This window comes from Ranitomeya imitator, chromosome 6 (genome assembly GCF_032444005.1).
Source record: "Ranitomeya imitator isolate aRanImi1 chromosome 6, aRanImi1.pri, whole genome shotgun sequence".
NCBI lineage: Eukaryota > Metazoa > Chordata > Amphibia > Anura > Dendrobatidae > Ranitomeya > Ranitomeya imitator.
The window spans coordinates 312,097,755-312,386,112 of record NC_091287.1 but is presented as its reverse complement, the minus strand read 5'-3'; the positions used below and the strand labels follow the sequence as shown (position 1 = coordinate 312,386,112).

Below are 288,358 nucleotides of genomic sequence, written 5' to 3'. Positions count from 1 at the left end.
TTAGGGAGTTATAAGGGTTAAAAGTTGACCAGCAATTTCTAATTTTTCCAACACCATTTTATTTTAGGGACCACATCTCATTTGAAGTCATTTTCAGGGGTCTATATGATGGGTATTTTCTAAGTGTGACACCATTCTAAAAACTGCACCCCTCAAGGTGTTCAAAACCACATTCAAGAAGTTTATTAACGCCTTCTGGTGTTTCACAGGAATTTTTGGAATGTTTAAATAAAAATTAACATTTAACTTTTTTTCACAAAAAATTTACTTCAGCTCCAATTTGTTTTATTTTACCAAGGGTAACAGGAGAAAATGGACCCCAAACGTTATTGTACAATTTGTCCTGAGTACGCCGATACCCCATGTGGAGGTAAACCACTGTTTGGGTGCATGACAGAGCTCGGAAGCGAAGGAGCGCGATTTGACTTTTCAATGCAAAATTGACTGGAATTGAGATGGGACGCCATGTTGCGTTTGGAGAGCCACTGATGTGCCTAAACATTGAAACCCCCCACAAGTGACACCATTTTGGAAAGTAGGCCCCCTAAGGAACTTATCTAGAGGGGTGGTGAGCACTTTGACCCACCAAGTGCTTCACAGAAGTATATAATGCAGAACCGTAAAAATAAAAAATCATTTTTTTTCACAAAAATTATCTTTTCACCCCCAATTTTTTATTTTCCCAAGGGTAAGAGAAGAAATTGGACCACAAAAGTTGTTGTACAATTTGTCCTGAGTACGCTGATACTCCATATGTGGGAGTAAACCACTGTTTGGGCGCATGGGAGAGCTCGGAAGGGAAGGAGCGCCATTTGACTTTTCAATGCAAAATTCACAGGAATTAAGATGGGACGCCATGTTGCATTTGGAGAGCCACTGATGTGCCTAAACATTGAAACCCCCCACAAGTGATACCCTCTTGGAAAGTAGACCCCCTAAGGAACGTATCTAGATGTGTTGTGAGCACTTTGACCCACCAAGGGCTTCACAGAAGCTTATAATGCAGAGCCATAAAAATAAAACAAAAAATTTTTCCCACAAAAATTATTTTTTAGCCCCCAGTTTTGTATTTTTCCGAGGGTAACAGGAGAAATTGGACCCCAAAAGTTGTTTTCCAATTTGTCCTGAGTGCGCTGATACCCTATATGTGGGGGGAACCACCGTTTGGGTGCATGGGAGGGCTCGGAAGGAAAGGAGCGCCATTTGGAATGCAGACTTAGATGGAATGGCCTGCAGGCGTCACATTGCATTTGCAGAGCCCCTAATGTACCTAAACAGTAGAAACCCCCACAAGTGACCCCATATTGGAAACTAGACCCCCCAAGAAACTTATCTAGATGTGTTGTGAGAACTTTGAGCTCCCAAATGTTTCACTACAGTTTATAACGCAGAGCCGTGAAAATAAAAAATCTTTTTTTCCCACAAAAATTATTTTTTAGCCCCCAGTTTTGTATTTTCCCAAGGGTAACAGGAGAAATTGGACCCCAAAAGTTGTTGTCCAATTTGTTCTGAGTACGCTTATACCTCATATGTTGGGGTAAACCCGTGTTTGGATGCACGGGAGAGCTCGGAAGGGAAGGAGCACTGTTTTACTATTTCAACGCAGAATTGGCTGAAATTGAGATCGGACGCCATGTCACGTTTGGAGAGCCCCTGATGTGCCTAAACAGTGGAAACCCCCCAATTATAACTGAAACCCTAATCCAAACACACCCCTAACCCTAATCCCAACGGTAACCCTAACCACACCTCTAACCCAGACACACCCCTAACCCTAATCCCAACCCTATTCCCAACCGTAAATGTAAGCCAAACCCTAACCCTAACTTTAGCCCCAACCCTAACTGTAGCCTTATCCCTAGCCCCAACTCTAATCCTAGCCCTAACCCTAGCCCTAACCCTAACCCTAGCCCTAACCCTAACCCTAGCCCTAACCCTAGCCATAACCCTAACCCTAACCCTAGCCCTAGCCCTAACCCTAACCCTAGCCCTAACCCTAGCCCTAACCCTAGCCCTAACCCTAGCCCTAACCCTTGTTAGGGCTAGCGGAACGCACCAAATGAGACAGATAGAGTATGGTGCGTTCGCAGCCCGGGGTCCACCGTGCAGAGATGGAACCTGCTGCCAAGTAATGACGGACTATATGGCGGTACTCATAAGTATACACACGTGGGTTAGACTTCACCCAGCGTGAAGGAAGCGATCCTGTTGCGTCACAGGATCACGGTACCGCACATAGAGCGCGAGCAAGTAGTCAGCGAACTCAACCCCAACTAGGATTGAAGTCCGATTAGACCCTTGCTGGCACAACACCGCAACTGGGTGTGTAAGGAAGCTCAATAACAATATTAGGGCACAAGAGTGCATGCGGTGCCGCACTGACGAACGCCACTAACCACCCAGGCTTGGGTAAGGAAAGCACAGAGGAAGTGCACGGCGCCGTACTGGCGGTCACAGCAACTGGACGCTGTAATGTGTGATTTGTGTTGTAGGATAAGTCGGGCGCTAGATAGCAACCATACACCTTCCGCGAACAGACATTCAATAGGGAAGGGGTATCCAAGGACGACTTGCACTCACAACAAACACACGTATGCAAATGTACACTAGCGCATGGCCGTGCGGTCATGCACAGTTTATATAGTTGCAGCACAGGAAGTGGCCACAGAAACTTTGCCCTTCCAAGACCTGCCAAGAGGACCAATGGAATGTGCTGCAGAGCCTGAGCACATGACCCTCGATCTCCAACGGGAGATCTTGCCCTGGGCATGCTCAGTGTGTGCAGACAAGGACTTAGTCCCAGAGAAGTCCGCTCGCTGCTGACCAGCACTGGCTTTAATGGCAGAAGCTGAAGAAGCAGCAGTAACTCTCTGTACAGAGTGAGACTGAGCAAGACGCTGGGACCGACGTCCCTGCTGAGCAGACTCCACTGCGGCTGGATAAGAATGGGAGACCGCAGCGGAGATGGCTCGAGATTCCCCCTGTGCAGAATCAGGAACTCGAGACCTAACATTACCCCCCCTCCTAGGGCCCCCCCCCTCCTTGGGCCTCGCTACGCTCGAAGGCAGCAATGAGCTGTGGGGCAGGAATGTTTTCAGCAGGCTCCCAGGACCTGTCCTCTGGGCCATAACCCTTCCAATCCACCAGATAGAACTTTTTGCCGCGTACCACCTTGCACCCCAAAATAGCGTTCACCTCGTAATCGTCCGTAGACGAACCCGATGTCCCGGCAGATGACTCGGAAAACCAGGACATGTATACGGGTTTCAAGAGGGACACATGAAAGGTGTCGGTGATACCCAAGCGTGGAGGAAGAGCCAAACGGTAGACCACAGGATTAACCCGTTCGAGAACCTTGAAGGGACCCAAGTAGCGAGGAGCAAACTTAGTTGACTCAACTCACAGCCTGATGTTACGGGCGGAGAGCCACACCAAGTCGCCAGGAGCAAAGGTCGGAGTGGGGCGCCGATGAACATCGGCGGAGGACCTCATTCTCTCCTTGGAGGCCCGAATGGCATCCTGCGTGCGGTCCCAAATGTCCCGTGCCTCCACAGCCCAGTCTGCCACCCTGGAGTCAGCAGAAGACACAGGCATGGGCACAGGAACACGCGGATGCTGGCCGTAATTTAGGAGGAATGGAGTCTGACCGGTGGAGTCGACTACGGCATTGTTAAGTGCAAATTCTGCCCACGGTAGCAAGGATGCCCAGGCATCCTGCCTGGCAGAAACAAAATGTCGTAAATATGTGACCAAGGTCTGGTTGGCCCTCTCTACCAACCAAATCGTCTCGGGATGATATGTTGAAGAGAGATTCAACTCAATACTGAGCAGACGACAAAGCTCTCTCCAGAATCGAGACGCAAACTGGGGACCCCAGTCACTAACAATTTTGTCTGGCATACCGTGTAGGCGAAAGATATGCTTGACGAACAAGACAGCCAACGCCCGTGCAGAAGGTAGCCGTGGAAGAGGCACCAAGTGCACCATTTTGGAAAAATGGTCGGTGATCACCCAGGTAATGGTGCAGTTACGAGACTTGGGTAAGCCCACCACAAAGTCCATCCCGACCATCTCCCAGGGCCTGTCTGCCACCGGCAGAGGATAAAGCAAACCAGCTGGCCGTTGCCGAGGAGTCTTGTTCTTGGCGCAAGAGACACACGCCCGAACATACTCTGCGACATCACGAGCCATATGCGGCCACCAGTATGTCCTCGCCAGTAACTCAGATGTCCTTTTGGTACCAAAATGTCCACCCACCCTGGACGAGTGTGCCCAAGAGAGAACCTCCGGTCGCAACCTGGATGAAACAAAAGTCTTGCCCGGGGGCACAGACTCTAGCGAAACCGGGGCCACAGTTCTCAAGCTCTCGGTGGGGACAATAAGCCGAGGCTCCTCCTCCTCCTCCGCAGATGACACAACGGAGCAAGAGAGAGCGTTGGCCCGAATGTTCTTCTCCCCAGAAAGAAAACGGAGGGTGAAATGAAACCGGGAGAAGAATAAGGACCATCTGGCCTGGCGAGAATTCAACCGCTGGGCTGTCTGCAGGTACACCAAATTTTTGTGGTCTGTGAAGACTTGGAAGGGAAAACGTGCTCCCTCCAAGAGATGTCTCCACTCCGAGAAAGCCAACTTCATGGCTAGCAACTCCCTGTCCCCGATGGAATAATTCCTCTCTGCTGGTGAGAAGGTCTTGGAGAAAAAGAAGCAAGGATGCTTCCGACCTTGAGCATCCTTTTGGAAGAGGACTGCTCCAGCACCAACAGAAAAGGCATCCACCTCCATGATAAATGGCTTATCAACATCGGGGCGATGTAGGATGGGAGCGCTAGCGAAGTGTGACTTTATAGAGTTAAAGGCCTTGGAGACCTCCTCAGACCACAATTTGGGATTCGCCCCCTTCTTGGTGAGGGCAACCAAGGGAGCTACCAAAGTTGAGAAGTGTGGAATGAACTGGCGATAATAATTAATGAACCCCATAAAGCGCTGCACCGCTTTAAGAGAATGGGGTTCCTGCCAGTCCATCACAGCCTGTAGTTTGGCAGGATCCATAGCCAATCCCTGGGCAGAGATGATGTAGCCTAGGAAAGGTAAGGACTCCTGCTCAAACATACACTTCTCCAACTTGGCATAGAGGGAGTTTGCCTGTAGGAGGTTAAAGACTTTGCAAACATCTCTCCGGTGGGAGTCAATATCTGGAGAGTAGATGAGAATATCATCCAGATAGACTACGACCGAGGTGGAAAGCATATCCCAGAAGATATCGTTCACAAAGTCTTGGAAAACGGCTGGGGCATTACAGAGCCCGAAGGGCATCACCAGATATTCATAGTGTCCATCCCTGGTGTTAAAAGCCGTCTTCCATTCGTCCCCCTCACGGATGCGAATCAGGTTGTAAGCACCCCGCAGATCTAGTTTAATAAATACCCTTGCTACCCGAAGCCTATCGAAGAGTTCGGATATCAAGGGCAAAGGATACTTATTTTTAACGGTGATGGCGTTAAGACCCCTGTAGTCTATGCATGGACGTAGTTCCCCATTCTTCTTCTGCACGAAGAAGAACCCTGCCCCAGCAGGTGACACTGACTTCCTAATGAATCCTCTTGCCAGATTTTCCTGGATGTACTGTGACATGGCCTCCGTCTCCAGGAGAGATAGCGGATAGACTCGACCCCGGGGAGGCTCAGCACCAGGCAAGAGATCAATAGGACAGTCATAGGGGCGATGGGGCGGAAGGATCTCCGCCGCCTTTTTGGAGAACACGTCTGCATAAGACCAATACTGCTTGGGGAGAGAGGAAAGATCTGCGGGTACCTCTGTAGTAGCAACCTGAACGCACTCCCTCTGACACCTACCCCCACAAGATTCGCCCCATCCCAGGATTCTGCCAGAGGACCACTCGATATGAGGAGAGTGGTACCGTAGCCAAGGTATTCCCAACAGGACCTCATCAATTCCCTCAGGAATGACGAGCAGAGATATAATCTCCTGATGAGATGGCGACATGGACAGAGTAAAAGGGATGGTCTGGTGTGTTATCTGTGAGGGCAGTGTCGACCCATTCACCACTCGTACCGTTACTGGTTGAGCTAGCATAACCAGGGGTATTGCGTGACGTTGGGCGAAGGCAGAAGACATAAAATTGCCCTCCGCCCCAGAATCCACGCAGAGCTCTACCGAGTGGGAGAATGATCCTATAGTAATTGTCCCCTTAAAGGACAATTTAAAGGCAAACGTCGCCGTGTCTAGTGTACCTCCACCTACTACCACTAGACGCTGACGTTTCCTCGACCGCTGAGAACATCTGGTGGCTAGATGTCCAGACTGCTGGCAAACATGACAGACCTTGAGTGCACAAGCGGTCCGGGACTTAGATCCCGCTTGTGACACTTCCCTGGCCTCATGTGACTCAGGAACCAGGACCGGAGATTCCAGAGGTTTGGTGAAGGTAGGAGCCAGCCGAAACCTCTGCCTACACTGGGCTCGCTCTAACCTCCGCTCGTTAAAACGGAGGTCAATTCGAGTGGAGACAGTTATTAACTCCTCCAGTGTGGCAGGAATCTCCCTAGTGGCCAGAGCGTCCTTAACGTGGTCAGCCAGGCCCCTCCAAAATATGGGGATAAGAGCTTTATCCGACCAATCCAGCTCAGAAGCTAAAGTGCGGAATTGGACGGCAAAATGACTGACCAAGGACTCACCCTGAGTTAATGTCAGCAGTTGGAGCGCAGTATCATGGGTGACTTGAGGTCCTAAAAAGACCTGTTTCAGAGTGCTCAGAAACAGCGGAGCACTCTGCACCACATGATCGCCACGCTCCCACAGCGGCGTAGCCCATTCCAACGCCCTGTCCGACAAGAGAGACACTATAAATCCCACCTTAGCCCGCTCTGTGAGAAAACGTGCAGCCAGGAGCTTGAGGTGAATAGAGCACTGACTCACAAATCCCCTACAAAATTTGCTATCACCAGAAAATTTTTCTGGCAGCGGGAGGCGAGAAAATGTCGGAGCAGGGGTGGCAATGGACAGGGTTGCTGCAGCCACGCTAGCAGCCTGTACAGCAACTGCGGTAACATCCACAGCTGAGGTTGCGCTCTCAAGAGCCGCCAACCTACCCTCCAGCTGCTGGATATACCGCAAGGATTGCTGTTTGTCCGTCATTACTAGCCAGACCCTGGCGCTAGTGTAATGTTAGGGCTAGCGGAACGCACCAAATAATGAGACAGATAGAGTATGGTGCGTTCGCAGCCCGGGGTCCACCGTGCAGAGATGGAACCTGCTGCCAAGTAATGACGGACTATATGGCGGTACTCATAAGTATACACACGTGGGTTAGACTTCACCCAGCGTGAAGGAAGCGATCCTGTTGCGTCACAGGATCGCGGTACCGCACATAGAGCGCGAGCAAGTAGTCAGCGAACTCAACCCCAACTAGGATTGAAGTCCGATTAGACCCTTGCTGGCACAACACCGCAACTGGGTGTGTAAGGAAGCTCAATAACAATATTAGGGCACAATTGTGCATGCGGTGCCGCACTGACGAACGCCACTAACCACCCAGGCTTGGGTAAGGAAAGCACAGAGGAAGTGCACGGCGCCGTACTGGCGGTCACAGCAACTGGACGCTGTAATGTGTGATTTGTGCTGTAGGATAAGTTGGGCGCTAGATAGCAACCATACACCTTCCGCGAACAGACATTCAATAGGGAAGGGGTATCCAAGGACGACTTGCACTCACAACAAACACACGTATGCAAATGTACACTAGCGCATGGCCGTGCGGTCATGCACAGTTTATATAGTTGCAGCACAGGAAGTGGCCACAGAAACTTTGCCCTTCCAAGACCTGCCAAGAGGACCAATGGAATGTGCTGCAGAGCCTGAGCACATGACCCTCGATCTCCAACGGGAGATCTTGCCCTGGGCATGCTCAGTGTGTGCAGACAAGGACTTAGTCCCAGAGAAGTCCGCTCGCTGCTGACCAGCACTGGCTTTAATGGCAGAAGCTGAAGAAGCAGCAGTAACTCTCTGTACAGAGTGAGACTGAGCAAGACGCTGGGACCGACGTCCCTGCTGAGAAGACTCCACTGCAGCTGGATAAGAATGGGAGACCGCAGCGGAGATGGCTCGAGATTCCCCCTGTGCAGAAGCGGGAACTCGAGACCTAACAACCCTAGCCCTAACCCTAATGGGAAAATGGAAATAAATAAATTTTTTTACATTTTTTATTTTTTCCCTTACTAAGGGCATGATGAAGGGGGGTTTGATTTACTTTTATAGCGTTTTTTTTAGCGGATTTTTATGATTGGCAGCCGTCACACACTGAAAGACGCTTTTTATTGCAAAAAATATTTTTTGCGTTACCACATTTTGAAAGCTTTAATTTTTCCATATTTGAGTCCACAGAGTCATGTGAGGTCTTGTTTTTTGTGGGACGAGTTGACGTTTTTATTGGTAACATTTTCGGGCACGTGACACTTTTTGATCGCTTTTTATTCCGATTTTTGTGAGGCAGAATGACAAAAAACCAGCTATTCATGAATTTCTTTTGGGGGAGGCGTTTATACCGTTCCGCGTTTGGTAACATTGATAAAGCAGTTTTATTCTTTGGGTCAGTACAATTACAGCGATACCTCATTTATATAATTTTTTTATGTTTTGGCGCTTTTATACGATAAAAACTATTTTATAGAAAAAATAATTATTTTTGCATCGCTTTATTCTGAGGACTATAACTTTTTTATTTTTTTGCTGATGATGCTGTATGGTGGCTTGTTTTTCGCGGGACAAGATGTCGCTTTCAGCGGTACCATGCTTATTTATATCTGTCTTTTTGATCGCGTGTTATTCCACTTTTTGTTTGGCAGTATGATAATAAAGCGTTGTTTTTTGCCTCGTTTTTTTTCTCTTATGGTGTTTACTGAAGGGGTTAACTAGTGGGACAGTTTTATAGGTTGGGTCGTTACGGACGCGGCGTTACTAAATATGTGTACTTTTATTGTTTGTTTGTTTTTATTTAGACAAAGAAATGTATGTATGGGAATAATATATACATTTTTTTTTCATTATTTAGGATTTTTTTTATATTTTGTTTTAACACATGTGGAATTTTTTTTTTTTACTTTTTTACTTTGCCCCAGGGGGGGACATCACAGATCACTGATCTGACAGTTTGCACAGCACTCTGTCAGATCACCGATCTGTCTGAGAGCACTGCAGACTTACCAAGCGCCTGCTCTGAGCAGGCACTTGGTAAGCCACCTCCCTCCCTGCAGGACCCGGATGCCGTAGCCATCTTGGATCCGGGCCTGCTATAGGGAGGGAGGTCAGGAGACCCTCGCAGCAATGCGATCACATCACGTTGCTGCGGGGGTCTCAGGGAAGTAGAACACAGCTAGAAGAGTATAACCCATATTAAAAAGTGGACAAAACAATACAACATATAAACAAAGTGCTCACACCGAAAACCGTGCTCTAATAAAAGAAACTGGTTTGATCTCACCAATTATGGATGAAGGGTACCCATGCCAACAATAGAGGGTCCCAGGGAGGGTCCAGTAGTTGTAGGGTACAAATGAGGGAACGGGGGACCTGTTTCCTAAACCCCTGTCGTGCCCCAGTAATGACTCCTGTCCTCACAAGGACAGGCCCAAATCAACCCCACTATGGACACCCCCCACCGTGTTAGATGTGGTTAACGCCTCCCTACGCGTTTCTTCTCCAATCACGGAGATTCATCAGGGGAGTTTCCAATGGCCAACAGGCCCAAATGTAGCTTACAAGTCCATAAATGAAATTAACTCAAAAGTCCATAGAACAGGGCTATAAGCAGTGACTGTATAGCTTCCCAGACAAAGGCAGTCCTGTGTGACGTCTGCCACAAAAGGCGGGTCTCAGGGAAAAAAAAGGGGGTCTCAGGGAAGTCCGCAGGGAGCCCCCTCCCTCCTCGACGCTTCCCTATACTGCCGGCACACCGCGATCATGTTTGATTGTGGTGTGCCGGGGTTAATGTGCCGGGGCGGTCCGTGACCACTCCTGGCACATAGCGCTGGAAGTCAGCTGTGATAGGCAGCTGACACCCGGCCGTGATCGGCCGCGCCACCGTGAGCGCGGCCAATCGCCCTGGACTTACTATTCCGTCCATGGGAATTAAGGCCCACCCCACATGGACGGAATAGTATGTCGGATGGCAGAAAGGGGTTAAAATTCATTGTGGTAACATCTATAACCAAAATTAGAAAAATGTTGTCTCTGTCCAAATATATATGGACCTAACTGTAATAAATATAGTGATGTCACAGTGCAAAGGGAATAAACAGTGATTGCAATACAGAGATAACATGCACAGCAATGTCATAGTGCAAAGCTAATAGTCACAGTAGTGTCAAGGTAAAGAAATAATGCAAATAGCTATGTCACAGTACAGAGACAATATACACAGTGCTGTCACAGTGCAAGTATAATAAGCACAATGATGCCACCAGTCATTCAAAATTCACTCTTTCCTCCTGTCCCTGCTCCCACGACAAGCAGCTCTGTCATCCTTCTCCTTTTGGCACAGGAAGCACAATGAAATGATATCATTGTGCTACCAACCATGTTATATTGACGTCCTCTGCAGATGGTGGCTTGTGGTAGGCTGGTAGCTTGCAAGGTTAATAGGGGGCAGGAAGCCAGGGGCTCTTTGTCCTGCAATAATTTTCAGTTAGATGTGTACCCTGAGATATACATCCAGCTGAAAATAGACATTGACCCTAAAATCTCCCCTCCTTTATGGGCCAAGTGATGGTCACACCCACCCACATCCATAGACCAAGGTACCTCAATGTACTTCACCTCAACTAAAATTAATTACATGAGATGACCCCAAGGTTAGGAGTAGGGTTGAGCGAAACGGGTCGTTCATTTTCAAAAGTCGCCGACTTTTGGCAAAGTCGGGTTTCATGAAACCCGATCCGACCCCTGTGCGGGGTCGGCCATGCGGTACGCGACTTTCGCGCCAAAGTCACGTTTCAATGACGCGAAAAGCGCCATTTCTCAGCCAATGAAGGTAAACGCAGAGTGTGGGCAGCGTGATGACATAGGTCCTGGTCCCCACCATCTTAGAGAAGGGCATTGCAGTGATTGGCTTGCTGTCTGCGGCGTCACAGGGGCTATAAAGGGGCGTTCCCGCCGACCGCCATGTTACTGCTGCTGATCTGAGCTTAGGGAGAGGTTGCTGCCGCTTCGTCAGAAGCAGGGATAGCGTTAGGCAGGGTCCATTAACCACCAAACCGCTTGTGCTGTAGCGATTTCCACTGCCCAACACCACCTTTTGTTTGCAGGGACAGTGGAAGCTACATTTTTTTTTTTTTCCCCCTCAGCGCTGTAGCTCATTGGGCTGCCCTAGAAGGCTCCCTGATAGCTGCATTGCTGTGTGTACGCCGCTGTGCAAACCAACTGCTTTTTTCAAAGCACAAATCCTCTTGTTCCTTCCTTTCTGCACAGCTATCTTTTTGGTTTGTACACACTTTTTATTTAATTTGTGCATCAGTCCACTCCTTATTGCTGCCTGCCATACCTGGCTGAGATTACTGCAGGGAGATAGTAATTGAAGGACACTCCCTGTTTTTTTTTTTTTTTTTGTGGGAGATTAAGATTGACATTTCTGCTAGAGTGCCATCCCTGTCTGTGTCATCTCTCACTCAGTGGGCCATAGAAAGCCTATTTATTTTTTTGCTTGATTTGGGTTATAAAATCTACCTGAAAAAATCACTACATCAATCAGTGGGAGAAAAATATTGGCCTCAGGGCTTGTGTGCCACTCTTGACTCCTGTGTGCATCATCACTCACTCAGTGGGCCATAGAAAGCCTATTTATTTTTTTGCTTGATTTTGGTTCTAAAATCTACCTGAAAAAATCACTACATCAATCAGTGGGAGAAAAATATTGGCCTCAGGGCTTGTGTGCCACTCCTGACTCCTGTGTGCATCATCACTCACTCAGTGGGCCATAGAAAGCCCATTTTTTTTTTATTTTGCTTTATTTGGGTTCTAAATTCTACCTGAAAAAATCAATAAATCAATCAGTGGGAGATTAATATTGGCCTTTGGGCTTGTGTGCCAGTCCTAAGCTCTCTCAGATAGTGGGCCATAGAAAGCCTATTTATTTTTTTTTTTTTATTGGGTTTATAAATTTTCCCTGGAACAAAAGAAAAAAAGTGGGAGATAAATATTGGCCTCTGGGCTTGTGTGCCACTCCTGACTCCTGTGTGCGTCATCTCTCACTCAGTGGGCCATAGAAAGCCTTTTTTTGTTTTATTTGTTTTCTAAATTCTCCCTGAAAAAATCATTTTATTTTATTTGGTTTCTAAATTCTTCCTGAAAAAATCATTTTATTCTATTTTTTTTTTCCTAAAGTCTCCCTGAAAAAAAAAAAAAAAAAACAAATCAGTGGGAGATTAATATTGCCCTTTCTGCTTGTGTGCCAGTCTTGACTCCTGGGTGTGCCATCTCTCTCTCTCTCTCCAATTGTGGGCCATAGAAAGCCTATTATTTTTTTTAGCTTGATTTGGGTTCCAAAATCTACCTGAAAAAATCACTACATCAATCAGTGGGAGATAAATATTGGCCTCTGGGCTTGTGTGCCACTCCTGACTCCTGTGTGCGTCATCTCTCACTCAGTGGGCCATAGAAAGCCTTTTTTTGTTTTATTTGTTTTCTAAATTCTCCCTGAAAAAATCATTTTATTTTATTTGGTTTCTAAATTCTTCCTGAAAAAATCATTTTATTCTATTTTTTTTTTCCTAAAGTCTCCCTGAAAAAAAAAAAAAATAAAAAATCAGTGGGAGATTAATATTGCCCTTTCTGCTTGTGTGCCAGTCTTGACTCCTGGGTGTGCCATCTCTCTCTCTCTCTCCAATTGTGGGCCATAGAAAGCCTATTATTTTTTTTAGCTTGATTTGGGTTCCAAAATCTACCTGAAAAAATCACTACATCAATCAGTGGGAGATAAATATTGGCCTCTGGGCTTGTGTGCCACTCCTGACTCCTGTGTGCGTCATCTCTCACTCAGTGGGCCATAGAAAGCCTTTTTTTGTTTTATTTGTTTTCTAAATTCTCCCTGAAAAAATCATTTTATTTTATTTGGTTTCTAAATTCTTCCTGAAAAAATCATTTTATTCTATTATTTTTTTTCCTAAAGTCTCCCTTAAAAAAAAAAAAAAATCAAATCAGTGGGAGATTAATATTTACATTTGTGCTTCAGTGACAGTCCTGCGTGTGTGGCATCTCTCTCATTTGTTGCCACCAACAACAGAGTGTGTAACATTGTGCCTGATTTTCGTTGTGGTCTCACTCAGCTGTAAAGGGGTAGCTAAATCATACTGAAGTTATAGCTCACAGTGTAATTTGTGTGACAGCAACAAATACCGTTAGTTTGTTTACGTTTTTAAAACAATGAGGAAGTATGGTGGAAGAGGTCGTGGCCGGGGGCGTTCATTGTCAGCTGGTAATGAGGGTAGTGGTTATGGTGGAGCATCAGCTGGTCGTGGGAAAAAAAATATTGCACCTAAGTCTGGAGCTGTGGAGCCAGGTTCGTCGTCTGGCTACACAAGGCCTCGAACGCTCCCTTTTCTGGGAGTAGGAAAACCGCTTTTAAAGCCGGAGCAGCAAGAGCAAGTTTTGGCTTATCTTGCTGACTCAGCCTCTAGCTCTTTTGCCTCCTCTCGTGAAACTGGTAAATGTCAAAGCAGCGCGTCGTTAGTGGATGTTCACGGTCAGGGACAAGTCGCTTCCTTGTCCTCTTCAGCAAAAACAACAACAGAGAAGAATGCAGCAGGCGACACAACGGGTTACTCCATGGAGCTCTTTACACATACCGTCCCTGACTTAGAAAGTGAAGCAGTTAACAGTCCATGCCCATTACAAGTTGAATCTGACATGGAGTGCACTGATGCACAGCCACAGCCAGACTACTATGCTGGTCCTTTGACTCAGACCACAACATTGCCCTCGCAGGGTGCTGATCAAGAATCAGACCCTGATGAGACTATGTTGCCCCATCACGAACGCTATACCACCGACCGACACGGTGACACAGACGAAGTTGCACACGAGCTACAAGAAGAGGTAATAGATGACCCAGTTCTTGACCCTGATTGGCAGCCATTGGGGGAACAGGGTGCAGGCGGCAGCAGTTCTGAAGCGGAGGAGGAGGGGCCGCAGCAGGCATCAACATCGCAACAGGTTCCATCTGCCGGGCCCGTATCTTGCCCAAAACGCGTGGCAAAGCCAAAACCTGTTGGAGGACAGCGTGGCCATCCGGTTAAAGCTCAGTCTGCAATGCCTGAAAAGGTATCCGATGCTAGAAAGAGTGCAGTCTGGCATTTTTTTAAACAACATCCAATTGATCAGCGCAAAGTCATCTGTCAAAAATGTTCAACTACCTTAAGCAGAGGACAGAATCTGAAAAGTCTCAATACAAGTTGCATGCATAGACATTTAACCACCATGCATTTGCAAGCCTGGACTAACTACCAAACGTCCCTTAAGGTTGTAGCATCCTCGGCCAATGAAGCTAGTCAGCAACGCAACATCCCTTCCGGCAGTGTAGGGCCACCATTTTCCGCACCACCTGCAGTATCTGTGCAGGTTTCTTTGCCAGGCCAAAGCAGTCAGGGTCAGGGAATCACCAGTTTCGTAGTAGGAAACACTGCATCTAGGGCACCGGTGGCAACAATACCATCTCCCACCGTCTCTCAGTCTGCCATGTCCACCGGCACCCCCGCTAGTTCCACGATCTCCAGCTCTCCAGTCCAGCTCACCCTACATGAGACTATGGTTAGAAAAAGGAAGTACTTAGCCTCGCATCCGCGTACACAGGGTTTGAACGCACACATAGCTAGACTAATCTCGTTAGAGATGATGCCCTACCGGTTAGTTGAAAGCGAAGCTTTCAAAGCCCTGATGGACTACGCTATACCACGCTACGAGCTACCCAGTCGACACTTTTTTTCCAGAAAAGCCATCCCAGCCCTCCACCAGCATGTTAAAGAGCGCATCGTCCATGCACTCAGGCAATCTGTGAGCACAAAGGTGCACCTGACAACAGATGCATGGACCAGTAGGCATGGCCAGGGACGTTACGTGTCCATCACGGCACACTGGGTAAATGTGGTGGATGCAGGGTCCACAGGGGACAGCAAGTTTGGGACAGTTCTGCCTAGCCCACGGTCTAGGAAACAATTGGCTGTAGCCGTTCGCACCCCCTCCTCCTCCTCTTCGTCCTCCTGCAGAAGCGAGAGCTCGTCCACAGACCGCAGTCGCACAACCACTCCATCCGCAGCTGCCACTGTTGCACACCAGGTCTCCCATTATGGGGCAGCTACTGGCAAACGTCAGCAGGCTGTATTGGCTATGAAGTGTTTGGGCGACAACAGACACACCGCGGAAGTTCTGTCCGAGTTCTTGCAGAAAGAAACGCAGTCGTGGCTGGGCACTGTAGATCTTGAGGCAGGCAAGGTAGTGAGTGATAACGGAAGGAATTTCATGGCTGCCATCTCCCTTTCCCAACTGAAACACATTCCTTGCCTGGCTCACACCTTAAACCTGGTAGTGCAGTGCTTCCTGAAAAGTTATCCGGGGTTATCCGACCTGCTCCTCAAAGTGCGTGGACTTTGCTCACATATCCGCCGTTCGCCTGTACACTCCAGCCGTATGCAGACCTATCAGCGTTCTTTGAACCTTCCCCAGCATCGCCTAATCATAGACGTTGCAACAAGGTGGAACTCAACACTGCACATGCTTCAGAGACTGTGTGAACAGAGGCGGGCTGTTATGTTTTTGTGGGAGGATACACATACACGGGCAGGCAGTAAGATGGCAGACATGGAGTTGTCAGGTGTGCAGTGGTCGAAGATTCAAGACATGTGTCAAGTCCTTCAGTGTTTTGAGGAATGCACACGGCTGGTTAGTGCAGACAACGCCATAATAAGCATGAGCATCCCCCTAATGCGTCTGCTGATGCAAAGTTTGACGCACATAAAGGATCAGGCGTCTGCAGCTGAGGAAGAGGAAAGCCTTGATGACAGTCAGCCATTGTCTGGCCAGGGCAGTGTACAGGACGAGGTAGCGGGCGAAGAGGAGGAGGAGGACGAGGAGGATGATGGGGATGATTATATTTTTAATGAGGAAGCTTTTCCGGGGCCACTGGAAATTGGTGGCGCGGCAAGGCCGGGTTCTGGTTTTTTGAGGGACACAAGTGACGTGGATTTGCCTGAAACTGCCCCTCAACCAAGCACAACCGCAGATTTGAGAACTGGAACTTTGGCCCACATGGCGGATTATGCCTTACATATCCTCAAAAGGGACACACGCATAACTAAAATGATGAATGATGACGATTACTGGTTGGCCTGCCTCCTTGATCCTCGCTATAAAGGCAAATTGCAAAATATAATGCCACATGAGAACTTGGAACTAATATTAGCAACCAAACAATCAACTCTTGTTGACCGTTTGCTTCTGGCATTCCCTGCACACAGCGCCCGTGATCGTTCTCACACGAGCTGCAGGGGCCAGCAGACCAGAGGAGTTAGAGGGGCAGAAATCAGAAGTGGCGTTGGCCAGAGGGGTTTTCTGACCAGGTTGTGGAGTGATTTTGCTATGACCGCAGACAGGACAGGTACTGCAGCATCAATTCAAAGTGACAGGAGACAACATTTGTCCAGTATGGTTACAAACTATTTTTCATCCCTTATCGATGTTCTCCCTCAACCGTCATTCCCATTTGATTACTGGGCATCAAAATTAGACACCTGGCCAGAATTGGCAGAATATGCATTGCAGGAGCTTGCTTGCCCGGCAGCTAGTGTCCTATCAGAAAGAGTATTCAGTGCTGCAGGTTCAATACTAACAGAAAAAAGGACTCGTCTGGCTACCCAAAATGTAGATGATCTAACCTTCATTAAAATGAACCACAACTGGATTTCGAGATCTTTTGCCCCACCTTGCCCGGCTGACACCTAGCTTTCCTATGAAAAGGTCTTGCCTGTGGACTATTCTGAATGCCTTTTCCAATCTCGTAATTTTCTGCACCTGATTGTCCAGCATACGACATGTTTACACCTCACTAAATGGCCAAACTCCCCACACGGGGCCGTGGTATCGACACTTGGCGACAGCACCCGTGAGAGTGCAGTTTGTCTGAAGAGGTGGGTGAGCCCGCTTTTGGTCGACGGCACTGCCACTGGGTCCCTCCTAGTACAATAAAGTGTCTCTGGCGGTGGTGGTGCGCACCCAACGTCAGACACACCGTTGTAATATGAGGGGCCCTGGGCCTGTACCGCCGGCCACAAGACAGTTTCCCCCCACCCCAGCTCAAACAGTGCTCTATCACTTGCAAAATTATCTCACAGCTCCACCAATGTTTAGTCTATGCGCTGACATCCTTCAATGCCTGCCACTGACAATACCATTGTATTGACATTTTTGTTATGTTAGGCCTTCGATGCCTGTCTGTGGTCACTCCTTCCACTAGGCCTCCACTGACCACACCACTGCTGCCCGTGTACCCCTGTAACCAATTTAAAATTGCCTACAGCCATGTGTTATTATTTTAGGCCTTCGATGCCTGTCTGCGGTCACTCCTTCCACTAGGCCTCCACTGACCACACCACTGCTGCCCGTGTACCCCTGGAACCAATTTAAAATTGCCTACAGCCATGTGTTATTATTTTAGGCCTTCGATGCCTGTCTGCGGTCACTCCTTCCACTAGGCCTCCACTGACCACACCACTGCTGCCCGTGTACCCCTGAAACCAATTTAAAATTGCCTACAGCCATGTGTTATTATTTTAGGCCTTCGATGCCTGTCTGCGGTCACTCCTTCCACTAGGCCTCCACTGACCACACCACTGCTGCCCGTGTACCCCTGGAACCAATTTAAAATTGCCTACAGCCATGTGTTATTATTTTAGGCCTTCGATGCCTGTCTGCGGTGACTCCTTCCACTAGGCCTCCACTGACCACACCACTGCTGCCCGTGTACCCCTGGAACCAATTTAAAATTGCCTACAGCCATGTGTTATTATTTTAGGCCTTCGATGCCTGTCTGCGGTCACTCCTTCCACTAGGCCTCCACTGACCACACCACTGCTGCCCGTGTACCCCTGGAACCAATTTAAAATTGCCTACAGCCATGTGTTATTATTTTAGGCCTTTGATGCCTGTCTGCGGTCACTCCTTCCACTAGGCCTCCACTGACCACACCACTGCTGCCCGTGTACCCCTGGAACCAATTTAAAATTGCCTACAGCCATGTGTTATTATTTTAGGCCTTCGATGCCTGTCTGCGGTGACTCCTTCCAGTAGGCCTCCACTGACCACACCACTGCTGCCCGTGTACCCCTGGAACCAAATTAAAATTGCCTACAGCCATGTGTTATTATTTTAGGCCTTCGATGCCTGTCTGCGGTCACTCCTTCCACTAGGCCTCCACTGACCACACCACTGCTGCCCGTGTACCCCTGGAACCAATTTAAAATTGCCTACAGCCATGTGTTATTATTTTAGGCCTTCGATGCCTGTCTGCGGTCACTCCTTCCACTAGGCCTCCACTGACCACACCACTGCTGCCCGTGTACCCCTGGAACCAACATCAGAAAATATAAAAATAAGTATGTTGCTTATAAAAAAGAAAATACTGGAGAGATATCAAATGCAGACATTTTAACATTAAAAACAAACACATACAACAAAAATCTGGTACAGTACTAAAAATGGCCACCAGCTACAATAACTTTCTCCTGCAAGTAGTTAACTGAAAGGTTTTTTCAATTTTAAACACAGATATGGCATCCACCGAGTGTTGTCCTGTCGCGTCTTCTTTATATTATTGCCAAGAAGATGCAAAACAATGAAAATAATAAAATCATTATTTACCAAAAAAATAGAGTAAGTCAAAACCACATTGCAAATAAACATTCATTACAAATAAAGAAGCAGGGCGCGTCCGAGGGTGAGTATATACCTAATAAGAATATAATCACCCTCGGACGCGCCCTGCTTCTTTCCGACAGCCTTCCTTCCTAAGAATCAGCCCTTCCGTGGTGTAGAGAGAGGGTTTGTTACACTCCAAGGTGTTCCCCAGGTTGCCTTTCCTGAGCTTCGATCTTCCGGCTCTCGTTTAGTAGTTGTTGGAAACTACGCTGCATTGGGCCTACAAATTGGGTATGGGGTGTAGAGAGATGGTGTGTTCCACTCCAAGGTGTTCCCCAGGTTGCCTTTCCTGAGCTTCGATCTTCCGGCTCTCGTTTAGTAGTTGTTGGAAACTACGCTGCATTGGGCCTACAAATTGGGTATGGGGTGTAGAGAGAGGGTTTGTTACACTCCAAGGTGTTCCCCAGGTTGCCTTTCCTGAGCTTCGATCTTCCGGCTCTCGTTTAGTAGTTGTTGGAAACTACGCTGCATTGGGCCTACAAATTGGGTATGGGGTGTAGAGAGATGGTGTGTTCCACTGTAGAGAGATGGTGTGTTCCACTCCAAGGTGTTCCCCAGGTTTCCTCGCCAATGTTTCGATCATCATGCTCTCGTTTAGTAGTTGTTGGAAACTACGCTGCATTAGGCCTACAAATTGGGTATGGGGTGTAGAGAGATGGTGTGTTCCACTCCAAGGTGTTCCCCAGGTTTCCTCTCCATTGCTTCGATCTTCATGCTCTCGTTTAGTAGTTGTTGGAAACTACGCTGCATTAGGCCTACAAATTGGGTATGGGGTGTAGAGAGATGGTGTTTTACACTCCAAGGTGTTCCCCAGGTTTCCTCTTCATTGCTTCGATCTTCCGGCTCTCGTTTAGTAGTTGTTGGAAACTACGCTGCATTAGGCCTACAAATTGGGTATGGGGTGTAGAGAGATGGTGTGTTACACTCCAAGGTGTTCCCCAGGTTTCCTCTCCATTGCTTCGATCTTCCGGCTCTCGTTTAGTAGTTGTTGGAAACTACGCTGCATTAGGCCTACAAATTGGGTATGGGGTGTAGAGAGATGGTGTGTTACACTCCAAGGTGTTCCCCAGGTTTCCTCTCCATTGCTTCGATCTTCCGGCTCTCGTTTAGTAGTTGTTGGAAACTACGCTGCATTAGGCCTACAAATTGGGTATGGGGTGTAGAGAGATGGTGTGTTACACTCCAAGGTGTTCCCCAGGTTTCCTCTCCATTGCTTCGATCTTCCGGCTCTCGTTTAGTAGTTGTTGGAAACTACGCTGCATTAGGCCTACAAATTGGGTATGGGGTGTAGAGAGATGGTGTGTTACACTCCAAGGTGTTCCCCAGGTTTCCTCTCCATTGCTTCGATCTTCCGGCTCTCGTTTAGTAGTTGTTGGAAACTACGCTGCATTAGGCCTACAAATTGGGTATGGGGTGTAGAGAGATGGTGTGTTCCACTGTAGAGAGATGGTGTGTTCCACGCCAAGGTGTTCCCCAGGTTTCCTCGCCAATGCTTCGATCATCATGCTCTCGTTTAGTAGTTGTTGGAAACTACGCTGCATTAGGCCTACAAATTGGGTATGGGGTGTAGAGAGATGGTGTGTTCCACTCCAAGGTGTTCCCCAGGTTTCCTCTCCAATGCTTCGATCATCATGCTCTCGTTTAGTAGTTGTTGGAAACTACGCTGCATTAGACCTACAAATTGGGTATGGGGTGTAGAGAGATGGTGTGTTCCACTCCAAGGTGTTCTCCAGGTTGCCTTTCCTGAACTTCTATCTTTAGGCTCTCATTAAATTGTGGTTAAACGGAACAACTGCATTTGGCGTACTAGTTGGTTTGGGGCCTACTATCGGTGTCTGCCGCTCCTTGCTGTTCTCCTGGTTTCCTGTCCTGAAATTCCGTTTTCAGGCGCTCGTTAAGTAGTTGTTAATGTTAGACTGCATTTGGCCTACTAGTTGGGTTGGGGCCTACTATCGGTGTCTGCCACTCCTTGCTGTTCTCCTCCACTGAACAAAGCTGTGCCGCCTGTTTACTACTGTTGCCAATTTTGAACTGCATTTCGACTACTTACTGATTTGGGCCTACTCTCTGTGTCAGCCTCTCATTCCAGTTGTCCTCCACTGCAATGCCCCCTGATTAGTCCTGTGTTACCAATTTTGAACTGCATTTAGCCCACTTTATTCTTTGGGCCTATATCTGTGTTTCCTCCTCATCCTGCCCATTGCCCAGCCAGTGATAGATGAGTCTGCTCATAACGCAACATTTCCCGTGCACGCTACACTGCAAGATTGTGACCCTGCTGAAAGTCAGGTCCCCCTTCCCGCATACCATACCACCTTACACGGGGACAAACAGGAAGGTGCAGATGAAAGTGCAGGTTCCTTCATCAGGTGGGGGGAGGAATACTAGTTGGCGACGTCACTGGCACAGGGCCTCTCATGGTACGCAAAAGTGTTGCTGCCGGTGGGAGGCGCCCCCGCCGTGCAAACACACCGCTGTACTTTGAGGGGCCCTGTGCCAGTGCCAATGCCAACGAGTGGGCCCCCCCTGCTTGCTCAGGTTCACAGCACTTGCAAAGTTGAAATACTTACCTCTCCCTGCTCCACTGCCGTGACGTGGTCCAGATTTCCTGGGCCCACTAATTACTTGAACCAGCCCTACCCACCACAACTTTAGCCAAATGACCCCCAATTTCAAATGCCTTCCAATTATTATAAGGTAAATTACGCTTGACAAGCTTCATTAAGAAGAATGGATGGTTTTGACATTAAAATGGGCACTCTAGGTGTTTTCCTGGCCCCCACTCACTGCCGACTATGCTGCCCCATTGACTTGCATTGGGTTTCGTGTTTCGGTCGATCCCGACTTTACGTCAAAATCGGCCGATTTCACTCGACCCGACTTTTGAGATAGTCGGGTTTCGCGAAACCCTGCTCGACTCTAAAAAGGTCAAGGTCGCTCAACTCTAGTTAGGAGAACACATAATGACATGTAGCCTCTGTTAGCTTTTTGACTGAGCACTCCGCCATTCACCATGTGGTGATTTTAATCACAGCAGGTTCCTACCTACCTAAAAGTATAGGCTTTGCCGAGAGAAGTTTCCACATTCACCCAGACATTCAGACATCAGCCTAAGAGAGGTGTTCAGACTGATTAGGGACCCATCAGTCTTTGAGGCCACCTTGACGTTGGTTGATGGGCAGACATTGTTTGGCCAAATTTTGTGCAAAGCGTCTCAAATATTTTTTTCTAATATTCACTAGCCATTCTGCTATTCATATTTCATATATTTCATATTGACATGCATTCACATGATTGAGTGCAACCTTTTTTGTATATTGTACATGTATGTAGCCCCTGATGACACATATCACTGCGATACATTAACCCCTTCATGACCGGGGGATTTTTCGTTTTTTCCGTGTTCGTTTTTCGCTCCCCTCCTTCCCAGAGCCATAACTTTTTTATTTTTCTGTCAATTTGGCCATGTGAGGGCTTATTTTTTGCGGGACGAGTTGTACTTTTGAACGACATCATTGGTTTTAGCATGTCGTGTACTAGAAAACGGGAAAAAAATTCCAAGTGCGGTGAAATTGCAAAAAAAGTGCAATCCCACATTGGTTTTTTGTTTGGCTTTTTTGCTAGGTTCACTAAATGCTAAAAATGACCTGCCATTATGATTCTCCAGGTCATTACGAGTTCATAGACACCAAACATGACTAGGTTATTTTTTATCTAAGTGGTGAAAAAAAATTCCAAACTTTGCTAAAAAAAAAAAAAAAAAAATTGCGCCATTTTCCGATACTCGTAGCGTCTCCATTTTTCATCATCTGGGGTCGGTTGAGGGCTTATTTTTTGCATGCCGAGATGACGTTTTTAATGATAGCATTTCGGTGCAGATACGTTCTTTTGCTCGCCCGTTATTGCATTTTAATGCAATGTCGCAGCGACCAAAAAAACTTAATTCTGGCGTTTCGAATTTTTTTCCCGCTACGCTGTTTAGCGATCAGGTTAATACTTTTTTTTAATTGATAGATCGGGCGATTCTGAGCGCGGCGATACCAAATATGCGTAGATTTGATATTTTTTTTATTGATTTATTTTGATTGGGGTGAAAGCGGGGTGATTTAAACTTTTATGTTTTTTTTATTTTTTTCCCCTTTTTTTTTAACTTTTTTTTTTAACTTTTGCCATGCTTCAATAGCCTCCATGAGATGCTAGAAGCAGGCATAGCACGATCGGCTCTGCTACATAGCAGCGATCTGCTGATCGCTGCTATGTAGCAGAATTGCACGTGTGCTGTGAGCGCCGACCACAGGGTGGCGCTCACAGCGACGGGCAATCAGTAACCATAGAGGTCTCAAGGACCTCTATGGTTACCATTCACAAGCATCGCCGACCCCGATCATGTGACGGGGTCGGCGATGACGTCATTTCCGGCCGCCTGGCCGGAAGCGGTAGTTAAATGCCGCTGTCTGCGTTTGACAGCGGCATTTAACTAGTTAATAGGTGCGGGCAGATCGCGATTCTGCCCGCGCCTATTACGGGCACATGTCAGCTGTTCAAAACAGCTGACATGTCCCGGCTTTGGTGCGGGCTCACCGCGGAGCCCTGCATCAAAGCAGGGGAGCCGGCATCGGACGGTATAGTACGTCCGATGCCGGTAAGGGGTTAATATTAATTCTTGAATATCTAGAGATCAAAATTTATATTGTTATTAACTGTTGTGCCCCGACATCTACATGATCAACCCCATTGCCCACAAAAGAGAATATTAGAATCTGATCATCTGCTATGATATATAACTACAATAAAAGACTATGAGACAAAAAGAAACACTTTGGGCCCTATTTAGCAAAGTTTTTATTTGTAAAAACCTTTCAAAGTCGCAAAATTTTGGCACAACTCGAGACTGTGCTAAAATTTTGACTTTTGGTGTTCTCCTGACATTTTGAGATATGGTGGGTAGGCGTCCCGCCAATCTCTGACCTACTCACCATGAAAGCCAGGCCCATATAGCAACTGGATTGGTCTCAGCTCGTATCATGCTGGAGAAAACACGTATGGCTTTCACATCAGGCAGGAAAACAACCTTTGTCACAGAGGGTATATTGCCTCAAGCGGTGGATGCCGCGTCGGAGAGCACTGCAGCTCCAGGAATCTTCCTATTTGCTCATAGCAGGTTTGCCTACAACAACCACGCTGAACTAATTTTGATATATGATCGTGCAGCGATTATAATTCCCATTGCCAGCTTTTATTTAATAACCTCCTGTAACTGATGAAGGTCACAATTGACCAAAATGTTTTCCTGTATTTACTACAATAAATTTTTCCTGCTGCATCTTACCTAAAGTTGAGTGCTAGGTCTCTTACTATTAATCTATATGGTTTGGGAACCTGTCCTTAGCACCCCTTCTCTAGTAGTGCTCACGGTTAAATTTTCCAGAAAGGGCAAAAATATCAGAAAGGGCTACACTCTTTAAAAATTTCAAATGCAAATTCACTGATATCCATGAGTGCAATTTTCTTTCACACAATTAACAACTTTACAAATAACTAATTAGCAGCAGCACTAATTAAAATATATAGCACCAGATGGTTTAGCTGCTTCTGCAAAACTTATGCACATCAGGAAACTGAGTTGCACTGCCTGAACAGCCATGCCCAGTCATAAATTTTGTCATTTACCAAGCAGATACCATGAGCTCCGATTCCATGGATTTCTGGATCAACAAATTGGACCAGTGTTAACAACTGACTAAGGCTAGATTCACATTGCGTCAAGTACATGGCGTTAAACGGAGTCGTTAAACGCATGTACAGAAAAGGAGCCAAAATATGTGTAAAATCGTCGTCACGGTAACGCTAGCGTTAACGGATGTGATCACGTTTTTTTCATTTGGATGTCCGTTACGAAGTATCCGTTTGGCTGCGTTTGTCACTGTCAATAAAGTTGTCCTTTTTTTTTTCCCGTTTGTCATTGTCGGGTGTGGGTGCAGACTCATTCTCCATTTTGAAAGCATTGAGTGAACTTCTGCTAGCAAGATGTTTGTGTCTGAGCTCGTTAGATTTCGCTTGATGCAGTTGCGACTTCGGCAGAGAAAGCGTAGTTCGCAAAGGAGATATTGGATCCACGAAGTGAATTTCTTGCAGAATACATATGGTGCCTTTCACACCCTGTATGTTCAGCTTCGGGATCATCCCTTCAAATTCCAACGCTATCTACGGATGTTCATTGAGACCTTTGATGTTCTGCTCTCACATGTGAAGGATGAGATACATCATCAGCGCAGCACTTTTCGTGAAAGCATCTGTGCGGAGCAACGTTTAGTAGTGACTGTGAGGTAATTATACATTTTTTTATCATTCTATTGACAAAGACTAGATCTCGGTATCGTGTGGCATAATGTTCATTTAGCAATTGTATATTCTATTGTTACTAGCCTTTTAGTTGATCTTTAAAATCCTAATTTTTTTTCTTTTTGAATGCCGACAGATATCTGGCTACCGGAGAATCTTTTGCGTCACCGCATTATCAATTTAGACTTGGGAAGTCAACAATTTGCCAACTGGTTCGGGAAACTTGTGATGCCATTTGGAACAACTTGCAACCACTTGTGCTACCAACACCGACAACAGAAATGTGGCTAGCGATTTCCCAACAGTTCGAGGATGTGGCTAATTTCCCCAATTGTATTGGTGCCGTGGACGGCAAGCACATTCGGATTCAGAAACCGGCACATAGTGGCTCACTATACTACAACTATAAAAAATACTTTTCTATTGTTTTGATGGCTATTGCGGATGCAAGGTACCGTTTTGTTGCTGTGGATATTGGTGCTTATGGCCGGACTAACGATTCCAGAGTCTTCAGAGACCCCAACATGGGCCGATGTTTGTACAGCCAAAATTTTAACATACCCTCATCACGACCTCTACCGGGGACCGATGACCCAAGTTTGCCCTATGCTTTAGTTGGTGATGAGGCGTTCTAACTCGGACAAAATCTCCTCAAGCCGTACTCAAGCCGTAGTCTAAACTCCACCAGGCGCATTTTTAAAGGGAACCTGTCACCTGAATTTGGCGGGACTGGTTTTGGGTCATATGGGCGGAGTTTTCGGGTGTTTGATTCACCCTTTCCTTACCCGCTGGCTGTATGCTGGCTGCAATATTGGATTGAAGTTCATTCTCTGTCCTCCATAGTACACGCCTGCACAAGGCAAGATTGCTTTGCACAGGCATGTACTATGGAGGAATAATGTGAATAATTTAAAGTCTTAAGTTGTATCCTGATGTTTTGCTGAAATGTGTGTGGCTTTTATTGTTTGTTTTATTTCCCACAACCTTATGTCGTGTAAAAAGTTATGTTGTGTGAAAAGTTAAAGTCATACAAGAATCTTAAATTTTAAACAGTTTACTAAATGTTTATGGATTTTTCCTACAAACTGTGGGTAGACAGGTTTAACATATGATATCCCATAGGGATGAAAAAAAAACTAAAATAGAAATTGGGTGTTACAAAAAAAACAAAAAAAAAACAACAAAACTTGCAACGCAGTAATTGCACCTGGCTGGGGACAGTGAACAGTACTAAAGACTTTGGTACTGCACGGGCGTATTGTCTGCCCAACTGTATGATGGACTGCTACATTGTCTATGAGGTTCCATGCTCATTTCACCCCGGCCTCTATATTGAGGGTTATAGGCCGGCATGTCCATTCTTCTTGGAGCGGGTTCCTGGGGCCCCACAAATTCCTCAAGAAGGTCGTTCAGTCTTTGCCTAAACATAAGGTTTCTATGTGCCGGGATATTGTGAGCGACAGGCACATAGGACAAAAAAAGTAGCTTCCAATCATTAGCAGAGTATACAGACTCGCGGGATTGCAGGTCGGTAATTTCCCGCCTCAGGTCTTTGAGCTCACTGCGACACATGTCCTCTACCCGTTGGAGTCCATCGACGATAATTGCATCAGCTTCATCTTTTTGTGATGCTCGCTTGCGTCCACGCTGTGATTGCAACCGGGCACTAACACCAGCAGCAACAGTGCTTCTCTCCACAGATCGTGGCTCGCTGATGCCAGACACATCTTCAGGTTGGGTTGGTTCCACTGGAGAAGGCTCCAGTTCCTCTGCCGGTCTAGGCGCAGCGGTACTGCATATCGTGCTGTAACCCCCCCAAAAAAAATTAATTATTTTCCTTTCAACAATTTTGTCTCGCACACAGACCTATTTTTACTTACGAGCGCTGAGACAATGTTTTTTGAAGGAAGAGCAATTGGTCGTAATGCACATACGGGGTCACCCGTTTGCCACCTGATCCGCTTGGTGCATTCTGACTGTTGCGGTAGTCACGGACAAAGTGATCGCGTATGGATTTCCAACGGGTATGGACAGCATCGGCTTTAAATTAAAAAAAAAAGTTATATAAATAGTAGATAGATAGTTTGAAGATATATTATTATTAATATTAGTAGAAAAATTGTTGATAGTTTGTTACGATAGTTGATATATAGATAGGAGATAGATAGTTGTTAGATAGTAGTTATTAGATAGATAATAGAGAAATAGTTTAGAAATAGTGTATAGATAGTTGAGAATTGAGAGATAGATAGCAGACAACAAGTGGATAGGTTGATAGGATAGAAAAATTTATTTTTATTTTTTCACATTTTGCAATGTAACGTTACCAATATTTACCAATTTTTTTTCTTTGAGGTTGTCGACTTCTCCATGTATCGGGGATCGAAGTGACAGATAATTTGATCCCACAACTTGCGGTTCTTCACGATGTCATGGTGGGAGCTGTCGCTCTGGTCCCATATGGAGGGGTTGGCTTCCACAAGGTTTATCAGTGTCTCTTTGTGAATAGTCAATGGTTCTTCTCAACGACAATCCTTTTTTTTTTGGTCGCTGACTTGGACTATGTAAACACAAAACGTTATGTTGAAAGTGTCAATTTCACTGGATGGCCATATTCATAGATACAGAGATAGATAGATACATAGATATAGCGATAGATACATAGATATAGAGAGATAGATACATAGATATAGCGATAGATACATAGATATAGAGAGATAGATACATAGATATAGCGATAGATACATAGATATAGAGAGATAGATACATAGATATAGCGATAGATAGATACATAGATATAGAGAGATAGATACATAGATAGAGCGATAGATAGATACATAGAGCGATAGATAGATACATAGATAGAGCGATAGATAGTTGATAGATAGTTTATAGATATAGTAGATAGAAAGTGAATAGATAGATTGTTGATAAATATTGGATTGAATATTTCTAGATTTATATTTACCACTGGCAGTTGTGGCGACGACAGACGGCTAGGGACCTTCTTTCCCTTGTGTCCTCCGTGTGCAACAACCTATTGTATATGTAAAATGAAAAAAAAATTAACATTAATTGGATCAATAAATTTATGCCTGAAAAATTCAAAATGTGTGCCATGTACCTTCGTGGTTTTTGCCTGTTTTTTGGGGGAGGTCTAGCAGCCTCGGGCTCAGAAGACTCCTATTTACAATAAAAACACGATTTTTATAACGTGCTTAGCTCAATACAATGGAGTTTCACACAACATTATTGTGGTTTTTTAAAGTGCAAGCCTACCGATTGAGAAGAAAACACCGCAGACACGCTGCTGCTGCTGCTGACATCAGTATCTGACATCTGCGTGCAACAAAGCAATACATTTTTAGTACACACACATCCGACGGACAATACAGACTCCCATGATGTATACAGAGATATATAATATATAGAAATGTACTTACATTTCCTGTGATCTCTTGCAAGACTCTGTCACGTGCAGTAGGCCTCAGGAGAAATGTGTGGGTGGGATATTCCTCATTTGGCCGAAATCACATTTCCTGTCACATGACCACATGTGACCACCCTCAAACGCTATTAAAACGTGTGGTTCTATTTGGAAATTTTTCATGATTTGCGTCTGACTGCGTTTGCCATAGCCTTCTATGGCAGAATGAACGCTTCCGTTAGTATTGCGTTAGCTTGGCCGGACCCGAAAATGCTGCAAGCCGCGTTCAAGGTTCGTCAGAAAAAAAACGTTATGTGACAAACGCATACCAATTTTGGGATGCGTCACGATGCGTCAGACAATGCAAGTCTATGGGCGCGTTAGTATGTGCGTTACATTGCGTTTTTACTACTTAAAAATGTGTCCGTTAGACAGACTCACCTAGCGCAATGTGAACCTAGCCTAAGTTTGCAATGGGCATATTGTCATGTCAGCCTCCTGTGATTTCAAAGACAGTTTTCAGCATGGCTTGTGGATTTGTCAGACCAAAGTAGGCCAGATTTTACGCTACGGGCATGGATAACTTAACATCCTAACATTTGTGAAATGAATCAGGCATGGATCAGTGTAGACTTTCATGCAATGTCGGATGATGCCAATGACTAAATAGGCCATCTGCCTGTGTGGCAGTCTGTTGACTATTGACTTCACAGTGCTGCTCCCGTCAGTGCCAATGAACTCCACTTTACCAGGCATCTATATTTTAGTACTGCTGCTGCTGGAGCTGGCTTTGATGGCCCTAAACTGCCACACATCTCTTTGCCTGTCACGTTATAATCTCTAATGTGCTGTTTCTGCTACAGACACTGCACAGCCATGCCAATCACACATCTCCTGGCTGCCAACTGTATTTTATAGTGCTTGAGAGCACAGCTGATACTGGGAAGCATTCTCTCATGTCTAGGTACCCTCAAGAAAAAGCTCTCAAAATAGGACTAATGTTTTTAAAGGCTTGGTGACAACAAGCTATAACTTCTCCATGTTCAAAACAATACAACTTTTTGGCACCAGAGAAAAGCGGATAATATTTGGACAGCTTGATGAAATGCCTTTGTAATTGCCTAATCAATTTGTAATTAGCAAACCAGTTGTAGACCACAAAAAGGGATATTTTTCACATCTAGTTGAGAAGCCATTAAGTTTTCACAGTCAAAAAAGTACACTTGTTTTGTCTACTTAATTAAAGCAATTTTGGACAAATTATGAAAAATCTGTCGCTTCGTCCTTTAGCAAAGTGTATTGCTTTCTATTCTCCGAAATATATATAGATAGAGATAATTCTTGCACCCAACCATGTGAAAAACCATGTGAAAACACCATAGCTTCTTCCATTTGCTCAGCCTGTCTCTAAAAAACTGCAGTGCGTGCATCTGCCCCCCATGGGATAATTTTTAGACTGTGTATACAATTTAAGTAGCCTAAAAAGTCTGATGCCGCAGTGTGTTAGTAAATATGCTATTAGTTACCTCTGTTTACCATTTTCCCATAGCCAAATAGGATGAAGTCATTTGTATATTAAGAAGGCTGTGTTAACGTTACAGGCTGGAAGTTGTTCTTTTTCGGGGAGTGGGCGGGGGTCATTGTTTAAGCCGACGAATTCAAATTTTAAAAAGCAATGTCATCTGCTGACGTTCTCTTTTACCCACTTTGATTAAGGTGTGCCACTGTAGTTGTAAACATGGTGTTGTTCATATGTGTACTAATCACCTACCTACCCCTCTGGTTAGAGCAGAACTCAGTTCAGTTCTTCTTTCCTTCCATTTTAGCAATCGGTGGAGTATCAGTACTCTGACCCTATCAATCGAAACTTGCAAAAATCCAGTGCACTTAAAATAAATTTCATATAAAAAAATTACAAAATAGATCTAAAGCTTGGATTTAAAAATCTCCTTAGATGTTTAGAGATTAGACATGTGGTAAATATAGGTCTCACTATTTGAGACATTAGCTCTTTTGGAATTTAGCAAAAGGTCCAAATTACCAACTTGGTCCTAAATACAACCAATAATACTGACACATTATGAATCTTTGTTTGAGGTTCCAAATAGGTTTCTGACTGCATCATGTCGATTTCAAAGCCTAATCCTGAGCCAGTTGTAATTTATCATCATTAGTCTAGTTAATAAGTTTGGCTGCTGCTTGCACAAATCTTGATTTCAATAAGCACGAAAGTACCTTTTTTGTAATTATTACCAGGCGTCTAAGAATTCACATATCTTCATTTATTTCTTGCTATACAAGGTGGCCAATGTAAGCAGTGTTAATAAGATGAATGGATTTGGTGAGTATCTAAATTCCTCTGTCAAGTGTGAACTCCTTGTGATCCATGCTTTAATTACATGTGCATGAGAACAAAAATAGAAAATAATTTCAGAAATGCACTATTACAGCTTTAAAATCTCAAACAAGTATGTATCAACAAGTAAAAAGTAGAGAACATTGACAAGCAAATACAGCTCTGGCAAAAATTAAGAGACCACTGCAAAATGTTCGATTTGTCTGATTTTTCTCTTTATTGGTATATTTTTGAGTATAATGTAAATTGTTCTTTTATTCTAGAAACTTCTGACAACATGTCTCCGAATTTCCAAGCAATACATTTTTTTTCTGACAAAGAAAAATGGTCAAAATAAAAAAAAAACACCAGTGCTTTCAGACCTCAAATAATGCAAAGAAAACAAGTTCATAATCATTTAGAAACAACAATGCTAATGTTGTAACTCAGGAACAGTTCAGAAATCAATATTATATGGAATAACCATGATTTTTAATCACAGCTTTCATGCATCTTGGCATGCTTTCCACCAGTCTTTCACACTGCTTCTGGCGCAAGAATATAAGCAGTTCTTTGTTTGACGGCTTATGGTTATCGATCATCCTCTTGATTACGGTACATTCTAAAGGTTTTCAATGGGGTTCAGGTCTGGAGATTGGGCTGCCCATGACAGGGTTTTGATGTGGTAGTCTCTTAATTTTTGCCAGAGCTGTATATTTGTGTAATGTATCATGCAATACATCCTTTCTATATGTTTTGTAGCTGGCAGCAATCTTGAGTAGGGACAAATTTGGCTTAAGTCTCCTAGAATTCAACTATGGCACAGGCATCAAGAATATCCAATGTCATACATGTACTTCATCTTTCGCAGTAAATTTGTAATCTGCATCCCCAGTTTCATCATAATACATTAAAAGACTTTTCCATGCCAGTTTAGGAGAGGAATAGGATGGTTGAATAATGTGGAATAACATTTACAGCGACAAATGATGATAGAGGAAACTGTAGTCTGCAGTTCATGATTAACTTGGAAAATATAGAATTGGTGACTGGTGAGAATTGATAGGTGTCCTAATTAATTTGAACCTGTGTGTAAAGTGAGAGTTAGTGTGTAGGATGAATAGGAAGCATGCCACAGGACATAGGAAACAGGTCCTGGTGAATAGAAAATAGATTTAAGTGGAAAGGAAAGAGTTAATATTGCTGTGTAAGAAATATGTAAAGATGCCACAAAAATATAAAGTTATACTACTTGGTAAAAGGCAATACATTAATCAAAACTGATGGCAGCAGCACCACTTCTCTCTTATGGTCACCAAGGAAGTACAGTCATTGCTGAAAGCGTTGGCACCCTTGAAATTGAACTTGTTTTGTTATACAAATGTTTACTTCCATTTTTGTGTATTTGAACAATACACAAAAAGAGAAAGAAAGGCTTATTGGACATAATTTTTCACACAAAAACCCCAAACACGGACAAGACAATATTATTGGCAACATTCCAAAATTGTAGGTAAACAACTTTGATTCAAGGATGTGATGCTCGTTCAAACTCACATGTGGCAAGTAACAGGTGTAGGCAATATGAAAAATAACACCTGAAACTAGATAAAAAGGGGAGGTGACTCAATCTTTGCTTTTGTGTGTCTGTGTGTGCCACACTAAGCATGGAAAACAGAAAGCGGAGAAGAGAACTGTCTGAGGACTCAATGAACCAAAATTGTCAAACAATATCAACAAGCTTAAGGTTGCAAGTCTATCTTCAGAGTTCTTGATGTTCCTTTGTACATGGTGTGCAACATAATAAAAAAATTTACAACCCATGGCACTATAGCTAATCTCCCTGGACAAGGACAATAGAGAAAAATTGGTGAAAGGTTGCAACACAGGATAGTCCAGATGGTGTATAAGCAGCCCCAATCAAGTTCCAAAGAAATTCAGGCTGTCCTGCAGGCTCAGTGTCACTAGTGACTAGTGTTAGCATGAACTTTCTGTCTACATTTGAATTAAATGCTATGGGAGGAGACCCAGGAGAACCCCACTGCTTACACAGATACATCAAAAAGCTAAACTGCAATTTGTCAAAATATAAGTAAGGTAAAATCCATCTGGGAAAACATCTTGTGGTTAGATGATACCAAAATACAGCTTTTTGGTAAAGCATATAATTCTACTCTTTACTGAAAAAGGAATGAGGCCTACAAAGAAAAGAACACAGTACCTACAGTCAATTATGGTGAAGATTCAAACATGTTTTCGTGTTGTTTTGCTGCCTTTGGCACTGGGTGCCTTTATTGTGTGCAAGGCTGTTACACAAGGTGGTACACGTGGTTTGTGGACCAGCTGTGCCACAGACCAGACCTATCCTGGAGGGGGATGTGTTGTGAATTCTGCTCTTGGGTTCCCTCCAGTGGTTGTAGGTGGGAATGCAGTTGTCTCTGAGTCGCAGTCCTGGCCACGTGTATCTGCTGATTGCAGTTCTGACTGGGATATTTAGGTGTGCAGGATTCATTAGTCCTTGCCAGTTGCCAATGTTTCTTCTGAAGTGTTGGATCACTTTCTGGCTTCTCCTGCTCAGCTGTCAATTCAGCAAAGATAAGTGTCTGTTTTTTGTTTCTGTGGCACACATGCAGTGTGCTTATATTCTGTGCTATTCATTTGTTTTTCTCTTGTCCAGCTTAGATTGTGTCAGTGTTTTCTCAGTCTTGTTGGATTCTCTGGAGATGCAGATATACGCTCCACATCTTTAGTTAGATAGTGGAGTTTTTGTATTTTCTGTGGTGGATATTTTTTGGAAGGATTTTTAATACTGACCGTTTAGTATCCTGTCCTATCCTTTCCTATTTAGCTAGTGTGCGCCTCATTTGCTAAATCCTGTTTCCTGCCTACGTGTGTCTTTTCCTCTACTACTCACAGTCAATATTTGTGGGGGGCTGCCTATCCTTTGGGGTTCTGCTTTGAGGCAAGGTAGAAATTCCTATTTCCATCTATAGGGGTATTTAGTCCTCCGGCTGTGTCGAGGTGTCTAGGTTTTGTTAGGCACACCCCACGTCTACTTCTAGTTGCGGTGATAAGATTAGGTTTTGCGGTCAGTGTAGTTACCACCTACTCCAGTGAAAGTTTTCATGCTGCTCCAAGGTCACCTGATCATAACAGTACAACTGGCCAATAATGAGTTAAATGCATCTCAGAAGAAGGGAAGAAAGGAAATGAGCCATTTTTTTTCTTCAGTCTACTTTGTCTTCTCCTCCCTCTTAATCTCTGGGTGGCTGAAGAGCCTTGTGCTAGCATGAATGTTCAGGATTTAGCTTCTCGTGTAGACCAGCTTGCTGCTAGGGTACAGGGTATTTCTGATTATATTGTTCAGACTCCTGTTTTAGAACCGAAGATTCCTACTCCTGATTTGTTTTTTGGTGACAGGTCCAAATTTTTGAGTTTTAAAAAAAACTGTAAACTGTTTTTTGCTTTGAGACCTCGATCCTCCGGTGATTCCATTCAGCGGGTAAAAATTGTCATCTCCCTGCTGCGTGGCGACCCGCAGGATTGGGCATTTTCCCTGGAATCTGGGAATCCGGCTTTGCTTGATGTAGACTCCTTTTTTCAGGCTTTGGGATTGTTATATGATGAACCTAATTCTGTGGATGAAGCTGAGAAGACCTTGTTGGCCCTGTCTCAGGGTCAAGAGGCGGCAGAATTGTATTGTCAGAAAATGGTCGGGGTTGACTAAATGGAATAATGATGCTTTGGCGGCAATTTTCCGAAAGGGTCTTTCTGAATCCGTTAAAAATGTTATGGTGGGGTTTCCCACGCCTTCCGGTCTGAGTGATTCTATGTCTCTGGTCATTCAGATTGACCGGCGCTTGCGGGAGCGCAGAACTGTGCGCGCTGTGGCGTTATCCTCAGAGCAAATTCCTGAGCCTATGCAGTGTGATAGGATTTTGTCTAGAACGGAACGACAAGGTTTCAGACGTCAGAATAGGTTGTGTTATTATTGTGGCGACGCTTCTCATGTCATTTCTGTCTGTCCTAGGCGGACAAAGAGGATCGCCAGTTCAATTACCATCAGTACTGTACAACCTAAATTTTTATTATCTGTGTCCCTGATCTGCTCATTGTCATCATTTTCTGTCATGGCGTTTGTGGATTCAGGCGCCGCCTTGAATTTAATGGACTTTGAGTTCGCCAAGCGCTGTGGTTTTCCCTTGCAGCCTTTGCAGAACCCTATTCCTTTAAGGGGCATTGATGCTACACCCTTGGCTAAAAATAAGCCCCAGTTTTGGACACAGGTGACCATGTGCATGGCGCCAGCCCATCAGGAAGATTGTCGATTTCTGGTGTTGCATAATTTGCATGATGCTATCGTGCTGGGTTTTCCGTGGTTGCAGGTACATAATCCTGTGTTGGATTGGAAGTCCATGTCTGTGACTAGTTGGGGTTGTCAGGGGGTTCATAATGATGTTCCTTTGATGTCAATCTCTTCTTCTTCCTCTTCTGAAATTCCTGAGTTTTTGTCTGATTTTCAGGATGTATTCGATGAGCCCAAGTCCAGTTTCCTTCCACCACACAGGGACTGCGATTGTGCTATTGACTTGATTCCAGGCTGTAAGTTTCCTAAGGGTCGACTTTTTAACCTGTCTGTGCCTGAATATACCGCCATGCGGAGCTATATTAAGGAGTCTTTGGAGAAAGGGCATATTCGACCATCTTCTTCACCGTTGGGAGCGGGGTTCTTTTTTGTTGCTAATAAAGATGGTTCCTTGAGACCCTGTATTGATTATCGCCTCTTGAATAAGATCATGGTCAAGTTTCAATACCCTTTACCTTTGCTTTCCGATTTGTTTGCTAGGATTAAGGGAGCTAGTTGGTTTACTAAGATTGACCTTCGGGGGGCATATAATCTTGTTCGTATTAAGCAGGGTGATGAATGGAAAACTGCGTTTAACACGCCTGAAGGCCATTTTGAATACCTTGTGATGCCATTCGGACTCTCTAATGCTCCATCTGTTTTTCAGTCCTTCAAGCATGATATCTTCCGGACTTATCTTGATAAATTCTTCATTGTATATTTGTACGATATTTTGATTTTTTCCGATGATTGGGAGTCTCATGTGCAACATGTCAGGATGGTATTTCAGATCCTTCGTGACTATGCTTTGTTTGTGAAAGGGTCTAAGTGTCTCTTTGGGGTGCAGAAGGTTTCTTTTTTGGGCTTTATTTTTTCTCCCTCGTCTATAGAGATGGATCCGGTTAAGGTTCAGGCCATTCATGATTGGATTCAGCCCACATCCGTGAAGAGCCTTCAGAAATTTTGGGGTTTTGCAAATTTTTATCGCCGTTTCATTGCTAATTTTTCCAGTGTTGTTAAACCCTTGACTGATTTGACGAAGAAAGGCGCTGATGTGGCGAATTGGTCCTCTGCGGCTGTCTCTGCCTTTCAGGAGCTTAAACGTCGATTTACTTCTGCTCCTGTGTTGCGCCAACCAGATGTTTCTCTTCCGTTTCAGGTTGAGGTTGACGCTTCTGAGATTGGGGCAGGGGCCGTTTTGTCTCAGAGGGATCCTGTTGGTTCCTTGATGAAACCGTGTGCCTTCTTTTCCCGTAAGTTTTCGCCTGCTGAACGCAATTATGATGTCGGCAAACGGGAGTTGTTGGCTATGAAGTGGGCGTTTGAGGAATGGCGACATTGGCTTGAGGGAGCTAAGCACCGTATTGTGGTCTTGACCGATCATAAGGATCTGATTTACCTCGAGTCTGCCAAACGGCTGAATCCTAGACAGGCTCGATGGTCCTTGTTTTTTTCCCGTTTTGATTTTGTGGTCTCGTACCTTCCGGGTTCTAAGAATATTAAGGCTGATGCCCTCTCTAGGAGTTTTTTGCCTGATTCTCCTGAGGTCTTAGAACCGGTCGGTATTCTGAAAGAAGGGGTGGTCCTTGCTGCCATTTCCCCTGATTTATGACGGGTTCTTCAGGAATTTCAGGCTGACAAACCTGACCGCTGTCCTGTGGGGAAACTGTTTGTTCCTGACAGATGGACTAGTAGAGTGATTTCTTAGGTTCACTGTTCCGTGTTGGCTGGTCATCCTGGCATTTTTGGTACCAGAGACTTGGTTGGTAGGTCCTTTTTGTGGCCTTCTTTGTCGCGTGATGTGCATTTTTTTGTGCAGTCCTGTGGGACTTGTGCGCGGGCTAAGCCTTGTTGTTCCCGTGCTAGTGGGTTGCTTTTGCCTTTGCCAGTCCCTGAAAGGCCCTGGACACATATTTCGATGGATTTTATTTCTGATATTCCGGTCTCTCAGAATATGTCTGTTATCTGGGTTGTTTGTGACCGGTTCTCTAACATGGTTCATTTGGTGCCTTTGCCTAAATTGCCTTCCTCTTCAGATTTGGTTCTGTTGTTTTTTCAGCATGTGGTTCGTTTGCATGGTATTCCGGAGAATATTGTGTCCGACAGAGGTTCCCAGTTTGATTCTAGGTTTTGGCGGTCCTTTTGTGCTAGGCTGGGCATTGATTTGTCTTTTTCTTCTGCATTTCATCCTCAGACAAATGGCCAGACCGAGCGAACTAATCAAACTTTGGAGACTTATTTGAGATGCTTTGTGTCTGCTGATCAGGATGATTGGATGGCCTTCTTGCCATTGGCCGAGTTTGCCCTTAATAATCGGGCTAGTTCTGCTACTTTGGTTTCGCCTTTCTTTTGTAATTTTGGTTTTCATCCTCGTTTTTCTTCTGGGCAGGTTGAACCTTCTGTGTTGTGAATTCTGTGGCAGAGCTCCCTCCTGTGGTCACAAGTGGTACTTCGGCTGATTCTCTCTGTGAGCTTCTGTTGGTGGAGGGAAGTGGTACTGCGGCTTCTGAGTTTCCTCCATCAGGTGATCTGGTGAGGTCGTTAGGTGCTTCTCTACTTAACTCCACCTAATGCTTTGATCCTGGCTTCCTGTCAATGTTCCAGTGTTGGACTTGCTTTTCCCTGGATCATTCCTGTGGCCTGCTGCTCTGTATAGCTAAGTTCTTCTTTGCTATTTGTTTGCTATTTTTTCTGTCCAGCTTGTCTATTTTGTTGCTGGAAGCTCTGGGACGCAAAGGGTGTACCTCCGTGCCGTTAGTTCGGTATGGAGGGTCTTTTTGCCCCCTTTGCGTGGTTTTCTTTAGGGTTTTGTGTAGATCGCAAAGTTACCTTTTCTATCCTCGATCTGTTCAGAAAGTCGGGCCTCACTTTGCTGAATCTATTTCATCTCTATGTTTGTCTTTTCATCTTAACTCACAGTCATTATATGTGGGGGGCTGCCTTTTCCTTTGGGGTATTTCTCTGAGGCAAGGTAGGCTTATTTTCTATCTTCAGGCTAGTTAGTTTCTCAGGCTGTGCCGAGTTGCCTAGGCAGAGTTAGGCGCAATCCACGGCTGCCTCTAGTGTTGTTTGGAGAGGATTAGGGATTGCGGTCTGCAGAGTTCCCACGTCTCAGAGCTCGTTCTATGATTTTGGGTTATTGTCAGATCACTGTATGTGCTCTGACCGCTATGTCCATTGTAGTACTGAATTGCCTTTCATAACAGTACAGGAAGCCAAAAGTACTAATGATTCTCAATAGAGGGAAAAAAGAAGTTCTGAGACCATTTTTTTTTCTTTGCACTGTGTTTTGCCTTTTTTTTCCCCTAGACATTTGTGTGGTTCAGTACACAGGTGTAGCGATGGACATTAGAAGTCTGTCTTCATTTGTGGATCAGCTCTCGGCAAGAGTACAAAAAATTCAAGACACTATTGATCAGAAAGCTATGTTGGAACCAAGAATTCCTATTCCTGATTTGTTTTTTGGAGATAGAACTAAGTTTCTGAGTTTCAAAAATAATTGTAAATTATTTCTGGCCTTGAAACCTCGCTCCTCTGGTGATCCAGTTCAACAGGTTTTGATTGTTATTTCTTTTTTGCGCGGTGACCCTCAGGACTGGGCATTTTCTCTTGCGCCAGGAGATCCTGCATTGAGTAATATCGATGCGTTTTTCCTGGCGCTCGGATTGCTGTACGATGAACCTAATTCAGTGGATCAGGCAGAGAAAAATTTGCTGGCTCTTTGTCAGGGTCAGGATGAGATAGAGGTATATTGTCAGAAATTTAGAAAGTGGTCCGTGCTCACTCAATGGAATGAATCTGCGCTGGCAGCTATGTTCAGAAAGGGTCTCTCTGAAGCCCTTAAGGATGTCATGGTGGGATTTCCTATGCCTGCTGGTTTGAATGAGTCTATGTCTTTGGCCATTCAGATCGGTCGACGCTTGCGTGAGCGTAAATCTGTGCACCATTTGGCGGTATTACCTGAGCTTAAACCTGAGCCTATGCAGTGCGATAGGACTTTGACCAGAGTTAAACGGCAAGAACACAGACGTCTGAATGGGCTGTGTTTCTACTGTGGTGATTCCACTCATGCTATCTCTGATTGTCCTAAGCGCACTAAGCGGTTCGCTAGGTCTGCCACCATTGGTAGGGTACAGTCAAAATTTCTTCTGTCCGTTACCTTGATCTGCTCTTTGTCATCGTATTTTGTCATGGCATTTGTGGATTCAGGCGCTGCCCTGAATTTGATGGACTTGGAGTATGCTAAGCGTTGTGGGTTTCTCTTAGAGCCCTTGCAGTGTCCTATTCCATTGAGAGGAATTGATGCCACGCCTTTGGCCAAGAATAAGCCTCAATACTGGACCCAGCTGACCATGTGCATGGCTCCTGCACATCAGGAGGTTATTCGCTTTCTGGTGTTGCATAATCTGCATGATGTGGTCGTGTTGGGGTTGCCATGGCTAAAAGCCCATAATCCAGTATTAGATTGGAAATCCATGTCGGTGTCCAGCTGGGGTTGTCAGGGGGTACATGGTGATGTTCCATTTCTGTCAATTTCGTCATCCACCCCTTCTGAGGTTCCAGAGTTCTTGTCTGATTACCGGGATGTATTTGATGAGCCCAAGTCCGATGCCTTACCTCCGCATAGGGATTGTGATTGTGCTATCAATTTGATTCCTGGTAGTAAATTCCCAAAAGGTCGACTGTTTAATTTATCCGTGCCTGAGCACGCCGCTATGCGCAGTTATGTGAAGGAATCCCTGGAGAAGGGGCATATTCGCCCGTCATCGTCACCATTAGGAGCAGGGTTCTTTTTTGTAGCCAAGAAGGATGGTTCACTGAGACCTTGTATAGATTACCGCCTTCTAAATAAGATCACGGTTAAATTTCAGTACCCCTTGCCATTGTTATCTGATTTGTTTGCTCGGATTAAGGGGGCCAGTTGGTTCACCAAGATAGATCTTCGTGGTGCGTATAATGTGGTGCGAATCAGGCGAGGAGATGAATGGAAAACTGCATTTAATACGCCCAAGGGTCATTTTGAGTATCTAGTGATGCCATTCGGACTTGCCAATGCTCCATCAGTGTTTCAGTCCTTTATGCATGACATCTTCCGAGAGTACCTGGATAAATTCCTGATTGTGTACTTGGATGACAGTTTGATCTTCTCGGATGATTGGGAGTCTCATGTGAAGCAGGTCAGAACAGTTTTTCAGGTCCTGCGTGCTAATTCTTTGTTTGTGAAGGGATCAAAGTGTCTCTTTGGTGTGCAGAAGGTTTCATTTTTGGGGTTCATCTTTTCCCCTTCTACTATCGAGATGGATCCTGTTAAGGTCCAAGCCATCCATGATTGGACTCAGCCGACATCTCTGAAAAGTCTGCAAAAGTTCCTGTGCTTTGCTAATTTTTATCGTCGCTTCATCTGCAATTTTTCTAGTATTGCCAAACCATTGACCGATTTGACCAAGAAGGGTGCTGATTTGGTCAATTGGTCTTCTGCTGCTGTGGAAGCTTTTCAAGACTTGAAGCGTCATTTTTCTTCTGCCCCTGTGTTGTGTCAACCAGATGTTTCTCTTCCGTTCCAGGTCGAGGTTGATGCTTCTGAGATTGGAGCAGGTGCTGTTTTGTCGCAGAGAGGTTCTGATTGCTCAGTGATGAAACCATGCGCTTTTTTTTCCAGGAAGTTTTCGCCTGCTGAGCGAAATTATGATGTGGGCAACCGAGAGTTGCTGGCCATGAAGTGGGCATTCGAGGAGTGGTGTCATTGGCTTGAAGGAGCTAAGCATCGCGTGGTGGTATTGACTGATCATAAGAACTTGACTTATCTTGAGTCTGCTAAGCGGTTGAATCCTAGACAGGCTCGTTGGTCGCTGTTTTTTGCCCGTTTTGACTTTGTGATTTCGTACCTTCCGGGCTCTAAAAATGTGAAGGCGGATGCTCTGTCTAGGAGTTTTGTGCCCGACTCTCCGAGTTTGTCTGAGCCGGCGGGTGTCCTCAAGGAAGGAGTAATTGTGTCTGCCATCTCCCCTGATTTGCGGCGGGTGCTGCAAAAATTTCAGGCTAATAAACCTGATCGTTGTCCAGCGGAGAGACTGTTTGTCCCTGATAGGTGGACCAATAAAGTTATCTCTGAGGTTCATTGTTCGGTGTTGGCTGGTCATCCTGGAATCTTTGGTACCAGAGAGTTGGTGGCTAGATCTTTTTGGTGGCCGTCTCTGTCGCGGGATGTGCGTGTTTTTGTGCAGTCCTGTGGGATTTGTGCTCGGGCTAAGCCCTGCTGTTCTCGTGCCAGTGGGTTGCTTTTGCCCTTGCCGGTCCCGAAGAGGCCTTGGACACATATCTCTATGGATTTTATTTCTGATCTTCCCGTTTCTCAAAAGATGTCAGTCATTTGGGTGGTCTGTGATCGCTTTTCTAAGATGGTCCATCTGGTACCCTTGTCTAAATTGCCTTCCTCCTCTGATTTGGTGCCATTGTTCTTCCAGCATGTGGTTCGTTTACATGGCATTCCAGATAATATCGTTTCTGACAGAGGTTCCCAGTTTGTTTCAAGGTTTTAGCGAGCCTTTTGTGGTAGGATGGGCATTGACTTGTCTTTTTCCTCGGCTTTCCATCCTCAGACTAATGGCCAGACCGAACGAACCAATCAGACCTTGGAAACATATCTGAGATGCTTTGTTTCTGCCGATCAGGATGACTGGGTGTCCTTTTTGCCTTTGGCTGAGTTCGCCCTTAATAATCGGGCCAGCTCGGCTACCTTGGTTTCGCCATTTTTCTGCAATTCTGGGTTCCATCCTCGTTTCTCTTCAGGACAGGTTGAGTCTTCGGACTGTCCTGGTGTGGATACTGTGGTGGACAGGTTGCAGCAGATTTGGACTCATGTAGTGGACAATTTGACCTTGTCCCAGGAGAAGGCTCAACGTTTCGCTAATCGCAGATGCCGTGTGGGTCCCCGACTTCGTGTTGGGGATCTGGTTTGGTTATCTTCTCGTCATATTCCTATGAAGGTTTCCTCTCCTAAGTTTAAACCTCGTTTCATTGGTCCGTATAGGATTTCTGAGGTTCTTAATCCTGTGTCTTTTCGTCTGACCCTTCCAGATTCTTTTTCCGTACATAACGTATTCCATAGGTCATTGTTGCGGAGATACGTGGCATCTATGGTTCCATCTGTTGATCCTCCTGCCCCGGTTTTGGTGGAGGGGGAATTGGAGTATATTGTGGAGAAGATTTTGGATTCTCGTGTTTCTAGACGGAAACTCCAGTATCTGGTTAAATGGAAGGGTTATGCTCAGGAAGATAATTCCTGGGTTTTTGCCTCTGATGTCCATGCTCCCGATCTTGTTCGTGCCTTTCATGTGGCTCATCCTGGTCGGCCTGGGGGCTCTGGTGAGGGTTCGGTGACCCCTCCTCAAGGGGGGGTACTGTTGTGAATTCTGTGGCAGAGCTCCCTCCTGTGGTCACAAGTGGTACTTCGGCTGATTCTCTCTGTGAGCTTCTGTTGGTGGAGGGAAGTGGTACTGCGGCTTCTGAGTTTCCTCCCTCAGGTGATCTGGTGAGGTCGTTAGGTGCTTCTCTACTTAACTCCACCTAATGCTTTGATCCTGGCTTCCTGTCAATGTTCCAGTGTTGGACTTGCTTTTCCCTGGATCATTCCTGTGGCCTGCTGCTCTGTATAGCTAAGTTCTTCTTTGCTATTTGTTTGCTATTTTTTCTGTCCAGCTTGTCTATTTTGTTGCTGGAAGCTCTGGGACGCAAAGGGTGTACCTCCGTGCCGTTAGTTCGGTACGGAGGGTCTTTTTGCCCCCTTTGCGTGGTTTTCTTTAGGGTTTTGTGTAGACCGCAAAGTTACCTTTTCTATCCTCGATCTGTTCAGAAAGTCGGGCCTCACTTTGCTGAATCTATTTCATCTCTACGTTTGTCTTTTCATCTTAACTCACAGTCATTATATGTGGGGGGCTGCCTTTTCCTTTGGGGTATTTCTCTGAGGCAAGGTAGGCTTATTTTCTATTTTCAGGCTAGTTAGTTTCTCAGGCTGTGCCGAGTTGCCTAGGCAGAGTTAGGCGCAATCCACGGCTGCCTCTAGTGTTGTTTGGAGAGGATTAGGGATTGCGGTCTGCAGAGTTCCCACGTCTCAGAGCTCGTTCTATGATTTTGGGTTATTGTCAGATCACTGTATGTGCTCTGACCGCTATGTCCATTGTAGTACTGAATTGCCTTTCATAACACTTCTGACTGTCCTGGTGTGGATTCTGTGGTTGACAGGTTGAAGCAGATTTGGGCTCATGTGGTGGACAATTTGGTGTTGTCTCAGGAGGAGGCTCAACGTTTTGCTAACCGTCGTCGGTGTGTTGGTTCCCGGCTTCGGGTTGGGGATCTGGTCTGGTTGTCTTCCCGTCATGTTCCTATGAAGATTTCTTCCCCTAAGTTTAAGCCTCTGTTTATTGGTCCTTATAAGATTTCTGAGATTATTAATCCGGTGTCTTTTCGTTTGGCACTTCCGGCCTCTTTTGCTATCCATAATGTCTTCCATAGATCTTTGTTGCGGAAATATGTGGTGCCCGTTGTTCCCTCTGTTGATCCTCCGGCCCCTGTGTTGGTTGATGGTGAGTTGGAGTATGTGGTTGAGAAGATTTTGGATTCTTGTTTTTCGAGGCGGAGGCTTCAGTACCTTGTCAAATGGAAGGGTTATGGCCAGGAGGATAATTCTTGGGTTTTTGCCTCTGATGTCCATGCTGCTGATTTGGTCCGTGCCTTTCATCTGGCTCATCCTGATCGTCCTGGAGGCCCTGGTGAGGGTTCGGTGACCCCTCCTCAAGGGGGGGGTACTGTTGTGAATTCTGCTCTTGGTTTCCCTCCAGTGGTTGTAGGTGGGAATGCAGTTGTCTCTGAGTCGCAGTCCTGGCCAGGTGTATCTGCTGATTGCAGTTCTGACTGGGATATTTAGGTGTGCAGGATTCATTAGTCCTTGCCAGCTGCCAATGTTTCTTCTGAAGTGTTGGATCACTTTCTGGCTTCTCCTGCTCAGCTGTCAATTCAGCAAAGATAAGTGTCTGGTTTTTGTTTCTGTGGCACACATGCAGTGTGCTTATATTCTGTGCTATTCATTTGTTTTTCTCTTGTCCAGCTTAGACTGTGTCAGTGTTTTCTCAGTCTTGTTGGATTCTCTGGAGATGCAGATATACGCTCCACATCTTTAGTTAGATAGTGGAGTTTTTGTATTTTCTGCGGCGGATATTTTTTGGAAGGATTTTTAATACTGACCGCTTAGTATCCTGTCTATCCTTTCCTATTTAGCTAGTGTGTGCCTCATTTGCTAAATCCTGTTTCCTGCCTACGTGTGTCTTTTCCTCTACTACTCAAAGTCAATATTTGTGGGGGGCTGCCTATCCTTTGGGGTTCTGCTTTGAGGCAATGTAGAAATTCCTATTTCCATCTATAGGGGTATTTAGTCCTCCGGCTGGTCGAGGTGTCTAGGTTTTGTTAGGCACACCCCACGGCTACTTATAGTTGCGGTGATAAGATCAGGGTTTGCGGTCAGTATAGTTACCACCTACTCCAGTGAAAGTTTTCATGCTGCTCCAAGGTCACCTGATCATAACAGGGATGACTACGCAGTTACCTTGGTGCTCACTGGAGCCTCTAGTGTTGAGGCTAGGATTGTGCCAGATATCACTCCAGGGTGGCGTCCAGCTGTAGCAGCTGACCTCATGGGTCTAACCGGTTAATCCAGAGTCCTGAACAGGGCAGGACATCCACTGGGACTGTATGGACAGTTCGGCCACTTGGGACAGGATCAGACTGTGCCGACAAGACTGCAATTTGGGACAGGATCAGACTTTGCAGTTCCAGATAGCAGTCGGGATGACCACAGTGACATGTTCAGACTGTGCCAAAAGGATGACCATAGGGACAAGTTCAAACTGTACCAACAGGATGGCCACTGGGACAGATTCAGACTGTGCAGTCTCAGGAAAGCAAATGGGATGGCTACAGGGATAGGTTAGACATACTGGTCTCAGGAAACAGTTCAGGTACCGCCAATGCAGTTTCAGGGTATGGACACTGTTAAAATGGACAAAGGAACAAGGACTAACTATACTGGACTAACGGGACACAGGATATGGGAAACTTTAACAGACTAGGGATTGGGGACCTAGAAACATTCAGTTGCAACACTAAACCACCTAACAGTAACTATAGGGGTTTCTCAGACACCTTCCAATTGCGGAGGGTGCCTTTTATACAAGATGCCTCCCTACTATTTCCTGGGAGACACCTTGCAGGTGAATACATTATGCTAAATGCCTCACAGCAACAAGCAGAGAGCATATAGCAAAATGCGCGTGCAGCCCCTTTAAGAGTAGGGGGCGTGCTCACGTGCACACTAGGTGTGCCGCTGGGATCTGTGGCGTGCACACAAACTGAAAGCAGGTAGTAAGAAGCAAGACAAAAGGGGAGAAGCCAGCACTGCTTGTGGTCAGAACGCAATACAAAAAGTGCAAATGCACATATTAATTTCTGACTGTATATCAAAATGAGACATTTAGCAAACAATTGATCAATTCTTTGAGCCACCCCCCACATTACGGCATTCTCATGGGGCAGTCCTACTCTACGATTTTTATATTCGCTGTGCCATTACGGCCTACTTAATATGTTAGAAGACCACCTTAGTCCCACTCTACATTCTTTTTGGTTATATTCTCATTACGGCCTCCTAAATGTGTTAAAAGCGGGACCATATTGCGTGCAAACCGCACCTGTAGCGTTTCTGAATCACTCCCATGGCGCCAGAAAGGGTATGCGCAAATAAAGGTCGACCAGGTCCAAACATGGACATTTCAGATATGACCTCCACACTGCCTGACCAGCACCATAGATAAAGAGAGAAACAGACCCAGGCACAGGTGCACTAATCAAAACAGAGCCTGGGGTAAGAGCATGCCGGGGATCGCGCCAAGGGCCGGGGCGGTGAGTAAGTTGGTGTCGCTGCATGGAGGGAGAAGGGAACACCATGCAGAGGCACCAGCAGCAATACTACAGTACTCTCTTTTACGCCCCTTCTACTTCAAGCTCACGAGGACTCTCTACAGAGAAGTTGGAGACAGACACCTCACTACGGCCTCCCACAACTTCTCATCAGGACCATGACTTCTTCTGTGCACTAGAAGGGAAGTGACATCTCTCACCATCTTACCAGGAACTTGGCATTGGAAAGTCTCTGTCCATTCGATGAGATCAGATACCACCCCTGAGGATTCAAGGTCAACTGAAGTTCCTCCACTTGGTTGGTTGGTTGAAGACACCTGGAAGATGCCACCATCTTGACGTTCTCTTCACCAGAACTACTAGACATTGAAGATACCTGCTCAGGATCCATCTTCAGCCTGGTCACCAAGATGACACGTCCATGAGGCTGGGAGGTTCCAGGGGGTAGGTCATTGGTACAATCATTGGGACTGTGTGGGAACATAGCCTCCGCTTCCCTTTTTTTGGAGACACCAGCACACAGAAACTCGGCGACTAGCAGGCCTAATGGAGAATATGGCGATATTGCTGGCTGACCTGTGCGTATGAGGACTAGAGACCTCTTGTGACCTCTTGACTGTCCCAATTAAGCTCCACATGGGGTCTCCAAACTAGAAAGGGGTCCATGGAGTTCTCACCGATGGTAATATTGGACAGCATATGGAAGGCGATCTTCTCCATGTACATTGATCGGATAAGAAGCCTAAGTTGCTGTGATATGACTAGACTGTTTCTGAGTAGGTCTCGTCCTTCACCTAACAACACCGTCACCGAAATCTGGAGCTATCGAACAGGAGTCAGACACTGACTCTTTACGGCTTACCGCATGAATTTTCACGCTGAACTGAAGTCGTCATTTGCCACTGATACAGTCACAGTCATTGATGGAGAGGGAATTCTCTCACCAAGGCCAGTTTCTCATACAGGTCCAAGGCTTAGGAGTTCGTTAGACTTCCCAGCACAGAGACGGCCAGGATGTTCCACACAAATACAGCAACACCACAAACCTTACTCACTGCTGAGTTCAGGCTGCTGCACAGCCAGCCCACTCCTGTTATTCTTCATGGTTTCTGTACATGTAGCTGCCATTACAGGCTAAGGAACAGGTGGTCTCTGAAAGGACAGAGAAAGACGTGATGATTCCTCACACTCCTCACATATACGGTCGACTTCTGGATGCTAAAAAGGGAATTTGTTACAGAAGATTCTAGGTTTGGCTCATCAAAGACCTTTCGGAAGGCCACCAGGAACGCCTGCAGGTCCAAGATGATAGGAGCCCCTCCTTCCCATAAGGGGTTAGGCCATGCCAGGGCATCTCCTGCTAGTCAGGTGTCACACACAGTGTAAGCAGAAGGGAACCCAACACTAGGGAAGGGGGGAGTGGAGACCCCTAGGCAGATCTAACATCCTCCTGTCTGCCCCAAGCGTCTCTATATAGGTTCCGCACCTATCGCCGAGCAAGATACCTGACCCCTGCCTGACCCTGGTAATAAGCCCTGCATAGGTGAGGACAGGATAGCACTGGTCAATCCCCACTGCCACTAAAGACAGATGGGATACAAAAACAAGGGGAACACTTAGACTGAGTAGACTCAGAGAGAGTCACATACATCCTCCAAACACCAAGGAGGAAGATAGCAGACTGCTATAGCTTCAAGCCTCAACAGGGAAATGGAAATATCACTGGCAACTCCCAGCAGTTAGCTGGGAGTTATAAACACCCCAGTCCAGCTGTGTCAACTAGAGCCGGGGGCAGTTGTCACAGGGTCCTAAAGTCAGAAGGACTAGGAAGGAGTCTGCAAAGCCAACCGCTGAGACCTTCTGCAGCTAGAACCAGTGTGACTGTCTGCAGCCTCTGACACACCCGTGACAGTAGGACATCAGGAATCCCACCTTAGCTAGATTGGAGGAAAACTGCTGACTAAAAATTTCATAGTGCCCCATGCACTGCTCTAGGAACTCGTAGCACTGCTTTGGATCCCCATAGTACCAAGGTGGATCAGACAGGATGGGTTGCATAACTACAGCTATAGGTTCAGCAATTTGGGCTGGTGCAGCAATAGTCAGTGCTTCCAATTGGGTATCCCGAGTCAGTGAACAAAAAAAAAAAATTCCGACCTTTCACATATACTTGTCAAAACAATTAATTGAATATATCCAGGCATGGAGGACAATGGGGTTCAGCAGGGACAATGGCCTGAGCTAACTGTTACACACCTAGTTGGTGCAGATGGTTCATGGGCCCACTGTGCCACAGACCGGACCTACCTTGGAGCCTTGGAGGGACGTGACTAAGCAGCTACCTTGGTGTTCACTAGAGCCTCTAGTGGTGAGGTCAGGGTTGTGTAGCAGGTAGCTGCAGCATCCGGCAGTAGCAGCTGACCCCACTAAGCCATTAATCCAGACTCATGGACAGGGCAGGACATCCACAGGAACAAGGTCAGATTGCCACTTGGGACAGGTTCAGACTGTGCATTCTCCGGATAGCAGACGGGACAGCCAGAGGGACAGGTTCAGACTGTGCATGCAGTGTATGGATAGCAAACGGATGGCCATAGGGACAGGATAGACACACTGGTCTCAGGAAAGAGTTCACTTACCACTGATGCAGATTCAGGGTACGGACATCGCCAAGGCGGACACAGGAACAAAGACTAACTATACTGGACTAAAGAAACACAGGATATGGGAAACATTAACAGACTAGGGAAGGGGGACCTGGCAACATAGGTACCTTTTATACAAGATGCCACCCAGCTATTGGTGGGCAGACACTATTCAGATGCACACATTATGCTAAATGTCTTTCAGCAACAAGCTGAGGTCATTTAGCAAAATTTGCACTGCCCTTTTAACAGCAGGGGAGCGCGCATGGGATCGCGCACACGAGTGTGCTTCCAGTGGCGCGCGCACAAACTGAAAGCGGGAAGTGAAACGCAGGAGCAAGCCGGGGATCGTGCAGATTGCAGGGGTGGAGAGTACGCTGCACGGAGAGAGAAGGGGAAAGCATGCAGGGGTGTCGGCAGCAGCGCTGCAAAGGCAGCATGAAATCTGAAGATTACCAAAGGATTTTTATTGCAATGCAGTGCCCAGTGTCGGAAAGCTGGGTTGTGTCCTAGGTCTTGGGTCTTCCAGCAGGACAATGACCCCAAACATGATCCAAGAAGCACCCAGAAATGGATGGAAACAATGCGCTGGAGAGTTCTGAAGTGGCAATCAATGACACCAATTGAACACCTGTAGAAAGATCTTAAAATGCTGTTGGAGAAAGCACGCATCAAATATGAGACCTGGAGCAGTTTGCAAAAGAAGAGTGATCCAAAATTCCAGTTGAGAGGTGTGAGAAGATTGTTGATGGTTATAGGAAGCAATTAATTGCAGTTATTTATTACAAATGGTGTGCAATTTAATTTTTCCCATTTTTGGGGTATTGTGTGAAATTGTATCCAAATTGCCTTTTTTTCTCTGTTTGTTTGTGTTGTTCCAATACACACAAAGAAAATAAACATATGTATAACAAAACATGTCTAATTGCAATAATTTTCTGGGAGAAATACTTCATTTTCTGGAACAATTTCAAAGGTGCCAACACTTTCGACCATGACTGTAGATGTTGCAGCAGAAAACACATGACCATGGGGATTACTAGTGCCATGTGTGAGCACCTCCCAGGTAGTTATGATTTTTTTCACCTTCTACACTATCATTTTATAAACTAATAGTTGCAAAATGTCATTATAATTTTGTCAGTGGAGTCACTATATTATGCTGCTAAGTAAGAATGCATTGATGTTTCATCATTTAAGGAAATAATATTTGTAAAAATATCTTTGATTTGTAAAAAACAAAAACAAATATTTTGGTGATAATGGAGCACGGTTCTCAAGGGGGATGTCACGGTGGCTGACCCGGTCCGTGGCCCTAGGGACATCCATTGTAAAAATGGGGGAAAAGGTCTTTAAAGGGGTAATGTTCGTGATGCCACCTGTGGTATTCGGTCAGGGTGACCGACGCTGCTTTGGGGTCCGCTGGGGTGATGTTGTGGCAGCTAGATGGTATACCTTCCCACAGGTGAAGTATATCCCCAGGGCTTCCCGAAGTGTAGATGATGGATGGTGTGAGGCACAGTGAAGAACGAGGACACAAGGGTGCAGTCTCTTTACCTTTTTACTGAAGGTTCAGCATCCACAGTCCAGAGCACCAGATCACAAGGCAGGCAGAGTCCGGCCGGTCTGAAGGCAAATCCAGAGTCCTTTTATCCAGGTGGAAATCAGTAGCCTTCCTCTAGCGCCTGGATGTTGTAGTACCTTACTGCTGAGCTTCTCATAAGGTCCTCACAACTGTTGGTGGTGTTCTAGATGTTATGTCTCTTCCTCTCTCTGTCCCCCTGATGGATAGGATAGGACAAACCCATATGACTGATGGCCTGAGGCTTTTTACAGGCTCACTATCACGCCCTGGCCCCCACAGTTGCCACCGTGCCTCCTGGGTATAAGGTCGGGCAACTAATATGGAACTAGCTGTCCTGCCAGTCTCTGGAGCCAGGCTTGGAGACGATGACTCCCTCGGTGTTCCGGCTGTTGTGAATTCTGTGGCAGAGCTCCCTCCTGTGGTCACAAGTGGTACTTCGGCTGATTCTCTCTGTGAGCTTCTGTTGGTGGAGGGAAGTGGTACTGCGACTTCTGAGTTTCCTCCCTCAGGTGATCTGGTGAGGTCGTTAGGTGCTTCTCTACTTAACTCCACCTAATGCTTTGATCCTGGCTTCCTGTCAATGTTCCAGTGTTGGACTTGCTTTTCCCTGGATCATTCCTGTGGCCTGCTGCTCTGCATAGCTAAGTTCTTCTTTGCTATTTGTTTGCTATTTTTTCTGTCCAGCTTGTCTATTTTGTTGCTGGAAGCTCTGGGACGCAAAGGGTGTACCTCCTTGCCGTTAGTTCGGTACGGAGGGTCTTTTTGCCCCCTTTGCGTGGTTTTCTTTAGGGTTTTGTGTAGACCGCAAAGTTACCTTTTCTATCCTCGCTCTGTTAAGAAAGTCGGGCCTCACTTTGCTGAATCTATTTCATCTCTACGTTTGTCTTTTCATCTTAACTCACAGTCATTATATGTGGGGGGCTGCCTTTTCCTTTGGGGTATTTCTCTGAGGCAAGGTAGGCTTATTTTCTATCTTCAGGCTAGTTAGTTTCTCAGGCTGTGCTGAGTTGCATAGGCAGAGTTAGGCGCAATCCACGGCTGCCTCTAGTGTTGTTTGGAGAGGATTAGGGATTGCGGTCTGCAGAGTTCCCACGTCTCAGAGCTCGTTCTATGATTTTGGGTTATTGTCAGATCACTGTATGTGCTCTGACCGCTATGTCCATTGTGGTACTGAATTGTCTTTCATAACATCCGGCTACCGGCTTCTGCGCCTCAGAAAGGAGGCAGCCTTTTACAGGGCAGAACTCTTTCTGGTTTCCTCTCCTTTTGCTATGACTTCGTTTCTCACTCTCAGCAACGCAATTCCTTTCAATGTCTCTTTCTTTGGATGCTGCCGCATTGGTAAGCAGGCGCAGCTCCGTGTCCTTCTGTCTAGGCCTCTGACAGGATCCCACCCCTGTCAGGGACCCACTACCTGAGCGGAGCTCAGATAGCAGCTTACAGCCAGCGTCCGCCAGACTGGTGCTGCCTGGGTGAAACCCAGCTCGCTTCTCACTAACTTCCTATCCAGACCACCAGTTTTACCTAATTGTGAAGAGTGCCCTAATAAATAGGAGCATGGCTCCCCCTGGCGTCCTGGAGTGTGAAGTGTGTTGTGTGGTTCGTGATACCTGGTAAGGTGATCTCCTTTATTGCCCTCAGATGTAACATCACTCCCCCTGGTGGAAGAATGACATTACTGCAACGACCAGGACCCTGGGGCGCTGCAATAACATTAACCCCTGAGGGTGTGTGCACACGTATTCTGGGTCCACTGCGGATTTTTCTGCAGCGGATTTCAGCAGATTTGATAAATCCGCAGTAGAAAACCGCTGCAGATTTATTGCGGATTTACAGCGGATTTACAGCGGATTTAACGCGTTTTTTCTGCGGCTTTCACAGCGGTTTTACGACTGTGGATTTCTATTGGAACAGTTGTGAAACCGCTGCGGAATCCGCAGAAAGAAGTGACATGCTGCGGAATGTAAACCGCTGCGTTTCCGCCGTTATAAACTAAAAGAGCCACCTTGTGCAGCAGTAATGCTGTATTCTAACAAGGTGGCTCTTTTAGTTTTTGGTGCATGTATTTCGAAAATAAAGCGTTTATGCGAAAACAGCGCGGAGGGGGCGGCGCCCGGAACCCCTGAAGATTTGAGTGATGGTAGTGTGGCGGTTCAAGCAGGGGGGTGAGGACCTGCCTCCCTGGTAAAAGACAGGTATTTTGGAGAAGTTATAAAACGCTTTATTTGGGAATACATGCACCAAAAACTAAAAGAGCCACCTTGTTAGAATGCAGCATTTCTGCTGCACAAGGTGGCTCTTTTAGTTTATAATGGCTGGAGGGGGTGACAGTGGCCCTTTAATGACCGAGCCAATTTTTACAATTCTGACCACTGTCCCTTTATGAGGTTATAACTCTGGAACGCTTTAACGGATCCCGCTGTTTCTGAGACTGTTTTTTCATGACATATTGTACTTTATGATAGTGGTAACAATTCTTCGATATTACTTGCGATTATTTATGAAAACAATGGAAATATGGCGAAAATTTTTAAAATTTTGCAATTTTCAAACTTTGAATTTTTATGCCCTTAAATCAGAGAGATATGTCACACAAAATAGTTAATAAATAACATTTCCCACATGCCTACTTTACATCAGCACAATTTTGGAAACAAAATTTTTTTTGTTAGGAAGTTATAAGGGTTAAAAGTTGACCAGCGATTTCTCATTTTTACAACAAAATTTACAAAACCATTTTTTTAGGGACCATCTCACATTTAAAGTCACTATGAGGGGTGTTCATGACAGAAAATACCCAAACTTGACACCATTCTAAAAACTAAACCCCCCAAGGTGCTCAAAACCACATTCTAGAATATTATTAACCCTTTACGTACTTCACAGGAACTGAAACAATGTGGAAGGAAAAAAATGAACATTTAACTTTTTTTTGCAAACATTTTACTTCAGAACCAATTGTTTTTATTTTAACAAGTGTAAAAAGAGAAAATTAACCACAGAATGTGTTCTGCAATTTCTGCTGAATATGCTTATACCCCATATGTGGGGTTAAACCACTGTTTAGGCAGAGCTTGGAAGAGAAAAAGCGCCGTTTGACTTTTTCAATGCAGAATTGGCTGGAATTGAGATTGGACGCCATGTCGTGTTTGGAGAGCCCCTGATGTGCATAAACAGTGGAAACCCCCCACAAGTGACACCATTTTGGAAACTAGACCCCTTAAGGAACTTATCAAGATGAGTGTTGAGCACTTTGAACCCCAAGGTGCTTCACAGAAGTTTATAACGTAGAACCATGAAAATACAAAATCACATTTTTTCTACAAAAATGATATTTTAGCCCCCATAATTTTATTTTCATAAGGGTAACAGGAGAAATTTGACCACCAAAGTTGTTGTGCAATTTTTCCTGAGTACGCCGATACCCCATATGTGTGGGTAAACCACTGTTTGGGCGCACGGCAGGGCTTGGAAGAGAAGGAGTTACGTTTGACTTTTTCAATGCAGAATTGGCTGGAATTGAGATCGGACGCCATGTCGCTTTTGGAGAGCCTCTGATGTGCCTAAACAGTAAAAAAAAAAAAACACAAGTGACACCATTTTGGAAACTAGACCCTTTAAGGAACCTTATTAGATATATGGTGAGCACTTTAAACCCCCAGGTGCTTCACAGAAGTTTATAACATAGAGCTGTGAAAATAAAAAATCACATTTTTTCTACAAAAATGATCTTTTCGCCCCCAAATTTTTATTTTCGCAAGGGTAACAGGAGAAATTAGACCACGAAAGTTGTTGAGAAATTTGTCCTGAGTACGCCTATACCCCATATGTCGGGTAAACTACAGTTTGGACGCATGGCAGAGCTTGCAAGAGAAGGAGTTCTGTTTGACTTTTTCAATACAGAATTGGCTGGAATTGAGATCGGACGCCATGTCGCGTTTGGAGAGCCCCTGATGTGCCTAAACAGTGGAAACCCCCCACAAGTGACCACACTTTGAAAACTAGACCCATTATGGAACTTATCTAGATGTGTGGTGAGCACTCAACCACCAAGTGCTTCACAGAAATTTATAACGTATAGCTGTGAAAATAATCAATCCTCTTTTTTTCCCTCAAAAATGATTTGTTAGCTCGCAATTTTTTATTTTCTCAAGGGTAAAATGAGAAATTGGACAACAAAATTATTGGGCAATTTATCCTGAGTAGGCTGATAACCCATATATGGGAGGGGACCATTGTTTGGGCGCATGGCAGAGCTCGGAAGGGAAGGAGCGCCGTTTTGGAATTCAGACTTTGATGGAATGGTCTGCAGGCGTCATGTTGCATTTGCAGAGCTCCTGATGTACCTAAACAGTAGAAACCCCCCATAAGTGACCCCATTTTGGAAACTAGACCCCCCAAAGAGATTATATAGATGTGTGGTGAGCACTATGAACCCCAACTGCTTCACAGAAGTCTATAATGTAGAGCCATGAAAATAAAAAAAATCACATTTTTTCCACAAAAATGATCTTTTCACCTCCAAACTTTTACTTTCACAAGGGTAACAGGAGAAATTGGACCCCAAAACTTATTGGGCAATTTATCCTGAGTACGCTGATAGCCCATATGTGGGGGGACCACTGTTTGAGTGCATGGCAGAGCTCAGAAGGGAAGGAGTGCTGTTTGGGAATGCAGACTTTGATAGAATGGTCTGCGGGTGTTATATTGCATTTACAGAGCCCCTGATGTACCTAAACAGTAGAAACCCCCTATAAGTGACCCCATTTTGGAAACTAGACCCCCCAAGTAACTTATCTAGATGTGTGGTGAGCATTTTGAACGCCCAAGTGCTTCACAGAAGTTTGACGCAGAGCCGTGAAAATAAAAAATCATTTTTTCCCACAAAAATGATTTTTTAGCCCCCAATTTTTTTTATTTTCACAAGGGTAACAGGAGAAACTGGACCCCAAGCGTTGTTGTCCAACTAATACTTAGTACGCTGATGCCCCATATGTGGGGGTAAACCACTGTTTCGGCGCACGGCAGAGCTCAGAAGGGAGAGAGCACCATTTGACATTTTGAGCGCAAAATTGACTGTCTCGTTTGGAGACTCCCTGATGTACCTAAACAGTTGAAACCCCCCAATTCTAACTCCAACCCTAACCCCAACACACCCCTAACCCTAATCCCAACCTGATCCATAACCCTAATCAAAACCCTAAACCCAACACACACCCCTAATCCTAATCTCAACCCTAACCTCAAACCTAACCCTAATCCCAATACACCCCTAATCCCAACCCTAACCTTAACCCTAATCCCAAACCTAACCCTAATCCCAAATGTAAGCCTAATGCCAACCCTAACCCTATTGCCAACCCTATCTCGAATCCCAACCCTAATCCCAATTCAAATCCTAACTTTAGCCCCAACCCTCGCCCTAACCCTAACTATAGCCCTAACCCTAACTTTAGCTCCAACCCTAACCCAAGCCTCAACCCTAACCCTAACTTTAGCCCTAACCCTAGCCCTAACCCTAGCCCCAACCCTAACTTTAGCCCCAACCCTAACTTAAGCCCCAACCCTAACCATAGCCCTAACCCTAATCCTAACCGTAGCCCTAACCCTAATTAAAAAATGGAAATACAAAAAAATTTTTATTTAATTTTTTCCTAACTAAGGGGGTGATAAAGGGGGGGGTTATTTACTATTTTTTTTAATTTTGATCACTGTGATAGGATCTCACAGTGACTAAAATAATACAAGAGGAAGAATCTTCCTCTGTCGGCCGTCTTATCACGGCGGCTGCACTGCGCATGCGCCCGCCATTTTATTCCCAGAGGAAGATGCCGACGGCCAGGAGAAGAAGCAGGAGGACCCAGGGACACCAGTAAGTATAACAGGGTCCTCGATCCCCCTATTGCTCTGTCCTCTGATGTGCGATCACATCAGAGGACAGAGAATAACACACCGCTTTTTTTTTTTGCTGTCGCTGGTAAACAGTTATTCACCGGCGATTACAAAACAGGGGTCGGTAAAAACCCCCAGCAGCCGAGATCCCAAAGATCTTCCGGGTGCCGGCGGGCGGGCACACTGCGCCCGCCATTTTTTTGCCTAAAGAAGATGGTGGCGCCCATGGGGAACCACGAGGAGCACCGGGGGAGACGGGTGAGTATCGGGGGCTATCGGGGACCCCATTTCTCTGTCCTCTGATGTGTGATCGGAGGACAGAGAAATTAAATGGCAAATCTTTTTTTTTTGCGACCGCCGGTAAACAGTTAATTACCGACGGTAGCATCTTGGGTCAGTAAAAACCAACCCAAATCATGTTCTCTGGGGTCTCGGCTACCCCCAGCAACTGAGACCACAGAGAAAATCCGACTCTGTGGGGCACTATACACTTTTTCCACATCCGACGCTGTGGTTTAAGTACCCTTAACTGCCCCAGTTAAAAGGCGTATCGGTGGTCGTTAACGGGTTAGCTGTAGGAAATGGCCACTGATCAAACACAAAGATTTACACTTATAGCTTTCTACGCAAGATAAAAAGGAGGAAGAACGGGCTGCGGGTTCCTACATTGAGTGGGGCCAGAACTGTCGATGCTGCGTCCCATGTTGCCTGGGGGAAGGAATAGGGGACTGGACAGGTCCCATGACCCGGGAAGAGGGGGCGTGTTTGAGCTGGAAATAGAGCTGAAAGCCCGCAATGCGTTAGTTCCCCGCCATTAGAGAGAGTGCAGGAGGGAGAGCAGCGTGGTCCGCACCCCGAGCATCACCGCCACGATGTTCTGTGGCCGACATCTCCTGAGCACTCCAGCGGGACAAGGAGAGTGCCGTGTGTCCTTCTAACCATAGGACCGTGCTCGTATGGAGAAGTGTGGGCCAGCTACAGGACACCGAGGTGCGGTTTCCTCTGCCGACCAGCGCGCCTCAACCCACATTTGTTACATTTTGCTTGCTCAGGCTTATGGACTAGGGGCTCAGCGGGTAAAACTGGAGACTGCCCGCTGCCGCCAGAAGTTGGACCGTTGACAGAGGACCCCATCTGAGGACACGACGCTGGCTGTTGCGGGCACTGCAACCCCCATTGGACTGTATAGCGGGAGTGACGATAAGGCCGGGGTCACACTTATCGCATGGAAAATCGGTCCGAGTCACTCTGCTGATAGTCGCACAAGTGTTCTCCGTATGGTCATCCATGTGTAATGTGTTTGCAATGCTATGATGCGATTTTCTCGCACTTATGTATCCGTATGACATCCATATGACATGTGTATGGCTTTACATTTCCCATTGCTTTTCCTCATTGAATTTTATGGCTCAATGGGGTGAAATGAGGAAATTGGCTGCGTATTTCTCACAAGTCACATGGATGGTCCTTGTGGTGTCTGATTTTTTCTTGCACCCATAGACTTGCATTAGCGGGACTCAGGCGATATACACGTACAATTGCAGTATGCTGTTATTTCACTCACACGCTGAATACACCGAAAAAAAAAACGCTGATGTGAGCTGCCCCATAGATTAACACTGGTCCGAGTGCTATGCCATGTTTTCTCGCATAGCACTCGTCCATATTCTATGCTAGTGTGACCCCGGCCTAAGGCTACAGTCACCCTTTCAGTATTTGGTCAGTATTTTACATCAGTATTTGTAAGCTAAAACCAGGAGTGGAACAATCAGAGGAAAAGTATAATAGAAACATATGCACCAATTCTGTATTTATCACTCACTCCTGGTTTTGGCTTACAAATACAGATGTAAAATACTGACCAAATACTGATAGTGTGACTGATAGTGTGACCGCAGCCTAAGGCTACTTTCACACTAGCGTTAACTGCAATACGCTAAAATGCGTAGTTTTGCCGAAAAAACGCATCCAGCAAAATATTTTGCTGGATGCGTTTTTTCCCCATAGACTTGTATTGGCGACGCATTGCGACGAATTTGTATACGTCGGTATACGTCTTTCGACGGATGCGTCGAAATTAGGCGACACGTCGTCTGGAAAAACGTAGATTGTAACGTTTTTTGGCTCCGACAATACATCGTGTCTCGGCGCATCCTGCGGCATGCGTCTTTTGCTACAATGAAAGTCTATGAGCGATGGATGCGTCGAGACACGTCGTACGACGCAATGCAGCGCTGCAATACGTTTTTTTCTACTGAGCATGCTCAGAATCAGGATTTTTTTATCTAATTGGCCAGACATCCCCAAATCTATATAAACCTGGTCTGGGCCTTCAACCCCACATATGCCAGCAAGACCCAGAGAGAAGAAAGAAGAAGCCTCCAGCCAGCCGGACACCAAGACCCCAGCCGGACACCAAGACCCCAGCCTGGCAGCAAGACCCCAGCTGGACACCAAGACCCCAGCCTGGCAGCAAGGACCAGACACACTCCAACAGTGTGAGTATATTGCCATTTTGTGTGTGTGTGTGTGTGTGTGTGTGTGCGCATTTGTGTATGCCGTACTGACTACAGCAAGAGCTTTTAAAACCTGAATCCAACCTGAGGCCTGCCGTCGTCCTGCAACAGCCAGTGCCCTGCTACAGTCCAGATCCACCCCGAGGCCTGCCACTGTGAAGACATCAAGCTCCAGCCGGAGGACTGATGGCCGTGTGTGTGTGTGTGTGTGTGTGTGTGTGTGTGTGTGTGTGTATTTTTGTACTGCTGTGTGCTTTTGTATGTATGTGTTCACGTGCCTGCACCTTATTATGCCTTCGTCAATATTACGCCTGTTCATGTGTTATGCTTGCGTTATGACTCTGCTTGCAGGTATGTTTGTGTGCGTCTTGTTGGTTGCATGTGCATTTGTCAATGCTATATTGGTTAATGTTGATTTTTGATGTATTTACTAAAGGTACCGTCACACAGAGCGACGCTGCAGCGATACCGACAACAATCCGGATCGCTGCAGCGTCGCTGTTTGGTCGCTGGAGAGGTGTCACACAGACAGCTCTCCAGCGACCAACGATGCCGGTAACCAGGGTAAACATCGGGTTACTAAGCGCAGGGCCGCGCTTAGTAACCTGATGTTTACCATGGTTACCATCCTAAAAGTAAAAAAAACAAACGCTTCATACTTACCTTCGGCTGTCTGTCCCCGGCGCTCTGCTTCTCTGCTCTGGCTGTGAGCACAGCGGCCGGAAAGCATAGCGGTGACGTCACCGCTCTGCTTTCCGGCCGCTGTGCTCACAGTGAGTGCAGGAAAGCACAGCGCCGAGGACAGACAGCGGAAGTATGAAGTGTTTTTTTTTTTTTACTTTTACGCTGGTAACTAGGGTAAACATCGGGTTACTAAGCGTGGCCCTGCGCTTAGTAACCCGATGTTTACCCTAGTTACCAGCAAACACATCGCTGAATCGGCGTCACACACGGCGATTCAGCGATGTCTGCAGGGAGTCCAGCGACGAAATAAAGTGCTGGACTTTCTGCAGTGACCAACGACATCACAGCAGGATTCTGATCGCTGCTGTGTGTCAAACTGAACGATATCGCTAGCCAGGACGCTGCAACGTCACAGATCACTAGCGATATCGTTCAGTGTGACGGTACCATTAGTATAGTGGTTTGTGCAGCATGTGTGAATTTTTTTTTTTTTAATTGGATGTATTATTGCAAAGCCTAGTGGTCTGCAGCTTGTTAATAGAATGTGTGAGTGTTTTTTTTTTTTTTAAAGTGTTGATTTTTTTAATTTACTGTTGAAACCATTCCCAGTTGATGTACTTGTATTTAAAATAAAGAGCATTTCTGCTCCATTGTGATTAAAAAAAAAAAAAAAATATGAATAAAATGTTTATTAAAAAATTGTTCGTAGTATAATTTCATAAAGGTAAATTTAAAACAGGTGTATGCACCAATGGTTGCACATGCAATACAGAGTTGGTTGAGGGCTCATTTTTTACTAAAGGTTATCCTTTGAAAGGTTTTTTGGGGGAGGTTATTTTTTTTTTTTTTTAAATAACTTAAAAATATTTTTAAAGGTGTCTCACATTTTAAACTTTTTTTTTTTTTTTTTGGGACATGGAAAAGAATGGTATAACGTGCACCTGTTTTTGGGTTTTGGTGTTCACCTATTTCTCACATTTTTACAGGGTGTTTATTGTTAAACATTACCTAGTTCTGCGGTGGTCTAACTATAAATCGATTATACTTATTATATTGCAGATAGAGTAGGGACCACAGCGACCGGCCGTAGCCACCAGGACCACAGCCACTGGCCGTAGCCACCAGGACCGCATCCTCAAATTCTTAAAAGTAAGTTTTGAAGACCCCAAATCTGCTACTTCAATGTGTAGAGCAGATTGCAAGTGTCTTTTAACTTACAGACCCACCAGGACCGTAGCCACCAGGACCACAGCCACCAGGACTGTAGCCACCAGGACCGCATCCTCAAATTCTTAAAAGTAAGTTTTGAAGACCCCAAATCTGCTACTTCAATGTGTAGAGCAGATTGCAAGTGTCTTTTAACTTACAGACCCACCAGGACCACAGCCACCAGGACCACAGCCACCAGGACCGTAGCCACCAGGACCACAGCCACCAGGACTGTAGCCACCAGGACCGCATCCTCAAATTCTTAAAAGTAAGTTTTGAAGACCCCAAATCTGCTACTTCAATGTGTAGAGCAGATTGCAAGTGTCTTTTAACTTACAGACCCACCAGGACCGTAGCCACCAGGACCACAGCCACCAGGACCGTAGCCACCAGGACCACAGCCACACAATGTCCTCTTCTGACAGCCCTCCTCCACAGCAACAGCGGGTATCGGTAAGTAAACAAATTTTTTTTTTTTTTTTAATTTACATAATTTTTATTCACTACATGCATTTATTATGTTTAAACAGGAATCAGAATCCGAAGAGGAGCTGTCAGAAGGGACCGAGACGGGTGGAGACATGCAAGTGGAGGAGGAACCAAGTGTAAGTAGTGGTGAAACACTTGCTTCACACATCACACTGCACCATACACAAAACATAATTTCATATATAACGTAACACAGAAAACATAAACATACATTAAAGCTAATTTTTTTTATCCTTTATTTCAGTCTCCTGCTGCTGCTGAACTTCCATCACAGCATGAAGGTTCTCCCAGGCGCTCCCAGAGTCGGCGGAATCGACGCCGCGGTCGGCCATCAGTGAGTTAGTTTTTTGTGGGGCTTCTATTGGTAATTATTTTGTTTCAGTCTACTAATTTTTATTTTTTTATTTTTTTTTCTCAAAGGCTTCACAGTGTGCTCCCGCAGAAGATTCGGACATCGAAATAGAAGCACTGATCGAGGAGGTTGGCGAGCGGGAGCCGCTGTGGAACATGGCTGACCGCAGGCATGCTGATACCAGTGTTACCCGTCGGCTCTGGTTGGAAGTATGCCATAACATCTTTCCAAGGTGGGAGGACCTTCTTCCACAGCAGCAGAGCAAACTATGTAAGTATTCACTTTTCAGTGATGTTTAGCGCTGAATGTAATGTCTTGCATTTACCTTTTTTTTTTTTTTCTTCATTCCTGTCTTCACAGGTGGCAAGGTTAGGAAGCGGTGGCGGTCACTGAGGGATCGCTTTAAGAGGGAATTTAACCAGGAGATGCAGGCCCCGAGTGGCTCAGCAGGAAGGAAGAAGAGGAGGTACAGATATGCCCCTGCCCTCTCCTTCCTGAGGCAAACCATGCTGAGTAGAGTGTAAGTATTCAACATCCCAGTAAGAACCTGTCTAATCACAAAACTTTTGTTTCAGTCCGGGCTTTTTCATATCAATATATTAATTATTTTTTTTTTCTTTCACAGCACCTTCTCCAGCCACCGTGCGCTTGCATCTTCCTCTGTGCTCTCTGGAGCGATCCCTCCTGAGTCCGCCACCGGGGACCACGTCGGTAGGCCCCACACCTCTGTCCCCTCCACATCATTCACCTCAGGCACTGGAGCGCAGCCTTCGTTACTCGCATCTGATGGTCAACAGATAGCGTTCCCTTTACCCCACCCCTCTGACCCTGCCACCTCTACACCACCGTTAGGTTCGTGGCGGCAGCGTCAGAGGGGTCAGGAAAGGAGCTATGCTCCTGAGTTCTTGCATCTAAATGCAGGCTTCCAAAGTTCTTTTAAAATTTTGGGAGAACAAGTGACTGCTGGTTTCAACATGGTGCAATCACGCATCAGTGAAACCCACCAGGAAATCAGCAGTCGCTTGGATAGGCTGCATTTAGATGTAAGTCAAGCTCCAGCAAATCTTTTTTTTCAATCCATGCTCAGGAGCATGGAAAAGCTTTCTTTTGATCAGCAGATCAGTAATGAATAGCTGCCATAACGCTCTTCTCAAGGTCCTCAACGAACCCCAATCTACCCCCACACCTCCCCACACATACCAGTCACCATTTCCACACCATGCCCCCCAATATCAACGTCAGTCCCAATACCATACCAGGCCCCCAACCCAAATGTATTCCCCAGTGTTTTCGTCTTCCTTGCCCAGCTTTTCTTCCCCATTCAGTTTCACAACTACCCCAACACAACCCTCCTCTGGTCAGCCTCCTGCTTTTCACCCCCCTTCCACTGCAGAACAAACAAGTAGGGTTTCCCCAATCCCACCTACCGACGTGGTCCAACCTTCCAGCCCCTCCTCCCATAGTTACTCCACCCGACACTACCAGGACTTGTAGTCCACAAATTTAAAAGTTTAGAAATGTTAAAAAAAAAACTTTATTTTGCAAATAAAAAAAAATGTTTTTTGAAAATGATAAAAAATACAAAACAAGGTTTTAAATAAAAATCTTTCTGGTTTAAAATCTAGTCTGTGTGTTGATTCAATAAGGTAAATATTAAAGGTTAAGTGAAAAGAAACACCAGACGTTTTAAAGGTATAACAAAATGGTTTTATATTACCAAGCAAACCACACTTTGGGTTTTTTTTTTTTTTGGTTTTGTTTTGTTGCTACAAACACAATTTAGATATAAACAACAAAAGCCATGAAAAACATGTCACACAATGATGTCTTGCCATGGAATCCGCCCAACAGGTGACAAAAAATAATCCGCAAACTGGTCCCTCATCCTAGTAACAGAACCGGTGGAGCGAACAGAGGCACTGCGGTAATCCCACAAGGTTGTCTCCAATTCTTCGTCATCCAAGGAAACGGGCTCCTTTGAAAGGACAAAATTATGGAGCACCACACATGCCTTGACAACATCGTCTACAGTTTTGGTTTCCAGTTTTATTGCCGTCAGCAGAACTCTCCACTTTGCCGTCAATATACCGAAAGAGCACTCTACTACTCTTCTTGCTCTGGTAAGACGGTAATTAAAAACCCGCTTGGTACGGTGTAATTCACAGCTGCTGTATGGTTTCAGTAGGTGCGGCGACAGTTGAAAGGCTTCATCACCTACACACACATATGGCATGGCTGGTTCACTTGTTCCTGGGAGCGGTCTTGCTGGCGGGAAATTGTATGTATCTCCATACAGGCAGCGACCCATTGCAGAGTTTTTAAAAACTTGGGAGTCGTTGGACCGGCCATACGCTCCTATGTCCACAGCAAGGAATCGGCAGTTGGCGTCTGCAATAGCCATGAGTACAATGGAGAAATATTTTTTATAGTTATAGTACTCGGATCCTGTTCCTGCCGGTTTAGCAATCCTTATGTGTTTGCCGTCCACGGCACCAACACAATTTGGGAAATTGCAAATTCTCTCAAATTGTTCGGAACTTCTCAACCAGATTTCCATTGATGGTTGTGGGATATACTCCGGCTGTAAAGTGTCCCAAATCGCCCGACATGTGTCCTTCACTATTCCACCAATAGTGGAAATCCCCAGCCTGAATTGGAAATGGAGTGAAGTCAGAGACTCACCCGTAGCTAGGAAGCTGCAGAAAAAAAAATGTAAAAAAAAATTGCACAGACCATCAACAAAAAAAACCAGTGGAATGGCCTCAAACAAACCAAAAAATTACATGCTGCTGAAAATTCTGCGCAATGTGTCAGCGCAGTTTTCTCTGCAGCATGTAATAACATTCAATATGACCAATGACACAAGAAAAAAAAACAGTGGAATGGCCTCAAACAAACCAAAAAATTACATGCTGCAGAAAATGCTGCGCAATGTGTCAGCGCAGTTTTCTCTGCAGCATGTAATAACATTCAATATGACCAATGACACAAGAAAAAAAAACCCAGTGGTATGGCCTCAAACAAACCAAAAAATTACATGCTGCAGAAAATGCTGCGCAATGTGTCAGCGCAGTTTTCTCTGCAGCATGTAATAACATTCAATATGACCAATGACACAAGAAAAAAAAACAGTGGAATGGCCTCAAACAAACCAAAAAATTACATGCTGCAGAAAATGCTGCGCAATGTGTCAGCGCAGTTTTCTCTGCAGCATGTAATAATATTCAATATGACCAATGACATGAAAAAAAACCCAGTGGAATGGCCTCAAACAAACCAAAAAAATACATGCTGCAGAAAATGCTGCGCAATGTGTCAGCGCAGTTTTCTCTGCAGCATGTAATAACATTCAATATGACCAATCACATAAAAAAAAGATGCTTACCGCAGTGTCACCAGGAGCCGCTCCGCCGGTGTGATGGCAAGCCTCATCCTTGTGTCCTGCCTTTGGATGACATCCCCTAGTTTTCCAACCAAATAATCGAAATGTTCCATCCTCATCCGTACATAATTAAAGAATTTCTGTGGGTTGCACCGCAACTCCAGATAGAGAGTGGACTGGACACCCCTGGTCATCCGCAGCTCATTGATTGGATGTATCCAGAATCGTCGCACTCTCCGTTGCATCCTCCGTCTTTCTGCTGCCGCCTCCTCCTCCCGCACTATGATATCCAGGCGATTCGTCTCAAATATAACATCAGTAACCAAACTCGAAATCCTCCCAATTACACCATCCATCCTTGCCACTAAACTAAAACCCTCAAAGATGGGCTGTAAATACAGTCAGTATATAGATTTCCCTTAGTTTCCAGTAGCCAATCAAATTTTGGTGCCTCCCATTTTAACAACGGATCCGTCGTAAAAACGGATGCAACGGATGGTAAAAACGTATGCAACGTATGCAACGCATCCAGCATTTCAACGCAACCGTTTATCGGATTTGCGACGGATCCGTCGAAATGCTGTATGCGTTGCATACGTTTTGCAGTTTTTTGACGCATCCGTTTTTTCGGGAAAAAGACGTTTTTGTGACGGTTTGCAGTTAACGCTAGTGTGAAAGTAGCCTAAGTGTTGTTTAAATCTCAGACTGTCGCATCAATTCTTAGGCCTCTTTCACACTTCAGTTGTTTGGCGTCAGTCACTACCGACATAGTGACGGATTGACGGATCCGTCACAATTGTTGAGAAAACGGTTCTAACGGATCCGTTTTTTTGACTGATCCGTTACTTGGGGGTTGTCTGGGAAAAGTATCTACTTTTTGGAGCATGCGCAATTGAAAAAACGGATTGGGGCGACGGATCCGCCGAAAAAACGGTTGCGGCGGATCCGTCGCCCATAGGCGGCCATTCTATGGAATGGCAGACGCGACGGATCCGTTGCGATCCGCCATTTCGGCGTTGACAAAAAACGTTTCAATGTCCGTCTATTTTCAGAAAACGTCCGCCAAATTTCGACGGATCCGTCGCATGGCGGATGGAACGGACGACCATCCGTCACAATCCGTCGCTAATGCAAGTCTATGGGAAAATAACGGATCCGTCAAAAAAAATTGACGGATCCGTTATTTGAGGAAAATGGCGGTTTTAGACTGACGCCAAACAACTGAAGTGTGAAAGAGGCCTTACTATTCCTTTAATCCTTGTTTACTGTTTATTAACTCCCTGCGAGGAGATTAGTTTCATCTTACTGTAAAATAATATTGTTACACCGCATTGCTCTGCAATCATAGCACCTGTTTACAGGTCCATAAAAGAATCAGATAGCATGCGGAAACCATCCGTGTGCCATCCGTTTTTCATGTATTTTTTTATAGAGAAGCCGGAGAAGCCATCACCGTTCATTAGTTTTGCTGATTACATCTCTGATGATCAAAGTTGAGACAATTACTAGACTTTGATGAGACTGATAAAACACTCTGATGAAACTCAGACCTTTCTTTTGCGCACAAGAAAAATCGACATCTGCATGAGCCCTAACGATGTCCTTAATGCGAACACTTCAAAAATCTGGATCTGCTGCAATCATCATTTTTCAAAAAGAATATCTATAATGGTGAACCGCAATTAAGTCCTACATGTTAAAAATGCGGCCATAGTTTTCATATGCAGTTATCTTCCCATTGGAAAGTCTGCAAACAAAATGATGCTGTATGTTTTAAAAAAATGGAGCAATGCCTCAAAACTGTCTGTTTTTAAATCCTCACCAAAATGAAACATATGGCTACAAAACTTCCAATGTCAAGCAACTGGGAAATCACTTCAAATGCAAAGTCTGAAAGTGTGTGCATCTTTTTTCTCAGTTTTTGCAGTGTGTCACCATATAACTTTGCTGCACCATTATCATCCTGAGTACTATTTAGTAAAATAAAAGCCAATGTGAGTTACCTGCTTTCAGGTAAGCAGGTGTGTGTTACCTTCAACCACCCATAGGCAGCAGCATTGCATTAATTTTAACATTTAGCTTATTTATGAATTCCTTGATCTCCAAAAATATGAAAAAAAATATATATTCATAGTGCATGTTTATGCAGAATTTCTCTCTCATTAACTAAGCCTAGCCTGACAGTAAGTCCTGATGGTAAAGCTAGGTTTACATGATGAGTTTTTGGTACTGTATTTTTGCTGAACAAAAGACGCAACATCTAAGGCCAGTCTCACACGTCCAGATAATTCCGGTACGGCCGGAGTCACACTACAGCGAGATATGGCCGAGTCTCGCAGGTTAAAAACAAGCTCTGGTGCCGGCACTCTGGAGCGGAGCGTGCAGCTCCACGTATTGCTATGCGGCTGCACGCTCCGCTCTGGAGTGCCGGTGCCAGAGCTTGGTTTTAACCTGCGAGACTCGGCCGTATCTCGGTGTGTGTGATCCCGGCCTACTGGAGAAAATGGTACCGGAGTTATCCGTGTCTGTATGCTCACGTAGGCCATCCGTGTGGGATCAGTGTGATGTCCGTGAGTACGTTTTTAGGGTCCGTGTGCTGTCTGCGTGCTGTACGTGTGCCCGTGTCCGTGTATTGCAACAATTTTTACAATTTTAACCCTATGACAGGAAAAACGCGCACAGACAGCACACGGACGGCACACGGACAGCATCCGTGTGCGGTACGTGTTTACACGGACCCATTGACTTTAATGGGTCCGTGTGATCCGTGCTCTCCCATGAACACTGACATGTCTCCGTGTTTTGCAAACGGACACACGGTCCGTGAAAACACACTGACATGTGCAGAGACAAATTTATTTTAATGTGGAAACTGTCACCTCATGTACCGGAGCCACTGACGTGTGAAACCGGCCTAAGGCTGCCGTCACACTAGCAGTATTTGGTCAGTATTTTACATCAGTAATTCAGTATTTGTAAGCCAAAACCAGGAGTGGGTGATAAATGCAGAAGTGGTGCATATGTTTCTGTTATACTTTTTCTCTATTTGTTCCACTCCTGGTTTTGGCTGACAAATACTGAGGTAAAATACTGGCCAAATACTGCTAATGTGACGGCAGCCTAAGGCTACATTCCCACAATGCTTTTGTTGAGTTTTTTATGCTATGTAATTTTGAAAAAAAATTCAAGTATCTTACATAATAGGTGCAGAAAATCTACAACATCAAAAATTCACCAAAAGCTCATCGTGAAAATGTAGCCTTAGTCAGCCATCACACTGGCAGTATTTGGTCAGTATTTTACATCAGTATTTGTAAGCCAAAACCAGAAGTGGAACAATTAGAGGAAAAGTATAATAGAAACATATGCACCACTTCTGTATTTATCACCCACTCCTGGTTTTCATATGCAGTTATCTTCCCATTGGAAAGTCTGCAAACAAAATGATGCTGTATGTTTTAAAAAAAAATGGAGCAATGCCTCAAAACTGTCTGTTTTTAAACCCTCACCAAAATGAAACATATGGCTACAAAACTTCCAATGTCAAGCAACTGGGAAATCACTTCAAATGCAAAGTCTGAAAGTCTGTGCATCTTTTTTCTCAGTTTTTGCAGTGTGTCAGCATATAATTTTGCTGCACCATTATCATCCTGAGTACTATTTAGTAAAATAAAAGCCAATGTGAGTTACCTGAAAAAAAAAAATGCTACGTGGCTGCGTCTCTGCTGGTCGCCGCATCGTCAAAACGATGCATGCGGCACCATCCGCATACAGCCGCACGACCTGCGTACCTAATGTTAAATATAGGTACGCAGGCCGCATGCGGGCCGCATGCAGATGTAGGTGGAGCTAGCAGCGGAGGTGCGGCTGAGGGCAGGGCTTCACGGAGGAAGTCCGCAGCCCGCCGCACATCAGGGAAACGCTAGTGTGAAACTAGCCTTAGCTGCTCCTCCAAAACCAACTTCTCCACCATGACAGAAGATCAGCTCTCCACCCTCCTGTCAAGATCACAACTCACCACCTGCTCGCTCGATCCGCTCCCGTCCCACCTCATCCCTAACCTTTCCACGGTTTTCATCCCAACTCTAATGCACCTCTTCAACCTCTCACTCACAACAGGTGTCTTCCCCTCATCCTTCAAGCATGCCAAGATCACACCTATCCTCAAAAAGTCCTTCCTTGACCCATCCTCTGTGTCTTCCTATCGCCCGATATCTCTTCTCCCTTATGCCTCCAAATTGCTGGAGCAACACATCCATCTTGAACTGTCCTCCCACCTCTCCTCCTGCTCCCTCTTTGATCGGTTGTAATCTGGCTTCCGTTCCCATCACTCAACTGAAACTGCCCTAACTAAAGTCACCAATGACCTACTAACTGCCAGGAGCAAGCGACACTACTCTGTCCTCCTTCTCCTGGACCTGTCTTCTGCCTTCGACACTGTGGACCACTCCCTTCTGCTACAAATCCTCTTGGCATCACAGACTTGGCCCTTTCCTGGATTTTGTCATATCTGACAGACCGAACATTCAGTGTCTCCCTCCCCCACACCACCTCCTCGCTTTGCCCCTTGTCAGTCAGTGTTCCTCAAGGCTCTGTTCTAGGACCCCTACTCTTCTCCATCTACACTTTCGGCCTGGGACAGCTCATAGAATCCTATGGTATGCAGTGCCATCTCTACGCTGATGACACGCAGATCTACCTATCCGGACCTGACCTCACCTCCTTACTTACCAAAATCCTGCACTGTCTGTCTGGTATTTCTGCTAGCTTTCTACAACTGAACATGGACAAAACAGAATTCATCATCTTTCCCCCATCTCACTCTACCCCTCCACCAGACCTATCCATCAATGTCAATGGCTGCTCACTTCCCCAGTCCCACACGCCCGGTGCCTCGGGGTGATCCTCGACTCTGCCCTGTCTTTCAAGCCACATATCCAAGCCCTTTCCTCCTCCTGCCGTCTCAAACTCAAAAATATTTCCCGGATCCATGCTTTGCTTGACCACAACACCACAAAAATGCTAGTGCATGCCCTTATCATCTCCCACCTCGACTACTGCAACCTCCTACTCTCTGGACTCCCCTCTAGCACTCTGGCACCACTCCATCCTACACTCTGCTGCCCGACTAATCTACCTGTTTCCCCGCTATTCCCCAGCCTCCCCCCTATGTCAAGCCCTTCACTGGCTTCCTATCGCCCAGAGAATCCAGTTCAAAACCCTCACAATGACATACAAAGCCATCCACAACCTGTCTCCTCCATACATCTGTGACATGGTCTCCCGGTACCTACCTACATGCAACCTCCGATCCTCTAAAGACCTCCTTCTCTACTCCCCTCTCATCTCTTCTTCCCACAACCACATCCAAGACTTCTCCCGTGCTTCCCTCATACTCTGGAACTCTCTACCCCAACACATTAGACTCTCGCCTACCATAGAAACCTTCAAAAAGAACCTGAAGACTCACCTCTTCCGACAAACCTACAGCCTGCAGTGATCCTGAACTTACTGAACCGCCGCACAACCTGCACTACCCTCTCCTAGTGTTTCATCACCCATCCCCTGCAGACTGTGAGCCCTCGCGGGCAGGGTCCTCCCTCCTTATGTACCCGTGTGCCTTGTTTTTTGCTCATGTTTAATGTATTTGTCTATATTTGCCCCGTATTCACATGTAAAGTGCCATGGAATAAATGGCGCTATAAAAATGTATAATAATAATAATAATATTCTAAATAGGTGCTAGTTTAATTTGTAGTGAATTTTGTTATTCACGATCTTCTGTGCTTGCTATTTTTGGCTCTAAAAGGCTGAGTTCATGTTGTCCAGGTTTATCTCTTCATTTGTTTTATACCTAAACTGGACACAGCTGACATCTGCTTTGTCCACCGATCCTACAGCCAAAGCCCAACAAACAGTGTTACATGTATGGTGACATCTGGCACCACAGTCAGCTGCCTGCAACACCTTGGGATTTGGTGAGGACCACTTGGTGTGTATGGTTTAGAGGTTCCCTAGCACCAACCACATGGCATTCTTATGGTAAGGCGTGGGTTGAGTGTTGGACTTTATTATGTAGCCATTGTGTTGACTCATTGGATGCATATTGTCTAAAGGTCACTATTTCTTTCATCCTGCATTTAAGAAAAGAGGGTGTGTCCGCTGCAATCACTCAGTGCAAAGTTAGTTTTTATTTTCGGTAAATGGATTGAGGGAATGTTTCAGAGAAGTTTATAATTACACTAGCATTGCGGGGTTAGAAAAGAGGGTATCTCAAAAAACAAAGAATGCATGCCATTTCATACCTCCTTTTGGCTTGGTTGTTAGAAGTCATGTTCGCTCTTCTCATTATGAAACTTCACTATTTCAAGTGGCTTTCTGTATTGCATTTTTCAAGACCCTTAAGGTGGTGGAATTGGTTTTAAGAAAGTGAGTTTACAGAAGAATAATATATATTGCTAGCAAACAATTGCACTTACTTGTCAGTAAATCTTAGACTGATTTTTTGGTCAGGATTCCTGGATCCTCTTGCATGCAGTTTATCTTGCTCATTCTATGTAGTTTAAGTTTAATCATCTTTTTCTCCTTCTGGTAGTCATTTTCTAGTACACGGTGAAGGCCTCTTATTACCAGTTTTCAATTCTAATTCATATTGGGTGTCAGGTCCGAGCATTCCTACATGAACAGTTTGCTGGAAAGTGGATTGGTCGTCATGGGCCAGTTGAATGGCCACCAAGGTCTCCTGATCTGACCCCTTAGACTTTTATCTTTGGGGTCATCTGAAGACAATTGTCTATGCTGTGAAGATACAAGATGTGCAGCATCTGAAAGAATGGATGCTGGAAACCTGTGCTAGTATTTCTTCTGCAGTGTTGCTATCAGTGTGTCAAGAGTGGGAGAAGAGGGTTGCATTGACAATCGAACACAATGGGTAGCACTTTGACCACATTTTATATGTAAATAACTCATGAAAGAATAAAGTTACGTTAAAACCAAGCGCACCATTGTTTTTTGTGAAATTCTCAATAAGTTTGATGTGTCACATGACCCTCTTCCCATTGAAAAAAATAAAGTTGGATCCAAACTGGCCAACTTCAAAATGGCCGCCATGGTCACCACCCATCTTGAAAAGTTTTCCCCTCCCATATGTTAGGGCTGGTGGAATGCACATTGAGATAATATAGGTGCGTTCACAGCCCGTACCACTGCAGTCGCTGTTTGTCCACCATACTAGCCAGACCCTGGCGCTAGTATACTGTTAGGGCTGGCGGAACGCACCAAGTAAATATTGAGATAATACAATATTCAGTCACCCGGTCTATATAGGAGCAAGCTCTGTTGCTTCACAGAGTCGCCGGGATTAGTATAACGCTGTGCCTTGCTAACCTCACAGAGGATCACAGCTAACTAACAGAGCAGGTAGCATACAGTGGTCATACAGTCAGCATAGCACACAAACAACTCCTCTCCAGAGATGCCGGAATTCTAGTGGCTATACGACAGCCCTAAATTCACATACACAAACTCCTATCCAGAGGTGCCAGAATTCTAGTGGCAATACAGCCGACCCTGAACACATGCAGACACAGACCACAAGGTAGCTAAGCTCATAAACATAGGTTGATACTAGCGCATGGCCGTGTGGCCATGCGAACCTTTTATAGAGAGAGCTCTCCAGGACCTTCCTAGTGGTCCAATAGGAACCGCTTCAGGACCTGAGCATGTGACCCTCGACCTCCAATGAGAGGTCGTCCCCTGGGCATGCTCAGTAACGGAAAAGCAGGACTTAGTCCCAGGGGCATCTGCTTGCCGCAGAACTGTGCTGGTTACAATGGCTGAGCCTGGAAGATCAGCAGTAACCAAGGGCACCGTATCTGCCTGAGCCAGACACTGGGACCGACGTCTCCGCTGAGTAGGCTCCACTGCAGCTGAAGAAGAATGGGAGACCGCAGCGGAGGTGGCTCGAGATTACCCCTTGTGCAGCGGCAGAAACTCAACACCTAACACCATATACTAATGTACCACAAACAGGAAGTTTATATCACGAAGCAAATTTGTTTACAAAGCAAAATTTTATAAAATCGGTAAAAATTGGTAACATTTGGTAAAAAGTGCGGGAAAACTTTTGCGTTGCCACAAAAGTATTTTCAGCACTTCTGCAATGATAATGGGGGTGTATCATGAGCGTTTTGCTTCTGTTTGTTGAGGGGAGGGGTTTGCAGAGCTCAGAGGCGTGGCATTCTTGTGAACTTTTTTTCCCCCTAACTTTAGGTTTGCACATTGCGGCTTGCCAATCAGGGCACAGGAAGCATCCAAGAAAAAACACCAAAAACAGGCAAAGATGCTTTCCTGTCTAAATAGGCCTCAATACAAATGCACAAGCAGGGTGCAGCGGACCCAAACAAAATAGCAAATGCACAGGTGCAATACCTAATGAAACAGCCAGCCTTCAATAAGGGTTTGGCCGTGTGGTACACCAATGCACTAAGATAAAATACTCTGTATGTGGCGTGTTCACACAAGGAATGCAAAGCATCTGGCTACAGCCTATTAATAACGCCCTATGGCGGGCTGCCCAGTGCTAAAATGCATCCCGTGTGAACAGAAGCCACAGTGTACAGAACAATTTGGGCCCAGCTGCACCCTGCAAAAAATATACGTGACTGGAAAGGTAAAGGTATCTGATAGTGCTAATGCAAAGCTCCACTTAATGTAGATGCCGCACTCAAAACCCCGTCCTGTGTAGTCTGATCGCAGCTACAGCCACCGGGGATCTAGCCAAGTCCACACCCACACAATTATATCGGGAATTGGCCAGATCAGGAAGCTGGGACCTGGAGAAACTAACGTGTCGGAGAAAGACTGGGAAGAGGAGGAGACTAATTGGTGAAGGGAAGGGATCCACGGCCTACTAATGGAGGAGGGAACTTCAGCTGTATCACAGGGGCAGGGAGTGTAGTCAGGAATAGCCAGGGGTCAGTACACAGGAGCAGCAATGTAGTTTACAGGATCAGCAGGTGACAGGAAGCTTGACTAAAGGCTGGTGGCTCAATAATCTCACAATGAAGGAAGTGCAATACCAGGTTTAAGTAGGGTGTTCAATCGGGGTGGAGCCAATCAGAAACAGCACAGGTACTTGTATCTGGGTTAGGAAGGAAATGTCCAGCAAGCTGAATAGCTCATAGTTGCACAATGGTGGTGCACAAGAGCCGCTGGATTCGAATTCAAACAGCCCTCCACCTCTGCATTGCGCATCCATGGCTCAACGTAAACAGGCAGTGTTCAAATTAATATGACTTGGAGATCGCAGTCAGACAGCTCAAGAATTGTGGACTGCTATCTTGGCGGAGTTAGAGCAGTGGCTTTCTCCACTGAACCTGGAGCCAGGGAAGGTTGTGTGTGATAATGGTGCAAACCTGGTGTTGGCCCTATGCCCCGGAAATCTCGCGAATGTGCCTTGCATGGCTCACATCCTTATCCTGGCGTACAGCAATTTCTGGCCCGGGTGAGCTGCTTCACAAAGCACAGAAGCTGTGTGCTCATTTCCACCATTCGCACACCTCAGGTCATCGACTTGCATCGATACAGAAGTCTTTGTCGATGTCAGTTAACAGGTTGATAAGCGATGTGCCAACACAGTGAAATTCCACTGTCCAGATGTTGCAGCGACTGTTGCAACAACGAGCCCTGACGCAGCATGTCATATAGGAAAGCCTACAGCCTCCACTGACCCTGCTACCTCCTCGCCACTACCGGAGCTACTGCCTCATCAACACCGGAGCTCCTGCAACCCTCAACCTATTGTCTCCTTCCCCACCATCCTGTAGAATGTAAGCCTGCAAGGGCAGGGTCCTCACCCCTCTGTATCAGTCTGTAATTGTTAGTTTTGCTTCATCAACATAGCATGGGCTTGGAACTCATGGTAGAGCCTGACATATGAGTGCTTTCTTGCTGCACTATCTGCAACGTGATCCCCGTATACTAATGATTAGGAATACAGCTGACTACTGGGTTGCCACTCTGTTAGATCCACGTTATAAAAACAAATTTTGACAGATGCTTTCCACCCTGGAAAGGGGCCCGTGAATGCTGGAGTATCAAAACATGCTTTTACACAACCTTAAGAAAGCTTTTCCCCAAGACAGCAGTGAAGCATACAGTTCACATTGCAGCTTTAGACTTTCAACCTCTGACACATTGATTCTCCAAAGCCAAAACATTAGCAGCAGCAGCAGTAATAGCAGTAGTGTAAGTGGAAGAAGTAATTTCTGTGATTCATTTGACACTTTTTTTTACACCAGCTCGTGCACTAACACGACAGAGTACAAGTCTTGCACGTTGTGAACGAATGGATCCATCTGCTGGATTGGGTGTAGTGGAAGACCTGTCGGTTCTCTATTATACTATTTCCACTGTGGTGAAATTGATGCCACTTTGGTAGTGTCTGCCACTAGTTTTTGAAAATGTGTAGACTCACGGTTGGATCTCCTTCATGCGTGATGACTACAGTAAGCCTCCAAGACTGTCAGGCCTCCACTTTCTTGGACTCAACTACCCATGTTACTATCCTTAAATTTTTCTGACAATGGTAGTCTATGAAACTGATATTTGTGCCACCTGGCTCAGCATGAAAGCATGTAGAGGTGTTTCATGTGGTGTCAGGGCTCCCAGCAAAGGAGGCCTACACCGATCCCTCACCCACCTCATCTTACTGTGACGTTTAATTGAAAGTTGTAAATGCTGTCTCAGACCCTTATACCTCATGTATGGCTGATTGCTGCAGTGCCATGCTTCAATTTGTACTGTGGGTGAATTGAGGCCACTTTCCTGGTGTTTGTTCCTCATTTTATGTGTTTTGGCAGCATTTGGGGAGATTATTTGTTGTGCATGTGCTTGTTTTTGCCTCCCATGGACATGAATGGTGTTGAGTAGGGTTGAGCGACCTTGACCTTTTTAGAGTCGAGCCGTGTTTCGCGAAACCCGACTATCTTAAAAGTCGAGTCGAGTGGAATCAGCCGATTATCGCGAAAAGTCGGGGATCGACCAAAACACGAAACCCAATGCAAGTCAATGGGGGAGCATAGTCGGCAGTGAGTGGAGGCCAGGAAAACACCTACACTGCCCATTTTAATGGCAAAAACATCCATTCTTGTTACAGAAGCTTGTCAATCGTAATTTAGCTTATAATAATTGGAAGGCATTTGCAGAGGCGTAGCTAGAGCTTTTGCCGCCCGGGGCTGTTCCCGAGTTTGGCGCCCCCCCCCCGGCTCAATACACACAAAGGTTACCAAAAACGGTTTTCCTGTTTTGTAGAACTTAAACTGGGCCTAATGGTGTCACCCCCACATGCCACACCTGTGACTTAATACCACCACACCATGACCAGGCCACATAGTGACCGAATAATACTACATACAAGGGACAAATACCACAACACCATTTCCAGACCACATATTACCACCACATAGTGACTGAATACTACAATACTGATCAGTAATAAAAAAAAAAACCACAATACTATCACCATAAGTGCCAGTATTCACAGGAGATCTGTACTTAGTATGCAGTGTCTGTGTAGAGGTAATACAGAGATCACTGGTGACATTATACACAGGACCTCTATATAGTATACAGTGTATAGTGTCAGTGTATAGGTAACACTGACTCACCAGTGACGTCTCTAGGTGAAGTCCTTCATCTTTCATCCAGCACAGACCGCCATCATTCCTTCCAGCCAGGACTCGTTTCTGCAGGAAATAACACAGTTATCTCGAGCTCCGCTTGCAGAACACATTACTTAATTTTTCACAACTTCTACATTACATCACATGAAGAAAAAAAAGGTGATATAGTGTCACTCTGCACAGTAACAGGACCGCCCCCCCATTTAAAACAGTACACTCAAAAAATAAAATAAATACATCACTGCAGTAATAATATCCCTTAATTAGCCCCTATGGTAATAATATTCCCCACCCTGGCCCCGTTTCTCATTCCTGGCTCCAGCCATATGTTCTCGCATCCTGCCCTCATGAGTATCCATTCTACCCCATATGATCTCCCCATCCTGCCCCACCAGCCTCCATCGTATCGGTCCTGCCCCATGATCCAATCCTGCCCCGTGTCTCCAATCATGCCCCGTATCTACATTCTGCCCATGCCTCAAGTCCTGCCCCCAGTGTGTCCAGCATATTACCCCCATGTTGTCCAGCAATCTGCCCCAGTGTGTCCAGCATATTACCCCCATGTTGTCCAGCAATCTGCCCCAGTGTGTCCAGCATATTACCCCCAGTGTGTCCAGCAATCTGCCCCAGTATGTCCAGCACTGCCCCCAGTGTGTCCAGCAATCTGCCCCAGTGTCCAGCCTTTCCCCAGTGTGTCCAGCAGTCTGCCCCAGTGTGTCCAGCATATTACCCCCAGTGTCCAGCATTGCCCCAGTGTGTCCAGCATATTACCCCCAGTGTGTCCAGCAATCTGCCCCAGTGTCCAGCATTGCCCCAGTGTGTCCAGAAGTCTGCCCCAGGGTCTCCAGCATTGCCTCAATGTGTCCAGAAATCTGCCCCAGGGTCTCCAGTATTGCCCCAGTGTGTCCAGCAATCTGCCCCATGGTCTCCTGTATTGCCCCAGTGTGTCCAGCATTCTGCCATATGGTCTCCTGTATTGCCCCAGTGTGTCCAGCATTCTGCCACATGGTCTCCAGTATTGCCCCAGTGTGTCCAGCAATCTGCCCCATAGTCTCCTGTATTGCCCCAGTGTGTCCAGCATTCTGCCACATGGTCTCCAGTATTGCCCCAGTGTGTCCAGCAATCTGCCCCATAGTCTCCTGTATTGCCCCAGTGTGTCCAGCAATCTGCCCCATGGTCTCATGTATTGCCCCAGTGTGTCCAGCAATCTGCCCCATGGTCTCATGTATTGCCCCAGTGTGTCCAGCAATCTGCCCCATGGTCTCCAGCATTGCCCCAGCCCCAGATTGTCAGACATAAAGAAAAAAAAAAAAAAGTAAAATCCTCACCTCTCCCGTTCCTAGCGCAGGTCCGGTGCAGTCAGCGTCTCTCCGGCTCTGCGACGCTCAGGACAGAGAGGCAGAGCGGCGCGCACAGTAGTGACGTCATCGCGCCCTCTGCTCTGAGACGTCGCAGAGTCAGAGGAGGCTGCAGCTGCCGGCGCCGCAGGAACCAGGAGAGGTGAGTATAGAGCGGGGGGCGGGGTCCGGTGGTGGGGGGAGCTGGCCCTGGTCGTGGCGGCGGACGGCGCCGCCCGAAGATTTAAAGGGGCGTCTTTTTTTTTTTTTTTTCTTCTGCAGCGCCGGCCGCCCCTTGCATTGTGCCGCCCGGGGCGGACCGCCCCCCCCCGCACCCCCCTTCCTACGCCACTGGGCATTTGAAATTGGGGGTCATTTGGCTAAAGTTGTGGGGGGTAGGGCTGGTTCAAGTAATTAGTGGGCCCAGTAAATCTGGACCACGTCACGGCAGTGGAGCAGGGAGAGGTAAGTATTTCAACTTTGCAAGTGCTGTGATCCTGAGCAAGCAGGGGAGGCCAACTCGTTGGCATTGGCACTGGCACAGGGCCCCTCAAAGTACAGCGGTGTGTTTGCACGGCGGGGGCGCCTCCCACCGGCAGCAACACTTTTGCGTACTATGAGGGGCCCTGTGCCAGTGACGTCGCCAGCAACGAGTATTCCTCCCCCCCACCTGATGAAGGAACCTGCACCTTCATCTGCACCTTCCTCTTTGTCCCCATGTAAGGTGGTATGGTATGCGGGAAGGGGGACCTGACTTTCAGCAGGGTCACAATCTTGCAGTGTAGCGTGCACGGGGAATGTTGCGTTATGGGTCAATGTACCAGCAGACTCATCTATCACTGGCTGGGCAATGGGCAGGATGAGGAGGAAACACAGATATAGGCCCAAAGAATAAAGTGGGCTAAATGCAGTTCAAAATTGGTAACAGGACTAACCAGGGGGCATTGTTTTGTTCAGTGGAGGACAACTGGAATGAGAGGCTGACACAGAGAGTAGGCCCAAATCTGTAAGTAGTCTAAATGCAGTTCAAAATTGGCAAGAGTAGTAAACAGGCGGCACAGCTTTGTTCACTGTAGGAGAACAGCAAGGACCGGCAGACACAGATAGAAGGCCCCAACCCAACTAGTAGGCCCACTGCAGTTTTAAAATTCCGATAGGCTGAAAACCAGATAATTGTAGGTCATTTTTTGTAAAGAGGACAGCTGTATTGAGTGGCGCAGACAGACACTACAAGTAGGCCTTAAACCACAAAGTTGGCTCGACGCTGGTTTAAAAAAGGTTACATGGGTACACGTTCTGCATTGTTGTGCTCAGTGGAGGACAATTGGAAGGAAGGACCGCAGAAAGACTTTGTAGGCGTAAAATTACAAAATATGCTCTATGCAGCTTCGATTATGTGGCAACCTGGAGAACACCTTGGAGCGGCATACACAGTCTCTACGACCCAGACCCAACTTGTAGGCCTAATGTAGTGTTATTTCAACAACTACTTAAGACGAGCATGAAGATTGAAGCAATGGAGAGGAAACCTGGAGAACACCTTGGAGTGGAAGACACCGTCTCTACAACCCAGACCCAACTTGTAGGCCGAATGCAGTGTTGTTTTCAACAACTACTAAACAAGAGCTTTAAGATTGAAGCAATGGAGAGGAAACCTGGAGAACACCTTGGAGCGGAAGACACCGTCTCTACACCCCATACCCAATTTGTAGGCCTAATGCAGTGTAGTTTTCAACAACTACTAAACGAGAGTCGGAAGATCGAAGCAATGGAGAGGAAACCTGGGGAACACCTTGGAGTGGAACACACCGTCTCTACACCCCATACCCAATTTGTAGGCCTAATGCAGTGTAGTTTTCAAAAACTACTAAACGAGAGTCGGAAGACCGAAGCAATGGAGAGGAAACCTGGGGAACACCTTGGAGTGTAACACACCGTCTCTCTACACCCCATACCGAATTTGTAGGCCTAATGCAGTGTAGTTTTCAACAACTCCTAAACGAGAGTCGGAAGATCGAAGCAATGTGGACGAAACCTGGGGAACACCTTGGAGTGTAACACACCGTCTCTACACGCCATACCCAATTTGTAGGCCTAATGCAGTGTACTTTTCAACAACTACTAAACGAGAGTCGGAAGACCCAAGCAATGGAGAGGAAACCTGGGGAACACCTTGGAGTGGAACACACCGTCTCTCTACACCCCATACCCAATTTGTAGGCCTAATGCAGTGTAGTTTTCAACAACTACTAAACGAGAGTCGGAAGATCGAAGCAATGGAGAGGAAACCTGGGGAACACCTTGGAGTGGAACACACCGTCTCTACACCCCATACCCAATTTGTAGGCCTAATGCAGTATAGTTTTCAACAACTACTAAATGAGAGTCGGAAGATCGAAGCAATGGAGAGGAAACCTGGGGAACACCTTGGAGTGGAACACACCGTCTCTACACCCCATACCCAATTTGTAGGCCTAATGCAGTGTAGTTTTCAACAACTACTAAACGAGAGTCGGAAGACCGAAGCAATGGAGAGGAAACCTGGGGAACACCTTGGAGTGTAACACACCGTCTCTCTACACACCATACCCAATTTGTAGGCCTAATGTAGTGTAGTTTTCAACAACTACTAAACGAGAGTCGGAAGATCGAAGCAATGTGGACGAAACCTGGGGAACACCTTGGAGTGTAGCACACCGTCTCTACACCCCATACCTAATTTGTAGGCCTAATGCAGTGCACTTTTCAACAACTACTAAACGAGAGTCAGAAGACCCAAGCAATGGAGAGGAAACCTGGGGAACACCTTGGAGTGGAACACACCGTCTCTCTACACCCCATACCCAATTTGTAGGCCTAATGCAGTGTAGTTTTCAACAACTACTAAACGAGAGTCGGAAGATCGAAGCAATGGAGAGGAAACCTGGGGAACACCTTGGAGTGGAACACACCGTCTCTACACCCCATACCCAATTTGTAGGCCTAATGCAGTGTAGTTTTCAACAACTACTAAACGAGAGTCGGAAGACCCAAGCAATGGAGAGGAAACCTGGGGAACACCTTGGAGTGGAACACACCGTCTCTCTACACCCCATACCCAATTTGTAGGCCTAATGCAGTGTAGTTTTCAACAACTACTAAACGAGAGTCGGAAGATCAAAGCAATGGAGAGGAAACCTGGGGAACACCTTGGTTTGTAACACACCGTCTCTCTACACCCCATACCCAATTTGTAGGCCTAATGCAGTGTAGTTTTCAACAACTCCTAAACGAGAGTCGGAAGATCGAAGCAATGTGGACGAAACCTGGGGAACACCTTGAAGTGGAACACACCGTCTCTACACCCCATACCCAATTTGTAGGCCTAATGCAGTGTACTTTTCAACAACTACTAAACGAAAGTCGGAAGACAAAAGCAATGGAGAGGAAACCTGGGGAACACCTTGGAGTGGAACACACTGTCTCTCTACACCCCATACCCAATTTGTAGGCCTAATGCAGTGTAGTTTTCAACAACTACTAAACGAGAGTCGGAAGATCGAAGCAATGGAGAGGAAACCTGGGGAACACCTTGGAGTGGAACACACCGTCTCTACACCCCATACCCAATTTGTAGGCCTAATGCAGTGTACTTTTCAACAACTACTAAACGAGAGTCGGAAGACCCAAGCAATGGAGAGGAAACCTGGGGAACACCTTGGAGTGGAACACACCATCTCTCCACACCCCATACCCAATTTGTAGGCCTAATGCAGTGTAGTTTTCAACAACTACTAAACGAGAGTCGGAAGATCGAAGCAATGGAGAGGAAACCTGGGGAACACCTTGGAGTGTAACACACCGTCTCTCTACACCCCATACCCAATTTGTAGGCCTAATGCAGTGTAGTTTTCAACAACTACTAAACGAGAGTCGGAAGATCGAAGCAATGTGGACGAAACCTGGGGAACACCTTGGAGTGTAACACACCGTCTCTACACCCCATACCCAATTTGTAGGCCTAATGCAGTGTACTTTTCAACAACTACTAAACGAGAGTCGGAAGACCCAAGCAATGGAGAGGAAACCTGGGGAACACCTTGGAGTGGAACACACCGTCTCTCTACACCCCATACCCAATTTGTAGGCCTAATGCAATGTAGTGTTCAACAACTACTAAACGAGAGTCGGAAGATCGAAGCAATGGAGAGGAAACCTGGGGAACACCTTGGAGTGGAACACACCGTCTCTACACCCCATACCCAATTTGTAGGCCTAATGCAGTGTAGTTTTCAACAACTACTAAACGAGAGTCGGAAGACCCAAGCAATGGAGAGGAAACCTGGGGAACACCTTGGAGTGGAACACACCGTCTCTCTACACCCCATACCCAATTTGTAGGCCTAATGCAGTGTAGTTTTCATCAACTACTAAACGAGAGTCAGAAGATCGAAGCAATGGAGAGGAAACCTGGGGAACACCTTGGAGTGTAACACACCGTCTCTCTACACCCCATACCCAATTTGTAGGCCTAATGCAGTGTAGTTTTCAACAACTACTAAACGAGAGTCGGAAGATCGAAGCAATGTGGACGAAACCTGGGGAACACCTTGGAGTGTAACACACCGTCTCTACACCCCATACCAAATTTGTAGGCCTAATGCAGTGTACTTTTCAACAACTACTAAACGAGAGTCGGAAGACCCAAGCAATGGAGAGGAAACCTGGGGAACACCTTGGAGTGGCAGACACTGTTAGTAGGCCCTACCAAAGTAGTAGCCCCAATGCAGTTTTCAAATTCCTAGAGGCTGAAAACAAGACTATTGACGCTCTGCTTTTTTCAAAGGAGTACAGCTGTATTGAGTGGTGCAGACAGACACAGGTAGTAGGCCTTAAACCAAAAATGTGGCTCACTGCAGTTTAAAAAAGGTTACAGGGGTACACAGGCAGCATTGCTCTGGTCAGTGGAGGACAATTTTAATAGTGGACCGCAGACAGACTTTGTACGCCTACTATTAAAAAAAAGGATGCTCTATGCAATTAAAAATAGGTTCCAGGGGTCCACGGGCAGCAGTGGTGTGGTCAGTGGACGAGTATTGGAAGGAGGGACCGCAGACAGGCGTAGTAGGCCTAACATAACAAAATTAGGTTGTAGGCACTTTAAAATTGGTTCCAGGGGTACACATGCAGCAGTGGTGTGGTCAGCGGAGGACAATTTGAATTAGGGACTGCAGACAGACTTTGTAGGCTGTCCCCTGTGGACCAAGCATCCAACACATTAACCCAGTGCACCGTAATGGACACGTAACTTTTTGTGGACATGCCTACTGGTCCATGCGTCTCTTGTCAGGTGCACCTTTCTACTGTTTGATTGCCTGAGTGCTATGACAATGCAGACTTTTTCATGGCGGTGGAGGGCTGGGATGGCTTTTCTCGCAAAAGAAATGTCGACTGGGTAGCTTGAACCGTGGTACAGCGTAGTTCATCTGGGCTTTCTATATATAAAACAAAGAAAAAAAGGAGGCTCCATGCACTTTCAGCTGGGTTCCAGGGGTACACGGCCAGCATTGGTCTGGTCAGTGGAGAACTATTGGAAGGAGGGACCGCAGACAGGCTTCGAAGGCCTAACATAATAAAATATGGCTGTAGGCACTTTAGAATTGGTTCCAGGGGAACACGGGCAGCAGTAGACAGGTCAGTGGAGGCCTAGTGGAAGGAGGGACCGCAGACAGGCTTCGAAGGTCTAACATAATAAATTAGGGCTGTAGGCACTTTAGAATTGGTTCCAGGGGTACACGGGCAGCAGTAGACAGGTCAGTGGAGGCCTAGTGGAAGGAGGGACCGCAGACAGGCTTCGAAGGCCTAACATAATAAAATATGGCTGTAGGCACTTTAGAATTGGTTCCAGGGGAACACGGGCAGCAGTAGACAGGTCAGTGGAGGCCTAGTGGAAGGAGGGACCGCAGAGCAGACAGGTTTCGAAGGCCTAACATAATAAATTAGGGCTGTAGGCACTTTAAAATTGGTTACAGGGGAACACGGGCAGCAGTAGACAGGTCAGTGGAGGCCTAGTGGAAGGAGGGACCGCAGACAGGCTTCGAAGGCCTAACATTATAAAATATGACTGTAGGCACTTTAGAATTGGTTCCAGGGGAACACGGGCAGCAGTAGACAGGTCAGTGGAGGCCTAGTGGAAGGAGGGACCGCAGACAGGCTTCGAAGGCCTAACATAATAAAATATGGCTGTAGGCACTTTAGAATTGGTTCCAGGGGAACACGGGCAGCAGTAGACAGGTCAGTGGAGGCCTAGTGGAAGGAGGGACCGCAGAGCAGACAGGCTTCGAAGGCCTAACATAATAAATTAGGGCTGTAGGCACTTTAAAATTGGTTCCAGGGGAACACTGACATCAGTAGACTGGTCAGTGGAGGCCTAGTGGAAGGAGGGACCGCAGACAGGCTTCGAAGGCCTAACATAATAAAATATGGCTGTAGGCACTTTAGAATTGGTTCCAGGGGAACACGGGCAGCAGTAGACAGGTCAGTGGAGGCCTAGTGGAAGGAGGGACCGCAGACAGGCTTCGAAGGCCTAACATAATAAAATATGGCTGTAGGCACTTTAGAATTGGTTCCAGGGGAACACGGGCAGCAGTAGACAGGTCAGTGGAGGCCTAGTGGAAGGAGGGACCGCAGACAGGCTTCGAAGGCCTAACATAATAAAATATGGCTGTAGGCACTTTAGAATTGGTTCCAGGGGAACACTGGCAGCAGTAGACAGGTCAGTGGAGGCCTAGTGGAAGGAGGGACCGCAGACAGGCTTCGAAGGCCTAACATAATTAATTAGGGCTGTAGGCACTTTAGAATTGGTTCCAGGGGTACACGGGCAGCAGTAGACAGGTCAGTGGAGGCCTAGTGGAAGGAGGGACCGCAGACAGGCTTCGAAGGCCTAACATAATAAATTAGGGCTGTAGGTACTTTAAAATTGGTTCCAGGGGAACACGGGCAGCAGTAGACAGGTCAGTGGAGGCCTAGTGGAAGGAGGGACCGCAGACAGGCTTCGAAGGCCTAACATAATAAAATATGGCTGTAGGCACTTTAGAATTGGTTCCAGGGGTACACGGGCAGCAGTAGACAGGTCAGTGGAGGCCTAGTGGAAGGAGGGACCGCAGACATGCTTCGAAGGCCTAACATAATAAAATATGGCTGTAGGCACTTTAGAATTGGTTCCAGGGGAACACGGGCAGCAGTAGACAGGTCAGTGGAGGCCTAGTGGAAGGAGGGACCGCAGAGCAGACAGGCTTTGAAGGCCTAACATAATAAATTAGGGCTGTAGGCACTTTATAATTGGTTCCAGGGGTACACGGGCAGCAGTGGTCTGGTCAGTGGAGAACTATTGGAAGGAGGGACCGCAGACAGGCTTCGAAGGCCTAACATAATAAAATTGGGCTGTAGGCACTTTTAATTCTCTTGCACGGGTACACAGGCAGTGGGCACCATTGGTGTTGTCAGCGGCGGCCGATTGTAATGAGTGTCTGCTAGTCAGTAGTCCCAAAAAATAAATACATGTTAATGTCTCGCATTACAACAAAAAGAAAAACCAAAAGGGTGCAATCATTAGGTACAGGGGTGGGCTCCTCTGCGTAGTTTCAGACCTAGTAATTTGGCACAAAGTATTTACTTGGGTAAATATAGGACAGTGCCCCTGACTATGTTAAGTACCATCAAACATGTCAACACAATGGTATTGTCAGTGGCAGGAATTTACGGATGTCAGCGCATAGAGTAAACATAGTTGGAACTGTGAGAGATAATTGTGCAAGTGGTAGAGCAATGTTTGAGCTGGGGGTGGGGGAACTCTCTTGTGGCCGGCGGGACATGCCCAGGGCCCCTCATGTTACAACAGTGTGTCTGACGTTGGGTGCGCACCACCACCGCCAGAGACACTTTATTGTACTATGAGGGACCCAGTGGCAGTGCCGTAGACCAAAAGCGGGCACACCCACCTCTTCAGACAAACAGCACTCTCACGGGTGCTTGCGCCAAGTGGCGATACCACGGCCCCGTGTGGGGAGTTTGGCCATTTAGGGAGGTGTAAACATGTCGTATGCTGGACAATCAGCTGCTGCAAATTACGAGACTGGTAAAGTCATTCAGAGTAGTCCACAGGCAATACCTTTTCATAGGAAAGCTAGGTGTCGGCCGGGCAAGGTGGGGCAAAAGAATTTGAAATCCAGTTGTGGTTCATTTTAATGAAGGTTAGATCATCAACATTTTGGTTGGCCAGACGAGTCCTTTTTTCGGTTAATATTGAACCTGCAGCACTGAATACTCTTTCTGATAGGACACTAGCTGCCGGGCAAGCAAGCTCCTGCAATGCATATTCTGCCAATTCTGGCCAGGTGTCTAATTTGGATGCCCAGTAATCAAATGGGAATGACGGTTGAGGTAGAACATCGATAAGGGATGAAAAATAGTTAGTAACCATACTGGACAAATGTTGTCTCCTGTCACTTTGAATTGATGCAGCAGTACCTTTTCTGTCTGCGGTCATAGCAAAATCACTCCACAACCTGGTCAGAAAACCCCTCTGTCCAACGCCACTTCGGATTTCTGCACCTCTAACACTTCTGTTCTGCTGCCCCCTGCTACTCGTGTGAGAACGATCACGGGCGCTGTGTGCTGGGAATGCCTGAAGCAAACGGTCAACAAGAGTTGATTGTTTGGTTGCTAATATTAGTTCCAAGTTCTCATGTGGCATAATATTTTGCAATTTGCCTTCATAGCGAGGATCAAGGAGGCAGGCCAACCAGTAATCGTCATCGTTCATCATTTTCGTAATGCGTGTATCCCTTTTGAGGATACGTAAGGCATAATCCGCCATGTGGGCCAAAGTTCCAGTTGTCAAATCTGCGGTTGTGCTTGGTTGAGGGGCAGTTTCAGGCAAATCTACGTCACTTGTGTCCCTCAGAAACCCAGAACCCAGCCTTGCCAAGCCACCAATTTCCAGTGGCCCCGGAGAAGCGTCCTCATTAAAAAAATACTCATCCCCATCATCCTCCTCGTCCTCCTCCTCCTGTTCGCCCGCTACCTCGTCCTGTAGACTGCCCTGACCAGACAATGGCTGACTGTCGTCAAGGCTTTAATCTTCCTCGGCTGCAGATGCCTGCTCCTTTATGTGCGTCAAACTTTGCATTAGCAGACGCATTAGGGGGATGCTCATGCTTATTATGGCGTTGTCTGCACTAACCAGCCGTGTGCATTCCTCAAAACACTGAAGGACTTGACACATGTCTTGTATCTTCGACCACTGCACACCTGACAACTCCATGACTGCCATCGTACTGCCTGCCCGTGTATGTGTATCCTCCCACAAAAACATAACAGCCCGCCTCTGTTCGCACAGTCTCTGAAGCATGTGCAGTGTTGAGTTCCACCTTGTTGCAACGTCTATGATTAGGCGATGCTGGGGAAGGTTCAAAGACCGCTGATAGGTCTGCATACGACTGGAGTGTACGGGCGAACGGCGAATATGTGAGCAAAGTCCGTGCACTTTGAGGAGCAGGCCGGATAACTCCGGATAACTTTTCAGGAAGCACTGCACCACCAGGTTTAAGGTGTGAGCCAGGCAAGGAATGTGTTTCAGTTGGGAAAGGGAGATGGCAGCCATGAAATTCCTTCCGTTATCACTCACTACCTTGCCTGCCTCAAGATCTACTGTGCCCAGCCACGACTGCGTTTCTGTCTGCAAGAACTCGGACAGAACTTCCGCGGTGTGTCTGTTGTCGCCCAAACACTTCATAGCCAATATAGCCTGCTGACGCTTGCCAGTAGCTGCCCCATAATGGGACAACTGGTGTGCAACAGTGCCAGCTGCGGATGGAGTGGTTTGGCGACTGCGGTCTGTGGACGAGCTCTCGCTTCTGCAGAAGGACGAAGAGGAGGAGGAGGAGGAGGGGGTGCGAACACCTACAGCCAACTGTTTCCTAGACCATGTGCTAGGCAGAACTGTCCCGAAATTGCTGTCCCCTGTGGACCCTGCATCCACCACATTCACCCAGTGTGCCGTGATGGACACGTAACGTCCCTGGCCATGCCTACTGGTCCATGCATCTGTTGTCAGGTGCACCTTTGTACTCACAGATTGCCTGAGTGCATGGACGATGCGCTCTTTAACATGCTGGTGGAGGGCTGGGATGGCTTTTCTCGAAAAGAAGTGTCGATTGGGTAGCTCGTAGCGTGGTACAGCGTAGTCCATCAGGGCTTTGAAAGCTTCACTTTCAACTAACCGGTAGGGCATCATCTCTAACGAGATTAGTCTAGCTATGTGGGCGTTCAAACCCTGTGTACGCAGATGCGAGGATAAGTACTTCCTTTTTCTAACCAGAGTCTCATGTAGGGTGAGCTGGACTGGAGAGCTGGAGATCGTGGAACTAGCGGGTGTGCCGGTGGACATGGCAGACTGAGAGACGGTTGGAGACGGTATTGTTTCCGCCTGTGCCCTAGATGCAGTGTTTCCTACTACGAAACTGGTGATTCCCTGACCCTGACTGCTTTGGCCTGGCAAAGAAACCTGCACAGATACTGCAGGTGGTGCGGAAAATGGTGGCCTTACAGTGACGGCAGGGATGTAGCGTTGGTGACTAGCTTCATTGGCCGAGGGTGCTACAACCTTAAGGGACGTTTGGTAGTTAGTCCAGGCTTGCAAATGCATGGTGGTTAAATGTCTATGCATGCAACTTGTATTGAGACTTTTCAGATTCTGACCTCTGCTTAAGGTAGTTGAACATTTTTGACAGATGACTTTGTGCGGATCAATTGGATGTTGTTTAAAAAAATGCCAGACTGCACTCTTTCGAGCCTCGGATCCCTTTTCAGGCATTGCAGACTGAGCTTTAACCGGATGGCCACGCTATCCTCCAACAGTTTTTGGCTTTGCCACGTGTTTTGTCCCATCTACGGGCCCGGCAGATGGAACCTGTTGCGATGTTGATGCCTGCTGCGGCCCCTCCTCCTCCGCTTCAGAACTACTGCCGCCTGCACCCTGTTCCCCCAATGGCTGCCAATCGGGGTCAACAACTGGGTCATCTATAACCTCCTCTTCTAGCTCGTGCGCAACTTCGTCTGTGTCACCGTGTAAGTCGGTGGTAGAGCGTTCGTGACGGGGCAACATAGTCTCATCAGGGTCTGATTCTGGATCAGTACCCTGCGAGGGCAATGTTGTGGTCTGAGTCAAAGGACCAGCATAGTAGTCTGGCTGTGGCTGTGCATCAGTGCACTCCATGTCAGATTCAACTTGTAATGGGCATGGCCTGTTAACTGCTTCACTTTCTAAGCCAGGGACGGTATGTGTAAAGAGCTCCATGGAGTAAACCGTTGTGTCGCCTGCTGCATCCTTCTCTGTTGTTGTTTTTGCTGAAGAGGACAAGGAAGCGACTTGTCCCTGACCGTGAACATCCACTAACGACGCGCTGCTTTTACATTTACCAGTTTCAAAAGAGGAGGCAAAAGAGCTAGAGGCTGAGTCAGCAAGGTAAGCCAAAACTTGCTCTTGCTGCTCCGGCTTTAAAAGCGGTTTTCCTACTCCCAGAAAAGGGAGCGTTCGAGGCCTTCTGTAGCCAGACGACGAACCTGGCTCCACAGCTCCAGACTTAGGTGCAATATTTTTTTTCCCACGACCACCTGATGCTCCACTACCACTACCATCATTACCAGCTGACAATGAACGCCCACGGCCACGACCTCTTCCACCAGACTTCCTCATTGTTTTAAAAATGTAACCAAAGTAACGGTATTTGTTGCTGTCAAACAACTTACACGGTGAGCTATAACTTCAGTATGATTTAGATATCCCTTTACAGGTGGGTGAGACCGCAAGGAAAATCAGGCACAATGTTACACACTCTGTTTTCGGTGGCACCAAATGAGAGAGATGCCACACACGCAGGACTGTCACTCAAGCAGAAATGTCAATATTGATCTCCCACTTTTTTTTTCTATTTTTTCAGGGAGAATTTAGAAACCCAAATAAAAAAAAAAGATTTTTTTCAAGGAGAATTTAGAAACCAAATAAAAAAAAAATTGGCTTTCTATGGCCCACTATTTGAGAGAGAGAGAGATGGCACACCCTGGAGTCAAGACTGGCACACAAACAGAAAGGGCAATATTAATCTCCCACTGATTTTTTTTTATTTTTTCAGGGAGAATTTAGAAACCCAATAAAAAAAAAATAGGCTTTCTATGGCCCACTATTTGAGAGAGAGATGGCACACCCAGGAGTCAGGAGTGGCACACAAACAGAAAGGGCAATATTAATCTCCCACTGATTTTTTTTTATTTTTTCAGGGAGACTTTAGAAACAAAATTTAAAAAAATGATTTTTTCAGGAAGAATTTAGAAACCAAATTAAAAAAAATGATTTTTTCAGGGAGAATTTAGAAACCAAATAAAAAAAAAATAGGCTTTCTATGGCCCACTATTTGAGAGAGAGAGATGGCACACCCTGGAGTCAAAACTGCCACACAAGCAGAAAGGGCAATATTAATCTCCCACTGATTTTTTTTTTTATTTTTTCAGGGAGAATTTAGAAACCCAATAAAAAAAAAAAATAGGCTTTCTATGGCCCACTATTTGAGAGAGAGAGATGGCACACCCAGGAGTCAGGAGTGGCACACAAGCAGAAAGGGCAATATTAATCTGTTAAGGACTGGCGGAACGCACCAAGTATAAGATGATATGGAACCAGGTACGTTCGCAGTCCGAGGTCCACCGTGCAGGTAAAAACCCTGCTGCTAGTAAAGACGGACTATATGGCGGTACTATAGGAATACACACACAAGGGTTAACTCCACCCTGTGTGAAGGAAGCGATCCTGTTGCGTCACAGGACCGCGGTACCGCACATAGAGCGCGAGCAAGAAGTCAGCGAACACAATCCCAACTCAGGATTGAAGTCCGATTAGACCAAATGCTGGCACAACACCACAACTGGGTGTGAAAGGAAACTATTAAATAGTATATAAAGGCACAAGAGTGCATGCGGTGCCGCACTGACGGACGCCACTAACCACCCAGGCTTGGGTAAGGAAAGCGCAGAGCAAGTGCACGGCGCCGTACTGGCGGACACAGCAACTGGTAGCTGTAATGTGTGTTACGTGCTGTTGGATAAGTCGGGCGCTAGATAGCAAACATACACCTTCCGCGAACAGTCATCCAATAGGGAGGGTTATTTAAAGAGCGACTTTCACTCACAACTCACACACATATTTACAAGACAATACTAGCGCATGGCCGTGCGGTCATGCGCAGTTTATATAACTGCAGCACAGGAAACAGCTACAGAAGTTTTGCCCTTTCAGGACCTGCCAAAAGGACCAATGGGATGTGCTGCAGTACCTGAGCATGTGACCCTCGATCTCCAACGGGAGATCTTGCCCTGGGCATGCTCAGTGTGTGCAAATAAGGACTTAGTCCCAGAGAAGCCCGCTCGCCGCACATCAGTGCAGGGTACAACAGGAGAGCCAGAAAAGGCAGCAGTAACCCTTTGCACAGAATCAGTCCCAGCAAGACGCTGGGAGTGACGCCTCCGCTGAGCAGAGCCCACTGCGGCCGAAGCAGAATGGGAGACCGCAGCAGACACGGATCGAGATTCCCCCTGTGCAGCAGGGGAAACTTGACTCCTAACATAATCTCCCACTGATTTTTTTTTTTATTTTTTCAGGGAGAATTTAGAAACCCAATAAAGAAAAAATAGGCTTTCTATGGCCCACTATTTGAGAGAGAGAGAGATGGCACACCCTGGAGTCAAGACTGGCACACAAGCAGAAAGGGCAATATTAATCTCCCACTGATTTTTTTTATTTTTTCAGGGAGAATTTAGAAACCCAAATAAAAAAAAAAATAGGCTTTCTATGGCCCACTATTTGAGAGAGAGAGAGAGAGATGGCACACCCAGGAGTCAGGAGTGGCACACAAGCAGAAAGGGCAATATTAATCTCCCACTGATTTTTTTTTATTTTTTCAGGGAGACTTTAGAAACCCAATAATAAAAAAAAAAAAAAATAGGCTTTTTCAGGAAGAATTTAGAAACCAAATTAAAAAAAAGATTTTTTCATGGAGAATTTAGAAACCAAATTAAAAAAAAAAAAAGGCTTTCTATGGCCCACTATTTGAGAGAGAGAGATGGCACACCCGGGATTCAAGACTGGCACACAAGCAGAAAGGGCAATATTAATCTGCCACTGATTTTTTTTTATTTTTTCAGGGAGAATTTAGAAACCCAAATAAAAAAAAAAATAGGCTTTCTATGGCCCACTATTTGAGAGAGAGAGATGGCACACCCAGGAGTCAAGACTGGCACACAAGCAGAAAGGGCAATATTAATCTCCCACTGACTTTCTTTTGATTTTTTCAGGGAGAATTTAGAAACCCAATAATAAAAAAAATAAATAGGCTTTCTATGGCCCACTATTTGAGAGAGAGAGATGGCACACCCAGGAGTCAGGAGTGGCACACAAGCAGAAAGGGCAATATTAATCTCCCACTGATTTTTTTAAATTTTTTCAGGAAGAATTTAGAAACCAAATTAAAAAAATGATTTTTTCAGGGAGAATTTAGAAACCAAAAAAAAAAAAAAAAATAGGCTTTCTATGGCCCACTATTTAAGAGAGAGAGATGGCACATCCAGGAGTCAAGACTGGCACACAAGCAGAAAGGGCAATATTAATCTCCCACTGATTTTTTTTTATTTTTTCAGGGAGAATTTAGAATCCCCCCCCCCAAAAAAAAATAGGCTTTCTATGGCCCACTATTTGAGAGAGAGAGATGGCACACCCAGGAGTCAGGAGTGGCACACAAGCAGAAAGGGCGATATTAATCTCCCACTGATTTTTTTTTATTTTTTCAGGGAGAATTTAGAAACCCAATTAAAAAAAAAAAAGGCTTTCTATGGCCCACTATTTGAGAGAGAGATGGCACACCCAGGAGTCAGGAGTGGCACACAAGCAGAAAGGGCAATATTAATCTCCCACTGATTTTTTTTATTTTTTCAGGGAGAATTTAGAAACCAAAAAATATGCTTTCTATGGCCCACTATTTGAGAGAGAGATGGCACACTCAGGACTGGCACACAAGCCCAAAGGCCAATATTAATTTCCCACTATTTTTTTTTTTTCAGGGAGAATTTATAAACCCCACAAAAAAAAACAGAAAAATAAAAAGGCTTTCTATGGCCCACTATGTGAGAGAGATGGCACACACAGGGATGGCACTCTAGCAGAAATGCCAATCTTAATCTCCCACAACTTATTTTTTTAGGGAGAAAACAAAAAACAAAACAGGGACTGTACTACAATTACTATCTCCCTGTAGTAATCTCAGCCAGATATGGCAGGCAGCAATAAGGAGTGGACTGATGCACAAATTAAATAAAAAGTGTGGACAAACAAACAAGATAGCTGTGCAGGAAGGAAGGAACAACAGGATTTGTGCTTTGAAAAAAGCAGTTGGTTTGCACAGCGGCGTACACACAGCAATGCAGCTATCAGGGAGCCTTCTAGGGCAGCCCAATGAGCTACAGCGCTGAGGAAAAAAAAATGTAGCTTCCACTGTCCCTGCAAACAAAAGGTGGTGTTGGACAGTGGAAATCGCTACAGCACAAGCGGTTTGGTGGTTAATGGACCCTGCCTAACGCTATCCCTGCTTCTGACGAAGCGGCAGCAACCTCTCCCTAGGCTCAGATCAGCAGCAGTAAGATGGCGGTCGGCGGGAACGCCTCTTTATAGCCCCTGTGACGCCGCAGACAGCAAGCTAATCACTGCAATGCCCTTCTCTAAGATGGTGGGGACCAGGACCTATGTCATCACGCTGCCCGCACTCTGCGTCCACCTTCATTGGCTGAGAAATGGCGCTTTTCGCGTCATTGAAACGTGACTTTGGCGCGAAAGTCGCGTACCGCATGGCCGACCCCACACAGGGGTCGGGTCGGGTTTCATGAAACCCGACTTTGCCAAAAGTCGGCGACTTTTAAAAATGAACGATCCGTTTCGCTCAACCCTAGTGTTGAGTTATGTTCGATGAATATTCCACAAATTAAAATATTACAGACTCTGTGATCGTAATCTGAACCGAACATTGAAATATTCGCTCATCTCTAATTACTACCTCTTGTGGTACGGCATTCCACAGTCTGACTGCTCTATCTGTAAAGAATCCTATCTTATTTAGCTGCCCAAATCTCCTTTCTTCCACCTGTAATGAGTGCCCCCTGGTCTTAAGTATGGTCTTTGGAAGGAATGTGTGCCAGTCATCTGCACTGACCACACATTCAGTGGGTACAGAAAGTATTCATACCCCTTTAAATTTTTCACTCTTTGTTTCATTGCAGCCATTTGGCAAATTCAAAAAAGTTCATTTTTTTTCTCATTAATGTATACTCTGCACCCCATCTTGACTGAAGTAAACAGAAATGTAGTAACTTTTGAAAATTTATTAAAACAGAAAAACTGAAATATCAAATGGTCATAAGTATTCAGACCTTTTGCTCAGTATTGAATAGAAGCACCCTTTTGAGCTAGTACAGCCATGAGTCTCCTTGGGAATCGTGCAGCAAGTTTTTCACACCTGGATTTGGGGATCCTCTGCCATTCTTCCTTGCAGATCCTCTTCAAGGGCAGACACAGACAGCTTGGGGCCCCTGTACAGGAAATGTGTCTGGGCCCCACTGTTTTTAAGGTGACAAAGATATATATATGGTAAATCATAGAACAAACGCGGCAGCACTCACCGGTCCTGTAGTCAGAAGTTCCTTTATTCAAATATAGACAAACATCTTCACGGCTCGGGGGAAAAGGGCAGTGAGAGGAGTGTGCAGGAGACGACGGCCGTTTCGCGTTTGAAACAGCGCTTCCACGGGTCCATCAATTCATGAACCCGTAGAAGCGCTGTTTCAAGCGCGAAACGACCGAGGTCTCCTCCTGCACACTCCTCTCACTGCCCTGTTCCCCCGAGCCGTGAAGATGTTTGTCTATATTTGAATAAAGGAACTTCTGACTACAGGACTGGTGAGTGCTGCCGTGTTTGTTCTATGATTTACCATGACTTGATCTCTCATTTTCACGCGAGCACCTCCGTTTACCTATTGGATCACCACTGACTGAAAGTCTCCATTCAGCGTCTCTTTGGATTCTGCAGCTATGCAGCCCACTCTTTTTCTTTTTGTTTTAAAAGATATATATATATACAGTGGGGCAAAAAAGTATTTAGTCAGTCAGCAATAGTGCAAGTTCCACCACTTAAAAAGATGAGAGGCATCTGTAATTTACATCATAGGTAGACCTCAACTATGGGAGACAAACTGAGAAAAAAAAATCCAGAAAATCACATTGTCTGTTTTTTTAACATTTTATTTGCATATTATGGTGGAAAATAAGTATTTGGTCAGAAACAAACAATCAAGATTTCTGGCTCTCACAGACCTGTAACTTCTTCTTTAAGAGTCTCCTCTTTCCTCCACTCATTACCTGTAGTAATGGCACCTGTTTAAACTTGTTATCAGTATAAAAAGACACCTGCGCACACCCTCAAACAGTCTGACTCCAAACTCCACTATGGTGAAGACCAAAGAGCTGTCAAAGGACACCAGAAACAAAATTGTAGCCCTGCACCAGGCTGGGAAGACTGAATCTGCAATAGCCAACCAGCTTGGAGTGAAGAAATCAACAGTGGGAGCAATAATTAGAAAATGGAAGACATACAAGACCACTGATAATCTCCCTCGATCTGGGGCTCCACGCAAAATCCCACCCTGTGGGGTCAGAATGATCACAAGAACGGTGAGCAAAAATCCCAGAACCACGCGGGGGGACCTAGTGAATGAACTGCAGAGAGCTGGGACCAATGTAACAAGGGATACCATAAGTAACACACTACGCCACCATGGACTCAGATCCTGCAGTGCCAGACGTGTCCCACTGCTTAAGCCAGTACATGTCCGGGCCCGTCTGAAGTTTGCTAGAGAGCATTTGGATGATCCAGAGGAGTTTTGGGAGAATGTCCTATGGTCTGATGAAACCAAACTGGAACTGTTTGGTAGAAACACAACTTGTCGTGTTTGGAGGAAAAAGAATACTGAGTTGCATCCATCAAACACCATACCTACTGTAAAGCATGGTGGTGGAAACATCATGCTTTGGGGCTGTTTCTCTGCAAAGGGGCCAGGACGACTGATCCGGGTACATGAAAGAATGAATGGGGCCATGTATCGTGAGATTTTGAGTGCAAACCTCCTTCCATCAGCAAGGGCATTGAAGATGAAACATGGCTGGGTCTTTCAACATGACAATGATCCAAAGCACACCGCCAGGGCAACGAAGGAGTGGCTTCGTAAGAAGCATTTCAAGGTCCTGGAGTGGCCTAGCCAGTCTCCAGATCTCAACCCTATAGAAAACCTTTGGAGGGAGTTGAAAGTCCGTGTTGCCAAGCGAAAAGCCAAAAACATCACTGCTCTAGAGGAGATCTGCATGGAGGAATGGGCCAACATACCAACAACAGTGTGTGGCAACCTTGTGAAGACTTACAGAAAACGTTTGACCTCTGCCATTGCCAACAAAGGATATATTACAAAGTATTGAGATGAAATTTTGTTTCTGACCAAATACTTATTTTCCACCATAATATGAAAATAAAATGTTAAAAAAACAGACAATGTGATTTTCTGGATTTTTTTTTCTCAGTTTGTCTCCCATAGTGGAGGTCTACCTATGATGTAAATTACAGACGCCTCTCATCTTTTTAAGTGGTGGAACTTGCACTATTGCTGACTGACTAAATACTTTTTTGCCCCACTGTACATACATACTAAGGGACTGTGCTATGCATGAGTACACTATATACTAAGGAACTGTATTAATAATCGATAATAACATCTTCCACCACCTCCCTGTTCCTAAATCCATTATAAAACCCCTTTCCTCTCATCCCAATCCCCCACACCCCCTTCCCATTATTGTCCTTTCCCCAACTCCCATGATTGCCCTCTTCACCACCTCCATTATTGCTTTCTCCCCACCACCCCATTATTGCCCATTCACCACCTCCATAATTTCCTCCTCCCCCACCACCCCTATCATTGCCCTCTCCGTCAACCCAATCATTGCCTTCCACCCCATCACCCCCATCATTGCCCTCTTTGTCAACCCAATCATTGCCTTCTGCCCCATCATCCCCATCATTGCCCTCTCCTCCACCTACACATACACAGATACACACAGCACCATTCACCTCTCTGCATATATACACACACACTCTCCTCACCTCTGCGCACGGTATCCTGATGCCCCACCTTCGCTGTCAGATTCCTGTCTCGCACAACCGCGGCACTGAATGATGATGTCATTCAGCCGCTGCTGTGTGAGACAGGAAGCGCAAGCAGGAAGCAGGACGGATCCATTCCCTGCAGCTCTGCTCCGCTGCCATTTTCTCCTGCAGGCAGTGGAGCTGCAGGGTTGCTTCCTGCCCGCCGCACATGAGGGCAATCTGGCCAGGGGCCCCCCGGAGCCTTGGGGCCAGATAAACTGGCCAGATTGCCCTCAATACTAGCAGCCCGGATGGTTTTAGGCAAAGTAGGGCCCTAGGCAAAGTTTAAAATGGGGCCTCAAATGCTAACATATTGCACATCACACAGAAGCATTTCGGTTGTATTTACATGCGCTGAGTTCAGGCTGCTAAATTAGTGTGATCGACAATAGTTATTCGACGCTTGTTTACCAACCTCTTTACACCAACTGAGAAAGAATGATGGGGACAGAACAATCACTATTAGATCACTAACAGATCACCAAACAGTATCATGTTATCAGCAGCATATCTACAGTTTACACCGGCGATGTGCTGCTGAGAACAACGATTTTTGTTCCGGCATAAACAATCCGATCACTCGATGAATATGCAGCATTTTGCTTGTTTAGTATAATACACCCGATAGTCCTCCACATATTATAAAGTGCACCACTGTCCTCCATATTGTAAAATGCACACCCCATAGTCCTCCATTTAATATAATATGCATCATAGTCCTCCATGTAGTATATTACACTCCTCAGACCTCCATATAGTATTAAACACTTCCCATAGTCCTCCACATTGTATATTACACTCCTCTTAGTCATCCATATATTAAAATACACTCCTCAGCCCTCCACATAGTATAACTAGCTATTGAACCCGTTCTACGCCCGGGTGGCGAGCATTTATATTGGTATATTGTCTCCATCCTGTCATGCGCTGCTCCATCCTGCGTCCCCATCCTGTCATGTGCTGCTCCATCCTGCGTTCCCCTTCCTGTCATGCGCTGCTCCCATCCTGCGTCCCCATCCTGTCATGCGCTGCTCCCATCCTGCGTCCCCATCCTGTGATGCACTGCTCCCATCCTGTGATGCGCTGCTCCCATCTTGCGTCCCCATCCTGTCATGTGCTGCTCCATCCTGCGTCCCCATCCTGTCATGCGCTGCTCCATCCTGCGTCCCCATCCTTATGTGCTGCTGCATCCTGCGTCCCCATCCTTATGTGCTGCTGCATCCTGCGTCCCCATCCTTATGTGCTGCTGCATCCTGCATCCCCATCCTTATGTGCTGCTGCATCCTGCGTCCCCATCCTTATGTGCTGCTCCCATCCTGCGTCCCCATCCTTATGTGCTGCTCCATCCTGCGTCCCCATCCTTATGTGCTGCTGCATCCTGCGTCCCCATCTTTATGTGCTGGTGCATCCTGCGTCCCCATCCTTATGTGCTGCTGCATCCTGCGTCCCCATCCTTATGTGCTGCTGCATCCTGCGTCCCCATCCTTATGTGCTGCTCCATCCTGCGTCCCCATCCTTATGTACTGCTGCATCCTGCGTCCCCATCCTTATGTGCTGCTGCATCCTGCGTCCCCATCCTTATGTTCATGCTGCATCCTGCGTCCCCATCCTTATGTGCTGCTGCATCCTGCGTCCCCATCCTTATGTGCTGCTGCATCCTGCGTCCCCATCCTTATGTGCTGCTCCATCCTGCGTCTCCATCCTTATGTGCTGCTGCATCCTGCGTCCCCATCCTTATGTACTGCTGCATCCTGCGTCCCCATCCTTATGTGCTGCTGCATCCTGCGTCCCCATCCTTATGTTCATGCTGCATCCTGCGTCCCCATCCTTATGTTCATGCTGCATCCTGCGTCCCCATCCTTATGTTCATGCTGCATCCTGCGTCCCCATCCTTATGTGCTGCTCCATCCTGCGTCCCCATCCTTATGTGCTGCTCCATCCTGCGTCCCCATCCTTATGTGCTGCTGCATCCTGCGTCCCCATCCTTATGTGCTGCTCCCATCCTGCGTCCCCATCCTTATGTTCATGCTGCATCCTGCGTCCCCATCCTTATGTGCTGCTGCATCCTGCGTCCCCATCCTTATGTGCTGCTCCCATCATGCGTCCCCATCCTTATGTTCATGCTGCATCCTGCGTCCCCATCCTTATGTGCTGCTGCATCCTGCGTCCCCATCCTTATGTTCATGCTGCATCCTGCGTCCCCATCCTTATGTTCATGCTGCATCCTGCGTCCCCATCCTTATGTTCATGCTGCATCCTGCGTCCCCATCCTTATGTGCTGCTCCATCCTGCGTCCCCATCCTTATGTGCTGCTCCCATCCTGCGTCCCCATCCTTATGTGCTGCTCCATCCTGCATCCCCATCCTGTTATGTGCTGCTCCATCCTGCGTCCCCATCCTTATGTGCTGCTCCCATCCTGCGTCCCCATCCTTATGTGCTGCTCCATCCTGCGTCCCCATCCTGTTATGTGCTGCTCCATCCTGCGTCCCCATCCTTATGTGCTGCTCCATCCTGCGTCCCCATCCTTATGTGCTGCTCCATCCTGCGTCCCCATCCTTATGTGCTGCTCCATCCTGCGTCCCCATCCTTATGTACTGCTGCATCCTGCGTCCCCATCCTTATGTGCTGCTGCATCCTGCGTCCCCATCCTTATGTTCATGCTGCATCCTGCGTCCCCATCCTTATGTTCATGCTGTATCCTGCGTCCCCATCCTTATGTTCATGCTGCATCCTGCGTCCCCATCCTTATGTGCTGCTCCATCCTGCGTCCCCATCCTTATGTGCTGCTCCATCCTGCGTCCCCATCCTTATGTGCTGCTCCCATCCTGCGTCCCCATCCTTATGTGCTGCTCCATCCTGCGTCCCCATCCTGTTATGTGCTGCTCCATCCTGCGTCCCCATCCTTATGTGCTGCTCCCATCCTGCGTCCCCATCCTTATGTGCTTCTCCATCCTGCGTCCCTATCCTGTTATGTGCTGCTCCATCCTGCGTCCCCATCCTTATGTGCTGCTCCATCCTGCATCCCCATCCTTATGTGCTGCTCCATCCTGCGTCCCCATCCTTATGTGCTGCTCCATCCTACGTCCCCATCCTTATGTGCTGCTCCATCCTGCGTCCCCATCCTTATGTGCTGCTCCATCCTGCGTCCTCATCCTTATGTGCTGCTCCATCCTGCGTCCCCATCCTTATGTGCTGCTCCATCCTGCGTCCCCATCCTTATGTGCTGCTCCATCCTGCATCCCCATCCTTGTGTGCTGCTGCATCCTGCGTCCCCATCCTTATGTGCTTCTCCATCCTGCGTCCCCATCCTTATGTGCTGCTCCATCCTGCGTCCCCATCCTTATGTGCTGCTCCATCCTGCGTCCCCACCCTTATGTGCTGCTCCATCCTGCGTCCCCATCCTTATGTGCTGCTCCATCCTGCGTCCCCATCCTTATGTGCTGCTCCATCCTGCGTCCCCATCCTTATGTGCTGCTCCATCCTGCGTCCCCATACTGTTATGTGCTGCTCCATCCTGCGTCCCCATCCTTATGTGCTGCTCCATCCTGCGTCCCCATACTGTTATGTGCTGCTCCATCCTGCGTCCCCATCCTTATGTGCTGCTCCATCCTGCGTCCCCATACTGTTATTTGCTGCTCCATCCTGCGTGCACATCCTTATGTGCTGCTCCATCCTGCGTCCCCATCCTTATGTGCTGCTCCATCCTGCGTCCCCATACTGCCTCTGACCCGCTCGGCGCCGAGTGCTGGGGGGCCTGAGCAGGCGGGGACACCGGCGCGCTGTGGGTGTCAGGTGCCGGTATCGCCGCCAGCTCAGGCCCCCCCAGCACTTACTATACTCACCTGTCCGGCGTTCCATCGCTGAGCGCCGCCATCTTCCCGGTCTCCTGGCTGTGACTGTTCAGTCAGAGGGCGGCGCCGGCGCGCATTAAGCGCGTCATCGCGCCCTCTGAACTGAAAGTTACAGGCCGAAGACCGGGAAGATGGCGCCGCTCAGCGATGGAACGGGGACAGGTGAATATAGGCCGATACTCACCCTCCTGGTGGTCCCTGCTTCTGCGGTGGAGATCGCGGTGTGCGTTCAGTGTGAACGCACACCGCGATCTCCCGGGAGCGTCGCTCTGTGAGGCCCAGACTGCGCCGGCGCTTGCGCTTGCGCAGTCTATAGAGGCTTCGGACAGAGTGACGCTCCCAGCGTTATATTATAGATACACTCCTCATAGTGCTCCATATAGTATAATGTAACCACCATAGTCATCCATGTAGTACAATTCACTTCCCATAGTATAATGCACCACATAGTTCTTCATTTAGTATAATGTATTCCCCATAGTGCTCAATACAGTATAATGCAGCCCACATATAGTATAATGTATTCACCCCATAGAGCATAATGTAACCCCCATAGAATATAATGCAGCACCCCTCATATAATATAATGTAGCCCCCTAATAGATTATGATGCAATCACCCCTCATAGAATATACATATAATACAGACCCCATAGAATATAATGTAGCCTCATCAAAGAGTATGATGCAATCCTCCCTCATAAAATCTAATACAGCCCCCTATAGATTATAATGTAGCCCCCATAGAATATAATGCAGCCCCCCATAGTAAATAACACTGCCTCCCCCATAGAATATAATGTACCCCCATAGTATATAACACAGCCATATAGTATATAACACAGCCTCCACCATAGAATATACCCCATATAATATATAACACTGCCTCCCCTATAGAATAGAATATACCCCCAATAGTATATAACACAGCCACATAGTATATAACACAGCCTCCCCCATAGAATATAATATACACCCCAATAGTATATAACACAGCCCGTAAAGTATATAACATAGCCCGAGTACTATATAAAAGCCTGCATAGTATATAGCACAGCCCACATAGTATATAGCACAGACCGCATAGTATATAGCACAGCCCACATAGTATATAACACAGCCCACGTAGTATATAACACAACCCGCAAAGTATATAACAGACCGAGTAGTATATAACAGCCAGCAGAGTATATAGCACACCCTGCATAGTATATAACTCAGCCCACGTAGTATACAACACAGCCCGAAAAATGTATATAACATAGTCTGAGTAGTATATAACAGCCCGCATAGTATATAGCACAGCCCGCATAGTATATAACACAGCCCACGTAGTATATAACACAGCCCGCAAAGTATATAACATAGCCCAAGTAGTATATAATAGCCTGGATAGTATATAGCACAGACCGTGTAGTATATAGCACAGCCCACATAGTATATAACACAGCCCACATAGTATATAGCACAGCCCACGCAGTATATAGCAAAGCCCCTTAGTATAAAACACAGCCCATGTAATATAAAGCACAGTCACGTAGTATATAACACAGCCCACGTAGTATATAACACAGCCCACGCAGTATATAGCACAGACACATAGTATATAACACAGCTCACGTAGTATGTAGCACAGCCACATAGTATATAACACAGCCCACATAGTATATAGCACAGCCACATAGTATATAACACAGCCCACGTAGTAGTTTAACACAGCCCACGTAGTACATAGCACAGCCACGTAGTATATAGCACAGTCCACATAGTATATAGCACAGCTATGTAGTATATAACACAGCCCACATAGTATATAGCACAGCCAAGTAGTATATAACACAGCCCACGTAGTATACTGTATAGTAGCAGTGGAAAAAACTTAGTATAAGTTAAAACTTAGTATAACACGTAGTATATAGCAGAACCACGTAGTATATAGCACAGCCCATGTAGTATATAGCACAGCCATGTAGTATATAGCACAGCCACATAGTATATAACACAACCCACGTAGTATATAACACAGCCCACGTAGTACATAACACAGCCCATGTAGTATATAGCACAACCACGTAGTATATAACACAGCTCACATAGTATATAGCACAGCCACATAGTATATAATATAGCCCACATAGTATATAACACTGCCATGAAGTATATAACACAGCCCACATATAGTATAATGTATTCACCCCATAGAGCATAATGTAACCCCCATGGAATATAATGCAGCACCCCTCATATAATATAATGTAGCCCCCTAATAGATTATGATGCAATCACCCCTCATAGAATATACATATAATACAGACCCCATAGAATATAATGTAGCCTCATCAAAGAGTATGATGCAATCCTCCCTCATAAAATCTAATACAGCCCCCTATAGATTATAATGTAGCCCCCATAGAATATAATGCAGCCCCCCATAGTAAATAACACTGCCTCCCCCATAGAATATAATGTACCCCCATAGTATATAACACAGCCATATAGTATATAACACAGCCTCCACCATAGAATATACCCCATATAATATATAACACTGCCTCCCCTATAGAATAGAATATACCCCCAATAGTATATAACACAGCCACATAGTATATAACACAGCCTCCCCCATAGAATATAATATACACCCCAATAGTATATAACACAGCCCGTAAAGTATATAACATAGCCCGAGTACTATATAAAAGCCTGCATAGTATATAGCACAGCCCACATAGTATATAGCACAGACCGCATAGTATATAGCACAGCCCACATAGTATATAACACAGCCCACGTAGTATATAACACAACCCGCAAAGTATATAACAGACCGAGTAGTATATAACAGCCAGCAGAGTATATAGCACACCCTGCATAGTATATAACTCAGCCCACGTAGTATACAACACAGCCCGAAAAATGTATATAACATAGTCTGAGTAGTATATAACAGCCCGCATAGTATATAGCACAGCCCGCATAGTATATAACACAGCCCACGTAGTATATAACACAGCCCGCAAAGTATATAACATAGCCCAAGTAGTATATAATAGCCTGGATAGTATATAGCACAGACCGTGTAGTATATAGCACAGCCCACATAGTATATAACACAGCCCACATAGTATATAGCACAGCCCACGCAGTATATAGCAAAGCCCCTTAGTATAAAACACAGCCCATGTAATATAAAGCACAGTCACGTAGTATATAACACAGCCCACGTAGTATATAACACAGCCCACGCAGTATATAGCACAGACACATAGTATATAACACAGCTCACGTAGTATGTAGCACAGCCACATAGTATATAACACAGCCCATATAGTATATAGCACAGCCACATAGTATATAACACAGCCCACGTAGTAGTTTAACACAGCCCACGTAGTACATAGCGCAGCCACGTAGTATATAGCACAGTCCACATAGTATATAGCACAGCTATGTAGTATATAACACAGCCCACATAGTATATAGCACAGCCAAGTAGTATATAACACAGCCCACGTAGTATACTGTATAGTAGCAGTGGAAAAAACTTAGTATAAGTTAAAACTTAGTATAACACGTAGTATATAGCAGAACCACGTAGTATATAGCACAGCCCATGTAGTATATAGCACAGCCATGTAGTATATAGCACAGCCACATAGTATATAACACAACCCACGTAGTATATAACACAGCCCACGTAGTACATAACACAGCCCATGTAGTATATAGCACAACCACGTAGTATATAATATAGCTCACATAGTATATAGCACAGCCACATAGTATATAATATAGCCCACATAGTATATAACACTGCCATGAAGTATATAACACAGCCCACAAAGTATATAACACAGCCCACGTAGTATATAGCAGAGCCACATAGTATATAGCACAGCCCACTTAGTATATAGCACAGCCATGTAGTATATAGCACAGCCCACATAGTATATAGCACAGTCAATTAGTATATAACACAGCCCATGTAGTATATAAGACAGCCCACACAGTATATAACACAGCCCACATGGTATATAGCACAGCCACATAGTATATTGCACAGCTATGTAGTATATAACACAGCTCACGTAGTATATAGCACAGCCACATAGTATATAACACAGCCCACATAGTATATAGCACAGCCCACGTAGTATATAACACAGCCAGGTAGTATATAACACAGCCCACATAGTATATAGCACAGCCACATAGTATATAACACAGTCGACGTAGTATATAGCACAGCCACATAGAATATAAAACAGCCACGTAGTATATAACACAGCCCATGTAGTAGATAACACAGCCTCCGGGCACCAGTGCAGCTGCACCGGTTGAACCGGCGGTATGTCTGCCCATGGTGGGCAGCCAATTTCAGGTCTCTCCAGGGATGCTCTATTGGGTTTAGGTCAGCGCTCTAGCTGGGCTAGTCAAGAATGGTCACAAAGTTGCTCTGAAGCCACTCCTTTGTTATTTTCGCTGTGTGCTTATGGTGAATCTTTAGCCAAGTCTGTGGTCCAGAGCAGTCTGGAAGAGGTTTTCATCCAGGATATCTCTGTTCTTGGCCGCATTCATGTTTCCTTCAATGACAACCAGTCATCCTATCTCTGCAGCTGAAAAACACCCCCATAGCATGATGCTGCCACCACCATGTTTCACTGTTGGGATTTTATTGGCAGTTGATGAGCAGTGCCTGGTTTTCTCCACACATACCACTTAGAATTATCACAAAAAAAGTCTATCTTCATCTCATCAGACCATAGAATCTTATTTCTCATAATCTGGGAGTCCTTCATGTGTTTTTTTTAGCAAACTCTATGTGGGCTTTCATATGTCTTGCACTGAGGAGAGGCTTCCATCAGGCCACTCTGTCATAAAAGCCCACCTGTTGGTGGGCTGCAGTGATAGTTGACTTTGTGGAACATTCTCCCCAAGGCTCTTCTCCCACGATTGTTCAGTTTGGCTGGACGACCAGGTCTAGGAAGACTTCTGGTGGTCCCCAACTTCTTCCATTTAAGGATTATGGAGGCCATTCATTGTGCTCTTAGAAACCATGAGTACTGCATAAATTCTGTTGTAGTCTTGGCCAGATCTATACCTTGCCACAATTTTGTCTCTGAGCTCCTTGGCCAGTTCCTTTGACCTCATGATTCTCATTTGGTCTGACGTGCACTGTGAGCTCTTGAGGTCTTATATAGACAGTTGTGTGCCTTTCCAAATCAAGTCCTGTTTAATTAAATCAGTTTAACTAAACACAGCTGGACTCCAAAGAAGGAGTAGAAACATCTCAAGGAGGATCACAAGGAAATGGACAGCATGTGACTTACCATACTGTATATACTCGAGTATAAGCTGAGATTTTCAGCCCAAAAATATGGGCTGAAAGTGCCCCTCTCGGCTTATACTCGAGTCATGGTCAGCGGGGGAGGGGGAGCGACGACTGTCAAATGCTCACTTGCTCCTGTTACTCCTGACGCGGTCCCTGCATGTCCCACGGTCTTCGGGCACGGCAGCTTCTTCCCCTGTTCAGCTGTCACAGGTACTGCTCATTAAAGTAATGAATATGGACTCCACTCCCATAGGGGTACCATGTGACCGCTCAATACAGGAAGAACGGAGACTGTGGGACATGCAGGGACCTCGTCAGGAGCACCGGGAGCAGGTGAGTATTTCATATTCACCTTTCCGTGTTCCACCGATGCTCCGTCTTCCACGTCCTCTGCACTGACTGTTCAGGTCAGAGGGTGCAATGACATATTAGTCTGCACGTCGCCCTCTGCCTGAACAGTCAGTGAGGAGAGACGGGACGCTGAGGAGCAGCGACGAGAGGTGAGTATGTAATTTTCTTTTTTTAGTGCAGCAGCAGCATTACATGTGGCACAATGTTATAAGGAGCATCTTATGGGGCCATAATGAACTGCATGGAGGATTATATGGGGCATCTATGGGGCCATAAAGAACTGCATGGAGCATTATATGGGGCATCTATGGGGCCATAAATAACTGCATGGAGCATTATATGGGGCATCTATGGGGCCATAATGAACTGCATGGAGCATTATATGGGGCATCTATGGGGCCATAATGAACTGCATGGAGCATTATATGGGGCATCTATGGGGCCATAAAGAACTGCATGGAGCATTATATGGGGCATCTATGGGGCCATAAAGAACTGCATGGAGCATTATATGGGGCATCTATGGGGCCATAAAGAACTGCATGGAGCATTATATGGGGCATCTATGGGGCCATAAAGAACTGCATGGAGCATTATATGGGGCACCTATAGGGCCATAATGAACTGCATGGAGCATTATATGGGGCATCTATGGGGCCATAATGAACTGCATGGAGCATTATATGGGACATCTATGGGGCTATAAAGAACTGCATGGAGCATTATATGGGGCATCTATGGGGCCATAAAGAACTGCATGGAACATTATATGGGGCATCTATGGGGCCATAAAGAACTGCATGGAGCATTATATGGGGCATCTATGGGGCCATAAAGAACTGCATGGGGCATTATATGGAGCATCTTATGGGGCCATAAAGAACTGTATGGAGCATTATATGGGGCATATTTTGTATGGAGCATCTTATGGGGCCATCATGAACTGTATGGAGCATTAAATGGGGCTCCTGATTCAATATGGATATTCCAAAACACTTATCCTACTGATGTCTCAATTAATTTTACCTTGATTGGTATTTATTTTTATTTTTGACATTTACCAGTAGCTGCTGCATTTTCCACCCTAGGCTTATACTTGAGTCATTAAGTTTTCCCAGTTTTCTGTTGCAAAATTAGGGGTCGGCTTATACTCGGGTCGGCTTATACTCGAGTATATACAGTAAATATGAGTGTCTGAGCAAAGGGTCTGAATACTTATGATCATGTGATATATCAGTTTTTCTTTATTAAGTTTGCAAATCACTTTACATTTCTGTTTTTTTTCAGTCAAGATGGGGTGTAGAGTGTATATTAATATGAAAAAATGAACTTTTTTGAATTTACCAAATGGCTGCAATGAAACAAAGAGTGAAAAATTTAAAGGGGTCTGAATACTTTCCGAACCCACAGTATATTTATACATATGAATGAGATTTCCTCTGAGGCTAAAGCTAAACAAGCCCAATTTTTCTAACCTCTCGTCATACTGTATGAGAGGCCTTCCATCTCCTGTAATAATTTAGTTGCCTGTCTTTGAAGTGACTCTAGCTTCTGAAAATCCTTTTTAAAATGTGGAGCCCAAAAGTGAATCCCATATTCTAAATGTGGCCTCACAAGTGACTTACAAAGGGATAACAATACATTCATTTTATACACCCTAAATTCTTGTTTGCTATTGCCGCTGCTGCTTGACATTGAGTACTGCTCCTCGGCTTAAAGTACCTTCACACATAACGATATCGTTAACGATATCGTTGCTTTTTGTGACGTAGCAACGATATCGTTAAGGAAATCGTTATGTGTGACAGCGACCAACGATCAGGCCCCTGCTGGGAGATCGTTGGTCGCTGAACAAAGTCCAGAACTTTATTTCGTCGCTGGATCTCCCGTGGACATCACTGGATCGGCGTGTGTGACACCGATCCAGCGATGTCTTCACTGGTAACCAGGGTAAACATCGGGTAACTAAGCGCAGGGCCGCGCTTAGTAACCCGATGTTTACCCTGGTTACCAGCGTAAAAGTAAAAAAAAACAAACACTACATACTTACCTACCGCTGTCTGTCTCCGGCGCTGTGCTCTGCACTCCTCCTGTACTGGCTGTGAGCGTCGGTCAGCCAGAAATCAGAGCGGTGACGTTACCGCTCTGCTTTCCGGCCGCTGTGCTCACAGCCAGTACAGGAGGAGTGCAGAGAAGCAGAGCGCCGGGGACAGACAGCGGTAGGTAAGTATGTAGTGTTTGTTTTTTTTTACTTTTACGCTGATAACCAGGGTAAACATCGGGTTACTAAGCGCGGCCCTGCGCTTAGTAACCCGATGTTTACCCTGCTTACCCGGGGACTTCGGGATCGTTGGTCGCTGGAGAGCTGTCTGTGTGACAGCTCTCCAGCGACCAAACAGCGACGCTGCAGCGATCCGGATCGTTGTCGGTATCGCTGCAGCATCGCTTAATGTGAAGGGGCCTTTACTTGTAACCAGAATACCCAAGTCCTTCTCCTGTTCTGTAGCCCTAAGTATACTCCTATTTAATTTATATGCAGCAATATGATTACTTTGTCCTAGGTGCAATACTCTACATTTATCAACATTAAGGCCTGGAGTGACACTACTGTACAATGCGGCTGAGTATTATGAGATAAAATATCGCATTGCATTTGGATGAATGTTATTCAATGAGGCAATCCAGAGCAGCATATTTTTTCTCAGGCGTATTCGGCATGTGAACAAAATCGCAGCATGGTGAAATTGTACGCGTACGTAGTTTGAGACTCAACAATCCAAACCTAAGGATGTAAACAAACTCGGACACCACACGGTCCATCCGCCTAGCGTGCAATACGCACACATTATGCTGAATCCAGGAAATTCCATCAGCCAAGAACAGGAAGCTTGGAATGCATATTATCCTGGCAACCTATAAAATAGCCAGGAACACGCCTCCACGGATCAACAGCCACTGGGTAAGGCTCCCCAAAATGTTGAGACCTAATGTAAAAGAACTCGCTCAGTTGTGTTTAAGATTAGCCTGTCACACGTTTTCACAAACCAGGACAAACAAGACACCAGCTGGGCATCTATTTGAAAGATTTGAGGAGTAAACTTTTTGTGGATCTAATGTATGGCCTTCTTGATTAGATTTTCATTCATTCAGGACCATTGAGCCAGTTAATTTAATTGGATAGTACATTGGGAAAATCTGTGAGAAATGGAAAGTCATACGGATAAATGACTGAGAGAAAATCGCATCCTCGCATTGCAAACACATTACACATGGATTACCATACTCGTGCGACTCTCGGTGAGAGTCCGACCGATTTTTTTTTATATGTTTATTGTGACTCCAGTCTTACCCTTTCACCCCAGGCCATTTTCTAATTTTTTCTCACTTTCTTCCCAGGGCCATAGCTTTTATATTTTTCAGTTAATATGGCCAAGTGAGGGCTTGATTTTTTTGCGGGATGATTTGTACTTTTGAATGACACCATTGATTTTACCATATAATATACTGGAAAACAAGGAAAAAAATTCAAGTGCAATGAAATTGCAAAAAAAGGGCAATTCCACAAATGATTTTTTTTTAATTATGTTCACCAAATGCTAAAACTGACCTGCCATTATGATTCTCCAGGCTATTATGAGTTAGTATATACCAAACATGACTAGGTTATTTTTTATTTAAGTTGTGAAAGAAAATCCCAAATTAAAAAAAAAAATAACACAATTTTCACAGACCCGTTACGTTTCCATTTTTCGTGATCTGGAGTAGGTGATGGCTTATTTTTTGTACGCCGAGCTGATGTTTTAATTGATACCATTTTGATTTCAGCTGACGTGTGCAGGAAAAGATGCAGGCTCAGAACCGGAGAGGGGGAGACCATATATATATGGTGCATGTCGTGTAGGGGTTAAATCTCATTTGCCAAGTGCCTGCCCATTCAGACATCTCAGCCAGATCATTTTGCAACATTATAATATCAAGGTCAGGTTTGTACATAGTTTGGTGTTGTCAGCAAAGACTGACACTCTACTCTCAATCCCATCCACAAGGTACGTTATATACTTGAGCATAAGCCGAGACCCCTAATTTTGCCACAAAAAACTGGGAAACTTAATGACTCAAGTATAAGCCTAGGGTCGGAAATGCAGCAGCTACTGGTAAATTTCAAAAATAAAAATAGATACCAATAAAAGTAAAATTAATTAAGACATCAATAGGTTAAATGTTTTTGAATATCCATATTGAATCAGGAGCCCCATAAGATGCTCCATACAAAATACACCCCATATAATGCTCCATAAAGTTTATGATGAGCCCCATAAGATGTTTCATACAAAAATATGCCCCACATAATGCTGCACAAAGGTTGATTATGGCCCTATAAGATGCTCCATAGAACATTTGCCCCATACAATGATGCATAAAGGTTGATTATGGTCCCATAAGATGCTCCATAGAAACATATGCCCCATACAATGCTGCATAAAAGGATGATTATGGCCCCATAAGATGCTCCATAGAAACATTTGCCCCATACAATGCTGCATAAAGGATGACTATGGCCCCATAAGATGCTCCATAGAAACATTTGCCCCATAAAATGCTCCATAAAGGTTGATAATGGCCCCATAAGATGCTCCATAGAATATTATGCCCCATATGCTGCTGTGATTAAAAAAAAAAAAGACATACTCACCTCTTGTCCTGAGCAGGCGGGGACACCGGCAGTTGTGATATTCACCTGTCCCTTTCCACTGCCGCGCATCTTCCAGCTCTCTGACTGTTCAGGCAGAGGGCGCGCACTAACCATGTCATCGCGCCCTCTGACCTGAACGTCACAGCCAGGGGACGTGGAAGACGGAGCCCGGCGGTGGAATGGGGACAGGTGAATATCACAATGCTCACCCTCCTCTGTTATACTCACCCTCCCGGCGTGGTCCCTGGCAGCTTCTCCGATGTGATGGTCTCCGGGCGCCGGCAGCTATTCCTGTACTCAGCAGTTACTCGTACCGCTCATTAAGTAATGAATATGCTCTCCACCCCTATGGGAGTGGAGTCGAGTCCATATTCATTACTTTAACGAGTGGTACCACATGACCGCTGAACACAGGAAGAGCTGCCGGCGCCCGGAAACCATCGGAGAAACAGGGAGGTGCAGAGACCGTGCTGGTAGGGTGAGTATGATGTGACAGCTGCCGCTCCCCCTCCTCTGCCGACCCCTGGGACAATGACTCAAGTATAAGCCGAGAGGGGCACTTTCAGCCTAAAAAAAGGGCTGAAAATATTAATAATAATAATAATAATTTTATTTATATAGCGCCAACATATTCCGCAGCGCTTTACAAATTATAGAGGGGACTTGTACAGACAATAGACATTACAGCATAACAGAAATCACAGTTCAAAATAGATACCAAGAGAAATGAGGACCCTGCTCGCAAGCTTACAAACTATGAGGAAAAGGGGAGAAACGAGAGGTGGATGGTAACAATTGCTATAGTTATTCGGACCAGCCATAGTGTAAGGCTCGGGTGTTCATGTAAAGCTGCATGAACCAGTTAACTGCATAAGTATGTAACAGTACAGACACAGAGGGCTATTAACTGCATAAAGTGTATGAGAACATGATACGAGGAACTTTTTTTTTTTATGATAGGCCACACCGGGATCATTAGGTTAATGTGTTGAGACGGTAGGCCAATCTGAACAAATGAGTTTTTAGGGCACGCTTAAAACTGTGGATTGGGGATTAATCGTATTAACCTAGGTAGTGCATTCCAAAGAATCGGCGCAGCACGTGTAAAGTCTTGGAGACGGGAATGGGAGGTTCTGATTATTGAGGATGCTAACCTGAGGTCATCAGCGCAGCAGAGGGCACGGGTAGGGTGGTAGACTGAGACCAGAGAGGAGATGTAGGGTGGTGCTGAGCCATGGAGTGCTTTGTGGATGAGGGTAGTAGTTTTGTACTGGATTCTGGAGTGGATGAGTAGCCAGTGTAATGACTGGCACAAGGTAGAGGCATCGGTGTAACGGTTGGTGAGGAATATGATCCTGGCTGCAGCATTCAGGACAGATTGGAGTGGGGAGAGTTTGGTAAGAGGGAGGCCGATTAGTAGAGAGTTACAATAGTCCAGACGAGAATGAATGAGTGAAACAGTAAGAGTTTTTGCAGAGTCAAAAGTAAGAAAAGGGCAAATTCTAGAAATGTTTTTGAGGTGCAGATAAGAAGAGCGAGCCAGTGATCGGATGTGAGGGGTGAATGAAAGCTCAGAATATTGGCTTATTCTCGAGTATATACGGTAATTAAAAAAGAGAATTGGCCCATTCACAGATCCCCGTTGTCCCACAGCTGACTATATCCCATTTAGAGAACGTACCATCTATGATGACTCTTTGTTTATTGTCATTTAGCAAATTTCTTACCCATCTGCATATAGCTTCCACCAGTCCCTACTTATGAAGCTTCAGAATAAGGCTGTTTTGTGGTAAAGTATCAAATTCCTTTTCAAACTCTAGATTAATCACATCAGCCGCATTACCAACATCCATATTTGCACTTACCTCCTCATAGAAAACCGAACATGTTAGTTAGAAATGACTTATCTGTCATGTCATCAAAACGTGCTGGTTGTCAGCTATTATATTATTTCTATATACCGTATTTTTCGTATTATAAGACTCTCCGGATTATAAGACGCACCGCAAATTTTGAGGAGAAAAATAGGAAAAAATGTTTTTTTTAATAAAATGGTGGTGCTTCTTATAATCCATGCATCTTATTGCTTACCGGGGGTGGTGGCTGCGGTGAAGCGGGGTCCCAGGGTCGCTGCTGGAGGAAGCAGGAGTGTGGTGAGGCTTCAGGCAGCAGGCTGGGATGAGGGGGTCTTCTGATGTGCTGCACATCGCTGCGGGTGTCTGATGCTGCTGCGGATGTCCGGTGCTGCAGGGGTGTCCGGCGGGGGTGTCCGGTGCTGCGGGGGTGTCTGGCGCTGCTGCGGGTGCCCGGCACTGCTGCGGGGGTGTCCGGCACTGCTGCAGGGGTGTGTGGTGCTGTTGCGTGGGTGTCCGGTGCTGCAGGGGGCTCTGCCGACATTTTGTGAAATGCCAGAGACCCCGCAGTTCCATGGTTTCCTGTGCGGTGGACTTCAGGAAAATGGCTGCGGACACCCCTTCAGCAGCACCGGACACCCCCGCAACAGTGCCGGACACCCCCTGCAGCACCGCCAGGCACCCACAGCACCGCTGGACACCCCCTCATCCCAGCCTGCGGCCTGCAGCAATGGTATCAGTAAGGTATATCAGCATTATAAGATGCACCCCCATTTCCCCCCAAATTTTGGGGGAAAAATTTGTCTTATAATCCGAAAAATAAAGTATATACTTCTTCTTGTGTTAAATTAGTTATATCCGGTAGTGAACTTTGATTTTTGCCTTGTTGAATGATCCCTGGAACAGTCAGTTCATTGGTGAACATGGATTAAAAGTGCCTGTTTAATACATCAGCCTTTTTTTTTGTCCTTTATAATTATCCTGTCATTATCATCTTTAAAGGGGTCTACACCATCCATTTTTTTCTTTTTGGCATTGATGTATTTGTAAAAAAAATTAGCATTTATTTTAATATTGCCAGCAATTTGTGTTTCAATAGCTAACTTTGCTAGCTTGATTACTTTTTTACATTTCTTATTGACATCTTTACACTCCTGAAATGCAATTTCTATATTCTTCAAAATTATTAATGCCCTTAGTTTTTGTTTTTATTATACTTTGTACTGTCTTATTTATCCATAGTGTGTTTTTTATTCCTAGACATTTTATTGCTAGAGGGTAAATGTTTTCTACAAGATTCTAGTAGTATGTCCTTATACATGCCTCATTTATGTTGAGTATCTCCAGTTACCATGACATGGTCTCAGTCTACATGATTAAGCTCTTCTCTTAATTTGTTAAAATTAACTTTCCAAAAGTTCCAGGTTTTTGCATTTCCCCTTGAAATGTTTTGTTGAATATTACATTGAAACTAACCATATTATGATCTCTGCATCCCAAATGCTCCTGTAGATGTGAAATTGTATCTGGTTTATTTGACTGGACCCGATCCAGCAGAGTATCTTCCCTGGTTGGTTCTTCAACCTGCTGAGAAAGGGAATTGTCCTGAACTGCGGATAAGAACTAGCTGCTTTTAGCACAATGAGAAGATTCTATGCCCCATTGAATGCCTGGATAGTTAAAATCCCCCATAATGACGACCCTATTATTATTTGCTGACTATTTAATTTGTTGCAGCATTTCATCCTCTAACTGTTCAGCTATAATAGGAGGCTTGTAGCAAACTCCAAATAGTAGTTTTCCATTATTGCCATCCCCATATATATTTATCCACACTGACTCTACATTGTCGCAGCTCCCCCCAATGTCGTCATTGAGCACGGCTTAACCCCTTCATGACCCAGCCTATTTTGACCTTAAAGACCTTGCCGTTTTTTGCAATTCTGACCAGTGTCCCTTCATGAGGTAATAACTCAGGAACGCTTCAATGGATCCTAGCGGTTCTGAGATTGTTTTTTCGTGACATATTGGGCTTCATGTTAGTGGTAAATTTAGGTCAATAAATTCTGTGTTTATTTGTGATAAAAACGAAAATTTGGCGAAAATTTTGAAAATTTCGCAATTTTCACATTTTGAATTTTTATTCTGTTAAACCAGAGAGGTATGTGACACAAAATAGTTAATAAATAACATTTCCCACACGTCTACTTTACATCAGCACAATTTTGGAAACAAAATTTTTTTTTGCTAGGAAGTTATTAGGGTTAAAATTTGACCAGCGATTTCTCATTTTTACAACGAAATTTACAAAACCATTTTTTTTAGGGACCACCTCACATTTGAAGTCAGTTTGAGGGGTCTATATGGCTGAAAATACCCAAAAGTGACACCATTCTAAAAACTGCACCCCTCAAGGTGCACAAAACCACATTCAAGAAGTTTATTAACCCTTCAGGTGCTTCACAGCAGCAGAAGCAACATGGAAGGAAAAAATGAACATTTAACTTTTTAGTCACAAAAATGATTTTTCAGCAACAATTTTTTTATTTTCCCAATGGTAAAAGGAGAAACTGAACCACGTAAGTTGTTGTCCAATTTGTCCTGAGTATGCTGATACCTCATATGTGGGGGTAAACCACTGTTTGGGCGCACGGCAGGGCTTGGAAGGGAAGGAGCGCCATTTGACTTTTTGAATGAAAAATTGGCTGCACTCTTTAGCGGACACCATGTCACATTTGGAGAGCCCCCGTGTGCCTAAAAATTGGAGCTCCCCCACAAGTGACCCCATTTTGGAAACTAGACGCCCCAAGGAACTTATCTAGATGCATAGTGAGCCCTTTAAACCCCCAGGTGCTTCACAAATTGATCCGTAAAAATGAAAAAGTACTTTTTTTTCACAAAAAAATTCTTTTAGCCTCAATTTTTTCATTTTCACATGGACAACAGGATAAAATGGATCCTAAAATTTGTTTGGCAATTTCTCCTGAGTACACCGATACTTCACATGTGGGGGTAAACCACTGTTTGGGCACATGGTAAGGCTCGGAAGGGAAGGAGCGCCATTTGACTTTTTGAATGAAAAATTATCTCCATCGTTAGCGGACACCATGTCGCGTTTGGAGAGACCCTGTGTGCTTAAACATTGGAGCTCCCCCACAAGTGACCCCATTTTGGAAACTGGACCCCCCAAGGAACTTATCTAGATGCTTAGTGAGCACTTTAAACCCTCAGGTGCTTCACAAATTGATCCGTAAAAATGAAAAAGTACTTTTTTTTCACAAAAAATTTATTTTCGCCTCAATTTTTTCATTTTCACATGGGCAATAGGATAAAATGGATCCTAAAATTTGTTGAGCAATTTCTCCCGAGTATGCCGATACCTCATATGTGGGGTAAACCACTGTTTGGGCACACGGCAGGGCTCGGAAGGGAAGGCGCGCCTTTTAACTTTTTGAATGGAAAATTAGCTCCAATTGTTAGCGGACACCATGTCGCATTTGGAGAGCCCCTGTGTGCCTATGCAATGGAGCTCCCCCACAAGTGACCCCATTTTGGAAACTAGACCCCCCAAGGAACTTATCTAGATGCATACTGAGCACTTTAAACCCCCAGGTGCTTCACAGAAGTTTATAATGCAGAGCCATGAAAATTAAAAATAATTTTTCTTTTCTCAAAAATGATTTTTTAGCCTGGAATTTCCTATTTTGCCAATGGTAATAGGAGAAATTGGACCACAAATGTTGTTGTCCAGTTTGTCCTGAGTATGCAGATACCCCATATGTGGGGGTAAACCACTGTTTGGGCGCACGGCAGGGCTCAGAAGGGAAGGCACGCCATTTGGCTTTTTAAATGGAAAATTATCTCCAATCATTAGCGGACACCATGTCGCGTTTGGAGAGCCCCTGTGTGCCTAAACATTGGAGATCCCCCACAAATTACCCCATCTTGGAAACTAGACCCCCAAAGGAACTAATCTAGATGTGTAGTGAGCACTTTGAACCCTCAAGTGCTTCACAGAAGTTTATAACGCAGAGCCATGAAAATAAAAAAAAAAATTATTTTCTCAAAAATGAATTTTAGCCCGCAATTTTTTATTTTCCCAAGGGTAACAGGAGAAATTTGACCCCAAAAGTTGTTGTCCAGTTTGTCCTGAGTACGCTGATACCCCATATGTGGGGGTAAACCACTGTTTAGGCACATGCTGGGGCTCGGAAGTGAAGTAGTGACGTTTTGAAATGCAGACTTTGATGGAATGCTCTGTGGGCGTCATGTTGCGTTTGCAGAGCCCCTGATGTGGCTAAACAGTAGAAACCCCCCACAAGTGACCCCATTTTGGAAACTAGACCCTGAAAGGAACTTATCTAGATGTGAGGTGAGCACTTTGAACCCCCAAGTGCTTTACAGAAGTTTATAACGCAGAGCCGTGAAAATAATAAATACGTTTTCTTTCCTCAAAAATAATTTTTTAGCCCAGAATTTTTTATTTTCCCAAGGGTTACAGGAGAAATTGGACCACAAAAGTTGTTGTCCAGTTTCTCCTGAGTACGCTGATGCCCCATGTGTGGGGGTAAACCACTGTTTGGGCACACGTGGGGGCTCAGAAGGGAAGTAGTGACTTTTGAAATGCAGACTTTGATGGAATGGTCTGCGGGCGTCACGTTGCGTTTGCAGAGCCCCTGGTGTGCCTAAACAGTAGAAACCCCCCACAAGTGACCCCATTTTGGAAACTAGACCCCCCAAGGAACTTATCTAGATATGTGGTGAGCACTTTGAACCCCCAAGTGCTTCACAGAAGTTTACAACGCAGAGCCGTGAAAATAAAAAATCATTTTTCTTTCCTCAAAAATGATGTTTTAGCAAGCAATTTTTTATTTTCTCAAGGGTAACAGGAGAAATTGGACCCCAGTAATTGTTGCGCAGTTTGTCCTGAGTATGCTGGTACCCCATATGTGGGGGTAAACCACTGTTTGGGCACACGTCGGGGTTCGGAAGTGAGGGAGCACCATTTGAATTTTTGAATACAAGATTGGCTGGAATCAATGGTGGCGCCATATTGCGTTTGGAGACCCCCTGAAGTGCCTAAATAGTGGAAACCCTTATCCCAACTGTAGCCGTAACCCTAATCACAACCCTAACCCCAACACACCCCTAACCACAACCCTAACCCCAACACACCCCTAACCCTAACCACAACCCTAATTCCAACCCAACCCTAAGGCTATGTGCCAACGTTGCGGATTCGTATGAGATTTTTCAGCATCATTTTTGAAAAATCCGTGGGTAAAAGGCACTGCGTTTTACCTGTGGATTTACCGTGGATTTCCAGTGTTTTTTGTGCGGATTTCACCTGTGGATTCCTATTGAGGAACAGGTGTAAAACGCTGCGGAATCCGCACAAAGAATTGGCATGCTGCGGAAAATACAACGCAGCGTTCCCGCGCGGTATTTTCTGCACCATGGGCACAGCGGATTTGGTTTTCCATATGTTTACATGGTACTGTAAACCTGATGGAACACTGCTGCGGATCCGCAGCGGCCAATCCGCACCGTGTGCACATAGCCTAATTCTAAAGGTATGTGCACACGCTGCGGAAAACGCTGCGGATCCGCAGCAGTTTCCCATGAGTTTACAGTTCAATGTGAACCTATGGGAACCAAAAATCGCTGTACACATGCTGCGGAAAAACTGCACGGAAACGCAGCGGTTTACATTCCGCAGCATGTCACTTCTTTCTGCGGATTCCGCAGCGGTTTTACAACTGCTCCAATAGAAAATCGCAGTTGTAAAACCGCAGTGAAATGCGCAGTAAAACCGTGGTAAATCCACGATAAATCGGCAGCGGTTTAGCACTGTGGATTTTTCAAATCCGCTGCGGAAAAATCCGCATAGGACCAGAATACGTGTGCACATACCGAAATCCTAACCCTAGCCCTAACCCTAGCCCTAACCCTACCCCTAACCCTACCCCTAACCCTACCCCTAACCCTAACCCTAGCCCTACCCCTACCCCTAACCCTACCCCTAACCCTACCCCTACCCCTAACCCTACCCCTAACCCTACCCCTAACCCTAACCCTAGTTCTTACCCCAACCTTAGTGGAAAAAAAAAATTCTTTATTTTTTTTATTGTCCCTATCTATGGGGGTGACAAAGGGGGGGGTCATTTACTATTTTTTTTATTTTGATCACTGAGATAGGTTATATCTCAGTGATCAAAATTCACTCTGGAACGAATCTGCCGGCCGGCAGATTCGGCGGGCGCACTGCACATGCGCCCGCCATTTTGGAAGATGGCGGCGCCCAGGAAAGAAGACGGACGGACCTCGGGCGGCCAGGTAAGTATAAGGGGGGGGAGATCAGGGCACGGAGGGGGCGTCGGAGCACGGGGGGGGTGGATCGGAGCATGGGGGGGGTGGATCGGAACACGGGAGGGAGGATTGGAGCACGGGGGAGGATTGGAGCACGGGGTGAGGGATCGCTGTGCGGGGGGGGTGGATCGGAGCACGGGGGGGGGTCGCTGTGTGCGGGGGGGATCGGAGTGCGGGGGGGTTTGATTGGAGCGCGGGGGGTGTGATTGGTGCACGGGGGAAGCGGACAGGAGGACGGGGGAGCGGAGCACAGGACGGAGGGGAGCGGACCACAGATCGGGGGGCTGGGGGGGCGATCGGAGGGGTGGGGTGGGTGCACATAAGTGTTTCCAGCCATGGCCGATGATATTGCAGCATCGGCCATGGCTGGATTGTAATATTTCACCAGTTTTTTAGGTGAAATATTACAAATCGCTCTGATTGGCAGTTTCACTTTCAACAGCCAATCAGAGCGATCGTAGCCACGAGGGGGTGAAGCCACCCCCCCTGGGCTAAACTACCACTCCCCCTGTCCCTGCAGATCGGGTGAAATGGGAGTTAACCCTTTCACCCGGCCTGCAGGGACGCGATCTTTCCATGACGCATATGCTGCGTCATGGGTCGGAATGGCACCGACTTTCATGACGCAGCGTATGCGTCAAAGGTCGGGAAGGGGTTAAAATGGATTTAGTTAAAATACACACCCCTCCACCTTTTTTTGTCTTTCCTGTCCTTTCTAAATGTAGTGTAACCCTCTACGTTTTGTCACGCAGTCATGGCTTTTGTCCAACCAGGTTTCCGTAATACCCATCACATCGTATTCTGTGGCTGACATAAGAGTCTCCAATTCATTCATTTTATTTGCATGACTTCTTGCATTTGCCAGCAGACATTTAATACTATTAGCACATTTATTACTCCTACTCACCTCCCTCCCCTTGCATATCCCAGCCTCCCTAACTACTAATCAACCCCTACTGCCTGCGTCTCTGTCTACTCTATCTAACCCCTTATTTGCACAACTTCCCTCCCCCCCTCAGATACTAGTTTAAAATGTCTTCCATCTGTCTGACCATTTTTGCCTCCCCATTGAGGGAAAGGCGGTCCCTACCTTAGAAGGTGTAGCTGACAGAAAAGTCGGCCCAGTTCTCCATGAACCAAAACCCCTCCTTCCTGCCAATTTTTAAGCCACTTATTTATCTCCCTAAGCTCCCACTGTCTTTCTAGTGACGCTCATGGCACCAGTAGTATTTCTGAAAACACCACTTTGGATGTGCCAGCCTTTAGCTTCTCTCCTAGTTCCCTATAATCATTTTTAAGGACCTTCCACCTCCCTCTTACTTTGTCATTGCTACCGATGTATACCCTGACAGCTGTGTTTTCCCCAGTCCCAACCAGCACTCTGTCTATCCGATCCACAATATGCAGAACCCAAGCACATGGCAGACAGCACACTATTCGGCATTCACAGTCTCGGAGGCAGATGACCCATCTGTTCCTCTAATTATAGAGTCCCATACCACCAACATCTGTCTGGCCTTTGCTGCACTCCTATTTCCCTCCTTCCTACGGCAGTCATTTTTCTGCTTGCAATGAGCACTGTCCTGCTGTAGTAATCCTAGTTTGGGCTTGCATTCCATATATGAGCCAAACAGGCATATTTAGTAGGTTGTGCCAGATCAGGACTTGGTTCCCTGGCACTTCCCCCCTACCCTTCTTCTAACTGTTACACATATATCTACTTCTGGGTCCTGATCTTCCCCATTTCCACTGTCCTTAACATCACTGGCCCCAGCCAGAGCATGCTCAATGAGCTCTAAACTCCTCTCCAGGTTTGCAGTGCTCCTGTGTTGTATGATGCATATTTAGATCCATTATCTGGGCTTCCAAACATATAACATACTGACATTGTGCGCAGATATACAGCTCTGGCAAAAATTAAGAGACCACCACATCAAAACCCTGTCATGGGCAGCCCAATCTCCAGACCTGAACTCCATTGAAAACCTCTGGAATGTAATCAGGAGGATGATGGATAGTCACAAGCCTTCAAACAAAGAAGAACTGCTTACATTTCTGCACCAGCAGCATTGTGAAAGACTGGTGGAAAGCATGCCAAGACGCTTGAAAGCTGTGATTAGAAATCATGGTTATTCCACAAAATATTGATTTCTGAACTCTTCCTGAGTTAAAACATTAGTACTGTTGTTTTCTAAATGTCTATGAACTTGTTTTCTTTGCATTATTTGAGGTCTGAAAGCACTGATTTTTTTTTTTTTTTACATTTTGAACATTTTTCTTTGTCAAAAAAAATACAAAATTTATTGCTTGGAAATTTGGAGACATGTTGTCAGATGTTTATAGAATAATCGAAAAATGTACATAGAGAAAAATCAGACAAACTGAACATTTTGCAGTCGTCTCTTAATTTTTGCAGGAGCTGTATTCTCCCTCAAACAGCTGTTCAATGAATGCATACATCTCTCAAGATGCACACCTGGTAGCATTGTCCATGGATCATGGAGCACATACCAAATGGGGATAAATAGTACTATGCTCTTGCGTTAAACTATGATATTGTGTTTAACTATTCACTTGTCTGTAGACCTGGTATTGTTAGACACTGTCAACTAAAAGACAATCATAGGCTCTTTAGGCACCAGCATGGTACACATTTGAATAAAATTAGCAAAAACATATGTATTTATGGATTACAATATCATATGAAACAGGTCCTGTTTTTATTGCATGGAGGCGAGAGCTCCATACAGGAATAATTGGTCTGCTCCATGGTGGTTGAAGGTTAGAAAGAAGAATTTTAAGTGAACCTGAAGGCGAACTTGCCTTCTGGAAGTCCAGCATAGCGATCCCTTAATTAAAGATTAATAAAAGAGTTTTAAGCGATGAGCTGTTTAATGAAATGTTTACAATATAATAATAAAAGGTGTGGCTGACTCCTACCCAATAGTTATTTGTTTGGACGTATGTTATCATTTGTTGCCAGGTCCTATTGACATGTTAAAGAGGAGGGTATTAATTTGAAGTCCTATTGAGGGTAGGATTAACTTATTTATTGCACTTGAGACCTAAATATAGTAGGATTAGCTTATTTACTGCACTTGAGACCTAAAGAGCCTAGGCTTAACCTATTTATCACATCTGACACCTACTGAAGTTAGGCATAACCTATAAGTTGAAGACAGGAAGTAGCCTGAAGGGTGATCAAAATAGTGCCCCATCTCTAGCACAAACTAACTCCTTCTTGCCTGGTTTCGAAATATCTCTGGGTTTGTGAGTTGTATCAAATTTTAACCTGCTCTACTGCATCTATCTACATTTTTCAATTCTGCAATATATGCCACTTATTATGTTCTGCCTGCATTGCTAGAGTGATTGCTCTTTACTGACTTGACTCTCTGTTGTTGATTTTTCTGTGACCTATTAGGGGTCTTTATGAACCTCGTAAATAGAAGAAACACATTGGAATCCTGACGCTTTATTTTGGTTACAGAACAACATCATTATAATATTTTTGCTTCGTTGGGCATGTTAGCTATTATCTCTCTTGCCTTATATACGTATAGTATATAGTATATGCATGGTTGGTACTTAGTATTGTTTCTACAAGCACTTGAGGTACTGCCTCCAATTTATACCACTAGATATTGTAGGTTTTCTACTCCCTTGGTTGCAGTTGAGGTAGGCACAGGCTGGTTTATTTAAGACTTCATAAACTGCTCAGCATAAGCAAACAACAAAAAGACAGCCTTTTTGAGCACAGAGTGAAAAAACTAAGTAAATAGTCCATACAGCATTGCGGGTTTGCCCACTCAGGTTAGTGTCCTTTAACAAACACACTGGAGGTCTCCACAGTTCCAGTTACAGACACTGAATAAAAAAACTTGGTTTCCATTTTATCTTCCATACCATGTCCCCAGGGTGGGATAAGTGAGCAGTCAGTCCCACTCATATCTTTGCTCGTAAAACCCGTCCCTGTTATGCCATATTAACTCTCTCTGCACTATACCTGCTACTGCCTACTTTCCCAGGCTTACATCACTGAAGCTACCATATGATTCATATTTCCACTTAAGAATCTGTTCTGTGGCCATCTTACAATGTCCATTATTTTTGTATATAGTTCATCAATGATTGTTAATAGGCGAGATTGGCCCATCTGAATGTACCTTATCTTCGGTGTATTTAATAAAACTTATCTCTAGTTATATACCTGGGCAACCAATCCAGCTATTAATTGGACTCAGTTTTACAGACAGGAGAGCAAAGGCGTAAAGAAGGACTGTCTTCTCTTTCTCTTATTTGCCTCTGGATCTCTGCTTATAGAGATGTCTTACACCTGAAAACAGGCAGTACACAGAAAGTTAAGTCTCCCATACACATTAGATTAACATCAGTCGAACCCCGCAATATATCGATGGGTTCAGCCAACAGAGTAATGTTTACGGGGGTGCTTGACAGATGATTATTGGGAGCATTAAATGGGTTGTCCGATTGTCAGCACTTGGTCTCCCAGGAATCTCGTGACATTGTTATGTCACGCAATCCTTATGGTCACTCAGCGGCTGCTTCACTCTTCCTGCCTTTGGACGTATTATGTACATCCGGAAGAAGTGAAAGAGCAGTAGCTCCCCTTTTAGTATCCGGCATGTGCAATTTGGGCTGCTTATTCTTTTGTTTTCGAGGGGATATGCCAAAAGATGTTTGGTAGTACCTCTCTCATTGAGAACACAGGAGCACTTTACAGAGTGGATACTCTTTGTATGGGAGAGACAGCCAATTTAGCTGATAGCCTAATGATCGCTATCTAAAAGTATGGTGACCATTTAAGATCAGGACATCAATTTAAGGGAAATGCAAAGAATTATAAGTCTCCATGACAACCAGATAATGCTAAAATAAAGTTATACATTTGATAAACTATTCTTATCTTATTGAAAGTTGAAACTACAGCACAAAAGATAATCTTTACTTTGACATGCATTCTTAGTTGTAATCCAAATGGGAGATAATGCTTTGTGTAACTAAGTGCATTTTGATATACAGTTTTGCCTCATGAAACTTATTAGAAGAATTAAGGCAATGTTAGCTCAAATTGTGCCAAAATAAATACAGCACTTATAATAGAATAATAGAGGTTTATTTGCCATCTACAAACACAATAAACTTTTGTCATCCTTATAGCTTGTTATTATAAGTTATAAGGAATGTCTGCAGTGATTCACATAGCTATGCCTAATTATTTTTGTGCAGCTGCATTAATGGGAATATGTCACCACATTTGGGCTATCTAAATTATTAATATGGGCATACAGATCATAGAATGATGAGGAAAGTCATCTCTGTATGTCTCCTATCAGGTGGCTTGTTGTTAAGAAATCATCTTTTATATTAAACTACCTCTTCCAGGCTCTTGGGGGGATGGTGCCTGGAAGATAACTCATTTGACATGTAGGGGAGTTATCAGTGTGAGGCAAGTAACTAACACAGAATAGAAGAAATGAACTTCTTGTCTTCTTGTAAACACATTGTTTGCTTCTCTATCAGCTCTGCTGTATTTATTACAATCCTCTCTGCTTGTGAGATGGAAGCTGAAGCTTAGAGGAACCTGCAGATGTGTCAGCCATAATCACACACATCTCTGCAGTGAGATCTGGAGAGCGGAGAGTGGCCATTACAAATCACACTGGTAACTCCCCCTTCATATAAAATAAGCTCTGGAGGGGGAGTTATCCCACATTCCCCCTTGAAGAACACGTGTATTGTTTTATTGTGTAATATGAACTGTGACATGCATTAATAATGTTGATATTGTGCTCTCCCCGACAGTAGGGAGACAGTATATTATAGGAAGTGTGGATTAAATCCGCGCTGCCGTAATAATGATGAAGTTTCAGTTGGTAGTAGACTTAAAACATGATGAGGAGTCACAAATGCCATCTGCTTCTGGACAGTCTGCGTGACGTGGTTCCTCACAAAGCCCTAGGCAGGGGACACTTTGTGAGGAGGATGAGGAGGAGTCAATGGAGGGGGAAGACATCTCTCCAGAGGAGGGAGTTACACAATTCTCCAGTAGTCAGTGTGTAGAGCGAGGATGGGGTGATGCTGAGCAGGCAGAGGTCACGCCTCGAGCTGGGGACAGCATTTCTTGGCCAGTTGGCAGTCTGCAGCACATGGTTGATTTCATGCTGCAGTGCCTGAGAAACGACCGCCGCATCGCCCACATTCTCAACACGGCTGATTATTGGGTGTACACCCTCCTAGATCCTCGCTACCGGGATAACTTTCAAAGCCTCATAACACCGTTGAGTTCTGCTAGTGCTTTACAAAGCAGCTCTGTGCGTCGAGGCAGTGGAAGAAGCTCAGCACAAACAGGGAGCAGAAGCATTGCCTCAGCACAAGGCAAGACCAGTATGGCCCAACAGTGTCAAAGTTTTGTGTGCCCGCCACAAATGTTTACACCATCACAGATGGCTCCAAACAGGAGGAGGCAGCGTTTCCGTCAGATGGTGACAGACTTCATGGCTTGCCCTCTCAGTGTACTCCCAGACGGCTCTTCCCCCTTCAAGTTTTGGGTCTCTAAGCTGGATACATGGCCAGAGCTTAGCCAGTATGCATTAGAGGTGCAGGCTTGCCCTGCTGCTAGTGTATTATCGGAACGCGTCTTTAGTGCCGCAGGTGGTGTACTAACAGATGCGACTATCCTCCAATAACGTTGACCGACTTACTTTTCTGAAAATGAACAAGGCCTGGATCTCGCAGGAATTTGCCACTCCTCTTCCAGATTAAATAATTGGTTGGCAACAGTATCCAGGTATCCTGTTGTGTTCATGTTTCTACCACCTGAACTGTAATCCCTGGGCTCCAACACCCCCAGTTGCTGCTCAGAAGTGCCGCCTGCACAGTAAACACATGACCCAGTGTTATTGGGTTTCAGTAACGTCAGCTGTTCCCCTGCTATGTGTGCGGCAATAGCTAAAGTCTGCTCCTCCTGCTTTCCCTGGGCTTCAACACCGCCAGTTGTTGCCCAGAAGTGCTGTCTGCACAGTCAACAGTCGCTCCTCTGTTATTGGGGTTCAGTAACGTCAGCTGCTCCCCTGCTGTGTGTGCGGCAATAACTAAAGTCTGCTTCTCCTGCTTTTCCTGGGTTTCAACACCGCCAGTTGTTGCCCGGAAGTGCTGTCTGCACAGTCAACAGTCGCTCCTCTGTTATTGGGGTTCAGTAACGTCAGCTGCTCCCCTGCTGTATGTGCAGCAAAGTGTCCTGCGACCGCCAAGCTGGCACAACAACAGACATTAAACTGCCTCCTGTGCATGCCTCGGCCTACACTCTGCTCCTCCTGGATTCCCTGGGCTCCAATGCACCAGTTGGTGCCCGGAAGTGCTGGCTGCACAGAGAATAACACTCGCTCCTTTGTTAGTGGGGTTCTGTAATGCCAGCTGCTCCCCTGCTGTGTATCCGGCAATGTGTCCTGCGACCGCCACGCTGGCACAACAACAGACATTAAACTGCCTCCAGTGCAGGTCTCGGCCTACACTCTGCTCCTCCTGGATTCCCTGGGCACAAACACCACCAGTTGGTGCCTGGAAGTGCTGGCTGCACAGAGAAAAACACTCGCTCATGTGTCAGTGGGGTTCGGTAATGCCAACTGCTCCCCTGCTGTGTGTCCGGCAACGTGTCCTGCGACCGCCACGCTGGCACAACAATAGACATTAAACTGCCTCCAGTGCAGGCCTTGGCCTACACTCTGCTACTCCTGCTGTCCCTGGGCTCCAACACCGCCAGTTGCTGCCCGGAAGTGCCGTCTGCACAGTCAACACTAGCTGCCGTGTTATTGGGTTTCAGTAACGTCAGCTGATCCCGAGCTGTGTATCCGGCAATGTGTCCTGCAACCGCCATGCTGACACAACAACAGATATTAAACTGCCTCGAGTGCAGGCTTCGGCCTACACTCTGCTCCTCCTGCTGTCCCTGGGCTCCAAAACCGCCAGTTGCTGCCCGGAAGTGCTGTCTGCACAGTCAACACTAGCTGCCGTGTTATTGGGTTTCAGTAACATCAGCTGATCCCCAGCTGTGTATCCGGCAATGTGTACTACGACCGCCATGCTGACACAACAACAGATATTAAACTGGCTCGAGTGCAGGCTTCGGCCTACACTCTGCTCCTCCCTCTGTCCCTGGGCTCCAACACCGCCAGTTGCTGCTCAGAAGTGCTGTCTGCACCATCAATGCTAACTGCCGTGTTTTTGGGTTTCAGTAACGTCAGCTGATCCCCAGCTGTGTACCCGGCAATGTGTCCTGCCACCGCCACGCTGACACAACAACAGATATTAAACTGCCTTGAATGCAGGCTTTGGCCTACACTCTGCTCCTCCTGCTGTCCCTGGGCTCCAACACCGCTAGTTGCTGCTCAGAAGTGTCTTTGGCACAGGTAGTCCCTTCTGCCCAGCCCGGTTCCAGCACGCCAGCTGTTTTCTATGTGGGCTGCGGGAACTGGCAATGAAGGCTGGTTACGTTGTGCCAATAGGACAAGTTCCCCTTGTAGGACTGTGGGTTTTCGGTAACTACAGCGGCTCGTGGCCTAGCAATTTTTTTTCCTGTGGACCTTCTGCTGCCTATCTGAGTTCCAGCACCATTAGCTGGTTCTTAGGAACACAAGCTTGAATAGGTCCCCCTAGTTCCAATACCGTCAGCTGGTTCTGGGCAGAGCCTTTGGCTTAGGTGCCTCCTTCTGGGTATCCGAGTTCCAACAACATCAGGTGGTCCTTGGTAGTGCTTTCTGGCACAGGTACCTCCTGCTTAGTAACCGGATTCCAGTAACGTCAGCTGGTCCTCGGTTGTTCCATTGGCTCTTGTACCTTCAGCTAGCCATCCAGGTTCCAGTACCGTCAGCTGGTTCTCGGCAGGGTCTTTTGCTCTTGTACCTTGTAGCTATTGCCGCACACATAGCAGGGGAACAGCTGACGTTACTGAAACCCAATAACACTGGGTCATGTGTTGACTGTGCAGACGGCACTTCTGAGCAGCAACTGGGGGTGTTGGAGCCCAGGGATTACAGTTCAGGTGGTAGAAACATGAACACAACAGGAGACCTGGATACTGTTGCCAACCAATTATTTTATCTGGAAGAGGAGTGGCAAATTCCTGCGAGATCCAGGCCTTGTTCATTTTCAGAAAAGTAAGTCGGTCAATGTTATTGGAGGATAGTTGCATGCGACAATCTGTTAGTACACCACCTGCGGCACTAAAGACACGTTCCGATAATACCCTAGCAGCAGGGCAAGCCTGCACCTCCAATGCATACTGGCTAAGCTCTGGCCATGTATCCAGCTTAGAGACCCAAAACTCGAAGGGGGAAGAGCCGTCTGGGAGTACACTGAGAGGGCAAGCCATGTAGTCTGTCACTATCTGACGGATACGCTGCCTCCTCCTGTTTGGAGCCATCTGTGATGGTGTAAACATTTGTGGCGGGCACACAATACTTTGACACTGTTGGGCCATACTGGTCTTGCCTTGTGCTGAGGCACTGCTTCTGCTCCCTGTTTGTGCTGAGCTTCCTCCACTGCCTCGACGCACAGAGCTGCTTTGTAAAGCACTAGCAGAACTCAACGGTGTTATGAGGCTTTGAAAGTTGTCCCGGTAGCAAGGATCTAGGAGGGTGTACACCCAATAATCAGCCGTGTTGAGAATGTGGGCGATGCGGCGGTCGTTTCTCAGGCACTGCAGCATGAAATCAACCATGTGCTGCAGACTGCCAACTGGCCAAGAAACCCTGTCCCCTGCTTGAGGCGTGACCTCTGCCTGCTCAGCATCACCCCATCCTCACTCTACACACTGACTACTGGAGAATTGTGTAACTCCCTCCTCTGGAGAGATGTCTTCCTCCTCCATTGACTCCTCCTCATCCTCCTCACAAAGTGTCCCCTGCCTAGGGCTTTGTGAGGAACCACGTCGCGCAGACTGTCCAGAAGCAGATGGCATTTGTGACTCCTCATCCTCCACCTCTTCCACAACATCATCCCTTAGCGCTTGCAGTGTTCTTTCAAGCAGGCAGATAAGGGGGACAGTCATGCTCACTAGTGCATCATCTGCACTCGCCATTCACGTGGAATCATCAAAGGCACGCAAAACCTGGCAGATGTCCTTCATAGTGGTCCACTCAGTGGTTGTGAAGTCTGAACGGTGCGCAGTGCGACTTCTTTGCGCCTTATGTAGCTGGTACTCCATTACTGCTGGCTGCTGCTCACACAACCGCTCCAACATATGTAATGTTGAATTCACCTGGTGGGTAGGTCACATATGATGCGATGTTCCGGAAGGCGTAATCGGAGCTGCAGAGCTGCAATGCGCGATATTGCCATGCTGGAACGCCGCAAGTGAGCACACTCTAGGCGGACCTTGTGCAGCAGTGCATCAAGATCCGGATAGTCCCTAAAAAAACTCTGCACGACCAAGTTGAGCACATGTGCCAGACATGGGATGTAAGTAGTGTTGAGCGATACCGTCTGATATTTGAAAGTATCGGTATCGGATGGTATCGGCCGATGTCCGAAAAATATCGGATATCGCCGATACCGATATCCGATACCAATACAAGTCAATGAGACACAAATATTGGAAGGTATCCGTAATGGTTCCCAGGGTCTGAAGGAGAGGAAACTCTCCTTCAGGCCCTGGGATCCAGCAATCGCCAGGCTTTTCTTCCTAAGAATGAGCTCTTTAATGACCTTCGATGACGTTGCGGCTTGTGATTGGTCGCTGAGCGGTCATGTGACCGCTCACGCGACCAATCACAAGCCGCGACGTCATCGAAGGTCCTTAACGCGCTCATTCATAGGAAGGAAAACATGGCGATTGCAGCGGTGACAACCAGGGCCCGTCCGAGGGTAAGTATATCAATATTTTTTATTTTTATTCTTTATTTTACACATTAATCTAAATCCCGATTCCCGATATCACAAAAATATCGGAACTCGGTATCGGAATTCCGATACCGCAAATATCGACAGATACCCGATACTTGCGGTATCGGAATGCTCAACACTAGATGTAAGTGAGGTTGCCTAGAGCCAGACCTGCCACCAGATTTCGGCCATTGTCACACGCTACCATGCCTGGCTGGAGATTCGCTGTCACAAACCACACGTCGCTCTCCTGCTTGATGGCATTCCAGAGTTCCTGCGCTATGTGGTTTCGATTCCCCAAAGAAATTAATTTCAGTACGGCCTCTTGACGTTTGGCCACGGCTGTGCTCATATCGGTCGTAACAGGTAAGCGTTCACGGGTCAAGGTGGAGGTAGACCGTGACGGCTCCTGCAGCAATGATTCTGAGGAACTGGAGTATAAGGAGGAGGCAATGTGTACAGACTGGATTCCTGCAATCCTTGGAGTTGGAAGAACACGTACAGCGCCACTCGCAAGATCTGTACTCGACTCCACAACATTGACCCAATGGACAGTGAGGGAAAGGTATCGTCCCTGTCCATGGTGACTGGTCCACTGTTGTGAATTCTGTTGTCAAGCTCCCTCCTGTGGTCATGAATGGTACTTCAGCTGGTTCTGTCCATGGGCTTCCTCTGGTGGTTGTGAGTGGGGTTGCGGCTTCTGAGTTTCCTTCCACAGGTGACGAGGTTAATTCGTTAGAGTTCTTTCACACTTCAGTTGTGTGGCGTCAGTTAGGTCCGACATCGTGGCGGATCGACGGATCCGTCAAATTTGGTGGAAAAACGGTTCTAACGGATCCGTTTTTTTGACGGATCAGCTGCCCCGATCCGTTTAAAAAACGGATCCGTTAGAACCGTTGCGACCGTTTTTACATCCGTTGTAACCGTTTTTTGACGGATCCGTTTTTTAAAAGGGGAGGATTTCAATGTGATTGGCTACTGGATACTACTGCAAAACTATATATAGCGTGTATTTACACCACATCTTTGAAAGGTTGTAGAGAAAGTGGCAGAAATGGAAGGAGTCCTGGCGAACATTGCAAAGATCTATGCGGATTTTACTTTTGAGGCAAATCAGTTGGCAGTCAGCGTTCGAGAGAGGGAGGAACAAAGACTGCGCATCCTACGGCAGCGGCGGAAGAGAAGGCTGTGGATCCATCCCATCACAGCTCAACGTATGACCCGTGGTGTTTATTCCACGCTTTACATGGAACTAAGGGAAAACCCTCAAAAGTTCTTCAATTATGTGAGGATGAGAGCTGAAAATTTCGAGTTTTTATTGGGCTATGTGGAAGACTGTATACGTAGACGAGACACCCAGATGCGATTCTCAATATCACCAGCAGAGCGTCTCATGGTGACTATTCGGTAAGTAATTTTTTTTTTTTTAAATGATTCTCATTCATCAGACTTATAACTGTAATGTTGTTTTTTGAATTTTTTTTATTAATTATTGTCTTTTCGTTTTGTTAACAGATTCCTTGCAACTGGAGAGTCGTTCTCATCCCTCCATTTTCAGTATCGACTTGGGATATCCACCATCTCGGGGATCATCAGAGATACCTGCCGGGCATTGTGGGAGTGCCTACAAGTGGAATACATCCCAGAGCCATCACAGGAGAGGTGGCTGGAGATCGCCCAAACTTTTCATCAAATTTGCCAGTTTCCAAATTGTGTTGGAGCAGTTGATGGAAAGCACATACGGATCGTCAAACCTTCAGGCTCTGGATCACAGTTTTATAACTATAAGAAGTACTTCTCTATTGTGTTGATGGCCATAGCCGATGCACAATGCAAGTTCATCGCTGTTGATATCGGTGCGTATGGACGCGCAAATGATTCACAAATCTTTAAAAATTCACCAATGGGGCGCCGTTTATATGGAGAGACATTTGATTTTCCGCCCCCTAGACCTCTCCCTGGAACCACTGGTCCACCATTACCATTTGTTTGTGTTGGAGATGATGCCTTCCAGCTTTCCCCACACTTGCTGAAACCCTTTGGAAGTAGTGGACTGACCCAGAGGAAAAAAATTTACAATTACCGCTTAACCAGAGCACGAAGAGTAGTGGAATGTGCTTTTGGCATCTTAACTGCCAAATGGAGAGTCCTGCTAACTGCAATTAAACTGCAGACTGAAACTGTCGATGATGTGGTCAAAGCGTGCGTTGTCCTGCACAATTTTGTTTTATCAAAAGAACAAGTTTCCCTGGAGGATAATGTTTCTGAAAGCACCTTACGGGATTACCAAAACCCCACTTTTCGCAGTCCAGTAGCAGTCTCCAGAATGCGGGACAGTTTTGCAGACTACTTCATGTCTCCTGCAGGATCAGTTGACTGGCAGTATGAAATGGTGTAAAAATTTTTTTCTTTTTACACTTGTAAAAATACAATTTTTTTTTTGCTTACAAAATCTTTGTACTTTAATGCAGCATTGTATGTTTTGCAACGGTACCCTTTAAACACTGTTATTGTTACTATTGCCATAACCTTGGTGATTTAAAAACTTTACAAAAAAAAAGAGAAAGACAATAAAATTGTTTTTAAACCAAAAAACTGTTTATTTATTTACAGATTCTCATAGTTTGGGGTGGAGATAGTAGCGGAGGGGCTGACAGGGCGGACCACGTCAAGAGTGGGGGACAGGACATCACGGGGAGGAACAGAAGTAGAATGGGTGGTGAAAACATGAGGTTGTGTAGAGAGTTGAGGTGCAGATGTGGTGTGTGGGAGGTATGAAGGTGTTGGTGGGATTGGGAACGGAGAAGTTAAAGGGGAAGAATGGAAGGGGGACGGTAAAAACTGGGAAAGACTAAGGGGGGAAGGAACAAATGACGAAGGAGTAGAATGGACGGGAGGAGGACGGACAGGAGGAGGACGGACGGGAGGATAGACGGTGGATTGAGAGGGGAAAGGTGTTGACACATGAAGGGTAGGTGGAGGGGCATGGGACATCGCCTGCGCTAGAGCAGTGTGGCAGCCTTGCATCACATGCATCTGCAGGTCAGGAGTTAGATTTTCCATGTGCCTGAGGACCGACTGAAAAAAACAGTGCCTTGGTGACTGATTTGCATCTGATTGCATCCTATCAAGACGACTGCTGAGTTCAAGTATGCTTTTGTTAAGCATATTGTACCCAGCAGACGTTTGCTCACTCAAAAGCTTGATGGCACTGTGAAAGGATGCATTCAGCTGCAAAAAGTCAGGCGCATAGCTCCTTTCCTGACCTCTCTGGCGCTGCCGTCCTGACCACAAAGTTGGTCTAGATGTTGCGGCAGTGGCAGAGGGGTGGGGTAAAGGGAACTCTAACTCATCACCTGCAGCTTCAAGTGACGAAGTCCGCCCTGCTGCTCCAGCGCTGGTGGATGAGGCTGAGGGATCAAACGAAAGGGAAGGTGCAGAAACAGAGGGGTCGACGTGGTCCCCGGTGGCGGACTCTTGAGGGATCGCTCCAGAGGGGTGCAACTCTGATGCAGGCTCCCGAGTGCTGCAGAAAGTGCTGTTAAAGAAGAAAAAAAAAATTAGTATCTGGATATTACAATTGCCCTTGCTGCAAAAAAAATTGAAGGTTACACATTTTTACAGTTTGACTGAAAATATGTGGTGTTGAATATTTACCTTCTGCTCAGCAGCGTCGACCGGAGGAACGACAGGGCTCTGGCATGTTTGTATCTGCTCCTGCGTCCTCTAGATCCACTCGGGGCCTGCATCTCCTTATTAAACTCCCTCTTGAAGCGATCCCTGAGTGACCGCCACCGCACGATAATCCTGTTACCTGGAAAGAGAAAGCAAAAATTGGTTACTATACACCACATTAAATCATGCTAACATAAGGTTATGAAGTGTGAATACTTACGCGCTAGATCCTGGGCCCCAGCATCGAGTTCCTCCCAGTTATCCATAACAGCACTGCACACTTCCTCCCATAGCCGTCGGGTGATTAACTGGTCAGCATGGCGGCGGTCCGACATGTTCCACAGCGGCTCCCGACTTTGTACTGCTTCGATGAGGGTGTTCACATCGATGCCCTCCTCTTCATCATCTTGTTCGGGAGCACGCTGTGAAGCCTAACAAAAAGATAAGAATAAAAAGGGAAAGATTACAACACATGAATTTTACATTTTACTAAACACCAAACCAAAAAGGAACTTACTCTTCGGCGACCGCCGCGATTATCATTCCGACGACTATGGGAGGTGCTTTGAGGAACTCTACGTCGAGCCCCGGATTGTGAAGACTAATTTAAAAAAAAAAATAAAATTAATAATGTTCTTTGATCGAGGCATATGTATTGTGTGCTGTGCTGAATGTTTGTGTTGGGTGTAGTGCATTGTATGTGAGGATCGGTCTGTTCAAAACTTACACTATGCGCTCCCGCTCCTTGTATTTCTCCACCCTGTCCGTCTCCTTCTGTTAGCCCCTCTGCTTCATATTCCTGTGAATACATAATAAACACATAAAGGCTTAAAATACAATTGCCATTGTTGCACCAAAATAAAAAATTTATGAAGAAAAAAAATTAACACCTCAGTTTGCTGATGATGTGCTGGGGGGCTCTCAGAAGAAGACATTATGATCTTGCGTCTATCTTGGGTTGGTCGGTCCCTTGCTTGGGTCCTCTTGGTCCCTAGAATCTGTAAGCATAAAGGGAGTTCTAAGCTACTATACAAAAGGATAGATAGATAGATGCAGCTTTCAGGACTTTACACTTACATCTGTTTCCAAAACTTGGGGCTTGCGTATAGCTTGGGTCGGTCGGTCCCTTGCTTGGGTCCTCTTGGTCCCTAGAATCTGCAAGCATAAAGAGAGTTCTAAGCTACTATACAAAAGGATAGATGCAGCTGTAGGGACTTTACACTTACAACTTTAAAAAAAAAATGGGGAGCCTGCTTGTGTACGTCTTGGGTCAGTACCTACTACAGTACCTACAGTGCCAACTTATTTTTGATTTCCCCCACCACAAAAGAAAAAAAAAATTCTACCGTCAAACTTGATGCACAAGCTGCCAAACCCTCTACCTCCTGTTTCCCCACAAAAAAAACCCCAAAAAATCCCTTTAAAACAACACCAAAACTACTTAGAACTTGATATGCGCAATGCGCATGCTGGTAAAACCCACCTAAACAAAGTTTAACCTTATAAAAAATGTTCCTCATTCGAAATTAAAATACCAATCCCCAAAATTGTTAATTATGATTACCCTACAGTTTGTATTTTCTAAAACCAGATAACATATTCTATAGCAAAGATTTGCATTACACATTTGTATATATAACCTTTACTGCATGTTTACCCAATATTATATTTATCTTGAAATGAGACTACTGACAGTTTTGTGAAATTTTTATTACTATATTTTTTAAAATTTTCTTTTTTTTAGGGTACAGTAGGAGCTACACTGCTCTTTATTTGAAATACAAGTACATTATGGAAAACAACAAAGATGCAGAACACATCACACATCATTTATACACACACACAAAACAAATTTTACACCACAGCTATTCAAAATACCAGCATAGTATGAAAAACATATAAACAGGGCAGGCAGGCACACGCACGCACGCACACACAGCCACCTTCTGTCTGTCCCTCGGCACTCTGCTTCTCTGCCCTGTGTAAGCACAGCGGCCAGAAAGCAGAGTGGTGACGTCACCGCTGTGCTCTGCTTTATGGCTGGCTGGCGCTCACAATGCAGAGAAGCACAGCACGGGGACAGACAGCGGAATTTACCTTTTTTTTTTTACTTTTACACTGGTAACCAGGGTAAACATCGGGTTACTAAGCGCGGCTCTGCAGTTAGTAACCCGATGTTTACTCTGGTTACCGGCATCGTTGGTCGCTGGAGAGCTGTCTGTGTGACAGCTCTCCAGCAACCAAACAGCGACGCTGCAGCGATCCGGATCGTTGTCGGTATCGCTGCAGCGTGTGACGGTACCTTTAGTAAATACATCAAAAATCAACATTAACCAATATGGCATTGACAAATGCACATGCAACCAACAAGATGCACACAAACATACCTGCAAGCAGAGTCATAACGCAAGCATAACACATGAACAGGCGTAATATTGACGAAGGCATAATAAGGTGCAGGCACATGAACACATACATACAAAAGCACACAGCAGTACAAAAATACACACACACACGGCCATCAGTCCTCCGGCTGGAGCTTGATGTCTTCACAGTGGCAGGCCTCGGGGTGGATCTGGACTGTAGCAGGGCACTGGCTGTTGCAGGACGACGGCAGGCCTCAGGTTGGATTCAGGTTTTAAAAGCTCTTGCTGTACTCAGTACGTCATACACAAATGCGCACACACACACACACACACACACACACACACACACACACACACACACACACACACACATGCACGCTGGATGTCAGTACTCACATGGCTGTCTCAGGCAGGGTCTGGCTGGCACGGCCTCTCTGGCTGGCTGGCAGGGCCTCTCTGGCTGGCTGGCAGGGCCTCTCTGGCTGGCTGGCAGGGCCTGGCTGGCAAGGTCTTGCTTGCAGGGTCTGGCAGTGTGTCTCTGGCTGGCAGGGCCTCTCTGGCTGGCAGGGCCTCTCTGGCTAGCTGGCAGGGCCTCTCTGGCTGGCTGGCAAGGTCTTGCTGGCAGGGTCTGGCTGGGTCTCTCTTGCATTGAAGGGTCTGTCTTGCTAGTACATTTGGGAATGACCTGTCCTCTTTATATAGTTTTTGGGTTGTCTGGGCAAAGTATCCACTTTTTGGAGCATGCTCAATCAAAAAAAGCGGATTGAGGCGACGGATCCGCCAAAAAGCGGATCGCGACGGATCCGTCGCCCATAGGCGCCCATTCTAAAAAAAGGCGGACACGACGGATCCGCCGCGGTCCGCCTTTTCGGCGGCGCCAAAAAACGTTACAAAGTCCGTCAATGTCTAGACAACGTCCGCCAAATATCGACGGATCCGTCGCATGGCGGATGGAACGGACGGCCATCCGCCACAATCCGTCTCTAATGCAAGTCAATGGGAAAATAGCGGATCCGCCAAAAAAAAATGGCGGATCCGCCATTTCACGAAAATGGCGGTTTTTGACTGACGCCGAAAGACTGAAGTGTGAAAGAGGCCTTAGCTGGCTGCTCTATTTAACTCCACTTAGATCATTGCTCCAGGTCACCTGTCAATGTTCCAGTATTGGTCTGTTCGCTCCTGGATCGTTCTTGTGACCTGTCTTCTCCAACAGAAGCTAAGTTCCTGCTTGTTTTTCTCTTGTTTGCTATTTTTCTGTCCAGCTTGCTATTTTGATTTTTGTCTTGCTTGCTGGAAGCTCTGGGACGCAGAGGGAGCGGAGGGTCTTTTGCGCCCTCTGCGTGGTTTTTTTGTAGTTTTTGTGCTGACCGCAAAGTCACCTTTCCCATCCTCTGTCTGTTCAGTAAGTCGGGCCTCTCTTTGCTAAATCTATTTCATCTCTGTGTTTGTGATTTTCATCTTAACTCACAGTCATTATATGTGGGGGGCTGCCTTTTCCTTTGGGGAATTTCTCTGAGGCAAGGTAGGCTTTACTTTTCTATCTTTAGGGCCAGCTAGTTCCTTAGGCTGTGACGAGTTGCATAGGGAGCGTTAGGAGCAATCCACGGCTATTTCTAGTGTGTGTGATAGGATTAGGGATTGCGGTCAGCAGAGTTCCCACGTCCCAGAGCTTGTCCTGTATTATTATTATTAACTATCAGGTCTTTCCATGTGCTCTTTACCACCTGTTCTATTATTGTCCTAACCACCAGGTCATAACAGTCCACGCATCGGTGGTGAGGTGGACCTTGCTACTGACGGCGTTTAGTAGCGCATGTTTAATGTTTCCCTCCACATGCTTTTGCAGGGCAGGGACAGCTTGCCTGCTGAAATAAAAGCGGCTGGGCACATTGTATTGTTGGACTGCCAATGCCATCAAGTTACGGAAGGTGTCAGTCTCCACCAGCCTGAATGACAGCATTTCAAGGGACAGTAGTTTTGCAATGCCAGCATTCAGAGCCTGTGCTCGGGGGTGGTTTGCCGAGAATGGCCGCCTTTTCTCCCATGCCTGTGCTACCGATGGCTGTAGAGTGGGCTGGGAGTGTGAGGATGACTGTGAACGTAGTGCTGGGGGTGGAATTACACTGGGTCTCTGGACAACAGTGCCAGAGGTTCTTCCATGGCGATCCTGGGAGGAAGCCGAACCAGCTGTGTGTGAGCTGGAGGAAGAGGCAACAACACGAGCTGAAGAGGTGGTAGGTGTCGCTGTTGGTTGGCCCAGGTCTTCAGTGTGTTTTTGTAACTTCACCACGTGCTTGGTCCACACATGTTTCCACATATTTGTGGTATTGAGGTTGCTGACACTTTTCCCTCTTTTGACTTTCTGATGACACACCTTGCATTTGACTAAGCAAATGTCATCTGCAACTGTGTCAAAAAAGGACCAGGCACTGCAAGTGTTGGGAGCGCCCATTTTGGCTTTTGGAAGAGGCATGCTCCTAATGGGTGCCGAAGTGGAGGCTACAGGCACCGCAGTCTTCCCCTCCCTCTCCCTCTTTGGGCCGTTCGGGGAATCTCTTCCTCAGAACTGCTCCCACCACCTTCCTGTACCTCATGCCATGATGGATCAAGGACCTCATCAGCTACACTACCCTCTTCCACCAACTGCTTCTCCTGGGTAGTCTCGGCAACACAGTACGCACCTGAAAGTGGCACCTGAGTCTCATTATCAGATGTTTACTGAGGTGTGCTGACCGGAGGCACTGGCCCACCCGCCTCTTCAGAATCAGAGAGACAAAGCTGTTGGGCATCACTGCATACTGCCTCTTCTTCCATTTCTCCAATGCTGCTTGGCTGGCCCCCTCTTTCCAAGCCAAGAGATTAAGAGAACAGAAGTAGAGATGGCTCCTGTCCTGGCTCTCTGACTGCTTGGGCAATTTGGCAGGTGGTGAAGAGACAGATGGGTGCTCTCCAGTGCTCTGTGCCTGAGAGGATGTGGCACTAATTGAAGTTGATGCGTTAGCTGCCATCAATCCGACAACGGCTTCAATTTGTTCTTCCCACAGCAGCGGGGTACGGCGATCTCCTACAAAGCTGCGCATGAAGGACTGTTCCCTGCTGAAACTGGGTGATGATGAGTCAGGGGTGCTCGCAGCAGGCACAGAATCCCCACATCCTCTCCTTGCTCCATGCCCACGCCCACGTGCCTTACTCCCTGCCTTCTTCATCTTGGTAGACTGATAAAGATAGGCAGAAACATACTAAGGGCTTAGTGTGCTTATTCCTGAACAGCTCCTAACAGGTATAAGAAACACTAATTTTCAAAAGTGTGGACTAGACTTTTATATGAGCTAATGTGGCCTACACAACTGTAAAGTGGTGTGTTTGGTGAACTGTATTAATTTTTTATTTTTTTTTTGCAGAACAGACTACAGAGTGAGTTGCACTCACACACAGACCGTGCAGATAGCCGTGAACGGCGCTGCAAGGCCAAAAAAAGCTCCTCTATGTAGTCCTATATAGTGTTTTTCCACAATCTAGAAGGATACGGATGGTAAGCCACTAATAGGATAAATTGCAGTAATTGAGAAACGGACAATGGAACGGTATGAGGCAGTGATGCACCCTGAGCTGATTACAACCGGCTGTGGCAGTAGAACAGACTACAGAGTGAGCTGCTCTCACACAGACACCTTGCAGACACCTGTGAACAGTGCTGCAAGGCAAAAACAAGGTTCTCACACAGCAGATGCTAAATTAGCCTGGGTAAAGCACAATGAAGCAAATCGCTATCTCTAAACTGGCCCTCAGTCAGAACACAGCGTCCTGTCCCTAACTGAATTCACAGCAGAGTGAACCCAAAATGGCAGCGGCGACTTTTATAGTGCATCATGACATAATTTCAGCAGCCAATCACAGCCATGCCAGTAGTTACATGCCTACCATGCAGAACAGGATGTGCCCACACTTCTAATCATTCCTCATTGGCTGAATTCTGGCTGTTTGAATAATGGGAACTTCCGATTCCGGTATCCGATATACTGAAAGTATCGGAACTCGGTATCAGAATTCCGATACTGCAAATATCGGCCGATACCCGATACTTGCGGTATCGGAATGCTCAACACTACTGATTAATTAAATAATGCACACAATTTAACCATTTAATAACATTTTAACCCCTTCATGACCTTGGGATTTTTCATTTTTCCGTGTTCGTTTTTCACTCCCCTCCTTCCCAGAGCCATAACTTTTTTATTTTTCCATCAATTTGGCCATGTTAGGGCTTATTTTTTGCGGGACGAGTTGTACTTTTGAACGACATCATTGGTTTTAGCATGTCGTGTACTAGAAAACGGGAAAAAAATTCCAAGTGCGGTGAAATTGCAAAAAAAGTGCAATCCCACACTTGTTTTTTGTTTGGCTTTTTTGCTAGGTTCACTAAATGCTAAAACTGACCTGACATTATGATTCTCCAGGTCAGTACGAGTTCATAGACACCTAACATGACTAGGTTAGTTTTTACCTAAGTGGTGAAAAAAAATTTCAAACTTTGCTAAAAAAAAAAAAAAAAAAATTGCGCCATTTTCCGATACTCATAGCGTCTCCATTTTTCATGATCTGGGGTCGGTTGAGGGCTTATTTTTTGCATGCTGAGATGACGTTTTTAATGATAGCATTTTGGTGCAGATACGTTCTTTTGATTGCCCGTTATTGCATTTTAATGCAATGTTGCTGCGACCAAAAAAACGTAATTCTCCCTACGCTGTTTAGCGATCAGGTTAATGCTTTTTTTTAATTGATAGATCGGGCGATTCTGAGCGCAATGATACCAAATATGTGTAGATTTGATTTTTTTTTATTGATTTATTTTGATTGGGGCGAAAGGGGGGTGATTTAAACTTTTATATTTTTTTTATTTTTTTCACATTTTTTTAAACTTTTTTTTTTTACTTTTGCCATGCTTCAATAGCCTCCATGGGAGGCTAGAAGCAGGCACAGCACGATCGCCTCTGCTACATAGCAGCGATCTGCTGTTTGCTGCTATGTAGCAGAATTGCAGGTGTGCTGTGAGCGCCGACCACAGGGTGACGCTTACAGCTACCAGCGATCAGTAACCATAGAGGTCTCAAGGACCTCTTTGGTTACAATGGAGAAGCATCGCCGACCCCCAATCATGTGACCGGGGTCGGCGATGACGTCATTTCCGGTCGCCCGGCCGGATGCGGTAGTTGAATGCCGCTGTCTGCGTTTGACAGCGGCATTTAACTAGTTCATAGGTGCGGGCAGATCGCGATTCTGCTCGCACCTATTATGGGCACATGTCAGCTGTTCAAAACAGCTGACATGTCTTGGCTTTGGTGCGGGCTCACCGCCGGAGCCCGCATCAAAGCGGGGCTTCTGACCTCGGACGTACTATCCCGTCCGAGGTCAGAAATTGGTTAATAATATATTTTTTAAGACAAATAATAAAAAGGATATTTTAATTATAGTTCACAGTGGTAGTGCAACCTAGCAAGGAAACACTAATCACCTAACAAATCCCATCAAGTTTATGGTTAGACCCAGTAGCCTGAGCTCTTCGTAGCCGTCTCTGGTATTTGAACACTCTGCTCCATAGGTTCTTGACGAAATTCTTTCAGTTCAAGTTGTTTTTTTGTTCATTTTTTTAATTTCTATATTGTTTTCTTTTTCTTAAATTCCTGAAAAAGAAGAATAGATTTGTAATCAACGTAGTAATTTTTAATATATGATTGATTATATGAGAATATCCCTGGTATAAAGATTTGTTAAGCGTCTGTTTTCCATGAACTTTGACATTAGATGTCATTTGATTGTTTCCTGCCAGTTTTTGAATCTGACATATACTTAAACATTGCTAGTACATTGTCATTGTATGTTGTATGTGGTAATTCCTGAAGAAGGGGCCATAAGTGCCCTGAAACGCTTTGAATAAATCACTGTTTTAAGTCTACTACCAACTGAAACTTCATCATTATTATGGCAGCGCGGATTTAATCCACAGTTCCTATAATATACTGTTTCATATGGTCGGTGACCGGCTTGTGGATCTGCGGCAGCCGAAATCTTTACATGCCTGCTTTCAGCTTCACCAGGTGAGTGATTTTCTTGGTGATTCCTCCATCCTTTGTGAGATAAGACCCTATTTGCGCTTTGTGTCTCCCTTCTTCTATACGACAGTAGGGAGAGTCAGAGTTAATGATTGGACTAGCCCAAAGTGGAAGGGGCTAAGGTGAAAGGAAAGAGACAGTTTTCTGTCAGGACATCAGATAGGGTCCAGTGTGCGTGAAAAGCAGACCTAGGGTCTGGTCAGTCAGCAGAGCCGTGTGAGTTGGGTAGACACAATGTGAGAGCAGACCGTGACGAGTGGAAAGAAGGAGAGAAGTAGCCGAAAGGCAGAGTGATTGATTGGAGAAGGGTCCTGGGACAGAATGCCTAGCAGTACAGCCCCTGAGGTTATAATTCAGAGAGATAATGGGTCAGGACAGAAAAGAGAGATGAAGAGAGAGCCTCGGGTGGGAGTTCCAAAGCATCCGTAGCATAGAAGCTAAATACCGGCCATATTGGCAATCTAGTTTCCTTGAGGGGGAAAAAAGTTGGGGAACCGCGGTATCAGAATAGGACTCTCACTAACTGGACTGTAGTACTGAGCTGTGTTGTGATTAAAGCAGGTGACCTAGTGGAAACAGGAGGCAAGTGTGTCAAGAAGAAAAGAACAGTGACAGTGTATGAAAATGCTCTGTATGGTGAAGGGTACATTCATTAAGCTGTGTACCCGCTACTTACTGTACATATTCCCTACAACGTTTTCGCTCAGTAAAAAGTTTAATTTTGACTGGTGGTCTCTCTCGTTGAAGTACACGACATCTGGTCATAGTCTACTAAAGTTATCGGTAACATGCAGCTTACAAGGGCATATCACCCCCATAGCACAAGTGCACACACCGAGCAACAATACCTCAATTGAGACAAAAAGGTAGTAAGAAACCGTGCAACTTTTGAATTACAACAGGGAAACCAAAAACTATTGCAGTAATCATGCAATTTTCCCCTGTCAAGTAGCCAAGGCAATTTCATTATATTTTGTCAAAATTTTATAATAAATGTGTAAGAGTGTCATAGTTGTGCTTTATGTTTGGACTCTTTTAACATTGCCCCCCCAAAATGTAAAATGGCTAATAGCAGATAATTGTATGTGACAGCTATAATGTACAAAAGATTGATTTCTTCATCTTCCAAAACCCATATTGCAAATGACAAGGTTGATAACTAAATTGCAAATCATTGTGGCTGAATGAAGAGAACAAGCGGGTGTCCTGTAAAATGAAGCAGAACTAAAAGCAATAACTTTCCTTTCTCCTTGACATACTTGTCGTTCCTTGTCTGTATGCAGTAAATGTTATAATAGTTGTTTTGAGCAATGTAAATTGTTCTTGTTTGTTGCAAAGTTTGTAAATTTTTGCTGAGATTGGGCAGCATGGTAGTTAGCACGGTACCCATAAATACATTTATGGGTCGAATAATTTTGACTGCAACTACATATATATATATATATATATATATATATATCACAGCTCATCCAGGATGGCACATCAATGTGAGCTGTGGCAAGAAGGTTCAGTGTAGTGTAGTGTAGTGTCCAGAGGCTGGAGGCACTACCAGGAGAAGGGCCAGTACACCAGGAGGTGTGGAGGGGGCCGTAGGATGGCACCAACCTAGCAGCAGGACCGCTACCTCTGTCTTTCTGCAAGGAGGAACAGAAGGAGCACTGCCAGAGCCCTGCAAAATGTCCTCCAGCAGACCACAAATGTGTATGTGTCTGCACAAATGGTTAGAAACTGACTCCATGAGGATGGTCTGAGTGCCCGATGTCCACAGATGGGGGTTGTGCCCCCAGCCCAACACCATGCAGGACACTTGGCATTTGCCACAGAACACCAGGATTGGCAAACTTGCCACTGACACCCTGTGCTCTTCACATATGAAAGCAGGTTCACACTGAGCACACGTGACAGACGTGACAGAGTCTGGAGATGCTGTGGAGAGCGATCTGCTGCCTGCACCATCCTTCAGCATGACCGGTTTGGCAGTTGGTCAGTAATGGTGTGGGGTAGAATTTCTTTTGAGGGTCGCACAGCCCTCCATGTGCTCGCGAGAGGTAGCCTGACTGCCATTAGGTACCAAGATGAGATCCTCAGACCCTTGTGAGACCATATGCTGTTGTGGGTTCCTCCTAATGTAGGTAATGCCAGACCTCATGTGGCTAGAGTGTGTCAGCAGTTCCTGCAAGATGAAGGCATTGAAGCTATGGTCTGGCCCGCCCGTTCCCCAGACCTGAATCCGATTGAGCACATCTGGGACATCATGTCTACATCATGTCTCGCTCCATCCACCAACGTTACATTGCACCACAGACTGTCCAGGAGTTGGCGGAAGCTTTAGTCCAGGTCTGGGAGGAGTTCCCTAAGGAGACCATCCGCTACCTCATCAGGAGCATCTTTTCCTTATCATGAGGCATTTCCACTGAAGTTGGATCAGCCTGTAATTTTATTCTCCAATTTGATTTTGAGTGTTATTCCAAATCCAGACCTCCATGGGATATTCATTTTGATTTACACTGATAATGATTATGTTTTATTGTTCTGAACACATTCCACTATGCAATGAATAAATGTTTTCAACTGGAATATTTCATTCAGAGATATCTAGAATATAGTATTTTAGTGTTCCCTTTATTTTTTTGAGCAGTGTATATTGTAAGGCAGCAGCTTTCACGCCCAAGCGATAATGAGGCAGTGACCAAAGAAAGTTCAATTTAAATGTCTTTATTTGCCAACATACACAATAAATCCAAACTCTATCATCCGGTTCGCAGCTGGAATATCAGTATCAGTCCGTTGCCGTTGGCGACTGCACCACCTTATAACTCATGGGTGCGGTATGGCTTTGCTCTAGTCTCCAGCTCTGGTCTGTGTTCAATTTCAGACAGACAGGCATACACAGAGCCTCGTGCTCTGCTGCTTGCAAACCAACACTGACATACCCAACCCAAGAAAGTTTCAATGGGATCGTGGACATGGGCCACTTCCAAGACCCAGACTGGAAGGAGAGATTCATCTCACTACTTTTCTATAGAGCTCTCGAAAAATAAAAGCCCATGCCTGGTTTTCTTAAGTCTGACTTGGTCAAACAGCTTGATCAAGTACACACTCACTTTTATTATGCATTGTTACCACAGCTGTATTTACAACGCTCTCCAATGGATTCAGTATCTTTCTATGCACATCCTGGGGGACACATAACAACCCTTGTATATAATTCCCCTCACTGCCTTACAATATATAGTGGGGAAAATAAGTAGTTGATACACTGCCAATTTTGCAAGTTTTCCCACCTACAAAGAATGGAGAGGTCTGTAATGTTTATTGTAGGTACACTTCAACTGTGAGAATCTAAAAAAAATCCCAAAAATCACATTGTATGATTTTTACATAATTAATTAGCATTTTATTGCATGAAATAAGTATTTGACACAATAGAAAAACAGAACTTAATATTTAGTACCGAAGCCTTTGTTTGCAATTACAGAGGTCAGACGTTTCCTGTAGTTCTTGACCAAGTTTGCACACACTGCAGCAGGAATTTTGGCCCATTCCTTAATACAGATCTAATCAAGATCTTTAAGGTTTTGGGGTTGTTGCTGGGCAACGTTGAGTTCCAGCTCCCTCCTAAGATTTTCTATTGGTTTCAGATCTGAAGACTGGCTAGACCACTCCAGGACCTTGAAATGCTTCTTACTGAGCCACTCCTTAGTTGCCCTGGCTGTGTGTTTTGGATCATTGTTATGCTGGAAGACCAACCTATGACCCATCTTCATCGCTCTTACTGAGGGAAGGAGGCTGTTGGCCAAAATCTTGGGATACATGACCCCCATCCATCCTCCCTTCAATATGGTGTAGTTGTCCTGTCCCTTTTGCAGAAAAACACCCCAAAAAATAATGTTTCCCCCACCATGTTTCATGGTTGGGACTGTGTTTTTGGGGTTGTACTCATCCTTCTTCCTCCTAACATGGTGAGTGGACTTGATACCAAAAAGTTGTTCTCCCATGCCTCCTCTGGATCATCCAGATTGTCATTGGCAAACTTCAAACGAGCCTGAACATGTGCTGGCATCAGCAGGGTGACCTTGCATGCACCAGAAAGGATTTTAATTTGTGACAGTGTAGTGTTATGATCTGGTGGTTTAGGAGCAACATGGAACGAGCTCTAAAGGAAGTGGTATCTTTACTGACCGCAGTCCCTAAGCTCAACACAACACTAGAAGTAGCCGTGGGATGCTCCTGTCACTCCCTAGGCACCTCGTCACAGCCTAAGAGCTAACTACCCCTAAAGATAGAAACAGGAAAGCTATCTTGCCTCAGAGAAAATCCCCAAAGGATAGATTAGCCCCCCACAAATAATGACTGTGAGAGGAGAGGGAAAAAGACATACACAGAATGAAACCAGGATGAGCACAGGAGGCCAGTCTAGCTAGATAGATAGGACAGGATGGAATACTGTGCGGTCAGTATAAAACACTACAAAAATCCACGCAGAGATTACAAAAATCTCCACACCTGACTAAAGGTGTGGAGGGTAAATCTGCTTCCCAGAGCTTCCAGCAACAGAATTAAATCATACTGACAAGCTGGACAAACATAGCAAGCACAGAACGGATAAGTCCACAACCTGTGGACAGAAAAGAGCAAGCAAGGACTTAGCTTTGCTGAACTGGTCAGGATAACAGGGAAATCCAAAGAGATGTGAATCCAACCAGGAACCATTTACAAGTGGCACTGGCTGAAGAAAGAGCCAGGCATAAATAGCCGAGCAGAAAAGACAATCAGTGGAAGCAGCTGAAGACAGCTAACTCCAAGGAGCAGCCATACCACTTGAAACCACAAGAGGGAGCCCAAGAACGGAATTCACAACAGTACCCCCTTGAGGAGGGGTCACCAAACACTCACCAGAGCCCCCAGGCCGATCAGGACGAGCCAAGTGAAAAGCACGAACCAAATTGGTGGCATGGACATCGGAGGCAACAACCCAAGAATTATCCTCCTGGCCATAACCCTTCCACTTGACAAGATACTGAAGCCTCCGCCTCGAAAAACGAGAATCCAAAATCTTCTCAACCTCATATTCCAACTCTCCCTCAACCAACACCAGGGCAGGAGGGTCAACCGAGGGAACAACGGGCACCACATATCTCCGCAACAAAGATTTATGGAAAACATTATGAATGGCAAAAGAGGCTGGAAGAGCCAAACGAAAAGACACCGGATTAATAATTTCAGAAATTTTATAAGGACCAATAAACCGAGGCTTAAACTTAGGGGAAAAAACCTTCATAGGAACATGACGAGAGGACAACCAAACCAAATCCCCCACACGAAGCCGGGGACCAACACACTGACGGCGGTTAGCAAAACGTTGAGCCCTTTCCTGAGACAACGTCAAATTGTCCACCACATGAGTCCAAATCTGCTGCAGCCTGTCCACCACAGAATCAACACCAGGACAATCAGAAGGCTCAACCTGCCCAGAAGAAAAACGAGGATGAAAACCAAAATTACAAAAGAAAGGTGAAACCAAAGTAGCCGAACTAGCCCGATTATTAAGGGCAAACTCGGCCAACGGCAAGACAATCAATCATCCTGATCAGCAGACACAAAGCATCTCAAATAGGTCTCCAATGTTATGGCTGGCAATCAGGCAACACAGCGTGCAGTAATCAGCGCACATACAGAGATCTGGCAATAACCAAAAACAATAGGACGAGCTCTGAGACGTGGAATCTCTGTAGACTGCAGTACCTGATCTATCCTCACACAACTATAAGCAGCAGTGGATTGCGCCTAACAACTACCTATGCAACTCGGCACTGCCTGAGGAGCTGACTAGCCTGAAGATAGAAATACAAGCCTGACTTACCTCAGAGAAATACCCCAAAGGAATAGGCAGCCCCCCACATATAATGACTGTTAGCAAGATGAAAAGACAAACGTAGGAATGAAATAGATTCAGCAAAGTGAGGCCCGATATTCTAGACAGAGCGAGGATAGCAAAGAGAACTATGCAGTCTACAAAAAACCCTAAAACGAAAACCACGCAAAGGGGCAAAAAGACCCACCGTGCCGAACTAACAGCACGGCGGTGCACCCCTCTGCTTCTCAGAGCTTCCAGCAAAAGTTAATAGCAAGCTGGACAGAAAAAACAGAAAACAAACTAGAAGCACTTATCTAGCAGAGCAGCAGGCCCAAGGAAAGATGCAGTAGCTCAGATCCAACACTGGAACATTGACAAGGAGCAAGGAAGACAGACTCAGGTGGAGCTAAATAGCAAGGCAGCCAACGAGCTCACCAAAACACCTGAGGGAGGAAGCCCAGAGACTGCAATACCACTTGTGACCACAGAAGTGAACTCAGCCACAGAATTCACAACAGTACCCCCCCCTTGAGGAGGGGTCACCGAACCCTCACCAGAACCCCCAGGCCGACCAGGATGAGCCACATGAAAGGCACGAACAAGATCTGGGGCATGGACATCAGAGGCAAAAACCCAGGAATTATCTTCCTGAGCATAACCCTTCCATTTGACCAGATACTGGAGTTTCCATCTAGAGACACGAGAATCCAAAATCTTCTCCACAATATACTCCAATTCCCCCTCCACCAAAACAGGGGCAGGAGGCTCCACAGATGGAACCATAGGTGCCACGTATCTCCTCAACAACGACCTATGGAATACATTATGTATGGAAAAGGAGTCTGGGAGGGTCAGACGAAAAGACACCGGATTGAGAATCTCAGAAATCCTATACGGACCAATAAAACGAGGTTTAAATTTAGGAGAGGAAACCTTCATAGGAATATGACGAGAAGATAACCAAACCAAATCCCCAACACGAAGTCGGGGTCCCACACGGCGTCTGCGATTAGCGAAAAGCTGAGCCTTCTCCTGGGACAAGGTCAAATTGTCCACTACCTGAGTCCAGATCTGCTGCAACCTGTCCACCACAGAATCCACACCAGGACAGTCCGAAGACTCAACCTGTCCTGAAGAGAAACGAGGATGGAACCCAGAATTGCAGAAAAATGGAGAGACCAAGGTAGCCGAGCTGGCCCGATTATTAAGGGCGAACTCAGCCAACGGCAAAAATGACACCCAATCATCCTGGTCAGCGGAAACAAAACATCTCAGATATGTTTCCAAGGTCTGATTGGTTCGTTCGGTCTGGCCATTAGTCTGAGGATGGAAGGCCGAGGAGAAAGATAGGTCAATGCCCATCCTACCACAAAAGGCTCGCCAGAACCTCGAGACAAACTGGGAACCTCTGTCAGAAACAATATTCTCAGGAATGCCATGTAAACGAACCACATGCTGGAAGAACAAAGGCACCAAATCAGAGGAGGAAGGCAATTTAACCAAGGGCACCAGATGGACCATTTTAGAAAAGCGATCACAGACCACCCAAATGACCGACATTTTTTGAGAAACGGGAAGGTCAGAAATGAAATCCATCGAAATATGTGTCCAAGGCCTCTTCGGGACCGGCAAGGGCAAAAGCAACCCACTGGCACGTGAACAGCAGGGCTTAGCCCTAGCACAAATTCCACAGGACTGCACAAAAGCACGCACATCCCGTGACAGAGATGGCCACCAGAAGGATCTAGCAACCAACTCCCTGGTACCAAAGATTCCTGGATGACCGGCCAGCACCGAACAATGAAGTTCAGAGATAACTTTACTAGTCCACCTATCAGGGACGAACAGTTTCTCGGCCGGACAACGATCAGGTTTATTAGCCTGAAATTTCTGCAACACTCTCCGCAAATCAGGGGAGATGGCAGACACAATGACTCCTTCCTTGAGGATACTCGCCGGCTCAGATAACCCCGGAGAGTCGGGCACAAAACTCCTAGACAGAGCATCCGCCTTCACATTTTTAGAGCCCGGAAGGTATGAAATCACAAAATCAAAACGAGCAAAAAATAACGACCAACGGGCCTGTCTAGGATTCAAGCGCTTGGCAGACTCGAGATAAGTCAAGTTCTTATGATCAGTCAATACCACCACGCGATGCTTAGCACCCTCAAGCCAATGACGCCACTCCTCGAATGCCCACTTCATGGCCAGCAACTCTCGGTTGCCCACATCATAATTACGCTCAGCAGCAGAAAATTTCCTGGAAAAGAAAGCACATGGTTTGAACACTGAGCAACCAGAACCTCTCTGTGACAAAACCGCCCCTGCACCAATCTCAGAAGCATCAACCTCGACCTGGAACGGAAGAGAAACATCAGGTTGACACAACACAGGGGCACAGCAAAAACGATGCTTCAACTCCTGAAAAGCTTCCACGGCAGCAGAAGACCAATTAACCAAATCAGCACCCTTCTTGGTCAAATCGGTCAATGGTCTGGCAATGCTAGAAAAATTACAGATGAAGCGACGATAAAAATTAGCAAAGCCCAGGAATTTCTGCAGACTTTTTAGAGATGTCGGCTGAGTCCAATCCTGGATGGCCTGAACCTTAACCGGATCCATCTCGATAGTAGAAGGGGAAAAGATGAACCCCAAAAATGAAACTTTCTGCACACCGAAGAGACACTTTGATCCCTTCACGAACAAGGAATTAGCACGCAGTACCTGGAAAACCATTCTGACTTGCTTCACATGAGACTCCCAATCATCTGAGAAGATCAAAATGTCATCCAAGTAAACAATCAAGAATTTATCCAGATACTCACGGAAAATGTCATGCATAAAAGACTGAAAAACAGATGGAGCATTGGCAAGTCCGAACGGCATCACCAGATACTCAAAATGACCCTCGGGCGTATTAAATGCCGTTTTCCATTCATCTCCCTGCCTGATTCTCACCAGATTATACGCACCACGAAGATCAATCTTAGTAAACCAACTAGCCCCCTTAATCCGAGCAAACAAGTCAGAAATCAATGGCAAGGGATACTGAAACTTAACAGTGATCTTATTAAGAAGGCGGTAATCAATACACGGTCTTAGCGAACCATCCTTCTTGGCTACAAAAAAGAACCCTGCTCCCAATGGTGACGACGATGGGCGAATATGTCCCTTCTCCAGGGACTCCTTCACATAACTGCGCATAGCGGTGTGTTCAGGTACGGACAAATTAAATAAACGACCCTTAGGGAATTTACTACCAGGAATCAAATCGATAGCACAATCACAATTCCTATGCGGAGGTAGGGCATCAGACTTGGACTCTTCAAATACATCCTGAAAGTCCGACAAGAACTCTGGGATGTCAGAAGGAATGGATGACGAAATAGACAAAAATGGAACATCACCATGTACTCCCTGACAACCCCAGCTGGTTACCGACATAGAGTTCCAATCCAATACTGGATTATGGGTTTGTAGCCATGGCAACCCCAACACGACCACATCATGCAAATTATGCAGTACCAGAAAGCGAATAACTTCCTGATGTGCAGGAGCCATGCACATGGTCAGCTGGGCCCAGTACTGAGGCTTATTCTTGGCCAAAGGTGTAGCATCAATTCCTCTCAACGGAATAGGACACCGCAAAGGCTCCAAGAAAAATCCACAACGTTTAGCATAATCCAAATCCATCAGATTCAGGGCAGCGCCTGAATCCACAAACGCCATGACAGAATACGATGACAAAGAGCACATTAAGGTAATGGACAAAAGGAATTTGGACTGTACAGTACCAATAACGGCAGAGCTATCGAACCGCCTAGTGCGTTTAGGACAATTAGAAATAGCATGAGTAGAATCACCACAATAGAAACACAGTCTGTTCAGACGTCTGTGTTCTTGCCGTTCTACTTTAGTCATAGTCCTGTCGCACTGCATAGGCTCAGGTTTACTCTCAGGCAGTACCGCCAGATGGTGCACAGATTTACGCTCGCGCAAGCGACGACCGATCTGAATGGCCAAGGACATAGACTCATTCAAACCAGCAGGCATAGGAAATCCCACCATTACATCCTTAAGAGCTTCAGAGAGACCCTTTCTGAACAAAGCCGCTAGTGCAGATTCATTCCACAGAGTGAGTACTGACCATTTCCTAAATTTCTGACAATATACTTCTACATCATCCTGACCCTGGCATAAAGCCAGCAGATTTTTCTCAGCCTGATCCACTGAATTAGGCTCATCGTAAAGCAATCCGAGCGCCAGGAAAAATGCATCAACATTACTCAATGCAGAATCTCCTGGTGCAAGAGAAAACGCCCAGTCCTGTGGGTCGCCGCGCAAAAAAGAAATAATAATCAAAACCTGTTGAATAGGATTACCAGAAGAATGAGGTTTCAAGGCCAAAAATAGCTTACAATTATTTCTGAAGCTCAGGAACTTAGTTCTGTCACCAAAAAACAAATCAGGAATCGGAATTCTTGGTTCTAGCATCGATTTCTGATCAATAGTATCTTGAATCTTTTGTACATTTACAACGAGATTATCCATTGAGGAGCACAGAGCCTGAATATCCATGTCCACAGCTGTGTCCTGAAGCACTCTAATGTCTAGGGGAAAAAAAAGACTGAAGACAGAGCTAAGAAAAAAAAATGATGTCAGGATTTCTTTTTTCCCTCTATTGGGAATCATTGGTGTGGCTCCTTGTACTGTTATGGCTGGCAATCAGGCAACACAGCGTGCAGTAATCAGCGCACATACAGAGATCTGGCAATAACCAAAAACAATAGGACGAGCTCTGAGACGTGGAATCTCTGTAGACTGCAGTACCTGATCTATCCTCACACAACTATAAGCAGCAGTGGATTGCGCCTAACAACTACCTATGCAACTCGGCACTGCCTGAGGAGCTGACTAGCCTGAAGATAGAAATACAAGCCTGACTTACCTCAGAGAAATACCCCAAAGGAATAGGCAGCCCCCCACATATAATGACTGTTAGCAAGATGAAAAGACAAACGTAGGAATGAAATAGATTCAGCAAAGTGAGGCCCGATATTCTAGACAGAGCGAGGATAGCAAAGAGAACTATGCAGTCTACAAAAAACCCTAAAACGAAAACCACGCAAAGGGGCAAAAAGACCCACCGTGCCGAACTAACAGCACGGCGGTGCACCCCTCTGCTTCTCAGAGCTTCCAGCAAAAGTTAATAGCAAGCTGGACAGAAAAAACAGAAAACAAACTAGAAGCACTTATCTAGCAGAGCAGCAGGCCCAAGGAAAGATGCAGTAGCTCAGATCCAACACTGGAACATTGACAAGGAGCAAGGAAGACAGACTCAGGTGGAGCTAAATAGCAAGGCAGCCAACGATCTCACCAAAACACCTGAGGGAGGAAGCCCAGAGACTGCAATACCACTTGTGACCACAGAAGTGAACTCAGCCACAGAATTCACAACACTCCAAGGTCTGATTAGTACGCTCAGTTTGGCCATTAGTCTGAGGATGAAACGCCGAAGAAAAAGACAAATCAATGCCCATCCTAGCACAAAAGGCCCGCCAAAACCTAGAGACAAACTGAGAACCTCTGTCAGACACAATATTCTCCGGAATGCCATGCAAACGAACCACATGCTGAAAAAACAACGGAACCAGATCTGAGGAGGAAGGCAACTTAGGCAAAGGTACCAGATGGACCATTTTAGAGAACCGGTCACAAACAACCCAGATAACAGACATCTTCTGGGAAACAGGAAGATCCGAAATAAAATCCATGGAAATATGCGTCCAGGGCCTCTCAGGGACCGGCAAAGGCAAAAGCAACCCACTGGTGCGGGAACAGCAAGGCTTGGCTCGGGCGCAAGTCCCACAGGACTGCACAAAAGCATGGACATCGCGCGCAAGGAAGGCCACCAAAAGGACCTAGCAACCAAATCTCTGGTACCAAAAATCCCAGGATGACCAGCCAACACTGAACAATGAACCTCAGAAATCACCTTACTTGTCCATCCATCAGGAACAAACAGCTTCCCCACAGGACAGCGGTCAGGCCTATCAGCCTGAAATTCCTGAAGCACCCATCGCAAATCAGGGGAGATGGCAGAAAGAATTACCCCTTCCTTAAGAATGCCAGCCGACTCAAGGACTCCAGGAGAATCAGGCGAAAAACTCCTAGAGAGGGCATCAGCCTTAACATTCTTAGATCCCGGAAGATACGAGACCACAAAATCAAAACGGGAGAAAAACAGGGACCATCGAGCCTGTCTAGGATTCAGCCGCTTGGCCGACTCGAGGTAAATCAGATTCTTATGATCAGTCAGGACCACAACGCGGTGCTTAGCTCCCTCAAGCCAATGTCGCCACTCCTCAAACGCCCACTTCATAGCCAACAACTCCCGATTGCCGACATCATAATTGCGTTCCGCAGGTGAAAACTTTCTGGAAAAAAAAGCGCACGGTTTCATCAAAGAACCATCAGATTCCCTCTGAGACAAAACGGCCCCTGCCCCAATCTCAGAAGCGTCGACCTCAACCTGAAAAGGAAGACAAACATCCGGCTGACGCAACACAGGGGCAGAAGTAAATTGGCGTTTAAGCTCCTGAAAGGCCTCAACAGCCGCAGAGGACCAATTCGTCACATCAGCGCCTTTCTTCGTCAAATCAGTAAGGGGCTTAACCACACTGGAAAAGTTGGCAATGAAACGGCGATAGAAATTAGCAAAGCCCAAAAATTTTTGAAGGCCCTTCACAGATGTGGGTTGAATCCAATCATGAATAGCTTGGACCTTAACAGGATCCATTTCCATAGACAAGGGAGAAAAAATAAAACCCAAAAAAGAGACCTTCTTAACTCCGAATAGGCACTTAGACCCCTTCACAAACAAAGCATTATCACGAAGGATCTGGAACACCATCCTGACCTGCCTCACATGAGACTCCCAATCATCGGAAAAAATCAAAATATCATCCAAATATACAACCATGAATCTATCAAGATAATTGTGGAAAATATCATGCATGAAGGATTGGAACACAGATGGAGCATTAGAGAGCCCAAATGGCATCACAAGGTATTCAAAATGGCCTTCGGGCGTATTAAATGCAGTTTTCCATTCGTCACCCTGTTTAATACGAACAAGATTATATGCCCCTCGGAGGTCAATCTTAGTAAACCAACTAGCCCCCTTAATCTGAGCAAACAAATCAGAAAGCAAAGGCAAGGGGTATTGGAATTTGACCGTGATCTTATTAAGAAGACGATAATCTATACAGGGTCTCAAGGAGCCATCCTTCTTAGCAACAAAAAAGAAACCCGCTCCCAATGGTGACGAAGACGGCCGAATATGCCCTTTCTCCAAAGGTTCCTTAACATAGCTCTGCATGGCGGCATGCTCTGGCACAGACAGATTGAAAAGTCGGCCCTTAGGGAACTTACAACCTGGAATCAAGTTAATAGCACAATCACAGTCCCTATGTGGAGGAAGGGAACTGGACTTGGGCTCATCAAATACATCCTGGAAATCCGACAAAAACTCAGGGACCTCAGAAGAGGGGGAAGAGGAAATTGACATCAAAGGAACGTCACTATGTACACCTTGACAACCCCAACTAATCACAGACATAGTTTTCCAATCCAGCACCGGATTATGTTCCTGTAACCATGGAAAACCCAGTACAACAACATCATGCAGGTTATGCAACACCAGAAAACGGCAATTTTCCTGATGTGCAGGAGCCATGTACATGGTCATCTGCGTCCAGTACTGAGGTTTATCCTTGGAAAATGGAGTAGCATCAATGCCCCTCAAAGGAATAGGGCTCTGTAAAGGCTGCAAGGAAAAACCACAGCGCCTGGCGAATTCTAAGTCCATTAGGTTCAGGGCAGCGCTCGAATCCACAAATGCTATGACAGAAAAGGACGACAATGAGCAAATCAGGGTCACAGATAAAAGAAATTTAGGCTGTACAGTACTAATGGTAACAGACCTAGCGACCCTCCTAGTACGTTTAGGGCAATCAGAAATAACATGAGCAGAATCACCACAGTAAAAACACAGCCCATTCTGACGTCTGAATTCCTGCCGTCCTGTTTTAGTCAAAATCCTATCACATTGCATAGGTTCAGGACTCTGCTCAGAGGACACTGCCATATGGTGCACAGCTTTGCGCTCGCGCAAATGCCGATCAATCTGAATGGCTAGAGACATAGATTCGCTCAAACCAGTAGGCGTAGGGAAGCCCACCATAACATCTTTAAGGGCTTCAGAAAGACCTTTTCTGAAAATAGAAGCCAGAGCATCCTCATTCCATTTAGTGAGCACAGACCATTTCGTAAATTTCTGGCAGTATAATTCTGCCGCTTCCTGACCCTGACACAAGGCCATCAGGGTTTTTTCTGCATGATCCACAGAGTTAGGTTCATCATACAATAATCCGAGCGCTTGAAAAAATGCGTCTACATTCAGCAATGCCGGATCCCCTGATTCAAGGGAGAATGCCCAGTCCTGAGGATCACCACGCAGCAAGGATATGATGATTTTAACTTGCTGAATGGGATCACCAGAAGAACGGGGTTTCAAAGCAAAAAACAATTTGCAGTTATTTTTAAAGTTCAAAAACTTGGATCTGTCTCCAAAAAACAAATCAGGAGTAGGAATTTTAGGTTCCAAAGCCGGAGTCTGGACAACATAATCTTGGATACTCTGTACTCTTGCAGCAAGTTGATCCACACGAGAAAACAAACCCTGAACATCCATGCCAGAGCACAAATCCTGCACCACCCAAAAACAAAAGAGTGCACAGAAAAAAAAATGGCTCAGAATTTTTTCCTTCTTTTGAGATGCATTTAATTCATTTTTGGCCACTTGTACTGTTATGATCTGGTGGTTTAGGAGCAACATGGAACGAGCTCTAAAAAAAGTGGTATCTGTACTGACCGCAGTCCCTAAGCTCAACACAACACTAGAAGTAGCCGTGGGATGCTCCTGTCATTCCCTAGGCACCTCGTCACAGCCTAAGAGCTAACTACCCCTAAAGATAGAAACAGGAAAGCTATCTTGCCCCAGAGAAAATCCCCAAAGGATAGATTAGCCCCCCACAAATAATGACTGTGAGAGGAGAGGGAAAAAGACATACACAGAATGAAACCAGGATGAGCACAGGAGGCCAGTCTAGCTAGATAGATAGGACAGGATGGAATACTGTGTGGTCAGTATAAAACACTACAAAAATCCACGCAGAGATTACAAAAATCTCCACACCTGACTAAAGGTGTGGAGGGTAAATCTGCTTCCCAGAGATTCCAGCAACATAATTAAATCATACTGACAAGCTGGACAAACATAGCAAGCACAGAACGGATAAGTCCACAACCTGTGGACAGAAAAGAGCAAGCAAGGACTTAACTTTGCTGAACTGGTCAGGATAACAGGGAAATCCAAAGAGATGTGAATCCAACCAAGAACCATTTACAAGTGGCACTGGCTGAAGAAAGAGCCAGGCATAAATAGCCGAGCAGAAAAGACAATCAGTGGAAGCAGCTGAAGACAGCTAAATCCAAGGAGCAGCCATACCACTTGAAACCACAAGAGGGAGCCCAAGAACGGAATTCACAACAGTGTAGTCAGCAACAACCCAATATTTCGTCTGACCCCACTACGACGCTGAGCATTTCGGTCCTCTTCTTTTTTATGGCAACTGGCTCCCTGTCCTGAACTTACTCCACAACAATGGGTCTATCAGAGACCCACAGCCGCAGAGCAAACCACAATCATGGCGCAGGTGGCGAAAAGACGTACCACCAGCATCAAATCGCAATCCCTGCCTGCACTGCAGCTATAGAGTAATTGCAGGTAAGTGAGGAGTACAATCTATATATATAATCGTCTAAGGGTCACTTCCGTCTGTCTGTCTGTCCTTCTGTCACGGTTATTCATTCGCTGATTGGTCTCGCCAGCTGCCTGCCATGGCTGCCACGACCAATCAGTGACGGGCACTGTCCAGAAGAAAATGGCTGCTCCTTACTCCCCGCAGTCAGTGCCTGTCACCCGCATACTCCCCTCCGGTCACCGCTAACACAGGGTTAATGCCGGTGGTAACAGACCGCGTTATGGCGTGGGTAACGCACTCCATTACCGCCGCTATTAACCCTGTGTGTCCCCAACTTTTTACTATTGACACTGCCTATGCGGCATCAATAGTAAAAAATGTAATGTTAAAAATAATAATAATAAAAAAAAAAAACCTGCTATACTCAACCTCCGTTGCAGCTCACACCGGCCGCCATCTTCCGTTGCAGGTTCCGGTGGCAGAAGGACCTGCCATGACGTCACGGTCATGTGACCGCGATGTCATCACAGGCCCTGCGCGCCTGCGCAACAAGGACCTGCCATGATGTCACCGTCATGTGACCGCGACGTCATCACAGGTCCTGCGCTAATACTAACCCTGGGACCAGAACCTGCCATGGACTACAAGGGCTCCCTCGGAAAGGTGAGTATATGTTTATTTTTTATTTTTTCACCTGTGACAAACCTGGCTGGGCAATATACTACGTAGCTGGGCAATATACTACGTGGCTGGGCAATATACTATGTGGCTCTGTGCTGTATGCTACGTCACTGGACAATATACTTCGTGGCTCTGTGCTGTATACTACGTCACTGGGCAATATACTACGTAGCTGGGCAATATACTATGTGACTGGCTAATATACTACGTGGCTCTATGCTGTATACTACTTCGCTGTGCAATATTCTACGTGGCTGGGCAATATACTACATCACTGGGCAATATACTACGTGGCTATGTGCTGTATAGTACATCACTGGGCAATATACTACGTCACTGTGCAATATACTACGTGGCTGCACAATATACTACGTAACTGGGCAATATACTATGTGGCTGGGCAATATACTACGTGGCTGCGCAATATACTACGTCACTAGGCAATATACTATGTGGCCGGCCAATATATTACGTCACTGGGCAATATACTACGTGGGCTGTGCAATATACTACATAGCTCTGCAACATACTACGTAACTGGGCAATATACTATGTGGCTGGGCAATATACTACGTGGCTGCGCAATATACTACGTGGCTGGGCAATATACTATGTGGGCTGTGCAATATACTATGTGGACATGCATATTCTAGAATACCCGATGCGTTAGAATCGGGCCACCATCTAGTTGCTGTATAATAGCGCTGGCTCAAACGGGCACCCCTCACCCATGGACCCAATTGTTATGCCCGTTTATTAGGATTCAGAAATGTATACTGATTAGATCTTGGATTAGTAGGGTTAGAATAAGGTTTAGGGTTTGAAAGTTTCAGAATAGTGTAGAATGTTTGGGTAAGGGTTAACATTAGCATTACTAGGGTTAAGGTAAATGTGTATAGTTTATTTTATATATCGTCTTCACATTGCAGTCTGCAGTTTGGGTGCCTGCATTAATTTAGTTTTTTTTGAGAATACATCACAATTTTTACAGTTATAGGTGATTAAAAATATAATTTCTACATATTTCTAATTTAAAAATGGCAACATTTTTTAAAAAGGGGTTTCATGTGTATGCAAATGATGAGACTCTAATTCTGTTAAGGCCGGTTTCACACGTCAGTGGCTCCGGTACGTGAGGTGACAGTTTCCTCACGTACCGGAGCCACTTACACACGTAGACGCATTAAAATCAATGCATCTGTGCAGATGTCATTGATTTTTTACGGACCGTGTCTCCGTGTGCCAAACACGGAGACATGTCAGTGTTCGTGGGAGCGCACGGATTACACGGACCCATTAAAGTCAATGGGTCCGTGTAAAACACATACCGCACACGGACGTTGTCCGTGTGCAGTCCGTGTGCCATGCAGGAGACAGCGCTCCAGTAAGCGCTGTCACCCCCACATGGTGCTGAAGCCGCGATTCCTATCTTCTGTGCAGCAGCGTTTTGCTGCAGAGAAGATATGAATAATCCTTTTTTTTTTAAGTTTATCGTGTATAAAATAAAGTTCCATGTCCCCACCCCCCTCCCACCCTTTGTGCGCCCCCACCCCGCTGTTCTGAAAATACTCACCCAGCTCCCTCGTTGGCTGTCGCTGCTTCCTCTCCTGGCCGCATCTTCTACTGTATGCGGTCACGTGGGGCCGCCGATTACAGTCATGAATATGCGGCTCCACCTCCCATAGGGGTGGAGCCGCATATTCATTACTGTAAATGAGCTGCCCCACGTGACCGCATACAGTGGAAGGTGCGGCCAGGAGAGGAAGCAGCGACAGCCAACGAGGGAGCTGGGTGAGTATTTTCAGAACAGCGGGGGGGGGTGGGTTGGCGCACAGGGGGTGGGGACATGGACCTTTATTTTATACACGATAAACTTAAAAAAAAGGATTATTCATATCTTCTCTGCAGCAAACGCTGCTGCACAGAAGATATGAATCGCGGTTTCAGCACGATGCAGGGGACAGCGCTAAACTTTAGCGCTGTCTCCTGCACGCTCCGTGTGGTACCCAGTGGGCACACGGGTGGCACACGTGTGCCGCACATATGCCACACTGATGTGCCACAGAAACGCAGGGGCACACGGACATGGATAATTCCAGTACCGATTTTTTCCGGTACCGGAATTATCTGGACATGTGGGACTGCCCTAAGGAGAATTTTGACATGTCCCTGGCACCTTCCCATAATCACCAATAGCATACAGGCCAGAGCTGCTAGTGTGATATGGGAGGTGGAGCCGCATATTCATCACTTTAATGAGCGGTACCACTTGACCGCTCACACAGGACAAGCTGCTGGCTCTGAGAGGAGGCATCGCGGGAGCTGGGTGAGTATTTCTCTGCAAGCAGGCGGGCGCACGGGGGGTGAGAGGCGGGAGGTGACCCCAAACTTTATTTTTAACCAAAAAACCTTGATTTTTCATCCCTTCTCTCCTGCAAGCGCTGCTTTCAGCCGAGCAGGACAGAAGGGATGAATGGCGGATTTAGCACCACACACAGGGGACAGCACTTACTGTAGCGCTGTTCCATGTGGTCCTCAGGCGGCACACGGATGGCACACGGACAGCATCCGTGTGCGGTACGTGTTTACACGGACCCATTGTCTTTAATGGGTCCGTGTGATCCGTGTGCTCCCACGAACACTGACATGTCTCCGTGTTTTGCAATTTTAATGTGTCTACGTGGGTCAGTGTCTCCGCTACGTGAGGAAACTGTCACCACACGTACTGGAGCCACTGATGTGTAAACTGGCCTCAGAATGTGGTATTCCCAAGGACTGCATTGTTGTCTGCTCTCCTGACCTGAGAGTGACAACTGCATAGAAATACATGCTGTCCCGCTCATGTCAGGAGAGCAGACGCCAAGTCCAAGGATTGCGATGCGATCCTTGGGCAAGTAATATGTTAGTTTGAATCAGTGACGCTGGCGAAGAGTAGTGAGCACGGGAAGGGATGAACATTAATTTTGTATTTGCATGGCCACCGGCCAAGTGTGTGTAAATACCAAATAAATAATCACCCATTTCCGAGCCCATAATCCTGCCCACTGCACTGGTGTCACTGATAAGTACAGTCAGATTGCAATATTACTTGCCTGAGGATCGCATCGCAATCATCGGGCTGGCCATCTGCTTTGACTATTTCTATGCGATGACTCTCAGGTCAGGAGAGCAGACGGCCAGTCCGAGGACTGTGATGCAATCCTTGGACAGTCTGACTGCACTCAATCAGTGATGCTGGTGAACAGGGGTAGGATTAAGGGTGGGGGAAGTGGTGAATATTCATTTGGCATTAACTTATCCTTGACTTGCCGGCGAGAGACAATACATTTTTTGGGTCTTACATCAACACAATGGAGTAACAAACATGAATAAAAGTTACATATTCTGAAAGGACTGTACAAGCTCTATTTCAGGATTGGTAGGGTACAAAAAAATGAGCTGACAAATTCCCTTTAATTTAAACAAATTGTTAAAGGGAACCTGTCACCTCAAATTGGTGGGATATGTAAATACCTTTTTTCCCGTCCGAATGGGCAGCGTTTCGTCTTCATTTTTCCACCCCACCCGACCCTGCTGTCTGCAATATGTTCGAGAATTAGAGTACTTGTCCTCCATAGTTCACGCATGCGCAATGCAATCTTCGCACGCCCAGTATGCTTTGCCCAACTGCGGGCAAAGCCGAAAAACATTACTGCTCATGCACCTACACGCTATGTCCCGGAAGTATTTCGCTGTGTTCTGGGACATAGTGCACAGGCACATGCGCAGTAATGCGTTTCAGCTTTGCCCGCAGCTGGGCAAAGCATACTGCGCGTGCGCGAGCGAAGATTGCATTGCGAACTATGGAGGACAAGTACTCTAATTCTCGAACATATTGCGGACAACAGGGATGGATGGGGTGGAGAAATGAAGACGAAACGCCGCCCATTGGACCGGAAAAAAGGCATTTACATATCCCACCAATTTGAGGTGACAGGTTCCCTTTAAGTGATAACATCTGTTTTGAACCCTCGATCCCCTTTATAAGGTAATTTATTTTCTGTTATGCCTGAGGAAGAAGTATGTTCTATAACATGCAGGGCCGGTTTTAGACATATTGGGGTCCTAGGCAAAATTCAAAGTCAGGCTTCCCTGTCCATATAAAACACATACATGTTACACCAATATCGGTGTCACCAGTGTTTTCAATCAGTGTGCCATCCATGTGCCATCCATGTTTTTCCAGTATGGATAATGGAAATGAAATTACAATGCTTCTCATACACTTTCGATGTTAAACACGGACAGCACATGTACAGCACATGTACAGCACACGTACGCACACGGTCGGCACACGGATGGCATGTTTACACGGACTCAGACTTGTATTGGCCCTTGTCATCTGTGCTGCTGAGATAACACGGACATGAGTACAGCATCGTAGGTCAAATAGGAGATTGGCATCTGTGAAAAACATGATAGGTCGTGTGAAGGGGGCCGGTCACATAATAGAAAACATTAGCAGAATTGCCGTCTTTTTCTACATCCTACCTCACAAACCGCAGAATAAAAAGAGATTAAACAAAAGTCCTACATGTCCCCCAACCTACTCTGCTAAATCCCCTCTGGCTCCGTGGCCAATGGTTCGGGGTCCCTGATGGTTATTATTCACTTTGCAGCTATAATGTCGACCATGTAAATTTTTCTTTTGTATGCACTATATTTTCTTTTGAAAAAGAAAAGGAAAATCCATTCCTATTGAGCCGGACTCCAATTTTTTCTATTTTCCTTGAAGCCACACGACCCCTGCAGCCCAGTGCTGAGGCTGGCGGAGACCCCCGGAGCCACATGACCCCTGTAGACCAGTGCTGAAACTAGCGGAGACCCCCGGAGCATCAGTGCTGGAGCCGCGGGGGATTCATCATTTCATGCTAATTACTTTTACAATCTCAGAAAACCTCTGTTGTGTCTGTTCACACGCACCATTTTTGCTGCGGATTGCTCTACATTGTTGGCAGTAAATTTGTGTCCCATTCATTTGAATAAGGAAAAAAACTGCTGCAGAAATGCTGAAAGACAACAGCAACAGATTTCTAAAAAAAAAAGTGTCTTCTGGCCGGTGTCCGTGTCTGGCCGGTGTCCGTGTCTGGCTGCTGTCTGTGTCTGGCCCCTGTTCATGCCTGGCACCTGTCCGTGCCTGGCTCCTATCCGTGTCTGGCTGGTATCCGTGTCTGGCCGGTGTTGTTGTCTGGCCGGTGTCGTTGTCTGGCCACTGTCGGTGTCTGGTCACTGTCCGTGTCTGTCCACTGTCTGTGTCTGGCTGCTGTCCGTGTCTGGCCCCTGTCCGTGCCTGGCCCCTGTCCGTGTCTGGCCCCTGTACATGTCTGGCCGGTGTCCGTGTCTGGCCGGTGTCCATGTCTGGCCAGCGTCCGTGTCTGGTCAGCATCTGTGTCTGGCAGCTGTCCGTGTCTGGCAGCTGTCCGTGTCTGGCCGCTGTCTGAGGCTGTCCGCTGTCCGTGTCTGGCCGCTATCCGTGACTGGCCGATGTCCGTGTCTGGCCGTTGTCCATGTCTGACTGGTGTCCGTGTCTGGCTGCTGCACTGGGACAGTGCAGAATAGTATAGTAAACTTCACAATTCCACACAATAGGATATTAACCCCGAGGGTGGTTTGCACATTAATGACCGGGCCAATTTTTACAATTCTGACCACTGTCCCTTTATGAGGTTATAACTCTGGAACGCTTCAATGGATCTTGGCGATTCTGAAACTGTTTTCTCGTGATATATTGTACTTCATGATAGTGGTAAAATTTATTCGATATAATGTGCGTTTAATTGTGAAAAAACGGAAATTTGGCGAAAATTTTGAAAATTTTGCAATTTTCCAACTTTGAATTTTTATGCCCTTAAATCACAGAGATGTGTCACACAAAATAATTAATAAGTAACATTTCCCACATGTCCACTTAACATCAGCACAATTTTGGAACAAAAATATTTTTTGTTAGGGAGTTATAAGGGTTAAACCTTGACCAGCAATTTCTCATTTTTACAACACCAATATTTTTTAGGGACCACATCACATTTGAAGTCATTTTGAGGGGTCTACATGATAGAAAATAACCAAGTGTGACACCGTTCTAAAAACTGCACCCCTCAAGGTGCTCAAAACCACATTCAAGAAGTACATTAACCCTTCAGGTGTTTTACAGGAATTTTTGGAATGTTTAAATAAAAATGAACATTTAACTTTTTTTCACAAAAAATTTACTTCAGCTCCAATTTGTTTTATTTTACCAGGGGTAACAGGAGAAAATGGACCACAAAAGTTGTTGTACAATTTGTCCTGAGTATGCTGATACTGTTTGGGCGCATGGCAGAGCTCGGAATGGAAGGAGCGCCATTTGACTTTTCAATGCAAAATTGACTGGAATTAAGATGGGATGCCATGTTGCGTTTGGAGAGCCCCTGATGTGCCTAAACATTGAAACCTCCCACAAGTGGCACCATTTTGGAAAGTAGACCCCTTAAGTAACTTATCTAGATGAGTGGTGAGCACTTTCACCCAACCAGTGCTTCACAGAAGTTTATAATGCAGAGCCGTAAAAATAAAAAATCATATTTTTTCACAAAAATGATCTTTCACCCCCAATTTTTATTTTCCCAAGGGTAAGAGAAGAAATTAGACAACAAAAGTTGTTGTGCAATTTGTCCTGAGTACGACTATACCCCATATGTGGGGGTAAACCACTGTTTGGGCGCATAGCAGAGCTCGGAAGGGAAGGAGCGCCATTTGACTTTTCAATGCAAAATTGACTGGAATTGAGATGGTACACCATGTCGCGTTTGGAGAGCCCCTGATGTGCCTAAATATTAAAACCCCCCACAAGTGACACCATTTTGGAAAGTAGACCCCCTAAGGAACTTATCTAGATGTGTTTTGAGAGCTTTGAACCCCCAAGTGTTTCACTACAGTTTATAACGCAGAGCTGTGAAAATAAAAAATCTTTTTTTCCCACAAAAATGATTTTTAGCCCCCAAAATTTTTATTTTCCCAAGGGTAACAAGAGAACTTGGACCCCAAAAGTTGTTGTCCAATTTGTCCCGAGTACGCTGATACCCCATATGTTGGGGTAAACCCCTGTTTGGGCGCATGGGATAGCTCGGAAGGGAAGTAGCACTGTTTTACTTTTTCAACGCAGAATTGGCTGGAATTGAGATGGGATGCCATGTCGCGTTTGGAGAGCCCCTGATGTGCCTAAACAATGGAAACCCCCAATTCTAAATGAAGCCCTAATACAAACACCCCTAACCCTAATCCCAATAGTAACCCTAACCACACCCCTAACCCTGACACACCCCTAAGTCTAATCCAAACCCTAATCCCAACCGTAAATGTAATCCAAACCCTAACTTTAGCCCAACCCTAACCCTAACTTTAGCCCCAACCCTAACCCTAACTTTAGCCCCAACCCTAACCCTAACTTTAGCCCCAACCCTAACCCTGACTTTAGCTCCAACCCTAGCCCCAACCCTAACCCTAACCCTAGCCCTAACCCTAACCTTAACCCTAACTCTAGCCCTAACCCTAACCCTAACCCTAGCCCTAAACCTACCCCTAGCCCTAACCCTAGCCCTAACCCTAACCCTAGCCCTAACCCTAGCCCTAACCCTAACCCTAGCCTTAACCCTAGCCCTAACCCTAGCCCTAACCCTAACCCTAGCCCTAACCCTAGCCCTAACGTAAAAATGTAAATAAATACATTTTTTTTAATTTTATTATTTTTCCCTAACTAAGGGGGTGATGAAGGGGGGTTTGATTTACTTTTATAGCATTTTTTATAGCAGATTTTTATGATTGGCAGCTGTCACACACTAAAAGACGCTTTTTATAGCAAAAAAAAGTTTTTACGTCTCCACATTTTGAGACCTATAATTTTTCAATATTTTGGTCCACAGAGTCATGTGAGGTCTTGTTTCTTGCGGGACGAGTTGACGTTTTTATTGGTAACATTTTCTGACACGTGACAGTTTTTGATCGCTTTTTATTCCGATTTTTGTGAGGCAGAATGACCAAAAACCAGCTATTCATGAATTTCTTTTGGGGGAGGCGTTTATACCGTTCCGCATTTGGTAAAATGGATGAAGCAGTTTTATTCTTCGGGTCAGTAAGATTACAGCGATACCTCATTTATATCATTATTTTATGTTTTGGCGCTTTTATACGATAAAAACTATTTTATAGAAAAAATAATTATTTTGGCATCGCTTTACTTTATTCTCAGGACTATAACTTTTTTATTTTTTTCTGATGATGCTGTTTGGCGGCTCGTTTTTTGCAGGACAAGATGACATTTTCAGCGGTACCATGGTTATTTATATCCGTCTTTTTGATCGCGTGTTATTCCACTTTTTGTTCGGCGGTATGATAATAAAGCATTGTTTTTTGCCTCGTTTTTTTTTTTCTTCCTTATGGTGTTTACTGAAGGGGTTAACTAGTGGGACAGTTTTATAGGTGGGGTCGTTACGGATGCGGCGATACTAATTATGTGTACTTTTATTGTTTGTATTTTTTTTCTTTATTTAGGAATTTTTTTTTTCTATTTTTTTATTACACATGTGGAAATTTTTTTTTAAAACTTTTTTACCTTGTCCCAGGGGGGGACATCACAGATCGTTGATCTGACAGTTTGCACAGCACTCTGTCAGATCAGCGATCTGACTTATAGCACTGCAGGGTTACTAAGTGCCTGCTCTGAGAAGGCACTTGGTAAGCCACCTCCCTCCCTGCAGGACCCGGATGCCGCGGCCATTTTGGATCCGGGCCTTGCTGCAGGAAGGAAGGTAGGAGACCCTCGCAGCAACGCGATCACATCGCGTTGCTGCGGGGGTCTCAGGGAAGCCCGCAGGGAGCCCCCTCCCTGCGCGATGCTTCCCTGCACCGCCGGCACACTGCGATCATGTTTGATCGCGGTGTGTCGGGGGTTAATGTGCTGGGAAAGGTCCGTGACCACTCCTGGCACATAATGCCGGATGTCAGCTGCGAGACGCCAGTATAGTTGAATGCGGCGGCGCTGGCAGGGGGGTGAGTCGTCATCGGCGGGTGGGGTGGGTCGGGGGGGTAGTCGGCGCTGGCGAGTGGCCCACGACTGCCACCGGCCCTTCTGGCATTTGCCAGAACTGCCCGATGGCCAGTCCGACCCTGCACAGATACACACGTTATATATACTTTATAAATATAGAAACACACTATATAAAGTATATACACAGAAACATTCAGTTTATATACAGTACATACAGTGTGCTCACAGACATATACAGTTTATATATATTTACACAATATACTGCACACATGCAGTATACAAATATAATATACACACACTATATATATATATATATATATATATATATATATATACTAGCTGTTTCCAGCCAGCTAATTGCTATCTAATTAACACTGCTGGTGATTAAACTATAGTAAATAATGACAACATTTAATAGCGCTTACACAGGTGGTAAATTAACTTAAAATGAAGTTAATAACAACAATAATCATTAAAAATCTGAATAAAACTAATAATACATTTTATTCACAGTGTAAAATCAAAAACAAACTGGATTCAGTAAGATGTGCATTTTTTGTTCATTCCAGCATCTAAACAAATTTCATAACGAAACATAAATTAAGTTAAAATTTTTCTGTAAACACAATTAAATGTATAGTCTTGTGGGGGGCGGGATTATGTGTGGTAATGTGGTGGGGGGCAGGATTATGTGTGGTAATGTGGTGGGGGGCGGGATTATGTGTGGTAAAGTGGTGGGGGCGGGATTATGTGTGGAGATGTGGTGGGGGGTGGGATTATGAGTGGTAATGTGGTGGGGGGTGGGATTATGTGTGGTGATGAGGTGGAGGGGCAGGATTATGTGTGGTGATGTGGTGGGGGCGGGATTATTTGTGGTAATGTGGTGGGGGCGGGATTATGTGTGGTAATGTTGTGGGGGGTGGGATTATAAGTGGTGATGTGGTGGGGGGCGGGATTATGTGTGGTGATGTGGTGGGGGGCGGGATAATGTGTGGTGATGTGGTGGGGGGTGAGATTATGTGTGATGATGTGTTGGGGGGCAGGATTATGTGTGGTGATGTGGTGGGAGGCGGGATTATGAGTGTAATGTGGTGGGGGGCTGGGATTATGTGCGGTAATGTGGTGGGGGGTGGGATTATGTGTGGTGATGTGGTGGGGGGCTGGATTATGTGTGGTGATGTGGTGGGGGGCGGGATCATGTGTGGTAATGTGGTGGGGGCGGGATTGTGTGTGGTAATGTGGTGGGGGCGGGATTATGTGTGGTGATGTGGCGGGGCAGAGCTACTGTGCAGGGGGCGCGATTAACAAGTAATCACGATGCCTTATACATATATATATATATATATACAGTGGGGCAAAAAAGTATTTAGTCAGTCAGCAATAGTGCAAGTTCCACCACTTAAAAAGATGAGAGGCGTCTGTAATTTACATCATAGGTAGACCTCAACTATGGGAGACAAACTGAGAAAAAAAAATCCAGAAAATCACATTGTCTGTTTTTTTATCATTTTTTTTGCATATTATGGTGGAAAATAAGTATTTGGTCAGAAACAAACAATCAAGATTTCTGGCTCTCACAGACCTGTAACTTCTTCTTTAAGAGTCTCCTCTTTCCTCCACTCATTACCTGTAGTAATGGCACCTGTTTAAACTTGTTATCAGTATAAAAAGACACCTGTGCACACCCTCAAACAGTCACACTCCAAACTCCACTATGGTGAAGACCAAAGAGCTGTCAAAGGACACCAGAAACAAAATTGTAGCCCTGCACCAGGCTGGGAAGACTGAATCTGCAATAGCCAAACAGCTTGGAGTGAAGAAATCAACAGTGGGAGCAATAATTAGAAAATGGAAGACATACAAGACCACTGATAATCTCCCTCGATCTGGGGCTCCACGCAAAATCCCACCCCGTGGGGTCAGAATGATCACAAGAACGGTGAGCAAAAATCACAGAACCACGCGGGGGGACCTAGTGAATGAACTGTAGAGAGCTGGGACCAATGTAACAAGGCCTACCATAAGTAACACACTACGCCACCATGGACTCAGATCCTGCAGTGCCAGACGTGTCCCACTGCTTAAGCCAGTACATGTCCGGGCCCGTCTGCAGTTTGCTAGAGAGCATTTGGATGATCCAGAGGAGTTTTGGGAGAATGTCCTATGGTCTGATGAAACCAAACTGGAACTGTTTGGTAGAAACACAACTTGTCGTGTTTGGAGGAAAAAGAATACTGAGTTGCATCCATCAAACACCATACCTACTGTAAAGCATGGTGGTGGAAACATCATGCTTTGGGGCTGTTTCTCTGCAAAGGGGCCAGGACGACTGATCCGGGTACATGAAAGAATGAATGGGGCCATGTATCGTGAGATTTTCAGTGCAAACCTCCTTCCATCAGCAAGGGCATTGAAGATGAAACGTGGCTGGGTCTTTCAACATGACAATGATCCAAAGCACACCGCCAGGGCAACGAAGGAGTGGCTTCGTAAGAAGCATTTCAAGGTCCTGGAGTGGCCTAGCCAGTCTCCAGATCTCAACCCTATAGAAAACCTTTGGAGGGAGTTGAAAGTCCGTGTTGCCAAGCGAAAATCCAAAAACATCACTGCTCTAGAAGAGATCTGCATGGAGGAATGGGCCAACATACCAACAACAGTGTGTGGCAACCTTGTGAAGACTTACAGAAAACGTTTGACCTCTGTCATTGCCAACAAAGGATATATTACAAAGTATTGAGATGAAATTTTGTTTCTGACCAAATACTTATTTTCCACCATAATATGCAAATAAAATGTTAAAAAAACAGACAATGTGATTTTCTGGATTTTTTTTTCTCAGTTTGTCTCCCATAGTTGAGGTCTACCTATGATGTAAATTACAGACGCCTCTCATCTTTTTAAGTGGTGGAACTTGCACTATTGCTGACTGACTAAATACTTTTTTGCCCCACTGTATATATACTAGATGGTGGCCCGATTCTAACGTATCGGGTATTCTAGAATATGTAGGCAGTATATAGCACAAGCTACGTACTATATTGCACAGTGACGTAGTATATAACACAACCGACGTAGTATATAACATAGCCATATAGTATATTGCACAGGTATGTAGTATATTGGCCAGCCACATAGTATATAGCAGAGCCACATAGTATATAACATAGCCACGTAGTATATTGTAGAGCCACATAGTATTTTGCACAGGCACATAGTATACAGCACAGCCACGTAGTATATAACACAGTCACATAGTGTATTGCACAGCTATATAGTATATTGGTCAGCGACGTAGTATATACCAGAGCCATGTAGTATATAACATGGCCACATAGTATATTGTAGAGGCACGTAGTATATTGCATAGCTATGTAGTATATTGCACAGCCACGTAGTATATAACACAGAGCATCTAGTATATTGCACAGCCACATAGTATATTGGACAGTCACATTGTAAATTGCACAGTCACGTTGTATATTGCCCAGCTACATAGTCTATAGTACAGAGATGTAGTATATAACAGAGCCCACACAGTATGTAACAGAGCCCACGTAGTATATAGCAATGTGGCACTATATGAGTGGTTAAAAAAGACTTAAAATAAAAAATAAACATATACTCACCTTCCGAAGGGCCCTTGAAGTCCTGGCGCCTGTGTGCGGTGCACGTCGCAGCTTTCGGTCCCAGGGTTGGTATGAGCACAGGACCTGTAATGACATCGCGGTCACATGACCATGACATCATGGCAGGTCCTTCTCGCATAGCATCCTTGGCACTGGAACCTGTCGCTTGCACTGCCGAGGACAGCGTGCCATGTCAGAGGGTGAGAATAACCTTTTTCTATTATTATTTAAAAAAACACAAATTTGAGCAGGCACCATCCTCCTAAATGAAAGAGACGGGGGGGAGGGGGTGGATCACCTGATGCATATTCGGAACAAACAGCAGCAAAGAAAGAAAAAGTACATGCACCAAGAATAATGGGATCACCACACCAATAGTTTTAGTACAAAGAAATACAAAAAGTTTTTATTAGTTAACAGCACCACACAAAGACCGTAATTAAAAACAATTAAAAAGCCTCCATAAACAAACTGGAGGGTTTAGGGTCCATTCAGAATATGAGTTAAATAATCAGAGACACATTACACAGTCTGTATCAGCCATTATACATATACAATTCTAGAGGTGACCAAACTCACAATAATATAGACCAAACAATATATGCATGCTGTTTTCCCCTTTCAGAGACAATAAAGCAGGGTTTTTATCCAAATATCCCATTCAGAGTGGGGGCAGTTAGCATAATCGTACAGCAATAACTCCCATAAGGTGTGGGGAGACTTCAGCATCCACAATACATGTTAGAGATTAAGAACCCAGATAGTACCAGTCTCAACAAGATCATGCTTACAGGCCCGATATAGTATTCCCACACCGTCAGGCAGGTCACCTAGATATTTGGTAGAGCAGGCTGTGGCAATGTAAGACCCATGCGTATCGACGCTTAAAGCGTCTTCCTCAAGGTCCACAGTGCTATGGTGGTACTGTACCAGTTTAAATACTTATTCCTAATTCATTCATACATACCAGGTGTGCAGCATAATGGCGGCGGGAGCAAAACTAAATGTATCAGTCCGGCGTATTGTAGTAGCTATTGCGCAAGTGCTAGATTCCCTGACATACCGGAAATCTAACTCTGGTGTACTGCGCATGCATGAGGCAGTCACCATGGCACCCAAGTCGCATTGAGAATATGCCTAAGAAGAGCAGGAATGTAAGTTCTATGCACTAAGATGGGGCTCCACTACGAAAAATGAAACTCCACCTAAGTTATAAACACTGAGCTCTAAGAAAAGAGCGTATACAGTCACGAAAGTTAGGAAAATCCAACCCCAGTGTTCTGCGCATGCGTGAAGGCGTCACCATAGCAACCAAAACACATTACATGTACGCATAGAAAAGGCAGGGTATTTAATTCAAAGGACTACAGTAAGTCTCTGCTACAAACGGTGAAGCAGCAACCACGTTATGTGCTCTAGGTTATAGGAGAAAGATATTTACATTCACATAGGTTGTACCAACCCATTCGCATACAGGATTGCCGGAGGGCTGATTCAGCCGAAGAACCAATTCCAGCGGACTAAGCATGCGCGGTAAGGAGTAGTCATGACCATAACAACAAAACACATTTCTTGCAGACACAACATGAGGGGAGCAAAGCTTTCTGACTCTGTATAAAGCAGTATGTCTCCGCTACATGTACACACACTCTCCTAAAAAAGGGACCCACTCAAGTTTAAACGGAAACCTAGCAAGGGTTGTGGCACTGCTATAAGGAGGCTGTTATAGCTAAATAAATGAACCATAGCTGTATAGTAGTAGGAAAAAAAAAAATATTTGCACTTCACATGGCCCACTGCATAGGATAATGCAGAAATACCCAAACCCTAAACCCTAAAAGATCATTATAATGTTAAATAAGGGATACGGTTCAAATGTCCAGCAGCAAAAGTTTGTACAAATCGAGGAAAGAGTGGGAAACACAGCAAGCACATATAAAAACAAAATGTAGCGTATATCTTTCCTAATGTAATCTATATATTTTTATGTAAACTCCATTTCTCCCTACACAACATCATACACAGGTGTGGCAATGTTGTCCCAATCATATTATATATGTCCATAGGGGTTTAGAACCGGTCTTGAAGTAGATCTTATCCATCTTCCATTCGTAGACAACCGGAAATAGTGTTGAGGAGTATTCCAGAATCCAGATAATCACAGCAAATAAAAGGATCTAAGGAGGGAGGATAAATAATTATATATGTGCATAGCTGAACCCCACCAAATGACCAGTCAACTGTACCCATGGTAATCCACAAAGATAAATGGGGCCAAAGTCATTATAATTTTTTGTAGAAACCCGTATACAGTAGTTCCTCATTCAAACCCACTGGTGACAAACTCTTTAGTTCGAAAATCCAGCGGGATTCCCTTCTCAGGAGTTCATCCGTAATTCTGCCACCCCTAATATTCAAAGTGACTCCCTCCAACCCCATAACCCTAAGGGTTCTGGAGATCCCATTATGATGGTCTAAGAAATGAGCCGCCACCGAAGTGATCTGCTTACCCTTCTCTCTGTCCATTCTTGCCATAGAAATGTTGGATAAATGTTGTTGCACCCTGCGATGAAGTTCTTGGGTTGTCTGTCCAACGTAGATCTTATTACAGCCACAGATCAGGGCATAAACCAAATTCCGTGTGCGGCAGTTGAAAAAAGATCTCGATGTCACCCGTGAAGGTAAAGATGGTAATGACTCAATGAGACACCAACGTCAGCTGTCATAAAAGGGCATATAGAGCACCATCCACATGGGTATGATCCAGTAACTGGGTGATCCACACGAATTATGGATATGGGTCGTCTAAAGTGGCTCCTAGGTAAACAGATAAAATCGTGATTACTCGCTAATCCCGCCCCCTGCACAGTAGCTCCACCCCCTACCACATCACCACACATAATCCCACCCCCCACCCAAAATACCACATACAATCCCACCCCCCACCACATTACCACACACAATCCCATACCCCACCACAATACCACACACAATCCCGCCCCCCCACCACATCACCACAGATAATCCCACCCCACCACATCACCACAGATAATGCTGCCCCCACCACATCACCACAGATAATCCCGCCCCCCCACCACATCACCACACATAATCCAGCCCCCCACCACATCACCACACATAATCCTGCCCCCCACCACATTGCCACACATAATCCCGCCCCCCACCACATCACCACACATAATCCCATCCCCCACATTACCACACGAGGCTCCATCCCCACGCATTACCACATGAGGCTCCGTCCCCACACATTACCACACGAGGCTCTGTCCCCACACATTACCACACGAGGCTCCGTCCACACTCATTACCACACGAGGCTCCGTCCACACACATTACCACACGAGGCTCCGTCCACACACATTACCACATGAGGCTCCATCCCCACACATTACCACACGATGCCCCGTCCCCCCACATTACCACACGAGGCTTCGTCCACACACATTACCACACGAGGCTCCGTCCACACACATTACCACATGAAGCTCCGTCCCCACAAATTACTGCACGAGGCTCTGTCCCCACACATTACCACACAAGGCTCCGTCCACACACATTACCACACGAGGCTCCGTCCCCACACTGTTATTAACTTCATTTTAAGTTAATTTACCACATGCATAAGCGCTATTGAATGTTGTCATTATTTACTTTACTTTAATCACCAACAGCGTTAATTAGATAGCAATGAGCATGCCGAGCGTTAGCTGGCTGGAAAAAGCTAGTATATAATTATTTCTCCTCCCTCCTTAGATCCTTGGGCATACGCAGCATCAATAGTAAAAAGTTGGTCACACAGGGTTAATAGCTGCGGTAACAGAGTGTGTTACACCGCGGTCCATTAACGCTGGCATTAACCCTGTGTGACCGCTCAGCGCTGACTGGAGGGCACTAAAGCAGCGGCCATTTCGCTGCCAGACTATGGCCATCGCTGATTGGTCGTGGCAATGGTCATGGGCAGTTTGTCATGACCAATCGGCGACTTGGATTTCCATGACAGACAGAGGCCGCGACCAATAAATATCCGTGACAGACAGACAGAAAGACGGAAGTGACCGTTAGACAATTATATAGTATATATATATATATATATATATATATATATATACACACGCACTCACATGCACCACAGCTATACACAATCATACTATATACTGGATATATGCACACATACTATATACACATATACAGACACACACACTCTATACTGCACATGAAAATCCGTCTGAACAACTTATTGCTCCCTTGAGCAGTGAACAGAGAAAGCACAAAGTTCCTCGTTAATCCAATTAGGAACCTATTTCGTACAGGCCTGAGTATTATGTATATCACCCTATGGATGCATTTGACTGTGGTATGATACCACGTGACTAGAGGGATGTGGATACATTCTACTATTTAGCCAAGATATGAGCAATTTGAATACACTATGTATACTTTGTGGTAAATGAGATTAGTAGCTAGTCAGTCCCTCACATCTGAGGTATTTGGCTTTGTATTGATTTTTTATATTGAAGTTTATATTTTTAAATTATTTAATAACCTCTGTCTGCTCTGCTGTAATCGGGCCCCTCCCCCTCAACTTCTAACCTGACTGCAGGGAGAAAGAGAGAGTGGGGGAGCTGGAAGGGGGTACGAGAGAGACGCTCCGGGACTACTGAAGATGCACAGCGTTATTCACTGCTGTACACCCTCTGGGCACTTCATATAGGGGCTGCAGACACAGGGGGCCCCTTTGTGAGTGGGGGCCCTAGGCGTCTGCTTGGTCTGCCTGCCCCAAACGCTGACCCTGATAATATGTTGCAATAAATTGGAGGTTTTTATATACTTATCGCATGAATTAACCTTTGTTAGCTGCAGCGTCTGGGATCCATGGCACTTCACTCTCCTTTACAAGGTACATGCCTTAGGCTAGGTTCACATTGCGTTATGTGAACCGGTTTAACGGACTACGTTACAACGCGGCATATCACAGTGTAACGTAGTCCGTTAATGCCGCCATTGCTTGTAATGGCGAACGCATCGCTAGTGCACGCCCACATTGGGCGTGCGCTAGCGATGTGCCGTCATTTGAGTGATGGACCTCAAACGCTGCTTGCAGCGTTCGCGGTCCGTTCCTCGCTAGTGCAGATCGGGCATCTGCGCTAGCGGGATCAGCTAACGCGATCACTTTTGGGACATTGCGTTAGTGCAGTCCGTAGCGCTATGCGCTAGACGGACTGCCCTAACGCAATGTGAACCTAGCCTTAAATTTCTTGCCATGCCAGCAAAGAGATCACCGAGATCTCTGAACGGTTCCATCGTACAGCATTTGTTCTACAAGACATCAAGAGTTTTTTTCACTGTAATGTCAGTATATTGAGTCATTTGTGCTGGGCATATGTGAGTATAACATTTTTTTTTGCGGGGGTTCCTTTATTCTCATTAAAGGAACAAAAAGGGACATTATTGTATTTGAAAGTGAGACTCAGGGGCAGTAATACTTTTTAAAAAGTGACATCAGAAAGCATTATTTGTTTGAAAGGACCACTGAAAGGGCATTATTTCTTTTCAAGGGAGTCCAAGCAAAAAAGTGAAGAAGTTGAAAAATCTTGTTTATTCAGTACATCGAGATTAAAATTGTGGATGCGGCGGAGTCAATTCTGTGGTGGACGATGGCCGTTTCGCGTGCTTCTTATGCTTCAAACGGTCCAGGTGAACAAGATTTTTTTTACCGGAAAGCAGAGTGTCACATCTTCACTTCTTTGCTTGAATTCCTGATGACTTATGTCTGCACCAGTATCAGTGAAGCTGAAGCACTGTCAGCCTGCTGTGGATCCATCAAGGTATGCACAATGTGTTTAGTGCCAGTGTCTCTATACTTGTTTTCAATTGACTTTTTTCAAGGGAGTACTCATGGAAAATTGTTACTTTAAAAGGTCACTTAAGGGGGACTGTTTCTTTATTACTGTATTGTTACTTGAAATGAGCATTCTGGTGGCATATACTGTAAATGAAGGGGGCAATTTAACCTTTAAAGAATAACACATGTAGATCAGGAGAGCAGACTGTCAGTCTCACACTGGAAATGCCCCCTGTGCTTTCAGCTAATCGTCTGCAAAGGCTTTCAGCAAATACAGCAGGGGTGTGGAACCTCAGGCCCCAGGGCCATTTACGGCCCTCGATGACCTTTTATCAGGCCCCTGGGCAGATTCTCAGGGACCGCATTCTTGGGCAGGGAGCTGTATTTTGATTGCCACCAGCTCACTAATTTCTTTTTGCTCTGTTAGCACACACACACAGTGTTCACTACTGAACACTGAAGGGCATGCAATGAAAGATTACATTCTGACACCAGTGCCAGAGTCAGGATGTACTTTGTGGGCGGAGTTTGTACGGCCCCCGAAGGATGGTATAAATATCCAAATGGCCCTTGGCAGAAAATAGATTCCCCACCCCTGCTCTACAGGAACAAATAGAGATTATGGTTATAGTGTTTGTTGTACTTTACTACTGTCCCATCATTAGCTAATGTGTCAATCACTGTCAGTGTAGTAGGCATCGTCCGATGGGACTTGTAGTCCCATCGGATGATGCCCGCACTGAGACACCCCGCACAGAGACACGCCGCACGCCGCAGAGACCCCGCACAGACACCCTGCACGCCCCGCAGAGACCCCCGCACGCCCCGCAGAGACCCCCGCACAACCCGCAGAGACCCCGCCCGCCGCACAGAAACCCTGCACGCTGCACAGAGACCCAGCATGCCGCATAGAGCCCCGGCACACACGCAGAGAGCCCCACAGTCACGCACAGACACCACCCGCACACACACACCCAGTCTCCGCCCACGCACCACCGCGCACCGCCCACACTTCCTTATACTGCATAATTGCACTATAGGAACTTCCGATTCCGATTTCCGATATCGCAAAAATATCGGAACTCGGTATCGGAATTCCGATACAGCGAATATCGGCCGATCCCCGATATTTGCAGTATCGGAATGCTCAACACTAAAAATAACTTCAATACTCACCTCCGATGCTGACACCGGACCAGCGGTGCCAGTACTGGCTCACCCGGGGTGCGGGTGGGGTCACTTGACATAAGAATCCCTGCAGCCAATCAGTTGACAGTCCTCCTTCAGGCAATTCAGACATGCGGAGGAAGTGAGAGGGCAGCCAGAACGGGTTGTCCACTTCATCATATTTAGAAGTGTTATCACAAGAGGTCCTGGTCCAGCTTCACTTCTGCAGTTTTCAATACAAGACAGCTTTGTGTGGAGGAGGATGGTGATTCGCTCATTTCAATAGCTAAGCTTTCACCCTTCTCTGATGTGCCCTTTACATAGACATAAAAAGGGGGCTGGCTTGACTAATGAACTGCACAGTCAGCCTGCATCCTTCACACACAATACTGATGATATGCAGACACAGGAAGCCTTCAAGAAGTGAAACTGTCATGGTGGTTGCTGATTCCTGAAGATTGGAACACAGTAGATAATAAAAGTATCACATCTAAATCTACCATTTTCAAGTGGACAACCTCTTTATAGAGGTTGTCTCAAGCTGCAGCTTCAATAGCTCACAGCTCCTGGCCCTTGGTTCCTCCTTGGACCTTGGAGGTCGTGTGCTCATGAAGATTGACAGTTCAGACCTATGGCATGATTGCAACACTCACCCTAACTGCGCTCCCTTCTTGGCTGTATCACAGGTGACTTCGGCTCTGCACTATGGGAGAAGCACGGGCACAGAGACTGGTCCGATCTAGCAATCTGGCCAGCTTCTGGTCGGAGCAGGCTGTAAAGCACAGAACCTGCTCATGCTAAGCGACCTTTACTTAGGTAACTGGCCAGGCTGGGATTGCAGGGTCCCTATAAACTTAGGAAACAAGCTGTAGACTATGAATTAAAACAAATGCTCCATTTTTGAGAATGGAGAGGTGTTTTAAAAACAGGTATATTGCAAAGTTGCTTGTTTTTTTCAAACACTTTACAAATTTTACCCATTTATGAAGAATCACTTTAAAATAATTATAGGGTGTCTGCATTTTGATGACTGGCCCTCTTAAAAAAAAAAAGCTAGGTGAGCTTAATTTTTTTCAGTTTTCCTGAGAAAGTTACTTTAATTTGAAGATTAAAGGGGTTATCCACTATTCCGACAACCCCTTCTTGAACTACATGTTTGTCGCTGATATAGGAAAAAACCTATACTCACCTCCCGTGCTGGCACTATTCCAGTGGTGTCAGCACTCGCGGTCTTGGAGCTCTCATGTGGTTTTGTGACAAGTGTGGTGCAGTGCCCAATGTGACAGCCAGGGGGTGCTTAGTGTGCCGTGTCTGCGCTGCAGGATGCGCTTGGTTGTATAACTGTGGCGATGAGACAAAGTCCGGCAGGATTATAAATGGCCAGTATGTGTGTCGCAGAGGAAGACACTCTGCGTTGTCAATCTAAAGTTATGTTGTGTTCTGGGACCTGTAGTCCCACAAGTAATGGTGTAGTTCTAATGGGAGACTGGCAGGGATAGTTATGAGAGATGGGAGGGTCAAACTAGCCACACAAACCCACACTCCCACCCAGGGGAGTGGTTACAGGTATGTAATGTGGTTCATGTGGGTTCCTGTGTGTGGATCTGAATGATCCAAGTGCAAGGCCCTGGAAGCCTGTGTTGGAAGTTCTGGGGAATAGGGTTCCTGAATAACACATGGTTGGGTTTTGGCACTGAGTGGACAGTCAGTGATGGAGTCTCCTGGCAGTGGAGATGTCCTGGAAGCACTGAGAGACCGTCGACCTGGACGGTCAGTGTTGGAGTCGCCTGGCAGTGGAGATGTCCTGGAAGCACTGACAGACCATCGACCTGGACAGTCCGTGTGGAGGACTTGGGACTGACGTGGAGTCAACCTGTGGAGCAGGAGCTCCTGAGAGGTAACCCCTGGTATGGGGAAAAGAACTGTGCACAAACATACGACAGTTGTGGAACTGTGCAGTCACCTGGTCGCTGGAGAGCTACAGGCGTGTCTACTGAGTGCTTTGTAAAACCACATGTGTTAAAGCCACAGACTACGTGTAAGCTGGTGATGTACAACCTGACATATGGTGCGGTTTATGACAATTAATAAACCGTATGGATGGATTTTTGTGAGATATCGTGCCTGTATGCGTTATTCCCGTGCAAAGTGAGTGTTCCCCAAGACCCGAAGTAAGGGAAACGCTTCACAAGTGACACCGGCGCCCAATCAGCACTGGCGTTATGGTCTCAACCTTTGTACTGATTGAGCATGAAGAGGATGTCAGGGATCAGTGCAGCCCAAGACGCAGTTTCCTGGTGGCTTCTCCCAACCCCGCTCTTCAGGACTTACAGGTCTCTTGCTATCTATGGGTATAGAAAGAGACCTGCATCAGATTGGGGAGCAGCAATTTCAAATACATTTCTGTGAAACTACAGTGTTTCAGTGTGTAACATATTCAGCTGCAATACATAGCTATATAGTTTCATAGGTTGAAAAAAGACCTAGGTCCATCAAGTTCAACCTTTCTCCACCAATTATACATTTGTCGCTAATTTAACCATAACCCACATTGTTATGTGTACTAAGGAAATTGTCCAGCCCTTTTTTAAAAGCTGTTTCAGTCTTTGTCATTACTACCTCTAGTGGTAGAGCATTCCACAGTCTGACTGCTTTAACTGTAAAGAACCCTTTCCTATTTAGTTGCCAAAATCGCATTTCTTCCACCCATAATGAGTGCCCTCTGGTCCATAGTATGGTTTTTGGAAGGGATAATTTGGGCCCCACTCCTTTTGTATTGACTATACATGTATTTATACATATAAATGATATTTCCTCTGAGATGTCTTTTTTTCTAAGCTAAACAAGCCCAACTTTTACATTTACAACCTTTCATCATATGAGAGGTCTTCCATCCCTTGTAATAATCTAGTTCCCTGCCTTTGAACTGACTCTAACTTTTGAATATCCTTTTAAAAAGGTGGAACCCAACACTGGATCCCATATTCTAGATGTGACCTGACAAGTAATTTATAAAGGGGTAACAATCCATTGGGATCACAGGATTTTACCTCTCTTTTTATACATCATAAAATCTTGCTTGCTTTTGCGGCTGCTGCTTGACATTGAGTACTGCTTCCCAGCTTATTTGTAACCAGAATACCCAAGTCCTCCTCCTGTTCTGTAGCCCCAAGTATACTCCCATTAAATGTATATACAGCAATAGGATTACTCCGTCCTAGATGCATTACTCATAAAAATGGAGTCAGTCTCCAATTCATGTTGCCTGTGTTTTGTTCAATATGTGTTTTGTTCTTTTTTTAGTATTTTAGTGATTATATAGGATTAAGAAAATGTTGCTGCTTTCTGCTAGGAAGAGCACCACCCCTGGTCACAGGCTATGGCTAGAACTGCATCCCAGTCAATTATTGAAGTAAACGGGACTGAGCTGTATTATCATTTACAGTGTGGGGTTGTCGGTGAAATAATAAAAAACAGCCGTTTTTCTAAGACTATATTAATCCATTTAACGTCACATCTGACTTACCATATTCTTCCAGTAACATAATGTAGGTCGGATGGCCTGCTACAAAATGTGCATGAGTGCTGAGAGGTCACGATGCTCACTCGATACTGACCTAAAACTACAGTCTTAATTTATTAATTCAGTACATTCTGGTATAGGAAAAAAACAATGTTTTGGAATTTTTCGCACCCTACCAAGAGGAAATTGGTTCTTTTAACATTTATTACCATACGTCTTCTAGTACACTTACATTTTAAATACTAGGTTTAATATATTCTTGCATAAGAAGGTTTCTAAATAAAAAAAAAAGAGATGGGGATTATCTTGTTGTGATTGTGGAAGGTGTAGACAGTAGAGTATGTGTATGATTAGAACATTCATGTGGGTGTTCAGTCTAGTAAAGATTTGTGGTTACATTAGAGAGGAGATAAGAAGCAGAGAAGATGAGTGAACTGTCAGCTCAGCCGCAGAGAAGATGAGTGAACTGTCAGCTCAGCCGCCTACTTCTGCAAGGTGAGCAGTCTTCTGGAGTAACCAGATCTGCAGACTCTGTAAACTGTCTTTATTATTTCTCACGCGAATCGCATACTTTTCATGTTATGAAGTTTATGGAATTCCCTTCAACCATCACAAAGCAGAGTGCTGAATCACTGCACACGTCACACAAAGGGAATATCTTTTTCTCAACAGTTTTATTTGAAAATAAGCTTGATGTCTCAATAAAATACATATAAAACAATATAAAAACACAATCTCTGCTCAGTAGTGGCAGTGCTTGGCAATGGCATTGGTACACCTGGAAGAAGTCCGGACGTTTGGCTCGATTTGAGCTTCTTGTAAGCTATCAATCAAATCATTGGCCCACCACAGTTCATTAATAGTAACCTGGCATCACAGAATTAACTTTAAATAATTTAAGAATAAAACATATTTGGCACAGTGGTGTTTACAGTAGAAATGACCTGGAAATATATCACTGTTTGGCACAATGCTACAGAATCATTATCATAGTTATTGCATATGGGACTTTAGAGTAGAATTGGCATTTTACAAATGGTTGAAATACAGACAGGTGACAGCCAGAGAAGTGGCCCAGTCGAGGTATTGTCGGGTCAATGATCACACAATTGTGTTCTGTCCACTGATACAAATCTAAAAGGTAATAGTATACTTAAAAAGTGCAGCTGAAGGTCACTTAGACATCTTAGGAAACATATATACCAGTGCAGACTCGGTGGCGCAGCCACACGAATAGTTACATATAAGAGGGGTCTAGATTTTCATGTAGACCCTGGTCAGTGACAATCACATTACTAAGGGCTAAGGGCTTTTAAGACAGTCATATAACATAACATTTCAATAGAGGTTTTGGTATAAAATTTCAAAATCTTAAATAGTCTCCCCTGAAGTTGGGGTGGTTATTAAAGGCACTTGTCAGACATAGAAAATGCAGGCACTGAAATCGGTTGGATTTGATGATCCAAGAAACACAGAAATGTATTGATGCATTACATGGCAGCCAGATTATTGGAACCCCTTTACAACAAATTATTTGCAAATAAATCATGCCTTTTACAGATAAATATAATTGGACCCAGTGGATGCTACAACAAACATAGTTTCCCCCTATTATTGTTATCACGCTAGCAATGTCTCAGACCGGTATGGGTGGTATGGTCCCGGAGAACGCATGGTGCACAAGATCTCATTACTTCCCAGGTGTTCTGAGAAAGACTTAGCAGAGCTGGGGTGTGAGAACAGTTGGGGATGTTGGGAGGGAGGACGCCTAGATTGGTGCTGATCTTCCCTGGGGTCAGCAGACAGCTGCTGTCCTTCACTCCTGGGGTCCACTAAGAATAGCAGAGCTTCAGGCATGCAATACCTATAGAGTTGTAAGTGTAAGGAAGCTGCAGTACTGCTGAGGGGGTTAAGTGGGAAGATGGAAGGTGAATGAGGCAGTGGAGATGATGGAGAGTAAGAAAGAAGAGGATAGGAAGGGACTGAAGGAGGGGAGTGCAATAAAGCACCTGTAGGCCACAGTATCCTACCACTTGGCGACCTAGTGTCTTCTTCTCTGATCTCTCTTTTGTGGAATGGTTTGCTCAGAATGCTGTCAATAGCGAAGGAGCTGGAAAACTTTGTCCCTGGACTGGACTCCTTGGAGGAACTGCTGGTGGTGACAGAAGAATGTGCAGATGAGGAAGATGTGGATGCAGATGTCATTAGTAGTCTGCTGGAGGAAGAGACTGAAGTCTGGGTGGCAGCAGGTGATGGCATCAGAGTGTGATGCTGGTGTTCAGAAATTCCTTGCAGCTCCTGGTCTTTAAGGCACTTGGTGACCCGATTTAGCCTCTTCCTTCTGCGCCTGAATACACCATCAGCAAAGGTGTACTCACTGTTAGGGTTCAGCATCCAGTAATTGTCCTTTCCCCATGGACGTGATGGGTCTCTTAGCACTTTGACAAAACAGTCATTGAGAGAGAGGTTATGGCGGACAGAGTTCCTCCAGCCAGTGTACTGACCCCTGAAGAATGGAAATTTCTTCATCAAATAGTCATTGATCTCAGCCAGGGTGAGGCGACCGCTGGCAGAGTCCCTGATGGCCATGGCTATGAGAGCGATGTAAGAGTAAGGCGGTTTTGGGCGCCGGGTGTATGTCTTGGCTTTGCCACCCTCCGATGCTTGGGTTCTGCAGCCCAAAGGTATCTCAGAATCATCCTCTTCTCTCTCCGAGCCAGCTCTCACCTCTCCCTCCTCCTCTTCCTCCTCTTCACCAACGAGGCTGCCTGTATCCATGTCCATGTCTCTGGGGCACAAAACTGGTGTGGGACTGTTGGCTACAAAGTCTCCATCAGAGCCAAGCTCATCATCCCGGCTGGAGAGGGGGGATGGCATGCTGCCCTCCTGGTCACTGCCACCATTGCACACCTTATTCACATAGGTAGCTCTGGGGAACACCTCCACACTCATCACGACCAACACTTCTCCACTATTCTCCGTCTAGTTTTCTGATTTCTGGCACTCACACTGTGTCATGTAGCGGTAGTCAGAGTCTGCAGGTAGAGGGTCAGTGCTGTGCCAGCGGTGCCCACATATCTCAGCAGGTGGTTAGCTGGTAGGGGAGTAAAGAGTAGATCGCCACAGCTGTGACTTGTCAGGGGCTGCTTGTCAAGGGCTGTCAAGTCCCTTCAGTCTGGTGCAGCTGCTGCCTGCTGCTCTTATTATTATTGTACAGTGATCCTTCCCTGGCCTCGCTCTATTATAATAGACAGGTGGGGGTGGCAGCCCAGCTCACCTACTCTATCTCTAGCCAATCACAGCCTATTTTACCAGGAGGGGGAGCCGGCAGCAGACAGCCTAACACTCCCAGTCAGTGCATGCTACTATGGGTGACACAATCAGCTCCTGATAATCAGTGTGTGTCACAGGAGTCAGTACATCCTCCAACAGGACTAGCTGTTTCTTCAGAAGTTCTATGAAGGCTGCTCCTCCTCCTCCCACTGCTCAACTTCACCACTCGGTTAACCCTGTCACTTCGGGATTGCAGCCACAATCTCACAGTATAACTATCCCTTTTGCTTTTTCCAGATGGATTCTCACCATTCAGTTAACCCTGCTGCTGCTGGCTTGAAGCAACAGTATAATCTTTGTATTAGTCTTCTTATGATTCTTTTTTCATTCTGTTGGCGAGGATGATAAATGATACAGTGCCGGCAAAAAAAATCTTTACACTTGTGCGGAAATAAACCCTTTACATATAAAATCCACGTCATGATTTCACTTATTTAAAGTGCACAGAATGGGGAGAGAATCGAAAAGTGTCTAATAGCAAACAGGCTTAGTTGCCCACAGCAACCGATCAAAGCTCAGCTTTCACTTTTCAATACTAATTGTAACGAAATATCCACAATAAAACACTTGAATATTAAGATTTTGTGGTTTTGTCGGACCTGTAAAGATTTTTTTGCCGGAACTGTAGGTCATTAGCACACTTTACAGATGACCGTCTAGAAGGGGTCATGTCAGGCAACATAGTAGACATTCGAAGTTGGATGCTGGGCATTACAGTCTCGATCGTATAAGGCAATGTGTTTTTTTGCATCATTCCTCCTCAATACATCGCAGCCACCATCGGGAACATTCAAAAATGTCTGAACATGGAGACCAGGCATACTTCCTCTATGGTATCCTTTAGTGATTGATCAAATAAATAAATTGAGCAACAGATAGAGGAAGGAGGTTTTCAGTGTCCAGCAGGTGACATAGGGTCGGCCTTTATCAGGAGCCTAATTCTCACATGCCTTTTCCAAAGCCTTCTCCAGGGCCATTGGTTCCCCTTATAGCAATAAAGCGAAGGAGAGTGAATTGTCATGTGCTATTGTCTGATCTCCTAACCAAGTTAGCTCTAAATGAGGTGCTTAATGTGTGAATAAATGTTTTGGCAAAATTGGTCATGCCTACGTTGGCTTTTGACCCTCACGTGAGACGGCTTCACAAGATCTTAGCAGGTGTAATAAGATCTAAGGGTACCGTCACACAGTGGCATTTTGATCGCTACGACGGCACGATCCGTGACGTTCCAGCGATATATCCGTGACGTTCCAGCGATCTCGCTGTGTCTGACACGCTCCTGCGATCAGGGACCCCGCTGAGAATCGTACGTCGTAACAGATCGTTTGAAACTTTCTTTCGTCGTCTAGTGTCCCGCTGTGGCGGCATGATCGCATGGTGTAACAAAGGTGTGCACGATATTGTATACGATGTGCGCATAGTAACCAACGGCTTCTACATCGCACATACGTCATGAAATTATCGCTCCAGCGTCGTACATTGCAAAGTGTGACAGCAGTCTACGACACTGGAGCGATATTGTTACGATGCTGGAGCGTCACGGATCGTGCCGTCGTAGCGATCAAAATGCCACTGTGTGACTGTACCCTTAGATTCTGGAGCTCAGTCCAGAATTGTTTGTGTATTTAGACACAATTTACTTTGCTCACACACTATGGGGGGTACGGCCTGGCACAGCTATGACCAATAATGTCGTTGTAGGCCCACACTTAAGTCTGAACTGAGTTAGGTGTCTTAAACCGTATTTATTTAGTTAATGATGTCACACCCATCCACAGGTTTCTCATCACTCTCCACTATGAGTGCCTCACTGTCTATGGTGACAAGTTGAAAACCTGGATCATGCTGGCTTTTCAATGAGGACAGCACACAACAAGCGGAAAGGGAGCCTATAAGAGCAAGCCATCTGGTTGATCACTACACAGTTGGTTGGCTTGGCATGCAGGATAGCATGCCATCTTATTTATTTCACAAGGCTCTCTTATGAAAAATGTTTAACAAAGCTGTGGCCGACCCCCCAAATTCTACAAAGAATTATGTGTCAATCTTTTAATTTCTTGGTCATTGGTTTTAATGAAGAGTTTCACTTTGTAGCTATCCCACACAGTCAAGGTAGTTAATGATGATAAGGTTCTAAGAGACATATAATTGCCTGACACGAGTCTGCTACATTCTTCTTTGCTTCCTGTGCAGGTGTAACGTGTGCTGTCATTAGTAGGTGGCAGAGCTGCTCCAGGTACAGCAGTCTGTCAACCTCCATTCACAGCAGTACGCTCACTACCTATCTATGTCTATACTATCTTGTATACATTCACTTATGTGTAAATTAATGGATCAATTCATTCAAATAAAGCAAATCATTTTATTTTTCAATGATTTTTTCTTTCTATCCACATAAAGTATAGTATACTTACACATTACACCTGCAGACTGCATGGTAATGTGGCCATGGGGGTTGAATGAAAAAGTTCAGCTCACTCCATGACCAACCTCTGCTCTATTCAGCCAAGACTCCCCCGATTCTCAGAATCACTGGGGCCTACAGCAGTCGGATCCCCAACGATTGGAAGGATAGTTATCCCTTATCCAGTGGATAGGGGACAGCTTTCAAACTTAAGAACACAGTTTTCTATTTTTAAAAGTACTTAGCGTTATGTTTTTCACACGTACTTCTTGTGCTCCTGGTCAGTGGTGGGAGAGGTCTTGGATGTGAGAAGTGAAATGATATGACCCCCAGTCAATGCTTGGGGTAGGTTTCCTGTGCTTCCTGCCTTTGTTGTGAGCTGCAAGGGATAGGGTCATATCTCCCAATCTACCTTTGATGTTTATTTTATTACCTTTCCAGCATTTGTGTAAGAACTGTGCTCATTGTCTCTTATCTTCATTCAAAGGACTTAAAAGTATTTTCCAAACCTTATAGGTAAACATGTCAGAGATCTGTTTGGATGTGAAGACCTCACATCAAAACTCCACATGACAGTGCTTCTCAAGAAAAAGGGTCAATGTAGGCAGCTACCTGATGGAAATACTAGTCTTTTTAGAACATAAGAATGACAAGTACTGACTATATCAGCTCATCGTACGTAGACCATACGTTCAACTTTTACCTGTGCAAGAATAATTATGGAAATCATGACTTGTGAAAAAAAAAAATTAATGCTAACTATGCAATATTAGAAAGAAATAAAATTATAACTAGAAAACAGCAACAACAAACTGGAAAAAATAGTTCATGATAATAATCATATTAGAAATCATCATTCTTCGGTTCGCAATGCCAAAATGACATAAAAATACAGTAGGAAGAATATGTTCTAATAAATTGCTCCTATATTTTTCATCTGGCTGTCATATGAATGCTTATGTTGTGTAGTTTTTTTTGTGTAATAGCATAGTAATTTTCATAACATATTTTCCCATTTCCTTCTGAATAATTCTGTAGTAATCATTTTCAATAAATTCATTTTTTGTCATTGAAGAACCCAGAAGGGTACAACAATTACAATTAAGACATAACATACAGAAATTCCTGATCATCTTGTCCATTCTGTCGGCTAGATAACAGATCCACTATACATTCCTTTGGATCATTTGCTCAGGCAGTGACAGCATTCAGGAAGGTCAGCATTGTGTGTGCCAGGTTAAGCTGTTGTCTGAAGCAGAGGACAATTCATCTTCGCTGCAGGAAGTTATTCCACCACTTTTTTTGTCCTTGCTGCCATTTTTATAAGAGAATGCCAGCAGCGTGAAGGATGTCCCAGTGACAATGGCGGTACAAACATGCCTGCCTGCTGCTGATGCACCTCTTTATCAGTTCCTCAGCCTTGTCTAGACACCTGCACAGAGTGGAAGCTGCTGGGCTTGTTTATACAGTTAGGGTTGTTTTGCTGCATTGGTTGGGACATCGTTTTTCATGTTTAGCTGCAGGCTGGAGGTGACTCCCCGGGAATGAGGAAGGCAGGGGAGCACAATGCATAGCTAATACTACTGGTAAATGTGAGCTCCGGCACATATTACTGGGGAGATGGGTGTAGTCCTCAGCAGCACAGAGACAGTCATTGGTTCTGATGACCTACTGCAGCATTCTGAAATCATGGCAATCTATTTACAAGATATATAATCCCACTATTCTGTTTCTCCTTCTGTGGAAAACTCACAGCAGTATACAGATCTATCTATCTATCTATCTATCTATCTATCTATCTATCTATCTATCCCTGTATCTATCTATCTATCTATCTATCTATCTATCTATCTATCTATCTATCTATCTATCTATCTATCTATCTATCTATCTATCTATCCCTGTATCTATCTATCTATCTATCTATCTATCTATCTATCTATCTATCTATCTATCTATCTATCTATCTATCCCTGTATCTATCTATCTATCTATCTATCTATCTATCTATCTATCTATCTATCTATCTATCTATCTATCTATCTATCTATCTATCCATCCCTGTATCTATCTATCTATCTATCTATCTATCTATCTATCTATCCCTGTATCTATCTATCTTCTATCTATCTATCTATCTATCTATCTATCCCTGTATCTATCTATCTATCTATCTATCTATCTATCTATCTATCTATCTATCTATCTATCTATCTATCCCTGTATCTATCTATCTATCTATCTATCTATCTATCTATCTATCTATCTATCTATCTATCTATCTATCTATCTATCCCTGTATCTATCTATCTATCTATCTATCTATCTATCTATCTATCTATCTATCTATCTATCTATCTATCTATCTATCCCTCTATCTATCTATCTATCTATCTATCTATCTATCTATCTATCTATCTATCTATCTATCCCTGTATCTATCTATCTATCTATCTATCTATCTATCTATCTATCTATCTATCTATCTATCTATCTATCTATCCCTGTATCTATCTATCTATCTATCTATCTATCTATCTATCTATCTATCTATCCATCCCTGTATCTATCTATCTATCTATCTATCTATCCCTGTATCTATCTATCTTCTATCTATCTATCTATCTATCTATCTATCTATCTATCTATCTATCTATCTATCCCTGTATCTATCTATCTATCTATCTATCTATCTATCTATCTATCTATCTATCTATCTATCTATCTATCCCTGTATCTATCTATCTATCTATCTATCTATCTATCTATCTATCTATCTATCTATCTATCTATCTATCTATCTATCTATCTATCTATCTATCCCTGTATCTATCTATCTATCTATCTATCTATCTATCTATCTATCTATCTATCTATCTATCTATCTATCTATCTATCTATCTATCTATCTATCCCTGTATCTATCTATCCCTGTATCTATCTATCTATCTATCTATCTATCTATCTATCTATCTATCTATCTATCTATCTATCTATCTATCTATCTATCTATCCCTGTATCTATCTATCTATCTATCTATCTATCTATCTATCTAATTGGGTGGTTATTAATGGAGCACACTCGGACTGAGTCGCGGTTAGCAGTGGGGTACCACAGGGGTCAGTATTGGGCCCTCTTCTTTATAACATATTTATTAATGACCTTGTAGGGGGCATTCAGAGTAGAATTTCAATATTTGCAGATGACACTAAACTCTGCAGGGTAATCAATACAGAGGAGGACAATTTTATATTACAGGATGATTTATGTCAACTAGAAGCTTGAGCTGATAAATGGCAAATGAGCTTTAATGTGGATAAATGTAAGGTCATGCACTTGGGTAGAAGTAATAAGATGTATAATTATGTGCTTAATTCTAAAACTCTGGGCAAAACCGTCAATAAAAAAGACCTGGGTGTATGGGTGGATGACAAACTCATATTCAGTGGCCAGTGTCAGGCAGCTGCTACAAAGGCAAATAAAATAATGGGATGCATTAAAAGAGGCATAGATGCTCATGAGGAGAACATAATTTTACCTCTATACAAGTCACTAGTTCGACCACACTTAGAATACTGTGCACAGTTCTGGTCTCCGGTGTATAAGAAAGACATAGCTGAACTACAGCGGGTGCAGAGAAGAGCGACCAAGGTTATTAGAGGACTGGGGGGGTCTGCAATACCAAGATAGGTTATCACACTTGGGGCTATTTAGTTTGGAAAAACGAAGACTAAGGGGTGATCTTATTTAATGTATAAGTATATGAGGGGACAGTACAAAGACCTTTCTGATTATCTTTTTAATCATAGACCTGAAACAGGGACAAGGGGGCATCCTCTACGTTTGGAGGAAAAAAGGTTTAAGCATAATAACAGACGCGGATTCTTTACTGTAAGAGCAGTGAGACTATGGAACTCTCTGCCGTATGATGTTGTAATGAGTGATTCATTACTTAAATTTAAGAGGGGACTGGATACCTTTCTGGAAAAGTATAATGTTACAGGGTATATACACTAGATTCCTTGATAGGGCGTTGATCCATGGAACTAGTCTGATTGCCGTATGTGGAGTCGGGAAGGAACTTTTTCCCCCAAGGTGGAGCTTACTCTTTGCCACATGGTTTTTTTTTGCCTTCCTCTGGATCAACATGTTAGGGCATGTTAGGTTAGGCTATGGGTTGAACTAGATGGACTTATAGTCTTCCTTCAACCTTAATAACTATGTAACTATGTAACTATGTAACTATGTAATATCTATCTATCTATCTATCTATCTATCATCTATCTAATATATATTGATCTATCTATCTATCTATCATCTAATATCTATCTATCTATCTATCATCTCTTTATCTAATATCTATCATTAATTTATCTATATCTATCTGTCTAATATCTATCATCTGTTTATCTATCTAATATCTATCTATCTATCTATCTATCTATCTATCTATCATCTAATATCTATCTATCTATCATCTATCTAATATCTATTGATCTATATAATATCTATCCATCATCTATCTAATAGCTATCTATCAATCTAATATCTATCTATCTATCATCTAATATCTATCTATCTATCATCATCATCTATCTAATATCTATCTATCTATCTATCATCTCTTTATCTAATATCTATCATTAATTTATCTATATCTATCTGTCTAATATCTACCATCTGTTTATCTATCTAATATCTAGCCATCCATCTATCTATCTATCTATCTATCTATCTATCTATCTATCTATCTATCTATCTATCTATCTATCATCTATCTAATATCTATCTATCTAATATCGATCTTTCTATCTACATATCTAACATCTATTTATCTAATATCTATCATCTATTTATGTAAATCAATCTCTCTAATATCTATCATCTATTTATCTATCTAATATCTATCTATCATCTATCTATTTATCTATCTATCTATCTATCTATCTATCTATCTATCTATCTATCTATCTCTATCTAGAGAATCAAAATAAGTGAATGCAAGGTTACGTTTTGACCCTTCCGGGGTCTTTGTCAAACCTCACTGTAGTAGAGGGGTAGAGATAGCTTGTAAGGAGGGTCAGTGGAAATAAAGTAGTGTCCCCGCTGGGGCTCTTCCATGTGTATAGGTGGTATATAGTGTACCTCACGCTATCTTCAGTCACATCATCACATTTCTTATTGTTTTATTTGAACCAATTGTACCTGCTGATTCCAGATCGTTCTATAGCTCTCCACAGGTGGTCCTCAGCTCTTAAGGTACCGTCACACTCAGCAACTTTACAGCGAGAACGACAGCGATCCGTGACGTTGCAGCGTCCTGGATAGCAATCTCGATGTGTTTGACACGCAGCAGCGATCTGGATCCCGCTGTGCCATCGCTGGTCGGAGCTAGAAGTCCAGAACTTTATTTGGTCGTCAGGTTGGCATGTATCGTCATGTTTGACGATGCCAGCAATGTTTTACATGGAGCGAACAACCAGCGAGAACGATAAGTACGTCAATGGATCGCTCCTGCATCGTTCTGGAGTAATTGTGTTTGACGTCTCTACAGCGACCTAAACAGCGACGCTCCAGCGATCGGCTCGTTGTCTGTATCGCTGCAGCGTCGCTGAGTGTGACGGTACCCTTAGACAACTGTTCTGATTATTTTTTCCACTCTTACGTGTTAAATCTTGCACCTGGTCATGACTGGTCATGGCGAAATTATGTTCTTTCCACTTCTGGATTATGGCCCCAACAGTACTCACTGGAATCTTCAGTAGTTTAGAAATTCTTCTGTAACCAATGATATCAGTTGACCCAGCTTAAATTATTTTTCACTAAGTGGCAGGATAGCTTTCTAATTGAAAGATTTCAGCTGGTGTCATTACTTTCCATTGATTTTTTTCACCCCTCTTTCTTCATGTGTTCGATACTTTTTGCCTGTGTCATTTCTCATTATTATAAGTAACTAAATTTATGGACATCTGTGTTTTGACTTCTTTGCCTGTCTGGGTCTGATGGGTTGTTATCAACATCTGGTTATAATGTCATGTCAATAGCACTTTTAGAAATATATTTACCATATATACTCAAGTATAAACCAACCTGAGTGTAAGCTGAGACCCTAATTTTGCCACAAAAAATTGGGAAAACGTATTGACTTGAGTATATGCCTAGGGTGGGAAATGCAGCAGCTACTGGTACATTTCAAAAATAAAAATACATTTCTATAAAAGTAAATTTGAATGAGACATCAGTAGGTTAAATGTTTTTGAATATCCATATTGAATCAGGAGCCCATATAATGCTCGATACAGTTCATGATGGGCCCCATAAGATGCTAAAGACAAAATATGCCCCATATAATGCTCCATAAAGTTCATGATGGGCCTCATAAGATGCTCCATACAAAAATATGCCCCATATAATGCTGCACAAAGGTTAATAATGGCCCCATAAGATGCACCATATTGAAATATGCCCCATATAATGCTGCACAAAGGTTAATGATGGCCCCATAAGATGCTTCATAGCAGAATAAGCCCCATATGCTGCTCCATAAAGGTTGATGGCCCCACAAGATGCTCCATAAAATAATATGCCCCATATGCTGCTGCTGCTATAAAAGAAAAATAGACATACTCACCTATTGTTGCTGCCAACTACCAAGGTTATTCTATAGCAGCATAGCTAAATTTGTGACTGAAGGTATATATTATTTGCATCTAACTGAACATTACTGGTGGGCCCGTGTATCCTTGTCTGTCTACCTATATCTATTTTTCTACATAGCTGCCAAAGTAACAAGTACTGTATGCTGTAATAACGCTGGTACTCATAAGCTAAGAGCAACAAAGATGGGGTCAGGAATAAGCGCAGCTCAATGTAAGCCCCCCATGACTGTACTTTGGACATGGGTAATTTTTGAATTATAGGGCAGAGTGACAGGATTGGTAAAAGGGGGGGTGGCTAGGGGAGGGGCATTGGGGGCGGGCTTTGGAAGCAGAAAAAGTGCAGGAAACCCGCCAGTCTGAGGCAGGAAGCCGGTGCGAGGAGAGCCCCCAGCAACCCAACTTACCAGATGGAGTCGGTGGAATGTCGTGTGGAGCAGCTGCGGGATGATGCTCGGTCCAGGAGTGGAAGATGGCTGGAGGAGCAGCTTTCCTCTCTGCTGGGGGATGCCTGGCAGGAGCAGCAGGACAAGGCCCCCGGAGAGACTATCACCGGAGGTGGTGACGTGCAGCAGGTGCAGGCTCCGGAGCCCCTCCCGGGACCCTGAGGAGGCCGGGTGCAGCGGCATGGAGTCCTGCCACTGTGCCGCCTCCAGCAGGAATCCTCCCGGCTGGTCTGCGGGCGCAGAACATTTGCCCTTCGCACTTGTGGCAGATACTTACGGAAGAGCAGGACGGTTGATTTGAGCGTTGGTTAAAAGCCAGACCTGGGCGTCATATGAAGCAATGTGGCAAATATGGCAAAGTTGGGTGGTACAGTGGGGAGCATTAGTATCTGAGAAAGACGTTAGTGGTTTTATGCTTGGTTGGCAAGGTGGCAGATATCGGATTTAATTCTAAGGTTAATATATGGTCTTGCTTTTGGTTTTAAGTTAGAGGGCTCGGTTGATGTGACAAAGAATTTCTTGGTGAAGCAGGCGTTAAAAGGTTTCCAAAAAGGCAACCGGAGTGTTGACAGACGTAGGCCTATATCGTTTAGTGTGCTTGAATGCTTAGGGATAGGTTTGGAGAGGATTTGTTGCTCTCCTTTCAAAGCAGCTCGGTTGATGTGACAAAGAATTTCTTGGTGAAGCAGGAATTAAAAGGTTTCCGAAAAGGCAACCGGAGTGTTGACAGAAGTAGGCCTATATATCGCTTAGCGTGCTCAAATGCTTATGGGTAATTTTGGAGAGGATTTGTTGCTCTCCTTTCAAAGCAGCATGGTTTAAGCTAGCCTTTTATTTCACTTTTTTGGTGCAATGCAAATAGGTGAATTAGTGTCCCGCAGCAGGGACAGGGTGGGTGCCCTTTTATATCAGGATGTGGAATTTTGGGCAGGTAGCATTGCTTTTTGGATTCAGCATTCAAAAACAGATCAGGCAGGTACAGGTAAAGGTGTGGTTCTGGATAGAGTTGTTGGGTCTTTGTTGTGCCCAAAAAGGTGCTTGGAAGCGAATTGGGGTTCGTGGTCGGGTCGGGTAGGCCCATTGTTGTGCCATGGGGGGGGGGGGGGTGCATTTTTATCTCATTTTCAGTTTATTTCCATTCTCAACTGGACAGGTACGGGTCGCATTCTTTCAAGATCGGGGCTGCTTCGGAGGCTGATGGCCTTGGAGCTGATGCGATCAGGCGGATTGGTTAGTGGAGCTCGGGCGGCTATTTAACATATGTGCGTCACTAGTTGCATTGGGGCATACAGTATGTAGAGGGGCGGAGATTAACGGTTCCTGTTGTTATGTATTTCAGGTCGGGACCCGTATTTGGCCTGGGTTTTTGGACACTTGTTTGTGTATTGGGAGCACTCTGGGCAGACGTGAGGCCGGGCGGTAGGCAATTAGGCTTTAGCAGGAATCAAGTTGTTGTTCGGTGGTCAGAGCATTGTGGGATGGTTTGGAACAGGGCTTTGTCATGTTTTTCCCGAGCCTCCCGTTTGGATAGAGCACCTAACATTTTGGTGGTGCATTTGGGGGGGAATGATTTGGGCAAAAAACTGACGAGGGAGTTGATCAGGGACATTTGTTTTGACTTCCTCTGATTGTGGACGTTGTTTCCAGGGGTGCTGACTGTGTGGTCAGGTATTGTTCCCCGACAAAAATGGAGGTCAGCCCGGTCTGTAAAATGGATTAAAAATAGGGCTAGGGTGAAGTTGAATAGAGCTGTCGCGAATTTTGTTTCCAGGAATGGGGGGATAAGCGTAAGGCACTTTGAATTGGAAACGGGGGTTGGTAACTTTTGGAGAGAGGACTGTTATGAGAGGCAATTCAGTATCACAATGGACATGGAGGTCAGAGCACATACAGTGATCTGACAATAACCCAAAATAATAGAAGGAGCTCTGAGATGTGGGAACTCTGCAGACCGCAATCCCTGATCCTCTCCAAACACAACTAGAGGCAGCCGTGGATTGCGCCTAACGCTACCTATGCAACTCGGCACAGCCTGAGAAACTAACTAGCCTGAAGATAGAAAAAATAAGCCTACCTTGCCTCAGAGAAATACCCCAAAGGAAAAGGCAGCCCCCCACATATAATGACTGTGAGTAAGATGAAAAGACAAACGTAGGGATGAAATAGATTCAGCAAAGTGAGGCCCGATATTCTAGACAGAACGAGGATAGGAAAGATAACTTTGTGGTCTACACAAAACCCTAAAGAAAACCACGCAAAGGGGCAAAAAGACCCTCCGTACCGAACTAACGGCACGGAGGTACACCCTTTGCGTCCCAGAGCTTCCAGCAAAACAAATAGACAAGCTGGACAGAAAAAATAGCAACAAATAGCAAAGAAGCACTTAGCTATGCAGAGCAGCAGGCCACAGGAATGATCCAGAGAAACACAAGTCCAACACTGGAACATTGACAGGAAGCATGAATCAAAGCATTAGGTGGGGTTAAGTAGAGAAGCACCTAACGACCTCACCAGATCACCTGAGGGAGGAAACTCAGAAGCAGCAATACCAGTTTCCTCCACAAACGGAAGCTCCCAGAGAGAATCAGCCGAAGTACCACTTGTGACCACAGGAGGGAGCTCTGCCACAGAATTCACAACAGTACCCCCCCCTTGAGGAGGGGTCACCGAACCCTCACCAGAGCCCCCAGGCCGACCAGGATGAGCCACATGAAAGGCACGAACAAGATCGGGAGCATGGACATCAGAGGCAAAAACCCAGGAATTATCCTCCTGAGCATAACCCTTCCATTTAACCAGATACTGGAGTTTCCGTCTTGAAACACGAGAATCCAAAATCTTCTCCACAATATACTCCAATTCCCCCTCCACCAAAACCGGGGCAGGAGGGTCAACAGATGGAACCATAGGTGCCACGTATCTCCGCAACAATGACCTATGGAAGACGTTATGTATGAAAAAAAAATCTGGGAGGGTCAGACGAAAAGACACAGGATTAATAACCTCAGAAATCCTATAAGGACCAATGAAACGAGGTTTAAACTTTGGAGAGGAAACCTTCATAGGAATATGACCAGAAGATAACCAAACCAGATCCCCAACACGAAGTCGGGGACCCACACGGCATCTGCGATTAGCGAAACGTTGAGCCTTCTCCTGGGACAAGGTCAAATTGTCTACTACATGAGTCCAAATCTGCTGCAACCTGTCTACCACAGTATCCAAACCAGGACAGTCCGAAGACTCAACCTGTCCTGAAGAGAAACGAGGATGGAACCCAGAATTGCAGAAAAATGGCGAAACCAAGGTAACCAAGCTGGCCCGATTATTAAGGGCGAACTCAGCCAAAGGCAAAAAGGACACCCAGTCATCCTGATCGGCAGAAACAAAGCATCTCAGATAGGTTTCCAAGGTCTCATTGGTTCGTTCGGTCTGGCCATTAGTCTGAGGATGAAAAGCCGAGGAAAAAGACAAGTCAATGCCCATCCTACCACAAAAGGCTCGCCAAAACCTCGAAACAAACTGGGAACCTCTGTCAGAAACGATATTCTCTGGAATGCCATGCAAACGAATCACATGCTGGAAGAACAATGGCACCAAATCAGAGGAGGAAGGCAACTTGGACAAGGGTACCAGATGGACCATCTTAGAAAAGCGATCACAGACCACCCAAATGACTGACATCTTTTGAGAGACGGGAAGATCTGAAATAAAATCCATAGAGATATGTGTCCAAGGTCTCTTCGGGACCGGCAAGGGCAAAAGCAACCCACTGGCACGAGAACAGCAGGGCTTAGCCCGAGCACAAATCCCACAGGACTGCACAAAAGAACGCACATCCCGCGACAGAGACGGCCACCAAAAGTATCTAGCCACTAACTCTCTGGTACCAAAGATTCCAGGATGACCAGCCAACACCGAACAATGAACCTCAGAGATCACTTTATTTGTCCACCTATCCGGGTCAAACAGTTTCTCCGCTGGACAACGATCAGGTTTATTAGCCTGAAATTTTTGCAGCACCCGCCGCAAATCAGGGGAGATGGCAGACACAATCACTCCTTCCTTGAGGATACCCGCCGGCTCAGATAAACCCGGAGAGTCGGGCACAAAACTCCTAGACAGAGCATCCGCCTTCACATTTTTAGAGCCCGGAAGGTACGAAATCACAAAGTCAAAACGGGCGAAAAACAGCGACCAACGAGCCTGTCTAGGATTCAAACGCTTAGCAGACTCGAGATAAGTCAGGTTCTTATGATCAGTCAATACCACCACGTGATGCTTAGCTCCTTCAAGCCAATGACGCCACTCCTCGAATGCCCACTTCATGGCCAGCAACTCTCGGTTGCCCACATCATAATTCCGCTCAGCAGGCGAAAACTTCCTGGAAAAAAATGCGCATGGTTTCATCACTGAACAATCAGAACCTCTCTGCGACAAAACAGCCCCTGCTCCAATCTCAGAAGCATCAACCTCGACCTGGAACGGAAGAGAAACATCAGGTTGACACAACACAGGGGCAGAAGAAAAACGACGCTTCAACTCTCGAAAAGCTTCCACAGCAGCAGAAGACCAATTGACCAAATCAGCACCCTTCTTGGTCAAATCGGTCAATGGTTTGGCAATACTAGAAAAATTGCAGATGAAGCGACGATAAAAATTAGCAAAGCCCAGGAACTTTTGCAGACTTTTCAGAGATGTCGGCTGAGTCCAATCATGGATGGCTTGGACCTTAACAGGATCCATCTCGATAGTAGAAGGGGAAAAGATGAACCCCAAAAATGAAACCTTCTGCACACCAAAGAGACACTTTGATCCCTTCACAAACAAAGAGCACGCAGGACCTGAAAAACCGTTCTGACCTGTTTCACATGAGACTCCCAATCATCCGAGAAGATCAAAATGTCATCCAAGTACACAATCAGGAATTTATCCAGGTACTCTCGGAAGATGTCATGCATAAAGGACTGAAACACTGATGGAGCATTGGCAAGTCCGAATGGCATCACTAGATACTCAAAATGACCCTCGGGCGTATTAAATGCAGTTTTCCATTCATCGCCTCGCCTGATTCGCACCAGATTATACGCACCACGAAGATCAATCTTGGTGAACCAACTAGCCCCCTTAATCCGAGCAAACAAATCAGATAACAAAGGCAAGGGGTACTGAAATTTAACAGTGATCTTATTAAGAAGGCGATAATCTATACAAGGTCTCAGCGAACCATCCTTTTTGGCTACAAAAAAGAACCCTGCTCCTAATGGCGACGATGACGGGCGAATATGCCCCTTCTCCAGGGATTCCTTCACATAACTGCGCATAGCGATGTGCTCAGGCACGGATAAATTAAACAGTCGACCTTTTGGGAATTTACTACCAGGAATCAAATTGATAGCACAATCACAATCCCTATGCGGAGGTAGGGCATCGGACTTGGGCTCATCAAATACATCCCAGTAATCAGACAAGAACTCTGGAACCTCAGAAGGGGTGGATGACGAAATTGACAAAAATGGAACATCACCATGTACCCCCTGACAACCCCAGCTGGACACCGACATGGATTTCCAATCCAATACTGGATTATGGGCTTGTAGCCATGGCAACCCCAACACGACCACATCATGCAGATTATGCAACACCAGAAAGCGAATATCCTCCTGATGTGCAGGAGCCATGCACATGGTCAGCTGGGTCCAGTATTGAGGCTTATTCTTGGCCAAAGGCGTAGCATCAATACCTCTCAATGGAATAGGACACTGCAAGGGCTCCAAGAAAAACCCACAACGCTTAGCATATTCCAAGTCCATCAAATTCAGAGCAGCGCCTGAATCCACAAACGCCATGACAGAATATGATGACAAAAAGCAGATCAAGGTAACGGACAGAAGAAATTTTGACTGTACCGTACCAATGGTGGCAGACCTAGCGAACCGCTTAGTGCGCTTAGGACAATCAGAGATGGCATGAGTGGAATCACCACAGTAGAAACACAGCCCATTCAGACGTCTGTGTTCTTGCCGTTCAACTCTGGTCAAAGTCCTATCGCACTGCATAGGCTCAGGTTTAAGCTCAGGTAATACCGCCAAATGGTGCACAGATTTACGCTCACGCAAGCGTCGACCGATCTGAATAGCCAAAGACATAGACTCATTCAAACCAGCAGGCATAGGAAATCCCACCATGACATCCTTAAGGGCTTCAGAGAGACCCTTTCTGAACATAGCTGCCAGCGCAGATTCATTCCATTGAGTGAGCACTGACCATTTTCTAAATTTCTGGCAATATACCTCTATCTCATCCTGACCCTGACAAAGAGCCAGCAAATTCTTTTCTGCCTGATCCACTGAATTAGGCTCATCGTACAGCAATCCGAGCGCCAGGAAAAACGCATTGATATTACTCAATGCAGGATCTCCTGGCGCAAGAGAAAATGCCCAGTCCTGAGGGTCGCCGCGCAAAAAAGAAATAATAATCAAAACCTGTTGAACTGGATCACCAGAGGAACGAGGTTTCAAGGCCAGAAATAACTTACAATTATTTTTGAAACTCAGAAACTTAGTTCTATCTCCAAAAAACAAATCAGAAATAGGAATTCTTGGTTCTAACATAGATTTCTGATCAATAGTGTCTTGAATCTTTTGTACTCTTGCCGAGAGCTGATCCACAAATGAAGACAGACTTCTAATGTCCATCGCTACACCTGTGTATTGAACCACCCAAATGTCTAGGGGAAAAAAAAAGACAAAACACAAAGCCAAGAAAAAAAAATGGTCTCAGAACTTCTTTTTTCCCTCTATTGAGAATCATTAGTACTTTTGGCTTCCTGTACTGTTATGAGAGGCAATTCAGTATCACAATGGACATGGAGGTCAGAGCACATACAGTGATCTGACAATAACTCAAAATAATAGAACGAGCTCTGAGACGTGGGAACTCTGCAGACCGCAATCCCTGATCCTCTCCAAACACAACTAGAGGCAGCCGTGGATTGCGCCTAACGCTACCTATGCCTGAGAAACTAACTAGCCTGAAGATAGAAAAAATAAGCCTACCTTGCCTCAGAGAAATACCCCAAAGGAAAAGGCAGCCCCCACATATAATGACTGTGAGTAAGATGAAAAGACAAACGTAGGGATGAAATAGATTCAGCAAAGTGAGGCCCGATATTCTAGACAGAACGAGGATAGGAAAGATAACTTTGTGGTCTACACAAAACCCTAAAGAAAACCACGCAAAGGGGCAAAAAGACCCTCCGTACCGAACTAACGGCACGGAGGTACACCCTTTGCGTCCCAGAGCTTCCAGCAAAACAAATAGACAAGCTGGACAGAAAAAATAGCAACAAATAGCAAAGAAGCACTTAGCTATGCAGAGCAGCAGGCCACAGGAATGATCCAGAGAAACACAAGTCCAACACTGGAACATTGACAGGAAGCATGAATCAAAGCATTAGGTGGGGTTAAGTAGAGAAGCACCTAACGACCTCACCAGATCACCTGAGGGAGGAAACTCAGAAGCAGCAATACCAGTTTCCTCCACAAACGGAAGCTCCCAGAGAGAATCAGCCGAAGTACCACTTGTGACCACAGGAGGGAGCTCTGCCACAGAATTCACAACAGAGGACGGGGTTCATTTAAATGAGATTGGAATTGATTTGTGGGCACTTGCAATACAGGAAGGTATTGAGAGAGCCTTGGCAGCGTTGGGGCACTCACGAGCCTGAGGTGGTCAGGGCTGTTCGTGGCTGGTGGGGGGTTGGGTTCATTCAGCACGGAAGGAATTGTAAGTAAAATTCCGGACAGTTAAAATTGTGTCGGTTGATCTGGCATTTTGGTTACGGGCTCTGGACGGGATTTTTACCCTTGGAGCTGGTTGGTGGTTAGTTTTTCCCGGAAAGGGATTTATGGTGCCCTCGAACTGGTGGTGCACGGCTGAGGGTAAAGTGGTGGTTGAAATTCTTTTTGGTTTTGCCAAAATATTTTAAGCCAGATATTTGGGAGCTCCAAGAACCCTCCCCTCATTTTTTGCATAAGAATTGCATATTAATATTTAATGTTTAAATAAAAGTTTATGTTATTGTTTATTAATAAACTGGCTGCTGTGGCCAAAATTATCCAAAGAATTTAATGAGTAGTGTTTTTATTTGAAAGGGGGTGGCGTTTTTTCCCTACACGAGTAGTGTGTAATGGTAGTGGCAGGTAAGAAGAAGCCATATTGGCCATACGCAGTCATGGAAAACTTGTTTTTGGTGTTACTCTGCATTATTTCAAAACTAGCATTTACAGTATTTCAGACATGCATATGCTTCAGTGTTTAGAAAATCCACAGCACAATGATTAGAAGCACACAGCACTATAATATATTATGTTACAAGCTGAAGAAAATATTACAGATCCATGGCCAGGTAATAGTCACATAATACTTCTGAAAGCAGCCTTAGGGAAACATTTTTGTAACTATGTTCTGTAGTAAAAACATTGAAAATAAACTATGTGACATGTTCTCCCATGTTATCCCAGTTGCAGCAAGTCATGTAAGAGACAGTTAAACAGATAAAGCATTTAGTTACAAAATGATTGTGCACAAATTAAATATACAGTTTTTCGACTCTACTGTAATTCTGGATTTGTCTTATGGGAAATTCCGGTTTTGATTAATTAATTAATTGATTTCTTTTCATAGCCTCCTGAAACATTTGGTAAACGGTCAAATATTGCTTTGACTTTCTCTAAACTTATGTCATATGTAGCGATGTGATATGATGATATGATGCTGTGAGCAGTGTTCTGTCACAGTGCTCATCACTGAATTTTGTTGGTGTTTTCTGGAGATACTGTATGTATACAGCATTGTGCAAAAGTTTTAGGTAGGTGTGTAAAAAATGCTGTACATTTGTACTATTGTAACTATTGTAACTCTCTACTAATCGGTCTCCCTCTTGCAAAACTCTCCCCGCTCCAATCTGTCCTGAATGCTGCAGCCAGGATCATATTCCTCACCAACCGTTACACCGATGCCTCTACCCTGTGCCAGTCATTACACTGGCTACCCATCCACTCCAGAATCCAGTACAAAACTACTACCCTCATCCACAAAGCACTCCATGGCTCAGCACCACCCTACATCTCCTCCCTGGTATCAGTCTACCACCCTACCCATGCCCTCCGCTCCGCTAATGACCTCAGGTTAGCATCCTCAATAATCAGAACCTCCCACTCCCGTCTCCAAGACTTTACACGTGCTGCGCCGATTCTTTGGAATGCACTACCTAGGTTAATACGATTAATCCCCAATCCCCACAGTTTTAAGCGTGCCCTAAAAACTCATTTGTTCAGACTGGCCTACCGCCTCAATGCATTAACCTAACGATCCCTGTGTGGCCTATTTATAATAAAAAAAAAAAAAAAAAAAAAAAGGTTCCTCGCATCATGTTCTCATACACTTTATGCAGTATTAGCCCTCTGTGTCTGTACTGCTACATACTTAGGCAGTTAACTGGTTCATGCAGCTTTACATGAACACCTGAGCCTTACACTATAGCTGGTCCGAATAACTAAAGCAATTGTTACCATCCACCTCTCGTGTCTCCCCTTTTCCCCATAGTTTGTAAGCTTGCGAGCAGGGCCCTCACTCCTCCTGGTATCTGTTTTGAACTGTATTTCTGTTATGCTGTAATGTCTATTGTCTGTACAAGTCCCCTCTATAATTTGTAAAGCGCTGCGGAATATGTTGGCGCTATATAAATAAAATTATTATTATTATTTATTATTACATTATGAATGCTTTAAATATAGAACCAGAGGTGTAGCTAGGGTTTTGGTTCAGGGGGGGCGAAGCTTCTGAGTGGGCCTCTAACCAGGTAACCTTGATTACAACTGGGTGACGCCCCCTAATAGTGGAGAAGAACCACAGCAGATGACCACACTGTTACTGAAGATAATCTCTATAGAAAGCCCAACATGGATATTACTGCCATATGGTCAGTGGTAGATACCAGTCCTACGGAACATATAGAGATCACAGCACAGTTACAGATAATGTCTTACCACTGACGTTATTTCTGATGGAATCGTTCACTTATCTCGTCTTTTCTATCTGGCCCAGACCGACACGACAACTTCTTCCACCCATGGCTCGTCTGCAGAGAATACAACAAAGACACATTTCACTACTCATATTCCAGTCATCACCATCTATTCCCAACATGCACAACCTCCTCATCCTGCTGATATGCCAATACTGAGCCGCTGCTGCCGTATGTGTCCCTATTACTGCACCTGATACCCCGATACTGAGCCGCTGCTGCCGTATGTGTCCCTATTACTGCACCTGCTGTGTGGTTCTCTGTGCCTTCTACATTGTAAAACAGCCCTATAGAATATAGTAATGCCGGGTGCAAGTGCCCTAGAAAACAGTGCCCATATTTTGCCCCCTAGAAAGTAATATTGCCTGTTTGCCACTTTGATAGTCACAGTAACCTGAGTTCCCTTATAAAAATAAGTGCACACTTTACATTTATTAATGTCCCGAGTCTCCCCCCTGCACAGTTCCCCTATACACAGTATGATGCTCTCTTATACACAGTATACTGACCCCTTAATAGCTTCCAAACTGTTTGATGGCTCCAACACTGTAATCCCCACACTGTATGATGCCCCACTAGATAGCCTCCATATAGTATAATGCACCAGATCGTCCCCAGTATAGTATAATGCACCAGATAGTCCCAATATAGTATAATGCACCAGATCGTCCTCAATATAGTATAATGCACCAGACCGTCCTCAATATAGTATAATGCACCAGATAGTCCTCAATATAATGCACTCTCCATAGGCCTACTCTATAGCACAAGGCAGTACCCATAGGCAGACCCTGTAGTATAAGGTAGCACCTCGCCGGCAGACCTTGTAGTATAAGGTAGCACCCCGCAGGCAGACCCTGTACTATAAGGCAACACCTCCATAGGCAGACCCTGTACTATAAGACAGCACCCCCCCTTAGGCAGACCCTGTAGTATAAGGCAGACCCCCCATATGCAGACCCTGTATTATAAGGCAGACCCCCCAAAGGCAGACCCAGTAGTATAAGGCAGACCCCCCATAGGCAGACCCTGTAGTATAATGCAGAACCCCATAGGCAGATCCTGTAGTATTAGGCAGACCTCCCCACAGGCAGATCCTATACTATTAGGCAGACCCCCATAAGGAAATAAATACACGGTACTCACCTCTCTTCTTCCTGGTTCCTGCACTGCTCTAAGCTCCAGCTCATCTCCTGAGCAGGCGTTGGGCAGTGACTCATTGCGACCCCTGTCAGTGTCGCTGACGTCAGACGCTGACAGGGGGATGATGGGGGAAGGAGCACTGAGCTCCTTCCCTCATCATTGCAGTCAGCTGTATCGGCTAAATGCCGGTACAGCTGACCTTGCGGTGAGAGGCGGGGGGGACCCACTGCTGGCACCGGCCCCCCCCCGCCTGCTCAGGGGCCCCATAGCGGCCGGCGGCAGTGCAGGGAGATCAATTCTCCCTGCTCTTCCGCAGAAGGTAACTGTATCAGCGCACTGCACGCGCCGATACAGTTACAGTAGCGTAGCTCTGGGCGGGCCCCCTCTGAGCACGGGGCCCAGGGCGACCGCACCCTCTGCCCCCCCAGTAGCTATGCTACTGTATAGAACCATTAATTTTAATGCTTTCAATAATTAATTAATTTTTATTATTTATCAATTCACATACCGCAAAATGAATGAACAAAAAATAAATCTAAAAATCAAATTAATATTTGGAGTAACCACCCTTTGCCAACATCAAAGTATAAATTCTTCTAAGTAAACTTACAAGTTTTTGATTTATCTCGGCAGGACTCTTCCTGTATAAAACTTCTGCTTAGTACTGAATATATATACCATATTTTGTGGAATATAAGATGTACCAGACCATAAGACGCACCCCAAATTTTGGAGAGGAAAATAGGAATTTTGTTTTTTAGCAAAATGGTGGTGCAACTTATATTACACATTTACAGTCGCTTACCAGGGGTGGGGGTGGGGGATAGGCTGCGGTGGAGCGGTGTCCCAGAAGCCAGGGTCGCTGCTGCAGGAAGTTAGCAGCTGAGGGGGAGTGAGGCAATGCTGCTGGCTCAGAGTTGGGAGGATGGGGTGTTTGGCAGTGTGCTGGAGGCTTATGTAGATTGAGATCTCGGGAGCTGAGATATCAATCTGTGCATGGGCTGCGTCCGGCGACCATTTTCCCAAAGTCGACCGCAGTGAAAATGATGGAAAGTGCGGGGACTCTGCTGACATTTTGTAAAACCCTGGAGCCCGCCACAGCCTCGCACCACGAACACCCCCTCATCCCAGCCTGTGGTTTACAGTATTGCCCCACCTCTGTCACCGCTACCAGCTTCCTGCAGCAGTGCCTCTGCCTCATTGGACCCCGCTCCACCGCAGCCGCTACATTTGGATTATATTACATTCTCCCGAATATCCCCCATCCTCTGGAATTCTTTGCTCCAACATGTCCGACTATCAACCACATTCAGATCCTTCAGACGGAACCTGAAAACCCATCTCTTCAGGAAAGCCTACAGCCTGCACTGACCCCGCTGCCGCCTCATCACTACCGAAGCTACCGCCTCACCAACACCGGAGCTCCTGCAACCCTCAACCTACTGTCTCCTTCCCCATAATCCTGTAGAATGTAAGCCCGCAAAGGGCAGGGTCCTCGCCCCTCTGTATCAGTCTGTCATTGTTAGTTTACTGTAGGTGATATCTGTAAATTGTATGTAATCCCTTCTCATGTAAAGCACCATGGAATCAATGGTACTATATAAATCTAATATACAGTGGGGCAAAAAAGTATTTAGTCAGTCAGCAATAGTGCAAGTTCCACCACTTAAAAAGATGAGAGGCGTTTGTAATTTACATCATAGGTAGACCTCAACTATGTGAGACAAACTGAGAAAAAAAAATCCAGAAAATCACATTGTCTGTTTTTTTTAACATTTTATTTGCATATTATGGTGGAAAATAAGTATTTGGTCAGAAACAAAATTTCATCTCAATACTTTGTAATATATCCTTTGTTGGCAATGACAGAGGTCAAACGTTTTCTGTAAGTCTTCACAAGGTTGCCACACACTGTTGTTGGTATGTTGGCCCATTCCTCCATGCAGATCTCCTCTAGAGCAGTGATGTTTTTGGCTTTTCGCTTGGCAACACGAACTTTCAACTCCCTCCAAAGGTTTTCTATAGGGTTGAGATCTGGAGACTGGCTAGGCCACTCCAGGACCTTGAAATGCTTCTTACGAAGCCACTCCTTCGTTGCCCTGGCGGTGTGCTTTGGATCATTGTCATGTTGAAAGACCCAGCCACATTTCATCTTCAATGCCCTTGCTGATGGAAGGAGGTTTGCACTCAAAATCTCACGATACATGGCCCCATTTATTCTTTCATGTACCCGGATCAGTCGTCCTGGCCCCTTTGCAGAGAAACAGCCCCAAAGCATGATGTTTCCACCACCATGCTTTACAGTAGGTATGGTGTTTGATGGATGCAACTCAGTATTCTTTTTCCTCCAAACACGACAAGTTGTGTTTCTACCAAACAGTTCCAGTTTGGTTTCATCAGACCATAGGACATTCTCCCAAAACTCCTCTGGATCATCCAAATGCTCTCTAGCAAACTTCAGATGGGCCCGGACATGTACTGGCTTAAGCAGTGGGACACGTCTGGCACTGCAGGATCTGAGTCCATGGTGGCATAGTGTGTTACTTATGGTAGGCCTTGTTACATTGGCCCCAGCTCTCTGCAGTTCATTCACTAGGTCCACCCACGTGGTTCTGGGATTTTTGCTCACCGTTCTTGTGATCATTCTGACCCCACGGGGTGGGATTTTGCGTGGAGCCCCAGATCGAGGGAGATTATCAGTGGTCTTGTATGTCTTCCATTTTCTAATTATTGCTCCCACTGTTGATTTCTTCACTCCAAGCTCGTTGGCTATTGCAGATTCAGTCTTCCCAGCCTGGTGCATGGCTACAATTTTGTTTCTGGTGTCCTTTGACAGCTCTTTGGTCTTCACCATAGTGGAGTTTGGAGTCAGACTGTTTGAGGGTGTGCACAGGTGTCTTTTTATACTGATAACAAGTTTAAACAGGTGCCATTACTACAGGTAATGAGTGGAGGAAAGAGGAGACTCTTAAAGAAGAAGTTACAGGTCTGTGAGAGCCAGAAATCTTGATTGTTTGTTTCTGACCAAATACTTATTTTCCATCACAATATGCAAATAAAATGATAAAAAAAACAGACAATGTGATTTTCTGGATTTTTTTTTCTCAGTTTGGCTCCCATAGTTGAGGTCTACCTATGATGTAAATTACAGACACCTCTCATCTTTTTAAGTGGTGGAACTTGCACTATTGCTGACTGACTAAATACTTTTTTGCCCCACTGTATAATTGCCTAGAATACTACTTCCTGCAATTTGTGCCAACTTCCTGTCCGGAGCTAATGTCCGGAGCTAATGTCCGGAGATAATGTCCGGAGCTAATGTCCGGAGATAAGTGACGTCAACAGTGTCCAGTGTCTGATTGGTTGCCGCCTGCTGCGAGCGACCAATCAGAAACGTGCCGTACTGTGACACACTCCGCCCGCCATTTTGGTGTGATTTTTGAATTTTTACCTCACAGCAAGTTTCTACTGCGTGGAGGCGGGCCCAGTGACGTTGCTCTTCAAGCTCCTGCCGAATTTCGTCAAAAAAATGATAATACCATTTACCAAAACTATATATATTTAGTTGTGAAGTGGTTCAGTGACATTTTCACACCAATTTTGAACTTTTGTTTGGTGTTTTCTCCATATACTGCCTATTATTCACTGACTGTTATACTGAGAGACTGCCGTTTATTAACCTCTTCTTTGCCACATTGGGTATATTGCTCTATTATTTGCCACATAAGGACATTGTCCATTATTGCCCAGCAATTTCTCTGCAATATAAACTGCCTATTTATTAATATCTGCATTCCTGCAAAGAACTATTGCCTATTATTAACTGGCTATTTTCCTACTACCTGACATTGTTCTTAAGCAAAGAACCGTTGTTGTGGCATTTGCCACAACACGCAAAGTTGTCGTCTGATGTCTTTCATCCCTCCCCTCATAAGCATGTTCATGGATCCTGTGTAACTGTACCTTAAATAACAAGAATTGTCAAGAGCTGGTGAGTGCAGCCATTTTTTGTTCTTTCTTACTATTATTTATTAATTGTATTATTTTTACATTTGAATAAATAAAGTATATATGGATTCTAGACTCCCGATTCTTTAGAATCGGGCTGCCATCTAGTAAATAATAATCTAATATATAATTGCCTAGAATACTACTTCCTGCAATTTGTGCCAACTTCCGTGGCTTTGTCCGGAGCTAATGTCCGGAGCTAATGTCCGGAGCTAATGTCCGGAGATTAATTGCCTAGAATACTACTTCCTGCAATTTGTGCCAACTTCCGTGGCTTTGTCCGGAGCTAATGTCCGGAGCTAATGTCCGGAGCTAATGTGCGGAGATAATGTCCGGAGCTAATGTCCGGAGCTAATGTCCGGAGCTAATGTCCGGAGATAAGTGACGTCAACAGTGTCCAGTGTCTGATTGGTTGCTGCCTGCTGCGAGCGACCAATCAGAAACGTGCCGTACTGTGACACACTCCGCCCGCCATTTTGGTGTGATTTTTGAATTTTTACCTCACAGCAAGTTTCTACTGCGTGGAGGCGGGCCCAGTGACGTTGCTCTTCAAGCTCCCGCCGAATTTCGTCAAAAAAATGATAATACCATTTACCAAAACTATATATATTTAGTTGTGAAGTGGTTCAGTGACATTTTCACACCAATTTTGAACTTTTGTTTGGTGTTTTCTCCATATACTGCCTATTATTCACTGACTGTTATACTGAGAGACTGCCGTTTATTAACCTCTTCTTTGCCACATTGGGTATATTGCTCTATTATTTGCCACATAAGGACATTGTCCATTATTGCCCAGCAATTTCTTTGCAATATTAACTGCCTATCTAATATATAAAGCTGAATGTGTGTGTGTGTGTGTGTGTGTGTGTATGTCCGGGATTGGCATCTGCACCGTCGCAGCTACAGCCACAAAATTTTGCACAGTCACACATCTGGACCCCGAGAGCGTCATAGGCTATGTTGTGAGGCGAAATTTTAACCCCGCGCTTTCCAATTCACCAAACAATTTTGCCCCTATCTACATAATGGGGAAAAGTGAAAGGAAAAGTGTTGGAGGCAAATCGACAGCTGCCAGATGTGAACAAGGGGGACTTAAAGAATGAGAGCGATGGCGCCAAAGAGTATATACTGTACAGTTGCTAAGGTGAGGCCCCGACATGGGATACTCACCACACACGGGGATATGAACACACACACAAACGCCAAAATGCGCCACACACTACCACATGCTTGAACACATATTACCCTCAGCACACATTTCACCACACATACGCCAACCTCGCCACTTAAAAGTCGAAACACAAAAGTCGCCGCTCAAAACTCGCCATGCGCAAAACTCGCCACACGCAAAACTTGCACACGCGCAAAAATTGCCACATGCACAAAAGTTGCAACACATGCAAAAGTTGCCTCACACAAAACTTGCACATACTCAAAAGGCACCACACCTAAAACTCGCCATGCGCAAAACTCGCCATGCGCAAAACTTGCTGCACACAACTTGCTACACTAACCTGTCACATGCAACTCGACACACAAAAAGTTGCTACACGCATGTCGCCACACAACTCATCTCACAAAAGTCGCTACATGCATGTCGCCACACGCAACTCAACACACACAACTTGACAAACGAAACTCGCCCTAAAACACACACAAGTCTGGTATTATCCTTCAAAAATAAAAATCTGATTAATAAGCAGACAAACTACAAGAGCAACAAATGTACCATATAGGAAATACGGCAGCTGTCAGTCACATGACCTGTCTATTATGTGTATGTGTGAGCTAATATATACTGCCAGGGGGAGGGCTTCCTGTTGGCTGGGGATTTATCAGGCTGCCAATTTAGCTTACAAATACTGAGGTAAAAATACTGAGCAAATAACGTGTGAACAAGGTCTAATACAGGAGGAGATGACACACAGGTATATACTATATACAGGGGAGATGACACACAGGTATATACTATATAGAGGGGGAGATGACACACAGGTACATACTATATACAGGAGGAGATGACATACAGGTATATACTATATACAGGAGGAGATGACACACAGGTATATACTATATACAGGAGCAGATGACCTACAGGTATATACTATATACAGGAGGAGATGACATACAGGTATATGCTATATATAGAAGATGACATACAGGTATATACTATATACAGGAGGAGATTACACACAGATATATACTATATACAGGTGGAGATGACATACAGGTATATGCTATATATAGAAGATGACATACAGGTATACACTATATACAGGGGAGATGACACACAGGTATATACTATATACAGGAGGAGATGACATACAGGTATATACTATATATAGAAGGAGATGACATACAGGTATATACTATATACAGGGGAGATAACATACAGGTATATACTATATACAGGAGATGACATACAGGTGTATACTATATATAAGGGAGATGACAAACATGTATATACTGAGGTGAAAATGAGAGGTGTGAGGTGAAAATGAAAAGGTGTGAGTGCAAAATGAGGAGTGAGGGAAAATAGTGGAGTGATCGGAAAATGACAGATGTGAGGTCAAAATGACAAGTGTTAGGGGGGAATAAGAGGAGTGAGGGGGGAATGAGAGGAGTGAGGGGGAAAATGAGAGATGTGATGGGAAAATAAGAGAAGTGAGGTGCTATAACTAACCACAGATATTTACTATGCCCAGGCAACGCCGGGCTCTTCAGCTAGTAATAATAATAATAAGGTGCACCACCATTTTTCGCCTAAATTTTGAGGAAAAGAAGTTCGTCTTATAATTCGAAAATTACAGTGTATCCATATATTTATTTTACTCACTTATATAGCGCTATTAATTCCACAGCCCTTTACAGACATCATCATCCTTTCCCCACTGGGACTCACAACCTAGATTCCCTATCAGTATTTATTTGGCGTGTGGGAGGAAACCGGAGTCACTGGAGGAGCCCTATGCAAACATGGGGAGAACATACAAAATCTTTGCAGATGTTGTCCTTGGTGGGAATTGAACCCAGGACCCCAGTACTGCGCACATATATATATATATATATATATATATATATATATATATAATATATATATAATATATATAATATATATATAATGTTGTCATGGGTTGCCACGTTCAGCTGCTTTCCTAGGGAGACACAGGAACCGTTCTGGTAGAAGAGCACCTGCTGCTTTATTGTAGATAGCATAAACCCTGGCAGTGTTCAGCAAAATAATCAGAGCCTTGCTGGCATAAGTGTAAAATAAACAAAACACAGTCAAAAAGAGTCCTTTACCTGCAGGGTTCACCTTCAGTTAACCCGCCCAGTCCTTAGCTCCTTCGGGAGCTGTATGGGAGTTCCTGCTGTCCCAAGACTCAAGACACGACACCCACTGACTCTCATGGCCAGGTATTTAACACCCCATGTTATGATCACATGACCTTGACATCACACAAGGTCTGTCAGGACTCTGCAGGTGGAGATACGGCGGACCCCCTTCCATCCACTCTATAGAGGTCCACTAAAACCATCCCATAACATAACTTAACTCTCTCAACACATAGCATGCTGGAGGAAAATTATTCTGGTTTTACATCAGTGATGCTTGCTAATATGTCACATATTCCCCCATTTGACCAAACCAGGGGTTTTGGCACTTTCAGACACTAAATGGAATTTGGGGGAGAGAGAGCATCCGCATAGCAATGTAACTTCCCTAGCCTATGCTCTACGTAGAAAGTGAAGTCTTGAAGGGGTAAGAACCACCTAGTCACCCTGGCATTCTTACCCTTTTTCTCCTTCAACCATTTCAGAGGGGTGTGATCCGACACTAACGTAAACCTACGGCCTAGCAGGTAGTATTTCACGGTGTCGACCGCCCACTTTATGGCTAAGCATTCATTCTCCACTATTGCACAGTTCTTTTCACAAGACCAGACTTTCTGGCTTAGATACAGGATGGGATGCTCTTCTTCATTGATTTCCTGTGACAGTACGGCTCCCAACTCAACCTCTGAAGCATTGGTCTGGACCATGAATTTCTTCCTAAACTCTGGGCGACCAGAAGCAGATGCTTGCACAGAACCCGCTTCAGCTCTTGAAATGCCATCTCTGTGTCAGAAGTCCATTTCACCATCATTGACTTGGTGCCCACAAGGAGATCTGTTAATGGTCTGACAATTATGTCAAAGTTCAGGATAAAACACCGGTATTACCCCACAATCCCAAGAAATGCCCTCACTTCCTTCTTGGAGAGCGGTTGCAACCACTCCAGAATTGCCGAATTTTATTCAACTGGTGCTTGATTTCGCCTCTACTGACAATGTAGCCTATTTATCTAGCCTCTTCCTTTCCTATGGCACACTTCGTAGGATTTATGGTGAATCCTGCTTTCCTGAATGCATAAAGGATTGCCTGTACCTTGGACAGGTGCGAACTCCAGTCAGGGCTAAAGATGACAATGTCATCCAAGTAGGCTGCAACATATGTCTTATGTGGAGCCAATATTCAATCCATCGCCCTCTGGAAGGCAGCTGGGGCCCACTGTAGTCCGAAGGGCATTAAGGTGTACTGAAAACACCCATCTGGGGTCTAGAAGGCCATCTTCTCTTTGGCGCTCTGGGATATGGGGATCTGCAATTTTCCCTTTGTCAGGTTGAGGGTTGTGACGTACCTTGCGAGTCCCAGTCACTCAATAAGTTCATCCACACAGTGCATTTGGTAGGCATCAAAACGGAACACCTCATTGAGCTTGCGGTGTTGTTACAAAACCGCCATTCGCCATTGGGCTTCAGAACGTGCACGATGGTATTTGACCAGCCACTTTTTGATTCCTCTCGCACCCCGAGGTCCAGCATTCTCTTCACCTCCTTGGAGATTATCTCCTGGAGTGCTTTGTGGATTCTGTAGGGTTTGAGGTTTACCCTTACATGTGGCTATGTTAGCACATCATGCTCCATGACCTGTGTGTGCCCTGGGAACTCCGAGAACAGGTCACGGTTCTGCTGCAGCAGTTCTCAGCATTGCTGCTTCTGTGCCAGAGTTAGCATCTCAGCGATCACGACCTCCTCGATCTTGGCTTCGGGATGGGCTCCTAGGCAAGGAGCTTCCAGCGGTTTATGGTCCCGCCAATGTTTGAGTAGGTTCACATGGCATACCTGGTGCGGCTTCCTGCGACCAGGCTGGTGTACCTTGAAATTCATGTCCCCAAATTTTTCCACAATCTCATATGGGCCTTGCCACTTTGCCAAGAGTTTGTTCTCCACCGTACGACTAAGTACTAGCACTCAGTCCCCAGGCTGGAATTGCCTTAGCCTTGCTGATCTGTTCTATACTCTCACTCGGGCCTCCTGTGCCTGAAGAAGATGTTCCCTTATGATAGGTATTACATGTGCCATCCTTTCATGCAGCTGGGCAACATACTCAATGACAATCCGGTGCGGCGTGACCTCGACTTACCTTGGAGATATCCAATAGCCCTCGTAGATGTCAGTCATACAGGAGCTCAAATGGTGAGAACCTAGTGGAGGCCTGTGGGACTTCTCTGATATAAAAAAGCAGAAATAGGAGCAGATAGTCCCAGTCCCGACTGTCCTTCTCAACAACTCTTTTGAGCATGGCATTTCTTATATTCCCTTGTCCGAACAGGTCCCTACCTGTTCCCATATACCCTCCAGTCTGAACAGGTTCTTACCTGTTTCCATACACCCGCCTCTGTCCCAGTTCCTACTAGAGTGTCAGCCCTGTCCATCTGACCTGCTAGTGTGCCAGCCGTGCCCGCCTGGGTGCCTGCCATCCCCACCTGTCTGCCAGAGTGCCAGCCGTGCCCGCCTGCCTGTATCTCCGTCAAGCCAGTCTGCCCGTCAGGGTCTCTGCCGTACCTGTCCATCAGCCAGTGTCACTGCCATGCCTGCCTGCCCGTGTCCAGTCCCCTGGTGGGATCAGCATCCACAGTCAGACTCCACCCTGGTGTGCTGCCTGGTAGCTACCTGCCACACAAGTCAGACCTCACCATCAGAGGCTCCAGCGAACACCTGGGAAGCCTTCCAGGCAAGTCTGGTCTGTGGTACAGTGAGGCCACACACCCGCACCAACCAGTCTGGGCGCAAGTGTTACATCCAGCATCACTTTGCTCATAAACGAGGTCCCTTGGTCCGTCAAAAAATCCTTGGGCAAGCCGGTCCTGGTAAAGATATGGACAAGCACCCATGCGGTACACATAGCTGAAGTGTTCTTCAGTGGCACTGCTTCCAGGTACAGGGTCACATAGTCCATGACCACTAAGGCTACGTTCACATTGGCGTTCCGCCAATGTGCGTCGCTGTTGCGCCGGCGACGCAGCGGCGATGCAGCGGCGACGCGCCCCTATGTTTAACATAGGGGACGCGTGCGTTTTTTGGGTGGCGTTTTTTGACACTTGCGTCGTTTACGACGCTAGCGTCGGACGCAAGAAAATGCAACAAGTTGCATTTTCTGTGCGTCCGATTCTCGTCAAAAAACGACGCACGCGTCGCAAAACGCGCGCGTTTTTGCGCGTTTTTTCGTGCGTCGCGCGTTGCGTCGCCGACGCAGGGCGGCGCAACGCTAGTGTGAACGTAGCCTAAGATGTACTGATGGCTGCATGCTGATTTAACAAGGGGACCTACCAGGTCCATAGCAATCCTCTCGAAGGGGATTTCTATCACAGATAAGGGAACTAAGTGGCTTCGGAAGTGAGAAGTATAAGCAGTTATCTGGTAGGTGAGGCAGGACCTACAGTAATTCAGAATCTCTCGGTAACACCCTGGCCAATAGAATCTCTGTAACACTCTCTCCTGAGTTTTCTCCACCCCCAGATGTCCACCCAAAACATGCGAATTGGCCATGTCTTAAGCACTCCACCGGTAGGGTCCTGGAACTAGCAACTTCTCTACTATCTCTCCTCCCCGTTACAATAACTCACCATGTACTGCAAAATGAGGGAACCTGGTGTCAGCGCCCGGCTCTTGAGCAACCCCGTTACATATAGGCACATTCTTAGGTACCCGGTTCAATGTAAGATCCCGAAGTTGAGCAGTCCCAAAGTTCTTTTCAGGCACCTCTAAGTTAGGGAAACTGGGCTCCTCTGTTACCGTCTCATTCTACTCTCTAGTGAGGATGCATAGGGGAAACTCCTCCGATTTTGACGGAGTTGCCTTCAGAGGGGCCTGGCTTTTGACTGGGACACTCTGTACGGCCCCCTTTTGCCCCAAATTCCAAAACAGAGCAAAATCCTGCCCCAGTATGACAGGATGTATTAAGTCTTTTACTACTCCAACCTCATGGGACTTATCACCACAATCTGTTCCCATCGTTACTCTGGTTACAGGGTAGTCCTTGGCGTCTCTGTGTATGCAGCAAACGCTCACAAACTTGTTAGGGACTAACTAGTGGGGCAGTGCAGCGCTGATTAGGGTCACCAGACTTCCAGAGTCCAATAGTCCCAGAACCATTAACCCATTGACAGACACAGCATATGACTGGGCACCCTCCCCAGGTTGATAGTCCACACTGCAGGCCGGATACGCACAATAGGAGCAGCACCTGCCTAGGCTGCAGCTCATTGGTTCAGGGGACATATGACACCAGGCCACTATGTGTCCAGGATTGTGACACCGCCAACAGACAACATCCTTCACAACAGCAGGATTGAGATGCCCCCATTTGTGGGTCTAGCATCCCTCCGTGGTGAGCCCACCCCCTTTTGGGTATCCCAGTACGGGGATGTAGCAAGGTCTGTTCTTCTCAGGGACTTCTCCACAACCTAGTGTCTCTCAACCAGGCTGACCAAGTCGTCTGCATTCCGGGGGTTGCCCTGTATTTGCGTGGGAAGGGAATGGACAATCTTGTCCATCACCACATGCTCAACCATTTGGGCAGGAGTGGAAGTCTCTGGTAGCCACGTTTGAACCAGGTGCAACAGATCAAACATCTGGGAGCGTGGGGGTTTGGAGCTAACATACGCCCAGCGGAGGATTCAATGAGCCCTTACAGACATTGTCACTTCGAGATGTGCCAGAATTTCAGTTTTCAATTTGCCATACTCTTGGGCATTCTGGAAGGCTAGGTTGTAATATGCCTTTTGGGTTTCACCAGTCAAATTGGGGGCCAGCACCTCTGCCCACTGCTCAGGTTGTAGCTTGTCACCTGGGGTCATTTTCTGTATGGCTCATCTTACCATTCTCTGAACATGCGCACCATCACATGGAGACAGAGAAGAGACCACTGCCTTACATGAACCACCTCTGCGAAGAGCTCCATTTGCAGTGTTAGCGCCTCCTGCTACTGTCGCTACTGCTGCAACTGTTTTTGAGCTGCTGTGCTAACAGCTTATTCATCTCCTGTTGTGCCAAATTCTGTTGTTGACTGGTGAGCTGATGTTGTTGATGCACCTAGACGAGATGTTTCACAAGCTCTTCCATGCTGACGGACATCTCACTCTGAATGGCGGATTTCACCCAGGACACGCAGTTGTCCTCAGCCTCTATGCATGTTCCTGAAATGCTGCCCACACTCAAAACACACACTGGCTGGGTCCAGCAAAATAAACAGAGACTTGCATTCATAACGGTAAAAATAAACATAACACAGTCCATAAGAGTCCTTTACTTGCAGCGTTCACCTGCAGTTTACCCGCACAGTCCTTAGCTCCTCCGGGAGCTATGTGGGAGTTCCTGCTCTCCCAAGATACAACATCCCTTGTGATGATCACATGAACTTGACATCACATAGGTCCTGTCAAGACTCTGCAGGTGGAGATATGGTGTACTTCCTCCCATCCGCTCTATGGAGGACCACTAAAACCAGCCCTCAACATAATTTTACCCTCTCAACACATAGCATGCTTGAGAAAAACCATTCTTGTTCAAAATCACTGATGCTAATATGCGCAGTGACACATATTTCCCTTCATACACTGTGTCAGTGACCCTGTCACAATATACATATACTGTATATACACACACGGTGGAATTATGAAATTCATTAGAAGATAGTGACATGCAAATGCTGAAAAATTGGAAACAATCTTTTCAAAACATCTGTATTCATTCTATATTGAGTATGAGTGGCACATGCAGAAATGCAGGCACTTAGGGTACCGTCACACTATACGATTTACCTACGATCACGACCAGCGATATGACCTGGCCGTGATCGTAGGTAAATCATAGTGTGGTCGCTGGGGAGCTGTCACACAGACAGCTCTCCAGTGACCAACGATGCCGAGGTCCCCGGGTAACCAGGGTAAACATCGGGTTACTAAGCGCAGGACCGCGCTTAGTAACCCGATGTTTACCCTGGTTACCAGCGTAAAAAAAAACAAACAGCACATACTTACATTCCGGTGTCCGTCAGGTCCCTTGCCGTCTGCTTCCCGCACTCACTGACTGCCGGCCGTAAAGTGAAAGTGAAAGTACAGCACAGTGGTGACGTCACCGCTGTGCTCTGCTTTCACTTTACGGCCGGCAGTCACTGAGTGCGGGAAGCAGACGGCAAGGGACCTGACGGACACCAGAATGTAAGTATGTGCTGTTTTTTTTTTTTTAGTTTTACGCTTGTAACCAGGGTAAACATCGGGTTCCTAAGCGCTTAGTAACCCGATGTTTACCCTGGTTACAAGCGAACGCATCGCTAGATCGCATCGCTAGATCGGTGTCACACACACCGATCTAGCGATGCCAGCGGGAGATCCAGCGACGAAAGAAAGTTCTAAACGATCTGCTACGACGTACGATTCTCAGCAGGATCCCTGATCGCTGCTGCGTGTCAGACACAGCGATATCGTAACGATATCGCTGGAGCGTCACGAATCGTACCATCGTAGCGATCGAAATGGCAGTGTGTGACGGTACCCTTACACACCTAGGCAGCTATCAGTGAGGTTAGTAATGGTTGTCTGAGGAATTATTATGCAACTGCAAGGCAGTTACATGCAACCTCCCCCAGGGCACGCAGGTAAGGGGGACAAGGTGGCACTCACCATGTAGCACCACAGTGCAAGGTGCGGAGTGCCACTAGGAGGCGGTAGAGTAGTCAGACAGGCCGGTCTGCAACAAACAGGAGACGAGGTACTAGAAGTAACAGCAGAGCATGTAGTCAGAGACAAGCCAGAAGTCAAGGCCAAACAGGAGTGCGGTATCCAAAATGTGAGACGTAAGACGAAGTCGGGGTACAAGCCAGAGAGTCAAAAGGCAGTTAGGGAACGTGGTACAGATATGGAAAACAAGAGGCAGGGTCAGAGATGAGGCCAAGTCATATACTGTAGGGAATGGGTCTAATACAAATAAGGGAAGTCAAAGGCAGAAGGAATACCAGGGTATACGTGTCAGCTGCTCTAGCCAGGAAGCATGAACTATCACTGACGCTGGCCAGCAGACTACAGAGGACTTAAAAAGCCCAGCCAGCTCCAAAACGAGGCCGAGGGGATTAACTACCGCATGAACAGTCCAGAGAGGGAACAGCAGAAAACAAACTCCTAACTGGATCATGACAAGCAATGTTCTGCAACGCTGAAGCGACCAAGGCACGGAAATCATGAAGATCTGCTGCTGACAGCTACTTTGCACTTGCCGACCAATGACATCTCAGATGTGCTCAATGGGAGACAAGACTGGAGATGCTGCAAATCATGGTAGCACATTTAGGCCATGTAGGCTTCTCACAATAGTGTGAGCAACATGCATTCTGGTGTTGCCGTGTTGACAAATGTCTCCTGCGACACTTTGGAGAAATGGCCGTACCTCTGGTTTCACCACCAAATCAATGTAACATTGAGCTGCTAGTGTATCTGAAATAAAAACTAGAGGGGTCTGACTACTGTATAAGTCTAAGTTCACATTAGCGTTGCGCCGCTGTTGCGTCGGCGACGCAGCGGCGACGCAGCGGCGACGCGCCCCTATGTTTAACATAGGGGACGCGTGCGTCTTTTTGGTTGCGTTTTTCGCCACGTGCGTCGTTTCCGACGCTGGCGTCGGACGCACGAAAACGCTACAAGTTGCATTTTCTGTGCGTCCGATTTTGGTCAAAAACGACGCACGCGTCGCAAAACGCGCGCGTTTTTGCGCGCGTTTGCGCGCGTTTTTCGATGCGTCGCGCGTTGCGTCGCCGATGCAGGGCGGCGCAACGCTAGTGTGAACGTACCCTAATATAGATTTTATGTGATATACCAAAACAAAGTAGCAAGTGTTTTTGAAGTCTAAAGTAAATGATACATGGCTTTCTAAATATTTTAAAAATATAAATCTGATTTCTATGTGCATTTGTATTCAGTCCCCTTGAATATGCTTTAACCCCTTCAAGACCCAGCCTATTTTGACCTTAAAGACCTTGCCGTTTTTTGCAATTCTGACCAGTGTCCCTTTATGAGGTAATAACTCAGGAACGCTTCAACGGATCCTAGCGGTTCTGAGATTGTTTTTTCGTGACATATTGGGCTTCATGTTAGTGGTAAATTTAGGTCAATAAATTCTGCATTTATTTGTGATAAACACGGAAATTTGGCGAAAATTTTGAAAATTTCGCAATTTTCACATTTTGAATTTTTATTCTGTTAAACCAGAGAGATATGTGACACAAAATAGTTAATAAATAACATTTCCCACATGTTTACTTTACATCAGCACAATTTTGGAAACAAAATTTTTTTTTGTTAGGAAGTTATAAGGGTTAAAATTTGACCAGCGATTTGTCATTTTTACAACGAAATTTACAAAACCATTTTTTTTAGGGACCACCTCACATTTGAAGTCAGTTTGAGGGGTCTATATGGCTGAAAATACCCAAAAGTGACACCATTCTAAAAACTGCACCCCTCAAGGTACTCAAAACCACATTCAAGAAGTTTATTAACCCTTCAGGTGCTTCACAGCAGCAGAAGCAACATGGAAGGAAAAAATGAACATTTAACTTTTTAGTCACAAAAATTATCTTTTAGCAACAATTTTTTTATTTTCCCAATGGTAAAAGGAGAAACTGAACCACGAAAGTTGTTGTCCAATTTGTCCTGAGTACGCTGATACCTCATATGTGGGGGTAAACCACTGTTTGGGCGCACGGCAGGGCTTGGAAGGGAAGGAGCGCCATTTGACTTTTTGAATCAAAAATTGGCTCCACTCTTTAGCGGACACCATGTCACGTTTGGAGAGCCCCCGTGTGCCTAAAAATTGGAGCTCCCCCACAAATGACCCCATTTTGGAAACTAGACGCCCCAAGGAACTTATCTAGATGCATAGTGAGCACTTTGAACCCCCAGGTGCTTCACAAATTGATCCGTAAAAATGAAAAAGTACTTTTTTTTCACAAAAAAATTCTTTTAGCCTCAATTTTTTCATTTTCACATGGGCAACAGGATAAAATGGATCCTAAAATGTGTTGGGCAATTTCTCCTGAGTACACCAATACCTCACATGTGGGGGTAAACCACTGTTTGGGCACATGGTAAGGCTCGGAAGGGAAGGAGCGCCATTTGACTTTTTGAATGAAAATTATTTCCATCGTTAGCGGACACCATGTCGCGTTTGGATAGCTCCTGTGTGCCTAAACATTGGCGCTCCCCCACAAGTGACCCCATTTTGGAAACTAGACCCCCCAAGGAACTTATTTAGATGCCTAGTGAGCACTTTAAACCCTCAGGTGCTTCACAAATTGATCTGTAAAAATGAAAAAGTACTTTTTTTTCACAAAAAAATTATTTTCGCCTCAATTTTTTCATTTTCACATGGGCAGTAGGATAAAATGGATCATAAAATTTGTTGGGCAATTTCTCCCGAGTACGCCGATACCTCATATGTGGGGGTAAACCACTGTTTGGGCACACGGCAGGGCTCGGAAGGGAAGGCGCGCCATTTGACTTTTTGAATGGAAAATTAGCTCCAATTGTTAGCGGACACCATGTCGCGTTTGGAGAGCCCCCTGTGTGCCTAAACATTGGAGCTCCCCCACAAGTGACCCCATTTTGGAAACTAGACCCCCCAAGGAACTTATCTAGATGCATATTGAGCACTTTAAACCCCCAGGTGCTTCACAGATGTTTATAACGCAGAGCCATGAAAATAAAAAATAATTTTTCTTTCCTCAAAAATGATTTTTTAGCCTGGAATTTCCTATTTTGCCAAGGATAATGGGAGAAATTGGACCCCAAATATTGTTGTCCAGTTTGTCCTGAGTACGCTGATACCCCATATGTGGGGGTAAACCACTGTTTGGGCGCACGGCAGGGCTCGGAAGGGATGGCACGCCATTTGGCTTTTTAAATGGAAAATTAGCTCCAATCATTAGCGGACACCATGTCACGTTTGGAGAGCCCCTGTGTGCTTAAACATTGGAGATCCCCCAGAAATGACACCATTTTGGAAACTAGACCCCCAAAGGAACTAATCTAGATGTGTGGTGAGGACTTTGAACCCCCAAGTGCTTCACAGAAGTTTATAACGCAGAGCCATGAAAATAAAAAAAAAAATTATTTTCTCAAAAATGATCTTTTAGCCTGCAATTTTTTATTTTCCCAAGGGTAACAGGAGAAATTTGACCCCAAAAGTTGTTGTCCAGTTTCTCCTGAGTACGCTGATACCCCATATGTGGGGGTAAATCACTGTTTGGGCACATGCCGGGGCTCGGAAGTGAAGTAGTGACGTTTTGAAATGCAGACTTTGATGGAATGCTCTGTGGGCGTCACGTTGCGTTTGCAGAGCCCCTGATGTGGCTTAACAGTAGAAACCCCCCACAAGTGACCCCATTTTGGAAACTAGACCCCCAAAGGAACTTATCTAGATGTGTGGTGAGCACTTTGAACCCCCAAGTGCTTCATAGAAGTTTATAATGCAGAGCCGTGAAAATAATAAATACGTTTTCTTTCCTCAAAAATAATTATTTAGCCCAGAATTTTTTAATTTTCCCAAGGGTAACAGGAGAAATTTGACCCCAAAAGTTGTTGTCCAGTTTCTCCTGAGTACGGTGATACCCCATATGTGGGGGTAAACTACTGTTTGGGCACATGCCGGGGCTTGGAATTGAAGTAGTGACGTTTTGAAATGCAGACTTTGATGGAATGCTCTGCGGGCATCACGTTGCGTTTGCAGAGCCCCTGATGTGCCTAAACAGTAGAAACCCCCCACAAGTGACCCCATTTTGGAAACTAGACCCTGAAAGGAACTTATCTAGATGTGTGGTGAGCACTTTGAACCCCCAAGTGCTTCATAGAAGTTTATAATGCAGAGCCGTGAAAATAATAAATACGTTTTCTTTCCTCAAAAATAATTATTTAGCCCAGAATTTTTTATTTTCCCAAGGGTTACAGGAGAAATTGGACCCCAAAAGTTGTTGTCCAGTTTCTCCTGAGTACGCTGATACCCCATATGTGGGGGTAAACCACTGTTTGGGCACACGTCGGGGCTCAGAAGGGAAGTAGTGACTTTTGAAATGCAGACTTTGATGGAATGGTCTGCGGGTGTCACGTTGCGTTTGCAGAGCCCCTGGTGTGCCTAAACAGTAGAGACCCCCCACAAGTGACCCCATTTTAGAAACTAGACCCCCCAAGGAACTTATCTAGATATGTGGTGAGCACTTTGAACCCCCAAGTGCTTCACAGACGTTTACAACGCAGAGCCGTGAAAATAAAAAATCATTTTTCTTTCCTCAAAAATTATGTTTTAGCAAGCATTTTTTAGATTCACAAGGGTAACAGGAGAAATTGGACCCCAGTAATTGTTGCGCAGTTTGTCCTGAGTATGCTGGTACCCCATATGTGGGGGTAAACCACTGTTTGGGCACACGTCAGGGCTCGGAAGTGAGGGAGCACCATTTGACTTTTTGAATACGAGATTGGCTGGAATCAATGGTGGCGCCATGTTGCGTTTGGAGACCCCTGATGTGCCTAAACAGTGGTAACCCCTCAATTCTAACTCCAACACTAACCCCAACACACCCCTAACCCTAATCCCAACTGTAGCCATAATCCTAATCACAACCCTAACCCCAACACACCCCTAACCACAACACTAACCCCAACACACCCCTAAACCTAACCACAACCCTAATTCCAACCCTAACCCTAAGGCTATGTGCCCACGTTGCGGATTCGTGTGAGATATTTCCGCACCATTTTTGAAAAATCTGCGGGTAAAAGGCACTGCGTTTTACCTGCGGATTTTCCGCGGATTTCCAGTGTTTTTTGTGCGGATTTCACCTGCGGATTCCTATTGAGGAACAGGTGTAAAACGCTGCGGAATCCGCACAAAGAATTGACATGCTGCGGAAAATACAACGCAGCGTTCCCGCGCGGTATATTCCGCACCATGGGCACAGCGGATTTGGTTTTCCATATGTTTACATGGTACTGTAAACCTGATGGAACACTGCTGCGGATCCGCAGCCAAATCCGCACCGTGTGCACATAGCCTAATTCTAAAGGTATGTGCACACGCTGCGGATCCGCAGCAGTTTCCCATGAGTGTACAGTTCAATGTAAACCTATGGGAAACAAAAATCGCTGTACACATGCTGCGGAAAAACTGCACGGAAACGCAGCGGTTTACATTCCGCAGCATGTCACTTCTTTGTGCGGATTCCGCAGCGGTTTTACAACTGCTCCAATAGAAAATCGCAATTGTAAAACCGCAGTGAAATGCGCAGAAAAAAACGCGGTAAATCCGCCATAAATCCGCAGCGGTTTAGCACTGCGGATTTATCAAATCCGCAGCGGAAAAATCCGCAGAGGACCAGAATACGTGTGCACATTCCTAACCCTAACCCTAGCCCTAACCCTACCCCTAACCCTAACCCTACCCCTAACCCTACCCCTAACCCTACCCCTAACCCTACCCCTAGCCCTAGCCCTAACCCTAACCCTAACCCTACCCCTAACCCTAACCCTAACCCTATTCTAACATTAGTGGAAAAAAAAAAATTTCTTTATTTTTTTATTGTCCCTACCTATGGGGGTGACAAAGGGGGGGGGTCATTTATTATTTTTTTTATTTTGATCACTGAGATAGATTATATCTCAGTGATCAAAATGCACTTTGGAACGAATCTGCCGGCCGGCAGATTCGGCGGGCGCACTGCGCATGCGCCCGCCATTTTGGAAGATGGCGGCGCCCGGGAGAAGACGGACGGGACCACGGCTGGATCGGTAAGTATGATAGGGTGGGGGGGGACCACGGGGGGGGGGATCGGAGCACGGGGGGGGAATCGGAGCGCGGGAGGGGTGGAACAGAGCGCGGGGGGCGTGGAACGGAGCACGGGGGGGCTGGAATGGAGCACGGGGGGGTGGAACGGAGCACGGGGGGGGTGGATCGGAGTGCAGGGGGGGTGATTGGAGCACGGGGGGGTGATTGGAGCACGGGGGGAGCGGACACGAGCACGGGGGGGAGCGGAGCACTGGACGGAGGGGAGCCGGAGCAGTGTACCGGCCAGATCGGGGGGGTGGGGGGGCGATCGGAGGGGTGGGGTGGGGGCACATTAGTATTTCCAGCCATGGCCGATGATATTTCAGCATCGGCCATGGCTGGATTGTAATATTTCACCCGTTATAATGGGTGAAATATTACAAATCGCTCTGATTGGCAGTTTCACTTTCAACAGCCAATCAGAGCGATCGTAGCCACGAGGGGGTGAAGCCACCCCCCCTGGGCTAAACTACCACTCCCCCTGTCCCTGCAGATCGGGTGAAATGGGAGTTAACCCTTTCACCCGATCTGCAGGGACGCGATCTTTCCATGACGCCGCATAGGCGTCATGGGTCGGAATGGCACCGACTTTCATGACGCCTACGTGGCGTCAAAGGTCGGGAAGGGGTTAATCTTAACTATTCCATTGTAGTTCTGGCAGTATGTTTAGGATTGTTGTCCTGACAGAAGGTGAACCTATACCCCAGTCTCAATTCTTTTGCTGCCTCTAATAGATTTTCCTCCAGGCTTGCCCTATATTTAGCTCCATCCATCTTCCTATAAACTCTGACCAGCTTCTCTGTCCTTGCTGAAGGAAAGCATTCCACAATGTTTGACGGTGGGGATGGCACTTTCAAGGTGATGTGCATTGTTAGTTTTCTGCCACATAGTATTTTGAATTAAGTACAAGTTCTACTTTGAGAGGAAATAGTGTGATTTATCTCCACATATAATGGAGAATGACCCGCCATAAGGAATTGTCTACAGCGATATTGGAAGATTCTAAAAACTAAACCTGATCTATCTAAATATATCTCCTTTAATAGAAGCAAAAACTTGAAGGAAATACTGGTTCATAGCCATTACATTCCTGTTAACAAAAATTCATTTTATATGGGATACCTACTTCATGGATGTTTTCCATGCGGTAATTTCTTAGCTTGTAAAAAATATTTGTCGTGCCACCTCTTTGGAGTCTGTTGATGGATAAAAATGTTTTTCTATTAGGCATCATATGTCATGCAACACAACCCAAATAATGTATTATGTTACATGCTGTTGTCCTAAAGTACGTAGGGTTGACATCAAGAGAGCTGAAGGCCCATGTCCGTGAACATGTATGTGACATTCTGGCTGCAAAAACAGTGACAGATCATTCTCAACTTAAAAAAATGCACCAACACTTTAAAACATTCCATAAATGCAAGTCCTTTCTGGTAAAAGGAATTGACCCCATTCAATGTAGCATTATGAGTGGGGACATCAAATGCATTCTCGCTCAAAGAGAATGCAAATGGATAACCATTCTAGGCTGCCCTATGGAATAAATGAATATCTTGGATTTGCCTCCTTTATTAATATAACATTTCTGCTACCTTTTTGACAAGATATTTTATTGGGATTTTAATTGTCATTTTATTTACATGTGGTTGTTTTTTCTTATTCTTTAAAGATACATTCAGATAATTATGATCCTTTAAGATTAAATCCATATTTTTGTGAGTGCGGCCCCAATGTAGAAAATGTCACACTACACGGCTGGCACTGCAGTATTGACACTTGAATACAACAATTAAAGTGATGATTACTGGCACAATTCTTTTTTATTACAACATACAGCTCTAGCAAAAATTAAGAGACCACCACATCAAAACCCTGTCATGGGCAGCCCAATCTCCAGACCTGAACCCCATTGAAAACTTCTGTAATGTAATCAATAGGATGATGGATAGTCACAAGCCATCAAACAAAGAAGAACTGCTTACATTTTTGTGCCAGAAGCAGTGTGAAAGACTGGTGGAAACCATGCCAAGACGGATGAAAGCTGTGATTAAAAATCATGGTCATTCCACAAAATATTGATTTCTGAACTGTTCCTGGGTTAAAACATTAGTATTGTTGCTTCTAAATGATTATGAACTTGTTTTCTTTGCATTATTTGAGGTCTGAAAGCACTGTTTTTTTTTTCTTTTAATTTTGACCATTTCTCCTTTTCAGAAAAAAACCCACAAAATTTATTGCTTGGAACTTCGGAGACATGTTGTCAAAAGTGTATAGACTAAAAGAACTATTTACATTTTACTCAAAAATATACCTATAAAGAGAAAAATCAGACAAACTGAACATTTTGCAGTGATCTCTTAATTTTTCCCAGAGTGCTAATCATTCTCTTTGTTTTGTATGTTCTACTTCATATAACTGTCACTGTTTTAGGGAATGGATTGTTGCAAATTTATGTCTCAATGTTTTCCTTAATAGTTTGCACATCCGCACCCTGTCATTGCTTCTGTATTAATTCATCCATGCAATCTCTATTACACTTCTTCTAACAGTGGGTGCACGTAAACATCTGTTTGCGGGATCCTTGTTGTATATATGCTCATCTGTAAGTCTGATGTGCATGCGTGGATTGCGGCCGATTCACGCGTGTGCTCAGATTTAACAGGCAGGTGTGCGATGTTTGGACCCATGGACATGGATGACTTTAAGCGGAGTGTCACAGGTTCCTTCTCCGGTACCACACAATCAACAGAGCCAGCGAAGAGTGAACAATCCCAAGACCTTTATTTAGGCAAAAGTACGAAAGGTCCATATACGATCCACCACACAAAGGATAAAATATTCCAGAACACGAATGCAGTTCAGTTACAGAATAAAAGTCCAACAATCCAGCACAGAGGATAACAGTCCATATTCCCTTCTTTCTCTCTCTGAAATGCTCTTCACATCATGGTTCCACACAGGATCTGATATCTGTCTCACCTCCCTGATATTTTTAAGTCTCCCTCCTCATTCACAGGTCAGGAGGGGGAAGGTCTCAGGGGCTCATTGTTTCAACAAGCTAGGTCAACATGTCATTAGCATATTAGCAAACAACATTATTCACTGACCCTATGGAGAGATAATAATACAGAACTGTGGGGAGAATATCAGTTGGCAAATAAAAACTCATCCTACAAGAGAACACCATGAAAATAAGTAAAATTTAAATATACACAAAAATGATACCCACATAGCATATTACCCCATCACAACCTCTCCCCCTCATAGTAAGTGAGCACGCCGTTAGGTCTACACAGACCTCTGGCCTGCTCAATTTAGTCCACTTTGCTCCACTGTTTATAGTTCCTTGTACAGTGGCAGAGGTTGCAATAATCATGAGCACTTGTCCAAAAATTTCCGGGTCCTGACTTTATGGTCATACCAGGCTTTTTGACTGGACTGGGCCATTCGCTAATGTTCATTAGCCAAGGTAGCTAGCTGGGTGAGACAGTGTCTGAACTCTAGAACATAGGGAATGATGTGCATTGCGGTATCTGCGATATCTCCCTCCAATTGTTCTTTCCGAAGAGTGAGAGGTCCACAGACCTTCTGCTCCCACAAAATGACTTTGTAACTCCCCAATGTCATTTCCAAGGAGGATATCTGCAGGAAGTCCTCTCATAACTCCAATCCAACACAGTTTTTCTCCAAAACCATAATCCAAATGTACCAAAGCTTGCTGTATATATTTGCGGATATCCCCCACCAGGACAATGGGAATTCCCGGGCCCTGGTGAATTGCCTTGGGTCGAACCACATGGGGGTCAGCAATAGTCAGGAATGCCCCCGTGTCTCTAAATCCCGACACTTTATATCCATCAATTAAGACATCCTGCAGGTGGAAATGCCGTTGCTCTGTATTTCTGATGGACAAAGGCCAAAGTCTGTACACTCCAGGAGGGGTATCTATGGTGTCGTGGTCGGTGGTCCACTCTGGTGGGGGTGGTGGTAGCTCTTCCTCAGGCGGGATGGAGTGCACAAGATGCACTGGACGAGGTGGGCCTGCGTGGGGCTCCCTCCAAATCCTTGAGGAACTGCCAGACTGCAAATGTCCAGGTTGCCACACCTGTAACATCTCCTCTTTGTGATACCCCCAGGTCATGGTCGGAACTGTTGGGGCCTAGGATGGTGAGCTGTGATTGTCATCGGCCTGCGGCTGGGTGGAGGGACAGATATAATCGGAGGGGGACGGGGCGTGGGAGAAGGCCGTGGTTCATTGTCCAGAAGCCTCCTCCATTGCGGTCGGATAGTAAGGGCTTCATCGGCCATGGCTGCAGCTCTATCCACGGTGCACGGCGTGTGCTCCCGGACCCATTCCCATACCTCTGTGGGGCACTTGGCAAGAAATTGTTCTATAAGGAACGCCTGTAAAACATCTTCCACAGTAAAGGCATTTTCTGCTTCCAGCCATCTCCGACATGCCTGGGACATCTTATGTGCATACATCCTAAACAATCCCCCCGTGGTGCATGGGAGGTCTCAGAACTTGGCCTTATATGAGTCTGGGGTGATAGCATGGTAATCCAGGATAGTCTGCTTTAAAATGTTATAATCCCAATTCCGCTGTGAGTCAATGGTTCGGTAAGCCTCCGCCAGGCTACCGTTCAGGAGTCCCACTAACAAACGCATCCAGCCAGAGTGGGGCACCTCCATCACAGCACACTGCTGCTCAAAGTCCTTGAAGAACCCCTCCATATTTCCGGAAGCCTCATAAAATGGTTTAAACTCTGTCCTGGTGATCCGTACAGGCTCCCGGATCGTTGGGTTTACATTCCACATTGCGTTACTCCCTCTTTCAAGCTCCATTGCTTCTTGTCTCCGCTGTGCCTGGCGGGCAGCCTCCTCCTTATACTCCTGAGAGATGCCTGGGCCCAGAACCGCCATCTTTTCTTTGTACCACACCACCCACTGGCTTTTTGGGGTGGGGGTCCTCGTCTCCAGTGCTCGTCCTTCAGACATATGGGAGTAGGTGGTCTGGCTAGCACCCACCAGTAGATCAATTAAGGCCTCTTTAGTCAGTCCCTGGTAGTTCAGGCCCAGGTCTCTGGCTCTCTCCTGTAAACTGGATACAGTCCAATTTCTGTACTCACTCTGTGTGTGGTTCTCCATTTGGTTATGTTCTGTTGATCCCACCGCTTGCCACCAGTTGTCACAGGTTCCTTCTCCGGTACCACACAATCAACTGAGCCAGTGAAGAGTGAACAATCCCAAGACCTTTATTTAGGCAAAAGTATGAAAGGTCCATATACGATCCACCACACAAAGGATAAAATATTCCAGAACACGAATGCAGTTAAGTTACAGAATAAAGGTCCAACAATCCAGCACAGGGGATAACAGTCCATATTCCCTTCTTTCTCTCTCTGATATGCTCTTTACATCATGGTTCCACACAGGATCTGATCTCTTTCTCACCTCCCTGATATTTTTAAGTCTCCCTCCTCATTCACAGGTCAGGAGGGGGAAGGTCTCAGGGGCTCATTGTTTCAACAAGCTAGGTCAACATGTCATTAGCAATTAGCAAACAACATTATTCACTGACCCTATGGAGAGATAACAATACAGAACTGTGGGGAGAATATCAGATGGCAAATAACAACTCATCCTTCAAGAGAACACCATGAAAATAAGTAAAAATATATATATACACAAAATGATACCCACATAGCATATCACCCGATCACATGGAGCCTCTGCATTTATCTATGTAAGGGTGGTTTCACACTTGCGTTTTTGTCTGCAACGTTTTTTGCAAAAAAAAGCATGCGTTTTTTTTCCTATATTTAACATTGAAAACGCATGCGTTTTTTGGTGTACGCGTTTGCATGCGTTTTTGAACGCATGCGTTTTTTTACTGCATGCGTTCATTTTCAGAAATGCAACTTGTAGTATTTTTGAGAGGCGTTTTTTGGACCAAAAAAAACGCATGCGTTTTCATGCATTTTTGGGGGGTCAAAAAATACATTGGAGTCAATGGGGACGCATGCGTTTTCTATTAAAAAACCAGAAAACACACTGATATGCCACCCCCCAACATAAAGGTGATAAAGTGATCCTAACCCTACCCCTACCCCTAACCCTAACCCTACCCCTAACCCTAACCCTACCCCTAACGCTAACCTTACCCCTAACCCTAAACCCTAAGGGATCCTAACCCTAACCCTACCCCTAACCCTAACCCTACCCCTAACCCTAACCCAAAAGGGATCCTAACCCTACCCCTAACCCTACCCCTAACCCTAACCCTACCCCTAACCCTACCCCTAACCCTAACCCTACCCCTAACCCTAAGGGATCCTAACCATAGCCCTACCCCTAACCCTAACCCTACCCCTACCCCTAACCCTAAGCCTAATCCCTTTAGGGTTAGGGTTAGGGGTAGGGTTAGGGTTAGGATCCCTTAGGGTTAGAGGTAGGGGTAGGGGTAGGGTTAGGATCCCTTAGGGTTAGGGTTAGGGGTAGGGTTAGGGGTAGGGTTAGGGTTAGGATCCCTTAGGGTTAGAGGTAGGGTTAGGGGTAGGGTTAGGGTTAGGATCCCTTAGGGTTAGTGTTAGGGGTAGGGTTAGGGTTAGGATCCCTTTAGGGTTAGGGTTATGATCCCTACCCCTAACCCTACCCCTAACCCTACCCCTAACCCTAACCCTAACTATTTCTGTTTATAGTGGTTTTTTTACTTTATTTTAATGATTGGCAGCTGTCACACATTTCTCAGCATGCGTTTAAAAAACGCAAACGCATGAAAAAACGCATGTAAACGCGTCAAAACGCCACGTTTTTTTACCACATGCAAAAACGCATGCGTCAAAAAAACGCAGCGTTTGCACGCGTTTACATGCGTGTTTTCACCATGCGTTTTTTTGCGTTTTTTACCGCAAAAACGCACCCAAAAAAACGCAAATGTGAAACCAGCCTAAACTGCTATTACAGGAATTTTCTTCATGTCTCTTTATTTTGTGTTACTCTGTATAGGTATGCAAATTGTCTCTTTAGAGAGGAAGAGGACTAGAACTCTAGTGCCACCTATTGGAAGTAGCAATCATAATAGTCAATGTCGACCCTTTAACGAGCTTATCACATGACTTAGGATAAAAGCCAAACCAGAATCTCAATTTGCAGACACTGTGTTTCAGGGTACTGCCCCTCGTCAGTACAAAGTGGAGATCTGGTTTGGTTGAGTGAGAGGCGGCTGACTGATATCTAAGAAGTGCTTGCTTATCCGCAAGGAGAAACAATACTTCTTGGATATCAGTCAAACGCCTCTCACTCAGCCAAACCAGATCTCCACTTTACACTGACGAGGGGCAGTACCCAGAAAAACAGTGTCTGCAAATTGAGATTCTGGTTTGGCTTTTATCCTAAGTCATATGACAATGCTCGTTAAAGGAGCAACATTGACTTTTAGGATTGCTACTTCCAATAGATGGTACTAGAGTTCTAGTCCTCTTTCTTTCTGAGGAGACAATTTGCATATTTCCCAGAGGATCATTGCTGCTTTAAGTCTCCACATCTCGGCATGCTTAGCATGTCAATCTCTGCAAGGAAAAATGATACTTGGATATCTGTATAGGTACAAAACCTTTGATAATTGGATAAGCAATAAAGCTTTATAATTTTAGTATAGCCGTTAATACATGAATATTAAATTTGTGAGACATTATTGTTTTTGTGACATGCATCCATAAGAGATATCATATGTCATCCTTTTTCTAGGATCTTTTCACTGAGTTAACAAGTATTCCCTCTTGCCTTGTTTTTCATGTATTTTCAATAAAATGTATAATTTTTATGCAGTAGCATGGACTCTTGGTTATCCTTTATCATTACAAGTTCTACTTTGGTCTCATCTGACCAGAGCAACTTCTTACACATGCTAGCGGTGTCCCCTACATGGCTTTTTCCAACCTACAAAAATGACTTCTTATGACTTGCTTTCAAAAATGGCTTTCATCTTGCCACTCTTAAAGGCCAGATTGTAGAGTATACAATGAATAGTTGTCTGTGGACAGATTCTCCCACCTGAGTTGTGGATCTCTGCAGCTCCTCTAGAGTGACCATGGGTCTTTTGTCTTCCTCTCTAATTAGGGTCTCCTTGCTTGGGACATAAGTTTAGGTGGACAGCCATATCTTGATAGTTTTTGCAGTTGTGCTATACTCCTTCCAGTCTTGAGTGATGGAAGGAACAGTGCTCCCTGATATGCTCAGACCTTGGCCTATTTTTTTATATCTAAACCTTGCTGTACTTCTCTCCACAACTTTATCCTTGTTCTGTCAGTTGTTTTCTTTGGGTTTCAAGCTGCTGTTTGATCCCCAATGTTCTCAAACAAACCTGTGAGACCTTCACAGAACAACTGTTTCTGAGAATAAATTACACACAGTTGGACTCAACGTGCTGATTATGTGACTTCTGGAGGCAATTAGTCTCTCAGGATTTATGTAAGGGTATATGACTACAGGGGGCTCAATACAAATGCACATCACAATTTTCAGATTTATATATTTTAGAATATTTAAAACAATGTATAATTCCCTTTATACTTCACAAATACTTACTACTTTGTGCTGGTATATTGCATAAAATCCCAATAAAATACATTTAAATTTGTGGGTGAAATGAAGGCTACCGTAACACAGTGCAGCGGGGAGGCGGTGTCAGCGGGTGTCAGAGGGTGTTAGCCATGCTTCTGTGAGGCCAAGGAAGGCAAGCCTGTGAGAGAGAAAAAGTTCATGGATCACATGAAGCTTATTGCAGATTGAGCGCGCATTTCAGAGTGCTCCAGAGAGAGGGAACAGGGGGGTGGGCGTCAAGGGCATGGGTTTTTATGTTGGAAAGATTGCGGTAGTTCATATTAGATAAGGAGCGGTAGGAGGGGGTAGTAATGGGAGGCATGAGCTGTGTGGGTCCAGGGTTGGGAGATATGTCACCAGCAGTGAGGAAAAGCAGAAAAAGGGAGAGCAGGTGGGAGAAGGAGAGTGGGTGGCTTGTTTTATGTTTTATTAGGACAGATTTGAGGTTGCAGAACAGGTTTGATCTCACCCAAGCTGCCGGACACTTGTATACTTCCGTACGACACAGTAAAGATCCAATTAGATGAGGAGGGGCAGGGCTCAAGTGGTATGTCTACCCTGTAACCCCTGTGTAACTCCTGTCCTAACAAGGACAGGCCCCAAATGGACCTTGCTAAAGGGACCAGCCCACCCAATGTGTATAAAGGCAAAGTCCCAAAACCTCTTGAAATGTAGTATCTTCCTCCCTACGCGTTTCAACTCCAGTCATGGAGAATCATCAGGGGAGTCATATGGAAAGGAGTGCCAACGGGCACAGAGATGTAAGTCCGTCTAGGTTGTGGGGCCTGCAGTGGCTAGGCAACCCAAGCTGGAAGTGACCGTCTGTGTCCACAGTCTCTGGTACCAGACCAGACCTGTCCTCTGCTTTCGACACAGTTGACCACTGCTTACTACAAATCCTCTCCTCCTTTGGCATCAAAGACCTCGCCCTAGCCTGGATCTCCTCATACCTTTCCAACCGCACATTCAGCGTCTCCCACTTCCACACTACCTTCTCATCCCACCCTCTCTCTGTTGGAATCCCCCAAGGCTCTGTTCTAGGACCCTTAATCTTCTCAATCTATACACTTGGCCTGGGACAACTCATAAAGTCCCATGGATTCCAGTACCACCTTTATGCTGATGACACTCAGATCTACCTCTCTGCCCAATATAGAAAAATCAGCCGCACTCTTATGGTATATCTTTGCAAAAATGTGATGTATTTATTCACATGTGTTGAGACAAAAATTATATATATATACACACACACAGCAGGGAGTATAAATGGAGTAGTAACGTTTCAACCCTGCCTCGGGTCTTTCTCAAACTGCGTCTTCTAGATAGTGTGCAGAATTAGAAGTGTGGTCCCTTTAAGGGCTCCAATTGTTGTGGTGTCAGGACGTCCTGCTTCTGTGGGCGTGTGTCTTTTTATATAGTGTATGTAAACTTCTGGCTTCAACTGCAGTTGCCATACTTTTGTCAAGATATAAGGGTTTAGCTGTTTAGGGACACTGCACAGATGGCGAATTCTCACGGTTGAGAAATTGAGAAACAATATTTTTATTGAAGCCTACTGTATGTGCCCTACAAAAAGAAGAGACTCAGAAATAACTTGGATAAACACAATTCAAAATGAATTAGGCTGCCGTCACACTAGCAGTATTTGGTCAGTATTTTACCTCAGTATTTGTAAGCCAAAACCAGGAGTGGGTGATAAATACAGAAGTGGTGCATGTGTTTCTATTATACTTTTCCTCTAATTGTTCCACTCCTGGTTTTGGCTACAAATACTGATGTAAAATACTGACCAAATACTGATAGTGTGACGGCAGCCTCACGGTATATTGGTTTGATTACCTTTTTCCTATTCTCAACTTCTGAATGGTCTGCTAATGTTGAAATTATGGCAGAAACACATACATTATTTAATCTAATGATGCATGCACGGAGATTACAGTCATTCCTTGTACTGGTGAATGGACTTATTCTGTTAGACTCACATTAGATATTCATTACAGGGGAAAATGCAATAACTTTATGGTGACGGCTTCTTTCTAGGTACCTGCCAAGGTCAAGTGCCCATGATAGATATCTAATTGCAAATTTAAAATTCCCTGTAAAATTTTAATCTCCAAAATTCCTCTGCCTTAAAATAACACCTCATCATCACCTAGTATCCCGAGCTGACTGTATCTAGTTGTGGCTGGTTAGGGTGCATTCCCACATGTTAGTTGCACCCTGATCATTTTTTCTATCCATATTGTTGCCGTATGTCTCCCTAAGCTATGCAGAGAAATGCGGCATGGCATGTCTGTCTCCAGTTGTGGGTGCCTGACAGGCGCACAAAGTACACAACTTTGGCTTCAATTATTGCTGGCTCAGATAAAAAAAAAGAACTATTATGTTGCCCTAAGGGAGACAGATGGCAGTAAAGCAATAGGAAAACGCAGGAACAGTTATTTAATTTTTGTCCATGGTTTTTGCACTTAACTGGAAGGAAAAGTATTGTCAATGAAGTAATCCCTGATGTTAAAGCAAAATGAAATAAACTACGCTATGACTTTGTGAACCTGTCCCCAGAAAAAATGCTATTAACCTGCAGATATGGAGTTAATCCACAGGTTAATAGTGTTACTAACCTGCCTGGCGCCTGCATTTAGCCAAAGGCTGCGGAGAGAAAATTATCTTTATTCTCCTCGGCAGTATTTGTTTCAGTCGTGGGGGGCGGCACTGGCTCTGACTGACAGCCGGCCCTAATGCCGAGCAACTGTCAGTCAGGGCCGGGGCAGGGTTATAACTGCTGCTTTGTACACTCAGAGCGTTGAGTGAACCAGCGCCGGCACAGTCCCCGTAACTGAAACCGGAACGCTGCCGGGGGGAAATAAAAAGTTAATTTTCTAACCACAGTGCAGGCGTGGGGCAAGTTAGGAACGCTATGAAGCTATGTGCCCATGTTGCAGAATATAAGCAGAATTTTCCTCATCAAAACCGGACTCTCTTGCCAGGAAATCCGCTCGCATTTCTCTAGCGTTTTTTCAACTTTTTTCTTGTATTTGTCGCGTTTTTCATGCGTTTTTTTCCCATGCTTCCCAATACAATTATATAAAGGTAAAATCGCCGCAATTCCACAAAATTAATGAACATGTTGCGTTTTTTTCCGTGATACGTTTCCGCTGCGGAAAAAATGCAGCATGGACACAACAATGCGGAATTCCATTAAAAATAATGGGATGCGTTTTGTAAGCGTTTTTTAAGTGTTTCCGCAGCGTAAAAAACGCTTAAAAAACGCAACGTGGGCACATTGCCTAAATCTGCAGATTAACCTCATATCTGCAAGTTAAAACATTTTTCTTGCTGACAGGTTCACAGCCACTGACAGAGGAAGGTAAAGCCTTTGACAAGGACAGTGGCGTACCACCAATCACTGCAGGCGACGTGACTGCAATGGGGCCGGTGTCAGCACCTGCACTGTGCCCTCCCTCTGCCCGTCAGTGCCTACACTCTGCCAGTCAGCGCCCGCACCAGGCACCCCCTCCAGTCGTCAATGCGAGCAGTGATGAATGAGGAAGGAGTGTCAACTGATGCTTCCATCCCATCATTTGGCCTCGACGGTTGTCATGTCAGATCAACAGATGACATTATTAAAGCACGAACGCTGTTCTGAGATGTGATGCGCTTCATACCACACGCTCAGGGGACTGGAGCATTGGGTGGAATGAGGAGAGGAGATCATTCTATATATATTTTAAACCAGAGACTGGTTGCCATAATAGAGTATGGAGGACCATGGGGGTGCATTATATTGTATGAAGGACCATGGGGGATGCAGTGTATTGTATGTATGACAATGAAGGGTGCCTTATATTGTATGGAGGACCATTGGAGTTTCACTATATCGTATGGAGGTCCATAAGGAGTGCAGTATATTGTTTGACGGACCATTGGGGGGTGTATTATATTGCATGGAGGACCATGGGGGTGCATTATATTGTAGGGAGGCTAATGGGGAGAGCATTATATTGTATGGAAGACTATTGAAAGGTGCATTATATTGTATGGAAGATCATAGGAGGGTGCATTATATCATATGGACGACCATGGTGGGTTCATTATATTGTATGGAGGACCATGGGGAGTGAAATATATTGTTTGGCGGACCACTGGGGGGTGCATTATATTGTATGGAGGACCATGAGGGGTGCATTATATTGTAGGGAGGACAATGGGGAGTGCATTACATTGTATTGAAGACCATTGAGGGGTGCGTTATTTTGTATAGAGGACTATACAGGGTGTATTATATTGTATTGAGGACCATGGGAGGTGCATTAAATTCTATGGAGGACCATGAGGAGTTCATTTTATTTATGGCTGATCATGGGGGGTACATTATAGTGTATGCAGTACCATGGGGAGTTCAGTATATTGTGTGGAGGACCATTGGGAGTGCAGTATATTGTTTGGAGGACCATGGAGAGTGCATAATATTGCATGTAAGACCATAGGGGGTGCATCATATTGCATGGAGGACCAAAGGGGTGCATTATATTGTATGGAGGACCAATGGTGTGCATTATATTGTATGGAGGACCATTGGGGGTGCATTATATTGTATGGAGGACTATACAGGGTGAATTATATTGTTTTGAGGACCATGGGGGGTGCATTAAATTGTATGGAGAACCATGAGGAGTTCATTTTTATTTTATGCTGACCATGGGGGGTACATTATATTGTATGAAGTACCATGGGGAGTTCAGTATATTGTAAGGAGGACAATGGGGAGTGCAGTATATTGTTTGGAGGACCATGGATAATGCATAATATTGCGTGTAAGACCATAGGGGGTGCATCATATTGCATGGAGGACCAAGGGGCTGCATTATATTGCATGGAGGACCAATGGGGTGCATTATACTGTATGCAGGATCATGGGAAGGTGCATTATTCTGTGTGGAGGACTATGGGGGTGCATTATATTGTATGGAGGTCAATGGGTGCATTATATTATAAGGAGGACCATGGAGAGTTTATTAAATTGTATGGAGGACTATGAGAGTGCACTATATTACATGGAGGAACATGGAGAGTGAATTATATTGTATGGTGAACCATGAGAGGTGCATTATACTATATGGAGGATTATGGGAGGCGCATTATACTATAGGGGGGACTATATGGAGCCCACTATACTATATGGAAGGCTATGTGGGGCCATTATAATATTTGGAGGGCTATGTGGGAGGTCATTATATTATATGCAAGCAATTATACAGTGTTATAGTTTGTGTGGGGTTGATCATACTATGAGGAGGGCTGTGTGAGGGCCATTATTGTTCTTGGAGGGCTTTGCAGGCCATTATACAGTGTGAAAAGGTGCGGGCCATTATACTGTATGTAGACCCATTATACTGCATGGATGGCTTTGTGAGGATCACAGTTGGGGGATCATACTGTATTGGGGTCATGATACTTTGCCTTGTAAGCTGAGGTGGGGTAAAGTAGGGTCATTATACTGTGCATGTGGAGGCTAATATAGAGGAACTCACCATGGTGGTGTCATACTGTGTCTGGGGGCACTTTTTTGGCTATGGGGGCAATCAAAGCGGAATCTAGGACTTCAACAGGAGGAAAATTACTATCTAAAGGCTGGAAAGTTGCTCTTCTGTGACCCCAACAACTATTTATTTATTTTTCGGAAGGGAGCCCAATTAGAGCTTCTGCTATGGTGCCCCATGATTTGTGTATATGCTACTGAACAAGGACCCATCAACTGATGATCTATCCACAGACTAAAAACTACCTTGATGGTGGCCAGACCTAAGCAATAAATGGGACAGAAAAAAACAGCTCCATACCTTGCTTAGTGGCCGCTGCTGAGTACTGCACTTTATATACCAGTTCTTGAAGTTGTTAGTGCTTACAACAAGTGGTCCAAAGAAAAAAAACTATGAACTGGCAATAGGGCTGTCAACTCCCAATGCATTGCTCAGTGCATCAGTACAGAGCGGGCTGTCAGTCATTCGTGGGGGTGTGGTTACAGCCACTGCTCACTATGTTCTAGCTGAGCTTCTATAACTGAAAACTGGAGGCTGCCAGAAGGAATAAAGTTCATTTTCTCCCAGCAGCCAGGCTTTCAGTGCGGCAGCCGCAAGGATTCAAAATATTATTAATAAGGTTATGATAGAAAAGCATCAGCATATGCAGTGCATTGCTACTTGCTGTATATGGAGCTGCTAAACTACAATATAGTCAGGGTGCCGAAGCTGAAAACAACTACAATGGGCCCGCAAGTATGAGAACTGGACCATTCAGGAATGGAACGAGTTGGCCCTGGTCTGATGAATCACAATTTCATTTACATCATTCCAGATGAATATGCATCACTTGCCTGAGGTAAACATAGAGATGGAACCATGATGCACTATGGGTAGTAAGCATGTTGCCTGAGGCAACGTGATGCTCTTGACAATGTTCTGCTGGGAATCCTTAGATCTGGGCATTCTTGTGGATGTTGCCAATATCAACTCCTAAACATTGCTGCATACCAAGTACAACTCTTCATGGCAATGGAATTCCCTCATAGCAGTGGCCCCTTTCTGGCCTTAATGATGCAGATACAGTTGAAAACTATGGCATTGCAGATAGCCATCAGCTTCTGGGTTTGCCAGAGGTTCAGCTCTAAACAATATAAATAGCATAAGAGCACAAATGCGGGACACTACCACGTGGAGATACAAAGAGGGCTCTATTACCATCAGGCTCGGACTGGCCCACACGGTAACAGGGGAATCCCCCCGTGGGCCCCTGTGCTGATCTGGACCCCCAACCCCACTATATAGGCAGTACTTCGCATAATTCACTTGATTCACTCTGTACAGAAAAAAAAACATCTCATCATTCATTTACCAAACTACCCAGTTTATTATTATATAGGTAAATTTGTATGCAGGTGAAAAATGGGCCCCCAAAGTCAGTTACTTGTGGGCACTTGGCACCCCAGTCCAACACTGCCTCATGCAGAGGCACAGAGGCACCACTATTACCATGTGAAGGTAGAAAGGAGGCACTATTACCGTGTAGGGCCAAAAAGGTGGCACTATTGGAGCACCCACACCAGGGCAGCGGGGGATTCAGTACCGGGTTCGGTCTTAAATGGGATGTCACGGTGGCTGCGACCCGGTCCGTAGCCCTGGGCATCCAATCAAAGGGAAAGTCTTTTAGGGAATTTTATGAATAGAGTTCGTGTTCGTGACGCCACCTGTGGTGTTCGGTCAATAGGGACTGACGCTGCTTAAAGGGGTCCTCTGATGTGATGTTGATGCAGCAAGATGGTTTAACTTCCCACAGGTGAAGTATGTCCCCAGGGCTCCCAATGTATAGCACCAATGGTGTGGGGGATGGTATGGCGAATAACGAGGACACAGGTCTGCAGTCTTTACCTGGTTTTCTGTAGCTTCAGGCAACCGCAGTCCAGGGCACCAGACAACAGGGACAGACAGGGTCCTGCCGGCTTAGAAGCGATTCCAGAGTCTCCTTCACCAGGTGGAGATCAAAGCCTTCCTCCAAGTGCAGTGGTGATGTGGTCCCTTACTGCCTAAGGCTTCACATAAGGTCCTCACAGTTTCTCTCTGTCCCCCATAAAGGATAGGACACAACCCGTATGACAGGTGAACTGGGCCTTTTTACAGAGTCTCTTGGATGCCCCGGGCCCTATAATTATCACTGTGTCTCCTGGGTATAAATGCGGACAGGTGATCTGCAATCCAGCTGTCCTGCTGGTTTCAGCTATGCCACTTGAATGTTCAGCATGGCCACGGTCTTCCGGCTACCGGAATCTGCACTAGCTGTGGAGGTAGCTTCTTCTCAGCTCTGCTCCCTGGTGTTTCTCTCCTTTGCTTTCTCCCTCCTATTCTCCTTCTACAAGCTGTCGGTGCCTTTTGTTCCCTTGCTCCAGGAGCTTTGGTTCCTTGGACCACACGGCTCCTTCAGACTTTCCGATCCTCTAGGTCCGTCTGCCCTCTTTCACTGTCTCTCTCGGACTGCCTTCTTCAGCTGTCTGGGATGAACTGTCTGCTTCTCTGTCCTATGACAGACTGCTCTCTAACTTTCCCTCCAGCCAGAATATAAGGAGGAAGTTCCTCTTAATCCGGGTTCAGAGCTCCCTCTTCTAGCCTGGAGTGTGAACGTGTTGTATGTGAGATTTACCTGGTGAAAGATATCCTTCATCGCTTCCAAGCATAACACCACTCTCCCCAAGGGCAAAGTAATGCCACTGTGACGACCAGGACCCTGGGGCACCACATTATTTTCTTCTATAGGAACAGAGAAGGCATCATAATAATGTGAAGGCCCACAGAAGGGCACTATTACCAATTTGAGGCAGATAGTTACCTTGTAGAGACATAAAGGGGGTACGATTACTGTGCAATGGCACACAGGGGGCATCATTACTCTCTGAAGGAAAAGAGGCACTTTTACCACTTGAAGGCACAGATAGGACATGTTCTGTATCGAATCACAAGGGCAGCACTATTACAATCTGGGGCACAATAAGAGGGTACTATTACTGTTCAGAATACAGAGGAGACACTATTACTGTCAAGGTCAGCATGTGTTGTTATAGCACTATGTGGTTGTGTAGGTGTGATTCTTTTGGCTAGAAAAGTGATGATCCAAAGATATATGTGTATTAAATTCCAAAGAGACAAGTCATCATGGCGGTCTAGGCCGGATTGACTAGAACAGAAAAACTGAATATGTACGATCAGAGAGATGACACAGGTGAGTCACTGGATTTATAAGTTCTGTGTACACATTTAAAGTCTACAGAGCACTTTGTAGAATTGGTGTCTACAACTATATGTTCACTGTATGGTGTTAATATCAGTCTCATTACAAAGGCTTTGTTCAGTATCGGTATGATGGCAATGGGAGTGGGCATACTGTGATGTATTATGTGCCCCTTATATATTATTACGAGTGGTATTATTGATCTTGGCATATCCAGTTTTTAATAACTGTATCATGCTATTATTCTCCCCTCATTACGTATTCTCGAAGAGTTATCACTGTAATACATTTGACTACAGGTGACATCTACTACTATTGCAGAAAGGGCAATGTACCTTTAAATGTAGTTATCATTACTTACATTTATGGATCAAGAAGTGGTGAGTAAATTAGTGTGTTCTACAAAAAAGGCCCCTTTGAGACTCCGCCCAGGCTCCACCCCAGCTCTGCCTCCACCCCTCAAACCTTCCACAGTTCCACGCCCACTCTTGGAAAAACTCCACTTCTGTACCACGTCCTCACTCATCAAACAGTAACAGTTACCACCTAATACCAGATCACATACATAGCCATCAGCTTTTGTTTTGGCCAAAAGACTTTTTAAGCCGCCACCATGACAAGGTAGACTATTTTGGCTGGACCCTACTCTATTCTAACCTATTAAACATTTGTTAAAATGTCCAAAACTCTTTTTAAGTATATTTGTATTTATTTTTCAATTTTTAAAATGAGCAATAATATCACATACAAGGGACAAATACCGTCACACCATGACCAGACCACATATTACCACCACATGGTGACCACTAATACCACATACAAGGAACAAATACCACCACACCGTGACCAGACCACATAGTACCAATATATAATGACTGAATAATACCACATACCAGGAACAAATACTGCACACCATGACCAGAATACATATGACCATCACATAGTAACCAAATACTACAACACTGATCATTAATAAAAAAAAAAACAATACTAATATTACCATAAGTGCCATTATACACAGGAACTCTGTTCATAGTATACAGTGACATTGTACAGGAAATACAGTAATGACCAGTGATATTATACACAGGAGCTCTGTATATAGTGTATAGTGTACAGGTAATGCAATGATCACCAGTGACATTACACACAGGAGCTCTGTATATAGTGTATAGGTAATACAGTGATCACCAGTGACATTACATAAATGAGCTCTGTATATACTATATGGTGTATAGGTAACACACTGATTCACCAGTGATGTCTCTATTTGATGTCCTTCAGCTTTGCTTTTCTTCATCCAGCTCAGTCCACCATCACTTTTTTCATCCAGGACTTGTCTGTGCAGAAAATAACACAGTTATCTAGAGCCGTACTTGCAGAGCACATCACTTAATTTTTTCCCAACTTCTACACTACACCAGATGAAAAAAAAGACAAACTATTGCCACACTGCACAGTAACAGGACCCTCCTATTGATAACAGTATCCTCAAAAATAAAATACATCACTGCAGTAATAATATCCCCATCCTGGCCCTCTTGTGCTTCATTCCTGGCTCTAGTCATATTTTCTCCCATCCTGGCCCCATGTGTTTCCATTCTGCCCCATATGATGTCCCATCCTGCCTCATATGATCTCCCATCCTGCCCTAATGTACGTCTCCATTCTGCCCAATGATCCTGTCCCATGTGTACCAAGATCCTGTTCCATCTGTCCCATGATCCTGTCCCATTTGTCTCCATCCTGACCCATGTGTCCCATTATACTGCCCCATCTCTCCCATGATCCTATCATCTGACCCATGATCCTGTCCCATGATCCTGCCCCATTTGTCCCATCGTCCTGCTCCATGATCATACCCCACCTGTCCCATGATCCTGCCCCATCTGTCCCATTATCCTGCCCCATAATCCTGCCTCATCTGTCCCTTTATTCTGCCCTATCTGTCCCATGAACCTGCCCCGTGTGTCCCATGATCCTGTCCCATGAACCTGCCCTATCTGTCCCATGATCCTGCCCCATCTGTCCCAGGATACTCCTCATCTGCCCATGATCCTGCCCAATGTGTCCCATGATGCTCAATCATCTTTCTCCATCATGCCCCATGTGTCCTATGACCCTGCCCCATCTGTCCTATGATCCTGCTTCATGTGTCTCCATCCTGCCCCATGTATCCCATGATCCTGCCTAAATTGCCCCCATATTGTGGTTTACCGCTTTCAGGAAAAAAAAGGAAAAAAAACTCACTTTCTCCTTACCTGACCACAGTCCAACGGTGTAGTCTCCGCGGGTGCATGACAGTGACATCATATGCATGTGGCGTGCTGCTGAAGTTAGCTGCTGGGTGGTGATTAGCTGGAGGCTTTTATTGCTGTGCAGGCCCGCTTGGCAATAGATTTTAAATTTAAATTTAATATTAGTGGTTTTCTCCCTCATATGGGGTATCGGTATGTTCAGGAGAAATTGCACAAGAAATTTTGGGGTCCATTTTTTCCTGTTACCCTTGTAAAAATAAAAAAAATTGGATCTGAAGTCAATTTTGTGTGAAAAAAAGTTAAATGTTCATTTTTTTATTCAAAAAATTCCTTTGAAGCACATGAAGGGTTAATAAACTTCTTGAATGTGGTTTTGAGCACCTTGAGGCGTGCAGTTTTTAGAATGGTGTCACATTTGGGTATCTTCTTTCATAAAGACTCCTCAATGTGACTTCAAATGTGATGTGGTTCCTAAAAAATGGTTTTGTAAATGTTGTTGGCAAATTGAAAATTCGCTGGTCAACTTTTAACCCTTAGAACTTCATAAAAAAAAAATGTGGCTCCAAAATTGTGCTGATGTAAAGTATACATGTGGGAAATGTTATTTATTAACAATTTTATGACATACAGTGGGGGAAATAAGTATTTGATCCCTTGCAGATTTTGTAAGTTTGCCCACTGACAAAGACAACAGTCTATAATTTTAAGGGTAGGTTAATTTTAACACTGAGAGATAGAATATCCAGAAAATAGCATTGTATAAATTCTATAAATTCAGTTGCATTTTGCAGTGAGAGACAAGTATTTGATCCCTCTAGCAAACAAGACAATACTTGGTGTCAAAACCCTTGTTGGCAAGCACAGCAGTCAGTCGTTTTTTGTAGTTGATGATGAAGTTTGTGCACGTCAGGAGGAATTTTGGTCCACTCCTCCTTGCAGATCATCTGCTACTTCTTTGTTGCCTTGGCTGTATGTTTTGGGTCATTGTCTTGAGGGAAGACCCAGCCACGACCCATTTTTAATGTTCTGGAGGAGAGAAGGAGGTTGTCACTCAGGATTTTAAAGTACATGGCTCCATCCATTCTCCCATTGATGCAGTGAAGTAGTCCTGTGCCCTTAGCAGAGAAACACCCCAAAACATAATGCTTCCACCTCCATGCTTGACAGTGAGGACGGTATTCTTTGGGTCATAGGCAACATTTCTTTTCCTCCAAACACGGCGAGTTGACTTATTGCCAAAGAGATCAATTTTTGTCTCATATGACCATGGCACCTTCTCCCAATCACTCACAGAATCATCCAGGTGTTCATTGGCAAGCTTCAGATGGGCCTGCATATGTGCCTTCTTGAGCAGGGTGGTACTGCCGGATTTTAAACCTTTACGTCATAATGTGTTACCAATTAATTTCTTGGTGACTGTGGTCCCAGCTACCCTGAGATCATTAACAAGTTCTCCCTTGTAGTTTTAGGCTGATCTCTCACCTTCCTCATGATCAAGGATACCCCATGAGGTGAGATTTTGCACGGTGCCCCAGATCGATGTCGATTGACAGTCATTTTGTAGTTGTTCCATTTTCTTACTATTGCACCAACAGTTGTCTCCTTCTCACCCAGTGTCTTAGTTATGGTTTTTTAGACCATTCCGTGTGGTCCCTGACATCCTTACAAAGCTCTTTGGTCTTGCCCATGTTGTAGAGGTTAGAGTCTGACTGATTAATTGAGTCCGTGGACAGGAATCTTTTATAAAGGTGACTATGTAAATCAATTGTCTTTAAGGCAGGTAACCAGTTGATTAGGAGCGTCTAACTGGTTTTAGGAGCCAGAACTCTTAATTTTTAGTAGGGGATCGAATACTTATTTCTCACTGCAAAAGCAAATAAATTTATATAATTTATACAATGTGATTTTCTGGATTTTATTTTTGATATTTTATCTCTCAATGTTAAACATTAACCTACCCTTAAAATTATAGACTGTTCATGTCTTTGTCAGTGGGCAAACTTACAAAACTTACAAAATCAGCAAGGAATCAAATACTTATTTCCCCAACAGCATCTCTATGATTTAAGGGCATGAAAATTGAAAGTTTGAAAATTGCAAAATTTTCAAAATTTTCACCAAATTTCCATTTTTTTTTCACAAATAAACGCAAGTCATACTGAAGAAATGTTACCACTATCATAAAGTACAATATGTCATGAAAAAAACATTCTCTGAGTCACCAAGGTTCTTTGAAGCGTTCGAGAGTTATAACCTCATAAAGTGACTGGTCAGAATTGTAAAAAGTGGCCTGGTAAGGTGCAAACCACCCTTGGGGGTAAAGGAGTTAATTCTTGTTTCCATTTGCATTCCTTGGTGGCTTTTGCCGCCTGCAGTCTGAAGCTACAATGTTCACACTTCAATAAGAACAAGAAAAACTATTGTCTGAACAGTTGTGTCCCATCTTTTCACTGGTAATGCACATAACACTTGTAAATCCTGATATTTTTCTGTACGGTTTTAAGATCTATATATACACATGTGCATAAGCCCTTATACTTGATTAATTCTTCCTTAATATAGAAAACACTGAAAAGAAAAATTACCATGCCACTTTGCACATGAGAATGCTACTTTTTGATGAGCATCATAAAAGTTAAGCCCCACATTGTTGTTATTAACTACAAAGTCATCTTGAATATAGTATTGGACTCCAATTACTTATGGCAGGAATTTTTCAATCTGCCATATTTTCTGTATGACAGCCTTTAATTTAAGATTCCATTACTCACTGTAAAACATGCTATTAGGATAATATAAACTATGACACATGTTTTCAGCTTGCTCTTTACTCTTTCCAAACTCTAGTTTCAGCAATATAAGCTTTTGTTTCAGCTCCACATAGCAAAACGTTGGCAATGATTTGAAAATGAAAATCACTCCGTTTGCTTTATGTTAAAACTATGCTGGATACAGTATACTGTAATTTCACTGAGACATTTCTCTAGTTACAGTATGTTACAAGGAGCAAAGCACTTATCTTCCTTGAATAGTCAAAGATTAATATTACAATGGATTAATAACTATTTTGCAGAAGTCCTTGTGCAAAAAAGGACCTACAGTTACAGGGGTTGTCTGGAATTTTTGAATTCTAAGACCTGATCCTTTTATTATTCGGGAAATAATCCACTGCCATGGCAGTCTGGAACTAGCTTTCTCCTCTTTCTACTTTGAAAACATGAGACCGTTTGGCTGATCCCAATGTCCATTTGTATGGGGGAGATAGGAGACATAGCTTTCGACCGATGATCGCTCGGCTAACAGCTATCCAATGTATATGGGGGCCTTAAAGAAAATATACAATAAAAAAATGACCTACTACTTATATCAGGTCACTGTCTTAAATTTATTTTTTTAAATGTTTGGAATTTCTTTTCATATCACTATATGGATTCAAATAATAAAAATTCAGCCATGTTCACATTTGCCTCTGGGACCATTTTAGACTAATACTATTCTTTTAGGAAATCCATATGTACATTAGCAGCAAAAGACTGCATCGCTCATCATCTTTTGTACAGAAGAATCTAATGAGCATATGTAAAGGTCATTGTAAAGGCAGGGAGAGCATAAGTAGCTGGGAAATCACCTATTCTGAATTGAGAAAGTCCAGGTAGTCCGTGTTACTGTTAAGGTTCGGCAACCCGAACACTGGGAGTTTCTCTCACTGTCATCTGCATAACAGCGCGAAAAACACCTGTGGCTCTAATCGGTCGTAAGATTAATACTAACGGTCAGAGAGCTTCAGTTCTCACACTGTCAGATGACAGTGTGAGCCCCAAGTGTGACTATAGGTAAAAAGTTTACCTTCAGTCACAGGTATTTGGCTAATGGGACTACTACTCCCATCAGCCTATGCCTGCTGCTGCCTGTGTGCTAAACAAATAATAAAAAAAGTCTTGAGTTCCTCTGTATTTTTGATAACCAGCCAGGCAAAACTAACAGCTGTGAGCTGCAATCCTCAGCTGTCAGCTTTATCAAGGCTGGTTATCAAGAATAGAGCGGTCCCCATGCTGTTTAAAAAAAAAATAATTTAAATACATAATTTAACAAAAGGACGTGCAGTCCCCCCATTTTTGACAACCAGCCAAGCTAAAGCCGACAGCTGGCAGCTAGTATTCTTAAGCAGGTAAGAGGCCATGGATATTGGCCCCTCTCAGCCTAAAAATAGAAGCCTACAGCCACCAAGGAAAGGTGACTCTATTAGGTGTGCCAATTCTGTCACTTTGTCCAGCTCTTCTCACTTGCTCACTTGCCCTGTGGCAGTGCCAAGTGGCATACTATTTGTTTGGTTGATGTCACCTTTGCGTTGTCCAGTGACATCAAACCCACTGCTTAGTAATGGAGAGATGTCTGTAAGATACCATTACTAATCTTATAGTTGTATTGTAAATAAACACACAGCCAGAATAATGTATTTTCTTTGAAATAAAAAGCACACTTTTACATTTTTATTTAAAAATAAACACAGTTATACGCCCATTCCACTGAAGCCGTGGTGAACCATAACAAAACAAAAAATAAAAACAACCATATCCCTCACCTGTCCATCGTTCTGTCACACACTGTAATGCATGTCTCGGATAATCAGTTTTCAACCTGGACAGTGCAAGAAGCGATCATTCAGGCTGAGAACCACTGAGGAAAGAGCTGCTGTGAATGCAGCATCCAACCAGGTCCCTGGACTGTGGTGGCCTCGGTGAGATCACCGCCAGCACAGTGAGAAAAGTCGCACGGCGCAGCGGTAAGTTCACCGCAGTTCACCGGGGGGAAAAATTAGAAATTTCTAATAGTTTTGCCTTTTCTGGGAGGCTGGAAGTTGCTAATTTTAGGCTGAGGGAGGCCAAAATCCATGGCCCCTTACCAGCCTGGGAATACCAGCCACCAGCTGTCTGCTTTAGCTTATCTGGTTGTCAAAAAGGGGAGGATCCTATGTTGTTTTGTAAAAAATGGCTGGACTCATTTAAATAATTTTAAAAAATGGCACTGGGACCCCTCTATTCTTGATAACTAACCTTTCTAAAGCTGACACCTGAGGGTTACAGTCCACAGCTGTCAGTTTAGCCTGGCTGGTTATCAAAAATACAGGGGAACCCAAGCCAGTTTTTTTCTTTTAAATTATTTATTTAGAGTGCAGGCCCTGGCTGATGAATACTTCTATCAGCTGCCACCTGCTTATTAGTGTCAGTGACTGGAGGTAAACTTTTTTAAAAAAATACATTCGATGCAAAAATCTGATTTGCATAATAGGTAATTTTCTGATATGTTCCCTTTAAGTCAGCGATGCAGAACCTTTTTTCTGCCAAGGGTCATGTGGATATTTATACCAACATTCAGGCTATGTGCACATGTTCAGGATTTCTTGCAGAAAATTCTTGAGAAAATCCTGAAATTTTCTGCAAGAAATCTGCAAGAAATCTGCATGCGTTTTTGGTGCGTTTTTGATGCGTTTTTTTCCGGATATTTCCCAATACATTTTATAGTGGGAAATCTGAAAAAAAAAACACAAAATTAATGAACATGCTGCGTTTTTTACCCCGATGCGTTTTTTTTGCAGTGCATCATATGCACAAAACATGCGGAATTCATTCTAAATGATCGGATGCATATTGTATGCTTTTTTTTGCGGTTTTATAGCGCTTTTATCGTGGAAAAACGTGAAAAAAACGTGAAAAATCAGCAACGTGTGCACACAGCCTTATATAACGCAAGCAGTGGGAGATCTGCAGTATATACATCACATAAAATACAATGAGGCTGCTATAAATATACATCACATAGGATACACTGGGGTTGGAGCATGCACATCACATAGGAGACACTGGAACTAGAGCATGTGCATCCCATAGGAGATGCACGGGCTGAGACATCCCAATTTTCTGATCTTGTCACGAATACCAGACCGTGCATGAAGTGCGAAGTTGCTTAACCCCTATCTGACCTCGGACGGGATAGTACGTCCGAGGTCAGATCCCCTGCTTTAATGCAGGGCTCCGCGGTGAGCCCGCATTAAAGCCGGGACATGTCAGCTGTTTTGAACAGCTGACATGTGCCCGTAATAGGCGTGGGCAGAATCGCGATCTGCCCGCACCTATTAACTAGTTAAATGCCGCTGTCAATCGCAGACAGCGGCATTTAACTACCGCTTCCGTCCGGGCGGCCGGAAATGACGTCATCGCAGACCCCCGTCACATGATCGGGGGTCGGCGATGCGTCAGGATGGTGACCATAGAGGTCCTAGAGACCTCTATGGTTACTGATGACCGGTGGCTGTGAGCGCCACCCTGTGGTCGGCGCTCACAGCACACCTCCGTAGTACATGCCTGCACAAGGTAATCTTCCCATGCGCAGGCGTGTACTATGGAGGACAGAGAATGAACTTCAATCCAATATTGCAGTCAGCATGCAGCCAGCAGGTAAGGAAAGGGTGAATCAAAAACCCGAAAACCCCGCCTCCATGGCTGAAGATTGTTCCCTCCAAATTCAGGTGACAGTGTCCCTTTAACACCATTCTGCCTAAGCACAGTGTACACGGAAAGCTACCAATCAGTGATGTTGGTGGGGTTATACAGAGCTCAGCATTCAGAGAACTGTTAGATCTGAAGCAGAGAAAATAGTGATTTTAATAAAACTGCAGCAAACGTTTCAGTAAGTGAGACATTGCTGAAATCAGGGTCTCTGCCCGTACATCATTCTGCTCCGACAAGAGTAGCAAAAACCTAGTGTAGTGATAGATTCCCTTTTAAAAACTGATTGGTCGCAACTAGCCTTGGAAACCTAGCCTTATGCACATTTGTAGTATGAAAAGTAAGATTGTCCCTGAGTTTAGTCAGCAGAATCTCTACCATAGTGTGTCCATGGTTCTGTCTGTATCTTCACTGCTCAGTTTCTGTCACCTGACAGACAGAACACACAGCCGAGTGAATCAACCCTTTGGGGCACAATTTTTTTTTATCTAGCAAAGCTCCCCCATTTGTGTGTGATGCGAGAGGAATGGGGGGAGAGCTACATGTTTGCATGCAAGCAGGTAATTGGGTAGGGAACTATTATACGTTCCAGTCAGGTATTGCCAGTCTCGTTTCAATAATTAGCTGTCACAGTCAAATGGTTCTTCATCTGCCACGACATGACACATTAAATCATTTTTAAAATCTTTCCATGAAAGGCTCGGTCAGCCTTTTTTTTGCTTGAGGAACAGGCGTACTCCATCGTTTGGCAGATTTAATCATCATCACCACGGAGACTACGTGTGTTTTTAACTTGAGGAAAAGGTGTGTACAGTGTCCTGGCATGTTTTATCACCGCTAGATACATCTATTAATAATCATTGCTGTCTAGGTGGAACTGCTATTAGTTAATGACACTACATTATACAGGTCCTTCTCAAAAAATTAGCATATAGTGTTAAATTTCATTATTTACCATAATGTAATGATTACAATTAAACTTTCATATATTATAGATTCATTATCCACCAACTGAAATTTGTCAGGTCTTTTATTGTTTTAATACTGATGATTTTGGCATACAACTCCTGATAACCCAAAAAACCTGTCTCAATAAATTAGCATATCAAGAAAAGGTTCTCTAAACGACCTATTACCCTAATCTTCTGAATCAACTAATTAACTCTAAACACATGCAAAAGATACCTGAGGCTTTTATAAACTCCCTGCCTGGTTCATTACTCAAAACCCCCATCATGGGTAAGACTAGCGACCTGACAGATGTCAAGAAGGCCATCATTGACACCCTCAAGCAAGAGGGTAAGACCCAGAAAGAAATTTCTCAACAAATAGGCTGTTCCCAGAGTGCTGTATCAAGGCACCTCAATGGTAAGTCTGTTGGAAGGAAACAATGTGGCAGAAAACGCTGTACAACGAGAAGAGGAGACCGGACCCTGAGGAAGATTGTGGAGAAGGACCGATTCCAGACCTTGGGGAACCTGAGGAAGCAGTGGACTGAGTCTGGTGTGGAAACATCCAGAGCCACCGTGCACAGGCGTGTGCAGGAAATGGGCTACAGGTGCCGCATTCCCCAGGTAAAGCCACTTTTGAACCATAAACAGCGGCAGAGGCGCCTAACCTGGGCTACAGAGAAGCAGCACTGGACTGTTGCTAAGTGGTCCCAAGTACTTTTTTCTGATGAAAGCAAATTTTGCATGTCATTCGGAAATCAAGGTGCCAGAGTCTGGAGGAAGACTGGGGAGAAGGAAATGCCAAAATGCCTGAAGTCCAGTGTCAAGTACCCACAGTCAGTGATGGTGTGGGGTGCCATGTCAGCTGCTGGTGTTGGTCCACTGTGTTTCATCAAGGGCAGGGTCAATGCAGCTAGCTATCAGGAGATTTTGGAGCACTTCATGCTTCCATCGGCTGAAATGCTTTATGGAGATGAAGATTTCATTTTTCAGCACGACCTGGCACCTGCTCACAGTGCCAAAACCACTGGTAAATGGTTTACTGACCATGGTATTACTGTGCTCAATTGGCCTACCAACTCTCCTGACCTGAACCCCATAGAGAATCTGTGGGATATTGTGAAGAGAAAGTTGAGAGACGCAAGACCCAACACTCTGGATGAGCTTAAGGCCGCTATTGAAGCATCCTGGGCCTCCATAACATCTCAGCAGTGTCACAGGCTGATTGCCTCCATGCCACGCCGCATTGAAGCAGTCATTTCTGCCAAAGGATTCCCGACCAAGTATTGAGTGCATAACTGAACATTATTATTTGATGGTTTTTTGTTTGTTATTAAAAAACACTTTTATTTGATTGGATGGATGAAATATGCTAATTTATTGAGACAGGTTTTTTGGGTTATCAGGAGTTGTATGCCAAAATCATCAGTATTAAAACAATAAAAGACCTGACAAATTTCAGTTGGTGGATAATGAATCTATAATATATGAAAGTTTAATTGTAATCATTACATTATGGTAAATAATGAAATTTAACACTATATGCTAATTTTTTTAGAAGGACCTGTATACTGCATATAGCTCTCCTATACACGAACATTATCTCCCTGGTAGCAATGTCATTATTTTTTTTTACACATCAATATGATAATTTAGCGTGCTTGGTTTTGGAAATTCTAATGAATGTATGCAATCATTGTAAATAAATGAACCACTTTTCACACCCAGGGTTAAGTAAATCATTATATTACAGTATTGACATTTAAAGGGAACCTGCAGGCAGTATGAATCGGAGTCCGGCCCAGTCATTTCAGGCAGATATGTGTTACTCTGAAATGCTTTCAATCAAAATATACATTTTAAAATCAGGTAACTAGTCCAAGATGCCTGTCCCTGGTGGCTTTTCCGTGCCTCAATCCCTTTGAGTGACAGGTCTCTCCTTCCAAGTATGTAGGGAGAGATCTATCATTCAAGGGGAATTGGGCAAGGACAGCTTGTGTCTGATTCATGCTACCCATGGTTTTGGTTTCCACCATTTCTCTTCTTTAGCCTCTGTGTTTTGCTGTCTATCACTGGCTGCAGGATGAGTTGACTGAGAATCCGTCAGTGTGCTCATTCAGATTGAATGCAGAGTTTGTATCTCCTTTATCTGCCTTTTTCTGAGCTCCTTTCAGCTGGTATATGACCAGCGACTATATCAATGTTGAAAGATGTGCATGACAAAGCCAAACAGTGCAACATTTTTTAAAGAAACCAAATTGCATAAATTAATGTAAGCTACAAATACATGCATTTATGCAATAAAATGTCCCTTTTATGGATTGTACGAGAAAAAAAACCCTGCTTGGGAGAGAAGAACAGACAAATCACGGCGCCCTAAGTGCGTAAAACACAATGTTAAAATCTTTGATGGGTGCACAACTTTATGCACTCACCTGGTGGAAGACTAAGGCTACGTTCACACTTCCGTCGGTATGGGGCCATCGCAAACCGTCGGCCATACGTACCGTGTGCTAAATTTAGCATAACGTGGGCAGCGGATGCAGTTTCACAATGCATCCGCTGCCCATTGTGATGAGCGGGGAGGAGGGGGCGGAGTTCCAGCCACGCATGTGCGGTCGGAAATGGCGGACATGTCGCACAAGAAAACATTACATTGAACGTTTTTTTGTGACGGCGGTCCGCCAAATACCGACGCATCCAGTGCACGACGTATGGAATGTGTGTCCATACGTCGCAATGCGTCCGTAATACAAATCTATGTGCAAATGCAATGCGTCGGTTTTTGCACAGAACGACGCATTGCGGCATCTTTATAAAGACAGAAGTGTGAAAGTAGCCTTATAAGGCTTTAGATCGTATACCCTCAAGAAATCTCTCTGGGATACTTTTCAATGGGCAGGGCTTGCAGCTTGCCTCGGGTGGATCCAAGTGAAAGAGCCAAACACAGGCTCACACAGGACAAGTAAATCAAAACTAACACATCCACCCCATGAACGGGACTCACATCCAAAGATGATATTTTAAGTTTTCTTATTTGTTAGGAGGAGATGCAATGCGTTTCGGATACAGTATATATCCTTCTTCTGGTATCATAAAAACACAGTACAAATCCTACTAGTAAAAATTCAATCCATTTGTACTGTTTTTTCATGATACCTGAAGAAGGATATATACTGTATCCGAAACGCGTTGTATCTCCTCCTAACAAATAAAACAAAATATCATCTTTGGATGTGAGTGCTGGGAAGCACTGCCATTCATTGGCTGGATCTGTTCGTTTTAATTTACTTTTATGTTTCGTGTTATGGATTAGATAAATGAAAAGTCAATATCACTTGACACCTGGCAGCATCCGCTCTGTGATAATTAATTAACGAGGAGTCAGCCAGTCTATAGGGTTTCCTTGCTGGCAAAGAGGTGCTAATAATATTCAGGGAAAGATAATTGCCCCTAGGTAGAGGGGTCATCTAGAAGAGACATCTTGGCCTAATTCCAGGAACATCACATGGCCCAAGGGAAATACAATATTTACGAGCCATATCGATAATAATCTGCTGTCAACACAATACATGGATATATATCAGTGATTGGGGGTCATAATCACTTCTATGGTTCCAAAAACCAGGATTTGAAGCCTTAGGAAACCATAGAAATGTAATATCAACCCAAATTGTGGAAATAACATAGTCATGTTTGGTGGATCCATGATGATAAATGTATGCTCAGGAATATGGAGTCATATTACACTAAAGGTTCCTGCGGGAAAATACGACATAAATTAGAATTATGTCCTGCACCCATTTTTCTTTGCATACAATTTTCCATCCTCCTCTAATCTGACCAGGAGTGGTGGTGGAGGGCCGTATGAAATCCTTTATAATATCCTAGCTCTTTAGTACCTGCATTGATTCCTTTGCAAAGATCTGAATCTTCATCTGTAACAGCTTTTTTTCTCTCTTTTTCTTTTACACTGTTTTTGCCTTTTATGTGTCTTTTTACTATTTCATCTTTTGGTAACTTTGTAAGCACTATACCCTTTTTCGTATATACAATCTAAAATTTAAAAAGCTTGTTCCTTGCTGATCTAAACATACCCACACTTGGAAGAGGGAAAGTACAGCCTTGTTAAGCTACCCTGCACATGCCAAACTGCAAGCAGTGGACCGGTCTGTTGCTTGGAAAATTGGGTATGTGTACTAGTGTTTTACCAAGGGCAGCCGGGCAGGTGTCTCACTGGCCTAACAAAACCGTGCGTGGTGACAGCAAGAAGTGTGGTGATGATGTGTGAACTTACGGTGGGGTGTCACTTGGTGATTGTCAGCCTTAAATGTGAAATAGACAAGTGGATCAGGGAGTGTGAGAAGTGAAGTCCCCTTTACAGTTGCTTCCGAGTAACTTCTACAGTGAGTGGGTGGCTCTTCATGACCGTCCCCAAAAACGGAAAACCCATTTTTGTGCTCTACCTCCGCATACAGCAATGAGCGGCTAGGGGGGAATCTCTAGGGATTATGAAGGTGATACCTGTAGAGAGAATGCTTCTAATTGTGACTACAATGCTTCTAATGGAGACTCATGCAGTCAGTGGCCCCTGTATTACCAATGAGCACAATACAAATCCATAATACAGTCTTGTGAATGAGGCTTTATGCATAGTTCACGTCCAATGGTAATTTTACATCCATCATACAGCACAGTACTGTGGTTCTGCTTTAAATTGAAGCCATGACACTGATGTGAACAGAGTCTAAATTACCGTATATATATCCTTTTAACTCTCTTTTAGGATTTGTTCAAACTTACATTCTCCACCACAAAGCTGTTATTTACTATTTTGCCTGGTAAAAAATCATGATGAAAACCTATTGGACCCTATTGTAATCAATGGGATGACTGAGTGATCAGTCCAGCACTTCTGTTCATTTCATTGATATGCCCCTGTAATGGAGCACAACAGCCTTGTATCACAGTGTATGAAGACAAACATATTATTTGGTGTTCGTTCCGGGCATTTGTCAGTTCCAGATGTTGATTTTTCTTAGGCAGAAATGTCTCAAGAATTGACATGTTGCCTCTTTGAAATGACATTTTGACATATTGTTTAGCTGGAAAAAAAACATACAGAAAAGCCACATCATGTGCACAATACAGGTGTTTTATCACTGATATCTATCAGAAGCTTAATCAAAGAGTATTTGAATCCAGATTTAAGCTGGGTTTTGGAGCAGAATCTCCCCCCCCCAAAAAAAAAAAAACTACATAAAAGCTGTTATGATAAGATAATTCAGTACCACAATGGACATAGAGGTCAGAGCACATACAGTGACCTGACAATAACCCAAAAACATAGAACGAGCTCTGAGACGTGGGAACTCTGCTGACCGCAATCCCTAATCCTCTCGAACCACACTAGAGGCAGCCGTGGATTGCGCCTAACGCTCCCTATGCAACTCGGCACAGCCTGAGAAACTAGCTAGCCTGAAGATAGAAAATAAGCCTACCTTGCCTCAGAGAAACACCCCAAAGGAAAAGGCAGCCCCCACATATAATGACTGTGAGTTAAGATGAAAAGACAAACGTAGAGATGAAATAGATTTAGCAAAGTGAGGCCCGACTTTCTGAACAGAGCGAGGATAGGAAAGGTAACTTTGCGGTCAACACAAAACCCTACAAAAACCACGCAAAGGGGGCAAAAAGACCGAACTAACGTCACGGAGGTACACCCTCTGCGTCCCAGAGCTTCCAGCAAGCAGGAAAAACCAAATAGACAAGCTGGACAGAAAAAAACAGCAAACAAAATAGCAAAGCGGAACTTAGCTATGCAGAGCAGCAGGCCACAGGAACAATCCAGGAGGAAACAGGTCCAATACTAGAACATTGACTGGAGGCCAGGATCAAAGCACTAGGTGGAGTTAAATAGAGCAGCACCTAACGACTCCACCACCTCACCTGAGGAAGGAAACTCAGAAGCCGCAGTACCACTTTCCTCCACCAACGGAAGCTCACAGAGAGAATCAGCCGAAGTACCACTTGTGACCACAGGAGGGAGCTCTGCCACAGAATTCACAACAAAAAGCATAATGTGAATACTTTTTTACTATATATAAACGACAGGTGCTAAAAGTTAGGCTATGCTTATACAGTACCAGCCTAAGGAATTCCTCATTCCTGTTCAAGAATTAATGCAGTAAACAGATCCTTCTTATTATGGACACAAACTTCGCCCAATAGACTCTATTGATTAAAATAGGACCCTTTGGGTGTTCACTAGAGTGTCCATCATTTTACAGAAAAAAATTGCATAGCATGCTGTGTTTTGTCTTCTAGTGAAAATGGGGAAACAAGTGACAAAGCTTCCTAGTTTAGTTTTAATTTTGTTTCAATAATGCCATGATTAAAACTGCCCATCTGCATTAGACCTCATATCAGAAATATAGTATTAAGGTTTTTTATTGGGTCCATGCATATTACTCTTCAAAATTGGGAGATAATTGTATTCATCATCAAAAAATCACCTTATGCTTCATCAGATGCTTTATTTCAGACCCAGTTCCCCATGTTTTTGTTGGGAAAACTCACTCTGTAACCCATGAAATAATGCACAGTTTTGTTACTCACTGTCTATCATTTATAGTCCTGTGCATAAGGTCTTAAATGCATTACAACCTTCTTATTAGACAGCAGTTAATCATTGTCAACTCTCAACCCCTAATGCATAATTGCTGGGGTTCAGCATATGTGTCTACAGAGATGCTCAATTGTGCAGTTCCCCTTAAAGAGAAATTTGCGAAGTCCTTTGTTTCATGCAGTTTTTGAAATCATAGACAATAGTGTATTCGCAAAAAGGAGAGATCGCAGTATGTTCTGTACAGGTGTCTTCTGATTCTGGTCCATTCCTGGCTTTGCTTTCAGACACTGCAAAAAAAGACTTGAACATGGAAACATGGAAACATAAAAACTCACATGTAGAGAAACAACTTTGCTTTCAAAGATGCTATTTCTCTGTGTTTCTTAAACCAACTTCTTACATACTTTCAGCCAGCAATTATAAAAACTGAATCTTCTGGATTAATCCCACCCACTTATGAGCAATTATCTCAATTTCATATCTGGAATTTTAAACAAACGCATTGAAGGATGTGAAATGTCCAACAATATGTAATCACTTGGAGAGGCCTTTTTTAAGTGTTTGAGATCGAGACACTTAGGCGTCGTAAGTTTCATTAAAACATGCAGGAACTTGTATGCTTACAGTACAGTAAATGTACCTGTTTCCCTGCTTTCTCCCTGTTATTAGAGTGTGCACCTTCGTGTCACTCACATGACGAGGTGGCCCGAAATATTGAAAAAAATGTTTGATTTATTTATTGTTTCCAGCGTTTTTAGCTTTCTAGTATCAAATATACTTTATGTAAGACATTGTTTATGAAGCTGTTGATTTATATAATGTGGCTAGACTGAGAGTAAGGTGGCAATTAGGTAGAGATTAGCACACGCAGCTATGCGTGCGTTCTGTTTCTGTGAGTCAGAATGCAGGTTGTTTGTGCTCCATTTGTGGTCAGAGTAGCGTGTTATCCAAACATCAATCGGGGGGGGAAATTGTGAAAGCATTCCAATTACTATACCTAAGCATAAGGGCAAAACACTGTAGCGTATGTAGGAGTGTGGAGACTGCAGTGCTGTTTTTCAGAGATTTGCTAGATAAGTACACACAGCTTGAATGATTACAATTACAGCAGTGCTTGACGGAATGGTTCAATTAGCATCAAATAGAGGAGCTGCACGAAGGTGAAAAACACCTGTGGCTTTTGCGCCATATTTGTCAACTTAGGATATTCTTACATAATGTTTGAATTACAGGCTTTTCCACTTTAAAAGTAGTACATAGATTTTTGTTTTAATTCATCCTGTCACTTGCTCCCCCAATATCTGTAGTTTTACCAGTATTACTTTATTTAGTTGTTCATTTCTGAAAATTCATGGGAATACAATCTGACTCCCAGGGTATAGCAATAAATTATATTCTCTGAAGGGGTCTGTTAGGTGTCAAGTTCCCGCCTCTGCACAGCCACAGGGGGAATCTTGAACCATCTCTGCTGTGGTCTCCCATTCTTCTCCAGCCCCAGTGGAGACGTCGTTCCCATCGTCTTGCTCAGTCTCACTCTGTCCATAGGATTACTGCTGCTTTTCCTGCTTCTGCCATTGAAGCCAGTGCTGGGCAGCGGCGAGCAGACGCTTTTGGGACTAAGTCCTGCTTTTTCCCTTCTGAGCATGCCCAGGCTGAGATCTTCCGTTGGAGATCGAGGGTCACATGCTCAGATGCTGCAGCGGTTCCCATTGGACCTCCAGGAAGGTCTTGAAGGTGCTAAACTTCTGTGGCAGCTTCCCATTGGCCCTTTATTGGAAGGTCCTGAACGTGCTGCAGCTATATAAGCTTCGCATGACCGCACGCCCATGCGCTAGTGTACATTTGTAAACGTGTGTGTGTTGTGAGTGAAAGTCGTTCTTTAAAATCCCCTCCCTATTGTATGACTGCTCGCGGAAGGTGGGTGATTGCTATCTAGCTCCCGACTTAGCCATCAGCACGTAACACACAATACAGCGTCTAATTGCTGTGACTGCCAGTGCGGCGCCGTGCGCTTTCACAGCGCTTTCCTGACCCAAGTCTGGCTGGTTAGTGGCGTCCGCGAGTGCGGCACCGCACGCACTCTCGTGCATCTTTATTATTATTTCTGTCACACTGACACCCCAGTTGCGGTGTCGAGTGCATGAGGTCTATATGAACTCAAATCCTGTGTCTTGGGATCGAGTTCCGAGACTCCTTGCTTGCGCTCTTGGTGCGGTACCGTGGCCCTGTGACACAACAGGGTTCGCTTCCTACACACAGGGTGAAGTTAACCCATGTGTGTATTCACATTGTACCACCATATCGTCCGTCATTACTTGGCAGCAGGTTCCATCTCTGCACGGTGGACCCCGGGCTGCGAACGCACCTTACTCTATCTGTCTTATTATTTGGTGCGTTCCACTAGCCCTAACAGGGTCTTTCAATAAAAGGTTTTGTATGAGAAAACTGCATTAACTTTAACATTTTTTACTTAATTTGGATTCTTATCACAGTTACTGATGATGATTACACAGCTCTTGTCACACAGTTGTAAAGAAGGATATCGCATTTCAATCTCCTTGTCTGCATACTTATAATATTTTAGTTTATTTAGGACAATATAAAAAAAAAGACAATCACACTGTTTCCACAGGACGCAGTTATGGTATTGGCCCTAGTTGCCTATGTGATGCTGATGTATCATGGATTGATAGCAGTGGATAGAGAAATAAAATGCAAGGCGATTCGAAGTCTGGAAAGGTGTCAAATAAGAAAGAGGAGGCTTTACCGCATGGATGTAACAACACTCTGAATAAGAATTTTCTAAACAAGCTGATGGGGAAGAGTGGAGAAGGAAATAGTTGCTCGACTACTTCTTTAAATGAAAACTGTCACTAAATTTTTTAACCTTTACATTTATTACTTCCATAAAATGCCTTCATAAGTCTGATCTACTAGGTACAATTGGGTTCAGTAAGTAGCTCCCTAAAGTAATCATAAACTGTGCTCTTCCCTATTAGCCCTTCAGTCCTTCTGCAAAAGTGAATTGCTTGACATAACACAATAAGGATAATTTCTCAAGACTGGCGTTTCATATGCCAGTCTTAATTTAACCCCTTAACCCCCGAGGGTAGTTTACACGTTAATGACCAGGCCAATTTTTACAATTCTGACCACTGTCCGTTTAAGAGGTAATAACTCTAGAACGCTTCCATGGATCCCGGTGATTCTAAGACTGTTTTCTCATGACATATTGTACATGAAGTACAAGTCATATCATAGAACTTTTACCACTATCATGAAGATAGTGGTAAAAGTTCTATGATATGACTTGTGCTTATTTGTGAAAAAAATGGAAATTTGGTAAAAATTTTGAAAATTTCGCAATTTTCCAACTTTGAATTTTTATGCCCTTAAATCAAAGAGATATGTCACACAAATTACTTAATATGTAACATTTTCCACATGTCTACTTTATATCAGCACAATATTGGAACCAAAATATTTTTCTGTTAGGAAGTTATAAGGGTTAAAAGTTAAACAGAGATTTATCATTTTTACAACTCCATTATTTTTTTAGGGACCACCTCACATTTGAAGTCACTTTGAGGGATGTATATGATATAAAATACCCAAAAGTGAAACCATTCTAAAAATTGCGCACCTCATGGTGCTCAAAAACACATTTAAGATGTTTATTAACCCTTCAGGTGCTTTGCAGGAATTTTTGGAATGTTTAAACAAAAATGAACATTTAACTTTTTTCACAATAAATTGACTTCAGATCCAAATGTTTTTATTTTACCAAGGGTAACAGGAGAAATTTGACCCCAAAAGATGTTGTACAATTTGTTCTGAGTACACTGATACTCCACATGTGTGGGTAAACCACTGTTTGGGTGCATGGCAGAGCTCAGAAGGGAAGAAGGTCCGTTTTACTTTTTCAGTGCAAAATTGGCTGGAATTGAGATCGGACCCCATGTCACGTTTGGAGAGCACCTGATGTGCATAAACATTGAAATCCCCCACAAGTGAAACCATTTTGGAAACTAGACCCTTTAAGGAACTTATCTAGATGTGTGGTGAGCACTTTAATCCCCAAAGTGCTTCACAGAAGTTTATTACGTAGAGTAGTAAAAATAAAAAAAATCATATTTTTTCACAAAAATGATCTTTTCGCCTCCAAATTTTCATTTTACTAAGGCTAACAGGAGAAATTGGACCCTAAAAGTTGTTGTGCAATTTGTCCTGAGTACGCTGATACCCCATATGTGGGGTAAACCACTGTTTGGGCGCATGGCAGAGCTCGGAAGGGAAGGAGCGCCGTTTTACTTTTTCAACGCAAAACTGGCTGGAATTAAGATCAGACACAATGTCGCATTTGGAGAGCCCCTGATGTGACTAAACAGTAGAAACTCTCCACAAGTGACACCATTTTGGAAACTAGACCACCCAAGAAACATATCCAAATGTGTGGTGAGCACTTTAACCCCTTAGTGACGGAGCCAAATTTTTTAAATCTGACCAGTGTCACTTTCTGTGGTAATAACTCTGCAACGCTTTAACAAATCCCAGTGATTTTGAGATTCTTTTTTCGTGACACATTATACTTCATGATAATGGTAAATTTAGGTCAATATGTTTTGTGTTTATTTATAAAAAATATCAAAAATTTGAGAAAAATGTTAAAAAATTAGCAATTTTCAAACTTTGAATGATTATCCCTTTAATCCAGATGGCTATACCATAGCAAACCATTAAAAAATAACATTTCCCTCATGTCTGCTTTACATCAGCACCATTTGTAAAATGTTATTTTATTTTGTTAGAATTTTAGGAGGATTAAAATTGTAGCAGCAATTTTTCATTTTTTCAAGGAAATTTACAAAATTTATTTTTTTAGGGACTTATCCATGTTTGAAGTGACTTTAGGGGTCTCATATATTGGTAAAAAAAAAACCAAATGTGATACCATTTTAAAAACAGCACCCCCTGACATATTGAAAACTGCAGTCAGGTAGTTTATTAACTCTTCAGGTGCTTTACAGGAATTAATGCAAAGTGGCATGATAGGAATGAAAATGTGCATTTTTACCACCTAAATGTCTCTAACTTCTGAACAGATTACTACAGCCGTCAGACTCTAAGGCCGCTATTTGGTCATGAATTGCCATGGCAAACATCAGGACCACAAAATCAAGATCTGAGGGCACCAATTTGGTTAAATAGGAAGCCCCCACACTCTGTTAACCATTTATAATAATGTAGTCAATATTGACAGCAGCATCTAAGGGGTTAAACAGAGTTGGACGGTGCAAACACTGATCGTGGCTGATGCAGGAAGTTGTCAGCTATAGTGGACAGCCAACAGCTGCTGGATTGTCATCTGTATGGGGAGGCTATTCTCTTATATCTCAGGTCAGTTAAAAGACGTATTGGCTGTCATTAAGGGGTTAAACCCCCAAGTGCTTCACAGAAGTTTATAATGTAGAGCCGCGAAAATAAAAAAAACAAATTTTTTCCACAAAAATGATCTTTTTGCCCCCAATTTTTATTTTATCAAGTGTAACAGGGGTAATTGGACCCCAAAAGTTGTGGTGCAATTTTTCTTGAGTACGGCGATACCCTATATCTAGGGGAATACTACTTTTGAGCCACAGTGCAAAGCTCAGAAGGTAAGATGCACCATATTGGAGTTCACATTTTGCTGAAATGGTTTGATGGTGCCATGTCACATTGGCAGAGCTCCTGAGGTGCCAGAACAAAAGAAACCCCCTATATGTGAACTCATTTAACAAACTATACTCTCCAATGAATTCATCTAGGGGTGCGGTGATCATATTGACACCACATGTGCCTCACAGAATTTTATTCCAGTGAGCAGTGAAGAAAGAATAAATTACATTTCTACCACTAAAATGTTGTTTTAGCCCCAAGTTTTTAATTTTTCTAAGGGCTAATTGGCCTTTTTTTTACAACAAGCTGAGGTCCATTTTTTCCTGAGTGTGCATGTAATTGGGAAACATTTTTCAGGCACAGCGCAAAGCTCGGAAGGCAAGCAGCACCAGATTTTACTGTTATGATTTGCAGGTGCCATTAACCACTGGGAGAGCCCATGAGGTGCCAGAACAGTAGATCTCCCCACAAATGACCCCATTTTGCAAACTACACCTCTCAATGAATTAATCTAGGGTTGCAGTGATCATATTGACACCACGGGTGTGTTACAGAATTTTATACTATTGGGAAGTGAAGACAAAATAACAAAATTTTTACCACCAAAATTTTATTTTAGTCAAAGATTTTACATTTTCACACGAAAAGTGGATAAAAATGGCACCAAAATTGTCTCACAATTTCTGCTGAATGTGGCAATCCTCCATTTGTATTTGTACTGTACTACTTAGCCATACGGAGAGACTCAGGAGGAACGGAGCGCTATTTAACTATTCAAGTGAATGGGTCTGTACACATGTCAGTGTGTTTTCACGGACCGTGTGTCCTTGGGCAAAACACACTGACATGTCCATTTTTAATGTCAGCATGGGCCACAAAACATCCCGCACATGTGCATACGCATAACACACATGGATGTCATCTGTGTGACATGCATCAGTGCCGGGGAAGAAGCATTACAGTAAGTGCTGTTCCCCATCGCCGGGTGCTGAACACAGCTCTCAGCATTCTCCCCTGCTTTGCCGGCGATTGGTGCAAGCAGGGGAGAACGATGACAGTTACATTTAAGTTATAAAAGAGATAGCAGGCGGTGGCTGATGGGACTATTACTCCCATCAGTCTGTTCCTGCTGCTGCTAATAACAGTGACAGCAGGAGTGGCTGAATGGGGTTTTCATAAGCCACTGCCTGCGCTATAAATAAATAAATGAAAAAAACTGCGTGGGTTCCCCTGTATTTTCTATAACCATCCTGGCACAACTCACAGCTGGGGCTGCAACCCTCAGTTGTCAGCTTCAGTAAGGCTGGTTATCAAGAATAGAGGGGTCCCCATGCTGTTTTTTGAAAATTAAATAAATAATTTAAAAAAACGGCGTGGGTTTCCCCCCATTTTTGACAACCAGCCTTGCTAAAGCTCACAGCTGAAGGACTGGTATTCCCAGGCTGGTAAGGGGCCATGGATATTGACCCCCCCCCAGCCTAAAAATAGCTTGCAGCTGCCCAGAAAAGGTACATCTATTAGATGCACCAATTCTGGTGCTTTTCCTGGCTCTTCTCACTTGCCCTGTAATGGTGGCATTTGGGGTTCATATTTGTGGAGTTGATGTCACCTTTGTATTATTAGGTGACATCAAGCCCACAGCTTAGTAATGGAGAGGCGTCTATAAGACACCTATCCATTACAAATCCTCTAGTTATATGGTAAATAAAGACAAAACCAAAATAAAGTCCTTTATTTGAAAAAATGACACAGACTCCTTTAATAATCTCAATTAAACCATACTTACGACCTTGCCTATTCCACCAAAGCCCCCGATCTCCTGTAATAAAAATAAAAAAACAAACAATATATCATACTTGTCCGTCGTTCTGTCCCACTTCGTAATCCATGTATGGGGGATAATTAGTTTTCAACCTGGATGGTGCCAAGCTGCGATCATCCTGGCTGAGAACCACTAGTGAATGAGCTGCTCAGAATGCTGTGTCAGTGATCAGTAGTGATGTCATAGAGGTTACCTGCGGTCACTGGGCTCATTTCCCAGCCGGCTGAGCTTGTGTTAAGATCCCCGCTAGCATCAAGAGTGCTCAGTGACTGGGTATGACATCATAGAGGTTACCTCTTGTCACTGGGCTCCGTTCCCAGCCGTGCTAAGCTGCGGTGAGATCCAATGAGATCCCCACAAGGACTGTGAGCTGTACTATCTCCAGGAAATATCCGGGGTCTATGACCAGGACGGGAGCAGCTTTAATAGTGTTCCCGACACCTGCTGGTGACACAGAAAGGACAGATGGAACAAGATGTGTCCACAGATGCAGCTGGGATTACTGAGAGAATGAAAGGAGAGGTCACAGAAGTATTGAAGTTCGCCTGTTAGCCAGGGAGACAGCAGCATATGAAACCTTGTATGAACTGTGCCTCTGAAGTGACATGTGCCTATATTTCCAGTAAAGTTGAAATGTTTGCAAAGGACTGTGACTCCGCAGTGATTTTTGGAACTTGGAACCCTGAAGCCAGAGTGGCGGAAACTGTAAGTGCTATGCTGCATGTGCAGCTAAAGGAACTTTATATTTCACCTGTGAGGCGCCAGGGTGAGAGGGCACTAAATACTGTTGCCATGGCTACCACCCTGGTCCCTTTACACACTGATAGGGAGACCTGTTGATCATGCACTGTGCATGATCAACAAGTTTCCTTGCTCTGGTGACCCAGATGTTGTCATGACGGCATCCGCTCACCATGGTAATGATCAGGACCCTGCGTGACACCGCGGGGTCTATGATCCAAAGACAGAGGAGCTGTCAGCCCTGTGCCAGCTCCTGTAATGCTGCAATCATTTTCGATCGCAGTATTTAGGGGGTTAAAGTGCCGGCAGTGGTCTGTGACCGCTCTTGACACCTAGTGGCACCTGGCGGTAATCACCCGCGTACCCCGGTGAGCACGGGCGATTGCGATGGCGTAATGATCTGTCCATGGTCAAATAGACCCCCGTCACATGGACAGAATATTATGTCTGATATCAGAAAGGGGTTAAAGTTTGCAGCTAAATTAAAGTTAATTTTGACACTCCTTTGGTCAGCTATGTACCAGCAATTCAAGTCAACTTCTGACTTACATTATAGTAATATTATTGGGCCATTGGAGGCAAAGTTCCATCTGCTTTAAAGAAAATGACCAAAAATGGTGACAAATAAAAAATGGTAACAGCTTTATGCACAATTGAGACATATAACTAAAATTATGACTTTTTAAATTACGGTGCTTCTTCATAAATTGCTTTTAACATGATTGTCCATATAGGACAGATTTAGAAATGCATTTGACTTAAACATTTATTTCAATAGGATTTGCACTAATAAAATACAGGCTACAAAAACAAGCCCTTTTAGATGTATGAAATGGAATTTCAGAAATCTGAATAATGTAAAATCTACTACGTGTGTGCATACCATGTTTAAAAAAAAACAACCACAGCGCAGAACTACACCTGTCAGCTGACAAATTTCAAAATTCTCAAAGATTTCTGAGGTCCAATTCGAACATGATCTAATAGATGACTTCTTTTTTGTTTCACTGCTTACCACCAAGGAAAAAAATGTCTAACATACTTCTAACGATAAAGTGTTTTGTTTACCTCTAGCTAAACCCTGCCTTTAAATAGTCTTCATCTCCCCTCCCTTTTAGACTTTTGTATCCTTTACTGTGAAAAAACATTAAAATAGTTTTCATAGGCTTTTGCTAGCAAGAATATAAAATAGCTGTCATATAGCCAAAATAAAAAAAAATAAAAAAATTAACTTATACCCAAAATTTGAAATCTATACTTCCTATGTACTTTTGTGGGCTATTCGGACTCATAGCCCATGTGGCATATTTATGGTGACAGACCTGATTTAAAGCACCACTTTTACATTTTTTTTTCATGTCACCGGATGAGTGGTATCAAGAATGCATGTTCTCTAAGGCCGGCGTCACACTGGCATAGTGCATCCGATGCGAGAGCATCAGATGCGATATGCTAATGACACTCGGCTCCTGCTCACAGGGTGGATCGGACTACAGCTGCGGAGGAGGTGGAGAAATGAATTTCTCCATCTCCTCCATTGCCGGGGTCCGCTTATAACGCACATCACTCGGATGTTATCCGAGTGGTGTGCGCTGTCTCACTCGCACCCATAGGCTTATATGGGTGCGAGTGAACCGAGAGTTTTCCTCAGTTCGAGACAATCGCAGCATGTTGTGATTGTATCAGACCGAGGAAAACGGCCGACAAAAAGTCAGCTGGTGGGAGCGGCCCCATATGGTAACATTGGTCCGAGTGCAATGCGATTTTTTTATCGCATTGCACTCGGCCATTTAAAATGCCAGTGTGACCCCGGCCTAACTCTAGTAACATACTTACCAGCCACTGCCTTCTGTTCTTCTTGGCAACATGCCAAAAACAGAAGAAAACTGCGACTAGTAAGCATTTTACTATGGGCAGGGAATATGAATTAGTGATACCATTCCGGAAGTGAAATAAAAACAAAAACACTGGAGTGGGGCCTTAGGCATAAATAGGTCCTTATCATTGCTAGAATAACTGCTCATGGGGTGCTGTTATCGCACCACAAAATCAGTGATTTGCTGCTATTGTTAAGCCATAATTCTGATTTGAATTTTGAAAAGAAAAATAATACTGGAAATTTTGTTTTTACAGATAATTTCATGGAAAGTTTGTTGTACTCCAATGGACACAGTAGTAAAGTTGATTGTAGTTTCCATGCTTGTGGTAGTTCCCACATCTATGTTTTTAAACATGATTCCTATTCAAAACTTATTACTGTGACAATTTAATGTCAGATTTTACATTTTTCTTGCTTTGCAATTTTCAGAGTTTCTAAAAAAAATTTATAGGATAAGCAGCACTTTTGTGAAGTCCTCCCCATTATGGAGAGTGCCCTTGGTTCCTCTTCTCAAGATAGGGATCCAGACTAACAGAATTTTATGTCATACACTATTTATATGCTATGGATGTCCAAGGTGAAACAATCACTTTAAATCCTAAAAGCCTAAAGGTGCCAGAAAGCACTGGATAAATGTCAACTAGGACTGGACTTGGACTGAAATTCAGGCCTGGCATTAGAAAGCACACAGGCCCAGACTATTAGCATCAATGTTTAAATATAATAGACAACAATGATATCAGTCCGTAACCAAATATTACCAGCATATACAGTAGTGATAATAACACTATGAAGATCATTAATCAAAACTACTAAAACGGATGTTACCACCATACAGCAATCATATAATGGTAATATCAGTTTTACACCAGTTCTATACAGATAATATGTATACTGTACAGATATTCACTAGTGATGTTCTCATTGATCATAATCATTAATTCTTTCTAGAGATGTGCGAACCTGAACAGTACATTTTGGAGTCCGTACTGATCATCTAGTTTTTGGGCATAGACCCCAACATGGACAACTCCAGGAAGTCAGTGTTCCTGTTCAGGTTCTGCAGCCCGAACATCGGGTGTTTCACATACTGTCAACTGCATGACAGCGTGAGAAACACTGGTGGCTCTGATTGACAGCAAGATCATTACCGCTGGATATAGAGCTGTGATTCCCACGCTGTCAGATGACAGTGTGAGCCAGCATTGTGACTGGTGGTAAAATGGTTACCTCCGGTCACACGCGTCAGATGATGAGAGTACTACTCTCATCAGCCAACGCCTGCTGTCGTTCATAACAGTGAGAGCAAGGGCCACTGATGGGAGTATTGATCAGCCACAGCCTGTGATATAAATAAATAATTTAAAAAATGACATGGGTGTCTCTTCTATTTTTGATAACCAGCACAGGAAAAACTGATAGCTACAGGCTGCAACCCTCAGCTGTCAGCTTTATCATGGCTGGTTATCAAGAAAAGAGGGGTCCCACATAATTTCTTTTAAATTATTTAAATAAATAACTAAAAAAAATGGCATGGGTTCCCCCATTTTTGACAACCAACCAAGCTAAAGAAAACAGCTGAGCTGGCATTCTCAGACTGGTAAGAGGCTTTGGATATTGTCCTCACCAGCCTAAAAATTGCAGCCGCAGCTGCCTCAAAAAATGTACATCAATTAGATATCGCAATTCTGGCACTTTGCCCAGCTCTTCCCACTTGCCCTGGTGCAGGCCAAGTAATAGTTGTGGGGTTGATGTCAACTGTTTTATAGCCGTTGACATTAAGGCCACAGGTTAATAAAGGACAGGCATCTATAAGATGCCCCATCACTAATCCCATAGTTAGATTCTACAAAAGACACAGCCAGAATAAAGTCCTTTATTTGAAATAAAAGGAAAAAAGTACAGTTATATTTACCTTACGCCTATTCCATTAAAGCCTTTGACTCTTGTAAAAACAACAAAAATAATAAGCAACCATAATACTCACCTTACGCCTAATCCATTGAAGTCATTATCCCCTCTAAAAACCAAAATAATAAATAACCATATTCTCACCTGTCCGAAGTAAAGAGATTAGCAATACTGTCTCACAATGTAATCCATCTCTGCGATAACTGCTTTACAACCCCAATGGTGCCATGATGCGTCCATCCAGGCTGAAATCCAAGACACAATGAGATGCTGCGAGTGCAGTTTCAGTGACGACCGGTGACCTCATAGAGGTAATTTCCAGTCACTCAAGGTGCATTCCCAGGCTCACCTCACTGTGAGCAGGGATGATGAACTGCGGTAACCTCAATGAGATCACTTTGAGAGCAGCGTGGGAACCGATCAGGTGACCGATCAGAGCCCCTGCAGATGACAGAATGGCAAACAGCGGATGTTCGGACCTTCCATTCATCTGAATGGGATCCGGGTTTGGGTAATGTTCTGGTACCCGAACTGAACTTTTTTTTTAGATGTTTGGCCAAACCCGACAGAACGGAACATCCACGGGTTCACACATCACTAATTCTCTCTTTTCATTTACATTCGGCTCAGGCCACCAGGACCTCTTCTTCCATCCATGAGTTGCCTTTGCAAAATGTAACACACAGACATATTTCACTTACTGTTATTCCAGCACTCTCCTCACTTCCCCCCACATCTACACAAACAATAGAGTGTTATAACGAACTAGATGGTGGCCCGATTCTAACACATCGGGTATTCTAGAATATGCATGGTTTATTTATGAAGTTTTCAGAATAATGCAATTTATACAAAGGATTCGGCCAACCAATTAGCGAAGCGTGGTTCAAATTCCGTGTCAATTTGTGGGCGGACTGCGACTGTCGCTGACTGTTCGCTGCCGGGTGTGACCAATCAGTGAAGCCAGGGCTGCTCCAGGTTTTTATGGGCCCCAGGCGAAAGAGTCTCAGTGGGCCCCCCTTTTTAACACATACAACGATTCATGATGCACAGATACAGCAGAGAAATATAGCACAGCCAAGTAGCGTATAACACAGCCCACATAGTATATAACACAGCCCACGCAGTATATAGCACAGCCACATAGTATATAACACAGCCCACGTAGTATATAACACAGCCACGTAGTATAATGCCCAGCCACGTAGTATATAGCACAGACACGTAGTATATAGCACAGACACGAAGTATATAGCACAGACACGTAGTATATTGCCCAGCCACATGGTATATTGCCCTGCCACATAGTATATTGCCCAGCCACGTAGTATATTGCCCAGCCACGTAGTATATAGCACAGAGACGTAGTATATAACACTGCCCATGCAGTATATAACCCAGGCCACGTAGTATAGAGCACAGCCACATAGTATATTGCCCAGCCACATAGTATATTGCCCAGCCACGTAGTATATAACACTGCCCATGCAGTATATACCACAGCCACATAGTATATAGCACAGAGATGTAGTATATAACACAGCCCACGCAGTATCTAACACAGCCCACGTAGTATATAGCAATGTGGGCAACATATCCCTGTTAAAAAAAGAATTAAAATAAAAAATAGTTATGTACTCACCTTCTGTCGGCCCCCGGATCCAGCCCAGGCGTTTACCAATGCTCCTCGCGATGCTCCAGTCCCAAGTGCATTGCGGTCTCGTGAGATGATGACATAACGGTCTCGCGAGACCGCTACGTCATCATCTCGAGAGACCGCAATGCATGTACCAGATGGTCGCGAGGAGCGGGAAAGGCCTCGGCTGGATTCGGGGGCTGACAGAAGGTGAGTATATAATGATTTTTAATTTTTTTTATTATTTTTAACATTAGATCTTTTTTCTATTGATGCTGCATAGGCAGCATCAATAGTAAAAGATTGGTCACACAGGGTTAATAGCAGCGTTAACGGAGTGCGTTACACCTCGGCATAATGCGGTCCATTAATGCTGCCATTAACCCTGCATGAACTTTCACAGGAGGGGAGTATGGAGGGGGCACTGATGCAGGGAGTAGGGAGCGGCCATTTTGTGGCCACACTGTGGCTGTCGCTGATTGGTCGTGGTCGCTGCAGCAACTTCAGGACCTTCCTAGAGGACCAATAGGAGCTGCTACAGTACCTGAGCCACTTTAGGACCTTCCTAGAGGACCAATGGGTGCTGCTGCAGTATCTGAGCATGTGATCCCTGACCTCCAATGAGAGGTCTTACCCTGGGCATGCTCAGAAGGGGAAAAGGACTTAGTCCCAGAGACGTCTGCTCGCCGCTGACCAGTACTGGCTACAAAGGTAGAGCCTGGAAGATCAGTAGTAACCAGTCGCCCAGTATCAGCCTGAGCCAGACGCTGGGACCGATGTCTCCGCTGAGCAGGCTCCACTGCGGCTGGGGAAGAATAGGAGACCGCAGTGGAGGTGGTTCGAGATTCCCCCTGTGCAGAGGCAGGAACTTGACACCCTAACATCGGGTGGCACAATGGCATTGCTGTTTTGCATCTTCTGACATCTCTTATATGGCGCCAGCCTCCAACAGGCCATAGGCCTGAAGCTGCGTGCAGCCTGACAGAGAAAGTGCCGAAGCCAATGATTCTCTCCCCCACTTCATCTGTTAAAAGTATCTACTTCTTGAGGGTTAATGGTTTTGCAGGCTGGTGCTACCCATCTGGCATTTATCATATTTACCTGATGGCCAGTCCATCCCTGATGTAACATAGTAACATAGTAACATAGTTAGTAAGGCCGAAAAAAGACATTTGTCCATCCAGTTCAGCCTATATTCCATCATAATAAATACCCAGATCTACGTCCTTCTACAGAACCTAATAATTGTATGATACAATATTGTTCTGCTCCAGGAAGACATCCAGGCCTCTCTTGAACCCCTCGACTGAGTTCGCCATCACCACCTCCTCAGGCAAGCAATTCCAGATTCTCACTGCCCTAACAGTAAAGAATCCTCTTCTGTGTTGGTGGAAAAACCTTCTCTCCTCCAGACGCAAAGAATGCCCCCTTGTGCCCGTCACCTTCCTTGGTATAAACAGATCCTCAGCGAGATATTTGTATTGTCCCCTTATATACTTATACATGGTTATTAGATCGCCCCTCAGTCGTCTTTTTTCTAGACTAAATAATCCTAATTTCGCTAATCTATCTGGGTATTGTAGTTCTCCCATCCCCTTTATTAATTTTGTTGCCCTCCTTTGTACTCTCTCTAGTTCCATTATATCCTTCCTGAGCACCGGTGCCCAAAACTGGACACAGTACTCCATGTGCGGTCTAACTAGGGATTTGTACAGAGGCAGTATAATGCTCTCATCATGTGTATCCAGACCTCTTTTAATGCACCCCATGATCCTGTTTGCCTTGGCAGCTGCTGCCTGGCACTGGCTGCTCCAGGTAAGTTTATCATTAACTAGGTCATGATGTCAACTTTATAATGTGTATGATGGTGTCCTGACTCTTTTCTGACAGCAGATGTTGGGGAAAGGAAGCATCAGACTGTTAGATTTCTACATCTCATGCTTTTTTCTCATCAAAAATAAATTGTCCCCATTTATGCCGAGTGTGTATCTGTAGGAAGAGGTCAGGAAAAATAGAATAAGAGTACATACCATATACAACCCTTGGCAAAAATTATGGAATCACCGGCCTTGGAGGATGTTCATTCAGTTGTTTTATTTTGTAGAAAAAAAGCAGATCACAGACATGGCACAAAATTAAAGTCATTTCAAGTGGCAACTTTCTGGCTTTAAGAAACACTAAAATAAATCAAGAACAAAATATGTGGAAATCAGTAATGGTTACTTTTTTTAACCAAGCATAGGGGAAAAATTATGGAACCACTCAATTCTGAGGAAAAAATTCTGGAATTATGAAAAACAAACAAAAAAACACTCCAAAACATCACTAGTATTTTGTTGCACCACCTCTGGCATTTATAACAGCTTGCAGTCTCTGAGGCATGAACTTAATGAGTGTCAAACAATACTCTTCATCAATCTGGATCCAACTTTCTCTGATTGCTGTTTCGAGATCTGCTTTGCAGGTTAGAGCCTAGTCATGGACCATTTTCTTCTACTTCCAAAAAAGATTTTCAATTGGATTGAGATCTGGACTATTTGCAGGCCATGACATTGACCTTATGTGTCTTTTTTCAAGGAATGTTTTCACAGTTTTTGCTCTATGACAGGATGCATTATCATCTTGAAAAATGATTTCATCATCCCCAAACATCCTTTCAATTGATGGGATTAGAAAAGTGTCCAAAATATTAACAAAAATGTGTGCATTTATTGAAGATGTAATGACAGCCATCTCCCCAGTGCCTTTACCTGACATGCAGCCCCATATCATCAATGACATGTTCTCTTCAGTCAGTCATTTTTATAAATCTCATTGGAACAGCACCAAACAAAACTTCCAGCATCATCACCTTGCCCAATGCAGATTCGTGATTCATCACTGAATATGACTTTCATCCAGTCATCCACAGTCCACGATTGCTTTTCCTTAGCCCATTGTAACCTTGTTTTTTTCTGTTTAGGTGTTAACGATGGCTTTCGCTTATCTTTTCTGTATGTAAATCCCATTTCCTTTAGGCGGTTTATTACAGTTCAGTCACAGACGTTGACTCCAGTTTCCACCCATTAATTCCTCATTTGTTTTGTTGCATTTCCTGTTTTGGAGACATATTGCTTTAACCCCTTAGTGACAGAGCCAATTTGGTACTTAATGACCGAGCCAATTTTTACAATTCTGACCACTGTCACTTTATGAGGTTATAACTCTGGAACGCTTTAACGGATCCCGCTGATTCTGAGATTGTTTTTTCATGACATATTGTACTTCATGTTAGTGGTAACATTTCTTCGATATTACTTGTGATTATTTATGAAAAAAACGGAAATATGGCAAAAATTTTAAAAATTTTGCAATTTTCAAACTTTGTATTTTTATGCCCTTAAATCAGAGAGATATGTCACGAAAAATAGTTAATAAATAACATTTCCCACATGTCTACTTTACATCAGCACAATTTTGGAAACAACTTTTTTTTTGTTAGGGAGTTATAAGGGTTAAAAGTTGACCAGCAATTTCTCATTTTTACAACACCATTTTTTTTAGGGACCACATCACATTTGAAGTCATTTTGAGGGGTCTATATGATAGAAAATAATGAAGTGTGACACCATTCTAAAAACTACACCCCTCAAGGTTCTCAAAACCACATTCAAGAAGTTTATTAACCCTTTACGTGCTTCACAGGAACTGAAACAATGTGGAAGGAAAAAATGAACATTTAACTTTTTTTGCAAACATCTTAATTCAGAACCATTTTTTTTATTTTCACATGTGTAAAAACAGAAATGTAACCATAAATTTTGTTATGCAATTTCTCCTGAATACGCCAATACCCCATATGTGGGGGTAAACCACTGTTTGGGCACACCACAGAGCTTGGAAGGGAAGGAGCGCCGTTTGACTTTTTCAATGCAGAATTGGCTAAAATTGAGATCGGACGCCATGTCACGTTTACAGAGCCCCTGATGTACCTAAACAGTTGAAACCCCCCACAAGTGACACCATTTTGGAAACTAGACCCCTTAAGGAACTTATCTAGATGTGTGGTGAGCACTTTGAACCCCCATGTGCTTCACAGAAGTTTATAACGTAGAGCCGTGAAAATAAAAAATCACATTTTTTCTACAAAAATGATTTTTTGCCCCCAAATGTTTATATTCACAAGGGTAACAGGAGAAATTAGACCACAAAAGTTGTTGTGCAATTTCTCCTGAGTACGTTGATACCCAATATGTGGGGGTAAACCACTGTTTGGGCGCACCGCAAAGCTTGGAAGGGAAGGAGTGCCGTTTTACTTTTTCAATGTAGAATTGTCTGGAATTGAGATTGGACGCCATGTCGCGTTTGGAGAGCCCCTGATGTGCCTAAACAGTAGAAATCCCCCACAAGTGACCCCATTTTGGAAACTAGACCCCCCATGGAACTTATCTAGATGGTGGTGAGAACTTTGAATGCCCAAGTGCTTCACAGAAGTTTAGAATACAGAGTCGTGAAAATAAAAAATATTTTTTTTCCACAAAAAAGATATTGTAGCCCCCAAGTTTTTATTTTCACAAGGGTAACAGGAGAAATTGGACTGCAATAGTTGTTGTCCAATTTATCCCGAGTACGCTGATGCACCATATGTGGGGGTAAACCACTGTTTGGGCGCACGGCAGAGCTCGGAAGGGAAGGAGCGCCGTTTTGGAATGCAGACTTTGATAGAATGGTCTGTGGGCGTTATGTTGCGATTGCAGAGCCCCTGATGTACCTAAACAGTAGTAACCCCCCACAAGTGACCCCATTTTGGAAACTAGACCCCCAAAGGAACTTATCTAGATGTGTAGTGAGAACTTTGAATGCCCAAGTGCTTCACAGAAATTTATAATGCAGAGTCATAAAAATAAAAAATATTTTTTTTTCCACAAAAAAGATTTTGTAGCCCCCAAGTTTTTATTTTCACAAGGGTAACAGGAGAAATTGGACCCAAGAAGTTGTTATCCAATTTATCCCGAGTACGCTGATGCCCCATATGTGGGGGTAACCTACTGTTTGGGGGCAGGGCAGAGTTCAGAAGGGAGGGAGCACCATTTGACTTTTTGAGCGCAAAATTGGCTGTCGTGTTTGGAGACCCCCTGATGTACCTAAACAGTGGAAACCCCCCAATTCTAGCTCCAACCCTAACCCCAACACACCCCTAACCCTAATCCCAACCCGATCCATAATCCTAATCACTAACCCTAATGATAATCACAACCCTTACCTCAAAACAACCCTAATGTCAACCCTAACCATATCCCTAATCAAAACCCTAAATCCAACACACCCCTAATCCTAATCTCAACCCTAACCTCAAACCTAACCCTAATCCCAATACACCCCTAATCACAACCCTAACCTTAACCCTAATCCCAAACCTAACCCTAATCCCAAGCGTAACCCTAATGCCAACCCTAACCCTAATCCAAACCCTAACCCTAATCCCAACTCTAACCCTAACTTTAGCCCCAACCCTAGCCCTAACTTTAGCCCCAACCCTAACCCTAAGGCTACTTTCACACTTGCATCGTTTGGCATCCGTCGCAATCCGTCGTTTTGGACAAGAAACGGATCCTGCAAATGTACCCGCAGGATGTGTTTTTTGCCCATAGACTTGTATTGCCGACGGATCATGACGGATGGCCACACGTCGCGTCCGTCGTGCACTGGATCAGTGTTTTGGCGGACCATCAGCACAAAAAAACGTTCAATGTAACGTTTTTTTGTACGTCGCATCCGCCATTTCTGACCGCGCATGCGTGGCCGTAACTCCGCCCCCCCCTCCCCAGGACATAGATTGGGCAGCGGATGCTTTGAAAAACTACATCCGCTGCCCACGTTGTGCACAATTTTCACAACGTGCGTCGGTACATCGGGCTGATGCATTGCGACGGCCCCGTACCGACGTTAGTGTGAAAGAAACCTAACCCTAAATTTAGCGCCAACCCTAACCCTAAATTTAGCCCCAACCCTAACCCTAAATTTAGCCCCAACCCTAACCTTAAATTTAGCCCTAGCCCTAACCCTAGCCCTAACCCTAGCCCTAACCCTAACCGTAGCCCTAACCCTAGCCCTAACCCTAGCTCTAACCCTAACCCTAACCCTAACCCTAGCCCTAGCCCTAACCCTAACCCTAGCCCTAACCCTAGCCCTAACCCTAGCCCTAACCCTAGCCCTAACCCTAACCCTAGCCCTAAAGCTAGCCCTAACCCTAGCCCTAACCCAAGCCCTAACCCTAATTTTAGCCCCAACTGCTCTTCTCCTGCCGGCCGGCAGATGGAGACAGATGGCGGGCGCACAGCGCATGCGCCCGCCATTTTCTTTTCCCCGGTGGCCATGAGGAGCAGCAGGAGGACCCAGGGACACCGGTGAGTATGATAGGGTCCCCGAATCCCCCTATTTCTCTGTTCTCTGATGTGCGATCACATCAGAGGACAGAGAATTACACTTTGCTTTTATTTTTTTTTTGCGGTCGCCGGTAAACAGTTAATTACCGGTGATCGCAAAACAGGGGTCGGTAAAACCGACCCCGATCATGTTCTTTGGGGTCTCGGCTACCCCTGGTAGCTGAGACCCCAAAGATTCTCCCGGGGCCGGCCGGCGGGCGCACTGCGCATGCGCCCGCCATTTTGAAGATGGCGGCGCTCATCGGGAGCCACGAGGAGCATCGGGGGAGACAGGTGAGTATCGGGGGGCGATCGGGGACCCCATTTCTCTGTCCTCTGATGTGCGATCACATCGGAGGACAGAGAAATTAAAAAGAAATCGCTTTTTTTTTTTGCGATCGCCGGTAAATGGTTAATTACCGGCGATCGCAAATGCGGGGTCGGTACAAAACCCCCCGAATCATGTTCTCTGGGGTCTCGGCTACCCCCGGCAGCCGAGACCCCGGAGAAAATCCGACTCTGGGGGGCGCTATTTACTTTTTCCACAGCGCCGTTAATTAACGGCGCTGTGGTTTAAGTACCCTTAGCGGCCGCCGTTAAAAGGCGTATCGGCGGTCGCTAAGGGGTTAAGTTTTCAGTCTTGACGCTTTAATGTCTTCCTTGGTCTACTATTATGTTTGTCTTTAACAACCTTCCCATGTTGTTTGTATTTGGTTCAGATTTTAGACACAGCTGACTGTGAACAATGTTGTGAATTCTGTGATCAAGCTCCCTCCTGTGGTCACGAATGGTACTGCGGCTTCTGAGTTTCCTTCCTCAGGTGATGAGGTTAAGTCGTTAGGTGCTGCTCTATTTAACTCCACCTAGTGCTTTGATCCTGGCCTCCAGTCAATGCTCTAGTATTGGTCTTGCTTCCTCCTGGATCGTTACTGTGGCCTGTCTGCTCAGCATAAGCTAAGTTCTGCTTGTGTTACTTTTGTTGCTATATTTTCTGTCCAGCTTGCTTTTTTGGTTTTGCTTGCTTGCTGGAAGCTCTGAGACGCAGAGGGAGCACCTCTGTACCGTTAGTCGGTGCGGAGGGTCTTTTTGCCCCTCTGCGTGGTTGTTTGTAGGTTTTTGTGTTGACCGCAAAGCTATCTTTCCTATCCTCGGTCTATTCAGTAAGTCGGGCCTCCCTTTGCTAAATCTATTTCATCTCTGTGTTTGTATTTTCATCTTAACTCACAGTCATTATATGTGGGGGCTGCCTTTTCCTTTGGGGAATTTCTCTGAGGCAAGGTAGGCTTATTTTTCTATCTTCAGGACTAGCTAGTTTCTCAGGCTGTGCCAAGTTGCATAGGGAGCGTTAGGCGCAATCCACGGCTACCTCTAGTGTGGTTTGATAGGTTTAGGGATTGCGGTCAGCAGAGTTTCCACGTCTCAGAGCTCGTCCTATGTTTTGTGGTTTTTGTCAGGTCACTTGTGTGCTCTGAACTTCAAGGTCCATTGTGGTTCTGAATTACCTATTCATAACAGAACAACCAACATACAGTTAGGGCCAGAAATATTTGGACAGTGACACAATTTTTGTGATTTGGGCTCTGCATGCCACCACATTGGATTTGAAATGAAACCTCTACAACAGAATTCAAGTGCAGATTGTAATGTTTAATTTGAAGGGTTGAACAAAAATATCTGATAGAAAATGTAGGAATTGTACACATTTCTTTACAAATACTCCACATTTTAGGAGGTCAAAAGTAATTGGACAAATAAACATAACCCAAACAAAATATTTTTATTTTCAATATTTTGTTGCAAATCCTTTGGAGGCAATCACTGCCTTAAGTCTGGAACCCATGGACATCACCAAACGCTGGGTTTCCTCCTTCTTAATGCTTTGCCAGGCCTTTACAGCTGCAGCCTTCAGGTCTTGCTTGTTTGTGGGTCTTTCCGTCTTAAGTCTGGATTTGAGCAAGTGAAATGCATGCTCAATTGGGTTTAGATCTGCAGATTGACTTGGCCATTGCAGAATGTTCCACTTTTTGGCACTCATGAACTCCTGGGTAGCTTTGGCTGTATGCTTGGGGTCATTGTCCATCTGTACTATGAAGCGCCGTCCAATCAACTTTGCAGCATTTGGCTGAATCTGGGCTGAAAGTATATCCCGGTACACTTCAGAATTCATCCGGCTACTCTTGTCTGCTCTTATGTCATCAATAAACACAAGTGACCCAGTGCCATTGAAAGCCATGCATGCCCATGCCATCACGTTGCCTCCACCATGTTTTACAGAGGATGTGGTGTGCCTTGGATCATGTGCTGTTCCCTTTCTTCTCCAAACTTTTTTCTTCCCATCATTCTGGTACAGGTTGATCTTTGTCTCATCTGTCCATAGAATACTTTTCCAGAACTGAGCTGGCTTCTTGAGGTGTTTTTCTGCAAATTTAACTCTGGCCTGTCTATTTTTGGTATTGATGAATGGTTTGCATCTAGATGTGAACCCTTTGTATTTACTGTCATGGAGTCTTCTCTTTACTGTTGACTTAGAGACAGATACACCTACTCCACTGAGAGTGTTCTGGACTTCAGTTGATGTTGTGAACGGGCTCTTCGTCACCAAATTAAGTACGCGGCGATCATCCACCACTGTTGTCATCCGTGGACGCCCAGGCCTTTTTGAGTTCCCAAGCTCACCAGTCAATTCCTTTTTTCTCAGAATGTACCCAACTGTTGATTTTGCTACTCCAAGCATGTCTGCTATCTCTCTGATGGATTTTTTCTTTTTTTTTAGCCTCAGGATGTTCTGCTTCACCTCAATTGAGAGTTCCTTTGACCGCATGTTGTCTGCTCACAGCAACAGCTTCCAAATGCAAAACCACACACCTGGAATCCACCCCTGACCTTTTAACTACTTCATTGATTACAGGTTAACAAGGGAGATGCCTTCAGAGTTAATTGCAGCCCTTAGAGTCCATTGTCCAATTACTTTTGGTCCCTTGAAAAAGAGGACGCTATGCATTACAGAGCTATGATTTCTAAACCCTTTCTCCGATTTGGATGTGGAAACTATCATATTGCAGCTGGGAGTGTGCACTTTCAGCCCATATTATATATATAATTGTATTTCTGAACATGTTTTTGTAAACAGCTAAAATAACAAAACTTGTGTCACTGTCCAAATATTTCTGGCCCTAACTGTATTTTGCAACATTGCGTGATGATTCACCCTCTTTTAAGAGTTTGATAATCCTCTCCTTTGTTTCAATTGACATCTCTTGTGTTGGAGCCATGATTCTGTCTGTCCACTTGGTGCAACACAGCTCTCCAAGGTGTGATCACTCCTTTTTAAGTGCAGACTAATGAGCAGATCTAATTTGATGCAGGTGTTATTTTGGGTATGAAAATTTACAGGGTGATTCCATAATTTTTTCCTCATAATTTCAGAATTAAGTGATTCCATAATTTTTCCCCGATGCTTGGTTAAAAAAAACCTAACCATTACTAACTACCACATTTTTTGTTCTTGATTTCTTTTAGTGTTTCTTAAAGCCAGAAAGTTGCCATTTGAAATGACTGTAGTTTTGTGCCATGTCTGTGATCTGCTTTTTTTCTACAAAATTAAGTAACTGAATGAACATCCTCCAAGGCCGGTGATTCCATAATTTTTGCCAGGGGTTGTATATGGAGAGGTCAGGAGGAATGAAAAATGAATGTATAGCCAACAGCTTTCTACAGTGTGTGGCCTCCTTAATTCTACTTGTAAACCCACTTTTCTATAATCTTAAGGCCCCGTCACACATAGCGACGCTTAAGCGATCCCGACAACGATACGACCTGTCAGGGATCGTTGCTGCGTCGCTATGTGGTCGCTGGTGAGATGTCAAACAGTGAGATCTCCCCAACGACGCAGCAGCGATGCGGCGACCTGTAGCGACCTGTACAACGATGCTATTTCATGACGATTCAATGGGACGTCCTGTCAACGAGGTCGTTGGTAAGGTGTCAAACACAGCGATGTGTGCTACCCAGCGGGACCTCGACGATCAAAAAACGGTCCAGGCCATTCCGACACGACCAGCGATCTCACAGCAGGGGCCTGGTCGCTGCTACGTGTCACACATAGCGAGATCGCTACTGAGGTCGCTGTTGCGTCACAAAACTTGTGACTCAGCAGCGATCTCGCTAGCGATCTCGCTATGTGTGACGGGGGCTTTATTGCAATAACATCCCTAGTTTCCTGCTGCTCTACATTTACTCTTCGGAGCCCCCATTCTGCATGTTCTAATAGCTTTTCTCCCAGCTGTTACTAACTACCTGTATTTTAAACTGTTTGTATACTGTATACATGTAATAGATACAACTTTTACATTTTATTTACTAATGTATGATAAGGTTTTAGCTTCAGGTGAAAATTCATTAATACATTTATTTCACATTCTGCATTGCAGAATGATATATACAGTGTGTAAAAATGCTACTGTGCTACATGTCACAAGTTCTTTCTTTTGTTTTTTTAGGCGTTTTTTTCTTTCTTCGTTTTGATCTGTTCGAGTCCATGGGGTGCTTCCTTCCTCACAGTCACCGATTTAAATAAACAGGGTCCTTTGATTGTATTTTAAAAAACATACATCTAGGACATGAAAAGTATTTTAAACAGTAAGAATCATAGTTACAAAGTGAAAACTAAAAATTAAATAGGTCCATGGATCATGACAATTTAGATAATACAAATACCTGCACACAAAAGAGGCTATTTACCTCCCAAACTACTTTAGAAACGCCTTTCTAATCAAATAGAATTATCTCATAACTTACTGCTTGGACTTACTTTAGTAATTAATGACATGACTTACACCACAGGGAAATTAAACTGCCTTTATTATTTATAACACTGGTGTAATTCCTGTCTTTAAGTTTCAAAGATTATTAAATAAAACTATTTAGTCTCTTAAAGAAATTGCTGTAATTTAATGGAAAAACTTCAATGCTCTTGTACGTAATTTTCCAGTTGAAAGACTGCAATGCAGATATTTTGATTCTTATTTGTCAATGCTCATAACATTGTGTATGTTATATAAAATCATCCATGATATTGTGCAAACCACATGAAAATATCCACAGAATAGTTTTATTACAATAGTAGTGCCCAGTGCTAAAATAGTGCAAATTGAAGTGTACTCAGCACAGTATCGCCCATAGAAGTGTGCTGCCCAAGTACATATGAAAGTACACTTTCTCATTATTTCTACATGTGCGCCATATAACGCCTCCAATAGGAACTTACATGTAAGTAGCCAAACAACAGCAAAGGTAATTTAAGAGGGAAAGTAATAAGTTATGCAACTCTGGCTGAAAAATGTATTTTAATCAACTTTCAGAAAACGCTCAAGGTTGGATGATTTCCCCAGTACAAATAACATTGTGGGTTATAGATAATTTAGTGTAAAAAAAATGCTTAATTGCTGAAGGAAGGTTGAACTTGATAGACCTACATCTTTTTTTCAACCTATGTAGATATATAAAGACATCATTTGTTTACATAATTTTTATGGTTTTCAATACACTTTGTCCATCTATATACAAGCCTTGGTATTCCCTCATTAATTTTTTTTTTAGGCTGAGCTGCGAGCCATAAATGCACTACTGTCTTCACCTCTTCATTAAATGTGAATCTTCATCCTTGTTTTCAGGAAACAAAATCTACTGTCACTAGTCTATCCAACAGATTCATTTCACATGCATCCAAAATATTGTCATCAGCCATGGACGTAGACGGGCGTCCAGCTTTTTCTTCATGGCTGACATTTGTGATGATGAACTTCTCTGTCCAGTCATACGCACTTCTTCACTACAAAACACTTTCTTCATACTGTGCACAAAGCCCTTGATAAATATCAGCACCAGGCACATCGTCAGATAACAAAAAATAAATCACTGCGTACTGCTCTTATTCAGGGCAACTCACATATAGGACAGTCATTGGTTTCTGGCACTGCATTCACAAATGAACCAAAATAACACATTGAATATTGACTAGAGAGCACTGATAGGACAGTGAACCAACAAAAGTTTTAATATAAAAGGAGTGAAGATTTTTTACTCACCCTCATAGGTATTTCTTGCCTCAATAACACAAAAGAGACCAATAAGTTGGTCAGAAATTATCATAAATGTCTTGCATTCTAACAGTGCCAGGAATTGAGGACTGCCTCCCTAAACATTTTTTGGGCATTCTATTTCCCTCTTTGAATATTTGAATGGAGTATTGGTTGAGCATTGTATTGAAAGTCTATTAGAGAGATGGAGGTAGCCAATGGCTGGACTTCTATTGATAAATAACTTTTCACCAACAAAGCATGTGCACTGTTGCTGTAGTCATAGCCTATGAGAATGATGAAGTTAGGCAACCGCTGGACCTCTAGTGATCATCCATCTATTACCTATAGCACATATGCACTGTTACTGTAGGCATAGGCTATGAGAATGATGAAGGTAGCCAACCGCTGGACCTCTAGTGATCATCTATCTATTACCTATAGCGCATGTGCACTGTTACTGTAGGCATAGGCTATGAGAATGATGAAGGTAGCCAACCGCTGGACCTCTAGTGATCATCTATCTATTACCTATAGCGCATGTGCACTGTTACTGTAGGCATAGGCTATGAGAATGATGAAGTTAGCCAACCGCTGGACCTCTAGTGATCATCTATCTATTACCTATAGCGCATGTGCACTGTTACTGTAGGCATAGCCTATGAGAATGATGAAGGTAGCCAACGGCTGAACCTCTAATGATCATCCACCTATTACCTATAGAGCATGTGCACTGCTAGTCTATTCATAGCATGTCAAACTGATGAAGATAGACAAGCCCTGGACCTTTAGGGAGGTCCAGAACATCTGGATAGATATAAGTTTTAATTATGGGGAAACTGTTCCAAATAGAATTCAATATAAGTTTTACATTTTTTTCCAAACAGAGCATCATTATAATGACAAGATCTATAATTACAATCTGATTTTTGTGCATTCATAGTCTGTCACGAGAACAGGATCTGTCTAGTACCCATAGGCATTTCATAAGCTTTTTTCTTCTTCATTACTAATTCCACTTCCACTTGACGATACAGAATGAACACAATACATGAGTTGCTAAGCAACCATGTTTTTTTGCGTCCTATCAATAAATAAATATTAAATGCATTCATGGGATCCAAGAGATAAACCATGAAAAATGTGAAATTAGCTGGTGCATGCTCTGTAAACACAACCACTCCCATTTCGGGGTTGTATCAATCTGAAAAATGCTGGCTTTTCCGTCAGCACAATAACAATATGTAATAATAATAAGTACAATAAGATCTCTCTTATAGACCCATATACTGGGTGAACATTTTTCTTTTGATGTAGTTGACTAGAGGCATGTAAAATGAAGCACGTATAAACATTCAAGTCTTAGAAGTTAATTACAATTTGTTTGGAATACTTTGTTCGCCTTGCATCACCTCCACATTCTTGTCAATATAGTCTTTGTTCCATGGCAGTTGTGTGGGCATTGTGGGTGTTCACATTTGGACACTTGCCACTATTAAGTTAGCTCGGTGTAACTGCAAGGAGTCCATCATAAAACAAATACATGAGCTACGGAAAAGTTTTTAGCATGAGTTTTGCTAATATACAACTGTGAAAGGGTTTTTAGCCTCTTAAGATTTGTACCCAGGCAATTA

The 288,358-nt window shown here is 44.8% G+C and overlaps 3 protein-coding genes across 3 annotated transcripts; 1 reads left to right on the top strand and 2 right to left on the bottom strand.

The window, feature by feature from the left end:
- Positions 1-131,803: 131,803 nt before the first annotated feature.
- LOC138642540 (uncharacterized) lies at positions 131,804-133,344 on the top strand. Its single transcript, XM_069730754.1, has 2 exons — positions 131,804-132,246; positions 132,355-133,344. Exons 1-2 carry the CDS (start codon positions 131,894-131,896, stop codon positions 133,235-133,237), a joined length of 1,236 nt encoding a protein of 411 aa, XP_069586855.1. The 5' UTR covers positions 131,804-131,893; the 3' UTR covers positions 133,238-133,344.
- A 52-nt stretch (positions 133,345-133,396) lies between these two features.
- On the bottom strand, positions 133,397-136,475 carry LOC138642538 (uncharacterized). The gene is made up of 8 exons (XM_069730753.1): positions 136,458-136,475; positions 135,592-135,669; positions 135,405-135,512; positions 135,242-135,313; positions 135,032-135,115; positions 134,735-134,945; positions 134,497-134,653; positions 133,397-134,377 (listed from the first exon to the last, which is right to left on the bottom strand). Exons 3-8 carry the CDS (start codon positions 135,447-135,449, stop codon positions 133,447-133,449), a joined length of 1,500 nt encoding a protein of 499 aa, XP_069586854.1. The 5' UTR covers positions 135,450-135,512; positions 135,592-135,669; positions 136,458-136,475; the 3' UTR covers positions 133,397-133,446.
- A 46,781-nt stretch (positions 136,476-183,256) lies between these two features.
- On the bottom strand, positions 183,257-185,829 carry FOXQ1 (forkhead box Q1). The gene has a single exon (XM_069730752.1). The coding sequence runs from the start codon at positions 185,551-185,553 to the stop codon at positions 184,222-184,224; it is 1,332 nt and encodes a 443-aa protein (XP_069586853.1). The 5' UTR covers positions 185,554-185,829; the 3' UTR covers positions 183,257-184,221.
- Positions 185,830-288,358: the final 102,529 nt, after the last annotated feature.

Excerpts from the sequence above, each read along its gene's own strand:
- LOC138642538 (XM_069730753.1), bottom strand. The coding sequence starts at position 135,449 with ATGTCTTCTTCTGAGAGCCCCCCAGCACATCATCAGCAAACTGAG. Across the intron at positions 135,314-135,404 it reads CACATCATCAGCAAACTGAG|GAATATGAAGCAGAGGGGCT; the intron begins GTGTTAATTTTT and ends ATGTATTCACAG. Across the intron at positions 135,116-135,241 it reads AAGGAGCGGGAGCGCATAGT|TCTTCACAATCCGGGGCTCG; the intron begins GTAAGTTTTGAA and ends TTTTTAAATTAG.
- LOC138642540 (XM_069730754.1), top strand. The coding sequence starts at position 131,894 with ATGGAAGGAGTCCTGGCGAACATTGCAAAGATCTATGCGGATTTTACT. Across the intron at positions 132,247-132,354 it reads CGTCTCATGGTGACTATTCG|ATTCCTTGCAACTGGAGAGT; the intron begins GTAAGTAATTTT and ends TTTTGTTAACAG.
- FOXQ1 (XM_069730752.1), bottom strand. The coding sequence starts at position 185,553 with ATGAGTGTGGAGGTGTTCCCCAGAGCTACCTATGTGAATAAGGTGTGC.